Genomic DNA, 288358 nt, shown 5'->3' with positions numbered 1-288358 from the left:
AAATCACAATTATACAGATAAAATCCTCAACATGTGACATGCAAAAAATACGGAATGGTGTGAATGGCAGATTTGAAGTTGCAGAATAAATGAACAGTGAACCTAAAGACATGGTATAAGAAACTACCTGTAACACAGACACTCAAACACAGAAAAGAAAAAGAAAACAAAATGAACAGATCACTCAGGAGCTGTAGGACAACTTCACACACCTAATGTGCATACAATTCATATACTTATAGGAGAGAAAAGAGAGATGCTGCTAGACAGAAATATTTGAAGAAATAATGGCCCTCAAATTTCCAAATTTGGTAAAAGCTAAAATCCTAGACTTCCAAGAAGATCAATGAACCTCAAGCACAAAAAAACCATGAAGAAAACCACACAAAGGCACACCATCATCCGATTCTCAAAACCAGCCACAAAGAGAAAATCTTAAAAGCAGTCAGAGGAAAAAGAAAAAAAAAAAAAAAGATACATTACCTACAAAGGAACAAAGATAGAGATGACAGCAGATTTCTTGTCAGAAATAATGCAAAAGGACAGCAGATCGACATCTTTAAAGTATTGAAAGAAGTAAACTGTCAACCTAGAATTCTCTACTCAGCAAAAAATAGCATTCAGAAATGAAGGTAAGATAAAGACCTTTCCAGACATAAAACTGCTGAAAGACGTCATCACCAGAAGACTTCTATGACAAGAAATGTTAAGGAAGGAAGTTGAGCAGCCAAAAAGAAAATCATATAGATGAAAAATCTAGATCTACACAAAGGAACGAGGGATGCCAGAGTGAGAGCCACTTGGGTAAATAGATGAGATATTTTTGTTATTTAAATCTTTTCGAAAGACAACTCACTGCTTAAACAAAGGTAAAGATAACGTAGAATAATGTAATGGGGTTTCTAACACAGGTAGAAGTAAAGAGTACAGTAACAGAAGCACAAAGCCCAGAAGGGGAGAAATGGAAATTTACTGTTTAAGATACTCGTACTTTATGCAAAGTAGCATAATATCAAATGAAGGTAGACTGTGACAAATTTAAAATGTACACTATACATTAAACCACTAAGAGAGCAAAGCAAATCGTTACAGCTAATAAACCAACAAAGGAATTGAAGTGAAATTATAAAAAAATAATCAGGGGCGCCTGGGTGGCTCAGTCGGTTAAGCGTCCGACTTCAGCTCAGGTCATGATCTCACAGTTTGTGGGGTCGAGCCCCGCATCGGGCTCTGTGCTGACAGCTCGAAGCCTGGATCCTGCTTCAAATTCTGTGTCTCCCTCTCTCTCTGCGCCTCCCCCATTCATGCTCTGCCTCTCTCTCTTTCAAAAATAAAATAAACATTAAAAAATTAAAAAAAAAATCAATCTGGGACCTAAAGTCTATTATGCTAAGTGAAACAAGTCAGCTAAAGACCAATACCATGTGATTTCACGTATAGTGGAATCTAAAAGAGCAAAACAACTGAACAGACAAGTAAACAAAGGCAGAAACAGACCCATACGTACAGAGAGCAAGCTGGTATTTGCCAGAGGAGAGAGGGCGAGGGGATGGGCAAAATGGGTGAAGGTGAGTGGGAGGTGCAGGCTTCCAGTTAAGGAATAAATAAGTCACGGAGATGAAAGTTGCAGCAGAGGGAATATAGTCGACGATATCATAATAACGCTGTATGGTGACAGATGGTGGCTACACTTATGGTGAGCACAGCATGACATCTAAACTTGTTGTATCACTATGCTGTATACCTGCAACTAATACAATGTTGTGTGTCAACTACACTTAAATTTTTAAAAAAATGTTTTAATCAATCTAAACGAAAGCAGAAAAAGAGGAACAAAGAGCATATGAGACAAATAGCAAATAGTAAGACAGTAAATGTAAATCAGAGTACATTAATAATCACATTGAGTGTAAATAATCTAAACACCCCGTTAAAAGGCACAGGTTGTCAGATTGGATAAAAAGTAAGATCCCACTGCATTCTTTTTTAAATTTTAATTTAATTTAATTTAATTTAATTTAATTTAATTTAATTTTATGAGAGACAGAGAGAACTTGTGCACACACAGAGGGGAGCGGCAGAGGGAGTGGGGGACAGAGGATGCAAAGCTGTCTCCTCACTGTCAGCACAGGTCCCGATGTGGGGCTCAAACTCATAAACCGTGAGATCATGACCTGAGCCGAAGTCACATGCTTAACCAACTGAGCCCCTCAGGTGCCCACTGTATTCTACCTACAAAAAACTCACTTAAATATAAAGACACACAAAGGTTAAAAGTAAAATGGTGGGAAAATATATACCATACTAACACTACCCAAAAGAACACTGGAGTGGCTCTATTAATAATTACCCAAGAGCAGTGAAAGCATACATTCTTTCACACTAGGACTTGTAAGTACATGTTCATAGAAACTTTATTGGTAATAGCCCAAAACCAGAAACAACCCAAATGTCCACTTACCAGGTGAATGGTTAAACAAATTGGGGTATGTATATTCATACAATGCAATGCCATTCAGTAATAAAAAGAAACAAATTAATGATACATACAACATCATGGATGAATCTTAATATAATTATGCTATGTCAAAGAAGCCAGAACACAAAAAGAATCCATAGAATGTAATTCTAAGGTCACAGTGGTGCCTTCTACCTTGACCCATTCCAGCACTCTTCATTCTTGAAGATGAATTTATGAGGATGGAGGAGGCAGAAAACAGCCGTGAACTCACAGCTAGAAATAAACATTAGGCAGATAAAAAATTACACCCACACACACACACACACACACACACAAAATATACAATAATATCTGTAGTATGTCTTACATATAAAATTTATATAATATATATATACACATATACATAAAAGCAAGTGAGAAAATGAAGAAGTTGGGGATAATGTACATACGAAAAACAAATTGAACCCAGATGTGAGGTTAGGAGGAAAATGTGCAGTGTAAATACAAGACCTGTGCACTCATAAGATGGGAGTCATGAACTTGGCTCTAAGCTTTCTCGTGATCAACTCAAAAGGGAAATAAGTTATTCAATATGGCCAGAAAACAAAAAACAAAAATGACTTCAGAGGTAGTACAGCAGAGGCCAGAAAGAAATTCCTTTCATGCGATCCTATAAAGAAGAGATATTTAATACAATGAAAAATATCCAAACATCCTCAGCAACATACAACAGAGCCAGTTTCATTGAGCATTTTCTTGGAATGTCCCTCAACATAAGTCAATGACATAAAGCCAAATTGTGATTCAATAAAAACAGGATTTGGGAAGAGGGGGGTAGGCAAAAACTACACGGTCCAGGTGTATGGCTCTTTGAAGACCTAAGTTAATCCAAGGGTGAATTTTATACCTTTTAGAGAAGTGGGAGTTTGCATGTCTCTTAATTTTCCTTCATTCGTAGAACGAGCTTTTTGATAATATTAGTTAAAAATGAAATCAAGATTTGGGCTCAGTCAGTTAAGCATCCGACTCTTGATTTTGGCTCAGGTCACAATCTTGTGGTTTGTGAGTTTGAGCCCCGCATAGGGCTCTGCGCCGACAGCTCGGAGCCTGCTTGGGATTCTCTCTCTTCTTCTCTCTCTACCCTTATCCCACTCACTATCTCTCTCTCTCAAAATTAAAAAAAAATGAATTCAAGGTTATATTCCTTGAATATACCTGAAGTACAGCTATTCTGTGTTGTTGGTGGAATAAACATATAAAAGTTAAAAATATAAAATGTGGAACTTATGCAAAGCCAGGCGAGTACTCAGCTGCACATAGAGGTGGTCAAATATGCAGAGAAGGCCCTGAATTTTCTGAGAAATAATTTTAGGTCCTCCCTCCCATATGAATTAATAATAGGTGGTTGAGAATCAATATTCATACCATAGAACATGCACTCAGGAATTGTAGCTTAAAAAAAATCTTCCTCTGAGAGGGCTTCCTAACACGGTCCCTTAATTTGAGGCATCATGTCTATCAACAAATGTAACTACCAAATTAAGGGACCGTCTTAGGAAGTCCTCTCAGAGGAATTCACCATCAAATGTTAGCTGCATTTTTTAGCCAGAAGATTGCGACTTCGGGTGAGGGCATTGCTTCCATCTAGACGGTGGTGAAATCCTTGATGGAATCCTTGATGATCCTTTCCTCTCCTTGCACGAGTTCTGCTCATTCTTCCCTGCAAGGTTCGTTTTGCTTTGGCCCCAAATGGGTCCTTCGTCTGTAACACAAGGTTTCTTTGTATCAGAACTTCATCACTAATTACAGTGAATTATTAGAAACCATAGGCCATCAATTCCAGAAAAATATTCTGAACACTCTTGGTGCTTGCTGTTATTTACTCACTATCCTGCGAATGGTTTAGTTGTTTATTTTCATGGTTTTTCCTCCTTTGACCTCTTCCTAAGCTTCCCTCTTGCAGCTTCGGCAATCAGCCCCAGCAGAGTAATGGGGTGGGGACACTGGTATAATTACCTGTGCTTTTATCAGCAGCACTTGTTTCCAGATTGGCCCCAATCTAAGAATAGGTTTTTCAGTTGTATACAAAAGAAAGCTTTAGGCACTTCCTGTGTGACACTCTAGCCCCGGTAGCAGTTTGGCTCTAAGGGCCCTTCCTTAGCTACTTTTGATCTGTCTCTAGCCTCCAGCTCTTGCTACATCCGTAGTTGGAGATCCCCATTTGCCCTCTCCTATACATCGATGTTCCGTTCTTATGCGTCTTTGTCCATGGCTGCCCGATGCATTCACACTGCTTTCTATCATTTACAACTTTCAAATTTCCCTGGGAGCCTGACCTCCTCCGGGACTCTATACTATTCCCAACACTTCATCCCAACACACGTCTGCACAGATATGTGTAAAAATAGTACTAATACCAAGTAGGTTAGGTTGGAGCAGGAGGTCTGCACTGTATTGGCTGTGCAGCCTTAGATAAGTCGCTTAGTCTGCCTTAGCCTCTCTTTGCTCATCAATAAAATGGATATGATGCTACTTAAACTCATTGAGCTCACACCAAACTCAAGAAGTTTACAGGAAAGGGGACGCCTGGGTGGCTCAGTCGGTCAAGTGTCCGACTCTTGATTTCAGTTCAGGTCATGATCTCATGGTTCCTGGGTTCGAGCCCCACATCGGGCTCTGTGCTGACAGTGTGAAGCCTGCTTGAGATTCTGTCACCCTTTCTCTCTGCCCCTCCCCTGCTCGCTCTTTATCTCTCTCTTTCAAAATAAATAAATAAACATTGCAAAAAATTTAAAAAGAGGTGTTTACAGGAAAAAGGTTTGCAAAAGTTCTATCCCCTTTTTCCTGCATGACTCATACTGGTGTTGCCACATGTTGGTCCCCTATAAATGCAGGTTTCTTTTTATCGGATCTCCATCGCTAATTATAGCAAATTCTCAGACTCTGTAATCAGAGTGGTCACCAGACCAGCAGCCTCAACATTAAATGGGAAGTTGTTGGAAACGCAAATTGTCAGGCTCCACCCTAGGGCTATTAAATCAAAAATAGTGGGGTGGACCCAGTCATCGGTGTTTTAACAAGCCTTCCAAGGGATTACGATGCATGCTAACATTTGACGGGGTCTAATTATCTTCTGATAATTTTATTCATCTACACTTGTTTAGTTCACCGTAAATTTCTCTCACTCTCACTTGAGACTGGACACTTCCTGAGAGAAGGATATCTCCCCAGATATCTAACCCCGCCCCCCAACAGTCACCAAAATCTTGCTGATGGATCATTTCAATACAAATTATCTTAATAGGAGTCTGTATTACAGCCTGAAAAGATCAGTTAGCCTTTTTTTTTTCTATTAAAAGCAACTGGATTCGTAATACAGAAATGTAGTTAATTGACCCATTTATTTTTCACAAAATGTTGAAAAAAAGCCAGGCAAGACAGTGCCAAATGGAAAGCTCAGTCGGCAATTCCTACATGCCTTTGTCTATGTATAGTTTTCCCAGGACTTGAACGTCAGAAACTACAGTGACGGGGGAGCTGAGGGAAGGAAGGAGCAGGAAGCTTAATGAAAGAAACTCTAAATTTCTCCCAGGGCCTTAACATTACAGTAAGTACAGTGCCCTGGGGAACCACAGTGATGAGCCAGGCTCCACAAAGTGACTGTGAAAACATTAACAAAGCCAATTCCTGTACCTATATTCTGATTTTAATTTACATTTGTTTTTCAAAGCCAGACGGAGTAAAGTCAGCTAAAAAGCTGTTAGAGTCACTCTGTGGAAATTCTATAGAGAATAATCGACGCTTTTGGAGTCAAGATCATTTTAAATTCTAAATGGAGAGTCATATTTTCCACCTGATATCACTCTGTGCAAAGGTTTCTAATATTCAATGAAGTCGCTAAAAAGCAGACATTAATAGAATGAAAAATGGTGACAACCTGGTCTCTTTCAAATACGTTTTCATATAGCGCAATGCTCATCGATACTGGAGTTTTTGCTCCTACAGTGGTTACATAAGATAATATCAGATGCCATCACTTTTCCTCTTCTTTAAAATAAAAAGCCTAGTGAATATTTGAATATGGTTTTATCCATACACTTTGTACAGCTCACCCTGGAGTTCTACCAAATAATAAGAAAACTGTGTTCTCGGATGATCTTTCTGTCCTAGCACACTCAATGTTCTAGGGATTTCAGGTCATTTCATCTTCTGAAAGTCTAGCATTTAGAAAAATACAGTTCCCTGAAGGATTCGCAATGTTAATTTTTATTGGCATCTCTTTAATTTTTTTAAAAAAGTAGGAGAATGGGAAACTAAGAAGCAATATCTTTTTGACTTGTGTGATTACAAAAAGGTCTTACATTGGACTCGTAAGGCAAGTAAATGCAGTCTTTTCTATTATTCTGTCAATATTGACTTTTAGGAAATTGTTCATTTCAATTTAGATTTATGTCCTGTGAAAGAGTCTGGGTAACAAAACTCCAGGACCCTGTTGACTCCACACTGTCATTTTACTTTTGATTTAATATTAATTTCCTTTTCTTAATCCCATGTTGTTCTTTCTTTTTTTCCACATGCACTTGTCCTTTAGAGTCAATGTTCTTGTTTTTCAGGTTTTCCATTATTGGGAGTTGATTACTTAGTATTGAAAAACATCAGGGAGCTATGTTTTCTCTGACTATAAAAAGTTTTTTTCTTAATTTTTTTTACGCTGACCCTTTAGAAAGATTTTCCTGAATCTTTATCCTCCAAGTGTTCCTGACACATGACACATCTCAAAAATTGCATAATGGGGGCACCCAGGTGGCTCAGTCGGTTGAGGATCTGACCTTTGGTTTCAGCTCAGGTCATGATCTCATGGTTTGTGAGTTCGAGCCCCGCATCAGGTTCTGTTCTGACAGTGTGGAGCCTCCTTCGGATCCTCTGTCTCCTTCTGTCTCTGCCCCTTCCCTGCTCACGCTCTCTCTCTCTCTCTCTCAAAAATAAATAAATAAATATTAATAAAAACCCTGCATAATGGAATCAGATAAACTTTCCAGGTTGTTTTAAAAACTCAAAGAAATGAGGGAAAATGGTAAGAGAATACCAAAGTGGAATTGCCAATACACTTGCAAGTAACAAGAGATAAATAATTTTATAATAATACAGTCAGATTACCCTAATTTCCATACCTATGATACCTATGTCTATTGGGTCAAAATAGATTAAATGGGAGAGCTAAAATCTATACTCATGCGTACCTGTTTAAACCGTATGATGGTTTCAAACTCACCTAAAAATTCTTATGGCTCTCTGACCTGTGCCCTTTCAACGCTGCACTTCTAGAATTCAGTTCCTGTAGAGCTTTGCTACTCTAGTAATTAAGTCCAGGGTCTGGTCCTCCACCTTTTCTGCCCCACGGCTATAGGAGGACAAACTCTTTCTATGCTACCAATGAGACCACCTGACTTAGTCATGTAGCTTTTTAATTACTGATTCATCTATTTCAGGATTGCATTGACTTTATCCAATGCAATGGCCCCCAACAGCCATCCAATCCCAAATCCTTGAAATTACTACTTCCTCGAATATCCCAAGTGCCTGAGACATTGTACCCACTGGTGCATTCTACTCCATCACTATCCCACACGAGTTTACCACTGGTGTAAATTTTAACAATTATACAACCACAACATGCCGGGAGCTTTCCATATTCCACCTACCACCAGTGTTGGAAGCTGTATTGCCAGCCAGCCTGCAGATGATCCATCTTCAAAATATCATTTTAGATTGTGCTACCAACGATCACTTCCTGTATGGGCTGTCACAGATCAGATTTCCAGAGAAAAAGACTCTGAGACTCTGAGATTTGCATGCAAAAGTTTATTGGGGAATGTTCTTGGATCACATACCTGCAGGAGAGCAAGGGAAGCAAGACTGGGCAGAGGAAGAGGTTGAACTGTGATTCAGTTGCCCTAGCAACTTCAGCTAATCCAATGGGGATACTCTGAAGCCAGGATGGCCTTTCAGAGATGTCCCACCTTTAAGCAAAGGAACCATGCCTTTGGGATTTTTTGGGTTTTTTTTTATATTAAATATAATTTATTGTTAAGTTGGTTTCCATACAACACCCAGGGTCCATCGCAACAGGTGCCCTCCTCCATGCCCATCACCCACTTTCCCCTCTCCCCCACCCCCCATCAACCCTCAGTTTGTTCTCAGTATTTAAGGGTCTCTTATAGTTTGCTTCCCTCCCTCTCTGTAACTTTTTTCCCCCCTTCCCCTCTCCCATGGTCTTCTGTTAAGTTTCTCAGGATCCACATATGAGTGAAAACATATGGTACCTGCCTTCCTCTGCCTGACTTATTTCACTTAGCATAATACCCTCCAGTTCCATCCACATTGCTGCAGATGGCCAGATTTCATTCTTTCACATTGCCAAGTAGTATCCCATTATACATATAAACCACATCTTCTTTATCCATTCGTCAGTTGATAAGAAACCATGCCTTTGTATGCCAGCATCAACCAGTTATGAAATATAACCTTAGGTGATGCCACATCTTCTGACCAGCAATAATTCCCAGAGAGGGCACAGCTGTCACCTGCTAGTAGCCAACACTCCAGGCAGATGATGGAATAAGTGATTCATTCCTTAAAGGGCATCTGGGTGGCATGGCATGGTATCCACTCCATCCACAATATACAAAGAGACCTACCATTGAATTAGCACAAATAACGTTAAGTAAAAAAAAAAAAAAATCAATTTATAGAAAAGGAAATTCAAATGGGATATTAAATGATGCTCAGCCTTATGAGAAGTTAGGAGAATTCAGATTACACCAGCAAGATATTTTCTTTTTTTTTTTTAACGTTTATTTATTTATTTTGGGAGAGAGAGATAGAAAATGAGCAGGGAAGGGGCAGACAGAGAGAGGGAGACAGAATCCCAAGCAGGCTCCGTGCTGTCAGCACAGAACCTGACATGGACTCAAACGCACGAACCGTGAGATCACGACCTGAGCCAAAATCAAGAGTCAGACGCTTAACCGACTGAGCCACCAGGCGCCCCCCCCCCAGCAAGATATTTTCATATCAGATAATATATATTTTTAAAGACTGATGATATTCAGTGGCGATGAGAGCACAGTGAAGTAGACACTTCACATATTGCTACTGGGAATGTGTGTAAGAGCCTAACTGCACAAACTGGACAGTAGTTAACAGCACTGAAATTCAAAATAAAATGCCTATGAATGTCCCCAAATTAATACAGATTTTTAGATTCAATGCAATCCCAGTGAAAACCCAAGAAGATTATTTGTGCAAATTTAGCTGATGTTTAAAATGCATATAGAAATGAAAATGGTCAAAAGCCACCAATGCCATCTTGGAGAAGAAAAGCAATAGCAGAGCTTTCATTACTAATATCAATACTTATAATAGAGAGACAGGAATTAAGAAAGGGTAGCATTGGTATAGGGATACACTAACAGACAAACAGAACTGAATAAAACGAGAAATAGATCATCTAGATTACGCACATGGTCACCCAATATATAACAAAGGTACCAGTCGCTGAAATGGAGTAAGAATGGGTGGGATTTTCAATAAACAATGCTGGCTCAATGAATTAGCTTTCCAGATGAAAAAAAATAAATAAATCTTGACCCCCTGTTTCATCCTCTATTGAAAAATGAGCTCCAAATGGGAGATAAGGCAAAGCAATAAAGTTTCTGAAATAGCACTATCCAATAGAACTTTCCACATGTAATTGTTGAGTACTTGGAGCTGGACTAGTGTGACTGAGAAACTGGGTTCTTTGTTGTACTTAATTTCAATTGATTTCAATTAAAACAGCCGCATTTAAACTTGCGGTTCCATATTGGGTGTTGCGATTCTACAAGATAACATATGAGAATATCTGTGATCGTTATTTGATGTGTTAACTTGACTGGGCTGGATCACAGTTTCAAGGGAGATGCTCTGGCAAGAGGTGAGGAACGGAAGGGAGGCAATACCCCTTTTGTGGCGCACACAGACCTGATGTGGGTGCTGCTGTGAAGGGATTTTGCAAATGTGATTCAAGTTCATAATCGGTTGACTTTAAGTCAATCAAAAGGGACATTTTCTTTGTGGGTCTGATTAATCTGTTGGAAGACCTTTAATAAAGGGCTTAGGGCTTTCCCGAGCTCAGAGTTTCCATACAGTGCCTGGGTCTGCAATGGTTCTCCTGTCCTTCCTGGATCTTCCTTCCAACCTGCTGTCTATGGACAATAAGCTTTACTCATGCGGTGCTGTTCCCGCCTGCTGGTGATCTTCCCATCCTGCCTGGCTGCCTGCCTGCCTGCGGCTCATGAACTATACAGCCCATGCCTGTGGGGTGCCAGCCTGCTCATGACCTTGCCTTCCTGATTGCCTGCCTACAGATTTGGGGCTTGCTTAGCTAGCCCCCACAAAATGCACTAACAATAAAGGAAATGATTGGCTCATTGTACTCCATTAAAATTAGGAACTTCTCTTTATCGAAAGACTGTATTAAGATGGCGAAGCAAGATCTGGACTGGAAAAAGGTATTTAGGATATATACATATATATATACATATGTGTATATGTATATACATATATATTCTGAACATATTTATATAGTCTGAACATTATTTTAGAAGTGCCTTCTGGGGCGCCTGGGTGGCTCAGTCGGTTAAGTGTCCAACTTCGGCTCAGGTCATGATCTCGTGGTCCGTGGGTTCAAGCCCCGAGTCGGGCTCTGTGCTGACAGCTCAGAGCCTGGAGCCTGTTTCAGATTCTGTGTCTCCCTCTCTCTCTGACCCTCTCTTGTTCACGCTCTGTCTCTGTCTCAAAAATAAACAAACGTTAAAAGTGCCCTCAAAGATAGGGACTTTAAAGGACTGATAAAGTAAGTTCATATGAGGGCCCTCATCCAATCTGATGCTCCATATAAGAAGAGGAGGTTAGGACATAGACACACACAGAGGGAAGACCATGTGAGGACACAGGGAGAGCAAGGCCATTTGCAAGGCAAGGAGAGAGGCCTCAGAAGAGACCAACACTTCTGACAACGTCGATTTTGGACTTCTAGCCTTCAAAACCGTGAGGAAATAAACTTCTGTTGTTTAAATCACAAACCAAAACCTCCAAAATCAATAAGAAACTGAAACTCATTATTATCTTCTCTTATTTTTTATGAATAAAAGGCCTTAATGGAAATTTCACAAAAGGAAATTTCCAAAAAGCAGCCAATGAAAAGGTGCCCACCTTCAGTAGTTACCAAAAAGTCTACAATTGGAACCACCATGAGATTCACATCAATTAGAATGGCTAAAATGAAAACAGAACCCACAACAATAACAGCGAAGTTTAAAAGCCTTATAACACCATGTGTCGATCAAGGTGGGAGGCCACTGGTTCACTCAGATGCTACTGATGAAAGTACACATGAGTGTATTTATTTTGGAGATCCAAGCAGAAAGGGTCTGTGTGTGTGTGTGTGTGTGTGTGTGTGTGTGTGTTCAACTTATGAATTCTTTTTTCATCTATGATTAGTGGGTTTTTTTCTGTTCTATTTTGAAACTGCCCATTCCAAGGTCATATATTCATATACTCACAATATTCTCTTATGCATTTTCCTATGCTTTAATATTTAAATCTGTGATCCATGTCAAATTAATTTTTACCTATGTGAGGTAGAGATGGCCAAGGGTCATTGTTTTTCCATACAGATATTTAATTGCTCCAGACCCACTCATTTCTTGTTCACTGAAAAGACTCCTATTTCCTCCACTGAACTGCATTGGTGTCTCTAGTTCATTATACCTTAAACTAGAGTTAAAAAGAAAAGGAAGGGGGGCTCCTGGGTGGCCAAGTTAGTTAAGTGTCTGACTCTTGACTTCAGCTCAGGTCATGGTCTCACGGCTTGTGGGTTCGAGCCTCACATGGGGATCTGCGTGGACAGTGCAGAGCCTGCTGGGGATTCTCTCTCTCCCCCTCTCTTTCTGCCCCTCCCCTGCTTGCTCTCTCTCTCTCTCTCAAAATAAATAAAAATAAGCCTAAAAAAAAGAAAAGAAAAGGAAGTTGCATGAAAAGATACGTAGGATTATTCCGTTTTTTGAGTAAAAGAACAAAATAAGTTTGGATATTTTAATATGAGCATCTAGAAAGGTACAGAAGTTATACAAGGAACTTGTATATTTGACATTGGTTGCCTTGAACAGGGTTGGAGATGGAAGGGATGGAGGGGCAGATTATGAACTATGTCCTGTTATGTCCTCTGTATTATTTGACTTGTTATGTAATGTTTTTTAACTCCTGTAACTTACAAAGGCTTTGATAAAATGGTGAAGCAAGATAAAGCATCAGTAGAGCAAAACAAGGAGAGTAATCGTTCCCTTTTTTCAAATTTCTCTTCTGGCCCCGCCATCGTCTCCCTTTTATCAAAGATGTTTGTATCTTTGTCCTGATTGCTGCTCTTAAAAAGTGTGCCATCAAGTAGTGGGACCACATTATACTCATCTTCGCAATCCTGGTGAAGGCCTTTCCAGTACAACGGGAGGTTGTAAGCAGATGGGAGACAATGAGCAAAGCAGGGGTTTCGTCTCAGTTTGGCTCCTTAGGTGACATTGGTGAATTAATTCTTTTATGGTAAATAATTATTTCCTTTGCATGAATGCTAGATCATTATGTGGCTCCCTTTCATTTTAAAATCTCATTATTAATACGAATACAAGCCTTTTAAACTAGATACATAATAAGATGAGTTCAAAAGGCTAGCTTTGAAAACTAGCTCAGCCATTAACATGGACTGCACTTCTTATATTCTGAAAGCCATGCTGAGGATTCATCTGTTTCTCTCTTTTAACTTTTGCATCTAATTAATCTTTGTCTGAGGGGCATGTTCCTGGTATTCACAAGCATGCCTCAGTGGTGCTAATGTGCAGCAGAGTGACCTTGAGTGAGAAAACAATTTTCACCCAATCATCTTCCAGCCAATTATCTCCAAAGGTACAGAGAAGGAGTATTTATTATGCTCTCCTTTCTCACAAGGGAAAAACATCGAAAAATTAATTGTGTTTCCCTTGGAGAGATTATAAACCTTCACATAATATATTATGAAAGGGCAAAGTATTGTTGACGCGATTTTAATATACCTTGGAATTTTCAGGCAGCCCTGAGGGGATCTCCAAATACTGTTTAGTTGTCTATAATGTATGCTTGGTAAACAGGAAACTCCTAGAACAAGGACCTAAGTGCTGAAATGAGAGCCTTTTTTTTAAATACATATGGAATTTTTACATGTGAGCGGAGAAGTCATACTAATGCGCACTTAACCAAGTGGCATCTGGGCCCCAAAGAAGGAACACAAGGTTGGCAAGAGACTTCTCCAAAAAATTAAAAGGGTTTCAGATCAATAAACGCCAACACCTATAATGCTATGCTTTTGTCTTAGAAGTGATGCCAACACCAGGAACACAAGGAAGTAGGAAAAACTTGAAAACTCACAGCCTGGTGAAAATTGTTTGGGATTAAGAGAAAATTTTAAAACCTATTTACAGGACCACAGTCAAGTCTCCAAAAGCAGAATTAGATCATGAAAGGTCCTGAATGTCTTGCTTTGCTGCCAGTGTTGTGTCCATATGATCGTGTCATGTGTTTTTTTTTTCAATGTTTGTTTATTTATTTTTGAGAGAAAGAGAACACGAGCCGAGCTGGGGGTGGGGGGGCAGAGAGAGAGAGGTAGACAGAGAATCTGAAGCAGGCTCCTCTCTGTCAGCGCAGAGCCTGGACTTGAGGCTCGAACCCACGAATCATGAGATCATGAGCTTAAGTCAGACGCTCAACTGACTGAGCCACCCAGGCGTCCCAGTGAGATACGTGCTGTAAAAGATGGTTCAAAGGAAAAATATCACATAAATATCTCTACAAATGCCCCAAAAGAATGTGATAAAATTCCACATCTTCTACTGCTAAAACTCTCAGGGAAAAAAAATCATAGGAATACTTATATTGCATTTACACTTTTTATGGAGCATATTCTTTAATAAATCCAAAGCAGAGAGTACAGGGAGGAAGTAGTTGAGGTTGGAAATTAAAGCAGGGGTTATATCATGGAAGTTCTTGAATTTCTTGCTAAGGAATTACACATCATTTTTTGCAGGTAAGATGAGTCCAGACAGGGTTGCAACATGATCAGATGGATGTTTAAGAAAAATAAATCCATCCAGGGAGAAATGCTATGAATATCTCTATACTTAACTAGGGGGCGCCTGGGTGGCTCAGTCGGTTAAGCATCCGACGTCTGCTCAGGTCATGATCTCAGGATCCGTGAGTTCGAGCCCCGCGTGGGGCTCTGTGCTGACAGCTTGGAGCTTGGAGCCTGCTTCGGATTCTGTGTCTCCCTCTCTCTGACCCTCCCCCGTTCATGCTCTTTCTCTGTCTCAAAAATTAAAAGAAAATTAAAAAAAATTTTTTTAACTTAATTAGAATAGAGTGATAATACATAGCACTTATATAATATATGAAATATCATTGTTTTATTATGTTATGTATTGTTTATCATATTGTATTATATTATGCTACATTATATTGAAATTATATAATTAAGCATGTATATAGCAATTAGTATGAACCAAACACTATTCTAAGCATTTTTTCATACTTTTAACAGTTTTTAATGAATTTCATGCTGACAAAGCCCTATGAGGTAGTGTTATTATTGCCATAATATTCAGATGAAGAAATTAGTACTAAAAATTTAAGTGGCTTGCACAAAGTCACAGCATGTAAGTAGCAGAGCCAGAATTTGAACGAGGATAATTCCTTACATGATGCATATCTCAAACCAAAGGCTACCATCATGCTTAATAGTGAGAAACTCAATAAATTCCCAATAAAGCAAAGACAAGGCAAAGATGCCCATTATCATCAGAAATATTTGTTCCGTTCTGCAAGTACAAGTCAATACAAGTAGATAAGAAAAAGGAATCTGAGGAATCAATGTTGGAAAAGAGAAGGTAGAATTTTTTTTTGCCACGATTTTGTGAGAAGGAAAATTAGCAAGGAGACTATTCACAAAACCAGTGTAATTAGTACACACACACAAAATGTTAGCTGTCTTTGCACAAATACAAGTCGCTTAGAATTAAATAAAAATAAAACATAAAATACAATAAATCACTTAGAAAACACTGTTTAGAAAATGTCACTGACATTGGAAAATGTCCGTGCCCTTTAGGCAAAGACCATCATGAACATACCTAGAGGTGGACAAGTTAAGTTTGTTGCTCATTGTTGTGAAGGAGAATGCAGGATGCAGGCCACAAGGGATGATCTCAGCAAGACGGTGGTAGCAGGGACTTATTACACGATTCAGGCTTGCGTCTGGGGCTTCGGGATAGAGTCCAAATGAGACTTTGCTCAGGATTGCATGCTGTCCGGAAACGAGGGTAATTCTGTGATTGAGTATCTTAATCAATCTCTAGAAAGAGAGGAGATTCAAGTGAGGCCAAAGCTCTAATTGATAAGGAAACAGCAGTCACTCATGCTGCGTGGGAGAGGGGTCCCTTCTGTGCTTTGGAAGAGTTCGTGTTTCCGTCTGCGTTCAGACATGATTGCAGAGTGGTCTGGCCTTTGTCTTGATCGAGGTTGCAGAATGGTCTTGTGTGGCGTTGGTGTTCTACGAAATTGTTGTTGTTTACGCTCACCAGGAAAGGGCCAAGCCAGTTCCCGGATGTCAAGCACTGCTTTCCTCTTTCTCAAAAGGAATAAAAGATCTCAAACTGTACAAGTTAAGACGCTTGGGGGAAAATTTAACAAAGAGGGGGATGTATGGTTTTTGCACTTATTTCTGTGTGGGTTATGTTTCACAATATTTACTTTAATAATATATTTCTTTGATGTAATTTGAATGTATCAAAATTAAATTAATTTATTTAAAAATCTACTTCTTCAAAAGAACTATGATTCATAAATAGCAAATATATAAGGAGAACACAGTCTGTATTAGTCAGGGATCTCCAGGGAAACAAAAAATACAATATATATAGAGATATATACAAGAAGAAATTTATTATAGAAATTGGCTCATGTGGTTATAGAGGCTGAAAAGTCCCACAGTCTGCTGTCTATGAATCAGGAGACCCATGGAAAGCCAGTGGTATAATTCAGTCTGAGTCTGAAAGCCTGCGAATCAGGAACTCTGATGTCTTAGGGCAGGAAAAGATAGACATCCCAGCTCAAGAAGAGAGAAAAAGAATTTGCCCTTCCTTCACTTTTTTATTCTATGTGAGCCCTCAATGGATTGGATCATGCCCACCCACACTGCTTTGGGTGGATCTATTTACTCAATCTACTGAATCAAATGCTAATCTCTTCCAGAAACACCCTCATAAGCACAATCAAAAGTAATGTTTTTAACAGCTATCTGGGCATCCATTAGCCCAGTTGACGCAAAATTAACCATCACACAACCTTTCTTTATAAAGGCATTTATGATTACATTTAGCACCCATGGAATGATCCAGCATCCTTATAGAGAGAGGGAGAAAGAGATTGGACTGTAGAAGAGGCAAGGATGACAAATGAAGCAAGATGTTGCATGGCTGACTTTGAAGATGGAGAAAGGGACCACGAACCAAGGAATGCAGGCAGCGTTCAGAAGCTAAAAAAAAAAAAAGAGAGAGAGAGAGAGAGAGAAAAACATAGGGTGCCTGGGTGGTTCAGTCAGCTAAGTGTCCAACTCTAGATTTTGGCTCAAGTCATGATCTCACTGTTGGGGGTTTGAGCCCCTGCACCAGGCTCTGTGCTGATGGTGTGGAACCTGCTTGGGACTCTCTCTCTCTCTCTCTCTCTCTCTCTCTCTCTCTCTCTCTCTCCCCCCCCTCCCCCCCCGCCTCTCCCACATCTCTTTCTCTCTCAAAATAAATAAACCAGAGAGAAAGAGAGAATGCAAAGAAATGGATCCTCCCGTAGAGTCCATACCTTGATTTCAGCCCATTGAAACTGATTTTGGATTTCTAGCCTCCAGAAGTGGAAGAGAATGAATGTGTGTTGTTTTAAGCCACCAGATTGGTGGGCATTTGTTACTGCACCAAAAGGAAATAAATACAGAGCCTAAGGAGAGTTTCTTAAAGGAACCTATAGCCAATAGAGCCACCATGCTGCTGAGATGGCAAGTCTCAATTCTGTTGCATTTAAAAACATGGATATTACCATTGTCCTTGGTGAGAGCCTTTTCCATCGAATGATAGGAACAAAAGCAGATGGAAGTGCCTCGAGAAAGGAGTGGGAGATGAGGAAAGCTCTCCTATGTTCTGGAATCACCACTGGAAAGAAATGAACATCTGAGGTAGCAGGGAGAATTATTTTCCATTCTTGATATTCTGTAGTGTTAGACCGAATAATGTATGTCTTTGGGTTAAAAAATAATTAAAAATAGCTAGCTTTAAACAGTATAAATGAAAAAAAGAAATGTCATTAAAACAGCTAAATGAAGAATAGATAGGATAGGAAAAATTTGAAGGCAGGGAGGTCAACTAGGTGGCTATAACAATAGTTCAAGTGAACAGTTATGACCTTAGTTGAGGTAGTAGCTTTGACGGTAGAAAAGAAGGATAAATATGAGAGACATTAAGGAAAAGGAATTGCTGGGGCACCTGGAATTGCTCAGTCGGTTGAGTGTCTGGCCCTTGATTTCAGCTCAGGTCATGATCTTGTGGTTCATGGCATCAAGCCCCGTGTCAGACTCAGTGAGCGCTGGATTCTCCCTCTCCCTCTCCCTCTCTCTGCCCCTGCCCTGCTCTCTCGCTCTCTCTCAAAATAAATAAATAAACTTTAAAAAAAAAAAAGATGAGGTATTGCTGTGGGTGGGAATGCAAACTGGTGCAGCCACTCTGAAAAACAGTATGGAGGCTCCTGAAAGAGTTCCACATAGAACTATCCTGTGATCCAGATCAGTATTTTTGTATCCTTTGGGTAAATACATGCTTTTTACCCAAAGGATACAAAAATACTTATTTGAAGGGATACATGCATCCTGATATTTATAACAGCATTATGTACAATAGCCAAATTATGGGAAGAGCCCAAAGGTCCATTGACTGATGAATGCATAAAGAAGATGTGGTATATATATATATATATATATATATATATATATATATATATTATGGAATACTACTCAATGATCAAAAAGAATGAAATCTTGCCATTTGCAACAACCTGGGTGGAACTAGAGTTTATTATGCTTAACAAAATAAGTCAGTCAGAGAAAGATAAATACTATATGATTTCACTCATGTGGAATTTAAGAAACAAAATAGGTGAACATACGGGAAAGCGGGGGTGGGGTAAAGAGAAGAGAAGGAAACAAACCACAAGAGACTCTTAAGGAGAGAGAACAAACTGAGGGGTTGATGGAGGCAGGTAGGTAGGGGGATGGGTTAAATGAGTGATGGGCATTAAGGAGGGCACTTGTTATGATGAGCACTGGGTATTTTACGCTTGTGTTGAATCACTAAATTGTACACCTGAAACTAATATTACATTGTATGTTAACTAAGTGGAATTTAAATAAAAACTTGAAAAAGAGAAAAAAAAAGATAAAATAAAAAAAGATGAGGAGTTGGTGGTACTTGATCACCCATAATGTGAGTAGGGGCAAAAAGAAGCGAGGTAGCCTATTTTCTTGCTTGAGTGACTGAGTAGGAAAGGGTAACATTTATCTCCATAGAAAACACGAGGCCCAGACAGTCTGCATTATTCATTCTCATTTCCTGTGGGTTGATCTCCTTTTCTCCATTAAGTTATAAACTCATAATGTTTAGTGTTTAATTTACATATTCTCTGCTGTTGTTTGTCCCAAGTTCCTGAGCCAGGATCTGTAGACAAGCCCCCTGTTTGGGGGCCAAGCATGCTCCCAGCAGAAATTTCTGGGTGCTCCATCCTGTGCTGGATATTGTGCAGGGCGTAGGGTTAATAGAATGTTCATATCTGTGGAACCAAGGTCCAATGAGTGCTGCTATGAGACATCTTGGTACGTCAGAAGCATGAGTTAGTAGAAAAGGAGACAAACCAAAGACAAGTAAGTCTGGGAAGATTACCGAGGCTTGCCCTGGGAAGGATGGCTAGACAGAGAAATCCATTGTCCTAAGGGCATATATAGCATGTCAGGCATTCTGACCCTGGGCGCCCAGGGTAAGGTCTTTGGGAAAGTCCAGTGTGGATGTCAGGTGGCAGGGGTTAGTTGGACAAAAGTTGATGACGTCATGTTTCTGAACACTGTCCATTCAAAGGTAGGCCTCAGGTAGTGGTGGAGGATATTGGGAGTGAGATCTGGTAACTTAAGGGAGGAGCTTGACAAGAATTTAGCAGGATCTCAACCCAGTTAAGTGGTAGGTGGATTCATGGCGAGACTGGGGGGCTAACTTGGCTGGGCTACTGCCTAGGGATTAGAGGAGAATACGCATTCCTACCATACCTGACTCTTAGTGTGTTGCATTAAAATTTAATTCTAAGTTCCTCTTGATGTGAGCTGGAGCTTCAGCTATTTATGGCACCCAGCATTGACCCGGGGATTGAGACCAAGCTTTGTCTCAAGGGAAAACCTACCAACAACTATGAGGAAGCTGGACAGGCAAAGGAAACACCAGGAGAGAGGAGCTGGGGGCAAAAAATGACTCCCGGTCATTGTAAGGGTTCTCATTCAGACTGAGGAAAGAACTCTGACATCCCTGTGAAAAAAATACCCAGTGATACATAACTGCATCGGTAGTCACCAATTTCTAGCACAATGCATTCTTGCGTTTCGAAGAGGAGAGCAGAGATTCCTGGAACAGGACTTCTTTTCTCCTCGAGGAACAATGTAATAATTGAGATTGTTTTTCTAACTAAGAATATGATATAAAATAAATTGTACACATGGACCACAGTTTGTTATAGAAGCAAAGATACAACAACTGCAAGCCTCCATAACAATTGAAAAGAGTACAATTATGTGTCAAGTCCCATATAATGGGCAGAAATATATCGTGCACATTGATTACACAGAAGGGACTCCAATGTACCGTAAGGAGCATGTACAGCACATAAAAACACAGCTCTCATGAATCATAAATTTGACCTAAACTATTACGCTAAGTATAACAAACACTAATTAAACATTTACTTATCAATAAGTTCATGCGCCTTCTTAAAAAATTAAAGGGGTTTGTAAGGGATGGTTTTGCCGACTCATCTCTGTGAAGAGATACCCAGGAAAGCTGAAAAAGATGCCTTTGTCTTCCTTTTAATAAATTCTGCACTATTAAAGTAAGAGCATATTAAAGGTTATTTCACTGTCCTTATGGATGTCTCACTAAGAGTAAGGTGATATGATTTAATTCAACATACATTCATTGCTTATCTATTAAAGGTTGGCCCCCGTGTTAAGTACTAGAAACATAGTGATAAAATATACCTAGGCTCACAGTCCCTTAGAATCAGCCTCTTCTTTTGGTTACCTCTCTCCTCAGAGCATATATCTTGGAGTATTCTCATTTATATCTCTCTCTACTCCACTAGCCTGCGAGTTACTTGAGAACAAGGTCTTCCTTTATTTATCTACGTATCCTCAGGTCCCAGCAATATGCCCAGCACAGAGTAAAAGTCCATGATTTTTGAATTGAACCGTGGGTGATGTATTAGCTGTGATGATTTTCTTTCCTTTTGAAATTTAGGAGGGATCCAACATGATTAATTCTACCCACCCTGGACTCCTTTTAGTCTATTCAGCGCTAAAAAGCCGAATGTTGTCTTTAACCAGACATCAGACCAAAGTAGTCGTGATGGGAGAGAGGAAAAAAACAAAAAACAAACCAGGAACGGTTGTTAAAGGCCTCTTTCTTAGTGTTCACTGCTACAGGGAAGAGAAAGCTATTGACAGCTATTAGAAGGACTTCACACTTCATTGGAAAACCATAAAAAACAATTACCAGGTCTTTGGCACAGAGTTTTCAAGAGGAGCTTCAAAACATCTCTCACAGAATTGCTAAGACAAGCATAAAACTGGAAACCCATTGTCTGCTTTCTTTTCACCTTTATACTTGGATTTTGGCAGTAGGACTCCAAAAGGCTAGGTAAAGTGAGAGGCAGTTGAGGCTGGGTGTTGATTAAGGCGCCGATTTGCCTGGGACTTATCAAAGAACAGAAATTTCATTCAAATTAGTGCCCCCAAAATTGTGGGCAGTCAATAAATAGAGCTGCTGTGTTACATAAGGCTTGACAAAGGGGAAAATACAGAGCCTGAACATGGGGGAGAATTAGCAGAGGTAAAGGCCTCAGTATAGACATGGATTTATAGAAGATCCCCGTGATCCCTGGGCGGTGTTAAACCAACCTGCATGCAACAGGTTGCATGTTGTTCGCTAGTAGGTTAGATCCACAGGATGTGGCAAAATCAGTAGAAATTTTGATCAGGTTCCTGAGATGACTCAATATTTTCCTTGATTAACAATTATATTCCAAGTGTGGACTTCTAGTTAACATAAAAGCATACATGTTTTAGCAACCGATTTCTGAAATGAAAATTCCATTTCAAATATCTTCTATTTCTCCTGCATATATCAACTGGAATTTAGTTTTTAATCCTGGCTCATGAGGGCCCGTGTGAGTTATCCACATGCTGAAATATGTGTGCTAGGCTTCCCCATCTGTGGGTTAATGAGAAGGTTAATTTCCAGTTAATTAGATGGGGTGTGGGAGATGAGCAAGCATTTTCAGGAGCAGACTCAGCAAAATCCCAGGAATCTGGGAAAGGAAAAAAAAAAAAAAGGCAGTGAAATGTGAATAGGGAGTTTCCCTGATCTTCCTTCCAATTTGTGTAAGTTCAAGCATTGCATTTCTGGGGCCCCAGGCAGCTTTAAAATGAAGATGGGAGTTCTTTCGCAGGCCTCAGAAATAAAATGTGCCATCTATACCTGGGGACAAGGCAATTAATCTCATTCTAGAACAATCTGAAGTTTTCATCCGATGAAATTCCTAGCCACTCCCAGCCTTTCGTGGCCTCTGAAACTCAGGGTAGTTGGACAGTTGAAGATTCATTTGGAACAGAAAGAAGCTGGCCTTTCTTCACCAGGGCTAAAAACTGTTGTATACACAATACTCATCATGTTTTGGTCTCTGGAAAGATACAAGTTAGCTATAAGAAAAGCCGGTGGGAGAAAACAGGGCAATGAAGTTCCCCATGAAGTAAACTTACGATCAGACAACCCTATATTAGAAAGCAGTCTCTTTCGTCTCAAAGGCTCCAGATACTTGTTTTGTGACTCTGAATCTTTTCAACAAGGCTGCTTCTTTATTTATGCGCATTTCATTTTGAGAACAGGTCCAGTATTTAGAATGAGAATCTACCAATGACATGCAGGCCATTGACCTTGACACCAAGTAACTCACCGAAAAAGCAATTCAGTAGAGAGTACGATATATAAAATCATTCCTCCGTGGGAGCCAACAATGAGCATCCTGGGTATCAATAGCACTTGGTGATTTCTTCTATTCTATGAAATACAGCTCAGAAGATGGGCTGGCCTCCATTTTGCCTTTACTTGCTGGGTATCTACTAACGCCTGACTAATACAGATTGTGAATGTCCATTGGATGCTAAGTAAATTGGCGTTTGTGACTTTGCAATAGATTTTAACACACATACAAAATAAAATCAGAAGTCATCGTCATCTCTAGCCTCTGTCCAAAGGATAGGAAGAGGCAGAAAATTTTAAGAGCTTACTCTTTACTCTCCCATTTTCAGGTTTATTTTCTTTTGGCTCCTTCTTGTCTTAAACACACGAAAGTTACTTTGTTTCTCTCTTAACATCCGATAATTGCCTAGAATACTATCATGCTTTCCAACTCCTTTGCTCACCATTGTGTTTTATATTCTACACATTCTTTCTGGATTATTACTGAAGCCCTTCCTTTTATTCGTTCACCAAGCTTCAATGAATAGTAATCTCTCCTGGTTCTCATATAACTCTAATGCCTTTATCTGACATAGAATTATAGGGTAACAAATATTTTCCCTCAACACTTTGGAAATACTATTCTTTCTGTCATAACTGGCCAAAAACCCACACTCTATCTTTCTAAGTAAGCTCTTTCATCCTTGACTGCTTAAAAAAACCTCCAAAAAACAAACCAAAAACACTTGTCTTTGTTTTTCTACACATGTATTACAGTGTATCTAGTAACTCAGAATCCGAGTTTCACTTGTATTTTCCTCCTTGACTCAACTAACAACTTTTTTCTTAATTTCCAATAGATAGTATTTTCTGATTGTATGTTTAATTTCTGGTATTATTGAACCGGAACAAGAGAATTTTTATTGTCCTTTTTTCTCCCTTTGGAATGAACTGAAATTTTGTTTTGATTTGTTTTGTTTTTCCTCATAGACCAACCAATACATGGTCCCTTTTCTTCATGATTGTTTAATGGGGACTAAAAAAAGTTTACTCTGTATTTTCAAGGTAGAGTTTGATATGTAAATATTAGGTCCATCTTATGAAAGACTTTTAGTTTCATGTCATCAGAAAACAGTTGGGGCATACTTAAATTGGGTAACTTGAAGAGAGATGATTTTTATTTTATTTTATTTTATTTTATTTTATTTTATTTTATTTTAATTATTTTAATCCAAGCTAGGTAAGATATAGTGTAATAATGGTTTCGGGAGTAGAATTCAGTGATTCATCACTTACATATAACACCCAGTGCTCATCCCAACAAGTGCCCGCCCCCCAGCATGCCTGTCGCCCACCTAGCCCATCCCCTCGACCTAACACCCCTCCAGCGACCCTCAGTTTGTTCTCTATTTTAAGGGTCTCTTATGGTTTGCCTCCCTCTCTGTTTTTATCTTATTTTTCCTTCCTTCCCCCTATGTTCATCTGTTTTGTTTCTTAAATTCCACATATGAGTGAAATTACGTGGTCTTTGTCTTTCTCTGACTGACTTTTGCTAACCTGCAGCAACTCAGCCGGGAGGGAGACATTGTAATTAAGTCACTGCTCTCATTCTCCTTCCATCCTCTGTTCTATCACTAGTACTCCGCCACTGACCGAACCTAACCAGGAGCCGGAGACAAGGGGACCCAGTGATGCATTTGGCATAGTCCACAGAAGAGTTTGGTTTCCCAGGGCACCAGAGCAAGATAGAAGAGGAAAGAATGTGCGTCTGGAGAGGCAAATTGAAGATCCAGTGATATAGGTATTCTATAGCCTTCCTCATTTTCTTTTTTAACAACTTGATTTATCTTGGACAATGAGAATATATTTTGTTTCCTGCTATTAGTGAGTTTCTACTTAGTGTATTATATTTGAAATTAAGATCATGAGCTCTCTTCCTTTCGGTTTGGGTATGCCTAATGTACATTTACCAATTCTTTAACTTTTGGAATCATTTTTTTATGTGTTTAAACTCATTTTATGAACCAACCTAGAACTCTTTTCATAAAGGAATTTAGCCCATTTAAATTTATTGACATGAAAAATATATTCAGCTTCATTTTTGTCTTAATAGTTCATTTTATGTTTCTATATTTATAATTTTTCAAGTCTTTCACTATGTAGAATCTTCATATTTTTAAGGAGATTTATATTCTTATATCAGTAATTTCTTTATAACTGTAATCTGTTTCAATTTTGCATATATTACAAGGTTGTAAACACAGCAGAAATGAAACTCCGTATTGTGTTTCTTTCATTTAACATGTCAAAATATATGCCATGTTTAACCATAGTCTTAATAACTACATAAAGAATGCTTACATAATATTCCTTTGAGTTGATATGATGTAATAATGAACTTACTGGAATTTGGGGTTGAGCCTATTTTCTATTATGAATTGAGACCTGGGGGCAAATCTTTTGGGTTTATTTCACCGATGGGAAAAGTGAGTTCCAGAGAAGTCAACAGTCTCTGCCTCACGGGGGTATTAAGGATCTATGAACAGATGCATGGAAAGGCTCCAGCTTTGGGCTGATAATTTGCAGTGACCTGGCTGTTGCTTATTTTACTACATACCACGAGGAAAAGGATACGTTCCATGTTTGTCCTCTTCCTTGGTCTAGGGGTACAGATTGCTGGTCTCATTAGCATGGGACCTAGTGTATAGAAGGTTCTCCACAAAAACGCATTCATAGCATGGTGGTGGTGAGAACAGCTGGATGGCTGAATTTTTACCAGTTCTCTGTCTTTCTTCATGTGGATTCAAGTTACCGTCTACTATCCTTCCATGTAAGCCTGAGGGACTCCCATTAGTATTTTTGCTTTTTGACAGCTTTAATAAAATATGAGTCACATACCACACAATTCACTGAAATGTACAATTCAGTGGTTTTTAGCATATTCATTTAGTGCAGTCACCACCCCATTCAATTTGAGAACATTTTCATCACCTCAGAAAAGAAACCTTGTACCCATTAGCAAACATATTTCCTTATCTACTCCCCAGTCCTAAGTATTAACAAATCTACTTTCTGTCTCTATAAATTTCCCTATTTTGAACTGAATGGAGTCATATAATATATGGTTTTTTGTGACTGGCTTCTTTCATGTAATATAACGTCTCAAGGTTTATCCACGTTGTAGCATGTATAAGTACTTCATTGCTTTATCCACGTTGTAGCATGTATAAGTACTTCATTGCTTTTTATGGCCGAATAATATTCTACTGTATGAATAGGCCACTTTCTGTTTATCCATGTGTCAGTTTGATGAACATTTGGGTTGTTTTCAGCTCTTGACTATTATGAATAATGCTGCTATAAACATCCGTGTTTTCTGGGCTCCCTGGTTTCTGATGAGAAATCATTAACCTTATTGAGGATTCCTTTATGTGATGAGTCACTTCTCTCTTTCTGCTTCCTAGATTCTGTCTTTGGTTTTTGCCAGTTTGGTTATGTGTCTCAGTGTAGAGCTCTTTGAGTTTATCCTACTTGGTATTTGGTGAGCTTCTTGGATGTGTAGGTTCAGACCGTCTCATCAGATTTGGAAAGCTTTTGGCAATCATTTCTTCAAATATTCTTTCTGCCCCTTTCTATCCTCTCTTTCAAGGACTCCTACTATGTGCATGGAGGTATGCTGCCTGCTCAAATCTGCTACTGGGTCGCAGTAGTGGATTTCTTATTTCAGTAAGTGTACTTTTTAACTCCAAAATTTCTACTTGCTTCCTCCTTACAATTTCTGTCTCTTTATTGGTATTCTTATTCAGTGAAACATCATGTTCATACTTTTGGTTCCTTAGACATGGTTTACTTCAGCTCTTTGAACATATTTAAAATAGCTAACTTAGAGTCTTTGTGTTGTAAGTCCAAAGTCTGGGCTTCCTCAAGGACATTTTCTATGGCTTGATTTTTTTTTACCTATGCATGGGTCAGGTTTTCTTGTTACTTATATGTCTCATAATTTGTTGTTTTTTTTTTTTGGTTGAAAACTGGACATTTGAAATAATATCATGTGATAACTCTGAAAATCAGATTCTTCACCCTCCCTAGGTTTTTGTTTTTGTTTTTGTCGTATTTTTTATTTATTTTTAGTGACTTTTCTGAACTAGTTCCATAAGGTCTTTGTCATGTGTGGCCACTGAGTCTCTAGTTGGTTAGCTGAGTTGCCAGCTAATGATTGGACAGAGATTTTCTTAAATGCCTGAGACTGGCAAATCTCTCCTAGTCTTTGCTGAGGGGCTCTGTGTATGTGTTGGGGTAAGCCTTCAACATTTAGCCAAGCAGTTTAAAATTTTGTCTTAGCCTTCACTTCTTACTTGCACAGAATCTCCATGTCAGCTAGAGGTGAGAGCTCAGGGCCTCCTCAGGCCCTGTGTTCATGTGCACTGCCCTAAGCATGCAAAACAGCCTTAGGCATATGCCTGGACTTCTAGATTTCCAGGAATATATCAGAGCTTTTGACTGTCCCACTGGAATTTCATTCCCCAAGTTTTGCTTTCAAGTTTTTTTGTGGTTACTCTGTTATTTGCCTCAACTGTTATGCACTGCCTTAGGCAGCCATGAAGGTCAACAATGGTCTGTAATTGTTTTTTGATAAATGTCCCTGGGGGATAAGGCTTTTCACACTGGGTAAGCTTCCAGTTGGGTAAGATACAGATAGCTTGCCAATGTGGTCTTGTGGGGCCACAACTGACAGGCAGGTCACAAATTGACAGTTTGGGGGAATGACGTTTTGAACTAGCTTCGGCACTATTCTTTCTCCAGTAGTTGCCAGTCTTCACCATCAGTACGGGTTGATATGTTTCAAGGTCACCGTGCTTCTGGAAAGCAGAGAATGAGCCCAGGACAAGTTGAGATGCCCCCAAAGCTTGCTGTTTTTACCATGATCTACCAGCTGTCTTTCTTGAATAAACATTCCCTGGATTGCTGCAAGCTTTTAGTTAATTTCCATAGTTCTGAAAAAGCTGATTCTTTCTTTTTTTGCCAGTTTTCTCATTGCTTTTATGGAGGAGAGAATTTTTGGCATCCTTCCTTTGCCATTTTCACTTTCTAACTGTAAATTTACATAATACCCTTAATCTTCCATTTCTTAAGCAGTATCTATTATCTGAGCAATGATAAACTTAGGATATTTTTTCTTCCTCTTCATTTCCTCCCTTCACTTCTACCAGTCAGTTTTAGTTAATTATATTATATTTTTGTTTACCATTTATAGTTAACTGTGCTTATGCTTCTATGACTTCATATTTGCAACTTTAAATTATCTCCTTGGACTCCCAGCAATTACAGATGAGGCAATTAGATATGTGCAATACTTTATATTTTCTTTCTCCCTCCCCCAATCAATTGTGGCTGGTTACATTGTCTTAATTTGGGTTCCCTCAGAGGCACATCATGAGACAATGATTCAAGTGTAATTTCTTTATTTGTGAAGGGCCAAGAATACCAATAGGAAAGTAAGCAAGTACACGGGAAAGACAAAGCAACCAATAAAACCCAGCTACTTCTGTGGGTAATTAGAGCTTAATATTGTGAAGAATTTCTGGAAAAGGTTGTAATACACATGCGTCAGAGTCGTCTTTCCAAGGATCAGGGGATCCAGGGTATTTATTCACCAAATCCCATCAATCATTGGTTGAGGCCTTCTCTTGGGGGATTTTAATTCCATGGTACCTCTTTCATGCTGCCCTCAGGAAAAAGACAACTATATTGGTAGATAGAATGGGCTAGAACAGACTGAACTGGTAAAGCTGCAGTGATAGAGATGGGGCACTGACAGAATCCCCTAGCTGTACCATCATTTCCTATTAGCATTATATATCATTTTTACATTCTATTGTGTACTTTCTTTCACACATGTGTTTTAGGCTCGTGTCTAGTGTTAAATACATTCAAAATTCATTGTAAATTTGTTTGCGATTTCCTTGTTAATCTCTTTATTGTCTTATATTTGTCCTCCATTAGTTTTCTCAGAAAATGCTTGTGGCAACGAGATTCCCTGAGCTCTTGCATGTTCAAAACTATTTGTCTTTCTCCTTTTGTATTTTAAACATAATTTGATCAGATGGGATATTCTTGGCTCACATATTTGCCAAGGTGCTACAGTAAGTTGTGAGCATCAGCGATGGTTTCCTACAATCCTTGATTTAAGGAAGTTAAGGTCGAATACTATCTCCCCAGAATTCACATTTACCTGGAACCTCAGAATGTGACCTGATTTGGAAATAGGGTCTTTATAGATATAATCAAGTTAAAATGAGGTCATCTTGGATTAAGATGAGCCCTCACCCAAAGCCTGGTGTCTTTCTGAGGGAAATTTAGACCCAGACATGCACCAAGGGAAAACTATATGAAGAGGCACAAGGTAGAATGTCTTCTGAAAACAGAGGCGGAGATCGGTGTGATGGAGCTAAAACGCAGGGATTGCCTGTAATCACCAAAAGCTACGGGAGACAAATGGACCAGATTCTCCCTCACAGCCTCCAATAGAAACCAACTTGGCTAATACCTTGATTTCAGACTTCTAGCAGCCATAACTGTGAGGGAATACTTTTCTGTTTTCTTAAGCCACCACCCACTTTGTGACACTTTCTTATGGCAGCCCCAGGAAACTATGTGACTAATAAATGTAACTTCCTGGTTCCCCGAAAGACAGCAAGCAGCCTTCCCGTACTGGTTCCAAATGAGGTTTTAAAGTGAATTTCATTACTTACAGTTATTTCCTGTCATGTAGAGTATGCATACAGAATTGAAATCATGTATTGTATGAACTTGAGATTCTAATTTCCCTTGAGTAACTCTTCTACATGCAACCCCAGATGGATGGCTAGATTCTTTGCAACTTTTCAAGGCTGAGGGATAGAAAGCAAAGATGTGTGCACATGCGCGGGTGGACACGTGTCCACATGCACACACAAATCCAATACAGTAGCTTCTCCTATTTGTGGGGTGGGCTTTCACTAATGTTACTACCCCTGCAGTTACACTCTCACAAGCTCTTCAGAACACAGCTAAAAATTTTATTCTAGAAATTCATGATTGGCTTAACACCCACATATTAATCAATGTGATATACAACATTAGTAGAATTAAGGGCATAAAAAACACGATTATTTTAGTAGATGCAAAAAGCATTTAAAAAAATCAAACACACTTTCATGATGAAAACACTCAACAAACTGGGAACTTCCTCACCCTGTTAAAGAGTATCTGTGAAAAACCCACAGATAACATCATACATAATGGTGAAAGACTGAAAGCTTTCTCCTTAATAACATCGGAATCAATACAAGGATGTCTATTCTTGCTTCTTCTCTTCAACATTGTGCTGGAGGTTCTAACCAGAGTCATTAGGCAAAAGAGGAAAAAGAGACACAGAGAGAGAGACAGAAAGAGAGAAAGGGAGAGAGAGGCATCCAGGTTGGATGCTCAATACTGTTGAGGAAGTGTAAATGTGTATAATTTTCTTTTCATCATTGACTTTTGAGTATCTTTTACCTGGACAGACACCAGAATGTGTGGACTGCATTAGCTGGATTGCTGACCTATCTTCTTTCAAGCAGGAAGCCATGAACAATGGGCCTAAATATTCATCTGACAGATCTGAGCCACCTCTGTATTTAAAAGATTAGTCTTAGGTGGATTGATAGACAATGCAAATGAAGTGAAATTTATATCTGATATTTTCTTTCAGAAAAGGCCTTACCCCACTCGCAACATTCATGAACCTTCCATTCAGGGGCAGTCAGTTGCGGAACTATACCAAATGGTTGCCACGCATTTTTATAGGGGCTTATGGAATACCTTGACCTTTGGCACTTGTTTTGGGTATGGATACCAACAAGAAATGTAGCAGAAATAGCCTGATAACTGGACTTTGATCAAGCTTACCCCACTTGCTTTGTGGATAATCAGGATTTGTGTGGATAAACGAAAGAACCTTTTTGCTAATATATCCATTTGCGGTACTCAGATGCCTATCTTGGTGCTGTTTTCTACAAAATTAGAAGTTTATTAAAGTTTTTGCAAGATTACATTTTAAGATTATCTGATGCAAATATGTATATCCTTTTAGAGCATCTGTCCCAGAAAATCTCTTGCCACCCTTCCCCCAACACACACATACACACACACCACACACACACACACACACACACACACACACACACACCTTACTATGCTACCTCCTTGGCAGCATATTTTAGTAAAGGACTGGGAAGGACCAACCTTCTATCACTGGAAACTTTTGCCATCTTTGTTACTAAGTGTTCTGAAGGGGGAAACAAAGTTTTAATTAATACTTTGGTGATAATCCCCTCCCCTTTCCCACATGGGTATTTATTTTGTGAACCCAGGCTTTAAGGTATGAAAAACCCTGTGGCAACACTATTCTGTACAATCTCCTTCCCTTCTCTCAGCCCTAACCAACTTTAAGCCAGAAATACTCGACTACCTCCTGAGATAAAATCTACCTTGGCCCACCGTCTTAGTGCTGTGACCATGTAAGAGTCACTTAGATGCCATGAGAATCATTTAAATAAAGAAAGACTCAATCGATAGCCATGTTTCATACATTTCTTCTGGCATGATGCCTTTTTCTGAAAGGGGAGCTGAGTAATGAATGCTATTTCTCCTGTTGCTTAAGCCGCTGCTACCCCAGCCAATCATATAAAAGAAAGACTGGTTTGGCTTTAAAAAGTCCTGAGTGTTAGGGGTGCCTGGGTGGCTGAGTCGGTTAAGGTCATGATCTCGTGGCTCGTGAGTTCAAGCCCCGCATCAGGCCCTGTGCTGACAGCTCAGAACCTGGAGCCTGCTTCTGATTCTGTGTCTTCCTCTCTCTGCCCCTCCCCTGCTTGTGCTCTCTCTCTAAGAATAAATAAACATTAAAAAAAATTTTTTTTAAAGTCCTGAGTGTTAGAGTACTGCAACATAGTCCCCAGCGAATCCTACCACCTTGAATTCATGGACTTGAGCAGTCTACTTCAATTTTGTATGAAGGTTGGCCTTATAACTTGCTTGGGCCAATAGAGTGTGGTAGAAGTGATGCTATGTAAGTTCTAGACTAAGGCTCTACGAGGTCTTACAGCTTCTTTTGCTGTCTTGGAAACCTAAGACAATCCTGCTACAAAACGTCCAGTCCTCCCAGCTACTCTAACAGAACTCAGACCCCACCTGTCCTTTCTGCTTAATACAGCTGAATAAGTGATTCTGGGCAAAACCGGCATAGGAACCACCCAACTAACCCATGGAGTCATGGGAAATAATAAATTGTTATTTAAAGCCAATGAGTACTGGGGTGATTTGTTATGCAGCAATAGCTAACTGATACAGCTATTGTTTGTCAAGTGCCAAGAGTTGGTTTTCCCGGCAAGGGTGAACTACATGTGCCTTCCAGTCACAGGCTCCTGAACGGGCCTAGGGTTGCAAGGAGAGTTGAAGCCAACTTTTTCATCTGAGCTTGCAAGGCCAAGTTTCCCAGTGGTGTATGTTTCTCCATTCCAGTTTATATTACTATGTGCAGGGTCTGAAAGTACAGCAGAGGACATGACCTGCTTTTTGTAAGAGCAACTGGCAAAATGCCAGTGAGAAAAGAATACAAAAAGCTTATGCAACTCTAGGTGACTCTGTCCATGTTTGATCATTTCATTTTCCAATGGCAATGTCCCAGCTATGTTCCAGTGTCTCTGTAGCTTACATTTGTGTTCAAATAGAAAGTCTTTCTAATTTCTCCCCTTTGTCATTTTCTTATCCAAGTAAAGGACTTCTGTGCCTTGAGTGTTATTTATACTATTATCACACTAGAGATTACTGAGAAGAGCCTCACTTTAGAAACATAGCCACCAAGGGGCACCCAGGTGGTCCAGTCGGTTAAGTGTCCAACTTCAGCTCAGCTCATGATCTCACGGTTTGTGGATTTGAGCCCTGCATCAGGCTCTGTGCTGACAGCTCAGAGTCTGGAGCCTGCTTCTGATTCTGTGAATCCTTCTGTCTCTGCCCCTGCCCTGCTCATGCTCTGTCTGTCTCTTTCTCTCTAAAAAACAAATAAACATTTGACAAAAAGGAAACATATTCACCAAAATGGGACCCTCACCATGTAGAGAGGCAGAAGAAATATAGATTCTGGAGCCAGATTGGTTGGTGTTGAACTTTAGGTCTGCAAGTTAACTGTGTGACTTTGGATAGGTTATTTAACAGCTCTTTTTTCATCTTTCTTATCTGTCAAACAAATGGAGATGACAATAGTCATGCATACCTGGGAGATATTATAAGAACACATGCATTGGGGAAGGTTATCAAAAAGGTGTGACCACCGGTTGACCCATGAACTGGACCCAAGCAGTCAGAGGCTCCACAGCCCTTCCTTTGCCCTTGGACTGTGGGTTCCACTTGCCTTTCTGTCTCCCAGAGGCTGGTCCAAGGACAGAGCCTTGAGATAGTGATGTGGCGTTGAGACCACCTGCACAGTATTCTTGACTGAACCCCGTTAACGCCTCTTTATAAACTTTTAAGATTTTGGTAGGCAGGTTCAGGGATCCATTCATCTTGCTGCCGCCCAAAACAAGCCTTGTATGTAAGTTCCCTTTGCTTATTAACATGGCCACCTATCAACTTGGTGTGGCTTCCCTCTTTCTTTGGTCTCTCCCTGCCTTCTTCCTATGGGGATTGATTTCAGAGTATATCCATAAAGCTCCCAAGAGGGTTGGAAACTGACAACATGCAAACTTGGTACTTTGTAGCTATGTCTATATGTCTATGTCTATACATTTGTCTGTTTGCATGATTTTGATTATTATGGAAGAAGAACTACATATAATAGCAGACAAGGATTTTAGACCCAGATCTTTGATGACTAAACACTTGACCTTGGGTAAATTACTATGCCTCTGGGTCTCAGTTTTGTCGTCTGTGAAATGAGAACTGTAAGGACCTTTTCAACTAGAACATTCAAGAAACCTATGAAATGGGAAAAGAAAGGCCAACTTTGGCCTCTCAGACCATGACCATCAAAGGTAAGATATTTATTCTCTTTGTCTAGACAGGACCAGAGATATCTTCAAGCCTAGTATTGTTTCGTGCATAAATCAAGACCTCATTTTTTTTTTTAAATCTGGTTTCCGTTGTAAATAGGGCTATTTCTCTGGGATCTGATGAATAAGGACTGGTAGAAATTGAGGATTAAATAACCACCCAGATAGGGAGGACTCATATACTCACATACTTTCTACTCATTTAGGAGGATTTTCAGAAGGACATTCCAAGATCAAAGAGGCCAGTACACGCTAGTAGAGAGAAAGGAACACCAGAAAACCATGTTTGTCACTCGCTAGCAGGAAAAATGGAGAAGAGAAGGGGTTTTGATGACATCTGAATTGGCCAAGAAGAAGTGTTTGATCATAGGATCAGAAATAATACTGCTTTTCTTCCTGACTTTCCTTCCATCTATCCTCATGCTTCATAGGCAACATTGCAGAATAGACATTAATACTTAGCCCTTTGGAGTCTTGTCTACTTGTAATCTAAGGTCAGGATAACATTGTTGCTATATAACCAAGACCATTATTTGGCTTTCCTGCTTTAAACTAACCTCTAGCCCATCCTAGCCCCAAACTCAGAGATCAGATTCATCTCAAGTCTTATGTATCTGTCATCTATCGATATATCTACTATTTACATTTTTAGTATTTTTGCTGCACACTAACCCCCCATTTGTAGAGCCAAGGCTCTTGATGAACCTCCAATACTACACCAAGAGATAACCACACATTCATAGGTCCACACACACATGCTCACACCTATGTGAATGGTCTTAAAAGGTCTAGTTTTACCTCACTCCAGGACTCTTAAAAGTCATAAAGGATGCACACTAGTTTTGACAAAAAAAAAAAAAAAAAAAAGAAGAAGAAAGAAAAGAAAAGAAAAGAAAGAGAAAAGTATTACTACAGAGTAAGAATAATAAAAAAATTCTCTCCTTTTAATATTCTTCTTCTATAACCCAAAGCACTTCTAAAGCCCTTCTTTTACTCTAGATGGCAAATGACCACATATGTGGTTTTCTTCTCTCTCAAGGAACCCTATTAAAATAATAGCAAAGTTACTGAAAAACAGGTGAACCCATAAAAATGAAAAAATGAGAATGCAAGTCATTATCAGATGGGGGGTATCAACAACTTTCTAGAATACAGAAAGAGAATAGAAAGGTAATAACACCTAGAGCAAAGAGGAGAAAACCAAAGTCTATTTACAGAGGGATGGGTTGCAGTGGGGAAGGGAGGGGGGATAACTGACTTGGAAAAAGCCTAGAAAGGAATTCAGCATGGAAGCTAGCCAGCATGACAGGTGCAGTAGTAAGAAGGGGTGATAAAAGTAGTATTTGTACATGTAATTGTTGGCTTCCTCAGTCTCTTTCCAATACATGCACGCAAAACAGCATACATTATGTGCATTCCCCATCTCTCAATGTGTAAAGAAGAAAGGATATCCAACTAAAAGAAATAAAAATATATGGGATACATTTGGGCATCTATGATGGATTAGGGTGCCCCAGAAGACAGTCTCCCCATTTTGGAATTTGGGGAATCCCAGCATGATAGTTACCTCCCCACCTGCATCTCACCTGATTTCTTTTTTTTTGTTTGTTTGTTTGTTTTTTTTTTTGAGACAGAGAGAGACAGAGCATGAGCAGGGGAGGGGCAGAGAGAGAGGGAGACACAGAATCTAAAGCAGCCTCCAGGCTCAGAGCTGTCAGTACAGAGCCTGATGCGGGGCTCGAACTCACAGACTCTGAGATCATGACCTGAGCTGAAGTCGGACACTTAACCGACTGAGCCACCCAGGCACCCCTCACCTGATTTCTTTAATGTGAAGTCCACAGCTGGCAAACACCAGCCACTTGCAATAAGTTCTTGGTCAGTGTATTAGTCAGGGTTCTCCAGGGAAACAGAACCAATAGGATATATATAGGATATCCTATTGTTAAATATATTAATCAATTGTTAACAAGAACTGGTATCTTTTTTTTAAATTTTTTAATCTGTATTTATATTGAGAGAGAGACAGAATGTGAGCAGAGAGGAGCTGAGGGGAGGGAGACACAGAATCAGAAGCAGGCTCCAGGCCCTGAGCTGTCAGCACAGAGCCTGACAGGGGCCCGCACTCATGGACTGTGAGATGGTGACCTGAGCCGAAGTCGGACACTCAACTGACTGAGCCACCCAGGCGCCCCATATTTTTTTTTAAAGTAGTCTTTAAGCCAAGCAAGGAGCCCAACACAGGGCTTGAATTCATGACCCTGAGATCAACACCTGAGCTGAGATTAAGAGTCGGACACTTAACTGACTGAGCCAACCAAGTGCCCCAACAATAACCAGTATCTTATAATAACCAATAAATACACATATACACACCACGCATACACACACACATATATATCAACAGGTTGTTGTTAACAGTTGGTTGATATATATAACAATAAGATACACACACCCACGTGTGCACGCATCCACACACACACGTGCATATTCTCTTTCTCTATTTCTTTGGAAAACCCTGACTAATAAAATGACCAAGGCATTTTTACAAACCTATCAAATATATGTTATATGTAAATACAAAAAGATTTCTTGTAAGGAATTGGCTCATGTGATTATGGAGGCTGAGAAGTCTCAAGGACTGTGGTTGGTCACCTGGAGACCCAGGAGAGCTGATGTGTAGTTCCAGTTTGACTCTGAAGGCCTGAGAACCAGGATAGCTAATGGTATAAGTTCCAGTTCAAAAATTGGTGAGTTCAAGTCCCAAGAAAAGCCAATGTTTCAGTCTGAGTTTAAGGGCTGGGGAAAAAACCAATGTCCCACTCAAGTAGTCAGGCAAGAAGAGTTTCGGCTTGCTGAACCTTTTTGTTCTATTCAAATCTTTGATTGGCTGAGGCCCACCCATGTTAGGGAGGGCACTCTGCCTTACTTAGTCTATGGATTCAAATATTAACCTCATCTAGAAACATCCTCACAGACATACTTAGAATCATGACTGACCAAAAGTCTGGGTATCTCTTGGCCCAGGCAAGTTGACACATAAAATTAACCACTGCAGTTAGTGTTCCAATAAATGCCACTTCTTTTTAAAAATATTTTTATTTATTTATTTATTTTTTTAATTTTTAGAGAGAACATGAGTGGGGGAGAGAGATAGAGGGAGAGAGAGAGACTCTTAAGCAGGTTCCACGCTCAGTGGGGACCCGGACTCAAGGCTTGATCCAACCTGGGATCATGACCTGAGCCAAAATCAAGAGTTGGACACTCAACTGACTGAGTCACCCAGGTGTCCCCATAAATGCCAATTTTTGTATTTGCATTAAAAGCTAGGGATCGTTAGATATCTGAGGGAACACCTTACATGAATGAAAACAAAATTAAGAGAGAGAACGAGCTTTCTAGAGAAAGAAAGATCATTCTACAAGCAGTTAGAAGCTTAGAAGAAAAGCAGAGCACACAGAGATGTGTGCCATACAGAAAACAAGAAGAAGATGCAATGGTAAAGAAATGATCTCAAATCAATAAAGATCTCTTTGGAATTAAACATATGATTACTGGAATATTAAGTTCAGTTAAAGGTTGTAAGATTCAGTTCAGAAAATTTCCCACAATACTGACCCCCCCCAAAAGACAAAGTGAATAAAATTATGAGGGGAAATATTACAGATATAGAAAATAATCTCTACATCTCACAAATATGTACCAAAGGAAGTCCTGAGGAGAATATTAGTGAATAAATAAGAAACTTTCTAAAACCTGAGAAGAGTGGAGATTCTGTAATTGGAGGTCTAATTTAAAGGCTTACCATGTGAAATTTAAAGACACTGTGAGATTTGAAAATAATGAGAATAAAGAAACAACTTCTAAAACCTTCCAGAGAGATAAAAATAGGTCATTTCTATAGAAATGAGAATTACCTTAACCGTAACATGATCATCCACACTGGATGTCAGAAAAGAATGGAGCATCTTTTATAAAAAGTGCCATTAAGTAATGATTTGCAAGTAGAATTCTCTCCCCACCAAATTATCATTATATAATAATTAGTAAATTGCTATGAATTATTACATCAATTAATAATCAACGCGAACATGTTTTATAGGTTTAAAAAAATTTTTTTAATGTTTATTTATTTTTGAAGGAGAGAGAGAGACAGAGTGTGAGTGGGGGAGGGGCAGAGAGAGAGGGAGACACAGAATCCGAAGCAGGCTCCAGGCTCTGAGCTGTCAGCACAGTGCCCGATGCAGGGCTCGAACTCACAAACCGCGAGATCATGACCTGAGCTGAAGTCAGACGCTCAACCGACTGAGCCGCCCAGGTTCCCCGAACATGTTTTATAAGTTTTGAAAAAGCACATAACATAGATAAAGAGAATCCTTGTCTGCTGAAACCTATCTCAGAAGTGTCTCCCAGTAAAACAAAAAAGAAGCTATCAATGACTTCTGTCATTATGATGTGTATGTTTTCAGGTATTTTCCTATATAAATAAAGCAGAAATAAATAATTTTCTATTTTGTCTTATTCTAATATAAATAGCAGTTTGGCTTTTCAATTTCAGAACGTATCTATATTCTTTATAAGCATGCGTCTTGGGACCTACATCGTTGTTCTTAACTGCTGTGCCATATTCTAGCATATAAATGCATTATGACTCAATTTAATAACCCATCTATCAGTGGACAAACATTCCCCAGTTTTTTTTTTTTATTTTATAAACAATGCAACTGTGAACATCCTTGTACAAGCCTCCTAGTGCCCAAGGCTCTAACTTTTTTGCAAAAAATACTCTTTTCTTTATTTTTCATTTCTCTCTTTTTGCCCACAATGAATGTCACCAGAACCTCCTTGTTTCCCTGTTTTAGCTTTCTGTGAATGTGACAAGTTTTGTCATGTCACTCAAGGTTCATGATCTTTTCTTTCCTTCTGTGTTGTGTTGAGCAAGATTAAGGGGCCTCCTGACAGAAATCTCTAAACTATCCTTTTTATGATTAGTTTCTGCACGAAGACATTTACTCAGCATTATAGAATTATGATAGCCTATCTCAAGGGACAAAGGTAGGATTAGGTAAGATGCTTCTCTTGACAAATACTTAAAAGCAAAAATTAAGTGACTAAATCTTTACCCTTTAAGCTTCTAAATCTTTACCCTTTAATCTTTACCCTTTAATAGCTTCCAGTTATTTGGCAACTTGGGCTTTCAGGGAAAATTAGTTGTTCTAGCCATTACAACTAAGAATTGGTCAACCTTTAGGTCCCAAAAATCTGTTAAGAATTCTAAAATATCGGGGTGCCTGGATGGCTCAGTCAGTTAGGCTCCCAATTTCGGCTCAGGTCATGATCTCACGGTTAATGAGTTCGAGCCCCGCGTCGGGCTCTGTCATGACAGCTCGGAGCCTGGAGCCTGCTTCAGATTCTGTGTCTCTGTCTCTGTCTGCCCCTCCCCCACTTGCCCTCTGTCTCTGTATGTCTCTCTCAAAAATAAATAAACATTAAATTTTTTTAAAGAATTCTAAAATATGCATAATCCTCCTTGCCTTACATCCTTATTGGGTAGTCTCTTTTTAATAAAAAAATATAAATTTTCTGTGTTTAGTGAGTGCTCTTGAAAGAAAGTTACAAATATGAAATGCATTCAGATGCCTAAATATGCCATCAACAACCTAAGAGCAGGAGTCAGTAATGTTTGTTGGTGTCTTAGATATACTTATATGCATTGTATAACTTAATCCTTATCACAAATATGAAAGGCAAATATTGCCTTTATTATACGAAACTATAACTAAATCATGGAAAGAAAAAGTAACTTCTTTTTAGTCTCACAGCATGTGATAGGAAAGACCAACATATCACATGATCTCATTTGGTGCAATGAACACGATCTCAGTTCAAATCCTAACTAGACCTCACTTTCACAGTTTACTCTTGAGCAAATCATTTTCTGTTTCCTAGACTTCTATTCTCTCCTCTGTGAAAGAGAAGTTAGGACAAATTATCTTATAGCCCTAAACCTATATGAATACCTGTTAAAAATTAGAGCTGATATTAAGTAATGTTAACGCTAAGTGTGCACTTACTCTGTGAAGGTTAGCAAGTGAAAGTGTAAAGTGCCCGACTCTAATGCCAGCACAAAACTATAAAATAAAATCTCTAAAAGTAAGCCACACGGGGTTAATAATCCTTCAAAAAGATGCTCAATCATATTTACTCATTAGAAGATATTTTCTAAGTTTCTACTAGAAGTCAAGGGGTCTGCTAAGCACAACAGCGATCATAAATAGATGCAGGTCTTGAAGCCGAAAAGCTAATATAGGAGAGAGATGATGGTAGGTTGAATAATGGCCCCAAGATGTCTGTGTCATAATCGCTGAAACCTACGAATGTGACCAGACTTGGCAAAAGAGACTTTGCAAATGTGATGAAGTTAAGATCTTGAGATGGGTACATTGTCCTGCACTATATGGATGAGTCCCATGTAATGACATGTCCTATAAAAGGGAGGCAGAGGAAGACATTATGAATAGAAGAGAACAAATGTGAAGACTGAAGCAAGGTTCTAAACTGCTGGTTTTGATCATGGAGGCAGGAGCCCCGGACCAAAGAATGCAAAGAAGGCAGTTCTAGAAGAAAAGGTAGGAAACAGATATGCCCCTAGATATTATGGAGAGAGTGTGGCTCTGCAGCTACCTTGGTTTCAGCCCAGGGATATCTGAAATCAAGAAGTCTTGATTTCAGACTTCTGACCTCCAGAATTGTGAGAGAATAAATGTGTGTTGTTGTAAGCCATCGAGTTGGTCATCATTTATTACAGCAGCAGTAGGAAACTAATATGGAGACCTTATTCAAATAAGTCCACTGTAGACAACTGATAGGGATCTCCATTCCCCCTGTTCAACATGCTGACAGGTGCTTATGGCACACCACATATTAAAGAGGTATAGACTCTCTCTTGATTTCCTGTGCTCTTTATGTCTCCATCAGTTGTGTCATATGCTTATCAAGAGTCAGCTGAATTTGTTCCCAAATATGTTGACTCCAGAATATCCACAATAGGGAATTTTCCTAACTAAGAAGTTAGGTTAGTGGCAGGCCAAAGGAAAACAAAAAAGACAAATGTCCACCCAGCTTTGCAAGAAAATAATGGCATTTTGACACATGTACCACGGGGATCTAAGGTTGTCTGGAGAGTTGGAGAAAATCTCCATGAGAAGGTATTACTTGAGCTGAGTTCTGAAGGAGAAATAAGAGTTCTCCAGCCTTGGAGTGAGATTGGAGGTGGAGAAGATTGCTAAAGTCTTAAAGGAGAGAATATGGCTAGTGGATGAACCCAAAAGAAAGCCAGTATGATTACAGCAGGAAAATCTAGGAGGAGCATCATGGCACAAGATATGATAGGAATGTCAGGGGCCAGACCATACAGGCTATGTAGACCCTGTGAAGATTGAAATCTTCATCTGTTTGAGGTAATTGGGGGAAAGGAACCTTGGCTAACTTACATGATCAGATTTGCATTTTGAAAAGCTCACTTAGGATCCTTGGTGGAAAGCTAATCAGAGGGAAAGAAATGGATGCAAGGAAATCACTTAGGTGACTGTTCAAGCAAGAGATGATGGTAGCATGGATTGGAGAGGTCATGGTAGAAATACAGGTGAATGGACAGATGCATTATGCTTTGCAGGTAACAATATAAAGGAGTTGGCAATAGTTAGTATTCATAGATAAGATACAAGGGATGAAGAAGGGAAAGAGATCAAGGGTGACTCCAATTTTTGGTTGTTTGCTCTGTTGTGTTCTTTTGCATGGTTTTGTACTACCAGGAGAACTATGGTACCATTTGCTGAAATACAGCATAATGGAATAAGACCAAACAGTGATCATGAATTTGGCTTTGAAATAGTTGACCTTGAAAATATTCAAGGCACAGAAGTAGAGATGCCAAATAGGCTGAAAATCAAAGATCTAGGTTAGAGATATAAATTTAAGAATCACTACATATAGATGGGGATTAGAGGCTTGAGCATGGAAAAGATGTGCTAGGGGCAGAATAAAGAGGAAAAGAGAAAAGAACCTAGTATTGAGCTCTGAAGAAAGTTCTAGTAATTGGCAATTGGTCAAAGACAATGCACAGGCAGAAAAAATACTTTTAAACATTTATGGAGGGTTTTTATTTGTTTCGGTGACAAAATGTTTTCTGGGTCAAAAAATATTTGGTCTACTTAAAAGCTTTCAATTAATTTCTTTTAAAAATACTACCCAAATAAAACTAATCTATGGTCAAATTTGGACTCTTGGCCACCATATTGTGACTTCTGTTTTAATTAGAGCAGAGCTGGGGCATAGACAATGCTTAGAAGAATAACATGAGTGACAATAGAGCACCACCACTCCTACTCAGATTGGAAAAATATTCTTGGAATAGTGGGAAGTAGGAGAAACAGAAGAGAAGCAAGGAGCCCAGAAGTCTGTGATTCTAAGAGAGAGAAATAATTCTACCTTTCTTTCTTTTTTTTAAGGCCTATTTATTTATTTTGAGAGAGAGAGAGGGAGAGAGAAAATCCCAAGCAGGCTCCACACTGTCAGCACAGAGCCCAACATGGGGGCTCAAACCCACGAATCATGAGACCTTGACCTGAGCATAAATCAAGAGTCAGATCTTAACCGACTGAGCCACCTAGGCATCTCTGAGCCTTTGTTTTTGAGTTAGTGTTCTAAGGAGCTGGAAAGACCTCATTGGAAGCCAAAGGCCCAAAGAACAAAGGGATTTATACCTTAAATATCTGTTTGGATTCCCAAAGTGGCAACAAAGTCTAGGAGAACAAATGGTTGTGAAGAGGGCCACGCAGAGAGGAATAAGATGTCTCAACATAGCCTTGATGGATGGCCAACAATCCACAAATGCCTTGGCACTTGGCAGGGATGTGAGGAAAAGGGCTTTCTCTCCCATTCTTTGTTGGTCATAAGATTTGTGGGTATAAATTTAGTATTATCTATCAACATAAATCATGCAATAAGCTTTGACCAGGAAATTCTGTGTAAAAATTCAACTGACAATGATAGAACTAGTGTATCATTATTTTGCAATCCCAGGGTGTATTTAGTCCTTGCTACTTGCTGCCTTGGAGATTCTGTAGGGTACCTGCCATTCTTTATTAAATCCCCTTCTGTGGTAACTGGCTAGAATGGACTGTTGCTCGCAACTAGAATTTCTGAATGGTGTGCTAAGAATCACAGAATTTTGAAGCTGATAAGACACTTACAGCTCATTTTCTCCAATGCTTTTTCAGCACCAATTACCCATTCTTTTATTTTCCCATTTGAAAATTTTTAACTAAAGAATTAAATTATCCTTGATTTGTTCACTCTTTTAATAAATAAAAGACATAAAACTGCTAATTATTCTGAACTAATAGAATTTCAGACAAAGCCAAACAAAATTGATATTGTATTTGCTCTCTACAAATATAATATGGAGAAAGTGTCAGATTTTCATCAATCTTTTTGAAATATTCAAAATAAGGCATACCCATGATTAATTTTTTGGTTCTAGTTTGAAAGACCCTGCTACATCCTTCTCTTTATTTTAATGATGAATCAAGTAGAAATCAGCAATGTGGATACTTTGTCTAAGATGACACAGCTAAGTAAATGCAGAGCTCGAATGAGAACCTGTCTTTAGGTAATAGCACACTTTATCAGACACCTAAGAGAGACATAGCACCTTTCTGAGGCATCACCATAAGATTCATCCAAGTATTTATTGAGTGCGTACCCTGTGCCTGGTACTGATTCAGGCACTGGGGGTATACCAATGAATAAGATGCATTCATTACTTGGAAAACATGCTAGTGGGAAAACACAGATAGCAAATAAGAAAACAGAAATGAACGTAATTTTGGGTGGTGATGAGTGCTGTATTTAGTAGTAATAATAATAGACAAAAGGATGGAGAGTGTTTGGATGGTGAGGGTGTTATTTTGGGAGGTGTCAAGGGAGGCGTAACAAAGAAAGAGACCTTTGGGCTGAGACATTAAAGTCTTGAATACAAAAGATTAAGGACAGAGCACTCTAAACAGAGAGAAAGGCAAATGCAGAGTTCTCAAGGCTGAAGCAAACTGTATTTAGAGAAACAGGCAGGCAGTGATAGAGGGGAGACAGTGGAAGATGAAGACAGGGAGGAAGGAAGAGGCAAGGCCCCAATAATACACCAGGTGGATTATTGAGGAGGGAATTCAGATTCTTTTTCTGGATTCAGTGGAAAGACAATAAAGCCTTTTGAGCAAGGGAATAACATGACTGATTCACTGAAAAGTCTCACGTTGGTTCCTGCCTAGAGAATGGGTGTTAGAAGGGACAGAAGTCATCTGGTTTCTATTGAACCTAGTTGTATTTGTTTCTTTGTTTTTGTTGTTGTTGTTGTCCATTGTTTACTCCAGGTTAATGTTGTGGAAGATGAAATGAGATGGGATCAGTTATGTCAAGGGGTTTTCAAATGGAGCAGGGAGGCTATTAAAGAGGTGGGCCTTATGCACATCCTCACTGGGTAGAACCACGAACTTTTGAATTGAACCAAACCCCCAGTACTCCAAGGACTCTGCAGGAACATCTGCAGCTTGCTACGGTAATGGATGTTTGCTTAGTGACGGCCTTAGCAACCAATTATATTTAGCCAAGATTAATTTTCTGCCACTAACACCAATCAAAATTCTTTATAAACATGTACAGGCATCCCCTTTTGTCTTTAAAAATTCCTGACTTTTGCTCCCTAGTGGGACGCTATGTGAGTGGCTGCCCAAATCTATGTGCCCCGAATTGCAATTCTTTGATTCCAAATGAACACTTTTATTTAATTATTGCTTCCTGACAATTTTAAGTTGACAGTGTACAGACCTAACAGGAAAGACTAGACAGAATGAGCTGAAGGCCTAGTTCATGTCTCTCCTACAACACCTATAGTAATGAAGGACTAATAATGTATGTTTGGGGGACAATAACAAGACTCACAATTCATGTTTTTTGGGAGAGATGCAAGCTCATGACTACTAAATTATACACAAAAAAATGCCATGCCTTGTAACCACCCAGTCATACTATGACAGATTTGAAATATTTGCCTTTCTGTCACAAGCCTTAGCATAGTAACTCTTCCTCATATCAGTTTCTACTACATATATACGCATTAACTTAACAACAGTTGAATACTAAGATTGCTCAGCATAATAGATGGCAGTGGTTCTAAAGGAGCTGAAATAATGTTCTTTAACAACGTTAAAGTATATGTGTTTCAGAAGTACTTAACCAAGAAACCATAATGACTCAAAATGGGCTTGTTAAAGTGGAACAGGGAATCAATTCCTGACAGCTCGTCTTGAGCCAGTAAGAGGGCAAAAGATGTCTTCAGCGCCACTCTGGACTGATCTGGCCAAATAGGTTCAAGGCTAGTTTGCAAGAAAGTGCAATTTTAAGATAATATTCTCTCTCCTGCGTCTTCTCTTTTAAGTTTTCTGACACTCAAGGTCCAGGCAAAACAAAAGTTTAAAAGCAAGCTATAATGATGGCCAAATAAAAACAGGAAGCTGAGTCCTTGTGTTGGCTAGATGTTTCTCCAAATAGAGAGGTGGAAGGAATTTACAGTAAACCAAACTAATACATTCTCGTGCTTAGAATGTATGTTTTGTTCTTATTACCAACAATCCTAGTTAACTTTGTTGACCACTTATTGTGGACCAGGCACTGAGCCAGTGTTCCACACAATATCTCAGTTGATTTTTTTCCTACAATGCTGTCAAGAAGATATTAGCATTTATTTGGTTTGTACCTGGGGAAACCGAGGCTCACAGTGGCTAAGTAATTTGTTTAAGTTCACAAAGATTCTAAGCTACAGAAGCAAGGATAGAATCTGGCCTCCTCCATCCTCACTGTGTTCACTATATTAAATTGCAACACCATTTGTCAGAAGTTATCGCCCCTTCATTAACTTCCAGTAGCCTCAGAATGAGATCACCTGACCTGACCCACACTACCTAAGGCAATGTTTTGAAAATGGACCTTTTATTAAACTGCCAAAGTCCACAGTATTTCTCAACAGATCTCCTCTGGTTTATCTGGCAAAATGATTTGCATCTTAAAAGGTGTAGAATTGCATACAAACAAGTTCAAAGCTTGAATGAATCTTTATAACTAATTCCCCTGAAGCAAAGAGTCTTTGTTTTCCTCTTTGCATAACAACGTCAAAATTCTAGATGTCCTAGATCATCTGAAAACCACATGACTTGATAATTTTTTGTCCCCAGATGGAGCCAAAGGCCATGGAAGAGTGTACTTGAGTGTTATCAGCACAGTACAAAATATGGCTAAGCCTCTTTTGCTCCTGATTCACAAAATGAATACCCAGATTTCTTTACTTGGAGGTTGAGTATAAGAATTATTGAGTGGCTGTGAAGGTTTCCAACATTCTAAGGGATGGTACTGTGCTAAGCATGAGGGTCCATATTATATTGGCATTTCTTCCATCTTGCTTTCATACCCTAATTTTAGTGCCCAAGATTTATATGCATGGCCCCTAGGTCCTAGTGCTAAGGCTAGAAATATTTGTTTAATAAGTGATGTTTTTGCAGTTTACAAGGAACCGGGGTCAAAAGCCAGTTTACAAGGAACTGGGGTCAAAAGCCTATATCTAGATTTTTATCTATATCTAAGATATAGATATATCATGACTATCAGAGAAGAGAACATAAATAAACCACAAGAAAGAATTTTGTCAATTATATAGTGTTCTTTCGTTTTTTTTTTTTTTTTAATTAACTGATCTCCTTGGGGTAATCTTAGTACATTAAAAAGGCAAATAAAATGTATATCCATTTTACCACGTTGCTAGGGAAGAAAAACCATTTCATTATGTGATCAGCCATTAAACAAAATTTAGACACAAACCCAATTTACCCACCTAATGTGTTGATTCCTACTGGATGATGTCAAGGACCAACATTTAATAGATACAAGGCATATTTCAGCCCCTTCCCTTGGGATCTATCCTGATCTCCCCACCCATCTCCCAGTTGCCCTCACACTGTCTAGCTGATATTAACTCATTAAATACATATTTGTCAGGTACTTACTATGTGTCTGGCTCCCTTGTAGGAAATTGAGATACATCTGATCCAGACAAAGATCTAATTCATAGAACTTACATTTTAGTGTCCTGGGAATACACTCTGAATGATATTCATTCTCTGCTTAATAAAAGTAGTTTATGAACACAAAAGCAGAATTAAAGACCAAGAAAATTATTTTTAAGCTGATTAAAACGTTAAATAAGAAAATGCTTGGTTATATTTTTCTAATAGACCTGCAATAGCTTCCAAAATATTAAATAATAACAGCAAGTTGCAGAGCAATTGACAGACTTTATTAAAAAATATGTTTACATAAGTATAGAAAAGCTCCCATTGTGAAGTACACAGAATGAACAGTTAACACAGGGCTGATTATTTCTTCCTGTGCATAGATATTCACTGTTTAAATATGTTAATGGAGATGTGTTCTTTTTGTAAATTCAAAAAAAGTCTAATCCATATTTATTTAGGGGTTAATGTGACCTGCTTTTCAAATCATCGGGTGAGAGATTGAACTAGACTAGTGATTCTCAATCTCTTCTCCACTCATGGCAGATGACATTCACATGTGTAACACATTCCCAAAGCCATAACCAGGTTTATGTGTAATTCCCTGACAGGAGTCTACCTTTTTCTCTTCCACCGAGAAGAGTGTGTCAGAAGCTAGATGTTGTAGTGAAGCAAGATTTGCCACTCCAAAATGTCTCTTTGGCACGTGGATTATTTCAGGCTGATTATTTTTAAGAAATGGAAGGCTCAGGAAGAAACTTTGAACTTCCTTCTAACTGCCTAAAAGAATTTAGACAGAGGACTGTTTCAGAGAGGGAGCAATCACCATAGATAATAACTACAGTATAATATGAACTAGGTGTGGTAGACTGAGAAGAACCTAGTAAAGTCTGTTAAAATTCCTCTCCGTGTCTCATGGCTTCTGTATGGCCCAGCAAACATTTGTTTACCAAGCATTTGCTCTTTTTCATCTTCCTGTGAATTATCTTTCTCCCCTCTGAAGTCCCAGACTTCAGCCCCTTTAGCTCTGGACGGCATCTCAGCCTCAACTGCCTGACTGCTTGGGGCCTCATAGTCTTATGGAGTCCCCATATGTATGTAATTAAATTGTATTTCCTCCTGTTAATCTGTCTTATGTCAATGCCATTGGTAGACCAGCCAAAAGAATTTTAAAGGGTAGAGTAAAATATTTCCTCCCCAACAATGTCAAAGAGAGTAACGCTATGGGGATAATCTTAGATTACTTTAATTCATAGATGTAGATATAGAGACAGAAATAGAAATAGAGACAGAAACATGCAATAGATATACAGTTACAGTGGAAGAAACTTGGTGATTCACTAGCGCTGGTAACAAATTACCTGTGACATAATTACAGAGCACTATATGTCTAAAAACTATAGGTGAAAAACAAAAACAAAAACAAAACAAATAAAACTGGCCTTAGACCTTACTCAAAATGTGCTCCACAGACCAGCAGCACTGGCCTTACCTGGGAGCTTCTTAGATTTGTAGAATCTTGCCCCCCAGACCTGCTGAGTCAAAAGCTGCATTTTAACAAGATCTCCAGATGATCCATAAGCACGTTAAAGTTGAGAAGCACTGGCCTGGAGAAATGCTGAATTCCTTCCAACTCAGAGATCTGGGGAATCTAGGTAAAAATGACGGGCCTGGATGTGACGTCAGCAGCCGCAACAGCGCACCTAGCCCTGTATTCCTGCTCCCACGCCTCCAAAATTTCAGATGACCTTTTGACAACCTTTTATCCTTCAAGCACAGCCACGGCTACCAAAAGGGACAAGCTATTTTCTGGAGAACAATTGCTACTCAGCACTAAATTGCTGACAGATGGCTGCCAGACACCATCGCGATCCATAACTCAGGCATCTGCTCTAAGTTTCAAGATTCCAAGCATTGGCTGCGACAGTTTTGAGTTGGTGATTTCATCTTCATACCCATCCTCATCCCCATGACTGTTGGCACATATCTCAAGATCTATTGGGAAATGAAACCATAAAAACAAAATGGTACTATAATTTGAAAGCCAAGAGCACTTCGAAACTTTTCATTATGCTGTCAGGAAAGAAAAACGGTGTTTGTAAGTATTCAATACTTCATGGTGGTTTTCTAATACATTACTTCGTGTCTGCGCTGATACCCAGTCTCAATTCTGCAGCAATGCATTATGTATGCATGTCTGTCGTGCTACAGATTTTCATCTTGTAGTTCAGAACCGATCTGCAAATGACTGTCTCTGCTACAGGTTTCTTGATGAACAGACAATGGGAGGGACTTTGTTTTCTTTGTCAGAAAACTGGGTCACTAATTCAAGAAGCCTACAGAAGAGTAATAAACCTCGTGATCTGCCAAATCTCTCTTTCCTCGAGTCCCTTTGCTTGTCTCTGTTTTTCTCCAAAGGAAAATTTTCAATTTAAAAATGTTACCAGTCCAAGGCTAAATTCATAAACCTGATTCTTCTGTTTTTCTTTGGCTATTGTCTTCCCTTGGGTCCTTCTTTTTTTTTTTTTTTTTTTTTTTTTTTAGAGCCCATGCATCTCAGTTTCTTGTTGATACTCACGGGGAAAACGTCATTTTACTAATAGTCATAAGTGGCCCAAGAGCCATTTCTTATTAGGTGATGACAGGCCTTGTCATACTCAATACTTCCCCATAAAAAATAAAGTGGAAAAAAAAGGGACTTTATTTCTGAAATACTTGGAAGTATAACGGCACAGAGAAATGGAACAATTCAGGTCACAACTGACCCTAATAAGACAAACAAAACAGTGGAGGCAAAGATATACTGTTTGAGCCATGAAGCAATATTCTGTTTTATCTTTTGTTAAGTGCATGTTGCTAAAAAAACAAAAACAAAAACAAAGAAACCCTGATGATAAAATCTATAATTTTGAACACAATTATCTAAAGTGACCATTTTACATTGGGATGGGGGCTAATCCCTTTGGAGAGTTGTGTCCGCTGCTGGAGGATTTTCTATCAGGGCTAAGGCAGCCATCAGTTGGCCCAGCCCCAAACAAAGACTGTCTGACAGACGTGCTTGGATTGATTCCCTGCTATTTATTAACAAAAGCACTATCAAGCCCCTACCGTGTGCATGAGGAGCTACAGAAGACACAGAAGACATCAAAAACAGGATCTCTTGGGGCGCCCGGGGGGCTCAGTCGGTTGGGTGTCCAACTTGGGCTCAGGTCATGATCTCACCATCCGTGAGTTTGAGGCCCGCGTCGGGCTGTGTGCTGACAGCTCGGAGCTTGGAGCCTGCTTCGGATTCTGTGTCTCCCTCTCTCTCTGCCCTTCCCCTGCTCATGCTCTGTCTCTTTCTGTCTCAAAAATAAATAAAAACATTAAAAAATTAAAAAAAAAAACCGGGATCTCTGCATGTAAGGTACTTTCCATCTAGCTGTAATTGGCGTTCTTGTGAAAACTGGGCCATGAGAGCCACTGAAATTGGCTGTTGGAAGCATGCTTGGACAACTATGGCCGGCCTAACCTGCAGGGGCCTATCTCTGAGACGATATTTCAACGGTGCCGAGAGAGTTGCACTGTCCAAAAGAATATATACTGCAACCACTATCAGATGCCTAAAATGCCACCAACCCACTATCTTATATATAGGATTATATATCATATATATATATTACAGATCCTATATATAGGTCACCTAGGCCTATATATGTAGGCTTGTATAACCTGTTACAATGACAGTCCCCTGGGGAAAACTATCAGCTAAGAGAAACTGACTCTGCCTTTGAGGAATAATTATTCATGTGACTCTGGTCTGTACTGAAAAAGCGCAGACAACAGTAGAGAATCAGTTAGAGGGAATGCCAGGGAACCCACCCTGCCAACTCCTACTTTTCTTTCTACATGTGCTATCAATTCAGGTCATCAGTGTGAATGTTTGATTACACAAAGAGCAACGGGCTGTTCTTACATGTAGTTATAAAAGGAGTGGCCATTGTACCACTGCAGGATGTTACGGATCAATCCCAAAGACCGTTTGTACTCATCTGCCACAGACCGCCTTCTCCATCTTTTGCCTGAAGTGCCCTTCCCTCGCCCTTCCTCACTCCAGTGCCTAGTTTGAAAAACACCCACTACACAAGGCCTTCATGGTCTGCCTCTGGCCGAATGCATTCCCCTCCCTCTGGACCTGGATTTGTCTGATTCCCCTGCCAGATGGAGCAGAACCATGCTCTCCTCTACTGGTTTTCCAATATGGCCCTGGGACCCACACAGTCAACATCACTTGGGAACTCGTTAGAAATGCAAATTCTCAGATTCCTGCTGCCCCAGACCTACAGGATCCAAAGCCCTGGGGGAGGGGTCCAGTACTCCGCGTCTTAACAAGCCCTCCAGGGAGCTCTGTTGCACATTGAAGTTTGACAACCACTCTTCTACTCTCTTCGACTCCCTCCTTCCTGTCCGTGTCTTAGAGGCTGCCATGAACTGTTTCGCTGCCTCTGTTTAAACACAACCAACACACAGGCGTGACTAAGACGGAACCAAACTTCACTGCTAGGTTTCCTTCTGTTTATTAGAGCTGAAACGTGTTAACCTTACTTACTGGACTGGTTGTCAGAAAGGAAGAAGATTCTGTCGGGTTACATCAGCCAGAATAAATTGCCAGCTGACAATCTTTGCATGTGGTAGTCACAAATACTATAAATCATTGACTGGAATTTGGTGACAGCTTTCCTGCCCCACCTCCCTGCAGACAGCATCTTGTTAGTGAGTCATGGGGATGCTAACAATATATTTACTGCAGCTTCTAAGAAATCTGACGATCCTGTGAGTTATTTTTCTTTTTGCGTGTGAAACATCATAAAAAAGACTTGCAGCGTTTCATTTCTTTTTCTATTACACTCTCTTGCTGGTTTTATAATGCTCTTTCTAAAAAAATATAGATATATAATAACAAGAAAATTTGTTTCCAGGATAGAATGGATCACACATCGGGTTATATCTCCATGTGTGTGTTTTTCTCCCCCAGCCATATTTGTACACATGGGAAATAATCCTGTCTATAATGTCATCTTTAAAGGGCCGCCTCAAGGAATCTCAGTGTTGTTGGCAAAATTGAATTTTGCTGCCCTGGATCACATTATTGCTTTTCTAATTTGACTATGGTTCATCCAGAACTAGAAAACTTGGGTCAGCTGGCCTATTGATTGCTTGCCCAAAAAACTTTTCCACTTGTGCCTCCAGCTGGGCTCCTGCCTCATATTTTAACTTCCTACCCAGAGGACACAAGGTTCAGGATTTTAATCCTTCTGAAATGGTGGTTTTGCTGTTTCTTTTGTTCTTTCCAAGTGCCAGTGCTCCTGGAGAACGTGTAGGCCAAAGAGGCAGAGATGAGAAGGGGGTTTGACGTAAACTTGGGGAGGTATCTGATTTGAATAGGAGACATGTGCTGGGACTCTGGCTCCCACCACCTGCTTCTGGAAGGAGCGTGTAGCAAGTGGGAAGTGCACTGCCACAGCAGATTTTTAGTGCTGGCTGTGCCACGGGCTGCCCGTGTGACCCTGAACAAGCCACCATACCTTTTTAAGCAAAAAAAAATTTTTAACGTTTATTCATTTTTGAGAGACAGAGGCAGAGACTGAGTGGCGATGGGGCAGAGAGAGGGAGACACAGAATCTGAAGCAGGCTAGGCAGTGAGTCCTCTGGGACTGCTATGGCGGTACATGTGCCCCATTGCTAAATGTCCCTTCTAGAAGTGGTGGGAGTCAGGGGTTCTAGTATGTGTCTCCTATTCAAATCAGATACCTCCCCAAGTTTACATCAACCCCCCTTCTCATCTCTGCCTCCCGAGCTTGGCTGATAGAACTTTCAGGAGTTCCATCTAAGCCAGAGCAATACTGTCTGGAATCTAACTTTATAATGTTTATATATGAAAAGAACTTGATGAAACCATGTTCTATTTTATCAATATGCTCCTTCCCTGAACTTGCAGAGTCAAGAGTAAGAAGAGGAACCCCTTTTCATTTTCCTATGACACATCTTAGGGTCCTTTAGGGGGCAGGAAGAACACTTCTCTACTATAAACTCTTCAGCCAGTCCCTACAAAGCCTGTTTTCTGCTATCTTTGACTTTATTTATTTATTTATTTATTTATTTATTTATTTATTTATTTTGTATAACTCTTGGCAGACATTCCCACTGATGACTTTTCACTTAACATTCCCAAACTAGGTTATCCCCTTGGGGGTGGGGGGCTAAGTTGATGTTTACTATGTGACATCACAAATCTTCAGTGATGTCCTGTTTCCTTTGTGACCTACTGTCAGTGAGTGTGGTTGTCAATCACTACAGTAGAAAATCTCAAAACAAGTGACCACTGAGAAAACCAACACTTGGGCTAACCGAACACTCATGCTTTGAGCAATAACTCACTTTTGTGGTGGTTTTCAACTTGGTCTCCCTCCTCAGGTTCCGTGATGCCTTAGGAACCACCTCTGGGAGGCCAAGTGATAATGACTCCAGGGTCCCCACTTCACTCAGACAGACCAACTCCATTGCTTCCTAGCTCCAATTTCATCGGTGGCTCTTCTGGAGTTCTATGTAATATTTCCTTTGGAAAGAGAAAATAAAAGCTTTACAGCTTTAAAACTTATAACGGGAAAGATAGAAAGTCATTGCCTCCCTTAACCCCTCTAGATCTGCCCATATTGTCAGACTCTTCCTTTCAAAAGATTTTTGTACACTCTCCTCAGTTCATTCATCACTTTATGGAAATATGGGCAAGTGCCAGAGTATGGATAGGCGTGAATTATGTGTTAGGTGTGGGGGAACTGAAGATAACATGCACAATCCTTGTCTTAGTCTGGGTTCTGCCTGTGAAAGCGGAGGTGGAGAGCCTTTCATTTAGGACTGTGAGCCCAGGGAGCAGGACAGCAGGAGGACGCTGCACTCTGGATTCCTCCAACACATGGAGGGAACCCAACAAGAGGACGCATCAACACATGGGCCCTCCATGTGTTGGAGGAATCCAGAGTGCTAGAGAATTAATGCCCCTCCCCACTCCCTTACTAGTGTTTTCTGCAAATCTCTTCCCAAGTATAGACCACTGGCACTTGAATCCTTGTCTCAGGGTCAGCTTGTAAGGGAACACAATCTAAGATAGGGATATTTACTAGAATGTCAGAAATCTGGGTTTGGAATACAAGAGAGAGAGAGAGAGAGAAATTGGGCAAGAAACATACATTCAAAACCAAGTAGAACTTCTATTTTCATACCACACAGTAGCTAACATAATTCTCCAAGTAGTATGAACCATTCTTGGATAAACTGATGCATGACTTCAGATACTACGTGGCTGAACTAGTATTAATCTCCACTTCCGGAAGCACAATTGGTCCCCAAGTAACCAACTGCCTTCTCAAAATTTTACTAATCTCTCACGAATGGCACCCAGTGGAACATCTGGGATACCTTCTTTGTTGATGGGAAGTCTTGGTTTCTTAGGTGTTCCCACCTTTAGTTGAGAATTTCTTTGTTCCCGGCCTGGTTCTCCTTTTGAACCAACCCCCGTACTTACGGCACTTGGAGAAGTCTCCATAGAAAAGAGGTGATTTTCAGCCGAAGAAACAAAGCTGTGGAGTCATCTCCTGCCACAATTAACAAGCAGTGCTCTGTAGAATACTCTGATCCTGTGCAAATATCAGAGGGTTCAAATGAATTTCAAATATCAGTATTATAGTTTAATGTATTTGAAAACTGTGATGAAAGAACAGCATGGATATTTAGATGTAGTCATCAAATATTAACCCATTGAGGCGGTGCCTGGAAGGCTCAGTCAGGTAAGTGTCTGACTCTTGATCTCAGCTCTAGTCATGATCTCACACTTTGGGAGTTCGAACCCCTCTTTGGGCTCGTCGTGATCTCACAGTTTGGGAGTTCGAACCCTTCGTTGGGCCCTGCACTGACAGGGCAGAACCTGCGTGGGATTCTCTCTCTCCCTCTCTCAGCCCCTCCCCCCTCCGCACATGCACACACACACTCTCTCTCAAAATAAATTAATAAACTTTAAAAACCAAACCAAACTAAGAAACCACATTTACTTATTGAGAACCACTGAAATACCATTTCACCTTTTGTGTATTTGAAATGAAGGTTCTGCTATTGGAAATACAGCGGAGGGTCACTAAATATTTATTGAAAGGACTTTCTAGGCCTGTTATTAAATTTCATATAATGTATTACTAACTGGAAAAGTTTTAGTTAACCCTGGAGTGTGTGTGTGTGTGCGCGCGCGCGTGTGCACGTTGGAGTCTCAGACATACCTGCTCCGCTCTTGTCCCAGGGCAATAGCAAGCGAATGGCGTAAAGAAAGAGGAATATTGGAAAGACTGCTGATCTTTTCTAACTCTGAAGCTTGTGGTAGTGTTGCAGAGATTGAGAATTTTTAGTTTGATGACCAGAAGTCAAAACTTGGATTTCTCTTAAGGAGATTTTCATTAAGCAGCTAATTAGCAAACGGTAGGTGCAATCTGTCGTGCCCGGTGGTTTCGCTCTTTAAACAATCGTGTCTGTGGCCCATGTAATAGGTCACAATTGCTGTGCTCCTGCCCCAGCAAGAGCTGCCACTGTGCTACTGAAACATGAATTTCAGAAAACGCCAAGAACTACCGGATCGCTGACTCATTATATATTGAGCAGCTCGTATATTCAGATCACAGTATGTGGGGGTGGGTGCTGTGTACAGATAAAAGCAGGATCCCAGTGCAATGGAATCAGCGTCTCCCTTAACATCCTGTTTACGGTTAAACATGCACAGGCCAACTGTGCCTGCCATCCAGGAGGACAAATCACATTTGTGTAGCTCTGTGCTGCCTTTCAGTTAGGCTTTTTAAAAGGGTAGCCTGCAGTATTTCTGCATAATGAAGGTTGTTTTTTCTTCCTCTCACATACCAGAGGGTTTTCCTATAGCCTTGAATATCAGCTTTTGAATCCCTGAAAGCCCTCACCACGTAATACAGCTTTTTTGTTTTTTTTTCCCAAAGAGTATGGTATCAGGAAATGTCTTTTTCTGAGATGAATAACACAGTTTTAAAGTGATCGCAGAGTTCCTAAAGTTAGCAGGACTTTGGAGAATACAGGACAACTTGAACTCGGAGGTGCTCAAGGCCCCTGTAAAAGTTTTATGGTTCTTTCATGCTTTTGCTTTTGTGTTTCGAAAATGCGGAGAGACCTTGAGGGAGAGAAGAGGAAGCAAAATGTTATCAGAAGGAAAGAAAAAAATCTTGTGACCGCTACCTGGAGGGGGGAATGTGAAACTGGGTCTTAATTTCCTTTTCGTTTTCTGGAAGAATGTCACCGCATGTGAAACAGGAGGCCTGCAAGGGACAAAACATTCCAAAGTCACTCGCATAACAGCCCCCAAATTCCACATATGGGTTTTTTTTTTCCTTTTTTTCCACATGACTGGTTAGACAAATTGTTAATGACTTGGAGTCCTCTTTTCTGTATTCACACATCTCATTCTTTCAGTTTCCCATTACCCCTCATTTATCATACACTCAATAAATATTTTTGTGATACCTACTATGTGCCAGGTACAGCATCATGTTGGCAAGATACAAAGCTGGAGATAATGGTGAGCAAAACAGACATCTTCCTTACTCTCTTGGAGGTGACCATCTAGTGTGTCTACAGATAATATAATCACAACAAGTGCCAAGGGGCATGAGAAACCAGGAGAGCAGAGGAAGGTCAGTGTGCCCTCGGGCTCAGGAAACAGGGCTGTAGAAAGCAATAATGATTGAGCTGAAAACTGAAGGGTCATTCCAGGCTGCGGGAAGAACCTAGAAAAAGCCCGTGGGGCAAAAAGGAAGGTGAAAGGAATGGAAAGGCCAGAATTGAAAGCTGGAGGCAGGGTGGGGGAGAATTTAGGGGAAGAATGTTCCAGATGTATGTCCGAGTTCAGAGAGCTGCTTTTTTTTTTTTGGCCTCTTCTGGATTTTGGCCTTTGTGTTACAGAAAATGGGCAGCTGTTAAAGGGTTTGAAAGAGAGACGTGACAAGATTTGACAGGCGTTTTTGAAGGACTGCTCTCGGTAGAGGGTGGATAAGAGGCAGGACCGCGGCAGGAAGGGTTTTGGGAGGTGGAGCGCAGTTCAAAGGCTGTGCCTATAGGCCCGACGAGAGATGGCGGTGACTTGAAAGAGGGTGGTGGCTGGATTGGAGGGTGAAGCACCCAGGAGGATGCCACGTTTCCCTGTTAGTCTAACTGGCTGGATATTGGGGCCATTTCCCAAGAGGTGGAGAAGGAAACCAAGAGCAAGTGTCCTGTGCGCGTGTGTTTGCGTAAGTAAGTAGGTAGGGGAGAGGGAAGTGTGCATGGTAACCGAAGGAGCAGAATGTAATCATCTTCTAGCACCTACAGTTCCAATCTTTCCAACCAAGGTAGTGACTGCAATTTTTGACAGGGACCCAAGGTAAGACCTACATTTTACAGAGCCTCCCGTACACAGACAGGCTACATAGAAATTCACAAAATAGTGCTTCCCTGTTTCATGTGCAATGCGGGAATATTTCCTATATTACTCTTTATAAAATGAAACCCAGCGTGGGCCGTAAGGCTGTGACGGCGGCCATGATGGCGGCCATGATGGTGGTGGTCACTTCTGTGGCGTGGTCTGCAATGCCATTTGTGATGTTGGGTTGGGGTGAAGCTCATAGGGCGTTGGGACCTTCATCCAGAACAGAGTACTCTGCGGCTTCAGCCTGGGTGCACGGGTAGGTTCTTCGCTCCCCCACCAGCGTGACAGCCTTCAGTGCTTCCCGCCGGCCCATCAAGGGGATTTTGAAGAACAAACGTTCCACTGTTTCTTCGGTGGTGGTCTCCATGCAGCAGTCCAGAGGGGTCATTCCGGAGGTACAAAGAAAAAAGACCCAAAAGTGGGACCAACTGAACATCTTGGCGACATCCCTTCCCGCATACAGAAACTATGACTTCATGAAGATAAACGAACCCAGCAGTCACCATCTCGGCCGGGCAGATGATGAAGACCTCGTGAATGATCCTGAAAGCAAAGAAGCCATGACACCGGACATTTCAGCTAAGAAACCAGCCGCCACTGATACCTCCGAGTTCATCCGTCAGGTGGGGGAGCCTGAAAATGATGGAGCACACGGCAATAGGATCTTTCTCAATAGGCGCGTAAAGCAACAGAAGTTCACACTGAAAAGGAAGCTGCATTACAACAAAGGCCTGAACATCAAGGTCTCTAGAAAAATTATCTCGAAAGACTTCCTATACGACGACGATGAAGAAACTCCGCCTAGTAACCACCAGCACTGCCGCTGAAGACTCACATGAAGGATCGACAACTGATGAACCTCAAACCCACTCATACCACGCCTAGACAACACCTGCTCCACAACACACGCTCATTTGCCACATACAACCTCAGTTACCTTCTACCGTGCCGCCGCTGCCTTGGAACTCCTGCTGTAACACCGAAACACTCGTCACTTACATTGTACCTCGGTAATTAAATTGTAACTGTAGGGAATAATACCCTACCTGCAAAATGACTGCCTGATATTTTTGTGCACGGTTCTTTGTGGCATCAGTCCAAAACCATCTTTTATACAAATAGTGGTTACTGTATACACTATATAGCTTGATAGATGTTAAAGACGACTAATTTGTGTTCACTTGTACATGTGCTAGCTTTCTTCTTTTTTTTTCTTTTCCACATCCTACCTTTTCTAGAAAACGTTTTGTTACAAAATCAAAATGCAATTGCTATGGTACGTGACATAGTCTGATGAATATTCAGGCTGGAAAACACTTCTCTTTAGGGGGGAGGAGGATATATTTTAAGACTTATTGTTCCATTTCCTTAACTTAATACCCTTACACTTTCTCTTAGTTTTCTTTTGGTGTGTACAAGGAAATGGCAACTTTTTTTTCTCAAAAAAAAAATAATAATTCCTTTTCATTAGTTATTAGATTAAAATTGTGCCAATGCCTATCGGGACTGTGTCTTGTACACTAGGTGGGCAGATTTGATGTCAAGATTTTTAAAAATCCCATGTTACTTCAGTACTGTCCCCCAACTGCCTTTAACCTCAACCCTTTCCACAATCCTCGTGGCACCTACACACAACCCTTTATGGAGTATCATAGATTCTCTAGACATTGGCAACCCTTCCTTCTCTCAAATATTTTAACATTTGTTGAAACAGGGTTATTTCTATTTTGATCACTGTGACCTATTCAGTCTTCCAATGTGCAGACAAGTAGGAAATAAAATTCAGCTGCCAAGTGTCTACATCTTTTGGTTTACAGCTTGCTAAATAATTGGTATTATTAGTTGACCATGTGACCTAATTAGCTTTTAGGAAACTGAGATTTTACTTTTATGACAAAGTCCTTTGCAACCAGTAACATGATTATAGCTCCGGGACAGGAGTAAGCCCAGAGGTGTTTTCTGTATTTCCTTTTTTTTTTTTTTTTTAATTTAGAATTTTACTGAGATAGTTGTAGGTGCACAGTCAATTGTGAGATATGATACAGAGAGATCCTGAGTTCTCTTTACCCAGCTAACTCTTTTAGGGTTACTGGACCCAACTGCAGTGTGGGAGGAGGGGCTTCCCACACAATAAGCAATTGTGACACTACCTGAAGATAGCATCTGATTCCACAGGTTAAAGGTGCACTCCTACTGCCACTTGAGACATGAGTCACTACCCTAGGCCATCACCTTTGCTTCTGACTGACCAGCTACAGATTGGGGGGTTCCAACGACAAAGAACTTAGGTTTGATTAATTCGCTAGAGCAGCTCACAGAACTCAGATAAACAGTTACATTTAGCAGTTTATTAAAGGATGTGGATCAATAACCAGATGAAGAGATACATGGGGGGGGGGTGTCCTGAACAAAGGACTTTCTGTTTTCATGGAGCTTGGAGCCCAGCTCAGTGGCACGTGAGAGCATTCTGGTTCCCCAAGCATGAAAGCTCTCCAAAAACAAGGACCGAAAAACCCCTATCTTCTTGGGTTGTTATGGGGGCTTTATTGCATAACATCAGGACTGACTAACTCATTGACCATTGGCTAATCCAACCTTTGACCCCTCCCCTCCCTGTAAGTCAGGGGGTGGGACTGAAAGTTCCAACCCTCTATTCAGACTTGGTTCCCCTGGCAATCAGCCTTTGTCCTTGCATGGGGTCCAAAGGTCACCTTCCTTAACAAGATACCCATTTCACCTTTATGGCTTTGAAGTGTTTTCAGGAACTGTGGAGGAAGTCCAAATGTATCTGAGAAATAAACTTTGGGTTATTTGAATGAGCAAATATATATTTCTTATAAATCATTATATCCCAGTAACATATGGCAAAACTATAGTACAATGCTGCAACCCGGATATTGACATTCATACGCTCAAGCTACGGAACATTCCATCACCACAAGGATCCCTCATGTTGCCCTTTTATAGCCACATCTGTTCTCCATTTCTATAATTTTGTCATTTCAAGAATGTTCTATAAATGAAATCATACAGTATATAACCTTTTGGGGATGTACCACACTTTGTTTATCCATTCATCCATTGAAGGACTTCTGGAGTGGTTCCAGGTTTTGGATCACAAAAGAAACTGCTGTGAATGTTCATGCGCAGGTTTTTGTGTGAACATAAGTTTTCACTTTTCTGGGATAAATGCCCAGGAGTGCACTTGCTGGCTCGTATGGTAGTCGCAGTTTCTCAAGAAGCTACCAAACTGTTTTCCAGAGCGGCTGTGCCATTTTACATTCCCACCAGCATAAAGGAGCATTCCGGTTTCTCTGCATCCTTACCAACATTTGGTATTATCACTATTTTTAAGCCATTTTTATAAAAGTAGCCTGATGTCTCAATTTACATTTCACTAATGCCTAATGCGGTTGCACATCTTTTCATGTTCTTATTTGCAATCTGTATATCCTCTTCTGTGAAATGTCTTTCGCCCATTTTCTAGTTTGATTGTTTTCACTGTTGAGTTTTGAGAGTTCTTTGATTTGCAAATCTTTCCTATAATCTGTAGCTTATTTTGTCCTCTTATGGAGACTTTTGCTCTGCAAAAGTTTTTAGTTTTGATGTGGTTCAATTTATCAGTTTTTCCTTTGATGCATGGTGCCATTGGTACCCTAGTCAGATGTGAGCCAGAAAGGTGTTTGTTTTTTTTTTTTTTTTTTTTTTTGCAAATTGTCATTTCTTAATTAAGTGACATGGTCTTGAGCTGTATAGAAAATGGACTCTTATGGGGCGCTTGGGTGGCTCAGTCAGTTAAGTGTCCTACTTCTGCTCAAGTCATGCATGATCTCACAGTTCGTGAGTTAGAGCCCCACATGGGGCTCTTTGCTGACAGCTTGGAGCCTGGGGCCTGCTTTGGATTCTGTGTCTCCCTCTCCCTTACCCCTCCAGTGCTTGCTCTCTATGTGTGTGTCTCTTTCTCTCAAAAATAAATAAACATAAGAAAGAAAGAAAGAAAGAAAGAAAGAAAGAAAGAAAGAAAGAAAATGGGGGCACCTGGGTGGCTCACTGAATTAGGCATCCGGCTTCAGCCCAGGTCATGATCATGGGCTTCCTGGGTTCGAGCCCCTCATCGGGCTCTGTGCTGACAGCTCAGAGCCTGGAGCCTGCTTCGGATACTGTGTCTCCCTCTCTCTCTGCCCCTTGCTCACTCCGTCTCTCTGTCTCCCAAAAATAAATAAACATTAAAAACATTTTTTTTAATTAAAAAAATAAAAAGAAAATCGACTCTTATTATTTAAGTTAGATTTTTCCTTTGGAGAAAGGAATCTGAGAATGTTCAGTTCCAGGCTCAACTCTTTATCAATATCATTTCCTCTCCTTAACTCTTCTGATGTCAGCCTTTGTTTACTCATTTTTCAGTCTGAGATTCAGCAGGGCTGGTAATTTAAAACCTGGGACATGTAATGGAGCAAAATGGATAGTTAAATAAGAGTAACTTCTACTTGAAGGTTAAAGCAATTACATGTCCCCTAGACTTGGAAATTGTTTACGTTTTTTTCCCTCTACATTAGTACACTGAGTAACATGTAATAAGGCACAATAATATGAAAAGAATGATAGCCAAGAGCCACTCACTTGGTTCCTTTAAATTGCAACCTGTAATCTGACAAACACTGAACTCAAAGGATCTTGATATTTTCAGTTAAAGGATTCTGTTCTTCTTTGTGTGCAAATATCACTTGGGAATACCATCATAGGTGCTTATCAGCCATTCACACCTTAGAATAAATGAAGACCGTGGTATCAAGTATTCCTTGGGAAGGGAATGGGTCAGAATCAGGGGTCATTATACAGACAAAAGGAGAGAAAGAGGTAGCCATAGTGAGGGATTGGAAAGGGAGGGGAGGAAAAAAATGAGAAAAAAGGAATCAAGGATTAAGTTCACCAGCTCTAAAAGTTCTGACTGGTTCTCAATGAATCATTAACTCTCTGAACTGTTATAAAAAGGACACAAAATCTTACTGAAGGGGCAATGAGGAAAAGGATAGTTCTCTTTTCTGCTGAACCCAATAATTGTATCAATACTACTACCAGTACTCTGACTAATGATTGCCATTTATTCAGTATATGTGATGTGTTGTTCACTGCGGTAGGGCTTCAAAAACATTGTCTCCTTCAATTATGACAATAATCCTTTGAAATAGTATTGTTTTCCCCATTTTTTGAGGTAATTTAAAATAAAGGAAATTTGGGGGCACCTGGGTGGCTTAGTTGGTTAAGCAGTCTCACTGTTGATCTCAGCTCAGGTCTTGGTCTCAGGGTTGTGAGTTTGAATCCCGCATTGGGCTCCACCTTAGGCTATTTAAATAAAATAAATAAAATAAAATAAACATAAAAATAAATACAAAATAAAGGAAATTATGTAACTTGTCCAAATCCACAGCTGCTAAATGATGGAATCAAGATTTAAGCCCAGGCCTGGCTTACTCAGGCATAGTCTCCTTCCCACTATACAACACTGGCTTTATTCAGGTCCTTAATGGGGACTGAAGGCTTCTTCCTGCCTGCTCCCTAAGCACACGTGTCTACCTTGATAATGCAGCAGGGGCTGCTTTCATGTACAGCTGTAAAGTGGGAGTGGTCGAAGGAGAATGTTCTCCAATCTGGGAGCTGCCCCCTCTTCCCCGCCCCCACACTGCCTGAACCCCAGGTCCTTGTGCTACTCCCTCCCACTCTTTGCTCTGAGTCGGTGTTCAGCAAAGAACCCGAGACATTCACTCAAAGATGCCACTGGATGGATGTAGTGTATGTATCAATTGCACGTTCCACAAGTGAACAAACCTTTACCAAGCATGGCCATGTGTCAGGGGCAGTAGCCAGTGCTCAGGAGAAAAAGATGAATGAAACACAGCCTCTGCCCCCCAAGGAGGTCTGAGTCAAGTGGGGAAGACCTGTATGGTTCTGAAATGATCATTTATGATGTCTTCCAGGAAAGAGGGTGCTTGTATTAAAAGAGGGACAAGACATAATGACTTGAAAGCCAGTAAGTGGTTTCCAGATGCCCGAAGGGTGAGCACCAGCCTTCAGAAGAGGTGTTGTCTTCTGAGTTCCTTCTGTCTGGACGTGAGGACAGAGGGAGTCTAGCCCTCAGAAGGGATTAGTGGAAAGCCATAGAAGGATTCACAAGTGGGGAGGTAAACAGAGATGAGATCATTGGAGGGAATAACAAATGGTTCTGCGTTGAGAGCAGGGCATCGACTTGGAGAATCCTTTACCTCAAGATGATGCTCAGAGTTCTGTTGTCTTATTTGCATGAGGAAATGTAGATGCTTCGTCTCAGAAGTGAAACAGATTATGTAAAATCTGAACTATAAGCCATGCTTCCTTTTGTTGGATGGTGCTTTCTGGAGCTCTGTTGTCCTCTTCTGGAACATTGGGGCCCGTTGTTGAAACCCGGGGTCAGGGCGAGTGCTCGTTTGAGAAGTGCATATCCCTATACTTTTAATCCCCCGCACCTAGACTGATGGGGAGGAAGCACAGAGAAGCTCAGGGGAGTAGCAGGAAGACAGTCATGTGAGGCTGGAGCAAAGCAGAAAGGAAGGAGAGAGGGAAGAAAAAAGGAGATGGAGAGCCAAGTTTTGTTGGGAAATGTTTGGAAAGAAATGACAGCACTCAAGACCATAAACTTCTTGGATTTTTCTAAGGTGTTAAAATTGTGTGTCCCTTTCTTGGGTTCTTAAGGCAATTTCTGTTTATAAGTGGGATATGAGTCCTGCCACTCCTGTGCCACCCTGGCGACACATCGAGTCTTTGGAGCACCTTAGCTTGAGACTGGTGAGTGGCAGCAAAATGAGGTGCCTGGGAAGGACAGAGATTCAGGGGTGAGAGGAGTGGGAGATGATAATCGTGTGTAGGGCCACACCACCCAGGAGCCACTTCTGTCGTTTGTCATCAAACACCCTCCTCCGCCCCACACCCTATCCTCTGGCCACACTTCGATTGACAGGATTACTGGGGAGAAATGTGGGCAAGGAGAGGGATGAAGGGTGGAGCATCCCAAACCCAGATTGGTGGAGGAATACAACTGGAATTTTTTTCGATAAGAAACTTGATCCACTTAGCGGTACCATTTCCAAATGGGGAAATTCAGCCCATAAGCAACGGTCGCAGCACGCGGTACTCGTCCGGGTGGGGAGCAGCAGAGGCTGAGCTGTCTGCTAATGTCCACACTGGTTGGGCTTGAGTGGCTGAAGCTGCATATGCAGCGGCTTTCGGAGGACTTAAGGATGCAGGTTGCGGAAAGTCTGGGGACAGCTGAAAATTGCAGGTGTGTGTCTGTGCGTGTGTGTGTGTGCGTGTGTGTGTGTGTGTGCGCACGCGTGCACGTGTGTGGGCAGGGGGGAAAGCTGCCGTAGGCATTCTTCCTCACCAGGATAAACACAGTTCTCTAGTACAAGGTTATACATTATTAGCTCCTAAAAAATATAAAGAATTGTTTTTATCATCGTGTAGGCTGAGCATTTTTGCATCACTGAACCTGACTATGCGTGTTGGATACTAATATCTTATTCTTTCAAGAAGACTTTTTTTCCTCTTCCTTTTTTTTTCCTGTTTTAAAGTAGACTCTTTGAAAGGTGCATATGAACCCGGTTTCCATAGCAATTGCAAGCATCAGTGATAACCCAGAGCTTCTAAGTTATAATACACAGGCTACCCTATTAATGAGTTTCAAGCTGCATTTCCATGACACAACAGCTCAGCCGCTGATAGATAAGGTCAGACCCCATCTCCAAACTTTAAATTAAATCAGGAGAGATCAAAATGCAACAGAAGGAGTGTCCTTTTGGAAAGTGTGCTGTTAAAAAAAAAAAAATATGTTCTTTGTGGAGGCAAAACAGTTGCTTTTGTGGTTTGTAATGCCCAGATGGAAAAATCCTAAAACAGATACAGCTTCTTCTGGGATATTAATGGCATGTTGTCATTTCCTTATGCTATTTGTGAGTGAGTTTTTTCCTGTGGTAGCTCCGACTCGAAGAAAGCACATAATCCTTTGCTCCAGGAAGAACCGATGTGATGGTTAATTCTTGCCAGGTCTGGAATAACACTAGTTCAATTATAATATATTAAGTTGTTTATTCAGGCACTAAATGCTGAGACCCAGAGCTTGTCTTCAAGAAGCTGCCAGATCAGTGGAGAGCTCGGCCTTGTCACCAGACCCTTTCTCTACTGTGCCGGAGTGCTATACAGAGGCACTTAAGGGGCATTGTCCAAGGTCTTGAAACACCTTTCTGTGGAGTTTAGTTTGAGGATAAAAACTTGCAGAAGAAATGGAATTTCTTTTTTTTTTAATTCTTTTTTTAACATTTATTTATTTTTGAGACAGAGAGAGACAGAGCATGAACGGGGGAGGGTCAGAGAGAGGGAGACACAGAATGTGAAACAGGCTCCAGGCTCTGAGCTGTCAGCACAGAGCCCGATGCGGGGCTCGAACTCACAGACTGTGAGATCATGACCTGAGCCGAAGTCGGCCGCTCAACCGATTGAGCCACCCAGGCGCCCCAGAAATGGAATTTCTGAATGAAGAGGGGCAGGCCCTGGAAGATTGGCATTCCCGATGCAGAAAAGAAGCAATGCCAGGGCGCCTGGGTGGCTCAGTTGGTGAAGCGACTGACTCTTGATTTCGCTCAGGTCATGATCTCATGGTCATGAGATCAACCCCCATGTCAGGGAGCCTAAGTGCAGAGCCTGCTTAGGATTCTCTCTCTCCCTTTCTCTCTGCCACTCCCCTGTTCTCTCTCTCTCTCTCTCTCTCAAAAATAAATAAATAAACTTAAAAAAAAAAAGAGGTTATGTGGCTTTTTCAGGGCTCTGCAAGGTGTCCTTTTCCAGGGCAGGTGAGGGATTAAAGAGACAAGAAAGGTTCTGGAAGGATTCACGTACCACACAAAGGCAAAGGACCCTCTAACATGTTTAGCAGGAGAGCAACGTAGTCAGACTCTTATTTTTGAAAGACCCCATGGCCACACAGTAAGGTCTGGAATGGAACAGGGTGGGGAGGACAGAGATGGGGACAGGAGCACAGACGTGACATTGGTCTCAGAAAGGGAATGATTGTATTGTTCAAATGCTGAATCTCTCACCTTTCACTCATAGCCAGGTCAGAGCCCTCTCTACACTAGCGCCACGCAGTGTGGTCCCTAGACTGGCGCCATGAGCATCACCTGGAAGCTGCTTAAAAATGCAAATTCTCGAGGTGCCTGGGCAGCTCAGTCAGTTAAGCGTCTGCTTCTTTATCTCAGCTCAGGTCTCGATCTCAGGGTCATGAGTTCAAGCCCAGAGTTGGGCCTTAAGCTGCGTGTGAAGCCTACTTAAATAATAATAATGATAATAATAATAATAATAATAATAATAATGCAAAATTCTCAGGGCCAGCCCCAGACTTCCTGAGTCAGCATCTCTGGGACTGGTGCCAGCCACTGGTGCTTTAACAAGCTTCCCAGGGGATTGTTATGGACTGTCAAGTTTAAGAACCACTCCTCTACAATACAGCTTTTTAATTAGCTGAGCTCAACTCTGTGGGACAGCCCTTACTGTTACTGTGTGTGTGTATGTGTGTGTGTGTGTATGTCTGTGTGTGTGTGTGTGTCAGACCTCACAGTTACTGTGTGTGTGTGTGTGTGTGTGTGTGTGTGTGATGTATATACAATTTTGCAGAAATTCATCACACTGAATGGCAGGACTGTGCACAGGTTTGCCAAGAAACTTCCACAGGTATCCTGCCTGATTCAGACCACAGCCAAACTCAGACCACTGTCCCTACCTGTCCTCCTGCTATTCTTTGTCTAGTCCTTCCTCCTCATCCTCCCGTACACCACATCCTCACCCACCAACCCACACACACATTCAGTCACTGTTGCCGTGGGCATTCCTGCTGCCGCTACAGGGTCCCAAGACTTTCCCACATCTCCATCTCTGCCTGGGCTGTTCCTTTTGCCCAGAATACATGTCTCCCTGTGTTTTTTTTTTTTTAAGTGTATTTATTTATGTTGAGAGTGACAGAGAGCAAGTGGGGGAGGGGTGAGAGAAAGGGAGACCGAGGATCTAAAGTGGGCTCCGTGCTCGCCAACCGTGAGATCATGACCCGAGCTGAAGTTAGACACTTAACCAACTGAGCCACCCAGGCCTCCCTGTCTTCCTGTTTTCACGGCATGTTTCACTCAGTCTTCCACATTTAGTGCAAACCACACCTCAAACTCCTGAGTCAGAATAGTGGGTGCCTGCCTTGGGGGAGGTAGAAGAGTCTAGTAATTGACAATAGCAGATTTAGAGTCCGAAAGATCTGGATGTGTACCCGGGCTCCACCATGTATTAGCTGAGTCATCTGAGGCAAAGCTTGTCGCCTCTTTGAGTCGAGTTTCCTCACAATCCAATGAAGACAATAATAAATAATACCTTCCATTCCCAGTAGTTGGAATGATTAAATGAAAAAATACTAGTAAAACCCATGGCCTCTAGTAACTATTCAATACATGCTATTGAATGGTTCTTATTCGATATTTGAAACTACTCAAATCAATATTGAATATACATTCAAAAATACCATTTTTCTTACGTGCACACATCTTTCTCTACACCTGCTAAAGTGCTGATCATTTCTGTAACAGTGTCAGATATTTCTGAACGTATCTCTTGTCTCCAACTGGACCACGGGCCTCTTGGAGACAGGAACTGTGGCCACGCTCAGATACAGCTTGTTACCTGAGGCCCCTCAAGCTTTGGGGCCATGAGCTGTGAGGGGCACCAGTGAAGACAGAGTGAAATGCTCCCACAAGGCAAGCCCTGAGTGGCCGCTGCTTCAAGTAACCTTCTCTTTGAAGACGTCTTTGGTGTCTTCATCACCAGGAGTAGGAGATGAAATGAGAGGGCAGGAAGCAGGCTTTAGATGTAAAGCCAGGTATACATTTTAATTTTAAAATGCATTAAGACTTTGGGGCGCCTGGGTGGCTGAGTCGGTTAAGCATTCAACTCTCAATTTCCCCTCAGGTCATGATCTCTACGTTCGTAGAATCAAGCCCCGCATGGGGCTCACAGCGCAGAGCCCGCTTGGGACTCTCTCTCTCCCTCTCTCTCTCTGCCCCTCCCCTGCTCGTCCTTTCTCTCTCAAAATAAATAAGTAAACTTTAAAATAAATGAATGAATAAATAAATAAAATTCATTGAAACTTCGAGAACAGTTTCAAGTTTATGAAATAAAGGAATTAATTCTGTCTTATGAATCCAAGCCAAAGGTAAGAACCACATTCAGTTACTTACAGTAACACACAGCACTTTATATTCTCAGAATGTTTTTTTTTTCTTCAGAAGTCTCTTTATTAGCTACTATGGACTTTGATAGCAGCGTACAATGTTTAGAGCTGGAAGGGGCCTTAAAGACCCTTTGTTCCAACTCCCTCACCTTAGAGGTAAAATTCTCTGTCTCATAAGCAGCAGAGACCAAAAGATCACCCAGGGCTTATGAAGCCAAGGGGAGGCCATGTTTGTATATAGCCACACCATCTCCTCTTTTATATATGGGGAATATAAATTGAAGACAGATTGAAATGTGTTTTCAAATTGATTTGGGGGCTGTTCTTATATTTAGAACTCAGAAAAGACTTCAGGGAGCATCTGTCCTTTCCTAGAAAACCTCACCACAGACCAGCACCTGACACCCTCTCTGGCTGACGCTGTGCCTTTTCTAGCTGTGTGAGGAGGTACCTTCCTCCTCTGGGGGTGCCTGAGCAGAAAAACAATGCAGAAAAACAAGAAAGATCAGTGGTGCACTCGGGACAACCCACTACGTCTAAATTTCCTATCTTCTCTGAGTGACGGAAGAAGAGGTGCTCATGGTCCCCTTCTGCTTTGTCTCCTTGGCTTCCTCATATGTGAGATGCAAAACTACTGATGTCGTGGGGTTGTGAGGACTTATGAAATAACACACGAAGAGGGCTTAGAACAGTGCCAGACATCATTGCCTGTACTTAATATATATATTTATCTTTTAACGTTTACTTATTTGAGAGAGAGAGAGAGAGAGAGAGAGAGAGGATGCACAAGCAGGGGAAGGACAGAGAGTGAGAGTGAGAATCCCAAGCAGGCTCTGCGATGTCAGCACAGAACCTGATGCGGGGCTTGAACCCACGAACTGTGAGATCCTGATCTTAGCCCAAATCAAGAGAGACGCTTAACCAACTGAGCCACCCAGGCACCCCTATTTAATATTCTTTTTGATATTGTTAGCACTGTCTTGGAGCTCTCCATGGGGCTACGGGATCAATCACAACCTGGCATTGAACAAGGGAAAACTCTGCTGCTCACAGGTAGGCAGGACATATCACAGGAGCCAGCATACTCTTCACATCACAGACTAGGCTTGGTTCTTGAACGGAGACCTGGTTCACCATTATCGGACCTTGTGGCGAACACTGTGATATCCCATGCAGATCCCCTTTAGCATTAGAGCTGCTGAGAGTGCTCTCTACAGACAGCCCTCCACTGTCAGCCCACTCTTCTCCAGGACAGGCTCAGCTGAAAAGAAACACTTGGCTCAAGATCACAGCTCCTTCCTGAGGTGGCCCAAAACCAATGACTGATCAGTGTAGGGTTCTAATGGGCCTGTTCATTTGGACCCAACTCGGGACAACTCTGAAAGGCAATCCCAGCTTCAACACTCCCTGTGGAGCTGGCCAAGACTTAGCCCTGAGACTTCATCACAGATGGGCTTCTCCTTCAGCCCAGTCTCTCGTCCTTCCCCTCCCCAAACCTGGTGTTGTTCCCAAGAGCCCCTCTAATAACTCCCCAAGTCTGCTTCCTAGGAAAACCAACCTGTGACAGACCTCTAACACTAGAAGTGCTGAGCTGAGGGACGCCTAGGTGGCTCAGTTGGTTGAGAGTCTGAGTCTTGATTTCGTGATTTTGGCTCAGGTCATGATCTAGCAGTTGTGGGATTGAGCCTCGTGTCAGGCTCTGTGCTAAGTGTGGGGCCTGCTTGGGATTTTCTCCCTCTCCCTCTGTCCCTACTCATGTGTACAGTCTCTCTTTCTCTCTCTCTCTCAAAAAAAATGCAGAGCTGAGAATGATAAACATCTCTGTCCAGTCGTCAGAAATGAGTCATCTATACCATCTACAGCTGGCTGCAGTGTCAGAGATACGTGTGGTCACTGACTTTTTCTTGGCAAGGTGGCGTGCAAAGCTAGTAACGAAGGCACAAAGAGAGAAATAAACAAGGGTTGGAACACCTGCCTTAAGCATTGCCACACTTAGGGATTGGTTTGACAGGATCCCCTTGTCCCCAACTCTTGGCATAGAAGCTTTAATCAGCCTATTGTTCAGGTCCTGCAAGACCCCCAAATCTCATTTTATCTATCCACAGTGTATTGGGGATTTCTGGCCTGTTGGTTTATCAGACTCTGATCAGGAGTGAACCCCTGTGTGGACACCGATTCATGACAATCTCAAGTCCAACCAACAACAAATAAATACCAGCTACATTCTTAAAAATCCATCCAACATACCCAAAATGTGGATGGTCATGCCATCTGTTAGAAAATACATGCAAGTTATCATCATGGGGTGGAAGCTCCTCCATGTTACCTTTGGAATTCACTAAAGGTTTGTCATAGTTTGAGTGCTATCTGTAGTTATGGGGTATCAACTCCAAGATTCTAATCTGTGCCCTTCTGGTGCCCTGTGATAAAGAAGAAAGAAATTATATTTTAATTTTCTGTCTGCTTTTTCTATTCCTAAAAATTATCTCCTGTCTGACATTGGGTTGCTACTGCCAATATCAGAGAGATTACTATCTATGTTCTCTTCAAGGATTTTTTATGATTCCAGGTCTCACATTTAGGTCCTTACTCTATTTTGACTTTATGTTTGTATGTGGTCCAGCTTCATTCTTTTGCATGTGGCTATTCAATTTTCACATTTTCCCAACATTCTTTGTTGAAAAGACTGTCTTTTTTCCATTGGATATTCATTCCTCCTTGATGAAGATTAATTGACCATATCATTGTGGGTTCGTTTCTGGGTTTTCTATTCTGTTTCATTTATCTATGTGTCTATTTTTGTGCCAGCACCATACTGCTTTGGTTATGACAACTTTGTAATATAACTTGAAACCCAGAATTGTGATGTCTCCAGCTTTTGTTTTCTTTTTTCTTAATGTTGATGTAGTCCCAATAGTTTATTTTTGCTTTTATTTCCCTTGCCCCAGGAGACATATCTAGTAAACAGATGGGAATATAAACAGGTTGGGATACCTCCAGGATTATTAATGGTATTGCATGAAAATAAGTAAGTAATGCTAAATAGCATGTGCATTACTTTTATTCTTCTCCATCATATGCTACTGTTTTCTTCCTGCCACAGACAAAACATACAGATGGCCAACAGACACATGAAAGATACATGAAACAAAATAGTATATTATTGTGTAAAGACAGACAAAACAATATTGACATTTGACTTTCATTATATTTCATTATGTTGTCATTCGTTATATTTCATTATACTGCCTACTTATTCAATTCAGAAGGAATGTGTGCAAACAGTCTGAAGTGTGTAAGTGTCATGCAAGCAGGAGAAAAAAATTGTAAAAAGACAAATAGCAAAACCAAAGGAATTATAGAATCTATATCCTAACTGTCATTTCAGGATCAGAAATAAGAGTAACCACTAGCGGTACATAATATGCGCATTGGCAGGTTCTTGACCATCTGGGACTCGAACCATTTTGTTTGTTTAAACATTTACCCTCCATGTATTGATATGCTGGTAGTTCAGCTCATCTGAAAAAGTCCATACAATAAGTCTCATCACTGTAAGTTGCTTGTCTCGAGAGGACCCAAGAATGTGTAAGTGAGTACGTAGATTTTGGTATTATCACTAATGCCTCTTTGTTTAAGTAACTTTAATCAAATATCCTTGAACTTGAAATGTTACATAAATTTTGTTTATATTGCATTGGGAATGCGAAAATGAATGATCCGGTCCATGTTCTCAAGGAGCTCCTTTAACTGGGGCAAATGTTTGCTTAATAACTGCAACACGTTGTGACAAAGGTTTAATAGGCAAGTGTTGAGAAAGCACAAAGGATATTGAATGTCTATTTTAAATAGATTCCCCCTCTTCTATCCATAGAATCTGCATAGCGCCACATTTTTGGTTAGTGGCTAAGGAGAGGGAAGAGAATTTTATGATCATGCTTAGCTTTAATCTTTAATCTTCTAGCATGTTGAAACAATATGGTGTATAAGAAATAATTTGAATTTGGAGTCAGAGCACATGAATTTGTATCCAGGATCTGTATCTTATTAACTGAGTCTAAGAGTGACTTGACTAATGCCACATAGTTTTGCCATATGTAAAAGGGAGTAAGAGACAATTATGGAGAAAATAATACCACCACCAACAACAACAATAGCTAATATTTCTTGAGCACTTATTATGTGCCAGGCCCTGTTCTTGTTTACAGGTATTCTAATTTCATGACCCTTTGAGGGAATTACCACTATTAATCTAAATTTACAGAGAAGAAAATTGGGCACAAGAAAAGTTAAGTCGTTTGTAGAAGATGGAGGTAGTTTTCACAAGTTCACTGGTGACTCCAAGACTAGAAACAAACCAGTCTAATTGTCTTCACAACTATGTAGCAGCTAGTGTAACCTGGTATATACCTACCTTAAAGGCTTGTGATGAGAGGCTCAACTGAGATATATGTAAATACTTTGTAAACTATGAACTTTGTCAACACGTGCCTACAGATTTTAGTTGTGCAGTATGTGTAGTTTAATAACAATTAACATTTGCATACAATTATTAAATTTAGATCATGTATAATTTAGTAATAGAGCATGTATGCCAACCAGCATTTTAATATTTAGAATGCCAAGGGAACTTCTGGAAACAGAATTTGAAAGATAGAACTACTACATAAAAATTAGCATAAATAGCCTGACTTCTTTCTATGATTCTCTTTCCCTTGGAGCAGACTTCAGTCGAATGAAGTTTATCTAAAATTCATTCAGCCTCCTTCAGGATGGCAGACTACGCTTTTTCTTTCCCACCCTCACTGAAATGACAGTAAAGAAGTATAAAAGGGAATACATCTATAATAGAACTAAAAAGGGGATAAAGGGCCATGGATTGACCAGAGATTTTGATAAATTTCTGAAAGACTGAAAACATAAGGGGTTATTTTGACAGATGAAATAGTGGTGGATGCAAAGCTCACAACACAGAAGGGGGAGAGGTCGCTGAACAGCCTCTGAAGGTGGGGGGATTCTGAGCTAAAAGCTGTCAGGTACAAAGAGTTGGATTGCAAAGTGGGGTAGAATTCATAATGATTAACAGAAATACTAGTCAAAATAGTCAATATTGACTAGTCAATATAGTCAAAAATAGCTATAACAGGTACTCCACTCCCCTCACCCCCATGTAGGAGGACTACCTCTACTTTCGAATAGGAGAATGACTTTATAAAGAAATTGAAAGGTCTGGAGTCCTATTGTGGTTCTGGGGTGCCCTACAGGAAAAGTTTCTTAGTTTTAACTACAGAGAAGATCTTCAGCCTGCCTCCCTTATTTCTGTCCTTCACCCCCCGAAATAAAGCTCCCTCATGAATGATATGCCTTCCCTCTCAGGTGAAGACAGATCTACATAGCTCCAGAGGGAAATTAATATCAACTGTTTTCTAAAAATCAACCTGTTCCCATATTTCTAAGTTCAAATGTACAACTAAAGATTGCATGGCATTTGAAGAAACCAAAAACTCATGATAGAGGAACCCAATGTAATAATTTTTTTGCTTATTTATTTATTTTGAGGGAGACTGAGAGAGAGCATGCATGCGTGTGCACATACTGGGGAGGGGCAGAGAGAGAGGGAGAGAGAGAGAATCCCAAGCAGGCTCTGCACTATCAGCACAGAAATCACGAGTTGGATTCTCGTGATGAGAATGACTGAGCCACCCAGGTGACCCCTTAATGTAATAATTTTTATTTTTATTTATTTTATTTTTATTTTTTTATTATTATTATTTTTAATGTAATAATTTTTAAAAGATCCCAGAGGAAAAAGGAATTCAGGGAATATAAGATAAGGCTGAAAGAAAAAAAAAGCTTTAACTGAAAGTTAAGAAGAAAGCTATTTAAAACCCTCAGGGAGATTCGAGAAAATGTTGCATGCATAATATAAGAATAAGGTGTTATAAAAAGCAGCATGCAAAGGAAAGCATTCTTGAAAATTAAAAATATTTATTAAATACACTTGAGAAAAGAGAGAAAATAAAAAGAAAATTAAGAGATACAGAAGATCACATGTAGGGAGTTGAGTATCTATCTAATCAGAGTTCCAGGAAGATAGAGCAAGAAAATGCAGGGAAGGAAATAACCAAAGAAATAATAGAAGAAAACTTCCCAGAGTTTAATAAAATCATATGTTCAACTGTAAAGAGCTCAATAAATGTCTAACAGAATAAGTACAGAAAAGCTCACACTGAGACACATAATTAAAATTTTATAATAATAGTGATAAAGACACAATCCTAGAAGATTCTGGGGGTCAGTGGGAGATGGAAAAAGAAACCAAAATGATACATGACTTTACAAACACCACATTCTAGAAGACAATGGGTCAATGTCTCAAACTTCTGAAGAAACGGTTTTTTTCAACATGCTATTTTATACCCCAGAAAACTTTGAACAAAGTCAAGAAGCCAAATAAAGACATTTCAGACAGGTAAGGATTGAGGAAGTTTAATAACTACACATACTTCTGAAAAAAATAAAGTTACTTGAGAATGTAGTTCAGCAAAACCAAAAATAGAAGGAATCCAAGAATGAGAAAAACATGGAAGACTTGAGAGCCAAGAAACAGTGCAATGCAAAGAAATTCCAAGATGACAATTATACAGCAAAGCTTCTAAGGCAACAGGTCAGTATTAAACACAGGCATATGAAGTTCCTATAAAAATGTCTTTAAGCAAAGTGGGTCATCTTGGTGATTAGGTGAAAACATATGCTCTATTTAATAACAAGGGAAAAAAACCATAGGCAATTAAAAAGCCCAAAGGGGAAAAACTGACCAAAAGAACACGGTCAAAGTAAGAAAGCAAAATAAAATATGATGTAAACTTTGCCAAGTGAGGTAGAGAAGACAGAGGACAGAAAATTTGAGGGTGTTTTGGAGGGAGGGAGGGTCTATGACATAATAATGTTCGAACAAGGGTTGGTACATTCTCTTTTATCTAAAATGCTAGAAACTAAATGTCCACTAGATAGGAATACACTGCGAGTAACTGTACTCATAGACATTGATGGTGTTTCAAAGAAGTGATGTATAATAAAATAAATTTAACACTAAAGTCACTTGAATATAATTTAGTCTTTGATGATGCAGAATAAAGTCTAAGATCATTCATTGATCAAAGATCATGATTCTGAAAGTCTTGTTTTGATAAGGCACAAGAAGTATTGGGTAATTTATCTGCAGGTTAAAAAGCAAGAAAGAGGTCTTTATTTTATGGTACACACACACACACACACACACACACACGGATAGATAATGAGGAACAACATTCAAGACTATCAGTGTTTTCTAAACAGTGACTAGAGCTTTGAATACTCATGAATGTTTTCCATGGGCATCGTGGAGGCCAGACTTGCACTCTAAAATATTCAACTCATAAGCTTATCAGTGGCAGGATGAGTGGGAACTGTCTGCTTCAACTCCCTCCCCTCCACTGAGAAGGGAGGGAATATGAACTCCCTCCCCTCCACTACCCCTAATGCTCTACCCCAGTCTCCTTACTTGTCTGCTCTCAGGTAGCATCGAATCTTTGTTTCACAGGATATCCCATGGAACATAAGAAGTGGCACAGAAGGAACTCGGGCTCAGATTTTGGAGGAGGTGGGGAAACATTTAACCCATTCATCTTTACTGCCTCATTTTCAACGAGAACAGCTTCTCTCTTATCTGCTTTATTTATTATGCTTCCCTGTCAGTTTGCATTTGAGGAAAGAGTTTGCTTCTAGGGGAAAACAATCACCACAAAATAACTACTAAATCACGAGTTATTGATTTGAGTCTATCTCACACATCGAAATCTGTGACGTATTCATTGACTTTAGAGCAGTGTCTCTGCTGCCTCTGGAACATGGGACTTCCCAGTTCCGTAAATACCCAGCTATGGGCAGTAGTCTTCTGAACCCTGGTACTAGACAGGGTCACTTTTCCTTGCCCATTGGAATTTTTTTCCTTCTAGAACTCCCCCTCCCGCACATCCCACCCTTGGCCCTGTATGCTGGTCTCAGGACCTACCTTGGAGCCCTTGGCTATGACACCCCACTGAGCATCTCTCAGCCCGCATGGGCCAAATTTCTAGTGTGTCTTTCCCACAGCTTGGCACAGCTCCAGGTTGGGGGATCCCTTATCAACCACAGATCCAACTCTGCCTCACCCATCTTTTCACTAAGAAGACAGATCAAACAGAGAGATGAGCTCACTCTGAAGACTCAGTTTGGCATGGGAACAGAAGCAGAGCGAGCTTGCATGGATGTGTAAGTTCTGCATGGTAGGCCTCTGCCTGACACAGTCTGGGATTTGGGAAGTCGTGCCTGCTGAGCATCCCTGAGGGGCTATGGGTACGCCTACACTATTGCATTCCCTGAAAGGCAAACTCTGCCCTACTTATTCTGTGACTCACTCAGCGCCTGTTCCCTCTTGGAATTAACCCAAGGAAAAGAGTCCTCTCAGCAAAACAAAGTTTGCCTGCTTCCTTGTGTGTGGCCTGCTTATTTTATTTTTTGGAGCTTTACTTTAGACGTGTAGAGCAGCCTGAGGCCCCCCTCCCCGCTTTTTTTTTTCCATTTTGTTTTGTGTGTCTTCTTAAAATTGTATCTTAGCTAGAACTACTCTTTCTCCCGTGGTGGTTTTATAGCTCACAAGGTGAACCATGACCCTGAAAGATCAACAGGAATACCCTTAGGATAAGTTAAGAGAGTATCATATATAATAAACATGCTCCCCAGTACTAGAACAAGGGCCTCAGGAAGAAGGACAGCCGTTCCATCTTGGTTATGGGCAAACGGGACTGGGAGGCACAGAAGTGTTAGTACTTCATGGTCACCTCAGGGCAGGGTTTAAACCCAATAGGTACCTGGGGGTGAGGAAGAAGTAATATTTGAAAAATGCTTGGGGTTTGGGAATGAGAGGATATTTTATCAGTCTTAGCCTGAGTTCCCCAGGAAACAGTTTTAAGCAACAAGTTTTCACGCCCCACTTTACTTTAGAGAGCAAATCCAAGAAAGCAGGAGTGAAGGGAAAAGGTACTGAAGTAGGGAAGGCAGGAGAAAGATATTAGAGGCTTTTGTTTGTTTCAAGCTAGCCACAGCTTCATAACAAGTAGAGGCAATTGCCTGGTCTTATGAGGCTTCTACAGAAGGGCTGTATGAACCATTGCATCTCAGAACAGTCCACTACGGTGGAAGAAGGAAAAATGTATCCTCTGGGCAGAGCAGGCTCATCATGTGAGAGAAGGTTTCAAATACAGACATACAGATGTCAGCAGTTACAAGTCAAGCCAGGGTGCATTAAAATTACTTGAGCTTAGGGGAATATGAAGGAGATATCAACAGTATTTGCTGCAGCTGGACTGATTTGGCAAGTGTGTTAATTTTTAATTTATCTTATGTATGTATGTATGTATTTACAGAGCCTGTGCATGAGAGCGGAGGAGGGACAGAGAGGGAAGGAGAGACAGAATCCCAAGTAGACTCCATGCTATCAGTGCAGAGCCTGACTTGGTGCTCCATCCCACAAACCACAAGATCATGACCTGAGCCAAAGTCAAGAGTCAGATGCTTAACGGACTGAGCCACCCAGGCACCCCAGAAGTGTAGGCTTGCTTTTTTTTTTTTTTATGTAGGCTTCCTGCCCAGCACAGAGCCCAAGGCAGGGCTTGAACTCATGACCCTGAGATCAAGACCTGAGCTGAGATCAAGAGTTGGACACTTAACCAACTGAGCCACCCAGGCACTCCTTCATTTCTATTAGTAAAGCTTTAGAGATTGTTTTTGGTTGTGGAGTATTTGTGGTGAATAGACTCTAGGATGGCCCCAAATTTTCCCTGCCTCCTGATATTCACATTTTTTGTGTGATCTCCTCTACTCCAGTTGGGGAGGGACCTGTGACTTTCATCCAACCAATAGAGTAATTGATGGGATGTCACTTCCACACTTAGGCCACATATAATTGTGACTTCTGTCATTCTAGCAGATTCTCTCCCTTCCTAGTTTTGATGAAGTAAACCACCATGTTGGAGAGGTCCACATGGCAAGGAAACACAAGTGGCCTCTGGCTAACAGCCCCCAAGGAACAGAATCCTGTTGCAACAACATGCACTTAGAAGCAGATCCTTCTCGGGGCGCCTGGGTGGCTCAGTTGGTTAAGCGCCCAACTTCAGCTCAGGTCATGATCTCCCAGTTTGTGAGTTTGAGCCCTGCATCAGGCTTTCTGCTCTCGGCACAGAGCTTGCTTCGGATCCTCTGTACCCCTCTGTCTCTGCCCCCTCCTCTCAAAATAATGAAATAAAAACCTTAAAAACTAAAAAAAAAAAAAAAAAAAGAAGCAAATCCTTCCTCATTTGAGTCTCAGATAAGACTCCACCCCCAGCTAGTAGTCAGGCCTCGTGAGTGACCCTGATGTATAGGGCCCATCTAAGCTGCAATGGATTTCTGACCTATAGAAACTGAGAGAATAAGTAGAAATGCATTGTTTAAAGCTGCTAAGTTTGTGGTAGTATTGTTACACAGCAATAGATAACTACTATGGCATCCAAGAGGAGGCATGGCTAAGAGGATTGGTTAAGGGACAAGACAAGCCTCTGGTGAGAGTTAGGAAATACTAGCGTAAAATAAAAAGGCTCTGCGGAATGGAACAGGCTGGAGATCAGGTGCAGACATGGCGATCCTTTTGGGCAACAGGAAAGGTCTTGACATCCTACTGCCAAGTTCAAAGATATTTTTAGGAGGTTGCAATTGGAAATGCTCAATGACAAGAACGTTCAGTGCAAATGTGTGATTAGTGTGTCAGAACGAGAGCCCGTTAGACAATGAAGAAGAAACATGCTTGCGCAAAGCTTTGTGCATAGTAAGACTTCCTCAGATGGTTTTCAGGGGCCCGAGTCTTTTTGCTTTACGTAATTTTATGGTTTTGATAACGGGTAGCTGGGGTGGGGGTTAAGTGAGGCAGACAAAAGATTTCTCAAAGCCCACGTGCTCTATGAAACACTGAGGAAAGGGAAATGCAGTAGTAAAAATAAACTCTGTGTTTGCTAACTGTCCCAGGGGATGGAAGATTCCCACTGGACACATGCGATCCAACATCACAGCCCAGAAAGAAGACGGTATGATGTTTACAATGATCTTTACCTCCATTGGATGCAGTAGTAAGATAATGCATACATTAAAAGGTGAATCATCGGTCTCAGAAAAATGTGGTCTGGTGGTCGGGATCACGAGGGACTATTGCTTTATTCTGGCTTTCTTTAGACACAGAATCCAGTAGCAGGAGGTATTTTTTGTGTTCAGAAGGAGAAAGAGAGAAAGGGGAGTTTGCCCATCGGTAATCCCTACTTCCTACATATAGGCTGAAGCATCGTCTTTTCTCTTTTCTCTGCCATTTTGTGATCACTAGATTTCCTGCACGCAGTTCTGAAGCTTAAGCTGCAAATTAGTTGTTGTTTCGTGGCTAAAAGAGGGATTTAAGAATTACTGCATGTATGGGACGCCTGGGTGGCTCAGTCGGTTCAGCGTCCAACTTCGGCTCAGGTCATGATCTCACCATTCATGAGTTGGAGCCCCACGTCAGGCTCTGTGCTGACAGCTCGGAGCCTTGAGTCCGCTTCCGATTCTGTGTCTCCCTCTGTCTCTGCCCCTTCCCCACTCACATTCTGTGTGTGTGTCTCTCGTCTCTCTCTCTCTCTCAAAAAAAATACACATTAAAAAAATTAAAGAATTACTGCGTGTGGTATCCATGGTTGATGTGGGGCTAGGGAGTGGGCTGAGGTGGAACATTCTAATGTTTGTTTATTTTTGAGAGACAGAGAGAGACGGAACACGAGCAGGTGAGGGGCAGAGAGAGAGAGAGAAAGGGAGACACAGAATCCAAAGCAGGCTCTAGGCTCTGAGCTGTCAGCACAGAGCCCGACACGGGGCTCGAACTCAGGAGCTGCGAGATCATGACCTGAGCTGAAGTTGGACGTTTAACCGACTGAGCCATGAGATGGGGCATTCGAAACCCCAGAATATAGTGTATTATTCCTGCCTCTAAGACTGAAGCTGGAAGAGCCTGTTTATAAAATATTTTCAAAATTATGGAGCTCCTTCTATATTTGAAAATACTGTCCTGGGCCTTCTCGAACAATCAAAGAAATCGCTCAAAAAAAAAAAAAAAAAAAAAAGAGCTTAGCAAGCATCTGAAACACTGAGCTAACACCATCAAAACACTTTGGGATAGAACAATTGGTGGGGAAATCTTCCCCAGAACAATTGATTTTTCAGTGCATTCAACAACTGCCTAATAGTTACGCCCATCAGCTTAAGGGGGAAAATATATACTACCATATAAACCTCTGAATGTGCTTTACAATAGCTACAATTTCGGAGAAATGAGACCTTATTTTAAAGATGGATTCTTAAAGCTGTTGCAATTTTTGAGTAACACTAATGGGCAAGGCAGGAGCTGGCTTCAGTAACAGTGTTTTATTTTTCCTTGTAAAAACTACTACTTAACAACCCACATCCTATTTCTTGTTCCACGTGATTCTTGCTACCCAAGGCAAGGTGCAAGGGGAGAAGGGGAATATGAAAAATCCAACACAAGGATTGAGTCACAGAATGCCCCAGAAAATAGGATCCCTCCTGACACTCTCATTAGCCAGCTCTCTTCTTATCCAGTATTATCTTTTGTGATTTAAAATATTTTTAAACTTTTATTTAGTTTTGAGAGAGACAGAGACAGAATGTGAGTAGAGTAGGGGCAGAGAGAGAGGGAGACACAGAATCCAAAGCAGGATCCAGGCTCTGTGCTGTCAGCACAGTGCTCCATGTGGGGCTTGAACTCATGAACTGTGAGATCATGACCTGAGCCGAAGTTGGATGTTTAACCGACTGAGCCACCCAGGCGCCCCTCCAATATTATTTTTAAGTGTGAACAATATAAAAATGTCTAAAAAGGAAAGAAAAACCCCAAAGACTTCAAATGGCAGCTTTACTATTTCTTATTATGTTATTTAAATATGTAGGGACATAATGCTAGGTATAATAAGCCACTCGTGTGTATTGCTATTGTACAAATATAAATCAAAGATAGGCTTACAGATGAAATATGAACAAAACTACAAAGTGACAAAATATAAATTAACAACATTAATGTGATAAATAAGGTGGATGTGACAAAGCCAAGCTGGTATTCAGAGTGTAAATATTCATTCATTTATGCGTTTATTCATTCAGTACACATTAATCGAGTGCTTGTTATTTCCAGTGGCACTCTTCTAGGGGCTGTAGATACGTCAGAGAACAAAACTAAATTCCCTGCCTTCATGGAGCTCACATTCTACTGGGATACGATAGATAATAAACCAGATACATGAGTGAAATATATAGTGTATCAGATGATAATGAGTGCTAAGGAGAAGAATCTAGGGAAAGAGAGGGAAAGAATTTGAGGAAAAGGGAATTGCCACTTGTGATACAGGAAGGCCTCATGGAGAAGGTGACATTTGTTATAAAAACTTGAGTGATTATAGCAGCACTTTCAACAATAGCCAAAGTATGGAAAGAGCCTAATGTCCATCAACTGATGAATGGATAAAGAAGATGTGGTTTATATATACAATGGAATACTACTTGGCATTGAGGAAGAATGAAATCTGGCCATTTGTAGCAACATGGATGCAACTGGAGAGTGTTCTACTCAGTGAAATAAGTCAGGCAGAGAAAGACAGATACCATATGTTTTCACTCACATGTGGATCCTGAGAAACTTAACAGAAAACCATGGGGGAGGGGAAGCGGGGGGAAAGTTACAGAGAGGGAAGGAGGCAAACCATAAGAGACTCCTAAATACTGAGAACAAGCTGAGGGTTGATGGGGGGTGGGGGGAAAGGGGAAAGTGGGTGATGGGCATTGAGGAGGGCACCTGTTGGGATGAGCACTGGGTGTTGTATGGAAACCAATTTGACAATGAATTATACAAAAAAAAAAACTTGAGTGAGTATTTGGGTATTATTGGGGGTGGGGCATGGTGAGTGTTCCAGTCTGAGGGAATAGTGAGTGCAAAGGCTCTGGGGCAGGGGTGAGCCTGTTTGTAAGTGTTCTGCCATAGGGCAGGTTCTTTTGAGTTCAACAGACTTTTACTACCATGTGCCCTAAGACGACTCGATTTTTCCATCACTTTCCCCTTTTTCAAATTATTGTGAAACTTTTGCTCTTCCTGTCTTGGCTGTTAGGTCATTTGTCTTTTACTGGAGACTAAAGACATCTTTTATATATTATATCTACTTCATTTTGTTTAAGTTACATAATATGATGGTTAATTTCATGTGTCAACCTGACTGGCATAAACGATGCCCAGATAAAACATTATTTTTGGGTGCATCTGTGAGGGTGTCTCTGGAAAAAATTAGCATTTGATTCAAGAGACTGAGACATTCACTCTCTCCAGTGTGGGTGGGCATGATCCAATCCGCTGGGGCCTGAATGGAATAAAAACTAAAAGGAAGGGGAAATTTTCTCTTCTTGAGCTTAAAATACCCATCTTCTCCTGTCCTCAGACATCAAAGTTCCTGGTTCTCTGATCATTGGACTTGGGACTTATACTGGTGGCCCTTAGGGTCTCAGGTTTTTGGAATCTGACTGAATTATACCACTGGCTTTCCTGATTCTTGAGCTTGTGGATGGCAGATTGTGGGACTTCTCAAACCTCATAATCTCACAGGAACCAATTTCCATAATATCTATCTATCTATCTTCATCATCCTCATCATCTATTTACCTACCTATATCCTATTGTTTCTGGTTTTTTGGAGAACCCTAATACAGGTAATGACAATCAAGTGATATATTATTTAACACCAATGTGATAGCAAACCTAACCACACATGCAGACCCTGAAATACAGTGATGGAACTCAGGGTTAATTGGTCAACAGGATCATATGGATTATGTTTAATTTAATATTTTAAAATTATTATCAAAATCTAAAGACTGAACTAGTAAAGTTTCATAGAACACTCACAGGCTTCTGACAATATGTTCATGGATCTCGTGTGGTCTGAGGAATCCCACTTTAAGAAACCAGGAGGGAATGCTTTGAAGCTGGCCTTCGTCCTGGCTGGCTTATGGCCATATGTTCCACTAACAAGATTTCTCCACTTCAGCTCCGGTGATGTGGCTGAATGATTCAACACATGGTTGGGGAATCTGCAGGATGTCTGGCTAGAAAGTAAATCCAAAACAACAACCTTCAGTCTTTTGTTGTCATACCCACCTGTGAGAAGCTTCTGCGATTGAAACTATGTACCGCCTAGATCTTCTACCCACAATTATCTGGGCAGGAAACGACTTTGTCAGTTTTGCAGTAGAGAGAGGAGATTAGAATCTAGGCAAGCAGCATCTGCACCTTTTCTGTTGTGCCTGAAATCTACAGCCAAGGCAGAAGGAAGGCCTGAGAGCAAATTTTATGATGCTGGCCCATCAGTCATAAGGCAAGACTGGGTCTTAAGGTTGAGGGGAAAATAGCATGTAAGGCAATGAAGCTCAGGCAAAATGGCTTTTTGCCCAGGTCTTAGGAGCCTGCACTGTTCTAGGTGACAGTTCTGACAAAGTTCTTTTTCAAAAAGCATAACGCAAGAGAGGTAAATAGGGCCCTACCATTAGAAATGGATGTAGAAGGCAATATCTGTTACAATAACTGGTGCGTATCTGTGACATTTAAGATAAAATTGGAAGAACTCCAAGATATTTTGTAAAGGAATTGAGCATAGTAAGAAAAAAAATTCTTACTGTGGTCTGGAAAAATGGTTATATATTCTTGACCAAAATTTTTTAGTTAATCTCACATGGAAAAATAGATCACTTTGGTAGGATCTCCTAACTAATCTGAACTGGATGCAACTGCTTTAGGTTTCCATCCTTAAATTTTTTTTTATCAGGAGTAACTTTATTTATTTTATTTTATTTTTTCTGTTGTTACCATTCTTTTTTTTTTTATACGAAATTTATTGTCAAATTGGTTTCCATACAACACCCAGTGCTCATCCCAAAAGGTGCCCTCCTCAATACCCATCACCCACCCTCTCCTCCCTCCCACCCCCCCTCAACTCTCAGTTTGTTCTCAGTTCTCAACAGTCTCTTATGGTTTGGCTCTCTCCCACTCTAACCTCTTTTTTTTTTTCCTTTTTTTTTTTTCCTTCCCCTCCCCCATGGGTTCCTGTTAAGCTTCTCAGGATCCACATAAGAGTGAAACCATAGGGTATCTGTCTTCCTCTGTATGGCTTATTTCACTTAGCATCACACTCTCCAGTTCCATCCACGTTGCTACAAAGGGCCATATTTCATTCTTTCTCATTGCCACGTAGTACTCCATTGTGTATATAAACCACAATTTCTTTATCCATTCATCAGTTGATGGACATTTAGGCTCTTTCCATAATTTGGCTCTTGTTGAGAGTGCTGCTATGAACATTGGGGTACAAGTGCCCCTATGCATGAGTACTCCTATCAGGAGTAACTTTAGACCACCAGCCTAACTTCTAGTGTAGACCTCCATGAGATTCTAGGACACAATCTTGGCAGAATAATATGATTATTTCCTCTTAGAATAAGAACATAAATTTCATATGTACAAAGATCTTTTCTTTTTTATTCACACTCTCTGCTTTATCCCCTTATCACCTTCGGCAGCACTTTCCTTTCAACACACACGCATGTGCGTGCACACACACATACATACCATATACACATTTAAGAGGCAGAACTGGGATTGCATGGGACTAATAAATTGTTTAAATAGCTCCAAGACGTGGGAAATGGGTGTTTCACATCTAAGATCTCACATCATCTTTCATGTGGGGTATCAGAAGACACATGGCATCAGCATCTGATATCACAAGGGAGCATAGCATAGCACTGGGATAAGGAACAGCGACTCTAGAAGTTAGACTTTCTGGGTTGGAATCTACTACTGACTGGCTGTGTGATTTACTTAACCTTTGTGCCTCCATTTGCTCACTTGTAAAATGTGTGTAATAATTTTACCTAACCCGTCGTGTCATTTTGAGGATTAAATGAATTAATATTTGTGAAGCATGTGGAAGCATGGAAAAAATAGACAAAGAAATAAGTGAGGCTTGTTTTAGAAAAAAAAATAGCAGAGGGATTCTTATGAATTGTGAAGGCATGACAATGAGGTAGTCAGAAAGTGTTAGAATCCTGAAATAATAACAGATCTTCATTTTCCAATTTGTGTGGGATTTTGGTTATGCAGATGACATTGTTTTTGAATACAAAGCAACCAATGCCTCAAGAACTACCTGGCACTTTCTCCCCCTAAGGTGAAGCATGGGTTGTAAGAAAAAGTAATACATGTTCACGAAAATGCACTGATAGGTTAAGAAATGAATAACTGCTTGATATTCCTGAAATACCTTTTTCAGTATTATCACGAAGGGGCTCAGGAATGAGTGCCGTTTGTAGAATAAAAACTCAGTAGACGTTAATAACTAGAAAGACGCAAATGTCTTTAATTGTTGCAAGAGTGCTTGCTTTATACAGTATAAATACTGTAGTGGATGCTGTGATGTGCAGCTCAGATGCTATCTGCAGATTGAAGCTCTCATTTCTTCAGGTTATGAGAGTGTTGGCAGCTGCAAGCCTTTATCTGTTAGCCCTCTCTAGAAATTGTCCTCTGCTGAAGAGTGCTGCATCATCCAAGGTCATACCCCCTTCCCATGTTGAACCCATAGCCAATGACGGCTCAATCTGGGTACATAAAGAGCTGCCCCATTTGACCCAATGTGAGACCATTCTTCAGGGCCAGTCCATATGATTGGTTGAGGCTTTTCTAGTAATTGCTTCTCAATTCAACTTCTTCCTCTATCCATCTTGCTTCTTCCACTCTCCCATAGTTATTAATCCAAAAAACACTTCGCAATAAACCTCCTACATGCAAATCTCTGTGTCAGAGTCTAGTTCTTGGAAACTTGACCTGCAAAAGGTACACAGTGAGTGGAGCGTATACCAGTTACAGTGATATGAAACCACAGGCATTCTGATATCTCATTCCCTTTTTCACAGGGATATCTTTACGTATTGCAATCTTCTTTAAGGGCTTCCTTAATTTCTTCAACAAGGTCATCATCTATTGGTCCCTGGATTACATTTCATCAAAGCACCTGGCTACAGTCAGAATCCAAGAATGCACGCTCTCCATAGAATAATGGTCAAGTCCAGGGTGAATAGAATTTTCCAACCAAAAGTCCTATACTCCAACTGATCTTTGATGAATGAGAGTTTAAGTGATTCCAATTATAATTGTTAAATAACAGGTGAAATAATATTGGGTGAAGTCAAATCATGTAATATCTCCCTTCGGAAAGAAAACCAAGGAGTTTATGGAACAGAGTGTAAGTTCTGTTTAAATGCCTTGTTCTTCAAAGTGTTCACGTGATTATATAATCACCGTAAGCAAGAAAGCTTGGACAATCTGTTTTGTTCAAAAATGCCTTGTCTGATTAGATGTGAAAGATCTTCTTTATTTCTCATCTTAAGCTTAGAGGAACGGGTACGTTTTTATCCTTAATGTGAGGTGGGTCAAGATCTGGATCCAGCTTAACTGGATTTGTTTAACTTTGTGAGTTCCTAAACTCTCACACAGTGTCTTGAGAATGCTATTACAAAATTCCTGAAGATACGTAATTCTAATTGCACCACTGGCTTGAACACTGACACCCAGTATGATAAACCAGCCAGGTCCCAAGTTTTCTTGCTGTGCTCTTTGTAACAACACACAGTAGCAAACCGTACGGGGATATTGGATAAATACTTACTGAAACATAAAAGAATAGGGATGGTAGCAGTTACTTATGCAAATTCAGTGTAGATTATAGCAGCATGCTACATTCATAGAAAAGTTACCATTGTTATTTTGATGAATACTTGGTAATTCTAACAACACTGGTAAATGGCATTTAAAAAAAAAAAAAAAGATCGGAAATGTTGTTACCAGTCATGGATTCCATGCAACAGAGACACCTCCATTTTGAATTCAGAGCCATACTGCACATTATTGGAAATGCCATACAGTGCAGAAACATGTTGGTACTGAAGCCAGGTGGTGTGATCTGCTCTCATAGCTCCTGAATGGAGTTTAACAGCCTTTAGTTGCCATACTCTTTCAAAGGCAGTCCGACTTCATGCACAGTGTGCATTTAACATCCTTGAGTGAGCACACCTCCACGTACTGGGATGGTTGACGTGTGTCCAGGATGATCAATAGACTTTCCTGAGTTGTGCCAGTCCGGATGACAAAAGGTCTATGTCTGTGGCTTATGTACAATGCTCATTCCACAAAACAAACGGTGTCTCATCTATGACCCCTGCCTTCAATGGATTTTGCATTATATTGGGAGTTATTTCAAATCTAGGTGAAGAATGGGTCTCTCTTGACGGATACTTTTCTTGGGCATCAAAAATTATGAAATTTCATTCCATCAAGAAACACCGTTGGATTGCTTTGTTGTAGGCTTAATGCATAAGACATGCCTTCATATATTATGTAAGGACACTCTCTTAAATTACAGTGCTAAAATAAATGACACAGCGCTGTGAGGTAAACAGCAATTCCTTTACCAGATTGATTCTGTTTGTGACATTTAAGTCATGTGACCTTGCTACCACCCCAGCGAGAGGTGGAGTCTGTTTCTCTACCTTTTAAATCTGGGTAGGGCCCTGTTGAGTGCTTTGATCTTTAGAATACGGTAAAAGTGACGCAGTGCCTATTCCAAGCATAACCTTCAGTCGGCTTGGCAAATACTTCTTTCTGCATCTTAGAAGCCAGCTGCCGGGTTAGAAATGTAACCCCCCCCCCCCACCGGAACTACCATACTGTGAGAAGCCCAGGCCACACAGAGATGGGATCCCATATGAACAGAGACATAGAGGGAGGGAGGGAGAGAGAGAGATAGAGACAGAGGGAGAGAGAGAGAAAGAACAAAGCACCAAGCATGCATGTGAATTAAGTCATCTTGGAAGTAGCTCACCCCAACCGATGCCATGTGGATCCAAGAAGGGCCCAGCTGAGCCCATCCCGAATTCTGGATCATGAACGAAATAAAGTGATTTCTTCAATCCTCTAAGTTTTGTAGTAGTTTGTTATGTAGCAATAGATAACTGAAACAAAGGGATTTGCAAATAACCTGATTCATTAATCAAATATGCTGGCAAGTATGGGAGCTTAGATGCATTTTTGAGACTGTGGTGTCGTACTGCCTGCCTTTAGATTCTGGATCTGCCACTTAAAAGCTCTATGATGTTGAGCAACGCATGCCTCAGTTCTCTCATCTGTAAAATGGAGATAATAGCCACCTCCCAGGGTTGTTCTGGGGACTGAATACTGAAAACTTACAACAGTGCCTGGAAATTTAGGAAGCCCTTATATAGATTTTAGCTATTCTTATTTTTATTTATTTATTTTTATTTTTATTTTATTTTTTTAATTTACATCCAAGTTAGTTAGCATATAGCGCAACAATGATTCCAGAAGTAGATTCCTTAATGCTCCTTACCCATTGAGCCCATCCCCCCCTCCCACAACCACTCTAGTAACCTGTTTGTTCTCCGTATTTAAGAGTCTCTTATGTTTTGTCCCCCTCCTTGTTTTTACATTATTTTTGCTTCCCTTCCCTTGTGTTCATCTGTTCTGTGTCTTAAAAGTCCTCATATGAGTGAAGTCTTATTTGTCTTCCTCTGACTGACTAATTTCGCTTAGCATAATATCCTCTAGTTTCATCCACGTAGTTGCAAATGGCAAGATTTCATTCTTTTTGATTGCCGAATAATACTCCATTGTGTGTATGTGTATATACATATATATATACATATATATATATATATACATATATATATATATGTATATATATACCACATCTTCTCTATCCATTCATCCATCTATGGACATTTGGGCTCTTTCCATACTTTGGCTATTGTTGATAGTGCGTCTATAAACATGGGTGTGCACGTGCCCCTTCAAAACAGCATCCCCGTAACCCTTGGATAAATCCCTAGTAGTGCCATTGCTGGGTCGTAGGGTAGTTCTATTTTTAATTTTTTGAGGAACCTCCATACTGTTTTCCAGAGTGGCTGCACCAGTTTGCATTCCCACCAGCAGTGCAAAAGAGATCCTGTTTCTCCACATTCTCGCCCTGAGTTGTTAACGTTAGCCTAGATTTTAGCTGTTATTATTGCGACGTAGAGCTGGGCCTCAACATTGTTGACCAGTACAGCGCCCTTCTGTTCAACACAGTAGGAGTGAGCTTTTAGAATCAGACAGAGCTGAGACTAAATCCTGGATCAACCATCTATGTGTAATTCTGGAGCCCCCGCTGGGCCTCAAGTTTCCCCTCGGTGGTACGGGGATAGTAGTACTTCTCAAGGTTGTGAGTGTTCGATGAGCTGACCAAGTAAAGCTCTGGGCTCAGAGGCTGGCATGCAATTCGTGTACCGTAATTGTTGATCCCATTGGCACCACAATGTCCCTTTTGATTCCACATAGGGTGAAACTCTCAACACAAGAAGAGGCTGACTGGTTTTCAGTTCTTCAGCAACGTTAAACAGAGCAGGTACTCAAGTTTTGGGGTGAAGGCCTAGTTCAGTTGTTTTCAAGGAGTACCTGGAACTATACATATTTACAAGAATAACTTGCTTATATCCAGTTGTTTTCTTTTTCTTTTTTAAGAGGATGCTCTCCTTGTCATACAAAACCATATGGTTTGGGTAACGGTAACTGGCTGAGGATGCACGGCATCAATTATCTATTACAACTCAAAGCTATCAATCAAAACACATGTTATTTCCTATGCCCCAGGCAACCAAAGGCATCAAACTAACAAGAACTCAGAGGAGCAGATAAACATGAATGTTGAGCTACAACGTTCCCAGGAACACACAGAACAACAGCAGTCCCTATTCCTATCAGCTCACTCTGGCAGTACCAGACAGAGCTGGAAACATAGAGGTGGTGATGGAGGGGGGGTGGGGCCCCCCTAATCCCAAGATTGGGGCTGATATAAACTCCAAAGAGAATGTAAACACTGACTCTGCTGCAGGGAGTAAACAAAGCCTCGTCAAAATAAAGAAGAGGGGTGCCTGGGCGGCTCAGTCAGTTAAGCGCTCGCCTTCAGCTCAGGTCATGATTTCACCGGTTCCAGAGTTTGAGCCCTGCACCGGGATCTCTGCTGTCAGTGCAGAGGCCCCTTTGGGTCCTCTGTCTTCCTCTCTCCCTGCCCCTCCCCCACCTCTCTCTCTCTCAAAAATAAATAAACATTAAAAAAAATAATAAAGGCAAGAGGGTCAGTGATTTCTGGAGACTTGCCTCCTGGACAAAAAGCAGTAAGAAAACTTAGAGTGATGTCAGCTCATGAGAAAATAATGGCAAAGTCAGGAAAAATAGAGGAGTAGATCAGAATAAATCACCTTTTAAGTGAGCAGAGTCAGGGACCAGGAAGGACAAAATTCCCAATACCTGTTTTATATCAGCGTGGGAAACTAGCTCATTTTAACCTGTCATTGTATATAAATCACTCTTCAAGCTTGGTGAAGGCAGGAATTCTTCTTCTAATACATCATATTTACCTGCAAATGGGTTGCCATAAAACGATAATGGTGGATTTTGCTAAGGAATATGTCAACACTGTAAGGATTGACCCCGCCCCCACCCTGCAAAGAAGATGTGTGGGGAGAGTGTGAAATGTATTATTAAAGGACATTAAAGCACGGTCGAATTCTTGGTATAAAGGGGAAAATAAAAGGGCACCCGGGTGGCTCAGTTGGTTAAGCATCTGACTCTTGATTTCAGCTCAGGTCACGATCTCACGGTTTGTGAGTTTGAGCCCCGAGTCAAGCCCAGTGTCAGGCTCTGCACTGTCAGTGCAGAGCCTGCTTGGGATTCTGTGTCTCCCTCTCTCTCTCTGCTCCTCCATCCTGATCTCTCTCTCTCTCTCTCAAAATAAATTTAAAAAATAAAAAAAGGGGGGGGGGATAAAGGCAAATGTACTGGCATAGTGTAGAGTTCTAATTAACAGGTAGAATGAGCCCTGAATTCCAGATTCCTCAATTAGAAGTGATCTAGTAACCTCTACCCTACATCAAGATCCCAATAAATCATATAATAACATGGTATTTATTGAGTACCGACTGTGTGCTAGGCTCTGCTCCTTTTTTCAAATGCATGGCTTGACTTAATCCATATAATAATCCTATGATGCAGGAACTATTTTTAACCCTCATCATGTAGCTAAATAAATTGAGACAGAGAAATTAACTTACTTGGCCCAAGTCACACCACTACTAAGTGCTGGAGTCAATATTTGAATTTAAAACTCCTCGATTACAGGGTCAAAACTCTCAGGCTCTAAGCTATATTACCTCTATTAACTCTAGATAATATTTACATGCTCCTAAATACTTCCCCAACAGGATTACCCAGAACAGATTATCCCATGTCTTCAAGTAATTTTTACTTTCTATATTCTGTAACTATAGAGTCAATAAAACAAAGAAATAAACATAAGCCCCACGTGTTGGAACAGGAGGAGATAGAGCAAATATTTTATGAAAGATTCAAGCATACTTTGTACTGTTGGAGCACCTAACTGACTAGTTACCTCCTACATAGAGAAGATACACAACAAGTATTGTTCATTGTCTGACAAACCACTAAACTGACCTTGGGAGAAGCGTTTTTTGGTTTTCATTTTTTTGTTGTTGTTTTTTTGCTAGGCTTCTAAACTCAGTGAGTTCAATGCCTGTGGTGGACAGCCTCTAAAAGGGTCCCTGGTGGTTCCTGCCTCCTAGTATTCTTGCCCTTCCTATAATCCCCTCCCCTTGAGTGCAGGCTGGACCTAGTGGCTTGATTCTGATTAGTAGGCTATGGCAAAGATCACAGGTGCCCCCTCTGAGGTTAGGTTACAGAAAGCCCTTTCTCTCTTGATCTCAGAGAGTCCTCACTGTGGGGAAGGCAAACTGTCATGTTGTGAACTTCCCTATGGATATGTCCATGTAACAAGGAATCAAAGGAGACCTCTGGCCAGCAGCCAGTGAGAACCTGAGGCCCTTAGTCCAAGAGTACTCCCCCCACCCCCAGATCTGAATGCTGCCAGTAACTAGGTGAGTGAGCTTGGAGGCTGATCTTCCCTGAGATAAGACTTCAGCCCCAGCTGGCACCTTGACTGCAGCTTTGTGAGAGACCTGGAGTCTGAGGACACAGTCTAGCTGCTCCCGGATTCCTGACCCACAGAAAAGGGGCCATGATAAATGCTCATGGTTTAAGCCACTAAGTTATGAGGGTAATTTGTTACACAGCCATAGATAACTAATACAGTGCCCCTCCATTCTTGTGACACACAAAGGGTGGACTTTCCATTTGAGAAAGTCCAGTCAGGGGAAAAAAAAAAATTCACAGGAAATCCTGTTGCCATGGCAACAGATTACTGTTTTCTTATGCCTAGTGTAAACACTGGCTACCAATGCTGATGGTTCTGAGCCCACAAATTTCCTCAATTAAAAGAGGAATTAAATGTTGAGGGAGACATAGGTAGTGGGCCTGTCACATGGCCATTGGTCCCAGAATCACAACACAGTGGCCTTTTTTGGCATGCCAGCAGTGGTTTAGGACTGAGTGCAAGGGACAGTAGGGGGAGTAATTATTTAGTCTTTGGCAAGAAAGATGGTGGTAAAGGCAGGCCAGCTTAGATACCCCACTTCCAGCCAAATGGAAAGGACATTGCTTGGCTTTCAGATACGTTCAGAAGGAGAAATAGTAACAAACCAAACTGAATACTTAACCTTTGTTTAATGCTCTATTCTTTTCAAGCCACTGCCATGATGTTATCTCGACTGGCACCTCCCAATGACCAAATCAGATGGGCAGGGAAGGCATTGAATTACATTCGAAAGAGTAAAAGTGTATTTTTGTGATTCTTGCCTTGTATTAAAAAAACATACTATGTGAGGGACTGTCAGAGAAGCGACTCTTCTGATATCACAAAACCACTGGGCAGCAGAAGCAGGGTGGGAACCAAGTGGTCATTTCCCCAGTGAGGAGCCCTTTCTGTCCCCTGCCCCTCTCTGCTGGTCAGACATTCTCCCTCGCAAACCCCTCTTTTCTGTTCTGGGAATAGAGCAGCCCTACGTTGGAGGTTGTGCCCCTGAGCCACTGCTGGCACCATGAAGCTTATATGTCTTTCCCTGGAGTCGTGGGAGGCCATCTGTGCCCTCACATTTTAAAAAATTGAGGTCATTTTTGGGACTTGTTCATATAGCACCGTTTTTGCAAACTTGATATGCACAGACCTGTCTAGGAACTGAGTTAATGTTCAGATTCACAGGCCCTGCCTCCCAGAGATTCTGATTAATTAGAACTGGAAAGGGGCCCAAGACTGTATTTTTTCCAAGTACCTTCGTGTGATTCTGATGGAGGTGATACGTGCCCAACTTTTTTTAGAAAGATTTTCTTAATGTTTCTTCATTTTTGAGAGAGAGAGAGAGAGAGGTGCAGAGAGAGAGGGAGACACAGAATCTGAAGCAGGCACCAGGCTCCGAGCTGTCAGCACAGAGCCTGACATGGGGCTCGAACTCACGGACCCTGAGATCATGAGCCGAAGTCAGACACTCAACCGACTGAGCCACCCAGGCGCCCCTTGGCCAATTTTAATAAATGCTCCTCCTTATCAGCACTGTGTTGTAACAAAGAGCTAAAAGAGCATACACGTGAATACACCCACAGAAGAATATCTTGTGTTATGTAGTAAGTTGTTTTCTAAAAGGTTGTATGTGTCTCACATTTTATATATCACTTCACATGCGAAAGACTTTACACTCACATAGTATTTTTCTTCAGGGTAAGGGCTGCATCTTAAAGGTTGTTTACTCCTCAGCACCTAAGCACAATGCCCGGTTTTGGTTGAATTGAATCTTGGTTGAACGAATGACTATTGAGCTTGTTCAAAGAGGGGGTAGGTCTTGAACCTTGATGACTAGTCAAAGACTCATTCAACATACAGCAGTACATCTTAACATCATTCACTCTCATCTCCATCTAATGATTATAAAGCATGATGATTCTGAAGGGTGAAAGACAAATATAAGATGGAACCTGAAATAGCTCTCTGAATGAGAAGCCTCTAGAAAAGTGGTTACCTTAGTCTCAGGGTCTTTCTTTTCGTCTCTAACCTTAAAAGTTATAACCTCAGCTGTGCCAGGAGACTTTATGATCTATTACATTTGTAACTCCTAGAGAAGGAGAAGGGGTATGATTAATGGGGGCCAACACAAAGCATCCAATTCCCCTTTCCCAAATCACAGGGCAGACGAGCTTTGTTCGTGAATCGACAACTTACAATGTATTATTTAGCACAGTGAATTAGAATCTCTTAAATAGGTGTGAAACAGAGGTACGTATAGTCACTAGAACAGGAGCTGATGAGGGTGTGGCTGGCCCAACTTAAGAGACCAAAATACAGCAGGATGCTGGCTCCAGTATGCCTCGGGAGCGGGCATCTACCCTGAGCTGTTAAATGAAGGTTTTTCAGCTGATTTGTTTATGTGACAGCTTGCCTGTTAACAGAAAAATATTGATTCCTCTGGCTTAGCAACGAGGCTCCTAAAACATTTCACCCCTAAACTCATAAATTGGTAATAAAAAAAATTAAGCTTTCCCGAGGAGTTTGCTTGGCCTCAAATGTTTGATTGGACAAGGCACAGATATTTTTCCTGATACTGCGGTTAAGAGCCAGACTTTCTGCTTTCTCTGGTTTGACTTATTGGATAAGCCTTTTGAAAAATGGAACTTGTACTTAGTGTGTTTTATTTGAACCTCAATGATGATATACATCTCAGCAGTAAATTTTTAAATAGCTGCGTTATATATGCTGAATAAATGATGAACCCAATTGTGCTTTCGGCCATCCTCATAGAGTATCTGGAAGGTAATCAGGGTCAAGATTGAGAGACAGAAGGATAGCGAGGGAGAAAGATTTAATATATGTCATGTTTCTGACAAGTGAGGAACTGTTGATTGATGCCAAACTAGGCTTAAAAAACACAAAACCATCATATATGGTAAAATCACTGGGGACACGCTCCCCACACACCAAGAAGGGTCTTTTGAAATTGGTGTCTAAGTAAACATCATCAACACATAACAAAGTTGATAAATTATAGGCATAGATCAGAACAGTGGCTCGTGTTGTAGACTGTTTCCAAAGCTCTTGCTTTGCAGTGTCTCCGTTCACTATCATCAGAGTCCTTTCCTGTAGTTATGATCCTTTTGCTTTTTAGTTTTCAACAGCTTTGTTGAGGCATAATTGACATACAATAGGCTGCACATATTTTGAAGTATATACTTTTCTTTTTTAAAAATTTAAAAAAAACGTTTATTTATTTTTTGAGAGAGAGACAGAGTGCGAGCAGAGGAGGGGCAGAGAGGGAGGAGACACAGAATTGGAAGCAGGCTCCAAGCTCTTAGCTGTCAGCACAGAGCCCGATGTGGGGCTCGTACCCATGAACCGTGAGATCATGACCTGAGTCGAAGTCAGACGCTTAACCAACTGGGCCACCCAGGTGCCCCGAAGTGTATACTTTTCTAAGTTTTGCCATATGCATACACCCATGAAGCCATTACCACAATCAAAATGGTGAACTTATGCATCACCCTCCAAGGTTTCCTGGTTCCTCTTTATCATCTCTTGCCCACCACTCTCCCAAGGAACCTAGGGGCAGATTAGTATCTGCTTTCTGTCACCATAGATGAGTTTGCACATTCTCAAATTTTCTCTGAATAGAATCACACACTCTGCACTCATTTTTGTTGCTGTTGGGGTTCTTTCAGTCGGCATGATTATTTTGAGTTTCATCCATATGGCTGCATAAATCAAAGTTCATTCCTTTTAATTGTTGAGTAGCATCCTGTTGTATGGATGTATCACCAGGTTACATTCACCTGCTGAGGACCCTGGGGTTGCTTCCAGTTTGGGGTTATTAGAAATAAAGTTGCTGTGAACATTAATGCACAAGTCTTTATATGAATATGTGCTTTCTTTTCTTTTGGGTAAATGCTTCCACGTGAATTGCTTGGATCATATAGTAGGTATATGTTTAATTTCTTGAGAAACTATACAAAGCTGTTTTTCAACTTGTTCATATCATTTATATTCTCAGCAGCAGCATAAGAAAGTTTCTGTTCCCTCTATTCACACCAAATCTTGGTATGGTCAGTCTTTATCATTTCAATTTAATTTTAATTTAATGTAATGGATGCATAGCCGCATCTTACCGCGGTTTTAATTTGCATTTCCTTACTGACTAATTATGTTGAACATCTTTTCCTGTGCTTATTTGCCATCAGTATACATTTGGTGAAGTGTCTCTTAAAATCTTTTGCTCATTTTTTTTATTGGGTGCTTTGTTTTGTTATTACTGAGTTTTGGGAGGTTTTTTTTTTTTTTTAATATATTCTGAACGCAAGTCCTGCATGAGACATGTGCTTTGCAAATATTTTCTCCCAGTCCTTGGTTTGTCTTTTCATTCTCTTAACAGTGTCTTTTGAAGAACAGATGTTTTTGACTTTGTTGAAGTCCAATTTATCAATTTTTTAAATAGATCATGCTTTTGATATGGTATATAAGAAATCTTTGTATTATCCAAGATCACAAAGATTTTCTCCCGTGTTTTCTTATAGAAGTTTTTAGTTTTAGCTTTTAAATTTAAGTCTAGGATCCATACTGAGTTAAATTTTGTATACGGCGTGAGATATGGACTGAAGCACTTTTTTGAGAGCACACAGATTTTCAATTATTCCAGCACTGTTTGTTGAAAAGATTATCTTTCTCCACTGAATTTACCATTATACCTTTGTTTAAGATCAGTTTTCCATATATGTGTGAGTCCATTTTTGAACTCTCTGTTATGTTTTATTGACCTATTTGTCTATCTTGGTGTAATCATATATTGTCTTGATTACTATATATTTAATATTGTCTTGATTACTACAGCTTTAAAATAAGTCTTGAAACCAGGTAGTATCTGTCTTCCAAAATTATTGTTCTTCAAAGTTGTTTTGGCCATCCTAGGTCTTTTGCATTTCCATATGAATTTTAGAATTTGATTTTCATTTCCTACAAAAAAAAATCTTGTTGAGAACTTGATTGGGATTACATTAACTCAATACATCAATTAAGGAGGATTCATACCTTAATTATATCAAATCTTCTGACCCATGAACAAGGTGTACCTCTCCCTTTATTTAGGTCTTGTTCCCTCAGCAATGTTTTCTAATCTTTGGTGTACAAGTCTTTCTTGTCTTTTGTCAGGTTTATCCCTGAGTATTTCATATATTCGATGCCATTTTATTTTTTTAAGTTTATTTTTTAAAATTTATTTTGAGAGAGTGAGAGACGAACAAGGAGGGACACAGAGAGAGGGAAAGAGAGAGAATCCCAAGCAGGCTCCACACTGTCAGTGCAGACCCCAATGCGGGGCTTGAACTCAGGAACCACAAGATCATGACCTGAGCCAAAATCAAGAGTCCAATGCTTAACTGACTGAGCCACCTGGGTGCCCTTCTTTGATGTGATGCTATTTTAAATGTTACTGTTTCGTTCTGTTTCTGATTGTTGCTGGTATTTAGCCATACACTTGATTTTCATATATTGATTTTGTGTCCTGCAATTTCGCTAAACTTGTGTTTTAGTTCTAGCAGGGCTTTTTGTTTTGTTTTGTTTTGTTTTTTGGTAGATATAATCAGATTTTTTACATAGATGATCATGCTGTCTAAGAATAAAGAGAGTTTCACACCTTCCTTTCCGATCTGAATACCTTTTATTTGTTTTCCTCATTGGATTGTACCGACTAGAACTCCAATCCAGTGTTGAATAGAAGCAGTGAGAGCAAACATCCTTGTCTTGTTGCTAATCTCAGGGGGAAAGCATTTCATCTTTCACTATCAAGTATCATGTTAGTAGATTTTTTGTACATGCTTATATTCATTTTCTCTTGCTCAGAATGCATTATCCCAAAACTTAGCAACTGAGAGCAGCAGTTATTATCTCACAATTTCCGTGGGTCAGGAATCCAGACATGGCATAGCTGGATGCGTCTGCCTTCAGGTGTCTCACAAGACTGTGATCAAGGCATTAGCTGTGACTGTCGTGTCATCCAAAGTCTGAGTTCAGGGAAGATCCACTTCCAAGCTTACTCATGTGGTTGTTGGCAGGATTCATTTGACTGTGGGTGTCAGTTCCTCTTTAGCTCTTGACCTGGGGACTCCATCAACCCTTTGCCACATGGGGCTTTCCGTAGGCAGCTCAACTTCTCTCAGAACAAGTCAACGAGAGAGCGTGAGAGGGCCAGCAAGAGGAAAGTCACATTCATTTTGTCAACTAATCTCAGAAGGGACATCTTATCACTTTTGCAGATTTCTGTTTGTAAAAAAGTGAGTCATCATTAGGTCTGGCCCACACTTAGGGGAAGGGCTTATATAGGGGGCAGGCAGCATCAGAAGCCATCTTATAGTCAGCCTACTACAATGCCCTCTGTCAAGTTGAAGAAGTCACCTTCAGTTCTTAGTTTGCTGAGAGTTTTTATCAAAAACGGATGTTGGATTATGTCAAGTGAATTGTACTTCGTGTGGTTTCTTTCTTAGTTTGTCTCATCTGGTGACTTTTTAAGGCTTGTTTACACTGATTGGATTTTCAGATGTTAAACCAAAACTGAATTCCTGAGATAAACATCACTTGCTCATGATGTATTACCCTTTTTACATATTGTTTGATTCTACTTGACAAAACTTTGTTTATAGTTCTTATACCTATGTTAGTGCAGTATAAGAAATACTGGTCTGTAGGTTTTTGTTTGTTTGTTTTCTCATAATGTGTTTGCCTGGCTTTGGTGAGAGGGTGGTAGTGTTGGCCTCATAGAACCAGTTGGAAAGTAGTCCCTCCTCTTTGGTTTTTGGGAAGAGTTTGTGTAATACTGGCATTATTTCTTCTTTATGTATTTGGTAGAATTTATCAGTGAAGCTATTTGGGCCTAGCAATGACTTTGTGGGAAAGTTTTTAACTACAAATTCAATTTTCTAGTAGATATAAGTCTACTCATATTATCTATGTCTTTTTAAGTAAGCTTGGTAGTTTGTGTCTTTCAAGGAGTCTGTCCATTTCATATAAATTGTCAAATTTATTAGCATCAAGTTGTCCATAACATTTCCTTCTTACCCTTCTAATATATGTGGGATTTGTAATGTCACCTCTCTCATTCCCGATATTGGTAATTTGTGCATTGTCTCTCTTTTTCTGGTGAGACGTTTATCAATTTTGTTGTTTTATTTTGCAAATAAAGAATTATTGGTTTCATTGATTTACTTTTCTGGGGTTTTTGTTTGTTTGTTTGTTTTCTATTCGTTGATTTCAGCTTTGACTTCTGTTAACTCCTTTCTTCTGCTTACTGTGCTTTTATTTTGTAATTTCTTTGGGTAGAAGTTTAGGTCTTTGATTGAGACTATCTTTTCTAATATAAGCTATTAGTGCTATAAATTTCTTCCTGGGCACTGCTGTCTCAGCAGCCCATGCTTTTTGAATTTCATTTTCGTTTAGTACAAAATACTTTGTAATTTCTCTTTTGACTTCTTCTTCGATCGATGGGTTATTTAAAAGTGTCCTATGTTACTTAGTTTCAAAATACTTGGGGATTTTACAAATATCTCTGTTATTGATTTTTAATTTCATTTAGAGAAATCTAATGAATTTAGAGAATCTAATTTGTTAGAGAATCTAATTTGTATAACTTACATACTTTTAAAATTATCGACACTTGTGTTATGGTCCAGAATATGGTCTATCTTGATAAATGTTTCTTGTGTACTTGAAAGGCAAATGGTTTGATGTGCTTATTGAGTGGGTTGTTCTATTAATGTCAATCAGGTAAAGTTATTTGAGTCTTCTACATCTTTGCTTATTTTCCATCTACTTTTATCAACTATTGAGAGGGTAGCATTAAAATCAACTATAATTGTGTATTTGTCTATTTCTCCTTACAGCTCTATCAGATTTTGCTACATGTATTTTAAAACTGTTTTATTAGGTTAATAAATGATTATGATTGTTATGTCCTTCTGATGCAGTAATCCTGTCTTCATTATGAAATAGCCTTTTCTATCCCTGATAATATCCTTTCTTCCAAAATCTATTTTGTTATTAATATAGCTACCAAAGCTTTCTTTTGACTAATGTTAGTGCGATTATCTTTCATTATTCTTTTACTTCTAACCTATTGGTATTATAATATTTAAATTGTATTTCTTTTGGTAGCATATAAGTGGGTCTTGTTTTCTTTGTCAATCTGATAACCTGCATTTTAACTGGATTGTTAGATCATTTACGTTTAATGAGAGTATTGACATTCTTTGGTTTACATCTATCATCTTGCTATTTGTTTTCTATTTGCCCCACCTGTTCTTTCTTCCTATTTTCCCTCTTTTTCTGCCTTCTTTGTATTGAGTGTTTTTAAACTTTGTTTTATATCCTTTGTTGACTTATTAGCTATACCTTTGTTTTATTGTACTAGTAGTTGCTTTAGGGTTTATAATGCATCTTTCGCCCCTCATAGTCTACCTTCGGGTGATGCTATATCACTTCACACTTAGTATAAAAATCTTACAATAGCATAGTTCTATTTCTCCCCTCCCAGCTTGTATGTTATGGTTGTCATACATTTTATTTATGCATATGTTTAAAACTCTATTATACACTGGGGTTTTAAATTTTGTTGTTGTTGTTTTTTAAGCAATTACCTTTTCAAGACTTAAATCATAAATAACATTCTTTTTTTTAAAAAATGTTTATTTATTTTAGAGAGGGGGTGGAGAGCACACGTGTGTACATGAGCAGGAGCAGGGCAGAGAGAGAGAGAGGGATACAGAGAATCCCAAGCGGGCTCCTTGATGCTCTAACCCATGAACTGTGAGATCATGACCTAAGCCAAAATCAAGAGCTGAACACTTAACCAACTGTTAAGTTGGCGCTCCTCATAAATTAAATTCTTACAGATTTACCCAGGTAGTTACCATTTCCAGTGCTTTTCAGTCCTTTATATAGATCCACATTTCTTTCTGTTATCATTTTCCTTCTGCCTGAAGACTTCCTTTAGTATTTCTTGTACTGATGGTGTGGTGGTGATTAAATCTTTCAATGTTATATCTTAAAAAGTTGTTATTTTGCCTTCATTTTTGAAATAGTTCTGACTAAACATAGAATTGTAGGTTGGCAATTGTTGGGATGAGCACTGGGCATTGTATGTAAGTGATGAATCACTGAATTCTACTCCTGATACCAATGTTGTACTGTATATTAACAAAAATTTAAATAAGAAATGGTAGGTTGACAGGTTCTTTTTAGTGTTTTAAAGATGTTTTCTCGCTGTCTTTGAGTTTATATTTTTTATGACAAGAAATATGATGTCATCCTTACATTTATTCCTCTGTACATAATATGCTGTATTCTCTCTTTATCATTGACTTTGATCAATTTGATTATAATGCAGTTTGGAATAGTTTCCTTGTTGTTTTGTGTGTGGTTGGGCTTCACTGAGATTCTTGGATCTCTGGCTTTAAAGTTTTCACCGCATTTGGAAAACTTATACCTATTGTTTCTTCAAGATTTTTTTTCTGTCCTCCCCATCTCCTTCATGGATTCCAATTACATATCCCTTGTGTTGCTTGAAGTTGTCCCATGGCCCATTAATGCTCTTTTCTTTCCTCCCTTCCTTCCTTTCTTTTTTTTTCTTCTTCCTTTTTTCTGTCATTCTTTCTTTCCCTTTTTTTTTGAGTCTTTTTTCTCTATATTTTTCATTTTGATAATCTCTACTGCTATGTCCTAATATTCACTGGTCTTTACTCCTGCTATTTCTAACCTCTTGTTAATACCTTTTAGTATTTTTGTTTGTTTGTTTACTTTTTTTTCCCTCTCAGACATGATAGTTTTCATGGTACTTTGAGTGTTTTCTCAGACATGGAAGTTTGATCTTCTAAAAATTTTCATGTTTCTACATATAGAATATAGTAATGATAACTATTTTAGAGTTTTTTCCTGATTATTCTAACATCTATGCCAACTCTGGGTTGTATTTGGTTGATTGATTGAGTGATTGATTAGTCTTCTCACTATGGGTCTTATTTTCCAGTTTTTGTTTGTTTGTTTTCTTGCCTTGCAATCTTTGATTTGATGCCAGCCATTGTGAATTTTAACTTGTTGGGTTCTGGATATTTTTATATTCCTATAAATATTCTTGAGTTTTTTTTCAGGGATGTAGTTACATTATTTGAAAACAGTTCAGTCATTTCAGATAGTGTTTTATAATTTCTTACTTAAATCTAGGGCTAATTATTCCCTACTAGTAAGGCAAGAACTTCCTGTGTACTCTACCTAATGCTGCATGAATAGTGACTTTTCCCAGCCTGGCTGGTGATAACATATTATCCTGGCTCAGTGTGAGTGTTAGGCACAGTTTTCTCTGATTCTCTCTGATGGTTCATTCCCCATCCTCAGCTGGTTTATTCACACACATGGTTTGATCAATATCCTCCTAAGTAGTTGAGTGGAACTCTTTACAGATCTTTGCAGAACCCTCTCTTTGTTCACCTCTCTCCTCTCTGGTACTCTGACCAGCTATTACTAGTTGCCTTGGTCCCCCAGACTCTCAGATTTCTCTCCCCAACTCAGGGAGACCATGAAACTCTGCCTAGTATTCCCCTTTCTGCACCACAACCTGGAAACACAAACAGTAAGATGGGGTAATCATAAGTTTCATCTCATATCTTTCCTTATATCAGGGATCATTGTTCACTGATTTTCAGTGACTTGAACACTGTTCTTTCAAATATTTTGTCTGGCTTCTGTGGTTGTTTCAGGCAGGAATATAAATATGGTCCCTCTTGCTCTACCCTGGCTAGAAGTGGAAATATGATCATGCAATTAAAAAAAATTTGGGGGGCACCTGGGTGGCTCAGTTGGTTAAGCATCCGACTTCGGCTCAGGTCATGATCTCCCAGTTCGTGGGTTTGAGCCCTGTGTTGGGCTGTGTGTTGACAGCTCAGAACCTGGACCCTGCTTTGGATTCTGTGTCTCCTTCTCTCTCTGTTCCTTCCCTGTTCATGCTCTGTCACTCTCTCTCTCAAAAATAAATAAAGATGAAAAATATTAAAAACTTTTTTTAAGTTTATTTATTTATTTTGAGAGAGACAGAGAGAGAGAGAGAGAGCATGAGTGGGGTTAGGGGCCGAGAGAGAGGGAGAGAGAATTCCAATCAGGCTCCATGCTGACACAGAGCAGAGCCCAAGGCAGGCCTAGAACTCACAAAGTGTGGGATCATAACCTGAGCCAAAGTCAAGAGTTGGATGCCTAACCGACCGAGCCACCCAGGTGCTCCAATTATTCCATTTTAAAATGAGCTCAAGAGGGCTTAGTGCTGTGGTAAGTGGTAGAGCTAGAATTTATGCCCCATTCTTTTGACTCCTGCTTCAAAAGCATCATCTTAGAAATATCTGTATAGCTGGAGAAACTGCAGGGCTTTCCCCTTCCCCTCCCCAGCTTATGGCTTTTAATAATTGCTCATTTTATGTTTAATCCTTAGTTTTTGTTGGTTTGTTGTCATTTTTGTATGTTTCTTTGTTTGTCTTTAGGAGTACAGGTGAGCAGCTACTGGGGACTGTTGATCTACTCTCCATCTCTCTTTTCAGGGAGAATAATGTCCTCCCTGCTCTGTAGAGCTCTGTAGAGCTCCATTTTCTAAAGCCTGGTGTTTGCTGTGAATCAGCAGAGAACCTTTCTCTCTGTGTTTGAACCTTGTGTAGATGCTCATTCAGCTTCTGTTCTTATTTCTTAGGCTCACTGATACATCATATCCTTGCCTACTTCAGAACCTTTGTTTGTTTCTTCCTCTGGTAGAGCACTCTTCTGTCATTCTTTCCTTCAAATTCTATCCCTCATTTCAACCCCATCCCAAGTTTTGTTTCTACTAGGAAACCTTCCCCACCTATGCAATTTCGACCTCTATGAAATCATGCTATGTTTGTTTGGATGAGATGCTCCCAAAGCCCCTTCCAGCTCTGAAACGAATTTTGTGGGGGTTAATATTACTCTCCCCCCATTCTAAATTACACCATTTGGCAAAAGTTGACTCTGAATTATATTCTAAATTTGTTCCGTATATCCTCTGCACTCTGGCAAGGTGCCAATCAATAAATAAGTTCCAAATAAATGTGGTTGAAAGGAGGGATGAATGGCATTTCTTCCCTGGTCATGCAATGTATGTTTTTTTTTTCTTTTTTTAACCAGAAAATACATTTCCTGAGGGCAGAGCTAATGTATTTTGCTTATTTGACATTACCTATAAGACCTACCCTATGCTAGAGGCATTGCTGAGTGTTTGCAAGGATTCTGATTCCAAGAAATCACTGGCAACCTGATTGCCCAGAATCATGGTACCAGGCTCAGGTGATAATATAGTCCCCAAGTAAATATATGTTGAATGAACAATGAGATGGCTCTGGAATAGAGAGTTTAGCAAGACCTTCATGCTTACACAGAGAAACAAAGGTGCAGATAGTACAGACACACTCAAATTTTATTGTTTGTTTGATACATCTGCTGCTTTGAGGCTTATACTTAATGTGAGTCTGTTGAATGATTTACAGGTATCCTCATGCACCGAGATGAAGGGCTTTATTATAAATCTCCCTCCTTGTGCTGTAGGATACTGTGCATTTTTCAATGCTGTAAACATAAATAGAAAAGTGTTTCTCTGTGACAAGGACAAATGTCACTTGGCAAAGCTCTTAAAGATGCAGACTTTTGAATTTGAGTTCTCATTATTACTGTGTCCTGATTCAAGAAGTAAGTATAAAAGATGCTTTATACTTATAAATTTTATTCCACAAACCTTTGTAATAAGGAAAAAAACAATAAACGTTATCATATAAAAGCAATACATGGAGAAAATAGTGTTAAGCAAAAATAAGAAAATGAAATCCATTTCTATCTCCAACATAGATAACCACTGATAACATTTTAGAGCATATTCTCTCAGTCTTTTTATACACATATTTAATTCAAAAATGTAATTGTGCTGAACATATTATTTTTGCATGCTTTTTCATTTAGTGACATGGAGACTATTCAGTATATATTCATAAAAATTCTCCAGATTCTCATTTCTCACTGCTATTTAGCACTTCCATGTATGGATCTACTATAACTTATTTATCCAGACCCCTAATCTGGGTCATGTTTGTCATTTTCAGTATTTTTGCTGTCATGAAATCAGAAGAATAAGAGTCTTTGCAACTAAAGCTTTGTGTACATCCCGGATTCTTTCCTTAAAATAATTCCCTAAAAGTGGAATTCCTGGGTCAAGCAGTATGCGAAATTCAAAGGCTTTTGACACCAAAACTACCTTTGTTCTGGGGCGCCTGGGTGGCTTAGTCGGTTAAGCATCTGACTTCGGCTCAGGTCATGATCTCACGGTTTGTGAGTTCGAGTTGTGAGTTCGAGTTGTGTGTCTGTCAGCCCAGAGCCTGGAGCCTGCTTGGGATTCTGTGTCTCCCTCTCTTTCTGCCCCTCTCCCACTCACACTCTGCCTCTCTCTCTCTCTCAAAAATAAGTAAACATTAAAAATTTTTAATAATAAAAAAACTACCTTCAATCTAATTTAATCTCCTAACAATGCATGAAGCACTTTTTCAATGTGATATCATTTGTACTTATAACCTTTATGTAAGAAAAATTTAAGGCATCCATATTTAATAGTTGAGGAAATCAAGGTGCCGATTTCTAGAGAATCAAGGGCATAGAGGATTAACACCAAAGCTATGAGCCTGCTTTCTTTATTCCTTACACTACTGGAATAGTATCCATTGCATCTATACAAGTGGTGTTTGGAAAAGCTGAGTCTGGTAGCTTCCCTTATCAAAATCAAGATTTATTAGTCAAACAGTTGTTGAAAACAAAGTTAGACTACAAAGCCTATGATGGTAATAAGATGAGTCATACCTTTAGACCATCAGGAGTCATTTGCCATCAGGAGGCAGCAGAAAGTCACTTTCCATCTCCCCAAGAATGAAGTGTGGTTTTCCTGAGAAGATAGTCTCTCTCTCTCTCTCTCTCTCTCTCTCTCTTTCTCTCTCTCATTCTCCTTATTAGACAGGAAGTAGGATTTATTGGTGGGCATGAATAAGAAGGGGCAATGCTGAGGTTCTCATGAATACAGAGCCCACCATTTGTCCAGAGGGACCCGATCAGGGATGTATTTGACCCCACAGCCATCTGAGATGAGCCACTTTTCACCACCATGCCTTCAAATTCATCCACATTACAGTTAGTAAAGCCCCACTTCTTGGATATGTGGATCTTCTGGTGGCCAGGGAACTTGATCTTGGACCCGTAAGACCTCAATCACATGCTCCTTGTTCTACTGCTTAGTATAGATGGACATGATGATGTGGCCAATGTAGACCCTAGCCACTGTGCCTTGCAGTCTTCCAAAGGCACCCCACATAGCTATCCGGAGCCTGTCAGCTCTGTCCAGCACAGGACAACATCTTGGTGATAAGGATGACGTGGAAGGGGTGAAGCTGCACTCAGAAGTGAAAAACCCTCTTTGTTACAGATTTGCACTCCATACTTGTGCACGCAGATACAGGCATCTTCCAGGGCTTCAGAAGAGAGCTGCTCATTCATCTGACACCATGTGGCCGCATCGCGGGAACTCATCCACTTTTGCCTTCTTCCACTCCAGGTCACAGATGTAGATCTTGGCCTCAGAGACACCTCTGCAGAGGCAAGGCTTTGGATACGGGTTGTTTTTAGAATAGCGGTTACGCTGGGCAGCCCGTGGCCCATTGCAACACCAGGATGTTCAGTGGTGTGGAGGGAAAAGAGAAGATAGTCTCTTTTCTACTTTGCTACCTGTTGCATAATCACAAGCTACAGAACTTTGCTTTGTATCCAAACTGAAATTTATGATATTAGGACTTCCAGTTCAAATTAAGATTGAAAATAAGTTCTGTATATTTATTTTTTTAAGTTTATTTATTTTGAGAGAGAGAGCCAGCATGGGTAGAGGAGGGGCAGAGAGAGAGGGAGGGAGAGAATCCCAAGCAGGCTTCATGTTCGGCATGGAGCCAGATGTGGGGCTGGATCCCACAAACCATGAGATTACAACCTGAGCCAAAGTCAAGAGTCAGATGTTCAACCGACTGAGCCACCCAGGCACTTTAAGTTTTGTGTATTTCTTCATAAAACCTCAGCTCTTCTTACAACTTTTTTTTTTAACTTATAAGGGATTATCTCACTGTATGCTTTGAGCTACACTTAAAGTGGATTTCCTAAGAGATATATATTTTTAAGTAGGCTCCATGCCAAATGTGGGGCTGGAACTCACAACCTCGAGATCAAGAGTTGCATGCTCCACGGACTAAACCACCCAGGCACTCTTGGATTTTATTTTTAAAACAAGATTCTGGGAGGAAGGGGTGGGGAAAGAAAAAAAGAGAGAGAGAAGAAAAAAACATAGAAGACTCTTAAAGATAGAAAACAGAGTTGATGGAGGGAGGTGGGTGGGGGATGGGCTAGATGGGTGATGGGTACTAAGGAAGGCACTTGTTATGATGAGCACTGGGTGTTGTATGGAAGTGATGAATCACTGAATTCTACTCCTGAAACCAATATTGCACCATATGTTAACTAACTAGAATTTAAATAAAATTTTGAAAAGAAAACAAGACAAGATTCTAACTCCAATATAACTTGTCACTCTTGATCTAGTTAATTTTGTGATCTTTAATTTTCCAAGATGCTACTGTGAAAGAAAAACAAAGACATAGCCAGATGTAGTTCTTCACTGCCAAACAATACCATAATTCTTTCAAACCTAGGAGACATTTCCCTAGCCTGGGATGTGCTTTTCAACTTGTAGGCCTCCTATTTCAAAGTACATTGATTGTCAAAATGGCACAACTGGACATGCCCCTCTGGATCCATGGCCTTTGCAACCTGACTTTGAAACTTCTCCCATCAAAGGTGAAGTTTCTATCCCCATCCCATGAAACTGGCCTAGCCCTGTGACTTGGTTTGCCAATACAATGCAGTGCTGTTTCAGTTCCAAGCCTAGGTCTTATAAGGTCTTGTGTACTTCTCCTTGCTCTCTTGGACCCTGATGATCTGTGTGAACAATGCCAGGCCAGCCTTTGGGGACGTGAGCAATCACAAGGAGGAGAGCCATCTCAAGCAAGGCCCGTACAGACCAGCCAGTGCCTAGCTGATCTGCCAACTAACTACTGACACATAAGTGTTTCCAGATGCGATCATCTTCGCCTGGCCCAGACCAGAAGAACCACCCAGCTGATCCACAGATCCATGACCTCTGGTTTTATTTTCAGGGTGGGGGGAAGAGAGAAAAATTTGTTATGCAGCATTATTTATGACAATAGATAGCTGATACTTTGGGTCTAAAGCAACTGAGCCAATAATGATTATGTACCATTCCCCTGCCTAGGATTCAGAATGAAATAAGTCTGGGAGAGAAAAGATTTTGTTTCTGATTTGGCAGGTTTTGTAGATATAGATCAATGAAGAGGTCTGGCTGTATTTATACACACTGATGATTTACCTCCTGATAGTCTTTCTGATTCCCACTAGTAATGCTTAAGACTCAGTTCAAAAATATTTCACTGGCCTGGTGTCCAGCTACTCCCAATCATGTCAGGACCACATTAAACCATTCCTTGCTCGCCAAACACACGTCAAACACAGTAACACTGGCATGCCTTCACTTAAACCCGATAATCCTTCCTTCCTTCCCTCTTCATCAAAATATTTTGGGTAGTCTATGAAGCAGTTGATTTCCTTAAAGTTTCTCTCCTCTGTGAAACATTCTTAATCACAGGCCTTCATCCTCCAGTATAATAATTTTTTTTTCTTTCTTCTCTGTTTATTTTAATACTTACTTTATAATGCTTGCTTCAGTTTGACTTATGGCGAAAGATCTAAAATTCTGCCAGTATTAGCCAATCTAAAAGGCTAAGAAACAATAAAGTAAGTTTCAGACAGTGTTTTAGGTATCTTCTTATAGAATGTGGTTATGATTTTCTGCCTTAAGGAAAAAAAAAAAGAAGCAAAAGTCATTTTAGCCGTGTTTAGAGTTCAGAAAGCGATGGTATTTTGGCTTAAAATATACCGTGGAATCAGAATTAACTTTCTACAGGTCATTATACCATAGCCAAATCATTGTTCATATTTTTCCTATTGAATTATTATTATTTTTTTTTAAGAAGTAAAATGGAGCAGACCTCTACTCCAGAGAGAGGAACAGGAAAGAGAGAGAAAGAAGAAAGACCTGGCCCGGTTCAGGTCGAGAGGAGGAATCGGTAGAGAATCTCATCACTGTTCTGAATGCTACAGCCAGGATTCATCCATCTTGTTAAGGTAAGTAAACTCAAGCCACGGACTCCCCCTCATGTAAGACGAGCACAGCTAAGCTTTCGTCTCACATAACACTTGAATATCTCCTTTCCTATAAACCACTTCCATCCTGAGAGGAAAAGGCTACAGTTTATGAACATTTGTATTGGTCATATTTTACCATATGGCTAACAGGGAAAAGTTAGAGGATGGTTGTTTGATGGTGCTTTGTTTGAAACACACATCTAAATAAGTTTGCTTTTTCCTCATTAAAGAACTTAAAAAAAATTTTTTTTAAGTATTTATTTTTGAGAGAGACACAGAGTGTGAGTGGAGGAGGGGCAGAGAAAGAGGGAGACACAGAATCTATAGCAGGCTCCAGGCTCCGAGCTGTCAGCACAGGGTCTGACGTGGGGCTCGAACCCAGGAACCGTGAGATCATGACTTGAGCTGAAGTCGGATGCTTAACGGACTGAGCCACCCCGGTGCCCCAAGAACTTTTTATAATAATGCTCCATTTAATTGAAACATGTTAGTGAGCTGAGACGTGAAATAGGTTTATGAATCAAAACGTAAAGCTAGAAGCCATTTTGCAGCATGGAGTCCCGGCCATAAGACACTCCATTCCACTGGCTAGCATAATGTCTTGCCCATAGAATAAACTCAAAAAGGGTTCTGTCTGCAAAACAAAATGGATACAATTGAGTTACCAGAGTTTTAAGTGGTATTGAATAGAACATCAATAGAAGGAATAAAAAGAAAACTGATTTTATTACAAAGTCATTGTGGATCAATAATACATAATAACACAGACACGAGAAGCAGTCAGTGACAGAAGACATTCAATGATTTATGAGCACATTAAGTTCATGAAATAATAAGCCCATGCTGTTACATACTATCTTTTTCTGAATCAATAGCTATGGAATTGAATAAGAAAGTAGAATGTTTTCAAAAGGTTCAATAATAAGGGCGACAAAGCTGTGCGAAGTTGCTTATCTGGAGGATATCTCCAGTATCTAGCTACATAAGAATAAAAAATTAAAAGGTTTAGCATGGAATAAACCCAGATATGTTCCCCATAGCAAACTTTGTAGACACGTTGGTGGACCACGATTAATCATCGTGTCAATGAATGGTTCTCTGGTTAAGAATCTCTTTTCTAAGATGGAAAATCTTAGATGCTGGGTTCGTGTCCCCCTTTCCACGGGGTCATGAAGGAAGCAGTGTGTTAACAGTAATGCAAACACCCAAGCCCCATCCCACTCCAAGATTCTGGCTAGTGTGAGCTGAGGACAAATACATGATGTGGGTATCCAGAGAAATGGCAGCCCATGAAACCTATTTTCTGACCCTCCCGCGAACGATGCCATGTTGTCTCTTTCAGCAACCAAAATAAGTCTGCAAAGGAATCCATTCAAAATCTCAAAATATTCCCTTCCTAAAACAGTCCTTCCTCGGAACAAAGGTTCTCATCATACCTTTTATGCCAATTCCTTTCGAGAGTCATTTTCTCTCTGTCTCTGTCTCCCTCTCTCACCCACCCACACACACCTCCCCACCCACACACACATACACACACGCACACAGCACCAACATCAGTCTCACAAACTCATACGCCAGAAATGGAGATCTCCGAGGTCAAACATGAAGCATGATTTTAAAACGCTTTGCTAGCTTATTCCAAAACACAAAATGGAGATTCTAAGCCATGGAAACCTTTATCTGGGTCTTTATTTGAGTGTGTCTTTTTCTAGTTATGTTTCTCTGTTTATGTGGGTTTACTGGTGTCCTCCTGTACCTTCTGTTAGTGCATCCAAAGCCTCTCCCAACCCACCTCTCTCTCTTTCTCTCTCTCTAATCCTCTTTTTTACTTATTCCAGTAACTATGGACAAGAGAGAATGGAGGTGCATATATATTTTATTTGTTCTATTTATTGAATTTTTTATGTTCCCTCTTCCTTTTGTATAACTCAGAAAAGTCTGATGCTATACATTTCTCTTTTAAAAACAATAAAAATCCAATTAAATTGCCTTTTCTGTATTGATTACCAATGGTTTCTACCTCCCTTGAGCCGCTGATTCTGAAAAGAAGCAAGCTTCACCTTCGTTCTGAACTTATTTTTATGAAGTCAAAGCTTTCCTTTCCAGAAAAAAAAAAAAAAAGGAGGGAGGGCTTCCAATTTTTTCTTGCAGTCAGAATTTCAGTTGTCACTGCTTCTGGACTTCAATTCTCGACTCTCCTCTGCTAACAATGAGAATTCATGTTTCTACGTCTCTATAATTTTGTTTATACATCATTGTATATACCCAGCCTAAATTCCAGGCCACCCTTGGCACACTTTACCTCACTCTTTTAAATGAAGGATTCTGCTTAGAAGACATCCTTTTCTTTCTTTTTTCACATTCTCATGTAGCCAAACAATTATCTTGCTTTAGAACCTCATTCACTTCCTGATTTAGGCAGAAAACAGCACGTTCTAAAATTACAGCATCTTGGGGATAGAAGGGATTAGTCAATGTATCTAATTTAACTCAGTTGGCTCCCAGCTGTATTCTCATTGGTTTAAAGGATAAGACAAGAAATAGGGCTCATTAGTTGTTAAACTCTCCAAACATTTATAAAGCAAGCCACTGGCAGACACCAGGGATTCAGAAATGAATATGTGGTTCTTGTCTTCAGGAAGCCCATAATCTAGTGGGTGGAAAGAGAAGTAAACAGTTACTAATGATGGAAATCGTTTGCATGAGAGGGAGATACTGTGGGAGCCAAAAACCCAGGTTGGGGTGGGGGCGGGCATTTTTAGGAACGGGATGCCTGACCTGGACCTTGAAGGACAAAGCCTCAGAAATTCTCAAACTCTGGAAAAAGTCTCTGTGTGAGTGCATGACATTCAAAATGCAGTTGCTGTTGAAGAAGTTACTATAGGAATAACTGTAAAAATGTCACCTTTATACTCAAGATAGCACGGCATGGTGTCTGTGTGGTTTATCGGCAATGGCAGGCTTATTACTTTTAATGCTGTAATTTTCGCAGGGTCACCGTTCTACTTTTCCCTATTATATGTGTTACATAAAACTGTACTTCTTCATCTCTATTGGAAAAAGCAAAAATGCCTGTAGAGGAAGTTGCTTTTTGATAATGGCATATTTTCCATGAAGAAAATGAAACCCTTGCAAATTCACTTCATTATGCTTGGCTTCCTCCTTCATGGCTGTTGCTTTCATATCAACTCCCTCTTTCCTTCTCCTCTTCCCCATGCCCCTGCTGTTCCCTCCTGTTGCCCTGATATGGTGATCCTGGCCAGACTAGGGGGACCCCTCCCGGGCTCTTGTTAAAGCTAGGACTTGAAGTACAGTTTGATAATTTTCTAATTGTCTTTCGCTACTGGGTATTTCAGCCAAGATAAGTTTGTCTTCATTGAAGACCATTAGAAGGGCCTGAAAAGCTAGGATGCTTCTGGTGTCATTGTAGGTCAGAGAGCAGGGACTTACTGGGTTGATCAGCGCTGATCAAGACACCTCTGATCCAACCCATTCTATACCTGGAATGTTAAGGAACAGGAGGTCATTCCAGGGGCCAGGAGAAAGAGAAGTATGCCATGGGGCTGGAAGAGGAGTCACAGGAACAGCTGAGTGGAATAGACTAGAAAACTGAGCCTTACTGCTAGAGGGCCATGTTGGCTGCAGTCTGGTTAGGAACAAAGAGACTGATCGAGGTAAGAGAGCAGAAGCGGGCACTAGGGGCGGTTGACAACAGGATGTGCTAACTTGGGCTCTCTGGCACACCTCACATACCCATGCAGGCTGCAAAAGCCAACTCGCTCTAAAGAGTGCCAATTTTGCAGCCTCGCACCCCCCTCACTGCCAGGGCCCTGCCTTGGCCCCCATTCAAACATAATGAGAAGGTTTCTATAATTATCGCCCCAGCGTTGGCATTTGCACACAGCTGCGTTATCACACACAGATCTGCCCAGTCCCTGAGAAGGAGTTCCAGAACAAGAGGGCTGCTGTGCTTGACGCCACCGCTGCCTTCAGAGCCCTCAGACCTTGCCCTTTCTTCTTTTTTTTCTTTTCTTTCTTTCTTTCTTCTTCTTCTTCTTCTTCTTCTTCTTCTTCTTCTTCTTCTTTTTCTTTCTGAAGGGTTTAATTTGAAAAGAAAAAAAACCAGTGAAACTGTCTAATATCCTAGACTATAGAGCCAACTGTTAGCAGGGCTGAAGGTCGGATGCTGGCAGAGCTATTCTCTCGAACTTGCCATGGCCAGTGCCCCTCTTGTGTCAGCTGTGATGAGAAAAGAACACAAACACTAGAGCCCTGCGTATTCCCAGAGGCTCCGGTATGGACATGTATCCTGCTTTCTAGGCCCAAGGGGGGAGGCTGGGAAAGAAGAGAATGACTTTTCGTTGCCAGTTTTGGAAGAAAGCAAACAGGTTCTCAAACTTAGGTGCCTTCCATCCCACTGTGAAGCATGGGGTCCAGACCAGAAGAGTCTACAAATTTTCAGAATTAGAAAGGGCCATGGATGTTTTTGAGGCCCATTTCACACTCGGTGCAGCTTCCTCATTGGAAATATCCTGAAGCTGTCATCCAAAAAGAAGAATTCTCTCCTTGGCTGCTTCTGGGAACTGGCTGCTCCTTCCCTGGCAAGGGAGCTGGATTTATATCTGAACAGCTCTGATCCTTGGACATTCTTGCTCTCTTCACTCTATAATGGAAAGAGAAAATCATACTAGGTGTCTCCATAGCTTTAAACCCATCAAGGGGCTCCCGTGGCCCTTGGGATCAAGTCCATGTTCACAACAGCTCTGTGTGTTTGGCCCTCCCCACTCTCAGCTTCATCCTTGATAACATCTCCCACCCTCCACCCCCACTCTCACCCCCGGAAGAGACAGATGCTCAACGTACGGTTTCTTTCATTTTCTAGAATGAACCTCTTTCACTCTTAGCCCTCCAGCCCTCTCACCTATAAATTCCTCTTCTGGGAACATTCCTCTGTTTTTTAAAAAATATTTTTTTAATTAATTTATTTTGAGAGAGAGGACACGAACAGGTGAAGAGTAGAGAGAAGGAGAGACAGAATCCCAAGTTGGCTCCAGGCTCTCAGTGCCCAGCCTGATGCGGAGTTCAAGCCCACTTAACTGTGAGATCATGACCTGAGCCAAGATCAGGAGTCGGTCGCTCAACAGACTGAAGCACCCAGGGGCCCCCCAGGAACACTCCTGCCCAGGTTGGCCTTTCTTTCCCCTGCATCATTTTCTGGGAGGCCTCTCTGACTTCTAACCCTGATGAACTCCCTTTGCCCTGAGCTCTTGAAGCATTTGCTGTGGGGTTAGCACAATGCTTGGCATGTTGTAGAGGCTTACTGAGATTAGTTGAATGAATAAATGAGTACATGAACCCAATCTTCTTGTAACTTCTACTCTCTTGTCTTAATTCCACCCTCTTCCATATGACAGCCCTTGAAATATTCAAAGACCATCATCCTAATCATTCCAGCATCAGCACGAATCTGGTCCCAGCAGGAAACAAATCCCACACTCAGGCAGGGTAATTGACGACAGTGTGATAAAAGGGTGTTTACAAAGATGGGCACACCCCAGAGCTAGCAAGAGCAAGATCTTAAACCTGAAGAGTCAAGGGGAAGGAAAGCTTACCTGAGGCCAGAGAGAGTAGTTGAAGCTGGAGGAGAGGACCACCCACCAAGCCTGTAGGAAGGTGGCCAAGTGAGGGAATACATACCCACCTCACATTCTTCCCACCCTTTAATCCACCCCCCCCACCACCTGCCCCATGCTTCTCACTGGTAGATAAAGGGCAAGGAGCCTCCTAGGGTACAAGGCCCAATGGAAAAAGACAGAGAATAAAAGAATGGGGAGAGACAAATAAAAATTATCCACTACAATCATCCAATCCCAACAGCTACCCTAAATCTACTCCCGCCAGACTAAACAGCTTGAGTTGTTTCTGCTATTGCTCAAAGGTTGTGTCTGCTGGACTCCTTATTATCTAAGTCAACGCCATCTGGGCAGGTTCTGGACTGCCATCCACTGCCTGTCCTGAAGCATGTGGCCAGGAATACCACAATGCTCCTGACACCCTCTGAGTAGCACAGCAGCCTGGGTAATGGATACCAATCTCTGCCACTCTGAATGCTACCTTTGTATTAATGCAGGTTTAACACTGTGGTTCCTTGCTTATTGAATTCATTTCAATTGTTTTTTAATTGGGCTTATGATCAATTAAATCCCCCAGGCCTCCTCACACAAACTACTGTGAAATCAAGCTTCCTCCTAAATTGTACTCATGTCATCGATTTCTGTTGTAACCTCACTGCAAGATTTTACATTTATCCCTGTCAGATTTTATCTTATTTACTTCTGTCCATTGTTCCAGATTATTAAATCCTTATTTTGTTATCTAGTGTAGCACCTTTTCCTCTCCGCTTTGAGTCACTAGCTAATTGCATTAGGCAGTTCTCTTTGTTTTCATCTGTATTGATGATGATTTAAAAAAACTTCTTTGTAATGTTTCATTTATTTTTGAGAGAGAGGGAGAGAGAGAGAACAAGCAGGAGAAAGGGAGAGAGAGAGGGAAACACAGAACCTGAAGCAGGCTCCAGGCTCCAAGCTGTCAACATAGAGCCCGATGCCGGGCTCAAACTCGCAAACCGTGAGATCATGACCTGAGCCAAAGTCGGGCACTTAACCGACTAGCCACCCAGGCACCCCTGTTGATGACTGAACACAATCCCAGACAGCTGGGCACGGAAGACCTCCTCTGGTGGAGAGACTGAGTAGTATAGTGTGGGAAATAGAACACTGTTTCTGCAGTGAGTTGGTGGTATAATGGAAGGCAAAAGATCATGATGAAATAGTTTTGGGGAAAACCCTGGGTTGCACAAATTAAACGAGTTTCTTTCTTAAAGTATCCCTTAGAGCTATTAACATGCTAATGTCTATGGGCTATCTCTGGAATCAGATCTTCAAGACTACCGCATTGATTTGACTATGGAACACTCACACATGTTTGTGTGTATGTGCATATTTGTACATGTGTGTATTGTGTAGTATTGCACAAGGTAGGGTTTCACAAAGTTCAATTTGGGAAACGTTGACTATGGAATGGAACAGACCTGAGTTTCACTCCCAGTTCTACCACTTGCCAGTTTGGAGAAAGATACTTAATCTCTCTAATCCTCCGTTTTCTTATCTATGAAGTGGGTGTAAAAGAAGATCTTACCTCATACATTTGTGGTGAGAATGAACTAAGATAATGTATGAATGAATAAGTGCCTCTTACCACGCTAGGATAGTAAATACTCACTAGATGTTAGCCAACATGGCACAATATCTTTGTAATTATCATTATCATTAATGTTATTTTGACATCAATCCAGTAGTTAGCTTCCCTACGACAAGTACGTCAAAATGTAATAGTCTAAACAAGCTGAAAGATATGCAAGAAGGTAGAAATATGTTTCTAGTTTACATGACCTATATGACTGATAAATGATGAATATTCTAAATAAATGAGAAAAATTCTCACAACCCAATAAGAAAAAATAACGTCCTAACAGAAAATAAAGGACGCAGGCAGCTAGTTGACAATAGAAGAAATGTAAGTGGTCTTAAGATGGACATTTTTATTCTTAATGAAAAGGGATACTTGTGAAGGCTGCAACTCCCAACCCAGACTTGTAGCACCTGCCTTTTCATTTCACTGGTGCCAGTTGAAAAATGACGACAACAACAACCACAATAATAATAGCTAATGAGAATTTAGCATTTAGTGGACATTGACCACTGTCCTAAGCGTACTATAAATATTTACTCATTTACTTCTCACAATGAAAACTGTGAAATTGTTTCCACTTCACAGATGAGAAGACTAAATACAAAAGATTTAAGTATACCATTTCTGGAGCAGTTTGGGGGAAATTGTGAAATTTTTGATGGTATCCATAAGGAGCCTTAAAATATGCACGTGCTTTGGCTCAATATAGTTCGAGCTGTGGTGCATTGCCCAGGTCTTCTTCACAACTTATTCCTCCAGCTGCCGCCAGCTGATGGTCCTCAGCTCTCAGCCCTCTCTATTGTCCTCAGCTGGAGACGTCTGCCTTGTCACCATATGACTTTGGACTGGCCCAGGTGCAATGACCAGATGACACAAAAATATAAAGGCCTAGCTCCCTCACTGCATATAGGACAACTCTATAGGACTGTCGCTGCTGCAGAGCTTCCCATGGGATCAACTGAACCTTTGCGGTGGTTCTGTCACAACTCAACTTCTCCCTCTGCCCAATCCTGCTTCCCCCTCCCCCCAGAGGTTTTTGATTCTAAGAGTACTTCCTAAAAAACTTGGGCAAGGTGATTGCCATCTTAGAATCTGCATCCCGGAGAACACACACAGCAGCACCTGGGAATTTAACATCTAAGAACATATCTGAAGTAAAAGCCTACTGTGAATGTAAAGAATTATATATGAACCCTGGCGGATGGCAAAACCACAAGAGGAAGGAACCTAGGTCCCTGAATCAGGGTGTGAAAAATTTCATCCACCAGTTTCAGCTTGGATCTCCAAGCCGTAGACATCTGGAAAAAGCTTTGCTCTCATCCTTTCAACAACAATAACAAAGAAGGTGAACAAGCTTCACAGTAATGGCTTTTATTGAACACATGAAAGAACTGAGGTCATAGGGCAAACAACTAGCCTGAAATCTAGAGAGAGATAGGTGACTGCAGGGAAAAACAGGATGCTAGAATTTACCAACCTGTCACAGGGGCTACCAAAAGCCACAGAAGCCCAGCAGAGGATTTAGCTAGAATTTTTAAAATCAAATTGCTAAAGGCTGAGTGTAGGCTAGTATGAGAGAATAAAGCCCCTTAGCTTCAGGCATAGAAATGTTCACATCTTCTTGTAGGATTTTCCTTTTGGGACCCACAGGTGCTCATGGAAGGTGGGGGGTGGGGGGTGGGTGGCAGATGGGGAGCACTGTTTTTTTTTTAAGTTTATTTATTTATTTATTTATTTTAGAGAGAGAGAGATACAGAGTGCAAGTGGGAGAGGGGCAGAGACAGAGGGAGACACAGAATCCAAAGTGGGCTCTGAGCTGTCAGCACAGATTCCGACCTGGGGATCAAACCCACGAACCGCAAGATCATGACCTGAGCCGAAGTTGGACGCTTAACTGTCTGAGCCACCCAGGCGTGGATGGGGAGAATTCTAAGAAAGCTTCTCCCTTCTCTGTGATGCTGACTGGTGGAGGGCAAAAACTCCACCCAGACTCCACCCCTCTCTCCCACAAGAAACAAAAACAATCTGCAGGGCTAAGGGCAACAAAAACTGTAGCCTTATGGCACTGGTGGAAACCAGAGTTCATCTAAGGGAAAGAAACAGAGAAAAAAACAACAAGTTTCTGTCCCTGGAATAAGACAGGAGTGCACGCTTGGCCCAGCATTATGTCTGGAAGAGGGGCAGAGATACTTGGGAAGGCTACAACTCCCAACCCAGACTGATAGCACCTGTCTAAGACTGAAGATAATGCAGAGCATCAGAGAATTCCCCCCACCACACTGCCACCTCCATGCTAACAAGTGTCAAATGAAAATAATAGTGGAATAGAGCTGGGAGAGCTGCAGAATAAGAATTGTCTTCGAGGAGCATGACAGTAAGAAGACCCAAAGCCAAGTGGAAAGCAAACTTCAAAATCAACCCATCTCCCGATCATGTTACTACAAGCTTTCATACTAAGGGCATAGCAGAAGGAAGAGCCTGCTCATCTCCAAGCATTAAAAAAATGTATCTACTGTCCTACATAACACATCCTGCTTCCACCAAAAAAAAAAGAAAAAAAAAAAAGAAAGAGAAAAAAAGACATACAAAAAGTCCAGGAAAAACAGTCTAAAGAGACAAAGCAATGATCAGAAACAGCTTCAGTTATGACACAGATATTGGAACTAGTAAGGAATTTACTATGATTCATACATTAAAGTCTCTAATGGAAAAGGAAGATTAAGGGGCGCCTGGGTGGCTCAATTGGTTAGGCGACCAACTTAGGCTCAGGTCATGATCTCGCAGTTTGTGAGTTTGAGCCCTGCATTGAGCTCTGTGCTGACAGCTCAGAGCCTGGATCCTACTTCAGATTCTGTGTGTCCCCCTCTCTCTACCCCTCCCCTGCTCGCGCTCTGTGTCTTTCTGTCTGTCAATAATAAATAAACGTTAAAAAAACACAAAGAAAAGGAAGATTACATGCAAGGATAGTTGATTTCATCAGAGAGATGGCAACAGTAAGAAGAAACAAAATGGAAATGCTAGAAATGAAAAGCAAAGTAACAAAGATGAATGTTTTCAAAGGGCACACCAGTAAACTCAACACAGCCAAGGATATAATCAGTGATTTTGATCAGTAGAGATTATCTTAACTTAAATAAGAAGAGGGAAAAAAAAAGAGTGGGAAGAAAAACAGAAGATCAAAGAGACATGGGACAATACCAAAATATATAACAGGTTTGTCATGAAATTTCAGGAGAAGAAAGAGAGAACAAGGCAGAAGAAATATTTGAAGAAATAATGAAATAATGGCTGAGAATTTCCCAAACTTTGTGACAGACACCAAATTATAGATCCAAGAGGCTCAGAGAGTATTAAGCAAGGAAAAAACAAAACCTAGGTGCATTGGTTTCCAGTGGCTGCTGTAAGAAATTACCACAGACTTGGTGGCTTAAAACAACAGTGATTTGGTCAATCACAGTTCTAGAAGCCAGAAGTCTGAAATCAGTATCATGGGCCAGAGTCAAATCAGAATGTACTTTCTTTTGAGGCTATAGGGGCAAATCTAGTCCTTGCCTCTTTCAGTAATGGGTGGCTACTGACGTTCCTTGGCTTGGGGTTGAGTCACTTCAGCCTTGAAGACCAGCATCTTCAAATATCTCTGTTCTGTCTTCACATTGCCTTCTTCTCTGTGTGTGTGTCAAAAGCACAAGGAATGGGAGAAGGAAGTAGAAATACACTGACGTTACATATGAGGCAATATAACAGTCTTTGAAGGTAGACTCTGATTGTAAACCAATTAAACATGTTTTTAAAGAGGGATAAATAATAATTCAATAAAAGATGAAATGTATTCACAAGAGTGTTAAATTATACGTACAGAAAGCAGAAACAAAGAAATAAAAAAGAGCAAATAGAGCAAACAGAAAACAGCTAACAAGATAGTAGATTTTAATCCAATCACACATAATCCCATTCAGTGCGAATGGTCTAAACATACCAGCTAAAAGACAGAGATATTCATATTGGATTAAAAAAAATCAGGACTCAAACACATACTGTCTACAAGAAATCCACTTTAAATATAAAGACACAGGTAGCTTAAAAATAAATGAATAGAGCAATGCATGCCATGCAAACACTACATAAAAGAAAACTGAAGTGGTTATACCGATTACAACAAAAGTAAACTTTAGAACAAGGAAGGTTGTCAGGATAAAGAGAAACATCACATAATGACAAGTCAGTTATTTAAATAATCCTCTGTGTGTGTGCCTAACAATAAAGCTTCAAAATATATGAGGAATATGGGCACCTGGGTGGCTCATTCAGTCTGAGCCTGTGTCTGTCTGACTCTTGGTTTCATGATCTCATGGTTTGTGAGTTTGAGCCCCTCCTTGGGCTCCATACTGACAGTGCAGAGTCTGCTTGGGATTCTCTCTGGATTCTCTCTCACTCCCTCTCTCTCTGCCTCTCCCCTGCTCATACTCTCTCTTTCTAAATAAACAAATAAATAAACTTTTAAAAATATATGAGGAATAAAAAAGGACCGATCTGAAGGGACAAATAGACAAATCTACAATTCTAGTTGGAATATACTGGTTGATATTTTGCCTACAAAATATCAGGACAGATATAGATGATCTGGACGACACTATTAACCAACTTGACCTCATTGATATTTATAAAATATGCCAAACAACAACAGCAGAATACACATTCTTTCTAAGTGCACACGGCACATGTACCAAGATAGACCCCATTCTGGGCCATAACACAAGCCTTATGATATTTTAAATAGAAGCCATGCAAAGTATGTTCTTACACCATGCTAGAATTAAACTGGAAGTCAATAACGAAAAGCTATTTATAAAATCGTCAAATATTGGGAAATTAAACAACACATTTCTAAATGAGTTATAGGTCAAAAAAGAAGTCTCAATGGAAGTTAAAAGTATTCTGGCTTAAATGAGAAGGAAAATACGGCCTTTCAAAATTTGGCTGATTCTAAGGCTCAGGCAGAAAATCACCCTGAAGCATCTTGTAGTAACAGAAAGCAAGGAAGTTCTAAAACATAAATTAATTCATAAAGAAAATTAAATAGGAAATACATTTTAAGAGTTGGAGGCATGTCAAAAAGATACAGGAGCCAACCTGAAAGAGCTCCCCATGATCAAAGCTGGAACAATTTGAAGAACAAAATAAATAACATTAATTTTGGAGTATAAACCTAGAAAGCAAATAAATATCCATGATTTCACACTGATATAAATAATTGAATAAAAAAACAAGTGGGAAGAAAGGAATAACTTGTTATAATGCAATTCCAAATAATACATGTAGAAGGAACGAGAGAAATAGAAAATCAGAGCACTATAGTCATAATTTACATAGCAGACCCCTGATGGATGCAAAAATTAATGGAAAAAACTTTCAGGAGAAACAAAATATTTGCATGGCCTCAAAAGTATCTCCCTCTAAATATTTATTAATTATTATGGTTGTTGAGCATATGCCCATGAAGTCCTAGCTACTCTTCCTCCAGAAGACTGAGCATAATTCTCCTTCCCTTGAATATGGGCTGGTCTTTACAGTGGAGAAACTGGCAGCCATTGCCTTAACCAAGAGGATTGAGGTTAACATAATCAGGGATGTCATGTGGGTATCATGTACCCCCTAATATGATACAGTAAGAAAGTATTCTCTAAAATCCATAACTCCAATCTAATCACAGGAATGCATCAGACAGACCCCATTTGGTGGACATTCTACAAACCACCTGACTTCAAAAGTGTCAAGGTTATGAAAAACCAGTGAAGACTGAGAAACTGTCACCAATTAGAGGAAACTAGGGAGACATGACAGTCGAATGCATGGTGGTATTCTGGGTTAGATCCTGGGACAGAAAAAGGTTATTAGTGGGAAAACTGGTGGAAGCTGATTCAAGTCTGTGGTTTAGTTAATATGGTTGTACCCATGTTAATTCCATAGTTTTAATAAATGCACCATGATTATATAAGATTCTCACTTTAGGAAGAGCTGGGGAAAGGATATCTGAGAACTCCCTGTACTATCTTTGCAATTCTTCCGTAAACCTACAATTACTTCAAAATAAAAGATTTTTAAGTTATCCATATACTAAGTACACCCACACTGGACTTGTATATAAGAAATTAAATTCTCTTGTGTTAAGCCTTTGAAATTTGGAGGGTTTTTCTTAATTGAAATTAGTGTCATCCTAATGTACTGTTGATCATAATTATTAAGCAGAATCCTTTCAAATTAATTCTGTTCCATGAACACATATTTGACCACTCAATCAAGAAGAGATTGCATATTTGTTGTAAGTTGTTGTAAGAGATCCAGAAAAAGTTGACCAGCTGCTCTCTTTTTGTAATTGGTTCTCCAAAATTAAACTCTAAATTAGTCTCCACTTTTTTCTATGTTTGTTATTTTTATCTTCACAGCTATATTATAAGTACAATAAGATCCTTGAGATGAGAGCAACCAGAGGACCCTGAAAGGTAAACTTGAGCAGAACCTTGATGACAAGGAAGACCAGGCATCATAAATTCAGATGCCTTTGGGGGCCAGGCAGGTGATATGCATGTCTGAATGAGGCCTACTAGGAACTGGAAAATGCATGTTCACCTAGAGCTATGTCAGTATAGAATTGTTAACATCATGCTGATCAAGTGAAAGAAGTTTGCCATTTAGAATGGTCTAAGTGTAAGAGACTATGTCTAGTGATGGTGATCCTATTGGGAGGAGAAACCAGAATGCCTTTCTAGCAGAGGAATCTCAGGGTGAAAAGTCTACTTATACTTAAGCAAAGCATGTTCAGAGGGTCATGGCACTCTAGCCTGGTGTTTAAGGAGAGAAGGTAGCATGCCTAGGGCATTAGACCCAGAAGAGATTTTGGTGATCTTGTAGCTAAGTAGTATGCAGTGTGACTCTGCAGGGCCTAGGGGCTCATAGAACCCTCCCGAAGCCTGGGGAGAGGGGCTTCTGAAATTTACCTCCCAGATCTGTTGAATTTGATCTACACATGGTAGGTATTTCTCTGTGACAATTTATTGAAATCAATAGTTCCATGTCAAAAATACATTTGAAAAGCATTGATCTAAGAGCCCTAAGTCTTTTCATATTATAAAGAGGCCCAAGATGTTGAAGTGACTTGTTCCCAATTTATCTGGATTTCCTTAGATTTGACCTGCATATCTGGCCCCAAAGTCAGTACTCTTTCTATTACATGCCTGTGGAGGTCTGGACAGGACTGGAACAAATTTGCTCCTTGGGAGAACCCCACTTTTATTTTATTTTTCTATTCTATTCTATTCTATTCTATTCATCTTTTGCCCTCTGAGTTTCATGTTAGGTGCTGATCTGGAATCAAGAATTTAGGAAGGAAAGTAAGACTTTGAATTATTTTCATCCATTCCCTAGGTGAATAAAACATCTGAGAGCAGGTTTTAGTACAGAGTAAAGAGCAATGGACATTTGAGCGATGGGCAGTAACAACACAAACAACAATAACAATACCTTATGTTTATCGAATAGTTGCTATGCCCCAAGCACCTTACAAATATTTTCTCACTTAACCCTCACAACAACCCTATTTGGTAACTATTATTATCCCCATTTAATAGGAATGAAAGTAACACCTAATTAGAGAGGTTAAGTAATTATCCCAAAGTCTAATTATATAGTTATTAATCTATTATTGGAACTTCTTAGGTAGCAGCTAAGCATGAATAAATCTATGTATTCCTCTTTGCTGTTTTCTCCAGAGCTGTATTTGCTGCTGTGAGAACCCTAGCCTTCTGTTGACGGGATGGTTGCTTCCAGCAACCCCCACTCCACCCTCCTCCAGATAGGCTTTAAAAAATGGGCCCTTCCTGATTCCTATAAAAAGGGGTTAGCAGATGTAGGTAAAAATGTTCCTGTGGAGCTAGCATCTCAATGTCAAGGCAGGAGAGCCACAATAACACTAAGAATGAGGGAGCCCAGTTGTAGTCTGCCTCCATCGAATGACTCAGATAGTTTTCAGATGTGGTAGGTGGGATGAAACTCAAAGCTTGTTGGACTTCAAACATTTCCTCCTCTGTTTAATACATCCTGTGTGTTCTCCAGGGGAAATGCAATCCCTTATGCTTCTGTGATTCAACACAGTTGTTGCTTTTAAGTATGTTTGAAATCCCAGAGGTCCCTTGGGCAAATCCTTTTAAGCGAGAGAGCTACATTTTACTGAATCAGATAACTCAATTTTGAGTTCCAAGAAACTTGGGTTGTGATTTGAAACTTCCAACCATTAAAGTATGAGCTGGCGCAAAAGGTGGAAAAGTGCATCTCGTCTTTGCTTGTCTGACAACAGAAGGGTGAGAATGTTCCCTCAGCCACCATTTCAATGTATAGGAGGGTAGGGAGGGGGAAATATACAGCAGGAAAAGTGAGTTCCCACACAGCCAGGGTAGAAGACTTAGTTCCTGCTTCTTCTCTCTCATCCACTGGAGAAGGAAGTCCCAAGATTAAAACTTCTTGGTTGTAGCTTGATAGTGTTTGGACCACAACTTCCCATGATACGCTGGCAGTGATTACTGTTTGAGTTTGAATCTAGTCTCTGCCACTTTCAAACTGTGTGACTTCTGGATCCACTTAATCTCTCTGTGCTTTAGTTTTCTTACATGGAAAATGATAATAATAATAGTTCCAACCTGGGGCGCCTGGGTGGCTTCAGTGTCTGACTTCAGCTCAAGTCATGAACTCAGTTTGTGAGTTCAAGTCCTGCATTGGGCTCTGTTCTGACAGCTTGGAGCCTGGAGCCTGCTTCAGATTCTGTGTCTCCCTCTCTGCCTTCTCTGTCTCCCACTCACCTTCTGTCTCTCTCTCCTTCAAAAAATTAATAAATGTTAAAAAATTAAATAATAGTTCCAACCTCATTAGGTTGTTGAGAGTATTTGATGAGTTAATCGTGGGAAGTGCATAAACCATGCCTGTCACGTTGTAAGAACTCAGTAAAGGTTAATGGTAGTAAAGCTTTAGTAATCTGTTCCTAAGAGGTTCTGGGGACCCCAAAGAATCCAGAGCTCTAGAACTCTAGACATGATTTTGTCTCTCAGGCAGTCTCCAAATCATGGGGGGCTAGTTCACAAATACACTGGCCCTTTAGAGGACATTCAAGAATGGTCTGACCTATTATGACTATGGGTGTGGTCTCCACCCTATTCCTCCAGGATCATTGTAGAGTCTTCTGATACTACTGCAGACTCTAAATATGGATACTAAAAAAAGAAATGCTGTAACATGACATGTCACTGTAATTCAAACCACATGGTAATGTGGGTAGAATGTTAGCTGATTGTTAAGCAGGATGGTGATACAACCCAGGTAATGCTAATGGAAGTTGCACTTGAGGAAGATATAGATGTTGAATGTGTGGTCACGGTGCTAACTAAGATACTGGGGGCCGAAGAGGTCCTGCATTGTATTTCTGGTCATTAAAGAGAAGTCACACAGTATTTGATAAACACTTTCTAAACACCTATTATGTACTGAGTATGTTGTGAGACAGTTATTTCCACAAATATTTATTGAGCACCTACTATGCACCAGCATACTTCTAGGTCTTAGGTATACAACAGTGGGTAAAATAGGCCAAAACCCCTGCCCAAATGCAAGTTCTATTTTAGTGGAAGAGACAGACTACCGATAAGGTAAATAACTAAACTAGTATGATGGATGGTAATAAGTGCTGAGGTTAAAAAAAAATGAGGGAGGGAATGGAGATAGAGAGGGTCAGACATGGAGTAGTGATTGCTTTCTAGATAGAACTCAAAGAGGTGAGGGAGTATGCCATGTGGATACTTACAGAAGAAATATTCTAGGCAGAGAAAAGAGCGATACAAAGGCCCCAAGGAAGAATTGTGCCTCGGATGGTCAGAGAATGGCAAGAAAGCTTTGGGGTCTTGAGTGGTAGGGGATGAGGTTAGAGATGTGGTGCCTGACCAAATCACAAAGGGCCTTGCACATTATTGTAAGGACTTTGGCTTTTACAGTATGAGCTAGGAAGCCATTGTAGGGTTGTAAGTGAAGGAATGATATGTTCTGCTGACGTTTGATGGGATTGTTTGGGTGCTGTGTTTAGAATCAAAATGAAGAAGGCAAGGACAGAGGAAGACAGACCAGTTAGGAGGTTACTGCAACAATCCGAGCAAGACATAACCATTGCTTGGGTTGGAGTAGTAGCAGGAAAGCTGGTAAGAACTGGTCAGATTCCAGATCTATTTTGAAAGTAGATCCATCAGGATTTTCTGATGAATTTAATGTACAGTGTGAGGATGAGAGGAGTCAAGGATGCCTTCAAGGTTTCTGGCCTGAACGACTGGAAGATTAGAATTATCATTTACTCTTCTAGTGGTGCTAGGGAGACTTCAAGAGGAAGAGGTTTGGAGAAGAAGACCAGGAGTTTGTTCAATTTGCACATGAAATGCCTATTAACATCCAGATGGAGATGTCAGGCAGGCCCTTGGGTGTATGCATGTGAAGTGCAGCAGAAGGTCTGAGATGGAGATAAAATTTAGGGGGTCATGAACCTATAGGGAGTATAGAAATCTAGGAGATTGAATGAGATCATCAAGATAGTGAGTGTATCCAGAAAAAAGACATTCAAAAATGAAGTCCTGTGGCTTCATTTAAAGGTCAGTGGGATGAGAAGGAAGTAGCAAGGGATGGAAAAGAAGCAACCAATAGGTAGGAAGCAAGCAGGAGAGTATGGTGTCCTGGAAGCCAAGTGAAGGAAGTGTCTCAACAGGAAGAGTCGTCAATTCAATAAAATGCTGCTGATCTAGCAAGTAAAATGCAAATGTAGAACGCACTACTGGATTTAGCAATATGGAGGTCATCCAAACTGTGTAGTTTTAGGGAGGAGTGATGGACGATCTGGAAGAGATAATAAGGAGGAAGGAAGACACTACCTCACATCTAGACCCAGTGAAGATGAAGGGTCTGGGAGACAGAACGGCTACTGTTTGAGGAGGCATCTGAGGAAAGGTAAGTTTCACTTAGAGTAAAAAGGTGAAGGGAATAGTCAAGGAAGTGTAAGGGGATATGAGGCATTTGGCTGATGATTGATAGATGCTTGGCAGAAAGTTCCAGTTCTTTCAGGAGATGGGGTCCGTGGGAGGGGAGATGGTTACAGAAAAGGCAGTGTTTAGAACCATAAGGAGACTAGAGGCCAGGTGTTAGGGGATGGCTGGGAACCCTAGATGTCTTCCAGTGACTGACACAGAACATGTTGTTCTGAAGCAGACTGTGCTAGTAAGTGTCAGGCAGCTTGAGAGGAGTGATGGGGATATATAGAATTGGGGAGCCACTGCTTGACTTCTATGGGTGGAGGATGAAGCCTGCATAAAGGAAACCTTGCCCCTAGCATGTGGGCTTCCTCTTTCTGGTGGAGGACTAGAGACTCAAGGAGGGGTGACCTTACATTGAACTCACAGGAACTCTCTTGACCCCTGGTGATGGTCGTTTGCCCAGCCAATACAAGAGACATTCTTGCAGGGATGAGTGCAGCCATGGCAGCCTCTGACATATACCTCCCCAGTTTAGCTGGTGAGGGGTTGTCATTACCCATTGGCATACTGGGCAGCCACTTTTGCCCAATCCCCACTCCCAGGCTTCTGTGGCCGAAAGTCAACACAGAAGCATTCTCTCAATCGCCGGATCATCTCTATTTTATAGGAACATTTCCCGCGGTTGTTCTCTGCCAGCTTTGTTCCAAACGTGTCCAAATGTATTTTCATGTGGCTGGAAGTGTTTAAACATTCTGACATTTCAATCACGTAATACGGCTGAATGAACTTCCATGGTATTTGGCACAGCAGTGTTGCTTAATTCTTTTCTGACTGTGATCACCAAGCAGGAACCTAAGAAGTGGCAGGTACTCCCTAGGGAGATACAGAAGGCGTATGTCTGCTCGTGATTGCAGAGCACCGTTGATGCAAAGCTGTTCTCCTGAGTCCGGTGGCGAATGGTGGGCATTACATTGCCCGAAAATCACAAGAGACTAGGAACTTTGAGAAGTCTGAAGTCTTGAGGGCACTCATACAACTTTTTAAAAATTTTTTCTCAAGATGTTCCAAAGTGCTTTGCACCTGATTCACCTTCTTCGAGCTTCAACCCTAACATTGACATATTGCCAACTTACCAACACACGAAGTAACTTATCCAAATTATACAGAGAGCTTACATGTGTCTAGCACTTACCAATTTAGCAATTAAAGGCCTAGAAGTATATTTTCTGATTTGATAATAAGGGTAAGATATTATAGTCTTCATTTTCCAGATGAGCAAATTTCTACAACTCCTCAGGTGGGACTTATTTTCACCAAACGATACCATTTATTCATTAATTCACTCATTTACTCAATATACCCTTATTTGGCCCTAGTAAGAGCTCTTCAATATTTTCACAGCCAATACATCTGTTTAAGATTTGAACATTTGCACATTTTAAACAAATAACGACTCAATTCTTACTCTATGTGATACTCCTTCAAGAACTATTTTTTAAGGAGGACACAAAGATAGCTAGAATATGGACTCTGTTATAAAGGAGCTCAAAGTCACATTTACAATATTTATTCTGAACTTCTCAGCTGAAACCCAAGCGGACATGTGTATTAATCCAACAATGTTTCTTGGTGTCTGTACTGCTTAAGGTAACCTTAGATGCTGCAACATACAAATCCAAATGTATATAATGCTTCAGACACAACAGAAATTTCTTTCTTTCTCATGTGAAGTCCAAAGTGGGTGGTCCAACGGGTGGGCGGCAATCTTCCAAGTAGCAATTCGGGGAGCCAGGCTTCTTCCATCTTCAGTGTGTAGCTTCCGAGCTTGTTGGGCTCATTTGCATCAAGTCAGTAGCATCAGAAACAACATGGAGGGTGGCATGTGGGAGGTTTTTATGGGCCAGATATGAAAGTGAAACACAAGAGTTCCCGGTTCATTCTGGTGGCTAAGCCTTAGTCACGTGACCACAACTAACCTCAAGAGAGGCTGAAAAATGTGATCTAGCTGTGTACTCAGGGAGATAAGAAAAAAGCTTTGATGAGCAGCTGCCATTCTTTGCCACTGTGTGTGTGTGTGTGTGTGTGTGGCTTTCGGCATAGGAGGGTTTATCTGGAGCAAGATGGATACAAGTAAGGGAGCAGAAAGCTAGACCAGTGCCCTCCCCAGTAGACTTCTGAGCTGTGCTGAGAGAGATGAGTTGTGGTCATTTCCAAGGTATATCTCTTCTTCATGAGGGTGATTCATGTTTGAGCTAGGAGTGTGAAAGAATCCCCCAAGGTGGGGGAACTTAGCTTCAACTTCAAGTTCTTCTTGTCTCTAGTGCATTTATTCTTCTGAAGTTCTGTCTGCCCATATGATTAATCCGATGATCTCCTGCCCTCCAGCTTTGGTACTACTTCTGGCTCCTGAAGGCTTTTACAGAAAAGACTTTCCTTGACTCTTCTGATCTTGGATCACATGCAGTCTTATCCTTCAGATCAATCTAAGCCTATGGGACAGAAAGAAATTATTAAATTGAATTCTGTCATATGTTTGTTAACAGGCTTAGTCAGTTGGTTGATCACACAATAATAGAGTTCTTTCTGAAGTTCTAACAACTCATTACTGTCCCCAGGAAAACCACTTCATGTTTCTATATCTCTAGTTCTCCTTCTAGGGTGTGTGTGGGGGGGCGGGGAGAGAAATGACATTTTACACATCATAGCTATCTTGAGGACCCACAGTGGTTTCCCAGTAAATGCAGTCGACATACTAGCTTTCCATTAAAAGTAATTCTGAGGTCTTCTGCAAATCCAAAAGTACCAGCCAAGGGTTCCTTACTGCTGAGTTTGTGAGCACTTCCAAGTTTTGGCTGAGGGCAAAAAAAAATAGCCTCCTCACACTTTTTACTTTATAATTGGATGTTAAAATAGAAATTTCTGCTGAGACACTGATAGATACCAGATACCAAAATGACATGTGAGATAAACTTTCCTACAGGATTTGCAGAAAGAAATGGCAAAAACCCAAAATTATGAGTTTTGTGACTCACTCACAACATGGGGAGAAAGGGTCGAGGGTTAGAGTTGAGAGGGAGATTTTCTTAGACATGATTTATTTGAGAAAGTTCTGTTGAGAAGGCCAGGAAATACTTCCTTCTTTATCTCAGATCACGAGAGAGGGGCTTTCCAGAAACCATTTGGCAGGGTAATATGTGTTGCCCATCGTTCAAGGGGAGACACAGTAGATTAACATCTACTTCGTACCTGGAATGGATAGACTAACTGCTCTAGTCTAGTAGCTGCATTGGGTGGACCAAGGGCCAGCAGTTCTGGAATCTATTGGAGAAAAGGATGCATAAGTGTTTACCGTGAAACAGATTTGGACGTGTGTGTGTGTGTGTGTGTGTGTGTGTGTGTGTGTGTTTGAGAAAAGGGAGAGAGAGAGAGGGAGAGAGAGAGAGGGAGAGAGAGAGAAGCAAAGAGATGAGACGGGAGAGAGTCCATCACCTGGGGCAAGAGAACCTCCAAGCATTTGGTGGGGGGAGACATCGCAGTTGCAAAAGGCCTATGTACCCCCACCCCCAGCTATATACTTCCCCCTCTTCACACACCCGTGCAGGGGGCGTGAAGGACCGGGAGAACAGCCGGGGAAAGAAAATGAAGAAGCACTATTTCTTCTCCAGATAAAAAGCTGATCATGTCTCTCCCCCACCTTACCCCCTGCTCCAGGCTTCCTACCAGCATCCGGTCATGTTCAAAATTTTCATCACCACACGGACCTGGAAATTTTGGTTACTGCTCATTACTAAAAAGAGAATGTGTTTTGGACTTAACGTAACCATAAGAATTTGTATTACCTAAGCACTCCAGAAAAGAAGTGGGGCTCCCCAGTATTTTGTCTAGGGGCTGGGAAGGAATTATCCTTCTGAATAAATGTAAGGGAGCAGGAGGAGACAAAAAATAAAGTTACCGTCTATTTATGTGACTATGTGGTTACAGCCCCTTCAGAATACATTGGGAATGTTCGTGATCCCTCTCCATGATACATACCCTGGAAAGAGGCAGATTGTTTTCTTTTACGGACACGTGAATACCACCCAATGTGTATCGTATCCCTTTTCCTCACCCTGATCTCAGAGGAAATGGAGACGTCCTCATTTCCATTACCTGCACTTATAACTTTGCCCACAATGCTTAAAGGCATTATTTTGGAGTCAATTTCTAAATGTTGAGATGCTTAATTAAATAAATGCATGCAAATTTTAGGTTCTTTTTTTTTCCTGCTTAAACAAATGACCACAAATCTATTGCTTCCAAATTGTGCTTTGCTCCGGCATTTAGCCATAGTTGTGAGCACATTAGTACCGCACTCTGAAATGACACGATTGTTTCGGCATCAGGCTCCATTTCAAAAGATACTTCATATGCCGGTAGGTCTCCAAGGGATTTATTTCCTCTCTCTCCTTATTTACTTATTTTCTTTCTTTGTATTGCAGTAAAATTCAAGGCTGAGGAAGAGCTAGCTCTCTGAATCCCAGCCTGGGAGTAAATAATTCAGCACAGTGTGGCACAGAAAATGCTTCCCTCTGCCTCATTTTTTCAAAACTTGTGTCTGTGTGGATTCAAGATCATGCTGAGTGCTCTGATATAGAGCAGGGCAGATGTCCTGGCTGAATCGAGAGATACAAACTCAGTGAAGTGTAAGTCATGGGACAATTGGCTGTTCTCAAAACTTGATGGAAAATGACACCGCTTTGAAGCTTTTGTTTTTCGGTGAAGTAAGAGCTATTAGGTGTCTTTTGCAGCCAGGTCAGAGCAATAAACAGACATACTATGCAAAACAGGGTGAGGGCTTTCTGGCTACTTTCCTTGCAGATCGTGTTCCTTTTTTGCTTTTGGATTGACGGCTCAGAGTCCTGGGTACAAATCATTGGTTAACTTCCAACTGATATGTTAGTTGCGCTGATTCCCCCAGCAATTTGGCAATATATCTTTCCCACTCCCTTCCCCAGAACCTTAAAAAATTATCAAAATTTACCTCCTGCATTTAACTACACATTCCACTGCCCGGTATGGTATTTGTTCAACAGTGCTATAACCTTCAAAACCACCATGCTGGCTTGATTTTGTACGCGATCGAGTAGAATTGTTTGGAAATAACAGCTTAGGGCACTGTATTAAGTGGGTTGAGACCACAGAGCTGATGAGCACCATCCTGCAAATGACAATGTAGCAGGTGTTGTCGATGCCCCGCCCACACCCAGTTCACTGCACTCAAAATGACTTCCAACTGCCAACATCCACATCTCCGGGTCAGGAGGCCATGTCCCAAGTCACGGATGGTCACTCTGCCTGTGCACGTGGCTGGCTGGATGTGTCAGGAATTAACACTCCCCAAGAGCAACTCTCAATGAATGATACTCAGGAGTCGGTATACAAATGTTCCAGGTCCTTTGCCTCTCGAACGGGATGCTCCTGAGATGTGTGGTGGTTGTAGGTGATAATACCTACTAAGACTCAAATCCTTCTCTCCCTGAGTTTGCTTTACAGGAACCCAAACAAAAACCAAAAGGCCAGTCATACCCCACTTAAAGCCTGTGAAGGACTTCAAACTCCAAGTATATGAGGATAATTCTTTTATTTTCATTTCCTTAAGTTCATTTGAGAGAGACAGAGAGAGTGAGCTGGGGAGGGACAGAGAGAGAAGGGGACAGAGGATCTGAAGCGGGCTCCGACAGCACAGAGCCCGACAGGGGGCTTGAACTTGCAGACTGCGAGATCGTGACCTGATCCGAAGTCGGACCCTTAACCGACTGAGCCACCAGGCACCCTGAGGATAATTCTTTTAAACAAACGTGTCCTGGGGATGGAGGAGTGCCCCTCCTCCCTCCGTACAACTCTCTTGTGTCTTTCCTTCCCTGTTCTGTTCAGGGCCACTGCAGTGTGGCCAGAAATGGAAGCTGCTCTAAGTTCTAAACCATCCTTTTAACTCCTCTCTGTCCCTCCAGCGTCTCCTCCCTCCCATCTGCCCTGTATCCCACTGTCAGGCCAGTTCTCTTAATACCCCATTTTCAGGTATTGCTCCCTGTTCAGAAATCTGCAACAGCCTCCTAATGGGACAGCAACAACGCAAAATGTCTCTGCCTCATCCTAAGCCTCCCTCGTATGCTGGGAAGAGAAGTTGGTTGTTTATTGTCCCAGCCCCCTTCCTGCTGATCCATGGTTTGACCCGATCTGCATTGATCTGCATTCCTCCCCGAAGGCCACAGCTCCTGTTAGATACCCGCTGGTACTATAGCTCTCCCTTAAGGTTATTTAACCACTCTGTCCCCTTGACCCTCCAGGCTACGTTCTCATCCTGGGGTACCTCACCATCGCTTGTTAGTTCTCTCTGGTAAGCTGTCTCTAGTTATCCTTTTGACCGTACTCTGGTTTCTGCCAGGTCCCTGGGCAATCCCAGGGCTAATGGAGAAATCAGGAGTTCTGGATTCCAGACTTGCCTCTGTCACTTTCTGTATGGCGTGACCGACACAATCTAACTAACAATCTTAGTTACCTGAGGGGTTTTGAGCCTTCTATTCATTATCTGTTAATGGGAATAATAAGGCCTACACAGCATGTCTCAGAGGGTTGCGATGTTGATACAATTTAGTTTTGTGCTGCAAAAGATATTGTCTTATAAATGTGGAGACTGCATACATCTAACGTTTTGTTATTACCACATATAGAGAAGAATCTTGAGCGAAACTCAAAAAACACATTACCAGAAAAGGGAAGAAACCAGGAATGAGGTCACAGAAGGAAATGGATGACTCGAGAGAAACATCCATGCCACTTATAAGTCACTTATGCCAGTGATTCATCTGGTGCCGTCCTCACTCAGGGCCCCAAGCACAGGGCAACCCTGTGTGTGTTGCCATAGCAACTGCCAGCCAGAATCTGGAAATTCCAGCAGCTTACGATATCAATCATCATGAGAAAAGGGGTCAGAGCAAACTGCAAAAATGCAAAAAATGTATATCATGGAGGCCATAGAAAGAGGAACTGTAGTAGAGACAGTCTGTAGAAGTTCTCAAAATATTGGTCCTGGTCCAGCAGCCAGGGAACTTATTAGACATGCAGAGTCTTGAGCCCCACACAAGATGCACTGAATTAGAAACTCCAGGGGTGGGGCCCAATACTGTGTTTTTGTATGCTTTCTGAGTGATTTAGATGCGTGCTACAATTTGAGAACCACTGCTCTAAGGGTCAGGAAATGTAGCTTCAACTCCCAATGTCCAAACATGCAAGGGTGTGCATGATAAAGAGACTACAAGCAAAGTTCGAAAATAGAAGGCAAATATCATCTCATAATTTCCTTGTGGTTTACCTGAGTAGGAATGGTGACTAAAATACAGCAGTGGAAAGTCTGACCGTATTCGTTTTCCATTTCTGCATGACAAATGACCACAAATTTATTAACTTAAAACAACACACATTCATTATCTCACAGTTTCTGTGGGTCACAAGTCTGGGCATGATTTAACAGGGTCCTCTGCTTTAGTCTCTCACAAACTTGCAATTAAGGTATTGGCCAGGACTGGGTTCCCATCAGAGGCTTGACTGGAGAAGGATTTTCTACCAAGTTCCCTCGCATTGTTGCCAGACTTCATTTCCTTGTGGCTATAGGGTTCATGGAAGCTTGCTTCTTCAAAGTCAGTAGTGGAGAGAGAAACTTCTGGCTAAATGGAGTTTAATATAACATCACACAATCATGGGAGTGACAACCTATCACCTTGACACATTCTATTGGTTTAGAAATAAGTCAGAGGTTTCACCCACACACAAACAGAGGATAGAGAATTATACAAGGGTGTGAACAGAGGGAGGTGAGGATCTTAAGAGCCATGTTAAAGTCTTCTATGGTCTTCCCTCTGGCCCCCAGTGATTGATTATTCATGTCTCTCTCACATGGAAAATACATTTACCCATGTCCAAAGTTTCCCAAAAATCTCATGGCATTAAAGCATCAGCCCAAAGTCCAAAATCTCCTAATTTAAATCAGGTCCAAGTATAGAGGAGGCTCCTGGGTGTCATGACTTAAGCACAGCCCTGGAGTTACAATTGCTTTCCATCTGCAGATCTGTGAAACTAGAGAGACACATTACCTGCTCTCAGCATATCCAACGTACAATGGTGAGAAGGCACAGCACAACAGCTGTAGACATTGAAGTTCAAAAAGGGACAAAATGGGGGCACCTGGGTGGCTCAGTCAGTTGAGCATCCGACTCTTGATTTGGGCTCAGGTCATGATCCCAGAGTTGTGGGATCGAACCCTGTGTCAGGCTCCATGCTCAGTGTGGATTCTCTCTCTCCCTCCCTCTACCCCTCTCCCTACCCTCTAAAAAAAAAAAAAAAGACAAAATGGAAAGTAAAAAGGAGTCAGTCAATGGTCCACAGCCATATTGAAATCCAGCCAGGCAAATAATGCAAGTTACTTGATTAGATTTCAATCTGGGAATCATTCTTCATGGCTCTCAGCTCCACCCTCTGGGCTCTTGGTTCTGTGGTCATTGTCCTTCCTTTTTCATGAAAGCTAGCATGTGTTTTCAGCTTGTTAGTTTTATCAGCCTGCTTCCTGCCAGTGTGATTTTGGGGATCCAACAACCTCTCCATTTTGTACTCTCTTTTTCCTTTTCAGTTCAAGCTGGCAGTGTTTATTATGAAACAATTTTCTCAGGAACTTTGTGGGTGTTCCATGGATTTCAAAGGGGTTTACTCCAGTAGACAAAAGCCACACCCACAGATTTTTTCCAAACAATCCCTTCTCTATTTGGACCTCTTGTTGAGAGGGCATAGAAGCTTTTGAGAAAGACTCCAGTTTGATTGAGAGGATCTATGATCCTCCCTCCATCTCTTGAAACAATCCTTTGTATGACTGAACACTCTGACTTTTTTACCTTTCTGATGTTCTAGCAAGAGCTTGTAGGGTTCCACTCTTCAACATTTTCTCTAGATGAAGCTGTCTTAACATTAGCATCTTTTTTGCCATCTGAAAAGACTGGGTTTCCAAGATCATCAAGTCCTCTTTCTTTTTTGTTCTTCCCTCAATTTACTTCTCTCCTCTCACATTTTACTCCAAGCACCAAGAAGAAACTACGCAATACCTTTAACACTTCACTGGTGAATCTCCTTAGTTAGATAATCCAGTTCACCACTTATAAGTTGTGTTTTGCATATAACAATAGGAAATCATTCTTCTGAGCCTTCAGCCCCTACATAACAAAGATTCTCCTTTTCGTTTCCTAAAACATATTCCTTACTTCATCTGAGCCCTCACCAACAGCATCCAGCAGTCTGCTCAAGGCAATTTAGGCTTTCTCTATAATGTTCCTCCAGATTCTTCCAGAGTCTATCTACTGCTAAGTTGCAAAGCCTACTTTTTGTACCAAAATATGTATTGGTTTTCTATCACTGAGTAACAAATTACCATGAAATTAGCAACTTAAAACAAGATTCAGTTGTTATCTCAGTTTCTGTAGGTCAGAAGTTAGGATATTGCTTACTTTGGTCCTCTGTTTAGGGTATCACAAGGCTGAAATCAAAAGATCAGCCAGGAATCAGAGGTTTGAGTGGGGAATAATTTGATTCCTAGCTCCCTCAGGCTACCAGAAGAATTCATTTTCTTGGGGCTGTAGGATTAATAGAATCTTGCTTCTTCAAAGCCAGCAATGAAGAGAGAGAGACAGAAAAAGAAAGAGACCACTAGCAAGATGGAGTCTTATATAATGTAACATAAACACTGGGATGACATCCATCACATTTGTCATATTTTATTGATCAGAAGCAAGTCATAGGTTTTATACACATTCCAAAGGAGAGGATTATATAAGGACATGAACACAAGAAGATAGAGATTATTAGAGTCACCTTAAAATCTGTTTGCCACACTGAACTTTTTCAAAATAGAACAAACATAATTTTCAGGGGAAGAACCCCTTCACGTTAAGAACATGTGTAAATTAAAACCCAGGAGCTCAAGGGTGGGTGGAAAGAGAAAAGCAATTACGTATGGAAAGAAATTTTTTTTTACGTTTATTTATTTACTTTGAGAGACAGAGAGACAGAGAGAGCGAGCTGGGGAGGGGCAGAGAGAGGGAGAGAAGAGAGAATCCCAAGCAGGCACCGCACTGTCAGCATAGAGCCTGATGCTGGGCTCAAACCCACAAACTGTGAGATCATGACCTGAGCCAAAATCTAGAGTTGGACACTTAACTGCCTGAGCCATCCAGGTGCCCCTGGAAAGAAATTTTTTAAAAAGTTTCACTATAGATTACTAAGGGAGGTGTGGAGGATGCCTTGCTAATAAAGATGATGTAGAAAGAAGGAAAATATCCTGAAGGATAAACTGGCTAGGGAAAGATATGTAGGTGAGGCAGGACTTAAAATGTACTTTGGATGATGGATAGTATTTAGAGATGAAGGTAGCATTTCATCACGTAGTGAAGGCATGAAGACCACTTGGAGCTGGGAACCAACATGGAACATTGAAGGGACAGCTAGGAGACTGAAGTCATTCGATGGTTCTCTAACGTGGCTACACATTGGAATCATCTGGAAACATAAGAAAATACTGATTCCAGGCCCATCAGTTTGGTCTCTATAGCTGTCTTGGTTTTCCTCTTCCCCCCACCCATGTTCATTTGTTCCGTTTCATAAATTCCACATATGAGTGAAATCATATGGTATGTGTCTTTCCCTGATGTATTTCACTTAGCGTAATACTCTAAAAATATAGAAGGATTCACGAATTTGTGTGCCTTCCTTGCCCAGGGGACCATGCATATCTCTGTATTGTTCCAATTTTAGTATATGTGCTGCCGAAGTGAGCATTCTTTCTAGTTTCTTAAGGTTGAAACTGATGCCATTGATTTGAGACCTTTCTCCTTTTCTAATATAGGTGTTTAGTGCCATAAATTTTCTCTAAATATTATTTAGTGACATCCCACAAAAAGTTGTGCTTTCATTTTTATTTGGTTCAAGATACTTTTTAATTTCTCTTTTTATTTCTTTTTTGACCCATGAGTATTTTAGAAGTGGACTAGTTTCCTAATATTTAGGGATTTTCTGGAGATTTTCCTATTATTAATTTCTAATTTAATTTCATTGTAGTCAGAGAATGTACTTTGTAGGTATGAGCACTTTAAATTTATTGAGACAACTATTTTAGGGCCCAGCATATGCTCACCTTGGTAAATGTTCCATGTGTCCTTGACAAAAACTATTGTATTTGGGTGGCATGTTCTGTATAAACATCAATTTGGTCATTTTGGTTAGCATTACTGTTAGGCTTTTTTTTCTATCCTTAGTGATTTTCTGTATACTTGGTCTATCAATTATTGAGAGGGGATATTGAAATTGTTTACTGTATTAGTGGATTTATCTAGTTCTTCTTGACATTCTATCAGTTTTGTTTCATGTGTTTTGAGATTCTGTTATTAGGTGCATACATATTTTTGATTTTTTACATACTCTTGATAAAGTGATCCTTTATCATTGTGAAATGATCTTCTTTGTCCATGGCAGTATTCTTTGTTCTGAAGTCGACTTTGTCTGATATTAATATTGACACTGAAGTTTTCTTCTTATCAGTGTTAGGATGGTATATGTTTTTTCCATACTTTTACTTTGGAACTGTTTGTGTATTTATATTTGAAATGTTTTCTTGTAGGCAGCATATAATCAAATCTTACTTTTAAAATCACATCTGACATCTCCACTTTTTAATTGAGACACTGAGACTACTTACACTTAATATGATTATTGATACTGTTAGGTTTAAACTTATCTTCCTGCTATTCGATTTCTATTTGTTCCATTTGGTCTGTGTTCTCCTTTTCCTTTTTTTCTGCCTTCTTTTAGATTAATTGAATATTTTTTATGATTCCACTTTCTCTCCTGAGTTGGCTTCACTCTGCTTTTTTTTTAATTTTAGTGGTTGCTTTGGTGTTTATAGTATACAACTTGAACTCATCACAGTTTACCTTAAAATGGTATTATACCACTTCACATATAGCATAAGAACTTAACAAAAGTATATTTCTTGCCTCCTAACTTCTGTATTGTTGTTGGCATACATTTTACTTTTACATATGTTATAAACACTGAACTGCATTGTTATTATGTTAAATAGTCCGTTTTGACTTAAAAATCCTTAAAGACAAGACAAACATCTTATAAATTTACCCATGTAGTTACAATTTCCAGGTCTTGTCATTTCCTTATATAGATTTTTTTAAAAGAATTCTCTCCTCTCAGTTTTTTTAAGCTTTATTTATTTGAGTAATCTTGAACTTGAACTTGAACTCACAACTCCAAGATCAAGAGTCAAATGCTCCTCCAACTGAGCCACCCAGATGCCCCTCTTTGTATAGATTTCTATTGCCATCTGGTATCATTTACCTTCTGTCAGAATGACTTCCTTTAACACTGCTTATAGTGCATGTGTACTGGTGATAAATTCTCTCAGCTTTTGTATCTGAAAGATTTTATTTTGCCTTCCTTTTTGAGAGATGTTTTCACTGGCTGTAGAATTCTAAATTGACCTTTTTTACTTCCAATAAAATATTGCTTTGTCTTCTCACTTGGTTTTCCCCCCACAAGAAATTTGCTGTCATCTTGATTTTTGCTTCTCTGTATATATGCTTTTTTCTCACTGTTCTTAAGATTTTCTCTTTATCACTGATTTTGCAAATTTATTGTCATATGCTTTGCACTGTTTGCTTTCATCTTTCTTGTGTTTGGGGTATGGTAAGTTTCTTGAATCTCTGGGTCAATATTTTTCATAAAACTTGGATTTGGAGGCCATTATTTTTTCAAATTATCTTTATTCTCCTACTTTCTTTTCAGAAATTTCAATTACACATGGGTTAATACACTTGCTGTTGCTCACAACTAATGGGTGCTCTTTTTACTTTTTTAATGTGTATTATTATTTTATTATTATTATTATTATTGAGAGAAAGATAGAGAGAGGGAGGGATGAAGGGAGGGGCAGAGAGAGGATGAAACAGAAGATCTGAAGCAGGCTCTGCACTGACAGTAGACAGCCCAATGTGGGGCCCGAACTCATGAACTATGTATGAAATCATGACCTGAGCTGAAGTTGGACGCTTAACCGACCAAGCCACCCAGGCACCCCTTACTTTTTAAAATTATTTTTTTCTACGTGTGCTTTATTTTGCTATGTCTTTGAATTCTGCAAATAGTTTCTCTTCCAATGACTAATCTGCCATTAATCCTGTTTTGCATCTCTGACATTGCTGTTTTTATTTCCAGAATTTTGATTTGGATTTCTGTTATATCTTCCATATCTCTACTTAAGTTTTGAACATATGAAAGACAGTTATAATAACAGTTTTAACATCATTGTTTACATATTCTAATCAGTTTACCTGTTCTGGGTCAGTTTTGATTATGTGATTGTTTTTGTCATTATAGGTCATGTTTCCCTGTTTTGTTTTCGTTTTTGTTTTTGTTTTTGCAAGCCTGGAAATTTTTGATTAAATGCCAGATATTCTGAGTTATGCTTTTAAAATGTATCAGGGGTGGGACTGGAACTATGTTGCCTAACACTAATTATCCCTTCTTTTTGAGGTAAAGCCCTTCTGTGTACTCTGGCTGATGCTTCATGAATCATGAGGTTTTCCAGTATAGCTATGGGAATTACTCTCAACTCACTGTGAGCATTATGCACTGTTACTTATAATCTTTTTCGGTGGTTCTTTCCCCAGCCTTAGAATTTTTCACACTTGCATGCACTGATCAATATTCTGCTAACTACTCAAGAGTGATGCTCCCACAAATCACCAAAGTTCTCTCTGTGTGAAGCTATCTCTTCTCTGATACCCTGTCTTGCAAATTCTAGCCATATTCTTTCTAGACTCTCATGCACATCTCCTTAACTCAGGGAGCCCTTCTGGCTCTGCCTCAGTTCCCTTTCTCTGCACTTCAACCTGGAAATTCTTCCAAATCGGTAAACTGGGCTAGTCATTGGGCTTACTGCATTTGTTTTTCATTTCTCAGGAATCACTGTATTTTGCCACATGATAGTCAATGTCTTTAAAAACCATTGTTTCATAGGTTTTGTCCAATTTTTGGTTGTTTCTGTTGGGTGAATAAATCTGGTGCTTATTACTCCATTTGGGCTGGAATTGGAAGTCTAACTAGTTGTTGCTAACCACATGGATTGTTTGCATGTCAGAAAGTGATAGTTTGAGCATTTTACATAGCAACACAATTTATTGTAACTTACATGTTGGCATTTGACTGTGTTTTAGTTATGTTCTAGAAATTGGTGAGCTGCTTTTGGTTGACATTTAACCCATTTTTTTTTCTCATTTAAAATAATGGGAAATAGGTTCCCGGTTAGCATTTTTATGTAGTATGTCTTATTTCCTGTAATGGATTATTGATGCTAATCGGGAAATGCCTATATTTGGCTTAGACTTTTCTTCTTTCACATGAAAATTCTCCTAGAAGTAGCCTGTCTGGGAGACATGAAGTTTTCAAAGACAAGTGTCTTCTGTCTTTCTTCTCCTTTGTGTATGAATTTCATCTCCCTCAGAATTACCAGATGGAGCATTAGTCATCAAGTCCACATTCCAACAGCTCTTAGCTAAGTCATCCCACTTTTAATAGATTTCTCTAGGAGCCTATCCCATGCTTTTCTCTTACTGTGGTGGATAGGCCAACCATATCTTCAAGAAATGGCATACAAATGTAGTCTTTTCATCAGGCATCTTATTGCCCTGAATAAAACTAGAGTTCTGTTGTTAAGCCATAAGGAGAAAAGGGACATGGATAAGCCATTAGGAGTGCCTGCGAAATTTGACAATGGACATGAATGACAGGCTAGGTATTATGAATGCATTTTGAACATGGATATATCATAAGGTTTAAAGAAGATTTTTCTGGAAGTGTAGAGCCATGGGTTGTAGAATGGCAGAGGCTGGTGACAGTCTCCTATTTGGTCTCTCCATGACAATAATCCAGGAATGCAGCATTGAAGGCCAACAATGGAACAGATAAAGGAAATTCTTCAAAATACTTATCCAAAGAAGAAACTTTAGGAAGCACTAGGTGGCAGATGGGATATAAAGGGCAAGTAGGGCAAAAAAGAGTGTGTAGCAAAGAAAGACTAGATTATGAAAACTCATGGAGTGTCAGAAAACTCATGGAAGTCACTACTCCACATCTGGTAAGTTGGGTCCTGCCCAGGACTTGAGACAATGATGTCTGCAAAAATGCACTGAAGACTTTCTATTAGCAATAGGACTGTTGAAATAGACTGGCACTAACACATCTGGAGTCTGTGGTGACCCAAGATGGGCAGAGTACAGCTTGATATGTACAGTAATCCCCATCAAAGATGGTCAGCTCATTGAGACCATGAATGTCCAAGCCTTTGTTTCCATGTCCCCACAGGAGTTCCCTCTAGGATAAGGAGCTAATCCTAACCCCCAACCCTGACGTCCTTAGAGCCTGCCAGCTTCTGTATCCAAAGCCAGTTCTATCTTTTGCCATATCAAAGATATAATAGGAAAATAATAAACATGTTGTAGTAAAAGAGTAAATATCTGGGGTCAGACCAGTCAAGACAGAATTATTGGTCAATATTTTGTCAGTTGGATGACATTGGGTAGGTTACTCTTTTTCTCTGAACCACATTTACTGATCTGAAAAAGGAGAATAATTATAATAATACCTGCCCAAATACTTTTTTTTTGTGAGACTTAATCATGTTTGTCAAAGAACGTGGCAATTGAAGAGCTCAGACTTTGGCCTTGGCTCAGTCCATTTACTCAAGTTGCTTCACTCCTTTGGGTCTTAATTTCCTTATCTGTCCTTTTACAGAGCTTAAAAACCAGTTTTTGGCATATAATGTCTGCTGAATAAATATTTGTTAAATAAAATTCTGTTGGATCTATAAAACAAAACATTTCATTTAGATTAGCATTTTCCAAAGTATGTGTTGTGAGACGCTGATGAATTGATAACGCATATTACAAAAACCCGGGAAGATATTGTCATTGGTGACACCCACAAAGCCACCATACCTATTTTTTCCTGTCTTTAAATATCCAAACTATTAATATTTACTTAATAGTATTTTATAGAAGAAGCCACTGTTCATTCGCCTCTTTTGATTTTCAATCAATTCTTGCCACTGCAATCTATTTGGATATAGGGGGACATTGACTTAGCTAAATCATAATTAGATATTAGTTGGTGGCCCTAAATTGGACAGCAATTTTCCTGAAGGCAGGGACTCATCAACCTGTGGGCTTGTCCTTGCCCCTGATGTGGAGTATAATGGGAGCGGGAGACATGCTTGCTCCACAGATGGTTTAATTTGTACACCTGGTAGTCCAGTTGCTCAACCAATTGGCTTCCTTATTGAAATGACAGCTAATTTAAAGAATAAATGGCTATTTAATAGAATGGGAAACCATTAAACCCAGAACCTTCTAATAAAGACTGATTCTTATGTAAGTCTTATGAAGTGTTAATTACTGGCTCCTGAGAAAAGGGAAGAATGAAATATTGCCCGTGGAGTGCTTGTTGCCTCACTGTGAACTCAGACTCTACCTTGAATAATACTGACAATGCTAATAATAATAAAAATGCTGCTGCTGCTCCTTTATTTTTCAGTTGTACTTTGTGGTTTCAAAACCATGTAAATGTGGAGAAGTAATTGAATACAAAGGAAAGAGAACAGGCTGTGGATTCTGTTAGATCTGGGTTCAAATCCAACCTCTACTGTCTGTGTTCTCAATGCTACCATCTGAAAAATGAGAATAACAATACGTATTATAAATGTTAGGGACTTACTAGAGCCCCCCCCAAAAAGAATTGAAAATAAGGAAAATAAAAATTGTGTTTGAGAATTAACCTTAAACATCAACACCGTGACTCATTGTCCGATAGTCCTAAAAATACAAAATGACTGTGAGACCTGGTACCAAATGCAATCAGAATAGCAGCTGCAGTTAGCTATGGAAACATAGCAGAACATTACAAACACAATTGTCCAAATATCAGAAAAGGGAGACAGAGTATGAGCCAACAAATTTCGGATGTTTCCTGCCCAACAGGATAGACTATACCTAACATAGAAATAAAGATGCAGTAGATTAAAAGCTCCTCACGTCAGAAGGTAGAGTGTATTCCTCCACCCTTGAATACAGGTTTGTCCATGTGACTTGCTTTGGCCAATGGGACACTGGCAAATATGGCACAAGCAAAGGTTTGAACAGTGCTTACAGAGTGAGGCTTGCCTTCTCTTGCTGCTGATATCTTTTCTCATCATGTGAATAAGACTGGAGGATGAGAGCCTACCTGTGGGGAGGCCTCAACTGTTCAGCCATCTGAACCATCACATTTGAGGCCCTGTACGTACGAGTGAGGCTGTCTTAGACCATCTAGCTCCAAACAAGTCTCCCCAAACAAGTCTGTCCTAGACCATCTCCCCAAACAAGGAGAACCACAGAACCACAGCTAACCCACAGCATTATGAAGAATGGTTGTTTGTTGTTTTAAGTCATTGAGTTTTGGGGTAGTTTGTTCTACCACATCAGACACCAGAAGACTTTTTAGCTTTCGGTATTCCGGTCCCAGGGGTGAGGTCATCCACTCTGTATATATGTATATGAATGTATCAGGCAATTTTACGTTGACATCATCAAAGACTCCATTCTCCTCACTTCTTTTACCCTGAGGCCATGCTCGCCAACAAATGTCTAATCATGATCTGGCCTGTCACATAGTTTACCTAGGTGGACAATGGACTGACCACATGAACCCCAAGGATTCCTAGCCCCCGGTAAGGCAATTATTTATGACAAATTAATGACGTGTCTTCTGACCAAGGTTTGGCTTCAGGAGCGTATATCCTATGTCTCTAAACATTTGCTCTCCATTCTTCTCTATCCTGCTCTTTAGTCCAGAAAGTTCATCTGTATAGATTCCTTCAAGGAACAATCTTGCCTTGTGGCTTCTTATTGGGCTTCCCCAGTGGAAAGCTTTACCTGGAAACTGGAGAGAAGGAGAGTGATTTCAGAGGATTGATCCTTACAGTACCTCCCTCTAAGATTGATTTGGGTAAGCTGAGTTCCTGGACTGAAGATTGCTGCTCCTGTCAAGATAATCCCTTCTCTAAAACTTTCTCTTTGAAACCAATCCTTTCCCTCATCTTTTCAGGCTTAGAGGTAAAAATGGAGCAATTTTTACTCCAGTTCTGCACTATCCTATCTGGTTTCCCTACTCCTGCCCACACTTTTGTAAATAACTCTTTTATTAAGCCTTTTCCCAATTATCCTGATCTCAGCATGCCATCTGTCTCCTGTTGAGCCCTGACTGATACATATGCTAAGCACGTGGGTTTGAGTATCTGGTTTGTCTGATGGTGGTTTCTCTTTGGCTTATGATTTACCCTTGAGAGATGGTTCCACATTCACTGAGCCAATGTAGTCGAGTTTTTAGGCCCACGAGGCTGAGAGTCAGACTGAAATTCACAAAGGTAACAAATTCCTCTAGGAACCAGCCAGCTGGCCTTTTCCCTTCTGGAGTGGAGAACAAGAATTGTACTTGTCTGTATTTCTACAATACCCACTCTTCAAGGTGGCTGTTAGGATTAGATAAAATGCATGCAAATTGCTTTGTGCCTTTGTATCTGCCATCTTGTAAATTCTCAACATGTTAAGAACTGCTGTTATTGTGGTTTTTTTTAAATTTTTTTTAACGTTTATTTATTTTTGAGACAGAGAGAGACAGAGCATGAACGGGGGAGGGTCAGAGAGAGGGAGACACAGAATCTGAAACAGGCTCCAGGCTCTGAGTTGTCAGCACAGAGCCCGATGCGGGGCTCGAACTCACGGACTGCGAGATCATGACCTGAGCTGAAGTCGGCCGCTTAACTGACTGAGCCACCCAGGTGCCCTGCTGTTATTGTGTTTAATGTTCCTTTGCATAATATGGTCTTTACCAAATGATGTGTAATATTTTTCTTGGGCTCCTTTTTGGGATGCTTGTATTAGGGTGCATAACATTGAGATTGCGGGGCTTGGGATAAAAAAAGAGAATGTAGGTGAGGCATGATTTACATGGGTGCACACAGCTTCTAAAGCCTTGTGACAAGGCACCAAACGGAAAGGATTCTGATTTAGCAGTTGTCACATAAGCATATTCCATGAGTCAAACATGGAGGAAAAAATGGAGCACTTGAAGTAAAATAAATAGTTTTGCCAGTTCATTGTAATTAAGCAGTCATGGAGCACTTGATTTGCTTGTGCCCGGAAAGGTTGGTATAAGAGTCAGGGGGGTGACAGGTGGATCCCTTCTGGGACATGGCATGGTGGCAAGATGTGTAAGTTTCCTTGTTATGTACTAAGGAGTATGGACAGTCAAGTAAAAAGATTCCCTAGCATTCTCTCCTTTTCAGAGCAAGCCAGTATCCAAGGCGCCAAGTAAGGAGGCAAAGTAAAGAGGGCCCTGGTAATGTCACTCACATCTCTTCCCATTATGGATTCAGGTTAGCCTCTACATTGTTTTTTTTTTTTAAGTTCATTTTGATTTATTTTGAGAGAGAGATAAGAGTGGGGGGAGGGGCAGAGAGAGAGGGAGACAGAATCCCAAGCAGGCTCTGCATTGTCAGCACAGAGCCCAATGTGGGGCTTGAACTCACGAATCATGAGATCATGACCTGAACCAAAGTCAAGAGTTGGATGCTTAACCGACTGAGCCACCAGGAGCCCCAGGTTAGCCTCTACATTGTAAGGTCCTGCCTCTATTTCTCTTCATACAGCAAATATTCTCCTACTCACCTACACACAAGCACACACAACCCCCAACCATGTGTGGAGAGCCATTCAAAATCGATCTTAATAACCTTTATTCTCTACAAATGTATTCTCTGATGGAGGCTTTTGTTTTGAATTGCTTGTTTACTTTAAATGATTTGTTTGGGGGCCTCAATTTCATGTCCTTACCATTCAAAGCAGGATGTGGCCTCAGAGGAGCTCTAAGCAGCTCAGGACAAGGCAGACCAGGAGCCATCATGAATGGGTGCATAGTGAGCAGAAATTGTCATGAAAATGGGAGTATAGTTAGCATAGGGTCACAAGACAGACATTGATCAGAAGTGTTCCTGTGGAACGGCCCGTGGACAGAACATGGAAACAGACAGTCAATTGTAAGGTAGAGGATGATGTATAAGATGGAGTGTGAGCCTGGGGTAAGTAAAGGAATGTCATATCGAGGTCATAAGAACCTTAACACTCAGGGAGATGTAGAACAGAACATTGATTCATAAGTTTTGAGACAAAACATAATTACCTGAACTTGAAATCAGGTGGGGCACCAGGTCAAAAATAAAGAGGAATCTAAAAAAATAAAAAAAAATAAAGAGGAATCTAATTTAGATATGCAGTTAAAAATTGCCCATGCTAAGGGGGCAAGAGATTTTAGCAATAATGGTAATTAAAAAAAAAAATCACCAGATTAACTCCTAGTTGAAAATGTCTAAAAATCATGTGAAGCATTGACTAGAGACTATTTTTTTTTCATTTTTCTAATGTTTGTTTATTTTTGAGAAAGGGAGAGAAACACAGTGTAAGTGGGGGAAGGACAGAGAGAGGGAGACACAGAATCTGAAGTAGGCTCCGGGCTCTGTGCTGAGTAGGCTCCAGGCTCTGAGCTGTCAGCACAGAGCCCGACGTGGGGCTCGACGTGGGGCTTGAACTCATGAACCATGAGATCATGACCTGAGCCAAAGTCGGACACTTAACCAACTGAGCCACCCAGGTGCCCCTACTAGAGACTGTTTGAACTGGCGCTGAAGAAAATATGAAAAAAAAAAAAAAAAAAAAAAGGCTATCAGAATTCATATAGACTTATTCAGCTGGTATCACGTAATCAGCAACCAACCAGATGAATGTTCCTTTGGGGAACGAGAAAATAAGGGGAATCGGCCCTGGGTAGGTAAAATAACCTTAGCTGGGTATCTTGGGTGTCTCTCTAGCCTGAAAAGCATGATCTCACCTTAGAGTTTAGTGTCATAATGAAGTTAAGTGAATTTCTGAACCGTATTAACAACACAATTGTTCAGTCATTGACAGAGCAGGGTTACTTTTCAAATTTAAAATGTGGGCTGTGGGTCTCTCCCTGTGCTTATTCTTTCTTCTAACTCTAAGCAGTCTTCCCAAAGCTTTGGATGAACCAAATGCTGACTCGGGAAAAGGAAAGGAGAACACGTGGCCAGTTCTCTCCAGAGCGGAAAGCAGGAAAGCCTTTGTCATCTCTGTCCTGTGTAATTTGACTAAACCTACTTGAAGAAGAAAGAACGGATGGCCTCAGAGAAACTTTGTACTCTTAAGTGAACAATAATCATAGTGCAGAAAGGGAAAAGGGAAAAAAGGAAGAGGAAAGAAAATGAGGCTGTTTTTTTTCCCCCCTCAGCTGAGAATGTCTAAGGTTTCATTAATGCAACTTGGATCCTTTCTCTCTAAATGAGGTTCCAACTTGCTGGAAAAAGGCCCGTGCAGAAATATCATGTAATTAATAATGCCTTGAAGGGAAATATACTTTAGGTGTTTTGCTATTTTTTTAACCACTGGATGTGGTTTTTAAATTATTGTTTATTTATGCCCATGTTGATGCGGACTGATTTTGGGGTGACTTACATAAATACATTTATTTTTTTTAATGTTTATTTATATTGAAGGGGGGCAGGGACAGAGAGAGAGAGAGAATCCCAAGCAAGCTCCCTACTGTCAGCACAGAACCCAATGTGGGGCTTGAACCCACCAACCTGACCTGAGCTGAAATCAAGAGTGGGAGGCTTAACTGACTGAACCACCCAGGTGCCCCCATAAATATATTTAATATCGTAAGATTAAAATAACAATAAGAAGCAAATAGGAAAATCGGGGAAAGGGGAAAATTCAAGCAGTTAATATAATATTCGTACCCGAAATGTTTGTTGTTCTAAGTCGTCATAGTTCCACTAAGAACCAAAGATGTGAGACAAAACAAGATACATGATTTGCAGTGTCCCTAAGATAAAAATCAGACTTGATGCTCAGGAGAGCCAGAGCAAAATGCCTCCCTTGGGTCCTCATAAATAGGAACGTAATGGACAACTTCCTCAACAGCATCCTTACAGTAAACACAGACACCAGCTTCACAGATCAGTTTCTTATCCTCCTCTTGGTGCCACCATATAAACATTAGCCAGGAAGAGCAATTCAGTATGGGAATCTACACACATCTCCGACGGCCCGGCTTACACGAGGCCAGCGTATCAGTGCGCACAAAAAAAATGGACCGATGCACTGCACATCACTTATTCAATCGATCCCCCTCAAGTATTTGATTTTTTACCCAAGCTTGAGAGAAGCACTGAGTTCAGCCTGATGCCCTGGACAAAAAGCTGGAGAGTATCTGCTCTGTGTTGCCAGTTTCGCCAAGCCAGAAAAATAAGGATAACTTCATGGGAATGTTGAGGAGATTCAACTCCTGGGGCAGTTTCCCCTTATTTGCCGGTAAGAAGATAAGAAGCTGTCCTGTTCACTCACTTCAGAAGGACCCTGAACCTTAGAGCTGTCTGAGCTCTCAGTTTGGGGATTGTCTAGATTTTACTGCAACAGAAGCTTATACAATTCTGAGAGTCCCTTTAGGAGATGAACACAAAATCAACTACATAAGTTAATTGCTATTTAGAATGGGAAAACACAAAAAAATTGCAAATTTTAGAAAAACTTGTCAGATATCACAAAAATCTCTAAAACTTCTTTTTTTGTGTGAATTAACTGCCTGACAGTCCTCAACAACAGGGTTTTCCTAAGTTGGGGCCACCAATAGCTTGATCTCTTATAAAAATCATATTCTATACAGGGAATAGAAAGATAATTCAGTCTTCTAGCATAGATGATGGAAATTTTTTTTTTAATTTTTTTTAATGTTTATTTTTGAGAGAGACAGAGAGACAGAGCATGAGCAGGGGAGGGGCAGAGAGAGAGAATCCGAGGCAGGCTCCAGACTCTGAGCTGTCAGCACAGAGCCCAATGCAGGGCTTGAACTCACAAACTGTGAGATCATGACTTGAGCCGAAGTCGGTCACCTAACCAACTGAGCCACCCAGGTGCCCCAGAGATTTATTTTTTCTTATTGACAGTTGAGGAAAAATTTCTTTCCACTTTACAACCTGTTACGGATACTGGCATGTACATTTAAAATTTTTTAAAGAAATATTTATTTATTTATTTATTTATTTATTTATTTATTTTGACAGAGAGAGTACCTATGAGCAGGCGAGGGGCAGAGAGAGAGGAAGGAGAGAATCTCAACCTGTGCTGTCAGTGCAGAGCCTGGTGCAGGGCTCAAACTCATGAAGCATGAGACCATGACCCAAGCCAAAATCGAGAGTGGGACATTTAACCGACTGAGCCCCCAAGTCACCCTGTGGCATGTGCATTTTTAATTTTAGGAAAATCTGTGTCAAATTTCTGTTATAGATATGCTGTGATATTTAGAATAACTTTTCACAGATCAGTTTCAGGCCCCTTACATTTGTCTTTCCTCCACGACCTAGCTACATACTTCCTTTTTTTTTTTTTAAAGTTTTTATTTAAATCCCAGTTAGTTAACTCTATATACTTCTGGTTCCAGGCCCCTATGGGGCAGTTTCACATCACAATACGGCCCTGTGCCTTCATGTGACAATATGAGGTGAGTCACCACCTTGGGAAGGAGGGTAATTTTATCTGGATGGCTAGCAGCTACTTAACTGTGCAAAGAAATGATTGCAGGCTGCACGGATGTATCCTGCTAAACACAATTAAAATGATTCTAGTGAGCTGAATAACGGCAACCCCAAGATACCAGATCTTAATCTTTGGAACATGCCCTTGCTACCTTATAAACAAAAAGAGTGTTGGGGATATAATTAAGAATCTTGAAGATCTCAAGGATAAAGAGATTATTCTGGACTATCCAGGTGAAGCCTAAATACTGTCGACAGGTATCCTTATAAGAGACAGGCAAAGAGAGATTACACTCACAGAGGAGAAGGTGATGTGAAGACAGAGGTAGAGATTGGAATGATGTAGCCATAAAGCGAAAGAACACCAAGGAATCCTGGCAGCCACCAGAAGCTAGAAGATTCGGGGCCAAAAATCGGACTGCTTTCCAGAACCCCCCAAGGGAGCCCTGCTGAACCTTAAGTTTGAACATCTGGCCTCTAGAACCATGAGAGAAGAAATTTCTATTGTTTTACGCCACTGAGTTTGTGAAACGTTACACGAGCCCTAAGGAACTAATATAGACTCCTAGTTCCACTTCCTTACAGCCAGATCCCATCTAGGATCATAGCTTTTCCATACCCACTTTAACGTTAGGGGAAATGTAAAAGAGGGGAAGTTGGAGGAGAATGAGACAGTTATTGTAACCAATTGCTGTTGAAATACTTTTGTTCATTGTAGAAAATCCTATGACAATGTGAGCCTATCACTTAGGCCCCTCCCATGGCCTTGGGAGGGACCCAGGAAAGTGAGGGGCCCTGAAGCTTAAGACTCATTAGCTTCACGGTAAATCTTCCTCTGACATGAGGCAGCCATGATGGTTGTGTTGAGGAAGGTCTAAAAGGGAGATCTTGGGGGACCTGGGTGTTTCAATTGGTTAAGTGTCAGACTCCTGACTTTGGCTCAGGACAAGATCTCACCAGTGTGTGAGTTCAAGCTTGGTGTCAGGTTCTGAACTGACAGTGAGGAACCTGCTTGGGATTCTCTGTATCTCTCTCTTTCTCTCAAAAATAAATAAACATTAAAAAAATAAATAAATAAAAGGAAGGGTACGTGCCTGCATGTCTCAGTCAGTTAAGCATCTGACTCTTGGTTTCAGGTCGGGTCATGATCTCATGGTTCTTGAATTCAAGCCCCATGTCCAGCTCTGCACTGACAGTAAGGAACCTGCTTGGGATTCTCTTTCTCCCTCTCTCTCTGCTCCTATCCCACCCCTGTGGAGTAGAGCACTCATTCCCTCTCTCTCAAAATAAACTAAAAAAAAAAGATTTAGGGGTGCCTGGGTGGCTCAGCGGGTTAAGTGTCTGACTCTTGATTTCAGCTCAGGTCATGATCTCACAATTGGTGAGATTGAGCCCTGCATGGAGCTGACAGTGCAGAGCCTGCTTGGGATTCTCCCTCCCTCTCTCTCTCTCTCTCTCTCTCTCTTTCAATCTGTCCCTTTCCCACTCATGCATGTGCTTTCTGTCTCAAAATAAAAAACATTAAAGAAATCTTTTAAAAAAAGATTATAAATCAATCAATCAATCAATGGAAGATCTTATGCTTTTGTGGCAAGGAAGGACCAATTTGGAAAAAAGCAGGAATTTCTGAGCATGAGTACAATGGAAACCAGTTTATGGTGGGGGGTGGGGGTGGCAGAGGATGAAGAAGGAATGGAATAAGAGTAATAATAGCATTTTTAAGAAATGCTGCATGAGCTCTGTCCCTGCTTTTCCCTAGAAGAGGTGGGAAATTGTAAGCTTTTTTCTTGTCCCTGATTCCCATAGAGACACCAGTTTCCTCTTCTCCCCTAACAATTGCACTTCTGGTATTTAAATCTTTGCTGAATATTCTATAATTATTTCTTAACATATCTGTTCCCTCCCCCAAGGTTTTGAGCTCTCTGAGACAAAGAGCCACGGTGATTTACTTTTGTAAATCGGTTAAGTTAAAAAAAAAATGATAAGAGATCAAGAAAACCTGGGGAGGGAGCCTACAGTACAGGGTCAGACCACTCCAGTTTTTATCTGTATGTCCCCTTTTCTCTACTACCCTGACAACAGAATCCTTACCGAGTCTAAGGAAGGAGAACCGACCTTCTCAGCATGTGGCATCACCAATCTACTGTTTATGGCATAAATATTGATTTTTGGCACTCAAAACACAGGCTGTTGAGATTCAAAACCCATTCTTTCAACCCACTGTTTCTGCTAGGAGCTTGAACCATTTATTTTGAAATCTTCCACAGATCTCCACCCCAGCTGAGAATGTATTCTCTTACTGTGCTGTGTCCTTCCTTCACTGATTCAGTAAGTCCTGGGTGCCCAAGGAGATGAGGCGAGAGAGGAGCCATGGGGCAAAAGTACTTACAGAGAAAGGAAAACATACCAGTTAATAGTAAAATATTACCCCAGTACAATTATGTCTGTATCAGATCATCGGTCCCAAAGTTTCATGGGTCTGGCTGGTAGGAAATGCCATCTTAACCATATTTTGGAAGCCCTACAATAGATCATGCAGAAGTCCAGGTAGTTTGCGATAGTGATTAATACTATTCACAAATATTCCAGATCTTTCTCCTTCCAGTGCACTGGGCAGGACTTACTTTCTTCCCACTTGAAATTAGTTGTGCCCATTGGGCTTGCATTGGCCAGTGAAGTGTGAGTGGGTATAAGGCATACCTTCAAGAAAGGACTTCAAAGAGCCACACTGTGATTCACTATGCTTTCTTTTCTTTCAGCCTGGTTACCAGAGTGAAGGGACAGAGTAGAGCTCTCAGCCGACTTTCAATGGTCTCAAAGCACTAGCGAGAGACCAGATCTTTATTTATTTAAGCCGCTGTAATTTTGCATTTGTTTGTTAGTATAGCATAAACAACTAACCTCTCATAATTGTTACAAATATGAGAACATAGCTCTCCCATCAAAGAGTAGTAAAGTCCTTTCATTTAAATCAAAACAAAGATATCTACAGAAGAAGTGTGTGTGGTTACTGGAATATACACGTAAGTGGAATTAAATAGATAAAAAGCAAATTTTTTGAGGGAGCTGTACTGACAAAGAAGCCATGGGCCTGGATAAAGAAAGTCTGTGGCAGTTTGACATGACTGAGCCAAAGTAGATTGATGCAGTGGCTTATCCCCCAAGGAGAATATGCCCTCCCATGCCTTTCTAAATGAGGCCCAAGAGAGTGACTAAGAGCTAGGAAATAGAACTGGGGCTGAATAATTAAGTGTTCTCCATTTCCTTGACAGAGGACCCTTCCAATCCCTGCCCAGTAGAATCTCTACAGGCCAACGTCTCCCATTTTTCCAATTGTAAAATAGAAATGTTATTGCCATTAGCTTGCCTCTATTCTACTGTGAATGCTATATACGTGGGGATACTTTCCAGCGTTAGTTCATACGTCTCTGGATCAAGAGAAGTTCCATCTAGACCTGAAATAGTCATCATTGCATATCACTCCTAGATGTAGAGACTACCGTGCATGACCCAGAGATGTTGGACTTTGAACTTTGATGCCAAGACTAAATGGGACTTTGGATTGCTTCCTTTGATTTAAGTCTGAATGTTTTATGCATAAGAGGGGAGTAAACTGAGCATTCCATGACCAGAAAGGCAGACTGTTAAAAGCATTAGGATTGTTCACAATATTCTGTTCTCTTTCCTCCAGGGCACATGGTAGGATTGTATTTCTACCTGCACAAAGTTAGGTGTAGCCATAAGACTTACCTTGGCCAGGAGCACCTGGGTGGCTCAGTCGGTTGAGCGTCCAGCTTCGGCTCGGGTCATGATCTCGCAGTTGTTGAGTTCGAGCCCTGTGTTGGGCTCTGTGCTGACAGCTCAGAGCCTGGAGCCTGCTTCAGATTCTGTGTCCTCCTCTCTCTTCGCCCCATCCTTGCTTGTGCTCTCTCTCTCTCTCTGTCTTTCAAAAATGAATAAACATTAAAAAAAATTAAAAAAAAAAAAAGACTTACCTTGGCCAGCGAAAAGTGAGCTGAAATGATGTGTGCCACTCCAGGAAGAAGCTCTCTGAGATCCACTGCATCCTTTGCAATGTTTTCAGAGAGGGTTTATTCCCTGTGTGGGCCCCAGGGCGTGGATGCAATGTGGAGCAGAGTCCCTAGTCAACCATGAAGGCTGTGAGCAAGAAATAAACATCTTTCATGTGAGGTCACTGAGATTCAAGAGTTCCTTGTTTCCATAGTACTTTACCTAACCTGCCTCACAGAGGTTCTTATAGGATATTCTGGCAGGGCCCTGTAGTCTTAGCAGATGCTTATTGTCCAAGCCTAAAAGTGGCCCAAAGATCTGTATCTGAACTCTCAAGTTCATATCTCTTATCCTTCAGTCCTAGCCACCTCTTGGCAATTCATGATAAAAAGGTCATAGACATCCATGGTACTACATGAGACACCTTATGAGAAAGTCCTTCTCTAAAATAAACCCTCTCTGGCCTTGGGGAAAATTGTCCTTTCAGACACCTATGTCCTCGTGGGCCCATCTCTGCCTCTCAGGCCTGGAATTTCTAGAATCCCCTGGGTGGGGAGGCTTTTTCCATGCCTCAAAAACTCTATCTTTAGCTCTGCAGCACACAAGCCAATAACAATCTCATCGACAAAGAGTTCTGAACTCAGAAACCAAAACTCAGACTGCCCTTTTTAGCTTATGGTGGGGGTGAGACTATCGCACACACTTTTCAAAGCAATAGGAAGAGGCTATTCTTTTTTTTTTTAATGTTTATTTATTTATTTTTTTAATTTTTTTTTTTAATGTTTATTTATTTTTGAGACAGAGAGAGACAGAGAATGAACAGGGGAGGGGCAGAGAGAGAGGGAGACACAGAATCCGAAACAGCCTCCAGGCTCTGAGCTGTCAGCACAGAGCCCGACGCGGGGCTCGAACTCACAGACCGTGAGATCATGACCTGAGCCAAAGTCGGACGTTCAACCGACCAAGCCACCCAGGCGCCCCAATGTTTATTTATTTTTAAGAGAGAGAGATTTTGAGAGAGACAGCGCAAGTGTGAGTGGGGGAGGGGCAGAGAGAGGGACAGAGGATCTGAAGCGGGCTCTGCGCTGACAGCTGGGAGCCTGATGGGGGCTCAATCCCAAGAAATGTGAGGTCGTGACCTGAGCCGAAGTCAGATGCTTAGCTGACTGAATGACCCAGGCGCCCCAGGAAGAGATGATTCTGCTACATGTGTCATTGACAAAACAAAGGATTCAACTCAGGAATTCAGACTCAATGGGAAATGGGACTTGTTCCTCTCTAAGAACTTAATATAAATCCTTTTAATCAAAGGTCATTCTGAGAGTGGACAGAGGAAACAGGGAAAGAACTAGCATTTGGGGGACCCTACTATGTGCCAGGTACTTAACCACATTCAACCCTCTAAGCAGCTATATGAGAGAGGTGCTATTATTTTCTCACAGAAGACACTAAGGTTCAGCGAACTGAAGACACTTGCCTAAGGTCACAGAGAAAGTAAGTGGCAGAGCGGGAATTCCAACCAGATGTCTCTAGCTGCAAAGACTTCACAGTTGTACTCTTCCTTCGCTACCCGTTGCCATAGCCAAATGAAGTTAAAAGACAGAAAATATTTACCATAGTAGGGTAAGAGAAATATGATGCAGAATTAAAGAAATTGTTGTTTTCTTAATATGAGTAAAATTTACATTTCTGAACATTATAACATCTAATCTATTATAAAATCTCCCCATTGGGGCGCCCAGGTGGCTCAGGTGATTAAGCATCCGACTTTGGCTCAGGTCATGATCTCGCGGTTCGTGAGTTTGAGCCCCACATCAGGCTCTCTGCTGTCAGCACAAAGCCCACTTGGGATCCTCTGTCCCTGTCTTGCTCTGTCCCTCCCATACATGCACTCTCTCTCTCTCCCCAAAATAAATAAATTTTAAAAAATCTCCCCATTAAACTATCACTTAAATAGTGACTATAATTATATCCTTTATTCAGGAAATCCTGTTTCGGATGGAAATACAATCAATATCATTATCTTCAAGACATCAGATATAAAGAACACAGAGTTTCCTTACAGTTGTAGTCTGGGAAATGGATCATGTCCCTTGCTGGCCATTACATTTGTACCTTGCTCCTGTGTCCATGTAGCTTTCACCTAAAGGAAAACTGAGGAGAACAATTTCACAGGACTTAAAAATTTATAATAGAGCATTTCTTGGCTAAGACAGCGTTTGATGTGTACAGAGCTTAACACAATGCTTGACACTTAATAAAAGTTTAACTAAATTAAGGGAACAACATGGGTTTTTGAGTCATGACTAGGATTCAAAGCTGGGTGGATTCTCCTGTCCCTGATTAGACAGGGGTTAAGTCATTTACCCTTGTCGAGATGGAGCTTCATCATCTATAAAATGGAGGAAATAATACCTATCTTACAGGATTCTTATGAGCATCATTCAGAAGATTCTTGGGAAAAATTCTACTTCAGAAGCTTAAAGCCCCTGACCCCTGTCATGGATGCATTAGTCTTCTGTCTCTCAAGAAAAAGAAAAGGTGGAAATAAAAAATCGTGTCTATTAGCTCTTCTTAAATTAGTCCAACAAAATTCGAAGTGCTCCTTTCTCAGAAAGATAAATTTCATGCTGTTGGAACAAATGGAACATATAATGCTTGCTAAGTCTCTGGCAGGTGTCTTCTGTCTCTCAAGAAAAAGAAAAGGTGGAAATAAAAGATCGTGTCTATTAGCTCTTCTTAAATTAGTCCAACAAAATTCGAAGTGCTCCTTTCTCAGAAAGATAAATTTCATGCTGTTGGAACAAATGGAACATATAATGCTTGCTAAGTCTCTGGCAGGTGTCTGTCTAAAGCTTGATGTTCAACGTTGGTTCTAAAGAACAGGGAAGTACCTTCCCATTGATCCACCTCAATAAGGCCATGGAGTATGGGTTGAATTTCACAATAGTCATTTCTGCCCTAGAAGAAATTAGAAAAAGGGGCATGAGTCCTTTGAAACAAATGTCCACTATGAGGGTGAAACTTCCTATTTCCATCCACCCACTCCACTCCTACCCCATAATAAAAATGGGAGGGTAGCAATCTGCTTAGATATGTGAAAACTAGGGGAACTCTTACATGCAAAAGGCTAAAACCAGTCAGGGTCAGAGCTGCTGCTGTGTAATATTGCTCTGAATAGATTAAAAAAAAAAAAAGACGGTAAAAAACAGCCATTACCTATCACCTCAAGTTTTATCTTAAAATGGCCACCTCTTTGCTTATCTTAAAAATCAGTCCAGACTTCCAGTTCCAGACAAGATTGCATAGACCCCTTTCGCCCTGTTCCTCCCCATTAAGCACAACTATAAACCCTGGATATTAGGAAAGAAACAGCAAAATGAGAAGTTGGGAAGATGGTAAGAAGATGAACTCTTTTGAGACCCCAAGACTAAAAGAACAACCTAGCAGCACAGTGTCTTATGTGCTCCCACCTGATAGAAGAAGACAACTCAGACCCAGCCTTTCCCTACTCCTGACTAGCAACAGAAGGCAGCCCAGGTAGGTTCATTTCTTCCTCAGATTGAATGGGAGTCCACCTGACAACATCATGCAAGACATCACTCACAAGAGGGACCAATAGGGAGCCTCACCAACAATAAGCAACCATCTAGGTCGTGCCTTAGACGCCCCTACCCCACCGAGAGATAACTGAGGCAGATGGGTAGAAACAGCAAAAGGGAACTCCACTACAGCAAGAGGCCCCATCCAGAAACCTTCTTTGTCCCCCCTGGAATTGAAACTCTCTTCCCTCATCCAGAGGGACCTTGCGATTGCACTCTTACACATTTATTCTAGAGAAATGTTCACACAACAACCTATACACAAATGTCAATAGTTTTTTTGTTTATTTATTTATTTTGGAGGGGGAGTGTGAGTGGGGGAGGAGCAGAGAGAAGTGAGAGAAATCCTTCACTGCCAGTGTGGAGCTTGCGGGGCTCGAACCCATGAACTGTGAGATCATGACCTGAGCTGAAACCAAGAGTCAGATGCTTAACCAACTGAGCCACCCAGGTGCCCAAATAGTGGTTTTAATTTTTGATAGGCAAAGACTGGAATCAGCCTAGATATCCTTCAACAGGATGGCTAAGTGACTGTGATTCATATACACATGGACTACCACTCAGAAATAGGAAGCAATGAACTGTTGATACATACCACAATTTGAATGAATGTCCAGAACGACCCTGAGTGAAAAAGGCAATCCTGAAAGGTTATATACCACATGATTTCATTAAGATAATATTTTTGAAATGGGAAAATTTTTAAAATGGAGGTCAGATTCGTTGTTGCCAAGGATTTGGGATAGGGAAGGAGCTGAACATGCTATAAAGGAGAACCCAGCGTGTCCTCGTGTTGATGGAGCTGTTTGCTCAGAGTCTTGACTGCGGTGGAGGGTACAAACCTTGGTGTATGGTGAAATTGAATAGAATGAATTGCATGCACACGCTTTTTCACTACCACTTCAAATCATGGAAACTTATCAAATTGTCCTCCTCCCAGAATGCAATAAAAGCAGACCGCAGAGCCTTGCACCAACTACAGCCCCATGATTTACACCCTTGTATTGGATTGACTTCCACTGTCTCTCAGGACTCTTGCACAACGAACCAGAGGCAGTACAAGCCTTACAGCTGAACAGGTCATTGTGGACTCCAAGTAGCTCTGGAGGTCACCAAGGAGCTCACAGCCAATAGAAGAAAAAGACCCATATTAGAGTATTAATAGAATACTCTACCTTGTAGTAGAATTAGAGTAACCTGACATAAATCCTACAAAAGAGGTAAATAACCTTTGAGAAGATGTCTACAAGAAAGATTAAGGAAGTGAGCTGTGCTTTCACTCAGATGTGGAATTCAGGCCTAAATGCACCTAAAATTACAGGTTTCACCTTACGCAAAGTAAACCTCAGTTTCCACATATGTAAAATGGGGATGATAAGGGAACCCACCTACCTCATGGAGTTCCTGAGAGGATTAAATGAGATTTGGTAGGCAAAGTGGGGAATGCACTATTATGGACTGAATTGTGTCCCGTCAAATTTCATATATTGAAGCCCTGACCCTCAATGTGACTATATGTGGAGACAGGGCCTTTAAAGAGGTAACTAAGATTACACGAGGTTATAAGGGTAGGGCCCTAATCGAATAGGACTGGTATCTTTTTTACAAGGGGAAGAGACACCAGGAATGTGCACACACACACGGTGAAGACCAACTTGAGGACACACAGAGACAATGTGACCGTCTCAAGCCAAGGAGACCTCAGGAGAAACCAAACTGCTAATACCTTGATCTTGAACTTCCAGTCTCCAGAACGGTGAGAAATAAATTTTTGCTGTTTACGCACCCCAAGCTGTGGTGTTTTGTTATGGCGGCCTGCGCCAACACATGCACCATCAGATGCAGAGCTATATGCGCCATGAATATGAGCTGTAATAATGACGTTTATTGCTAGAATTAATGTGGCAAAAGATGTGGTTCCTGCATCCTTAGAGGCCCGAGAGGTCTCTGTTGGTAGGGAGGGGGCTGTGGTCAAAACGGAAGAGCATAAATTAGGAGCAGATGCCAAGAAAAGCCCAAAACAGGGAGAATGAGCAAAGAGAAGCTGGGTGTGGGATTTTCTGACATGCACCCATGCAAAGAGTAGATGACCACAGAGCCACAGCGGGAGCAGGGAGGAAAGACAGCCAGCTGGTGAGGCAGCCTCTCGTCAGTGGGGGATTCATCCAGGGAGGGCAGCATTGGGGTGGGGTTCTGGGTCCACAGCCAATCTAGGGCTTCCTATATGACAGCCACGAACAGGAGGACAAAAGTAGACACCTGAGTCAAAATTCCTAGAGAACGCTGAGAATCAATACTTGGAAGAGCAAGTCTAAATGTCAAGTCCAAATTGCTGGGGCAGGGGGAAAACATGAGAGACAGGGACAAGGGTCAACAGCAGGGAGAAATTGGAGAGTGCCGTAGAAAAGTGTGAACAGCCCTGAAATGTTTGCTGTTTGCTTTCATTTGTTCCTGCATGCCGCACCGTGGGTATGACTAGTCGAAAGTTACAAGGTCAGTGGGAGAGGTCCCAAGCCCATGTTTTATAGTAATAAGAGACAGCTAACACTCAAGGCATCACAATAGACCTTGAATTGAGCAAAAGGAATCACAGAAAAAGCCAGAATTCAATAGGCCTTTCAAACAAACCTGAACAAATTGACCCTAAATGATTGTTCATCACCTGGTATCTAGCAGGAACCGATATTAGAGTCAGCGAATAGGCCACCAGCCTCACCAGCACTACCTGGGCATCCCACCAGGTAACCCAGTGACATTTGTTCCCAGGATGTAGACCATTTGGGTAATGAATATGAGACGAGACTTGATTTTTATTAGTGTGGCACATTGTAAGCAATAATTGTGCTTGTAAAATAGCCACGTTTTAAATCCACTCTTGTTTCTGATGCTAATTGTTAAGGCTAACGGCCCCTTTGATGCGTTAAAGAGCGTTGTTTGATCCTTTTAGCTCTGGCTTTGGAATACATCCTGATTCATTTCTTATCACCTCCTTCAATGCTTCTCTAGTCTACGTTACCATCATTTCTTGCCTGGATCATTGCAATACTGCCCCAACTTTCTCTTTTCCTCTGACAGTCTCTTCTGCACAAAGCAGACAAGCAACCCCTTTTAAAATATAAGTCTGATGACATCACTCCTTTGCTCAGAAACCTACAGTCTTCCCATAACACATTAGTCACCTACACAAGTCTGTATCCAATTCTCTGTTGCAGGTTGGATTCCCCATCTGAGACGGAGGCTAGAGGGCAAGGTATTTATTAGGGAGTGTCCTTGGGATCAGCATCTGTGCAGAGGAGGGGAACAAAGCAAGAACAGGCAGAGGAAGAAATTGAAATTTGACATAGGCTCAACAAGAGTCTTGGCCAATGTCATGTAGAGTTCTAGAGGTGGAATGATGTTTTAGAGTTGTCCTAAGTTAGGTCAAGATGCTGGGCCTTTAGATTCCCTCATTGATCAGTCATTGGATGCTGGCAGCCCTAGGAAGGGGCATGACCTTGGTGGAGGTGGCTCTCAGCAGCTGAGGAAGGTCTGTCCACAGTACTCTCAGAGCTGGGACAACAAGTCCATTAAAGGGGGATCTGGTCAGCACATCACAGTGCCTGACACTCTCCAGCCTCATCTCCTATCAATCTTCCCCTGGTTCATTCAGCTCCAGGTAAACTAGCCTCTTTACCATTCCTCAAGCAGGTCAAGTACAACTGTACCTCGGGAACTTTGCTCCTGCTCTCCCTCTCCCTGAAGCACCTGTCCTACACTTCCTCACTTTAACGCTCTTCTGAAATGTAGCCACCTCAGAGAAAGAACTTCTCTAACAACTCTGTCCAAAATAGCTGATACCTAGACTATATTTCTGCTTCCTTGATGGCTTATCTCTCTCACTAGAATATAAGCTCCTTGAGTTGAGGATTTTATCTGTCTCATCCGTCGTTCTATCTCCAGAGCCTAGAGCAACATATGACACACAACAAGTCTTCAGTAAATGATTGTTGAATGACTACAAAAAAGAATGAACTGCTTGACATTGATTCATAACACTGACATCTGTAGGTTTCTCTTCTTATTATTTAAATGCAGATAGTGTCTTCTCTGCTCCGGCACAGGCAATTCTCTCCCCTCCCCCTCCAGCGGGCTCCCAGAGTCCCCTTCCGAAAACATACAGCTTAGTTCCTGGGTCCATTTTCATAACCCACACAATTTCAAAGCTTCCTGTCTCACCACATCCCCTCCCCCACAGCCTGCAAGGCTACCATTGCCACTCCCGAAATGGCAAATATTGCTACTTCCAATGAATTCTCCACGGTACCTGATCCTTACGATTACTAGCTTCTAATCAGTCTAACTAGGTCACTTGCCAATCCTCAAGCTACAAGGGAGGCTGAGAAAACAAATATCTCTTGTTTCAGCTTCTATCGTGGGCAAATTTTCAAATCTAGCCTGGGGAGTCAGGTGCTGGGCATTAAAAACAGAAACAAACAGATGTTCCCCCACCTAAGAAATAGTAAATCCTGTCACTGCCCCTTAAGAAACTTGAAATTCAGTTGATGACACAGGCCTTCACAGTTTTGTCAATCAGTCAACATTTTTAGCCTCTTCTATGCACACAAGGCATTGTGTTAAGGGCTGTGCATATTCTAAATAAGAAAAACACAGTTCTTGCCTTAAATAACTTTCTCCTAGAAGAGGAAAAATAGTGTCAAGAACAGCAGAATTCAGGGATAGAACTAACTCTTGCCCATTCTTAAATGCAATCAATATTGGATTTTTGTGTATTTTTTTTTGCTTTTGTTTGAGTAGTAGCTTGTGAGGCAGCCATATTTTGAACAGAATTTGATCTATTGTCGATGTCCAATAAATATTTTTAATAATGAGTGCTCTGGAGGAATAACATCCAAGAATATTCTAGCAGATGGTAAAACATTTTTGCACAGTTAATTTCTGCCAAAACAGCCCTCTATCCTACTTGAGAGCAGTGGAAAATCAAACAGAAAATTAAAGACAGCTAGACAAAGCATGAGAAATGTCTGGCCTGAGCTATGGAAGAGGCTTATTCCTTTGCCACGGTTGGATTACCTGTGTCTTTTCTTTGCTCTCATAAAGAAGGAGAAGGGAAAAAATGCCAGTACACACAGGGTATGCATTGCATTGTCTCTTATTTAAGTTCACAGGACCATTGAGGAAAAAAGTAACAACAATCCTGTGTTTAGAGTAAATCTGTTCCTTGTTGTCAAAGGAATTTCTAACATGGTTAAGCTCCCATCAAGGAGCACTTAGACTCTATTTTAATCATCCCCGATTTACTAAAAAGACAACTGAGGCACGGAGAGTTTGAATCATTTACTACAGGCCAGAAATTCAAACTGAGTTTTCTGTTAGCCCGGTTCATGCCTTAGATTTGTTCTAGAAAAATAGACCCTGTTCAAACACTTCTGAAGGATACTGTGGGGTATGAGAAGATGAGAAAGGTTCCTTGCTCTGTAACTCAAACATGAGGGCAGTTGAGAGTCCACAAAGTTGTGCAGTGTTGTTCTAGTTCTATTCAACATGGGGCTGGAAGCTTCTCAGCAAGTTAGTTAGTATGGTGCAGATGAAAATAGAAAGGGCCCAGTGTTCTTCCCAGGTTATGTGTCCACTAAATACAGTAGATTAAGATGATAACGTATATATGTGTATTCATGTATGAATATGCATATGTGTGTGCATATGTGCATATATATGTGCATGCATATGCATACACCATGGTGAAAACAATACAGACATGGTAAACCTAATACTGTCTTACGCACCAGGAAACCTGTGTTATTTCAACACTGGAAAAGAAAATGAGCCTTCTCCCATGTTAGTCCCATCATTCCTTTTCTGCTTTGAGTTGGAAGTTTCTGTGTAAAAATGGGATGTAGAGGGGTGCCTGGGTGGCTCAGTTGGTTAAGTGGCCAACTCTTGACTTCAGCTCAGGTCATGAACTCGAGGTTGGGATTCTCTCTCTCCTTCTCTCTGCCCCTCTCCCACTCTCTATCGCTCTCAAAATAAACATTAAAAAAAATAAATACGTAAAAAATAAAAATAAAATAAAAATGGGATGTAGAGTGAGGGACCGACTCTTCCCTGACAGCATCCCAGCAACCCCATGACCTCTGAGCTTAGGACTCCCTCTTCCTTTTCATATAAATCATCAACTGCTTTGTAACTGCCCCCTTCGACTCCCAACTGGGATAACTAGATGGAATAAGATTTATGTTTCTGGGGAGTTTGGGCTCAAAGTCAGCAAACCTATTATCTATGAGCACATTACCTCCTGACTTTTAAATCTAGCGTGTGGACCTCTCTCAGTTTATTCGTCCCAAAGAATGAGAATAATAGCTCATGCTCCATTCACCTGTTTGGACTATTTTATTAGAAAAAAAATATCTGAAATGTAATTTTCATTTTCAACTAAAAACGTATTACTGTTTAATCTAAGTTGCTATAGGGTGGTTGATGTGTTTCGAGACAGTAGATATTTCTGGTGACTAAAGTGCAGTGAAGACTAGGGAATCTTGCTGCCCTATTGGCACAAAGAAGTGAGAGGACACCCACACGGGTATTTCACTTGAGCCCATATCTCCAAATGAAGGAGGGACTGATTTCAGCATTAGTTCCTCGGAGGCTCTGTGGCTCAGAATGGTTAAAACTCTCCTATGTTACTGTTTCCCAAACTAAATGCTAAGCTCCTTCAAGGCAGAGGCTGTGTGTTATGCTTCTCTTCGCCCCCTGAGAATTTCTTAGCCAATATCAGCTGCCTCAAAAAGAATCAGCACACACACACACACACACACACACACACACACAGAATTAGCAAAAGCCATTGGAGAGGCAGATGAAAGAGCAGGAAGAACTGTATCTTATGATATATTAGTTCAGGCCTTTAACCCCTCCCCCCAATTCATGTACTTCTATTATGCAAGCCGGGACGATTTTTTGCATTAAGGCATAAATCTATGGTAAGTTAAACCTCTTAAAGTCACTTTCTTTAAAATCACACAGTTTAGGGGAATCTCGCAACATCTGATGTGGTCTTCCTCGGAAGAGAAAGGAAGTTCAACCTAGCAACGTCCGAAAAGAGCATGCTACGAACACTCAAAAGTGGCAAATGACCTAGGGGTGGAGCCATCGATGTGACAGATGTGACTGACTCTAGTCTGTTCGGCGGTGTGTCACAGGATGCTCAGTGTGCCGGGCCTCCCCCACCTTCATTTCTTTCTTTAATCATTTTCATCTCACATTTTGATGATTTTTCTCAGCCCTTTAAAAGTCTCATTGAATCCACTAATGAACGGAGCACTGAAAATGTGCTAATTTGCGAACCTGTGGTCTCATGGCCAAACTGATGCTGCCTTTTCCCAGATGACAGTCCCAGAATTGAAAGTGACCGCACCCCGTGGTCCTCAGAGGACGGAAATGCGTTCATGAGTGAGAAATGAAATTGCAAGTTTATGGAGCGTCGTTTCATATCTTGACGGCCACGTTGTGCCTGGGTCTTTGGTTCAGACAATTAGCTGCATTATTGCTCTGGCAATAAATAAATAAATAAATAAGCCTATTTTGTGAAATTTTTGGTCTTTCATGGCAGGCTTTCCTTTTTCCCTGATGATGAAAAATAGCCAATGCAGAATTCATAGAACTGTCATTAGGACTTTGAGATATAGGATTTGGGAATACTCATTCATTCAATAACTGTGTACTTGGAAAGAGTAATGAAGCCTAAAACCCATTGCTTTGACATTTATTTCAGTTATCTATTGCTGTGTAGCAAACCCACCGCAGAACTTAGTAGTTTAAAAGAACATTTATTTTACGGTCTCACAACTCTGTGGCCTGGGCTGTGCACAGCCGGGGGTTCTTCTGTTACTTCTCCCAGTGGTCACTAGGGTGGCTGAATACAGCAGGCAGATTGGCTTGGGGCCAGGCTCGCCGGAATTCTGAGATCGCTGGGCTTCTTTCTCTTTCCATGTGGTCTCTCCACATGATCTCTCCAGCAGGATAGTCAGACTTCTCTCATGATAGCCCAGGCGCCTGGCAGCACAAAACAGAAGATGCTGAGCCCTCTTAAGGCTTAAGCCCAGAACTGGCATAGCAGAAATCCACTGTATTCTTTTGACGAAAGCAGACACAGGTCCAGCCCAGATACAATGTGGGAGAGGACATGAGATATGAATACCAAAAGGTGTGGTTCATTTGGGGCTACCGATGACACAGAATAACACAACAGAAGCACCAGGATCACACACGTGCATGCACACACATGCACACACACGCACAATGTATAGGTGAATAAGTCACAGGGATAAAGAAGTCACAAAGATAAAAGGTACAGTATAGGAAATGTAGTCAATAGTATTGTAATAGCGTTGCATGGTGACAGAGGGTAGCTACACTTGGGATGAGCACAGCATAACATATAGATTTATTGAATTACTATATTGTACACCTGAAACTAATGTAACATCGTGTGTCAACTATAATTCAATTTATTTATTTAAAAAAATTGTTTTAATGTTTATTTATTTTTTGAAGGAGAGAGAGATACAGCGTGAGTGGGGGAGGGGCAGAGAGAGAGGGAGACACAGAATCTGAAGCAGGCTCCAGGCTCTGAGCTGTCAGCACAGAGCCCAATGCGGGGCTCGAACTCACCCACCATGAGATCATGACCCAAGCTGAAGTCAGACGTTTAACTGACTGAGCCACCCAGGTGTCCCAACTATAATTCAATTTAAGGAAAATTTTAAAAAGGGTGAATTTGTGGTAGGTAATTATATTTCAATAAAGCTGTCTCGAAAAATCCCCCTGGGGCGCCTGGGTGGCTCAGTTGGTTAAGCATCTAACTCTCGGTTTCGGCTCAGGTCATGATCTTGCAGCTTCATGGGTTTGAGCCCCGCATCAGGCTCTGTGCTGGCAGTGCAGAGCCTGCTTGGGATTCTCTCCCTCTCTCTCTGCCCCTTCCTTGCTGGTGTTGTCTCTGCCTCTCTCAAAATAAATAAATAAACTTTAAAAAAAAGAAAAATTGCCCGCAAGTGTAAGGTGAGTTGGTCTGTAGACTACTTCAGATGGTTTCCAATGGCCACTGTTTAATGAATATTCCCATCTGTGACCTGCAGAGAGAATTAAGGGTCTGACATTGCCATGTTACATAAGCTCTCTGAGTCTCAGTACATTCATATGAAAAACAGGAATAATGGTGCATATCCACCTACTTCAAAGGATTATTATATTAAGAAAACATCTGTGAAATCGTATTTCAAAGTGTAAGCCACCATATAAATGTAAGTTGCTATTAGAGCAGTCAAAGGATTTCATGACTGTCATTCTGTGTCTTGTTTTGAGTCTTCTGTGATTTTTGAATTATGCTTGTAATTTTGGATGAGAATTCTTACAGCTAACTTTTAGTGAGACCAAAATATTAATTGTTCCATAGCTGTTATTATGTTTAGTTTCTTTCTTCAGCAACCAATTTGGATGATAGCTTTAAAATCACAATAGAATATTTGGTTATTATATTACCCCTGGATTGATTTTAGTGCTAAACATTGTGTATCTTGTGATTAAATAATTTTTCATGCCATCTCCCTATTAGTGGAAGATTAAGATAATTTCCCTGCTGAAAGTATTAGGGACATGCTTATTAATTTTTGAGTTATTTATAGAGCATTCTAAAAGATTATTTTGCCACTATTCAAGCCTATCCTGTTTAACAATTGCCATGAAACGTAAAAATGACAGAGTTTTAGTAGGACCCAAAGTATCTAACCAGATCTTTCTCTGACAACATTTCAGCCCTCAGACTACTAAAAGCAGGAGACAAAGGGAGTGCAGAGGCGAATTTGGGTCCTTCTCCTCTGTAGTGTAGGCAGCATGAAAAATTTGACCTCCATCAGAAAGCTCTGTACCTGGGAGACCAAACAGGAGTAGCAGAAATGATGGCAGCCTCTCTCTGCGTTTCTCCTGGCAACCAGCGGTCTGTGGTTCTTGCTGGAAACATGCTAATGTGGGCCCGTTGAGATCCACGGCTGAGAAAGGCAGGCTGCCCCATTTGATGCCTCCTCCTGCTGTACGTTTCTCTAGTGGCTCCCAGGGAAACCTTAGATCCCGACAAGCTGTATGGGTTGCTGGTGTCAGTTTTACCAGAGGGGAAACTTTTCAACGTAATGTCCTTCTTGAATTCATATTGAATTATACATGTATTTTAAACAGCAACAGCTGAAGGAGTCAAATTTCCAAAAATTATGAAGACATGGAAACATACTTCTTTGTTTTCTTTCCATCCTTCCTTCCATCCTTCCTTCCCTTCCTCTCTGCCTGTCTCTTTCTCATGGCAGATGAAGGGTGGGTAATAAGGAGAGTGGAGGAAAAAAGAAAATGAAAAAATACACATTTATATATTACTGTTTAGAAGTCCTTTACTCCAGGGGCACCTGGGTGGCTCAGTCGGTTAAGTGACGGACTTGGGCTCAGGTCGTTATCCATGGTTGTGAGATCTAGTCCCATGTTTGGCTCTTCGCTGGCAGTGTGGAGCCTGCTTAGGATTCTCTCTCTCTCCCTCTCTCTATCCCCCACCCTTGCTCACACTCTCTCTCAAAATAAAAAATAAACTTAAAAAAAAAAGAAGTCCTTTACTCCATAAAATCAATATACTGACCTGAGAATTTAAAATATATAAATTAGGGACGCCTGGGTGGCTCGGTCAGTTAAGCGTCCGACTTCAGCTCAGGTCACGATCTCACGGTCCGTGAGTTCGAGCCCCGCGTCGGGCTCTGGGCTGATGGCTCAGAGCCTGGAGCCTGCTTCCGATTCTGTGCCTCCCTCTCTCTCTGCTCCTCCCCCGTTCATGCTCTGTCTCTCTCTGTCTCAAAAATACACCTTAAAAAAAATTTTTTTTAAATAATATAAAATATATAAATTAAACTTTATTTGCTTATAAAATTATCAACTTTGCTACACTGAATATGAACTATGGTTTATTAATAATAATAATAACAACTTATATGACGAATGCTTTTCAGGCTTTTTAATCCTTATAATGAGATGAGGAAAGTAAGAAACAGAGGCTAAGTAACTTTCCCCAGGTCTCAGCTTGTGAGTGGTAGAGACAGAATTCAAACTCCATTAATTCCAAAGCCCATGACAATGAATTTTTGAGGTGACCCCACAGGTCACAAGGAATCCAATCTCATTATTTTCTTTTTAAAAATTGGGCAAACTTTATATTCAGACAATAATCCACTGCATTTAAAATATTCTAAATTTTGTCAAGCACGGAATCTAAGACTGTTAACCATTAAGAAATCTCACGCTTTTGAGAGGTTGCTTTTTAATGCGCAAATTTTTGTGACATGTTTCCTGGAGTCCTGTGGTGCATCCTAAATTTGGCTAGACTGCACACTTTCTGAAAAGGAGAGAAAGAAAACCAGCCGTAATTCCCTAGATGTTGCCATTAGAAACTTAAGTTTATTCAGCCATTCTCAGGGCTCACCGACTTCCATTGCTTTGTCCAAAATCTGCAGATTTACTGAACTGAGGCAAGCTTTTCACCTCTTTGCCATGCTAAATTGTATCTTGATTAAATGGAAAACATGGCCAAGCATGGACAAATTTCTTCCGTGTGCGGCAAGAGGCGATCACATCAAAAATGAGTGCTGGAGGTTCCAGTCCAAGTTAGTGACAGAGGAATCTCCTGAGCTCCCTTCTTCCCAGTGACGCACCAAATGTACAGCTGCACATGGGACAATTCATTGTGAAAGAAATCCGGAAACCAGCTGACTGAATCCTACACATAGGCAAATGAGAAAAAGTTCGCATTGAAATGGGTAGGAAAAGCTGAGATACACTCTTACCATATACCCCACCCTTGGCATAGTGCCATACAATTGGGAGGGAACTCCCCAGCTCACAGTGTCTCCCTGAGAAGCAAAAGGTGTGAACTCCACATCTAGATCTCCAGCTTTTAGGAATATCACCTAAGGGATTTGTCCCCAAAACACCTATCTCCAAAAACCAATGGAGCTTGTGTCCACAAGACTCATAGCACTATAGAAAACAATGAAAAAGTTCTTAATGGACTCTCGAGGACTCAGTGTGGCTATCCCCTTGGGGCTCAGCACAGAGGAAGCAGGCAAAACAGACATCCATATCCAGGAAGCCCACGAAGTACCAAATAAGATGTATCAAAAGAGACTCACACCAAGGGAACACAGTTCAAGAGGTAGAGTAGGAAGCTCCCTGAACTTACCTGCTCCCACAGGCATATCATACTGACAGCTACACATGGAACAACTCCTTCTGAAAACTACCTGAAAACAAGCTGAACAGCTCTTCCACAAGAAAAGATAAAAGGACCACATCGAGATAGGGAGGAGAGGCAGACACAGGCTCACGAAAAACCCCAGCGTGACAACCCACAATTGGGGGGGATCTCATAAATATGGAGCTTCTCCCTAAAGAGCAAGTGTTTCGTGCCCCACATTCAGCACCTCAACCCTTGGGACTTTCACTGGAGAGACAAGCCCCCCATAAGCCTGGCTTATGTCCAGGAGACCCAAAACACTGTAAGGAATGGAGCTTCCTTAAGCTTAATAAGCTTCTTAAAGCTTATTTATTTATTTTGAGACAAAGGGAGGGAGAGAGAAAGAGAGAGAGAGCACAGGGGAGGGGCAGAGAGAGGGAGAGAGAGAGAGAATCCCAAGCAAGCTCTGCACTGTCAGTGTAGAGCCCGAGGCGGAGCTGGAACTCGAGACCATGAGGTCATGACCTGAAATGAAACCAAGAGTCGGACACTCAACCGACTGAGCCACCCAGGGGCCCTGGTACCATACTGTTTTGATGACTACTGCTTTATAATATTACTTGAAGTCTGGAATTGTGATACCTCCAGTTTGGTTCTTTCTCAAGATTGCTTTGGCTATTCAGGATCTTTTGTGGTCCCATGCACGTTTTAGGATTGTTTGTTCTATTTCTGTGAAAAAATCAAAACTGGAATTTTGATAGAGATTGCACTGGATCTGTAGATGGCTTTAGGTAATATGGACATTCTAACAATATTCATTTTTCCAATTCATGAGCATGGAATAGTTTTCCATTTATCTGTGTCTTCTTCAGTTTCTTTCGTCAATGTCATATAGTTTGCAGAGTGCAGGTCTTTCACCTCCTTGGTTAAATTTATTCCTACATATTTAATCCTTTTCTAAAAATGTTTATTTTTGAGGGAGAGAGAGAGAGAAAGAAAGAGAGAGAGAATGATCGGGGGAGGGACAGAGAGAGATACAGAGACAAAAAATCTGAAACAGACTCTACACTGTCAGCACAGAGCCCAACTTGGGGCTCGAACTTGGGAACCATGAGATCATGACCTGAGCTAAAGTCGGACTCATAACCAACTGAGCCACCCAGGCGCCCCAGTATTTTATCCTTATTGACACAATTGTAAATGAGATTGTTTTCCTAATTTCTCTTTCTGATGATCTAAGCAGACTAATTTATTCTGAATAGGTCCCAGTTGTTGATGACATGCCAAGACCTGTCAGTGTTCCAAAGGGAAGGATCTCAGTGAGCACCTCGTTTCAGGCTGATTGGAAGCCAGACACTCAGGCAGCAGCTTTTTAAAGGATGCAAATATATACAATGTTGTGAGACCACAGTCATAAACATTGCTGGCCCCCAGGCCAGGTGATGTGGAAGGGTCTCCTGGGCAACGGCAGCAAAACTCCGGGCTCTAGATGAGTGTATAAGCTCCTACCTGGAAGGTACTGGTGAGCCGTAGTGAGGGGCCAACGGAAAGTGCAGAGATGATGTCCCTTAGCCCATGTGGTCCCCCGCCCCATACCTCTCTTATTGTTTCAGTCCCATGGAGCCCAGAAACTCAAGAAGAGACAGGTACTCAAGGGTTTGCCTCCTGTGTGCACTGCACACACCCACCTACTTTAGCTGGTCTGCAGGGGAGCACAGGGGTGGGGCATACTCACCAGCTTTAGCAGGGTTGTGGGAGGACCCGGGACAGGGCAGGCCCACCAGTGCCAGCAAGGTAGAGTGAGAACACAAGAATGGCAGCTGCCAGTGCATCCTGCCCCCAGAGAGAGCCCCAACGGGTCTCTGCCTCTCCGGCAGACACTTGAAGATTAGCAAATGAACCTTCTTCACGTATCATTTAGGTGCTCTTCAAACTGCTGCTCTTGCTCTGGGTTCCAGGGCGGGTGAGTCTGTGCGTGAATCCAACATTGGAATCCCATTTCCTATAGTCTTCTGAGTCTCCTGGACATGAGCCCTGTCAGTTTTCAAAGCCAAACATTTTGGGGGGCTCATCTCCCTGGTATATGTCCCAAGGGTCTGGGTGCCTGATGTGGGGCACGAACCCTTGCTCTTCAGGGAGAAGCTCCATATTTGTTAGATCCTTTCCAACTGTGAGTCACCACACAAGCAGAGAGTTTTTTGTTTGTTTGTTTTTAATGAGACTGCATCTCTGCCTCTTCTTCTGTCTTGATGTGGTGGCCCTTTTATCCTTTGTTCTGGTGGAGCTGTTCAGCTACTTTTCAGAGGGAATTGTTCCATATGTAGCTGTAGATTTGGTGTGTCTGTGGGAGGAGGTGAGTTCAGGATCTTCCTACGCCACCATCTTGAACTGCCTCTCTTAGTTCTTCTGAGCAGTCGACAAGATCATATATAGAAAAACCTTACACTGAGGGCTTGGCATGATTTTCAATCCCTGAAACTTTAATGACTGAATGTTTATATAATTATTTTTTTCTAGTTTAACCACCTTCACGTTTTAATATTGGCTAGATAATATCAATCAAATCCATCTACAAGCACCTGAAAGCTTTAAATTCCTAAGATGTGCTGCATGTTTTTAAAGACAGTAAATCAAATATGTTGTTATTCCCAACTGTTTCCATATTGGTTTTCATTATCCTTCCTTGATTTTAGGTTAAAGAGCACTTGGTCTATTTTTGTCCCATCTTTTTTGGTCTCTCAATTTTATTTATATTTGAGAATCATATTTATCCCATCCACTGACCCAAATCCAAATTAAATATTATATTGCAATTTGTTTGTTTAAGCAGATTTTCCCCCCTAAATCTCTTTAAAAAAAAAGATTCTAGGTCTCCTGAAGTAATGTCATTCAATATTAAATTGATCTTTGTCAGCACTTCAGTCCTGATATCTTGGGCAAAAATGATGTGTCCTTAAATATGTATATCAGCTACATTTTGTGCATCTCAGCTCAAATAATTAGATCCATTTCCCATTAATTTTTTCAGAGTCCAAGATTATCTAGATGGAGTTTTTAGTAATGTAACCTTAATTCTTACACTTGGCAAAGTTCTCAAATGGTCCAATTTATCCTGTCATTCCCTTTCAATGTGACCTTATTAAAGCCATTGTTACATTTCCCCTTAATTTCATTTAGAGGACATTTGTCCACTCTCAGCCTCTGGTTTCAAACATGGACCTGTGGAGACACTTCTCTTGTTACATATATGGTAATTCCAAATCTTTGGCTAGCTAAGAAATATAAGTAGAAATCGGTTGTAAAGTGGAAAGCGTTTTAAGAACCCCAAGTAAAGGTGGATTCTTAGTTTTGCAGAGCAATGGTCAAGCATGTACACATATAAGCTTTACTTGACCTTGAGAACACACAGACCCAGAGGAGAACTTTGGCAATGCGCTGCTCCCCAGGACTCCCTCGACATCCCCAGCTAGATCCAGCTCTGAGAGCCTTGGCCAAACCAACAAGTCAAGATGTCCACAGATACCAGAATGAAAAACTACCCTCAGGATTTGCTCACTATCTTGTCTAGCCTTTTTCTTTTTCCACACCATGGGTGAGGCACAAATGACATATCACTGTAGCAAGGCACTTTGAACACATTCCATTTACATGAACTTTCTTTTTTAAAAAATTTTTTAAAGTATTTATTTATATTGAGAGAGAGAGAGAGAGAGAGAGAGTAAGGGGGGAGGGGCAGAGAGAGAGGGAGACACAGAATCTGAAGCAGGTTCGAGGCTCTGAGCTGTCACCACAGAGCCTGACGCGGGGCTTGAACTCACGGACCGTGAGATCATGACCTGAGCCAAAGTCAGACCCTTAACCAACTGAGCCACCAAGGCACCCCAATTTATCTAAACTTTCTTATGCTTTTGGTCCATTGCCTTTTGGAACCCATGTTTCAGACATTCCTGCCACATTCATGTCCTTCACTCCCTGCCACTTTATGTTGCACTCAACATGTATACACACACACACACACACACACACTTGAGTGTTTCTTTGATTTTTGTTAATAATCAATTTTTACTGTGTGTTTTAGCCCCGATTCCCTAGAAATCGGAACCAATTCTACCAATGGTAGAAGCTTACACTTTAACCCTTTATTGGGGAGTATAATCCCAGGGAAGCAAGAACAACAACAAAAAAGTGAGGCAGAGAAGGAAGGAAAGCAAATACAGAGTGGTGCATTATGGGGCTGGCCACAGCCTTACAGCAAAACACAGCTTGCTCACATAGAAAGTGTCCAGAGAGGCTGTATGGAACCACTGTGTCTCAGAACAGTCTGTTGGGAGTGAAAGGGAAAGTAATGGCTTCTTCTTATCTCCAATCCCTTATTGGTCTATGGAATATTAGCTTACCTGTACTGCTGGGCTGAGTTACCTGAGTCTTCTTGGAAAGCCCCTGGGATAACAGGTTCTCTGTGGGCCCAGTCCATAGGCCCTGCCTATGTTGCAGGCATAGTGGTCTCTCCTTGTCAGACAACACTGCATATGGGGGCTCCTCTGATTATGACAGGAAGGGCAGCCAGGGTGTTAAAGAGCACAAGAAAAGCATGGAACTTCCTTAGAACTACTCCTAAAGTCAAGCAAAGGCAGCTATCTACACGGCGTGGTTTGAGGAAAACCAAAGAATCTTCGACCTCTACAATAGCTCCCTGATCATATTGTTCAACTAAAAAGACCACAATTTGAACCTGTCTTTTGCTTCAGGCCCTTAGAGATTCTGTTAGGATGCAAGTTATATTAGATAAGAGACATCATATTGAGCCAATAACCCAGACCGCTTTATTTGTAGAGTAGAGCTCTGGGGGAATGAACTTCAGGAGGAGTTAGGTTTTATTAGGATAAAAGGAAATGAAAGCTGGGGAAGAAATCATCCAATCCAATTCAGTACTGCCCAAGAAGGATATATCTAGGTAAGAAACAACTAACTGAGAAGTCCAGAGCAATTGGAGGGTAGGCTGAGGCCAGAGAGCTTAGAAGTTAGATGGAAAGAAAGGATTGAATGGGAGACATTAAGGATCAACTTTCCCTACCTCACTTTTGGTCTTGGTTTGTTCAATGGTCCTTCTCCCACGAGTCGAATGACAGAGAGGTTGAACACTGGTGGGGCTCTGGCTTCAAGGCCTTACTCTGCATGTGCTCCTTTCAAACTTGATTAGCTACGGATTCCATTATGGGATCTTCTGTGCCTCATCATATCTGCGTTACACTGGCCTCTCCTACAAACTCTGTCAAAGGCTCCATGTCCCCCACACCCACCACTCTGGACATTAGTCCTGCAAAGAAGCTAAACATCCCTCAAACATGAAATTCCTGTCAGCAGGAAATTCTCTGAAGGACTCTGTCTCGTCAATCAAGCACTCCCTTTCCTGCCTCCCAACACACACACACACACACACCCTTCTTTCTGTGCAACATTTAAGAAGGATAATGATGTTATGTTGTTTGCTTAGTTCTAGGAATCTTGGTGACCACAATGTGGCCAATTTACTGTTTGGGGTTGTGAAATTCAAGGTTATGTTAAATGTGAACCTTTGGTGCTATTTCTGTTGCTGTCTCTAATGGTTTTCAGATTCTTCTATTCTGTTCATAAATTCAAGTCAGGTATTTTCTTCTAAGATCCTGCCCCTGATTCACTGCACCACTCACATTTTGCATTTAGAAGACGTTTCTCTATGACACTAAGATGTTTGATGTTATTAAAATCATGCTATTGGTATTCATATCAATTATGTCTCGAGTGTTATGCTTAGTACGTCTATTAATAAAATTCGGATTTTCCTCTTTTTTGGCTTCTGCAAAAATAATTTATAGAGACACAAATAGTAATATTAAAGCTATCAACCATAAAAGTCAATACATGTAATTTAAGAGTTGCACACATATGAATTCAGATCTTGTGCCTGCTAAATGTATATACATTAGCTGCACACTAGAAATTTGGAGTTTCAGAAGCAGCAAGCTGTCAAATAATAGAGCACTGATGTTTTGAAAATGAACTTTTCAGCAAAGCAGGAAAATTGGCAAAGCTGGGTTAGTACATGAAATGCATATGCCTCTTTACTCCACTAAATTGTCCTTAGGTATATCCATTAACACTGTTTCTTCGTTGAATATTTCTGTTTAAGAAAGGCTTTCATTTTACCTTTGAAGTGGGAATTTCCCAGAAAGGAGGAAAGTTTTGCTCATGATTTTGGAAGCTCCTTTGCAAATAATATTAAGCATAATCTTCAATTAAGAAGTTCACAACTATATTTATAAGATGTTTAATCATCTTGTCACTATATTTCTCAACTCCAAAATATTTTCACAGTAAAGTAAGATCAACAGAGAAAAATAATTTGCTATTTCAGGAAGCGGGTCTATTAAAAGTGATCTGAATTTTGGGGCCAACTTGAGAATTCAAGTCCGATGATACGTAATATAAGTATTCCCATAACTTGCCAGCCAATGGGTACCCATGTAGAGGGAGGAGAGATGTTACTTACATTGCAACAACACTTGTTTCTCTGATCCTTGACATCCATGAATGACCCCTCAAAGTACAACTCAGTTATTCCTGCTAATCCCCTAAGATGTTTCATTTCAACTCCGTTTTTGTTGTTGTTGTTGCTGTTGTTTTCTGAGTCTTCTGGTGAAGTCCACTGCCCTCAACAAAACCACTTAGAAGTGGGGAAATGTCTTGCTTCCCCCGAACCGCACCATGTTTCTTCACTTGGGCAAAAGCAAGATCCCCTCCTGTTTCAATTCCTGCTACATTCCTCTCCCCTGGAGCAGGCAGAAATCCCCTTCTCCTCCAAAAGAAAATCCTAACGACGATTGATAAATGCAAATGACTCTTAGGAGCACCACGTTAGTTTATTTGTTAAAATCGAGTTTATATCAGTAGTGGCTAGGTAAATCTCACCACATAGAAATAAAATAAGGAGTGTTTAAGGGAAATAAGAAGGTTCAATATGGGTACAAAGCGGCAGATAATCTGGCAATATTTACAAAAATTTCAAATGCACATCCCATGTGATGTAGCAACACCACTTTGAGGAATCTATAGAAGTGTTTGTATTAGAGTGTTTACTGCAGTATTGTTGGTGGAGGCAAAAAAGCTGCAAGCAAATTGAATATCCATCAATAAAGTGATAAAGTAATGGTTGAATAAATTATAGTGTGTCCAATGGACAATATTCTGCAACTACTAAAATAAACAAACTAGATCTATTTTGAACTACAGGTTTCAATGACATACTGTGAAGTAAATTGCCAAGTGGTAAAGGAAGGCACGTAGTATAATCATATGTTTTATAAGACAGAAACGTAGTGTGTGTGTGTGTGTGTGTGTGTGTGTGTGTGTGTGTACATGGGAATGGAAGGAAGGAAATGGAAAGAAATGGAAGAAACTGTGGAAAGCTAATGGCATGGTATGGTATGAACACAGGTTACCTCAAAAGGTAAACACAGAAGTAGTGGGGAGATACACTAAAAATAAAATCTGTGGATCATTTCCCTGGTCATTATGATCACTTATTCATGTGTCATTAAAATATTTCAATTAAGGCCAATGGGGAAACATTTTATGGAATAGAAGAAACAGAAAACTCACTAGAGTGATACCTTCAAGGGTAAGAAATAGATAGGACACAATTATGGCAATCAATTCATTTCCAAAAATATATACTGAGCACTTACAATATGCTTAACGTGTTTCTCAGTACTGTGAGAAATAAGAAAGACGAGTAGGTCATGATCTTCGTTCTCAAAAACCCTGTAGATCTGCTAAAAGACAAAATGCATGCCTTATTATTATCTCAAAGGCACTGCTTTGCTCAGGAGTGACGCATGTAATATGTGTCTATTGACTAATAGAATGGAGGTGAGTGGGGCTGGATGAGCTAGAAAAGACCTTGTGGGTGTAGCCGAGACTATTAATAACCCCCCTTCCCCTAGCCCTTACCACTTCAGTGCATTCCCACCCAACTTCCAGCTGCCAGGATCTGTATCCCTTGGTCCGAGAGCTTTCTCCGACCACCAGAGCCTGCTCTACCCAGAAGTGCCAACAAGTTAATACAGCTCTCAACCAAGGATGATGGCATTTGGTGTATAAATTCTCCAGCTCCTTTGCCCCTCAAGTAGAATAACTGAGCTCCATGTTCTACACGGGCTCACATAATTCCCCACTAAGATTAGGTTTTGATTTAACACAGTGATAACTCACTTGATAGCATACATTGGCCTTGACCATCTCTTTTTCCCTGTTTCACTTCCCCACTCCCTCACCGATGTTTTCCAGGAAACACTGCAACCAAATCCTTATCTCAGGGTCAGTTTCCGGAAGAACCCAAACTAAGACAGTGGAAGTCAACAGACTGCTTTAGACCTTATGGTTTTTATATTTTCATTTATTTCACAAATATGGATAGAATACCTACTTTTCCCAGTCAGGAAAACAGATACCTCTCTAGAGGTTTCAGGCAGAGAGAAATTCAACGCTTGGAGTTGGTTTAAGGGTATTGTATTAGTTTCCCATTGCTGCTGTAACAAGTTACCACAAATTTAGTGGCTTACAATAACACAAATTTATTCTCTTACAGTTCTGAAGCTCAGGAGTTTATCGTCAGTTTCATTGGGTTAAGGTCAAGGTGTCAGTAACACTTGCTCCTTCTGGAGGCTCTGAGGTTGAATTTTTTATTTCGTTTAGTAAATTTACTTAATTTTTCATTTCAGCTATTGTACTTTTGACCTCCTTTGGTTCACTTGACTAATTTATCTCTTTATTGATATTCTTTATTTGCTCAGACATTATTCTCATTTCCTTCAGTTCTTTGTCCATATTTTCCTTTAGTTCTTTTAGCATATTTAAGACAGTTGATGTAAATTCTTTGTCTATTAAGTCCGAAGTATAGGCTTTCTCAGAGACGGTTTCTGTCAATTTTATTTATTCCTGTGAGTGGGCCATGCTTTCTTGTTTCTTTGTGTATCTTATAATCTTCTGTTCCAAACTAGAAATTTTGAATTTTATAAAGTAGTAACTCCGGAAATCTAATTCTTGATCATTGAGGGCCTCGGTCATGTTTGCTTACTGACTTTTCCAAACTCTTTTTGCGAAGACCATGTTCCCTGTTGTGTGTGGTCATGGAAGTCTCTGTGCTGTTATTTCCTAGGTCATCCAATGATTTGCAGAGGTTTCTCTTGTTTTAATATTTAATTTTAATAATATGTGTTATGTTTACATAGCAATGCACAAAGAAAAAATCTTCAGGGAATGTTTACACACAATGTGACACATGCTTTAAATATGCAGAGGAGGAAAAAGGGTGATGCCAGAGATTTCTTTAAATACTTGGGGCCAAAAAGGTGGGGGGAAAGCTACTTCCCAGTCTTTGCAGATTGGCTCTGTGCTGGGGCACTCCTTTAACACTAAGCCAGGTCACCTACCGCTCTGTGTTAGCCTTCACATCCTACTTGTTCAGAATCCAAAGATCATCCTGAGATGCAAGGCTAAGATCACTTCGGGTCTTTTGTCAGCATCTGTCTGCCCCTGGGCATGCATTTTGTGCTCTGCATTCCCTGGTAAATGTAGTAGCCATTCAAAAAGCCTTTATTCCCCTCAAGAATCTTCCTCCTCAGTTTTTTTTTTTCCTTCCCACACTTTTGGGTCTGCTTCCCCTTGCCCCACCTTCTTCCCCTTACCCCAGGCAGTTATGTGCAGTATATCTTCAAGTGTTTTTCAAGAGATGTCACTTGGAAAACTGCTGCACACCCAGAGGATGGGGGCCAACAAAAGTCTGTCTCTGCATCAGTCCCTCAGGGAAACACTGAACTGGTGAAAACACAACCAAAATATTATCAGAACAAGAACTCTATTGCTCGCCCCCACTCCCAGCACCAGCAAATCATACCAAGAACACGGGCCACTGTCCCTATAACCACCACTGAGCTGGGGAATGGGGTATGGTAGACAGGTAAGAAAAAAAATGCCATAATATATGCTTACCGAAATTTACCAGCATCCATCTTCGTTAAGCACTTCCTTGGTTGCTGCAAGATTTTGATTAGATCCCAGAGTTCCATCCAAATTGATTCTGTCAGTTTTCTCCAACTTCATGGTTGTTTCTGTGGAGGGACCAATTCTTTCAGCTTTCTAATCCACCGCTCCTGTCACATCATCTCTACAACTCTTTCTCCCAGAAATTATTCTCTCCCCCAAAGGGGGAAATACAAGATCCCATTAGTCACTGCATCCCTTTCTGGTGATGTTAATTTCTCCCATTGATCAGTAAAAAGCCCACTGGGGGTGTTTGATAGCTTAAGACTAAATTGCAAAAGTATTTATTTTTAAACTATCATGTATTTATGAACTGCTACTTATTTGTTTACCTATCTATTGTTAACTATTTTTGTTAACTGTTACTAACATTTCTTATCTAAAATAGCAGAGGAAGGGGAGACAATAATAAAAAACACAAATGTATACAAGTCAAGCAAGAAACCAAGTACACTGCATGAAATATGTTTTGGCTCTTGGCTCCGTAACTGAACACTAAGCTATAGCAGAAATTGAAGTTCCTTTGTCTACTAGTTAGTCCGTGTTTTGTTTTGTTTTCTTACCCTCAGTCTTCACCTCAGCTGGTCAACTTTTTTTTTTTAGCTGGGTGTATAATTAAAACCTTCAATGTAAGGAATCTGAATCCTAAGGGGTCCTGCATTAATTGGGTAGTGTTTGATTAACTTTTATGACTGAAAATGGAGACCTATGGAATCCCCTGAGTTCTAGTCATCATCCTCTATGCCCCCATTATATACAGTAACCCAATTTTCCCTTAATAATCAGGATTAAGCACCCTGTCTACTATAGTAACCCCCTTCCTTGCCTGTGGTAAGTTTAGCCTGAGGAACAGGATCAAGTAGCTGGTCTCAGCTTCACATTCAGTAGAACTTTCATTGTATCCTCTGACAGACACACATTCCCCCCTTGGGAATAAATACCTCTTAGCTAGCACAGCCCAAACTTTCAAGGATTTTTAGCAAAATCTCATGAATGTATTATGAGGTGGAAAAGCAAGAGAGGCCACGCTCCATGTCACCCCTTGGTTTTGAGGCCCATTTTGGCAAAATGGTACCAGTTTTGGTCATGCGTTTAAATTGTATGTCACATCCTTGAGGACAGTTTTCCAACCTCGTAGGTACAGTCTCCCGCTGTAACAGGCACCAGAACTGCTGCGTCAGTAGGCTATTTCAGCATTCTGTGAGGCCAACTGCTTTTTGAGTAGTGGAGCACATGGTAAGAGCAGTGAATTTTGTGACCATGAGGCCAACCCACACTTGTTTTCCTGAAAAAATTAGATATTTGATGAGAAGCAATGTTATTTGAAATAATAGAATAATTAATTATATTGCAGGCAGGGATACCGGTCTGTATTTAGAATATATATATATATTCCCATAAGGACTAAGTGCTGCTCTTTCATCACGGTTGAATGCAACCAATCTCCCACGAAGTGGCTAGCTGGTCTTCCCTCAACTCCCTCAACACCTCGGAGCTGAGGATTATTTCTGGTGTTGGCAGACAGGCCAACTGATAGTGATGGTAAGGCAAAGTTGTTGCTGTTGAGCCCATGCCTAACCCCCATTCCTGCTGTCATGGTCCCTTGCACACTGAGCAATCTGCCACGATGTAGCTTGGGAAAGAAGCCAATTGACATCCACAGGATAGCTATTTGGAGTGACCAGCTTTGCCTGAGAAAGTGAGAAAATTGATCAGATTTGCGTGAGCAGATGGAAAGGAAGAGATGTTAGTTTAAGCAAAAGAGTAAAGGCAGGGATAATCATAGAGTCTGGCAGAGTATGGGGAGCCCAGCCTGGCTGGAGGCAAGTATGGAGAACTTTTTGAGAAAAACACAAAGGTTAGAAAGGAAGGGCATTATAAAGTTCTACCAACAACAGCAACAACAACAACAACACCGTTTTGTAAGTACGTGTGGTGATGGATGTTATCTAGACTTACTGTGGTGATGGTTTCACCATGTATACAAATAGCAAATCAGCATGTTGTACATATAAAACTAATATAATGTTATATGTCAATCATGCTTCAATTTTTAAAAATCATAAAAAATAACAGCAATGCATCATACTAGCTTACATTGTTCAAGTCCTTACTGTATATTGTGCTGAGTGCTTTCTATGTATTTTATTAATCTTCAAAAAAAAAAAAAAAACTCCTATGGCAGAGATTCTATTTTCGAGGGACTGAATGTTTCTGTCTCCCTCAAAATTCATATGTCGAGACCCTAATCCTTTGAGAGGTAATTAGATCATGAGGGTGAAGCCTTCATTAATGGAATTGCCACCCTTCTAAGAGTCCAGAAAGCTAGTTAGTACAAATATTTAGCAATCTAAGGGGAAGATGCAAGAGGGAAAAGGTCATTGACCGGAACCCAACCATGTTGGCACCCTGATCTTATACATCCAGTCTCCAGAACCATTGAGAAATGAATTTCTGCTGTAGGTCAGGTACCAAATTTATGGTATTTTCTTTTTTTAATGTTTACTTATTTTTGAGAGATAGAGAGAGACAGAGTGAGAGCAGGGGAAGGGCAGAGAGAGGGAGACACAGAATCCGAAGCAGGCTCCAGGCTCTGAGCTGTCAGCACAGAGCCCGGTGCAGGGCTTGAACTCATGGACTGGGAGATCATGCCCTGAACTGACATTGGACGCTTAATATGGTATTTTCTCATAGCAGCCTAGACTGACTAAGACAGTCTTACTATACCCATTCTAGAGAATAGTTTCATGATAAAGTAAGAAATTAGAGATTCCCCATGGCACTGACACACAGAAGCCCACAGATGTTGTTTACCACTGGGCAATACTGCCTTGCTATTTGGGCTGAGTAGTATGGATTCTAATGTTAGGTGAAGGGGAATGATTAAGGAGATCAGAGCAAAAAAGAAAGGTTTAAGAAAATCACTCTGCAATGTGCTGTAGAACAGAGTGGTTTTTCTCTTATAGAGAATGATAAAGGAAGGAAGGTGGAAAGAACCTGGGACCATGAAGACAGTCTCAGGCTTGAATCTCTGATCTATCCCATCATAACCTGTGACCCGCAAAATTCTTAACCTGAGGTGCCCCGGTTTCCTCATTGGTAAAATGGAGATTTAACAGTTCTTACTTAATAAGACTGTTTTAGAGAATAAACAAAGCAAGGTGTATTACACTTGGCCCTTGATGTAGAGTTGGTACTCCACAAATGTGGATTCTCTTCTTTCCATCCCCTTTCTTCCCAGTAGCAAACATTAGAATGGGTTTTTTTTGGAAACTTCTCAAAATATAAATCTCATTATTTTAGAATTTGGTGAATGGGACTCTCTCAGAAGATGGGATGGCATTTTGAATTCAAATCATTCAACAAGCATCTGTTTATTTTCTGTTTATGAGCCTTTCTCAATACTGGGCTCTTGAGCTAAAATGAATCGGCTATGGTCTCTAGTCAGTGAATAGGTAAGTCTAAGTCACTGAGATAAGGGCCACAGTAGAGTTTGTATCAGGAGGCACAGGAAAACCACTGGGGGAGTGTAGGAGTGTATGATCAGTTTTTACAGTGGAGTTCATTGATTCATTTAAGGTTCATGAAACAGCAGCACCCCTCAAAATCACTCTAATAGGGTCCTACATTATCTTATAAAAAATTAACAAATAATCTCTTTTCCCTCTCCTGTCCCCCAAGGCAAGAGGATTGGTGGAGATAATAAAGATCTTTGGCTAATAGGTCATCTCAAATTTCTCTCCTGGTAGCTAAGAAAGTAGCTGGTAAGGGGTGTCTGGTGACCCAGTTGGTTAAGTGTCTGACTCTTGATTTCGGCTCAGGTCATGATCCCAGGGTCATGGAACTGAGCCCTGCGTCGGGCTCTGCATTGACAGCGGGAGCCTGCTTGGGATTCTCCCTCTCTCTCTCTCTCTCTGCTCCTCACTTATGCTCACTCTCTCTCTCAAAATAAATCAATAAACTAAAAAAAAAATAATAAAGTAACTGGTATGAGACAAAAAGCTCATCAAGGGGCCTATTTATTATTTTATTATTATTCCCACCAGTTCCAATGGTAAGTGATTGGGGAGGAGGGAGCCAAGAGTAAATGAGAGGGTTTCAATGCTCCTTGGAGGATAATGGAAAATCATTTGAGAAAAAGAGACCTTAACAATTACAGAGCAAATAGGAAAATATTTCCCTTCTCCTCGAGAGAAGCATGGTTGGAGAAAAACAGGTCAGGAACAGAAACGGAATTGGTGACTTCCCTGTGAGAGGTTCACCTTATCGGTCTCAAAGCACCGTGGCAAAACACCATGGTATAGCACTAAATTTTTTCCCATCTTAAAGCCCACCTTTCACGCATAGCATTCAGCAAAATGCATCCCACCCTTCTTGCCTTTTGTTGAGATATAACAAACAGAAGCACCAGGTGGCAAAAGGAAGCAGGGCTTTTATGATGAAATAGCCCCGAGGGCTCAGGGGGCCAGAAGCGTAAACTAGCAATACATGGGCAGAACAACTGGAGAGGAAATGACCTAAAACTTCCTCTTACCCTAGAAGAAGCTGAACTTTGAAAGCACAAGGGGTGGGGTCTCAGCCGGTTAAGCACCTGACTCTTGAGTTCGGCTCAGGTCATGATCTCTTGGTTCCGTTGGTGGGTTGCAAGCCCCGCGTTGGGCTCTGTGCTGGCAATGCAGCGCCTGCTTCAGATTCTCTCTCTCCCCATTTCTGCCCCTCCCCTGCTCTTTCTCTCTTTCAAAATAAATAAACTTAAAAAAAAAAAGCACAAGAGGCAAATCCTCGGGTATTAAGTGCTGTCCCTCATCTTCGATATTAAAGTTGGAACCAGACTCATCCATCTTTTTGTTTTTCTCTCCAAACAGAATTTCCGCACGCTGTCACTGTTTCATTAACTTCCCTCAGAATGTCATTTCCCCTTGTGTGATGATCTGTGTAACGAAGCCTAATTCCCACACGAGTACTCCCTATACGTAGTCCTTGTTTTCGCATGACGCGGAATGCTGTATTCCAAGTTGTGCAAACTAGAAATGAAGATGTTTTAAATAAGCCTCACCTGCTCACAGCTGACAGGCTTGCGCCCCATGGGAAATTCAGGCTAAGAACTGCAGTGATGTGGTGTGGCTGTGACTCAGGTTTCCAAAGCTTCAGGGACTCACAAGCATGTATTATCAGAGATGACAGCTGTCGGTCCAGAATGAAGCATTTTCAAACAGGTGCAAATTTCAGTGCAGGCTCCCAACCTACTAATAACCTGCCTTGTCAAAAATTTCAGTATTTTCTAAGGTAAAATGAAGCTTCACATAGATTCCATTGGTGGGGTGGTGCATTTGCCTCTTATGAAGTAGATAATACGATTGGATATTTTTCCTCACTCCTACGTGCAAGTAAAAGGCAAGGGAAATTCACATGATCCATCATCACTCCTGTGATGTGTAGCTCTTTGTCATTAGTTTAGAGATGTTGGGTTTAAGGCCTGGGGACACTTGCCAAATATTGAGTTAGGAAACGATACAATATGTAAAATGTACAATTTATATAAATGTGTGTAATATATATCGTTTACATACAATTTTCATAATATATACAATTTATGTAAATTTATTATATATAAATATTCTGTGTGTACCATTAACATGTAATATGTATTTATTATTGAAGTAACCACTTATTACACACCCCTGCACACCTCTCCTTTCCCTTCTTTATCCACTTTCAGCCCCCATTCCCCACACACTACAATTTATGCCACTGGGCTCCCTGTTCTTCCTTGAACCCATCTGTCCCGTTTCCAAGGCTCGTATCAGCAATTCTTAACCTTTTCCCCCAAGTGACACAGCTAAGGAATGGCATCCCCATGGGCAGCAACGTAACTCACATAGCCATGTCCAGATCTTGTCAAAACCCCCAAATTCTGCAGGGAGGCAAAAAAGGTATAATAAGTCCAAGCAACCCAGATATTGGCTCGCGGAAGCAAGCCGCTGGTGAGGAGCACGATTCCCTCTGAGCAAACTCTTGGGCGCTCAGTTCTCTCCCACTCAAAGCAAGGGAGTGAGAATGAATATTTATAGGGACAACTCTGAATCTTCTCTAATTTTAAAAATGTGAATCATTTTCAAACTTCGGTGCTTTATTATATTTGCCACGGACCACACACATGCTGCCTTAGCCCTTCCCACTCTTACATGCTGAAATACTTACCCCCACATCACGACTTGCTGAAAAACCCTCGCATCATCTAAGGTTCCATTTAAATACCACCTCCTCCAGTGAAGCAGATGCCGTGTGTCCCCCAGCCAAATCCTGTCTCCATACACCGCTCAAGTTGATAAGTCTTTGCCTGAATGCTTTCACGGGCTGCAGGGCCGCTCAGGAGTACTGGAAAGTTAACACCCCTGGGCAGAGCCCTCAGACAAGGAAGAACAGGGTTTGGTAAATAAATATCTTCATCTTCCTCCCTCTCCAGTAGACCAACACTGAGATGTGTTCTTCATCAACTCCCAGAGATCCCCAGTGGGATGGAGCCCCAATTGCCCATGACAATGACTTGCTCAGCACCCTGTGTTTTGCTTCCTGAGATCGGCATCCAAATAAACCTGGTGCTCAAATACTACACCTGGCATCTGCTTCTAGGGGAATCCAGTCCAAGATTTCTTGAAAATCCTTTTCCAGTGACCCCACAGAAAATAACTCCTTCCCCTCCTGGACTCCCTTAACACTCTTGTTACAGTAAAGAGAATATCAGACAGGATATAAAAAAGACACCATGAATCGTAGATATATCTGTCTCTCCCACTAGACACCAGTAGATAAGAATCCTGATTTCCTTGTATCTATATCCTCAAATTGCTGAGCACCACACTTTGCATATTCTTAATACTTCATGAATATCTGTTAATTTGAATTAATATCAATACACTGATAGAGTGGATGTTTAGCATCAAAATGATAGCTAGCCAAGTGTTTGATTCAAACTTTTCTCAGCTTCCTTTTAGAAATGCGCAGTAACTTGACCAAAGGAAAGCATTGTGGTTGCATGATAACTAATTATGAGAATAAGGTAGCACAAGAGACCAAAGTGGAGAGTCCAGCATTGCGTGGAAGCAACGAGAAATTTTCATCAATGATATCACAGATATGTGTGTATCAAAAAACCCAATTAGGGAGCAACAGATGTTGGCAGGGATGCAGAGAAAGGGGGAACCCTCTTGCACTGCTGGTGGGAATGCAAACTGGTGCAGCTACTCTGGAAAACAGTATGAAAGCCCCTTAAAAAGTTAAAAACAGAACTACCCTATGACCCAGCAATTGCACTAGTAGGTATTTATCCAGAGGATACAAAAATGCTGATTCGAAGGGGCACATGAACCCCAATGTTTGTAGCAGCACTATTGACAACAGCCTAAGTATGAAAGAGCCCAAATGTCCATCTACACTGATGAATGGATAAAGACAATGGAGCATTACTTGGTGATCAAAAAGAATGAAATTTTGCCATTTGCAACAACGTGGATGGAACTAGAGTGTATTATGCTAACCGAAATAAGGCAGTCAGAGAAAGAAAAATATCATATGATTTTACTCATATGTGGAATTTGGGAAACACAGCAAATGAACATAGGGGAAGGAGAAGGAAAAATAAGATAAAAACACAGAGGCAGGCAAACCATAAGAGACTCTTAAATACAGAGAATGAACTGAGGGTTGCTGGAGGGGAGGTGGGTGGGGGGATGGGTTAAATGGATGATCGTCATTAAGGAGGGCACTTTTTGGGATGAGTACTGGGTGTCATACGTAAGAGATGAATCACTGGGTTCTACTCCTAAAGCCTAGACTACACTGTACGTTATTTAACTTGAATTTAAATTAAAACAAAAAAAGAAACCCAATCACAAACCAAGGCATGTTCAAACTTGAACAGAATAGCACAGTTTGGAAGTGAGTGGAAAGAGGTTAGGGCCACCACCACTCTCTGCCTCTGGCTCAAAGGACGAAAGCCATTGTCATCCCCTCTACTACACGGGGACCATCTTTGTAGGGAGATACCATCTTCCCAACTCCTACTTCAGCCTGCTCTTGTAGAGTTCCATGTGCAGCCTGATGAACGACTGAAGGCAGTGAGGAGGGTGAGAGATAAACCAGGGCATCGTGGAACGCCCTCTAGGGCAAGGCAGGCTATATGCAGAGGACAGGGGTAGACTGGCAGGAAGCAACATGATCAGGAAAGAGCTTCTACAGAATAAAGTGTTGCATGATGTTCAAGGGCATAGACTGTGGAATCAGACAGATTTGGAGTGGAGTCCTATCTCTTCATACTACTTGTCACAAGGTTTTGAGTTATTTAATTTAGCCAAACCTTTGTTTTCTTATAAGTAATACGGGATAAGAATAGTAGTTCTCTCTTAAAAGTTCTTAAGAGGATTAAACGAGACAAGTAATGTAAAGATCTTAGGGAAGTGCCTGGTAGAGTAGCCAAGACTATTTTCTCTCTCCTCCTCCCCTTCCTCCTCCCCCTCTTCCTCCTCCTCTTCCTCCAACACCATTATCACACATGCATTGTGCAGAGTCAAAGAAGAAGACACTTGAAGAAAACGGGTTTCTACTTTGGTTCAGCAGATCTGTAAGAAATTAATGCTTAAAGACCAATGAATGTGGGGCTCAGGGTTATGCAAATCAAACTAGCATCTGGCTTTACAGCTGTGAAGAGAATTCTCTCAGTTTCCAAGTGGATGGTCAGAGTGAATGAGGATGATCAAGCCACTACCTATTGCAAACATGGGACCAGTATAGATTTCTCCTCATTTGGTATGAATGGAAAGAAAGCAATTGATAATGCAGGGCCTGGGAACCATTCTGTTGTACTTATAAGAGAAGGCAATTCCAAGAAAACTCAGAAAAAAAAAAAGGGAAAAAAAGGTCAAATGAGGTGGTCACAGAAATTGAAATAAAAATTAAAAAAAAATTTTCTGCTCTTATCTCAATACAATTCTTATTAGTGTTCATCTAGAATGGCTTGTGACAAGAAAAAACAAGTAGGATCAAACAAAAAGAAAACAAATGTTGCATGTGAAAAGATGACAAGATTAAAAAAAAAGGCAGTAATAGAATTGAAATCTACATTGGAGACAATAACTAGCACAATTGACTCCATAGAAAATTAAATCGACAATGTAAATATATAACTTTAGAAATTCTGCCAGAATGCAAAGGGAAAAAGATTCAGAGATAAATAAATATGGATGGAAGAAATAAGTACAGACATCAAGGAATAAAACCCAAGGTCCAACACACACACACACACACACACACACACGCTCGCGCGTGTGCACGCACACACACGTACTCAGAATTGACAAGGCAATTCCCAGACTGGCAATGGAGATCTAACAATGGGATTTTGAGTATAGAGGCCACCGAGCATTGGGCATTGTCTACTCTCTACTGCATACAACCACTTTTGTCCTGTTTCCTGCCATACACGCCTCCCCGTATAAATGGTAAGATTCTATTTTCTCAAGACTAATTTTTTGAGGGTGAAGACTGTGTCTTACCCACTGCCTGATACTTCATAAATGCTGTGCCAGCCAACATACAGTTCTGTTTACATGCCTTTTGTCCTCATAAAGAACAAAATGGAGTTGGGGCGCCTGGGTGGCTCAGTTGGTTAAGTGTCCGAGTTATGCTCAGGTCATGTCACAGTTGGTGAGTTTGAGCCTCGCATCGGGCTCTGTGCTGACAGCTCAGAGCCTGGAGCCTGCTTCGGATTCCGTGTCTCCCTCTCCCTGCCCCTCCCCAACTTGCACTCTCTCTCTCTCTCTCTCTCTCTCTCAAAAAATAAATAAATAAACATTAAAAAGAAGAACAAATGAAGTTCTGAGTAAGTCCTCCATACAACTTTTCAGCACAAATTTCTAAAATGACTAAATGGCAGAGATGCCCCACCCCATCCTCATACCTTCAACATTCAAGGGAGGTAGTATTGTTATCAATTGAGCATGTTCCACTTTTCATAGTAATGAAATTGTGTTTTAAACTGTACTAAAATGTACTCGAATACTGTTACCAGAAGTAAGGAATTGAGAGGATACTCTCGAAGGTGAGAAAAACATGTTGGAGAAATATTTTCTGGTCTTTGTTTCACTAACTGATTTTGCAGAAAGGTAGTGAAGGGGTCGTGTGCCAGTATACATTTTACTTCAAAACAGCAAATAATAATTTGTAAAACTGCTACAGGGAATTTGTCAAGAAGAGAGGTATTAAGGGTTGAATGAAAATGGACTCCCGTGTCATATGTCTTACCCACTCCTATGTTAGCTAATGTATACTCCCCAGTATAAGAATAACTAATGCCAGGGGCGCCTGGGTGGCTCAGTCGGTTAAGCGTCCGACTTCAGCTCAGGTCACGATCTCACGGTCCGTGAGTTCCAGCCCCGCGTCGGGCTCTGGGCTGATGGCTCAGAGCCTGGAGCCTGCTTCCGATTCTGTGTCTCCCTCTCTCTCTGCCCCTCCCCCGTTCATGCTCTGTCTCTCTCTGTCTCAAAAATAAAATAAACGTTAAAAAAAAATTTTAAAAAGAATAACTAATGCCAAATGATCAAAACAGGTTCAATTAAGTTCAGCCATGCTATGTGAGATGAAATAAAAGAAATTAAATTATATGGGACATTTCAAAATGATTTCTATTTTTAAAGGTTTGATCAATATTTTAAATATTAACACAGCTATGAGAAATTTGACTCTCAAGAAAAACTCATTTCTGGAGAGCCCCAAATTGTTTGCGTGTGTGTGTGTGTGTGTGTGTGTGTGTGTGTGGTGGGGAGCTTGATCGTTGGATTGCAAAAAATCTGTGTTTTGAACCGTGGTTCTGACACTCACTAGATGTGCGACCTCAAAAAAAATTTACGTACGTAATAAGGCCCAGAGAGATTACCTGTAAGTGCGAGTAATAACACCTACTCTTGGAGAACTGATGGAGGACTAAATAGCTAATTTATTGAACATTTACTATTTGCCAGGCAGTGACTTAAGCACATTAGATACATTAATTCTCCTAATGACCCTATGAGGTAAAGACAGCCATTGTCCTTATTTTGTAGCTAATGGTGCTGGAGACCAGTAACTTGCCTAACTCCAGAAGAGGAGACAACTACAAAATAACAGAGCCAGAATTTGAAGTCAGGGGCTTGGCTATGAGACTCACGGTGTTTCAGCGGTTAACCACAATATGGGTATAGAAAATGCATAAAGTGCCTCACACGGGAACATAACGAATCGTAATGCTTACTCTTCAGGTCACATGTAAAGTCACAAAGCGACCCCAAATAACAATACACAATCCCCTAAGCTATAGACCCCGTCCCCACCCCACCCCCTCCCCCCCATCCCCCCCATTCCCCCCCCCCCCCATCCTGTGGGATGGCCCTGGCTGCCGCCTCTAGCCCTGAGCGGAAGCAGATTTCCCACGCTGCAGTTCCTGTGTGTAGACGGATGGATCCACGGACCCGCGCCAGCCCTGCTCAAACAGGGCAGACCATGCGGATGCGTCCGATCTTCGTTATGTCTGGCTCTCTTCTTGATTTTATTACTATCTGGAGCAGTGATTCTGAAACTGGAGCCTGCATTTACATCACCTTGAGGGCTTGCAAAAACATAGGTGCCTGGGCCGCCCCCTCAGAGTTTCTGGTTCAGAGGGTCTGGGGTGGGGCCTGAGAATTAGCTTTTCTAACACGTCCCCAAGGGGCATGCTAATGCTGCTCATCTCATCTAGTTAGCAGGCTTTGACAACCACTGGTTCTAGAGGAGAGTTGGCAAATGTTTAGGTTTTGATTTTTTTTTTCAGCAGTGCCAAATAGTAAACACTACAGGCTGACAGGCTTTACAGTTTCTGTCACTCTGCCACCATAGATTAAAAACAGCCATAGACAATGCAAAATAAATGTCTATGGTTCCAATAGAACTTTTTTTACAAAAACTGGTGGCCAGACCTACAGGCTATAATTTGCCACCCCCTGTTTACTTCCTGTTCTACAATACAAGGAGGGACTCCGGGGCCCTACTTCTTAGAACTCAAAATTTTTTTAATGTTTACTTTTTATTTTTGAGGAGAGGGAGGGGCAGAGGGAGAGGGGGACAGAGGATCCAAAGCAGGCTCTGTGCTGACAGCATAAAGCCCGATGCGGGGCTTGAATCCACGAACCGTGAAATCGTGACCTGAGCTGAAGTCTGACGCCTGACCGACTGAGTCACCCAGGCGCCCCAGAACTCAATTTGTGGTGGCCGAGCAGAGACGGATGATCTTGCAAAAGAAACAAAATATGGCCAGAGAGGTAGGAAGAAGAAAAGCAGGACTGTTGTATCATGGAAGGGAAAGAAAAAGAAATTGGTTAACATGTCAAATGCTGCTGTGATCAGTAAGCTGAAAACATCTACTGGATGCAGTGATTCAGGAAAGAGCTTTCTCATGGCTTGGAGGGCCGTTTCAGGGAAGGGAGGAAGCCAGAACTCAAGCTGGAGAGGATAGAGGAGTGAGGCGGAAGGTAAGAAAATCTCGGACCTCTGAAATATGAGCCATGTGGTAGATTAGGAAAGACCACCCTTTGCTTGCTCTTCCTCCCATGAAGAGATGGAGTCTAATTCTCCTTCCCCTAAATCTGAGGGGGCTTTAGTCACTTTTCTTGGCCAATAGGATATGGCTTAAGTGATGTTCTGGGCTGAACTGTAAGAAGCCTTGTAGCTTCTACCTGAGTTTCTTAGAACACCCACTTTAGGGAAAGCCATCCACTCTGTAACAAACCTGTCTCCTCTGAGGCTACCGGCACTGAGGCACCAGCCAAGTGAATGAAGACGGTATCTTGGAAGTGGATTCTCCAGGCCTGCCCCCCCCCCCAGCTGATGTCACATGGATCAGAGAAAAACAAATGCCAACTGAGCCCTTCCTGAACTCCAGAGCCACAATATCTGGAGCAAAATAAATGGGCGTCTTAAGGTCTTAAGTCTTGACATAATTTGTTATGCTGCAAGAGGTAACTGTGAGTGGCCATCGCCACTCCGAAAGGCCACAGGAGAGACCTTAGAGAGAAGTATTTTTCAGTTAGAGTCAGGAGGGAGTAAGAAATTCCACATCAAGGCTGAGAGTAGACCAGAGCTTTACAAAGAGACAGGAGCTCTGTGCTCAGAGGAGAAGGTTGGCTCTGAGGACGGCAGCAGCAAAGCAAAGGATCATGGGAGAGGAGCACGTTGGCCGACAGGTTACTGGAAGGGATTACTTTTTGAATGATGGCTTGGGTTGGCAAAGTGGAGGACTTGGACACTTTCATGGACCTCAAGAGCCCAGTCATTGGGGAAAACATTGACATGTGGCCCTGTCAAAGTTTCCAATCACTTGTCAGGAGGAGCTGTTGTAGTGGCAGGCTTTATTTTCTCAGTCTTTGCATTGATGTAGCATAAAAACCCCATTTGGCTCCAGTGGAGTGTGGCTCTGAGAGTAGTAAGGGAAACTGACAGGTCTAATCGCCAAGAATGTATTCAGGGTCTATGTGAGACACTTTCAGGATCTTAACTCTCAGGGGTGAGGTAGCAGATGGTCAGTGGAGAACAGAAAAGGAGAAAAACTGAGAGTCATAGAAAACCCCTCTTAAATCCTGCATCTCAAATTTCAAATCTTCCCTCTGTCACTGGCTGAAATATAGTGCTCTCTCCAGAGGTGTTTGGGATTTGTGTGAAAGCACAACACAGCTTTCTTTTTTTGTCTGGTTTTTTTTTTTTTTTTGAGTCAGCAAAAGGATCCAGAGAAAAGAGGACAGAGTGTGCTGCATTATTAATAGAAAACGCATTTTCCATTTTATTAGGAACACCTGCACTCTTAAAGTGCCACTGAGTGCTGAGTTTTGCCAGAAGAAAGACCGAATGAGCCACCCAGTTGTTCACTATTGCCATGAGCCGGATTTCCAGAGTAGTCTTGCTAAACATGAAGTGAATAGGAGTCTGGTTTCCACTGTAGGAGTCTGGAGCCACTGTAACCTTCCTCCGTATTGCACGAATGAAGTCTCAGGAACCGTGTGGTGATGAAAAACTCATCGAGCTGCAAGAGAGTCCCTGGTTCCATCCAAGGGACGAAATAATGGGAGCGTAGAATGGAAATCAACCACACTCCAAATTCCAGACGATGCTTGCTTCCCAGGGGAGGAAAACCTTGTGAATAGGAGACGTTCCAGTCTCTTCTGCTGGCAGTCGCTTCTGCTGATGCCTGGCTTTGAAAGCAGGCGACTTTAACAGTGGAATGCCAGTAGAGTCACTCAAGTTAATCAGGCTAATAAATGCATGGGCATTTCATTTAAAGGAATATTCCCTCATGAAGAGGTCTCTGCTCACTGAAATCTTAACTTTTTGTTATTCAACCATTCACAGAAACTTTGCCTTTCGCTCTTCTTCTGAGCGTTCTCTTCCCTGCTCGAATTCCGTCAGTGTAACAAGCCAATAGGCTTTGGGGGAGAACCGGAGACAACATGAGAACAAAAACTAGGGTTCAACTTACACCATATTTACAGGTAGCTCACATACTTACAGTGTCAAACAGAGGCACAGTCTGAGGCCTGGTTGCTAATTTGTTTCTAACAGTAAGTTTAAAAAAAATTCATCTTCTGAGTTGGAATATGCTGGGTTGCTATAGAAACAGACCCCTCTCCCACCTCATATTTTACTGTTCACAGCTTTCCATGTGAAGCCGCACTATGTCGCTTCTTTGACTGACTGAGGAAGCAGTTTCTACCATTTTTTCCCCCACCGCTCATATTACCGTTTGCAAAGCCTATAGAGGTTGATATTTCCTCTTCCTTCTGGGTGCAAAGTGAGATAATTCAACAGAGTAATTATAATAAACAATTTATCCTATTCAGGTTTACGGTCCCATCCTTGCTTTCTTTTCCTAGAGCATTAGAAATCCATCACCGGTTTGAGATCTCTTTAAAAATGCATGAAGGGAAGAGAATTGGCAGCACAGTTAAATGAATTTAATTCAGCCAGATTTTACATTATTAACTCACTTCCGAAGAGCTGAATGCGGGGCATGATGGAAGAAGAAAGTGGAACTAAAATTGGACCATTGATCCCGGCAGTCTCAGTGCCAAGCAGACGTGGGAAAACAGGCTAGGAAAACTGTAAATGTCTTTTGACACCATTTAGAGATACAGAGCATTTATTTATTTTAATCACTATGAGGCATGTATTCGGTGGATTCTCCCCCCACTCACTACCCATTGCACCCTGATCCTGGCTTAACTGATGCCAGGATTGGCAGCCTCACAGTCCAGGATTGTTCGAAATGGCATATTGGAGCCACAGGATTTTCCTCCCCTCTGTCGTTAATAGGAAACAGAATGCCTAGAAGCCAGGAGAAAAGGACACTCAGCATTCAAGTGATTACCCTCGTGCTCCAAGATCTGCCTTCGGAGGCAAGAGGAAGAAGTCAATATACATAATAAAGTATTCAAGCAATGAAAGACAGTGGTGAATGCATGGGCTTTACCTTTGTTCCATGGTTAGAACAGCGGAGATGTTTATCCCCTTGAATCCCCATTTGAATGCCGGATGCTGAGCTATAAACCTTCCAGTATCAAAGATATAACTTCTATCTTATTTGGTCTTTGCCTTCACAAATAGATTGCTTTTCTACAAGGATTACCACCTTTTCACTTCAGATGCACTGCTCGCTTGATAAATGACTCCGTGTATTTATTGTAAATGATGAAGAAGCCAGATGACCCCATTTTTAAAGCCACTGAAACAAGATTTCCAAAATGCGAATGTGTGCTAGTCATTAGGGCTGTTCACAGATAGCCTGCTCTCCTTCTCTTCACAGGGTAGGATTACACTTCCCTCCCCACTTTGAAATCAGGTAGCACCATGTGACTTGCTTTGGCTAATGAAAGAGTGGTAAAGTGATACTCTGGTGTGGAAGCTTTAAGAGCCAGTATATGATTCACCACATTTCTTCCCCTGCTGAAGAGATAGTACCGGCATGTGAAGACATGGAATCTCCATAAGCCTACAACAATGAGATTCCTCCAACAACCAGTATTGGACAGATAGTAGAAATGAAAAGCAGACTTGTCTAAAACTTATAAAATGTGGGTATTGTTATTGCAGCAGCACTTAGTTTATTCTGACCCATGTCTCCATTAGAATGCCCCTAAAAGGCCAAAATGAGATACAAAGCCATAAATAACAACAAGGAAAATGTGAGTGATGCTCAATTATTTGCTGAATCCTACAAGAAATTTCCACTAAATGCAGTGAATATGGGACTAAATTTAGTAAAAGTGTTGTGGACCTCTCCTCTGAAATAACAGCAGGGTTCGAAGGACAGAATGTTAGTTGGGCCCTTGACCCACTGTCACCATCTTCCTCCAGAGTTGCAAGCCCTGTGGGAAAAAATACACATAGCCATCGCAATACTGTAGTGAAACTTCCTTCTAAAGCAGATGGGAGACTTTCCAGCTCTCAGTCTCCACCGATGCTCTGTTGTGGGTCAATGCCAGATTGTGTGATTGTTGATACAGTAGCAGAAGTAAAAAATTACGTTAATCAAGACCAGGTGAACAATGCATATGTAGAGAATGATTCAAATAAATGAAGGGCTACATCATTTTGCATAAAAATCCTATAGCTTGAAGATTTTCATTATTCCCAGATGATTGTGTCGTTTCAATGTAATTCCCAATAAAATTCCAAATGAATTTGTTTTTGAAACTCAAGATAATTCTAAAATTCATTAGGAAGAAAGTGAAGAGAGGAGAATATTGGTTTTGAAAAAGAGTATTTCAGGAATTGCCATACCAGTTATCAAAATTTATTATGAAACCTATAATAATTAAAACATTATAAATCTGGTGCAAGAATAGACAAATCAATTAATGTCATAATAGAGACAAAAACAAATGTGTGCATGTGAATTAATTCATCATAAAAGAAACACTGAGCAGTAACAGAAAAATTAAAAATTATTCAATGACAGTGGCTGACAAAATCAATTTAGACACCCCTCTCATACTGTATAATAAAAGAAGTTCCTGATTTGGCCAAAGAATAACATTTTTTAAAATTATAAATAAACACACACATATACACACTAAAGAGAGAAGAACTTATAGGGGAGTAAAGACATTCTAAGTTTAAAAATAACATGGACAAACAGAAAGGAAAGAATGATAGTTTTGACCACCTATAAAACAATAACTTTATAATACTTTGGCACAAATTAAATTAAATGACAACAAGAAGCATGACAAAAATTTAATGATATTCACATATAAAGAAAATATACAATAGTCTTTTTACGAAATTCCTATAGAATGATGAACAAAGTTCATGAGCAAATGATTCACAAAAGAGAAAATAAAAATAGCTAAAAAACATAAGAACGAAAACTTTACTGGTAATCAAATAAATGCAAACCGAAATAATGAGATGCCATTAATACCTACAAACTAAGCAAAGATTTTAAAAGGTATGCTACTTAATTCTCGAAACAGTGAAATTTGCATATAGTATGATTGCAAAAATATTATGCATATGCATATATATGTATATCTATATGCATGTTTAATATTAATACTCACATAGACATATTTGGAAAAAAGACTGGAAGTAAATACATCCAAATATTAATTATAATTATTTCCGGGTGGTGAGATTATAGCAAAGATTATTTTTTTCTTGATTCTTTTCTAAATTATTTTGTTCTTGACCTTTTTCCTGTATTTTGTAAGTGTTCCACAATGAATATGGATTATTTTCATAATCAAGGAAAAAATTTAAGTCACTTGAATCAAGGTACAAAATCAAAGATTACCAAATGAGCTCTAGTGAAATTTCCTGATAGAAATGTATAGCACATGAGTAATGCACATCTGGTTGTCTGACTTAATGGTGTACGTCCAGATAGAAATGTAGAGAGAACAAAAGAGCCTAATCCAGGAAGAATTAAAAATAATCAGAATAATCAGAGAATTCACAAGCTTTTAGCTGAGTTTATTGGTTTGTATTTATGAACTTTGGATCTCACATGCAGAAGGTTACATTCATCATACTGTTCAGTTCATGACACATCATCATCATTGGCTGGTGTGAGGCTTCTGTCTTATTTTATTTACATGTTTGTTCCCTTTTCATCTTTTATTGCTTTCCGGTACCCCACCCTTCAGCAACTATTCTCTTGATGATTCACTTATGCTCTTGTAAAATGTGGATCATTATTTTGTATGGATGAAATTTTAATTTATGACACCAATACTTTGTTGTATATCTCACATTTTCTCCAACTTTTATAAAAACTTTGCACTGCATGTAGGATCCGTACATGTTGTCAATTCGTATTTCTACTCGCTGCTCAGTACTCTGAGATGAATATTCACTACATTTCTTTTCTCCAGTCTCCCAGTGAATGGACACTCAGGCAGCCATCAGCTCATTATAACTGCAGTACTATAATTAACAATATTGTTTCCCTTATGGAGTTGTGTGAGAACTTCTTTCTGATTAACCCCAGGTGAAGAATTGCCAGGTCACATTGTATGCATATCGGTACTTGGCCTAAGGAGCACCAGAATGCCCTCCAACAGAGTGGCTGCTCTGGTCCTCACTCTCATTAGCAACACATCCCCAAGTCACCAACAACACTTAACACTACCAAGTTTCCGCATTTTTTTTTCCCAGCCAGGTGTAAAGTGGATTCTCATTATTGTTTTAATATGCATTTCTCTGATTACTCTTGATTTTGAGCAACTTTACATATGCTTGTTGGCTTTTTAGAGTTTCTTATTCTGTAAATTTCTTATTCATATGTTTTGCCCAATTTTCCATGAAGATTATCATCTTTCCTTATTTATTTGCTGGAATTGCTTGTATATTCTAGATATTAATTCCATGTCAATGTTTTAAGCAAATACCTTCTCTCATTTTTTTAAGCTGCTATTAACTTTTTTTCCATAGCGCCTCCAATTTGGATGTCGTCTGCCATGTCATTGTGCTTTTTTAAGAACTCCATCCCTGTCCCTAAATCACAGAGACGTTACTGGCCATTTTTTTCATTACCCTTGTCTAGCCCATATAACTCAAGGAGCTAATAAAACTCCAAATCCCAGTAAATTCAATGAGGCCCAATTAAAATATGGTCCCATAGCTCATGGATCACCTTTTCTGCCTGTTTCCCAATCTCTGAACTGGATCCCATAGGAGTAGAGATCTCTCTGATGGATACCACCACCAGATCTTCCAGGATGATCTCTGCTTTCCATTCTGTCTCCATTTCATCTCTTCCAACTATCTATGCTTGTAACAAATTACCCCAAACTTAGGGGTGTAAACCATTTATTATGCTCATGGGTTCTTCAGGTCCCAGGATTTGAAGAGAACACAGTGAGGATGGATTGTATCTGTTCTATGACACCTGTGGCCTCAGCAGGGAAGATGAAGATGTGAAGTCTTGGGGTTGATTTAACAGCTGGAGGCTGGAATCATCTGAAGATGTGTTCACTTACAAGCCCAGCGCCTGGGCTAGGATCACTCAAATCCTGGGTTTAATTGGAACTGTTGGCCAGGGAGCCCACACGTAGCCCATTTTTGTGGCTTGGGTTTCCTCAGAAAACAGTAAGTAGCCTGAGGGTTGGATTTCTCAAGTGGTATCGCAAAGATCCAACAGAAAACATGGAGGGGGCTATATGGCCTTTTGTGACCTAGTCTTATCAATGTTGCTGTACTTTGTTGGATAATTCAAGGCGAGAAGACATAGACTCCACTTCTTGGTAGGAGGAATGTCAAAGATTTGGGGACAATGTTTTAAAACCACTAAACCATTCACTCTACACCTAGACCTAAAGTAATTCACTAGAGTTCAGCTCAGATAATATTATCTTGGTCACCCAAACTTTGAATGGTTTATTGCCTTATTGACTTATTGCTAACAATTGAGGCCCCTCACAATCGAACCCCAATTTGCCTTTCAGCCATGTTTCTCCCGACTTTCCAGCATGCAGTCTTTAAATCCCAGCTAACTAGACTTTTAGGGGAGCCTGTGTGGCTCAGTCGGTTAAGCGTACAACTTTGGCTCAGGTCATGATCTTGCTGTTCATGAGTTCGAGCCCTTTGTTGGGCTCTGTGCTGATAGCCCGGAGTCTGGAGGCTGCTTCAGATTCCGTGTCTCCCTCTCTCTGCCCCTCCCATGCTCACATTTTGTCTCTCTCTCAAAAATAAATAAACATTAAAAATTTTTTCATCAAAAAAGTAAACAAACTAGATTTCTAGATGTCGACTTCCTATTCAAGTCATACTTTCCAACCTCCCTACATATTTATTCCTGTGTTCCCTCTATCTGAAATATTACCTCTAAGTAATTCTCAAACTGTTCCCTCTTTTTTTATGTCTATTTCAAAATTCAGACTTAATGAGGATTTTCTTAGTATACCGCTCACCCATTACTTCCCTACCCCCCGTACACTCATATTCCTGATACGTTGTCTTTCTCCAGTATTTCCCCTGTCGTAGTTGGTGTGGGCTGCCATAACAAACTGTCATAGACTGGGTGGCTTATAAACAACAGATATTTATTTCTCACAGTTCTGGAGGCTGACAGTCCCAGATCAGCTGAGGGTCCACTTCTTGACTCATAGACGGCCATCTTCTCACTGTGACCTCACATGGCAGAAAGGGCAAGGGGGCTTCTCCAGGGTCTCTTTTATAAGGGCACTAATCTCATTCATGAAGGCTCTACCCTCATGACTTAATCAGCTCTCAAAGGCCCCATATCCTAATACCATCACACTGGGGCTGAGGCTGTAAGATAAGAATTTGGGGAGGACACATTCAGACCATAGCACCCAGCTTCATTTTTCTCCTTGACACTTGACATGCTCAAACTTTACATACATGTTTACTTATTATTTGCCTCCTTTCACTCACATAAGCTTCAGAAGATTAGAGATTTTACTTTACCCCCTACTTATTGTAGCCTTGGCACCTAAAACACTGCTTGGGACATGGTAGGCCTTTAATTAATATTTGTCAGATAGATTAATGAGCCAATGAATAAGATATATATTTGGGAGTTATCAGTATATAAACTGTTCCCAATGGTTCTTCCCAGGCTAGGAGTCTTTTTGATCCCAAAGGGAATGACAACAAATGAAAGTTAAATTTTATTGTCCCTCTTCCAGAAGCATGGCTCAGGGTCAATTATCATCATGGATTTCTTTACATTTTCATGCCCCACACCGCTGTCTGCTCTACACTACACTTCAGTCCCAAAGGAGAGTATGCAGGAAGGAGCAATGAAGCCCTTTAAAATCTTCTAGCTTTTTGAGCAAAATTTGTGCAGAAAGTGTCAATTCTCATTTACTTTAGCCTTTCTTCCTATTTGGGGGAATCTCTCCTCTCTCTCTCTCTCTGGCACAGCGAATGTTCAAAACAGCTTTAGACAAAGCATGCTCACACAAAATCATTGCCTTTGCCCAAGCACTTCAGGGTTTAATAAATCCCACTCTAGCTTTGAAGATAATCATTTTTGGTGAATTTGATGAAATCTTTAAAAATAACACAAATGGATAGCAGCAGTAAGACAGACATATGCCTTTATCTACCCAAACTGAAAGAAAGGGGGTCTCCGCTCTTTTGGCTTTAAATAAATAAATCAGCAGGGCTGGTCCCCCTTCTGAGTTTAATTTGGTTTTAATGTTTTATGAAGCTTACACCAAGGAATATTAATGCCATATGCCAGAACAAGTCACTTGAGCCTTTCATACACGGGAAAAAACTTTTCATCTGATCTCAGAGATAATTTTTCTAAACAATATCAGCATAGTCAATAGAGGTTATAATTAATTCACACATTGAGAATGTAATTAGCATTCAAATGAAAGAAATGACTGCTGTACAGCTTTGTATGAAACCCCAACCCCCATCTCCTTATCATATTTGATACAAATGCAAAATGCTGAAAAATTTTCCTTATTAGTAGTGGGCACAATGTGACCATCCCTTTTTCTAGACTCCCTTCAGCTTAAAGCCAATAGATCCAATGGACCAAGTGGTCTAGCTTTCACAGCAAGCTTGTCCTTTAATATTTAGTGTTGAGTGCAACCTATCCTCTCTGCCTTTGTGTTTTTCTAAGCAATCAAGTTCAAATTACATCTTTCACTGATTTATAGGTAGGAAACCTGAATAGCTAAAAGAGCCTAACAGGAGCACCTTTATTTATATCAACTAATATGTCATCAACTATGGGCAGGATTGTCCCCTAGTGATAAGAGTGTTTGTTTAGGAAAAAGAAGCAATATCCTGAAGCTTAGTGTCACCCCATTCCCTGTGAAATATTTCTGCAATAAGCATTGGGAGAGAAGACAGGGCTACCCGGGGACCATGGGTGGGGGAAAAAAAATCAGAAACTCAAGACCAAAAAGTTTATTGATTCACCAACCTCTTATCTGCTGCTTGATAATAACCAAAAGGCAATCACCGATGTGCTATAAAAGTGGAAGGAGAAAGAAGAAATATGAGGGAAATAAAATCACAAATATCATGTGAGCCACAGTATTCTTAAGTGACTACTTCTGACATTATCATTTGCTCTTCTCAGAATGTCTGAATACATGTCACAATTTCACACAAGTGTTTATTTCTTTTAATTTTCAAAAACACTTTCGTATGCATTATTCCACTGGCTGCTCCCAATAACTCTCAACTCCCAAGAAAATATGTTGAACTGGTAATAGTGATCTTGATTATCAGATGAAGAACCCGAGGCATAGAACATATGTGACTTGTTTAAGCACACTCAAATAATTTGTACTTAAACCAAGATTAAAACCAATTTTCCCTTCTTCCTAGAGCAGGAGTTTCAAAGCATGGCCCCCCCAAAGAAGCAGACTCAGCTTCACCCAGAACTTGTAAGAAATGAAAATTCTCTAGTCTACCCTAGACCTACAAATCAGAAACTCTGGGGATAGGGTCCAGTACTCTGTGTGTTACAAGTCCTCCAGGGTATTCTAATACATGCTTAATCTGAGAACCGCTGGTCTAGAGATATGGTCTCTATTTACACTAGAAAGACAAAGCATTCAGATGTTGTAAATTTCAGGTGATTATAAGACACAAAACTGTTATGACATTACTTTTCACACCCTACTTTGTGAACAAGGGTCATGTGTCACCCTAAGCTGAGAAGCAGAAAGTCATTCAACCTAAAAAGAGAGAGAGAGAGAGAAGCCAAAAAAAGCCAAAATATTTATTGCCAGATTACAAAACTGAGGGACTAATTTCATACTAACTCTAATTTCAAACTACATTAAGTGCCCGATAAAATTAATCATAAGTAGGCATTACTAAATCTTGGAAAGTGAAGGGCTGTGGAAATATTCACCAGATAAAAACATATTCATCAGCAAGTGCAACCTTGGAAACTCAAAAAGATACAGAAACGCACGCGCCTGCACGCACACCCCCTTCAGGCAGTCTAGCATTGTATCGGCAGAACTAATTCTAAGCTGGGTGTTAAAACGAAAAATGTGGTTTGAATAGAGACTTCAGGGCATTTTAGTAACCATTTCCAGTGGATGACCTAATATACCACAAGAACAGGCAGAAGAAGCTTGATAAGAGACAGTGAGGATAAGAGCTACTCTTTACTGTCATTTGGTTCTTGTGGATCGTAACAATGATGTGCCCATAGGCCATGGATTTTTCTGCAGTGGCTTAATTTCAAATATTCTATTCTAGCAAATCTATAAGCCATCTAAATGTGCCAGACATTCAAAATTTTGAACTCCAAGTTATATATCTATGATGGCTTTTCACATCCAGAAATATTCCAAATTCCTTTGGTAAATCATATGCTCTAGAAAATTCTAGAAAATGTAATCAGTAATGATGATTAGGTGCACTTGGCTCTATACATTAGATATAATGCTGAAAAGACTGTGAAAGTTGATTTATCCCTTCTAATATAATAAGGTAAAAACATTGAATTTTAAATGTCCCAGAAAATTTATTTACTAAAGCAACTCAATCATTTTGTAAAATGAATAACTTCCTCTAATTTATCCTCACCAAATCTTAATGTTCATGTATCTGTGTGTCTAAAACTGGGCTTCCTGGGTGGCTCAGTTGGTTAAGCGTCTCTCTCTTCATTTTGGTTCCAGTCATGATCTCACAGTTTGTGAGTTCAAGTCTGGCATCAGGCTCTGTACTGAATGCGCGGAGCCTGCTTGGGATTCTATCTCTCCCTCTCTCTGCCCCTCCCCTGCTCATGCTGTCTCTCTCTCTCTCAAAATAAAGAAATAAAATTTAAAAAAAAATTTTTTTAAAGACTGGGTAGAAAAATCACATGATCCTATCAATTGAGACAGAGAAAGGATTTGACAAAATTCAACAGCCATTCATGACAAAAACACTCAGCAAACTAGGAATGAAGGGAAACTTCCTAAACTTAAAGAGCTTCTACAAAAACCCTACAGCTAATGTCATACTTAATGATTAAAGAAACTGGACAGATGACATGATGATCTATATCATAAATCTCAAGGAATATACCAACACCCCGCTTCCTCCTCCCCCCAAAAACTCTTAACAACTATTAAGTGAGCTCAGCAAGATCACAGGGTACAAAATCAACATACAAAATTCAACTGTATTTCTACACACTAGCAATGAATACATGGAAACCAAAATTTAAAACATGGCATCATGAACTATAGAGAACAAACTAGTGGTTGCCAGAGGGGAGGTAGGTGGGGGGATGGGTGAAATAGGTGATGAGGATTAAGGAGGGCACTTGTGATGAGCACCAGGTGATGTACGCAAGAGTGGAATCACTATATTGTACCTGAAACTAATGTAACACTGTATGTCAACAACACTGGAATTAAAATCGAAAAAGAATCATAATTTATAATCACTTAAGAAATGAAACACATAGGTATAAATCTAACAAAAAATGTACAGGACTGGTGTGCCGAAAGCTACAAAATAATGATGGAAGATCTAAATAAATGGTGAGACATACTGTGTTCATGGATTGGAGCACTGGACGTAGCAAAATGTCAGTTCTAACCCAAATGAACTATAGGTTTAATACCATTTCTATCAAAATGCCAGCAAGGTACTTTGCACATATGTAGAAGGTTATTTTAAAGTACAAAAATTGAATGTAAAACTCTTGAACTAAAACCTGTCAGGTAATATAAGATATAAATGTTAGTTATTATTCCTATACTGTACTTACATGAAGGTTGCTAGGATAGTTCATGTATAAGTTACAGATTGCATTAATGAAATGAGACAAGAGAGGAAAAGATATAACAAAGATACCCTCTCAAAACGAATTTACAAAACAAAATTTCAAAGCAAATGGAAACTTTTGGCAGTAAAGAAAACCAACAAAACCAACAATTAGCAAATGAATATCACATTCTGGGACAGTTTGACAAACACTTTAACGTGAGCATGATAGGGCGCCTGCGTGGCTCAGTCGGTTAAGCGTCCAACTTCAGCTCAGGTCATGATCTCACTGTGTGTGTGAATTCAAATCCCACATCGGGCTCTCTCCTGTCAGCACAGAGCTCATTTCTGGTCTTCTATCCCCCTCTCTCTCTTTCCCTCCCCCCACTTGCACATGTTCTCTCTCTCTCTCTCAAAAATAAATAAATATTTTAAAAACTATCATAAAAACGTGATAAATAAGATATACATGGTTCTGTTTTTGACATGGCAGCCTTATCCCAGTGACAGACCATCTCTCCTGCCGATTACAACTAAACATTGGTAACACACACACACACACACACACACGCACAAAACAACAACAACAACTTGGAGACTCTAAAGAATAAATAGTAGCAGGCAGATTATGAAGTGAAGTAAAAATTTAGAGAAATGACCAGGAGGAGAATGAGTTTCTCAATATTTACTTATTTATTTATTTAAGTTTATTTATTTGTTTTGAGAGAGAGAGCGCACAGGCTCACGCACACATGAGTGGGGAAGGGCAGAGAGAGAGAGGGAGAGAGAGAATCCCAACCAGGCTCTGCACTGTCAGTTCAGAGCCCCACAGAGTGTTCAATCCCATGAACTGCAAGATCATGACCTGAGCCAAGATCAAGGGTCAGACACTTAATGAACCTAGCCACCCAGGTGCCTCCAGTTGCTAAATATTTAAAATCTCTTTTCTCATATGAATTTGCCTCCCTGCCCCAAAGTAGACCTATTTCTTTTAACTAAACAGTAACCAAGTCTTACTGGCCAGAGAAATCAGGAGAAGGAACGTTTGTGGACCATGGTGTGTAGGAAGAACCCTGGAGAGAAGAGAACAAAGAAAGAGATCCCCTAATTCTGTGTATGAACCCACACAGTCTCAGGCTCACTCCTGGGCTCTGCATGTGTAGAATAGGTCCAAACCAGCACAGCAAAGTCCTAGGAGACTGAACCAATATTGAACTCACAATCTATAGCAGGTAAGACACAGATTGTGTCTTGAAACAAGTGAGTTAATACCTTACTAAAACAAAAATAAAATCAAATAAACCTTTAGAGGATTATAATATGGCCTAGAACGTTTACAATGTCCACAATACAATCCAAAATTATTCAATATGGGAAAAAAACCCAGAAAAATTTGAAATAATTCTTAAGAGAAATGACAATATTCAGATATCAATCCCTAGATGACCTAAATGTTAGAAGTATCAACAAAAACATCAAAAAGGCTTTAGAGCAGATGTTTTAACTATGCTCCATGAGGTATAGGTGAACACACCTGAGGTGAATGGAAAGGACATGTTCTCAGCAGAGAAATATAAGCTGTAAAATATAACCAAATAGACCTCTTAGGACTGAAACTATAATATCTGAAATTTTAAAATCACCAGATGGATTCTATAGCACGATGGAGATGACAGAGGGAAGAGTCAATGAACTTGAAGCTAGCTCAATGGTAAACATACAATCTAAGGAACTGAGAGAAAAAATAATGAAATTTGCACAGAGTTTCAGGGATTTGTGGGGCAATACCAATGGGGTCACATAGGTGTCATCGGGAGTCCCAGAATGTAAGCAGGAAATGGTTGATATACAAATGTATTTGAAGAAATAATGAGAGAAATGTCCCAAAATTTAGCAAAAGGCATACATTTATAGATTTAAGAAGCTCATCAAACCCCAAGCAGGGAAATTCAAATAGGAATATGCTTAGACGCATCATAATCGAATGGCTGAAAACGAAAGATAAAGAAAAATTCTGGAAAGCAGTTAGAGAAGAATGACATTACAGCAGAAATTTAAATGACTTCAGATTTAAACAAAATTTTTAAAGCTCATTTATTTATTTTGAGAGAGAGAGAGAGAGCAAGCAGGGGAGGGACAGAGACAGAGGGGAGAGAGAAATCCCAAGCAGGCTCCACAACCAACGGCGCAGAGCCCAACGCGGGGCTCGAACTCAGGAACCGTGAGATCATGATGGGAGCCGAAATCAAGAGTTGGATGGCTTAACCGACTGAGCCACCCAGGCTCCCCAAATACCTTGCCTTTAATGACTGGTGTGGACCTGTTACTCATACTCTAGCTAGGCTCCCCCTCCTGCTGCTACTTCCTCAGTTACAGCCTCCTAGTTCTCCCTACAGTACACACTCAATTCTCCTGTCTTGGGCAAACCATGACTCTATTTCAAATCCTTCAATACCTCCTCTTAATCAATAGCATTAATTAACCCCAACTAGCATAGCAAGGCTAGCAAGTTCTTTCACAGCGTTACCCAAACTCCGTTTCCCTGACACCTCTGACTGCATGCACCCCAGTATGCAGATATGCTTTCTATCCTTATGAAAAAATCTCAACTAAGATTTTATTTCCTAACAAATGCTGAACATGCCCAGAGTTAATCACTGGTGCTGTTTTTCTTTCTCTTCCACAACGTTATTAAGAATAGCTACCATGTTTTGAGGGCTTACTTTGTGCGGGGTACAGTACTAAGGTCTCTATATATGGTACCTTATTTTATCCTGCAAACAATCCTATACGAGAGGTGGATATTATTATTGGCATTTTTTCAACGGGAATAATAAGAGTCAGAGAGGGTAACTGACTTATCAATAATAATACAGTCAGTAGTAGAACCGGGATTAGAAGCCTGGTTTATTCGTGTGCATCCCGCTGCCGCATTTAGTAATCACAATCCTTTGAGACGTCTCAAAAAGTATAAATATCAAATAAATATCAAATAAAAAGTTCCTTAGACTCCCTGAGCTTTAGTTTCTTCTTAATGAAGATTAAGTTTTATTAAGATTAATACAAGTGATTTGTATGTATTTGTATATATATTTATATACGTATAGTGTGGTAAAATATATAGTGCTCATGTATGTGTTTGACATAAATGGTACGATTCTATAAGCTGCTTTTTCGACTCCATATTATATTTTGAGATTTATCCACGTCAGCATCTATAACTCTATGCACTCATTTGAGTTCCTGTATGAATAGACAATTAGCCATTCTCTTGTTATTGGACATTTAGTTCATTTCCAATCTCTCACTGTTACAGATAACTGCTGTAGCAACCATCCTCAAACACGCTTCTTTGCGCGCATGTGCGAGTACGGCTCCAGGGTAGATGCTAAGAAGTGAAATTGCTGAGTCCTGGGGCATGCATACTTCTGGTTTTAATAGATACTACCAACCTGTCCTCCAGTGCAGCGGATCCGATTTGCACTGCCATCACGTACCGCATAGCTCTGTTTTGAGGATTAAATGTGATCATTCACACATAGCATTCAATTAATAGATGTTATTATTATTATTATTAGCATTATTATCACTACTACCCGTTTCCACTTTATGTTGTCAACTTTCCAATTTCTAAAAAGAATAAAAAGTACTATTTTTGTTATTTTAACTTGAGTTTCCCTGATTGAGCATTTTCTCACTTATACTTCCATTTATATTCCTGTTTCTATGAATCAGGTACTAGCCTAGGGACTTCATTTTTCTATAGTGGTTTTGTTTTCATATTCATTTACAGAATCTTTTTGTATATTCTTTTTTTTTTTAAGTTTATTTATTTATTTTGGGGGGTGGGGCAGAGAGAGAGGGAGAGCGAGAATCCCAAACATGCTCTGAGCTGTCAGCCTGGGGCCAGATGAGGGGCTCAAACTCATGAACCGTGAAGTCCTGACCTGAGCTGAAATCAAAAGTCGGACACTTAATGGACTGAGCCACCCAGGCGCCCCTCTTTTTGTATATTCTTGATACTAGGGCGTTTTCTCTTAAATCTGTAGCCAATATTTTTGCCCAGACTTTAGCTTGCCTTTAAACTTTGTTAGTGTATATTTTCTTATGCAAAAGGTTTTGATTTTGATGTATTCCAATATATCAAAGTTTTCCTTTCAGTTTTTTTTTTTCATTGAAGGATAGTTGACACATGATGTTACTTTAGTTTCAGATGTACAACTTAGTGATTTGACAAGTCTATTCATTTTGCTATGCTCACCACAAATCTCCTTTAAGTTTTGTACATTTTGTATTTTATTAAGAAACCTTTTTCATTCCCAGGGTCATAATGACATTTTACCAAGCAGTGAAGCTTCTGTGAATTTCCATCTGTTTTTCTTTTTCAAGAGTCCTCAGATTCTGATCCAGATTCTGATTAAGTAGGCTGGGCCTCATAATTGGAGATTATTAAAGGTTTCATCTATGCTTTTTTTTGCAAAATTAAATATCTTCTTACACACACACACAAGCACAAATAATACTGGAAAAATGTAAATTAGATCAGCAGATTGTATCAGTATTGATATCCCTGGTTATGATATTGCACTGTACTTTTGCAAGATGTTATACAATCAGGGGAAAGGATATACAAGATCTCTTTGTATTATTTTCTGCAACTGCATGTGGATCAACAATTATCCCAAAATAAAAATTTTCTTAAAAATCTTTAAACCACAGGATATTCTAAATTACTGTGTTTTGAAGATAATCCCCAAAGAGAAATTACTGAAAAGTCTTAGCAATGACAGTATCTCTGAAATAATAATATAGCTTTTAAAGGACACTACTTAGAAAAGGAACTCTAATATATTAAAGTGAATCCCCTGGCCTTATATTTTCAAGAAGACTCTTTCCGTACATGGGCAACTTCACAGATTTCTTATATTTCCCCCCAGTTTTATAGAGAAATAATTGACATATATCATTGTAGAAGTTTAAGGTATACAGCATGATGATTTGATTTACATATATTATGAAATGATTACCACAATACACCCAGCTAGCATCCATCTTCTCATATAGATACAATAGAAAGAAAAGAAAGAAAAAAAGAAACGACAAAAGTTTTCTCCTTGTGATGAGAACTCATAGGATTTTTACTCTCTTAACAACTGTCCTATATATCATCCAGCAGTGTTAGCTATAGACATCGTGTTGTACATTCAATCTCTAGTATTTATTTATCTAATAACCGGAAGTTTCTACCTTTTGACCACCTTTCTCCAACTCCCCCCACCTCCCACTTCTGGTAACCGCAAGCCTGATCTCTTTTCCTTGAGTTCAGTTTCTTTTTTGAGATTCCACATATAAGTCAGATCACAAAGCATTTGTCTTTCTTCTTGTCTGACTTATCTCACGTAAGATGATGCCCTTCAAGGTCCATCCATTTTGTCGCAAATGGCAGTATTTCCTTTAAAAAGATGTTTTTTAATGTGTATTTATTGTTTTTTGAGATAGAGGGGGGGAGGGGCAGAGAGAGAGGGAGACACAGAATCCAAAGCAGGCTCCAGGCTCTGAGCTGTCAGCACAGAGCCTGACTCAGAGCTAGAACTTATGAACTGTGAGATCATGACCTGAGCCAAAGTCAGACACTTAACTGACTGAGCCACCCAGGCACCCCGTATTTCCTTTTTAATGGCTGAATAATATTCCAACACAGATATCAGTTGTTATATAATATTATATAATATATATTATATTATATATATTATCTTTATTCACTCATCCATCAGTGGACACTTGTGAAGTTTCCATGTCTTGGCTATTGTGAATAACACTGCTATAAACATGGGGGTGCAGATATCTTTTTGAGTTAGTGTTTTTGCTACCTTTGGATATATTCCTAGAAGCGGAATTGCTGAACCACAGGGGAGTTGTATTTTTAGTTTTTGTTTTGTTTTGTTTCATTTTTGTTTTTGTTTTTTGTTTTTGTTTTTTGAGGAACCTCCATACTGTTTTCCATAGTGGCTGCACCAATTTACATTTCTGCCAACCATGCATGAGATATGAGAGTTCCCTTTATTTCTATACCCTTGCCAACACTTGTTATTTCTTACCTTTTTGATTTTAACCATCCTGACAGGTGTGAGGTGGTATCTCATTGTGGTTTTGATTTGTATTTCCCTGATGGTGAGTGATGTGGAGCATCTTTTCATGTACCTGTTGGCCTTTCATGTATCTTCTTTGGAGAGATGTCTATTCAGGTTTGTCCATTCTTTCTTTTTTTTTTTTTTAATAATTTACATCCAAATTAGTTAATATATAGTGCAATAATGATTTCAGGAGTAGATTCCTTAGTGCCCCTTACCCACTTAGCCCATCCCCCCCTCCCACAACCCCTCCAGTAACCCTCGGTTTGTTCTCCATATTTATGAGTCTCTGATGTTTTGTCCCCCTCCTTGTTTTTATATTATTTTTGTTTCCCTTTCCTTATGTTCATCTCTTCTGTCTCTTAAAGTCCTCATATGATGAAGTCCTATGATATTTGTCTTTCTCTGACTGACTAATTTCACTTAGCTTAATACCCTACAATTCGATCCACGTAGTTGCAAATGTCAAGATTTCATTCTTTTTGATTGCTGAGTAATACTCCATTGTGTATATATATACCACATCTTCTTTATCTATTCATCCGTCGATGGACATTTGGGCTCTTTTCATACTTTGGCTATTGTTGATAGTGCTGCTATACACATGGGGGTGCATGAAACAGCACACCTGTATCCCGTAGATAAATACTTAGTAGTACAATTGCTGGGTAGGGTAGTTCTATTTTTAGTTTTTTGAAGAACCTCCATACTGTTTTCCAGAGTGGCTGCACCAGCTTGCATTCTCACAGGTTTGCCCATTCTTTAATTGAGTTTTTTATTTGTTTGTTTCCTTGTTGGCTGTTGTGAGCTTTTTTTAATATGTTTTGGATATGAAGCCCTGCTCAGGTGTGTGGCTTGCAAATATTTTTCCCCATCTCATAGGTTGTCTTTTCATTTTGTTGGTGGTGTCCTTTGCTGTGTAGAAGATTTTTGGTTTGATAGAGCCTCCCTCATTTATTTTTTATTTTGTTGCTTGCACTTTAAGTTTCACATCTAAAGACGTCATTACCAAGACTCATGTCAAGCAGCTTTGTTCCTATGGGTTTTTTTTCTCGGAGTTTTATGGAGGGGGCTGTGAGGGTGGAGGGATGGGAGCTGCTCTGGCTATTCTCAATTTCCCAAACAGGCTCTCTGATTGGAAGGATCAGGACTTACCCTAGGCCTGGCTATGAATTAATCCTCCTGCCTGTGAATGGCATGAAAAGCCCCCATGCCTGGTACTGGCTTTGCTCCAGGGGCAATCAGTTCCATCTGCCTGCCTCCCAGGCTCAACTGCTACTGGGCCACACAGCTTCCGGGAGCTGTCACCAGTCCTTCTGGTCAGATAGAGCTAGAAAGCACTCTCCACAGTGAGACTATGACTTGGCTCCTTGCCTGGATGTGGGCAGACAAGGCTCTAGGGTTGGCAAACTTCTCGTTGGGGATCCAAATCAGGTAGATCTGTACACAGCCAAGTTCTGTGGTCAGAGTGCACCCCCGACTTGATCCTGCAGAGGGGCAATGATACTGGTTGGGATTACCACTTGGACACTACAGGTATGAACTTGGTCTGTCAAGATCCCTGTGCTGGTTGTTGCAAGCTTCATCAGTTAGACTCCCAGTAGTTGGACTCCATAGTTTCCTCGGCAATCCCATGGTATGAGATCAGAGTAGAGGTTCCTGCAAAGTAAGCCACAATTCTGGGGGAGCTAGTTGTGTCCCCCTGTCTCCCATTCTCTTTTCCCACAGAAACTGGAAGTGCAGGGGAGGGTTCTCTGAGTGGTGCTGTGGTGGCCTGGGGGAGGGCCAATGTGGTCTACATGTAGCCACTTCTCTTACCCTTCTAATGCAGTCTGTCTTGGTCTCTGTGGTGCAGGGAAGGCTTTAGACTCACCCTCGTGTTCTAGGATTCTCTCAGTGGCATCATGTTCTTGAATAGGTGTTAGTTGTTCTTGTGAAGAGAAGCAAAGTCAAGAACCACTTAGTCGCCATCTTGGTGACATCACTCTGTTGCATTTTTTAGATTGAGCATTTTGCCAAACTTTGCACACTTATTCTCACTCATACCTGACAAAAATCTCTAGGACATGCATTATTACTTTTTTCTTATGAGGAAACTAAGTCTCAGAGGGGTTAAATAACTAACTTTAAGCACACACAGCTGGTCACAAATGATTTGGTTCCTCATTCTTTATATCATGATTACACCTCTTTTGGTCATCTCACTTTCCATTTCCAAGGTGCAAGCAATTGTCCTGTTTCATTTTCTCACTTATAAAATCTTACCCTCTTTTCTCTTTTTCTAGAACCATTCCAGTGGGGAGTTGTGAGGTAAATACTTTTCTTACTCATCAATGCTGTATGGAGGCCCAAAAGCAATTATGAGAGATGCAATTTTGAAATTGAATAAGTAAGCAGGCCAAAAGTTCCCTGAACATGATGAAGAGAAGAATAAAATTGATTACTCATTTAAACATCCCCTCTGGAGACACTACAATTGATGAATTTCTATCACTCCTTTCTCTAAGTCTTCCTTCTTTCTTGGCACAAGGCTTTCATCAACTTCAAAGAATGCTCTGGGCATTAAAAAGAGCTGAAGGAGTGTGTAATGGAGATGAATAGAACATAATATACTTAGGTTACAAGACAATTCTTCAGGTCATGAGGTCTTCCAATGTTTATGTTAGTGTATCTTCATAAAGCTTTATTAAATTAAATACTTTTTCAGATGTTTTTAAGTTGACCTTTAACTTTTTTCATTATAATGTAAAATGTGTACAAAGAAACGGTGGAGGGGGATAGAGTGAGAGAGAGAGAATCTTAAGCAGGCTCCACACTCAGCATGGAGCCAGATGTGAGGCTCGATCCCACAACCCTGGGATCATGACCTAAGCCGAAATCAAGAGTTGGTCACTCAACCAAATGAGCCACTCAGGCGCTCCATTAAGTTCTGACATTTAAAAAATTTTTAATATTTTTAAATGTTTATTTATTTTTGAGAGAGAGAGAGAGAGAGCACGAGTGAGGGAAGGGCACAGAGAGAGAGGGAGACACAGAATCCGAAGCAGGCTCCAGGCTCTGAGCTGTCAGCACAGAGCCCAATGTGGGGCTCAAAGTCACGAGGCACGAGCTCATGACCTGAGCCGAAGTCAGTCACCCAGCTGACTGAGCCACCCAGGTGCCCCAAGTTCTGACATTTTAAAACAAGCTCTTACATCACTCCTGAAGGTACCCAATGGAATTTGTTACAACAGTGCCATTCCCCATCATCTATTTTAAAAAATTATGTGAACAAGCTCTTTTTTAACTGTCAAAAACTTTATAGTATTTCTTCTTCTTGACTTTATTTTTCCAGTTACGTTTCCCTCAGAATTTTTACCTACTATATTTCATCCTTGAAAGTCTTTTACTTACCAACCTACTTATCTTCTATGCAATAAATGCATGTATTTAAGTGGAAATCTAATTTCAATATTAAAAATTTCCTTTGATCAGGTAACATTACATATTAAAAGTGTTTTCAGGTTTGAATTGTCATTACAGTTACTATTAGAAAAATGATCAGAAACAGCAAATATATTATAGGTTTTGATACATAATTATTAAACATAAATTAAAATCTTAATGAAAGTGGCACTTCTTAATAAAGTAAATAATATTTTTACATAGTTTATATATCCGAGATGAAAGATACTTATCCTTAGGATAAAATAGGAGATGGCATAAATTCACTTGCTCTGTTCTATTTATATGCTAAGAAAATTTGTCTCTTCAATTCAATAAGAGAATGGGAATAGAAGGAGCTTTGTTATAAAATTGCCATGCAATGCTTATAATTCCTTCCAAGTTGTATGACAAACTTCACATTAGTGATCTGTCATCAAAAGTTATTTTTTAATAATCTATCAGCCAATAATCTGTTTAGGTCTCCTTTATTTTGATTGATAATGAAGGATTAGAAACCCCTAAATTATAAACTATACATTATAAATTTAAGACCCCAGTCTTAGAAATCATTTGCTTTCTCAACACTATTACAGATACTTTAAATTACCCTGTGGTTGGCACGTTGGACTGTTTTAGACTCCAGGGCAGTGAACCATAATAAGATTTCAGTATGAGGGCCTTTCTTCTGGAAAAAGGGAAAATGGCTATTGTGAAAGGGGAGGTGGGACAGGGAACCAGCCTCAACTACAAGTTTGTGCTAGGCAGACCATTTTTAGAAAAGAGAGCTCAGTGAGGCTGAGGATCTGGAAATTCATCCCTTAACTCTGTTGGAATTTTCAGTACCTCCCTTCTGCCACAGTCCATATAAGTAAATTTGAAGCCTACTGCTCAAAATCACTGTTGCCCAAAACTTTGGGGCAAGTCTGGAGTGCAGCATAATAGGGACTACCTAGGTTCAAATCCTGCTTCATCTAGTTTCTAGCTGTTCGATTTGGGGCAAATTACTTTCCCTATCTGTGCTTCAGCTTCTTCATTTGTGAAATGAAGATAAAAATAGCACATATGTCACAGGGCCTACTGTGAAGGTTAATTGAATTCATAAGTGCAAAGTGCTCAGAACGATGTTTATTACCACCATCACTATAACCATCCTGAAATGACTGGGGATCTGGGAAGAAGAAGGGGAACAAAAATATGATTGAAAGAAAAGGAAGGTGGGGAGCCTGGGTGGCTCAGTCCGTTAAGCATATGACTCTTGGTTTCGTCTCAGGTCATGATCTCACTGTGTCATGAGTTCGAGCCCTGTGTCGGGCTCTGTGCTGACAGCATGGAGCCTGCTTAGATTCTCTCTCTCTCCCTCTCTTTCTGCTCCCAACATGACTTGCCCTGTCTCTGTCTCTCTCAAAATAAATAAATAAACTTTAAAAAAATTTTAAAAAAGAAAAGAAGAGAAAATGAAAATGGCAGGTATGAGTGTGTGTTTGTGTATGTATATGTATATGTGTATGTGTATAGGTATATATCAGAAGAAGATCCTTCTTCTTCCCAGATCCCCAGTCATTTCAGGGTGGTGATAGTGATGGTGGTAATAAACATCATTCTGAAAAGTACCATTACTCAAAGGCAAGCTCCTTGAAGGTAGCTGATGTTTACTGTTTCAGCAGTCCAAGGTCACTTGGTTTTCTTTCATATTTCCTAGCACATTGCCGTATCCATAATAGACTCTCCATGAATATTCAATAAATGAATAAGAAAATAAGGAGAGAAAATCACACTCATGGTCCTGGAAGCCCAGTGTTTTCTCCTGAAACTGATTTTCGGGGTCCTGTTCCACTTCATTCATACCTGCTACTCCATTTGTACTTGCTAATTCCTCTGACCTAAAGCTGGCTGCATAATTTGTGGGCCCCCTGTTCAAAACACAAGAAAAAATGCCTGTGCTAAAAGATAAAGCTTTTTCCTTTCTTCTGCAGTTTCTCTCTGGACTTGCCATGACTTCTTTTTATCAGCCGTTTAATGTCATTTTAAACAAAGAAAAATAAAAAATTCAAACTGTTGCTATGAATTTTACTCTTCAGGTTTACATTGTGCAGTGCTGGTTTTAAATGAACAAGAGCATTTAACTCTTATGCAGAATCACCGAAATGACACAATTCATGTTTTGTAGTTCATACATAACATATATATTTCACTCCTTCCAGAATAGTGGGAACACTGTGCAAAGCCACTCCACTGTTTTCCCTTCACTTCTTGATAAACATACATTCTACCAACACTCTACCTTCTGCTTACTGATGAGTTAGGAAGGTCTAAGAGGAGAGGAAGGGAAAAATAACTATGGAGTGCCCCATCTGTCCCATTCCTTCTACATCATCATTTTCAGCATAAGTGTTTGGCTACCACAGGGAAATAATGTAAGGAAGAATATAGTAAAGTTCTTTGGCCATTTGTGTTTCCGAGAATGCTACTGCCTTTTTGCATTCAAAGAACGTTCTAACTCAAATAGAAAACATGGCCCCTTGAGGCTGTCAGTGCCCGGCTTCTCAGTCACAGATGTAGCCTACTTAACGTCGTATTCACTTTGAGTCTCACTGAACCCCCAAGCAGAGTGGGCCCACTGAAATTCCACGCTCTTGGGTCATCTCACACCATTCATGAATGGGGACACAAGAATCTGCGGACGCACATATGATGTGTGCACCTCTTCTGTTCCCAGGCACGCTCCACTGTCCCGTCAGACTTCACTAACAAAATAAAAGATCGAAGATAAAATTATTCCGAATTTCAAGACAACCACTGCAGAGCACGAAGCCAAGTGCAAGGCCCTGCTGAGCACGAGCCCTGCGTGACTGCAAGAGTAGCACACGCATAAGCTGGCCCTGCTCTGAACCTCTCAGGTTATCTAATTTTTTCCGTGGATATATGCTCGCACAGTTGGCTGAAAAGAGCTCTCTCGTTCATTTATTCATTGGCAGTTCCAATGCGAGGTACCAAGCAGCCAAGTTTCAAGCTGCTAGAGTTCCTTTGCTAAAACCCTTGTTTGAAGCTTTAAGTTCCGCGAAGGCTTCCCTTCCTAAACTGTTGTGAATTGGTGGGGAACATGGATGTATGCCTCCAAGATCTCCCTTCCAGGAAGATTTTGTGCCCTGGCTCCCCACTCCTTCGGGATCTATGTGAGAGAGGGCTGTCCGAGCAGGGTCTGCTGCAGAGAGCCACGCTTCCCAAGTTCATTTCTCTCCTGGGCTGGCCCACAGATAGAGACTGATCAAAAGTGGGGTATAAAGACCCAGACATTTTGGTCCAACTGGGGAAAGGTTGTCAGACAAAATACTGCATGGGATAAATATCTCATGGGATATACTTACGCTAAAATGTTATTTGTAGTTCATCTGAAATTCAAAGGTAATAATAGGTGTTCCATATTGTCATTTGCTATATCTGGCAGTCTTAAATGAGGGGCAATTCTGATAGGCCCTATGGTGTCCAGAGCCCCTGGTGGGTCCCCCTAGACTGTGTCAGGTGTGCTTTGCTCTTCAACTCTCCCTCTGCTGACTCGCCCTTCCTTCCCCTTCCTAACAAGTACCTCTCGTGCCAAATTCTATGTCAACGCCCGCTTACAGAGAATCCAAAATGCATCAACACTGATAGTTAAACCCAGGTAAAGGCATCTTGTCATCTCTTGGGAAGGTTGCTCAAACGTGGGCACAAACCCAGCATCATTCACCACCTACTAGTGTCTAGCAGCTCTTGAGACAAATATTGAAGCTGGAAAGACCCAGAAGAAAGGCTTCAGAACAAAGATAACAGATTTCATAATTAGATTTTATGACTTTTGCATCCATATGAATACATTTTCACACACATGCATGCACATCCATTTGTAGTAGAAATTAGTGAGAAAGGGGTGCCTGGGTGACTCACTTGGCTAAGCATTCAACTCTGGATTTTAGCTCAGGTCATGATCTCACAGTTTGTTAGTTCGAGCCCCATGTTGGGCTCTGCACTGACAGTGTGGAGCCTGCTTGGGATTCTCTCTCTCCCTCTCTTTCTGCCTCTCCCCTGCTTGCTCTGTCTCAAAATAAATAAACATTAAAAAAAGAAGTTAGCAAGAGATGTTTAAATAAAGAAAAAATTTAGCCTAAAAGCCACTGATAGTGGTACTTTTCTGATTTCTTGAGTTGTTCTCTTTTTTTTTAAATCAAGCGGAACGTGTAAATAAATGAAGATACATTACCTTGCAAAGCAGAAATATTGACTATCAAATTTCTATTTCGTTTTGGTTAAGAATCAGTACATAATAGTGATTACATATTTGGCTTCTGGAGTTAGATGGAGATTAGTACATAGCATGACTTTGTCACTTACTACTGCAAGACTTGTGCCAAAGTTATAACTTTTTTAGTCTCAGTGTACTAATTTGCAGAACGTTGATAATAATCATACTTACTCCAGAAGGTTGCCATGACATTTAAGAAAAATAAAGCATGTACAGCACTTAGCTCAGGGCTTTTCCATAATATTGGTATTAATAATATTTTTTATTGTTTAAAGAAAGTGAGAATCTTTCTTAGTGCCTGGTTCCTAACAGGCAATAACCATGAGGGGGCCAAGTATATTTTCTTGGCTAGATTAATATTGTGTTTATCCCCTTTACTTTACAGAAGTCTTATTCTATTAATGTAAATTCCTGCCTCTAGCCAAAATGCCCAGATACATATTGAGCTGAAAAAGTTATTAATACCAAAATGGTCATTAATATAATGACAACAGTTATTTTTATTTTCTTGTCAATATAACTGTAGAATACCTGTTAAAGACAGAATATTAGTTTAGCCAAGGAAATAAGCCCAAACAGTTAATGCCTAATGGCAACTTGGGAGTCGACTCAATTCTTCTCCTTTAAAGCAATGATATACATTTTTTCCACATTTTGATATATTTTTTTACTTGATATATATATATATATAGTGGAAAGAGTCTCCCACCATTTTTTTTTAATGTTTATTTATTTAAAAAAATTTTTTAATGTTTATTTTTGAGAGAGGGCGACAGAGTACAAATGGGAAAGGGGCAGAGAGAGAGAGAGAGAGGGATACACAGAATCAGAAGCAGGACAGCTCAGAGCCTGACGTGGGGCTCGAACTCACAAACTGTGAGATCATGACCTGAGCCAAAGTCGGATGCTTAACCGACTGAGCCACCCGGGTGCCCCTCCCATCAAGTTAATTAACACACTCATCACTTCGCTTATTTTATTTTGGTGAGAATATTTAAGTTCTACTATCTTGGTAAATTTCAATTATATAATACAGTGTCATCAACTATAGTCACCATTTTATACATTAGATCTTTAGAAGCTATTCATCTCATAACTGAAAGTTTGCACCCTTTTACCAATCTCTCCATAGTTTCCCCACCTCCTGGCAACCACCATTCTAACTATCTGTTTCTATGAGCTTGACTTTTTAAAAATTAAAACAAAAACAATGTTTTTTTAGATTCCACATGTAAGTGATGCCGCACAGTATTTGACTTTCTCTCTCTGGCTTATTTCACTTAGCATGATGCCCTCTGAGTTTACCCATGTTGTACAAATGACAGGATTTCCTTCCTTTTTAAGGGCAGAATGATACTCCACTGTTTGTATACACCACATTTTCTTGATCTGTTCATCCAGTGACAGACACTTAAGTTGTTTCCAGACCCTGCCTATTGTGAATAATGCTGCAGTGAACATGGGGGTACAATGATTTCTTCAAGATGATGGTTTTGTTCCTTTTGGATACATACCCAGGAGCGGGATTGCTATATCATATAGTAGTTCTATTTTTCATTTCTAGACTCAATATTTTTTAAGTGGAAAAATATATATTAGCCTGTTTTCAGGGAAACAGTAACACACACTTTGGGATCTACTGGTTAGTGTGGGCTGTCACAGTGATTTTGGAAAGGTTGCATAAGAAAGTTGCTACAAAGTACTTGTCAAACTGTGAATTAGTGCTTCATCAGTAGAAGCATTGCAATCTTAATAGATTTGTTAGTGTCTGTAGGATAGTTTTCAAAACTTTGCATGAAATATATAGGTTTGAAAATTCAACCTCTTGTGATTCTCACAGAAATTCCTTGATGTGGTCTGGAGAGATATTGGTATCTCTATATTAAATAGCAGAAAACAGAAGGTAAGGGAGATTGTTATCCCAAGTAAGCCCCATCAGTCTTCTGATAAAGTAGATGATTTTGTCTGCTATCCTAGCCTTTGCCCAACCTGCCTGGTCATAAGAAACACTTGGTTATATTGCCTTCAGAGACTCTCAGATGATGGTTAGGAATTTGCATTTTTAACATATATGTCACATGATTCTTAGCCCAGTTTGGGAAACTACTACCCTCCTTCATACTGCATTTTGTTTTAATAAATAGCTCCCCTTGGCCTTACAAATACTAGGCTCAAATTCAAGGTACCTCACAATCATAAAAGAAAGCTTTGTACGTGTCAGAGACAACCGCTTGTCAACCAATGAACTAAACCGAAAGAAGGAACAGAGAGAGGCAGTTGAATTTGTCAATAGAGTCCAGTGTGAAAGACATACACCTTTAAACATGTCTATAAATCCAAGACAACATTTGCACTGGGAAGGGAAGTAACGCCACCCTCACAAGAATTTATAGTTGGTAACTCTTTATGCTTTCGTGATTTTATTTGTTCATTTGTTCATTTACTCATTCATTCAACAAACATTTACTGGGCATTTACTCCACACCAAGCATTACACTGAGTATTGGGGAACAAACCCAGGACTCTCTTTTTTTCAATTTTTTTTAATCTTTATTGATTTTTGAGAGAGAGACAGAGTGTGAGCAGGGGAGGAGCAGAGAGAGAGAGAGAGAGAGAGAGAGAGAGACAGAATCCGAAGCAGGCTCTAGGCCCTGAGCTGTCAGCACAGAGCCCGACACGGAGCTCGAACTCACAAACCATGAGATCATGACCTGAGCCGAAGTCGGACACTCAACCGACTGGGCCACCCAGGCACCCACAAAACCAGGACTCTTAAGATACTTCTACTTGAAATCATTGCCAGTGGCCAGCCCCATAAGATGAACTGGGCCCATGTATTCCTAGAGATTTTCTTAGCTAACACACTCTTTAACGCTCAACTGCAGTGCCCAGAAAAGCAGAATTTATCATAAATACATGCACTGAAAAGAATCTCTAGATATTCAGCCCAATTTGTTCTTTTAAAAAATATATAATATGTTAAGCAATCTATTGGATAAAATAATATCTCTGTTGTACTATAAAGGGGTTGTTTTTTCAAGAAAATCAATCAAATGCTTTCATAACTTGTTACTAATAACACTAATACAGAATAATGGGTAAACTAGTTTGGGTAACTTCCCAAAATAATTGGGTTTTCCAGGAACATTACAGAAGATAAACAGCAAGATCAATAAGTCCTGAGGTTGCAAGAGTCATTATTGATTTATGACCTTGCTTACTTCCCAGCAAAATAATTGCTATAGAGAAGCTGGCTCACGTTTACAGATCATAATAATCTTATGAGAAAGTCTTTCTTAGCCCAACGTTTAAGCACTCAAAATAACAAGTGATAAAAAATAGCTTATTATTGTGCTAAAATTTATAATTGGTAATACCTACCATTCCCTTTTCACCTACCTTATGGCACACGCTTTAAGTGAATATAAAATTTTTTTTAATCATCAAAACAATTCTATTGCAAGAGCTATTGTTAACCTTACTTCATAGGTTAGGAAAATTGTACTTCAAAGATGTCCAGTAACTCGTCCAAGGTCACATACACCCAGTAATTTGCAGAGCCAGGATTCAGACTCAGTGTTCTTTTCCCATGCTTTAGTGCTTCTTAAGATCATATAGGTTTGGCCTAGAGAGAGCTTAACAGACTTTCCGAAACTTAGGATGCTTGGCAGAAACAATCATTTGCGTATTTATGACATCAGTACAATTTTTACCTGACGGTGGAATTCCCATCACCATTTCCAGAATACCAACATTCTTGGGAAGGTATATCTGAAGACAGACAATAGTCAAGCAGTCAAAGACCCATGAGAATAGATAATGCATGGCTTGATCAGTGGAAGTGTTGATGTTAATATTGATTCAATATTCAATATTAATTAAATCTCTTCCTGCCCTAGGATTTCCTTCTTTAATTCATTGCTTTTTGTTGTTGTTGCTGTTGTTACGTACACCTTCTTTAGGGCCCATGGAGTGGTGCTTAACTCATCCCAACCATAGACAAACCTTCTGGAAATTGTGCTAATGCACAGCTGTAAGTAAGAAATTTGTATAGTTGACCTTGTTTCAATGTTATGCACACGAGGTACTAAGAAATTAGATGGCTTTCTAAAAGTCTGAGGCACAGGTGAACAGTGAGTGAAGTCTTTGTCTTTCATGCCATTCAATAATGAGAGCCATTACATTTCCTACAAATGCTTTGCAGCCACTCCGATAGGAATGATATGAAAGCCTAAAAGAAGACATCTCACATGGTACCTATTCTCTTATTATCCACCACTGATGATTGGTTGAGTGTAGAAGACTATACCTCCTCTATGTTGTCCATAGTCCAAAGGAGCACAAGACTAGATATTCTAAAAGAAAGAACAAAGATTTGGAGAGAAGTTGATTTCTCCATTTCTACATTATCCACTTCTTGAAATTCTTGCCTTCTTTTTCTCTCATTTTTCAGGAATAAGAAGAGATCAGAGATACCAAGGCCATGGATGGAGCTTTAGAGAAGTACTTTTCAGGGATCACCAGTGCTCTGGTGCCAAGGTATGTACAGGATGGTAGATGAATTATTCCATGACTTTTCACATACCTGTTTTGCATAAAGATGCAATGGTAAGTAAGTTGTCTATATCCTCCATTAGACTTTAAGATCACTGACGACAAGAGACTGTGTCTGTTTTACTTACCATTTTATCCCCATCACATCAAATAGTAGCTAGCACATAATAGACAATTAGCAAATACTTGTTGAATAAATGAATACAAGAGAAAGTTATCATAGCCATTAGCTACAGGCGCTCCGCACACCCACTGGTCTAAGCTACCATGAGTGGTGAAAAGGAAGGACTGAGAACTTGAATTTCCAGATTCTACCTTCATTCTATGGAAAAAGCAGCAGAACTAACTTGGCTTTGGATCCTCTTCCTATTACCTCGGTGGGTGGAGGGTGAGGTACTGTCCAGTCTGTTTCAATTACCTAAATGTGGATTTATCATGAAGCTAATAAAGCTTGCACAGTTCCAAGTCCATAGAAGAGGCCTGAGCAAGATATTCACATGCCGTATTTTAGTAAAAATTGCAAAATAAGCTATTTTAACCATAGTCAGTTAAGCCATTGACTCCCTTCAGGACAACTTTCCTTCTGTCACATTTGCACTCATGCCAGGTAGCAATGGAGTGGCCACAGACATTTTGGGGAATTCTGTTAGAGGGAACTTGAGTTGGGCTTAATTTTAATATAGAGTTAGTGAAGTATATTTATGTGGGAATATATATGGGACAGTCAGTGCCATGTAGAGTTAAGGTATTGTTAGCCAGTCAAGAGTAAGAATGGCTTCCAGAAATACTTCTGGCACTGCTATGCCAGTGCAAGGCCAGAGATTGTAATGTAATAATGACACAATAGTCTTCAGGCCCCACGGATCTTAGATCTGGCTCTGGCCAATAACTCTCACTCCAAGGTAATGCGCCCATGTCCCCATGTTGGGAGTGGCTCGACAGGAATACAAATGTAACACTTCCCCTTTAAATACTTCCACTTTCCTTATCAGTTTCCTTCTTTCCCAGCTATCTCTCCTGTCTTCATCTGGTCATGTTCCAGGATTCCCTCTGCATCCAAAGATATTTCAAATGGTTTTATTGACATTCAATGATTCAATGATTATGGATATTAATTATGAAAATTAAATGCTAGAGTCAGCAGTCATCAGAGGAATTATACTCCACCTGTATTTTGTAAAGAATAACCCGTAGCAAAACTAAATAATATCTATTTCCATGATTAAAGGACAACTGTGTATGTACTATGAAACATGTGTTTGAGAAATATGCAGGTGTAGTGTTTCAGGTAGGTTGTGAATTGATGGGTAGAAAAAGTGCACAGACAAACATACAGTTAGGATAGATGTTCCTAATTATTCTACCGAGGCTATAGAAAAAGGTGACCACACAGAGCACGAGCAGAGATGCAGTTTATGTTTACATGGATTTCCTTTCATTCTGGCTTTACTATGGGATACAGAACTGCCTATGTCACTCTCCATGCAGGTAGAATCCTCCCAGAATTGAGAAATAAGCCAGATCTTGCTATGCTACTACCTTCTGAATTTTATGTCCTTATGTTACATTCCAGAAGAACTTACACCAATTACTCTATTTAAGAAATTTATTTTACAAACATGAGATTTTTATGATGTGCCGGGTATTTTCCATTGCTTGACCCACATCCATTCTGACCCCGCCCTGGTCTGCTCCCCAGGAAACTGGCTTGTACGAAATGTATCAATGGGCTTCATTACCCTCTGGCTTCACGTTGGGCTCAGCCAAATGGACACTGGCTGAAATGGGAAAATGGGAGAATGAGGATGGGATATTTTATTTATTGGTCTTCCTTTCTACAGGATCACCATGGGTCAACTGCTCCTCTCTCCTGAAGCCCGCAGCTTCTGTCAGGAAGCCCTCTTCCTATAGCTCTCCTCTCTGAGTTCCAACAACTGTGCCCTCCTCTTGACTTTTTAGGCCAAAGGGTGGTTATAGGTCTCACTATTGCCAGATGTAGTGAACTACACTACCCTTTCTTGATTTTCTTATCTCTTGTGCCCATGTACTTGTAAATATCCCTTTTATTAAACTCTCTCCAAATTGCCCAGTTTGAATTATGCCCTTTATTCTGCTGAAATTCTGACCAAAAACAGAAAACAAACAAAAAAACCCACTCTACAACAGCAAGGCCACATCCTCATCTTCATGAGAGAGAGCAGAGTCAGCATCTCAGGATCCCCAAACCCCATCTCCTCTCAGAGTACTCCAAGGTCACAATAAGCCCGTACTCCCACAGCACCCTTTCCGGGGAGGGTTTTAGAGAATGTCAGAACTCCACGTTAGAGAAAACAAGGGTTATGATGTACAGCTGGAGAGCACAGTGGTATAACTAGGGAGCAAATGTGAACAGGAAACACTAAGGTATTTTGGTTTTATTTTTTTTTTAATTTTTTTTCAACGTTTATTTATTTTTGGGACAGAGAGAGACAGAGCATGAACGGGGGAGGGGCAGAGAGAGAGGGAGACACAGAATCCGAAACAGGCTCCAGGCTCTGAGCCATCAGCCCAGAGCCTGACGCGGGGCTCGAACTCCCGGACCGCGAGATCGTGACCTGGCTGAAGTCGGACGCTCAACCGACTGCGCCACCCAGGCGCCCCTGTATTTTGGTTTTAAATTTTGAACATGAACCAACAAGCTTGCTATTTCTTATGTAGCTGATTATTTCGTTTTATTATTCAAGACTGATGATTCAGTTTTGCAATATAGGAAAAAGGTAACTGGCATCATTAACACATTATATTTATTTGCCATACCACTAAAAGTTGGATTATCTCAGCAAAATTAATGTTCCTGTCAAAACACTTTTAGTCCATCTTTAGCAAGCAAGACGTTTTTAAACTAGTCCAATCGTCTAACAATCATTAGTAAATGAGACATTAATAGAACTTGTAGAAAGAAGTAGAGATCTGACACTGATTTGCAAGTTCTTTACTCCAGATAAAATCCTTCTGTGGCCAGCCTGTCACAAGCCAGTGACCAGCAAGGACTGTGGCTGGAATTACGTTTATAAATCAATAAATAAATAGCTCTCTACTCTCGAGTCGAATACACTGAAATCTCCAAATCTGCTTTTTTATTCGTTTTTCTTTTGACTCCTTTTACCACACATCACTGGGTATTTGAGTAAAGCAAAGAGATCAGGATACATGCGCAACAACAAAAATAAACCTCAGAGAAAAGAGACAAGTTGAAAAGCAAAAGCACTTAGTATTTTTAAAAGATTAACAATGCTATTTTATTGGTGAAACAGGAAAAGAAGACAGCAAAAAAAGAAGAAAGAGCAAGCGCCAGCTTTACGAAATAAATGAAGACAATGACTGCTGAATTTTTTTCTCGCATGTGGACAATGGAATGTGAAGTCAAGAAAATCTTTCCGAGGGGCATCTGGGTGGCTTAGTTGGTTAAGCATCCGACTCTTGATCATGGTCATGATCTCATAGTCATGAGCTGCCAAGACTTTGGGCTCCACACTGAGTGTGAAGCCTGCTTAACATTCTCTCTTGCTGTCCTTCTGCCCCTGCCCCTCTCTAAAAAGAAAATCTTCCAGAAAACGTATCACAAAGAGGATGGGGTGGGATGGAAAAGGCAAGAAGGATCTAGCATGTATGGCTTACATCCATTTGGTCATATGGTCCAGTTCAAAATTCTCTACTAAGAGAGTTTCTTTTCTTTTGTTCTAGTGACTTTTACACAGACACAGAGCAAAGGGAAGTAACTGTCTTTTGATTGGCAGGAAGAGTGACCTGTATCTCAAATATCCCAAGCAGCTTCTTTTCCAGCTTCTAGTTCTAGATGGGAACTGCTAAATGCCAACATTCAGCCCTGAAGTTTCTCCAAAACCTACTATCCATTAATATGTATATTAATACCTACTGTAAGTTCTAATTTTCCATAGTAGTCTTCCAAACACTCAAAGTTGGGGTGACTGGGTGGCTCAGTCAGTTAAGCATGCAACTCTTGGTTTTGGCTCAGGTCATGATCTGATGGTTCATGACTTTGAGCCCCACATCGGGCTCTGCGCTGACAGTGTGGAGCCTGCTTGGGATTCCCTCTTTATCCTTCTCTCTGCCCCTCCCACTCTCTGTCCTTCTCTCAAAATACATAAATAAAAGTTAAAAAAGAACAAAAACTTGAAGACAGAAGATACTAGGCTATGATCATTTTCTTTTTGAAAGTCATAGTTTTCCATCTTTACCCACTTACCTTGGAAGAAATTGAAGAATTTCTCTAAAGACTTTGAAAGCAATACTGTGAAGGAGCAGGGGAAGTACAGGACTCTGGGGCTCAGGGGTGTTTCTATCCCTTTTTACTTTCTTGTTTGGGTACCAGCCAAGGGTTTTGAAAAGTCTTGACAAGTTCTGTAGGAAGGCAGTGTCATACAATATGCCATGTCAGATGGTATGTAAACATTTCTGTATTCCCCAGAAAAAAAGGTGCTGCTTCTTCACTCATTTTTGTTGTTGTTGAATCAATACTTATTGAATGTTTACTATGCATAAACTTTTATTCTAGGCATAGGCTAATCAGGAGGGGACAAAGAGGACATAATTCCGAACCTCAGGAAACTCACAGTCCTTTCAGATGGGCACTGGATTACTCACGTTTGCTGTTACCTGTATATCTCTTTCCAGACTTCAGAACCCTCTTCTGTTGGATATTCCAAACATATCACCTTTTTTTTTTGTCTCTTCCCCTTTCATGCTTCCATCCTCCAGTGTCCTGTCCCCTGGCCTGCATTTCCCTTCACCTGCTCACATGTACTTTTCTTCCTTAATATTTCTTCTCCGTCATTTAGGAACCCTTTGTCACTTCACAATCCCTGACATATAGTTAGTGCTGTATACAATCTCAGAGAATGAATGAGTATCTAAATGGACTAAGGTCGCATATAAATGAGTTTTAAGACTGTGCGGGCAGAGGTTTGCAGAGGTAAAGGAAAGAATATTTTGGTTGGAGTAAGTTTGGAAGGTCTCATCACACACACACACACACACACACACACACTTTTGAAAAACTCAAGTAACATTACATCTTCCTATGATCCTTGAGACATAAAATCCTTTGCCTCAGTAGGCATTCAACAAATATCTGACTGTTTGATGCCCTAGAGTTCACATGACTGTTACAAAAGCATTGACTGACTGAATTTACGTAGATTGAGTATTCATTTCAAAAATGTTTTTTTAAGTTTTTTTTAATGTTTATTTATTTCTGAGAAAGAGAGACACAGAGTGCAAGCAGGGGAGGAGCAGAGAGAGAGGGAGACACAGAATCCGAAGCAGGATCCAGGCTCTGAGCTGTGAGCATGGAGCCCAATGCAAGGCTCGAACTCATGAACCATGAGAACATGACCCGAGCTGAAGTTGGATTTTTAACTGAGTGAGCCATCCAGGCACCCCTTATTTCAAAAATGTGTTAAGATGGATTTTTAATACACTTTATATTAGCTTTGAAATCCAAGTGGCCACTGTAGCTTTGTGGCTTTTAAATCAAGCCTTATTTGTTACTCCTCATGAAGTGATTTTATAGGTTGTTGACTATTTTATGGGACATTCTTGCTGTTATTCTCTGAATTGCATGCTGATCCCTGCTGGAGAAGGGTAACAGTGCTGTAAGTATATTTTATCCTCTTGTTGTGTACTTTTATTGTAGACAGGCCTAAGAAAATCAGATGATGTTAATACATCTATACACTGAACAATTCCTGGGGCCAGTGGAAATGACCAGGTTTCTTGGGATGAAAACAGAGATCACAGCTTTCTCTGACAACTCTCTCTCTCTATCTATCTATCTCTGCCTTTAGAGAGTCCACCTCATTAACTGCACCGTCTCCCTTAGATATCTTCCTGATGTGCAGCTTGAAAATCTCCCACACCTCTATGATGCAGTCTTTATACTTGTCTCCTGAGCTCTGCAGGACATAAGCTGTTCTTTCCACCTCATAATATTCGTGACAAATTCAAACTTTCTAAATAACTCTTCCATGAATCTAAGGGGAATGGAGAACTTACAGAAGGATAACAAGCATCTCAATGTACAGACTCCTGATCCTGATACTACAAGTCTAGCCAGAGATCAACTTCTTTGACCATATTAACTCAGGACCTGATCTTCTTCCTTCCCACTCTCCAGGTTTGGAATGCTAGAAACCATACACTCAGCAATCTAGAAGGTTAAGATTAAAGGGTAGCTTCTGACAGGCACCTCTATGAAACCTGCTGGAATTCTCCATCCTCCCCAAAGCGACTGCAGCCAACAAGCCATTCCCTGTGACTTGGTACTCTCATTTATTCATTTGTTCAGTCCACAAATAATTTTTCTTTGTTTTGAACAACTGTCAAATACATCATGATCGTGGCCCTGGAGGATTTCACAGTCCAGTCGGGGGCTTCTCTGGATCCTATGACTTACAGAAAGAAAATTTCTCCCCTAACTTTCTCTAGGATTCCTTCTCTGAGTTTCAAGTCAGTTTTCACACATTCTTGAGTTGTCTCTGGCTCTGGACACTTGGGTTCTAGAAGTCCTGCCATCATCCTCAATTCCATTCCCTCTCTCGTTGTCTCTTGCCAACTATTAAGCCTAATGGTTTTTTGAAAAATCTTTTTGTTGTAAAACAATTATAGATTCACAGGAAGTTGCAAAGACAGTACAGAGAAGTTCCACATACACTCACTCCGTTTCCCACAGTGGTTACAGCTAATGTAATTCTAGTACAATAGCAAAACCAGGAAATTGATGTTGATACAATGTGTGTGCATGGTCTCTGTCATTTTAGCATGCGTGTGCATTCATGTAGCCACCGCTGCAATCAAGATACAGAACTCTTCCATTGCCACAAAGACCCTCCTTCACTCTACGCCTTTGTAGGTACACCTGCTCCCCTTCCTCCCCGATCCCTAGCTTCTGACAACTATGAATCTTTTCGCTATAATGCTGTCACGTAAAGAATATTATACAAATGAGATCATACAGCATCTGACCTTTTGAAGTTTCTTTTTTTTTCACTAGGCGTAATGCTCTTGATATCCATCTAAGTTGTTGCAAGTCTCAATAGTTCATTTCTTTTTATTGGTGAGTAGTATTCCATAGTATGGATTGTACCACTTATTGTGTGTGATTCACCCATTGTGGGACATTTGGCTTGTGTTTGATTTTTGGCTACTACAGATAAAGTTGCTCTGAACATACACAGGTTCCCAGTTCTTTTCTTTCAGCACCTGAAAAAGACTGTTCAATTTCCTTCTTGTTTCCATGGCTTAGACAAATTTGCAGGCATACAAATGGTTTCTCCCCTATAAGCAAAGTATACTTTTTCTGTCTACTCTCAAGATTGTTGTTTCTTTATTTTAGTTTTCAGAAGTTTAATTATGCCATGTCTTGGCATGGATTTCTTTCAGCCTCTCCTGTTTGGGGTTTGCTCAGTTTCTTGACTCTGTAGGTTTGTGTTTCTTGCCAAACATAGGACATTTCCAGCCACTGTTTCTTCTAGTTCTTTTCAGCCCCACCCTCTTCCTCCTCTCCTAGGATTCTCGTGAAATAAATGTTACAGTTTCTGTTATAGTCCCACATGTCCCCGGAACTTTATGACTTTTTTTAGTCTGTTTTTCTTTTGGTTCTCTTTAGGGAATTTCTATTGTTCTGTCTTCCAGTTTACTGATTGTTTCTCCTTCCTGTTAAAAATCAAGCTCTAGGGGTGCCTAGGTGGCTCAGTCGGTTAAACGTCCAACTTTGGCTCAGGTGACGATCTCGAAGTTTGTGGGTTCGAGCCCCGTGTCGGGCTCTGTGCTGACAGCTCAGAGCCTGGAGCCTGCTTCGGATCCTGTGTCTCTCCATCTCTCAGCCCCTCCCCTGCTCATGCTCTGTGTCTCTCTGTCTGTCAATAATAAAGAAACGTTAAAAAATTTTTTTTTAAAAATCAAGCTTTAATTTCAGCATCAGGGATACCAAACAAAATAAGATTTAATGCTTGCCTTCCAGAAGTTGACCATAGAAGGAGGGAGGGAGGAACTTACATTGTGTTACAATTGTCAATGGGCTTATGTGGTTACTGTCATGTGCACAGAATGCCACGGGAGTGAGCATAAAGGCATCTACTTTAACTTCAAGGGAAGGAAAGGTGCATCTCAGGGTGTGGAGATGATTCCCTGAAGAAACTTACTAACAGTGGGTAAGCACTAGCTACCAAAGGGGCTCGTGGGCTTTTTTCTATAGAAGAAAAAGGAAGAGGAGTTTCAGATAGAACAGCCCATCCAAAGGTAAAGAGATGTGAGGCACTATGGCAGAATAAATATTCTAAAACAATGAAAACTACGTCCTAAACAAGTGCTTCCTACATTTTAGCATGCAGGTGGTTCTCCTAGAATATTTGTTAAAATAAAGATAACTGGTCCTCTCTCTCCCCCCAAGATTGCCATCTAGAAGATGTGATTAAGGGCCCTAGAGACTGGAACAAGTTCCCGAGTGATACTAATGTTGATGGTCTGAATACCGTTCATTTGAGTCAGTCTTGGTAGCAAGGACTTAGATCACCATGAAATGCCATCCAATAACTGGGTGTCAACCACATCTCCAGGGGATACTCCCATAGATTAAATGCACACTTCAAGTTACCACATCATACATCTCCATGTTTTCAGCTTAGTAAAATGCAATTTGAGTAACATACAATACAGAAACTCTGACGAAAGCTGAAGGGTCACTGTATAAAGCAATGGGAAAGGAACTTATTGAACAAATGAATGTGTTAAAGAAGATTAGATGAGAAATTATTCATTTACTTATTAAGGGAATGGATTGCTTTTTGGTGGGGACTCATTAAAAAAGCATGTACATACACGAATTATAAATCATTTGGATTTGCTCATTAAAGGAGACCTTACACCAGATGATACTTGATTAGTCTATTTTTGCTTCTATGTGAACTTGAAAGGACCATTCACCCCAAGGTAGACAGGAAGCATGAAGCTTGACCACCACACAAACACCGCCAGTATCCTCTCACTTGGGGAGGGGGACTGAGTCAAAGTCCTTGAACTATCTACTGTTTCTTCTCCTGGTTAATTATTGCTAAGGATATTTTCAAAGAGATCCACAAAACCATTTTTGTAATTTGGTGTGTTGTTTAAGAATTCATGGCCTCCTGATGTTTCCCTGCAGTCTGAAGATTTTTCTCTCAGCTGACGTTGTCAGGTGAATGTTGTGAAAATATGTTTAGGGCACTGTAAATGATGTCCCAGTGGGAAAACACAGCCTGAACTGATGAGTACAAAGGGCTGTTAATGAGATAAACTGTTAACTGGGATCTTTATGGGACATACGCAAGCTGGGCATTTTGAAGCCCAAGTTGTGTGTATCTTTTGAAGCTGTTTTGATTTTCAAAGGCAGAATTTAGCACGTAGAAGTATTAAAGATGATATACTCCTTAAACCATTCTTCCTTCAGTACTACTGGATACTATGTGACTCTGGTGAGCCTTGGAAGACATAACTTCTATTTAAAAGCCAAGCTCATGAGGAAACGAAGGGATTCTTCACAGACTTTCCACATTATACTGACAAGGCCAATGTTATACACACACAGGACATGACCGAGTGGCATTTGATAGATGAACAAGTGTTAACTGATTGAATGAAACAAGCCCCAAAATACAATTTCATGCCATTGTAACTGTCTACATGTGCATGGCCTGATCATCCTACACATTACGATGTAATTTATAAAGTAAAACATACGCATCCAATTTATAATCATCAATCATTAAGAGAAAATACAGATTACAGGAGCAATATAAAAGTTTATGAATTATGTCCAAATTTAGCATTGCTTTTCTGTTTTCCATGAACCATGAAATCATGTTTAATCTGTTAATCAGTTTTACCTTTCCACTCTTGTGTGAAGCCACACGTTTTCTTCAGAAGGAACTATCTTTTAATGCTGTCTAATTTTGCTGATACATTTCAAAGCATTAACTAGATACACTCTTGTTTATAGTGTATACTGTTTAAAGCGAGCAAAAATAATGATTATGCTAACACTAGTACTTATTAACAGTTGGAGCTAGACTATAAGGAGCCTGATTGGTGGCAATGACCTAAAACTCCCAGATTAAAAATAATGCTTTCATTATGAAATATACTGAAAATTGCTATGACTCTAAGTGAAGATCCCAGCATGATCGAGCCTGTGCTTGGTTTTCTTCAACCACTCCCATGAGACCTGATAAGAACTCAAGAAGCTGCAAAGTGTGAAGTCTGCATATTCTTTACTGACCCTGAAAAGGATTTGCCTGAGAGATGAACAAAAAGCAAACAGAAGAGCCGAGACCTGCATCAAGGAGATCCTGGCCCAATCCAGAGAACGTCATGCTTGAGGTTTTGCTTTCCAAACTGTTTACTTGGGTATCACAAAAAGGTGATTGGTCTGCTGGTGATTTATTTCATGCATATGAAGCAATGTATCTATTTTCCTTGAATGGACTGGGTATTTAAACAGAAATTTCAGTTGGGATTTCGTTCTCATTCACAGACCTGGGGGACAAAGCAATCTGTTGTAGAAGTCTGTATCATCACTTCCATTGAAAAAGGGATCTGGGTTTCTCAGTTATAAAAGGGTCACATACAGTAAAACGTTGGTCTGTGAGCATAATTCATTCCAGAAACATGCTTGTAATCCAAAGCAAATTTCAAGAATCGTTCGCTCAGTTGTGATCATGTGATGTTTGGCATCATCTATTACTCGGATTGCAAGACATCGCTGGTTTATCAAGTTAAAATTTATTAGAAATGTTTGCTCATCTTGCGGAACACTTGCAGAACAAATTACTCGCAATCCAAGGTTTTACTATACTTGGGAGAATGCCTTTACCACCACCAACTGAAATAGGTTTAGAATGAGTTGAAATGTGACTTAAAAAAAAACTTGCTTCTAATAAAACTCAAATGAATAAAGAGGACCTATGTTCCTGAGTTACATCATTAAAAAACAATGCGGATGATGTAGAGCAATAGAATTCTCATATATTGCTGATGAAAAGGAACATTTGGTACAGTCCATCGGCAGTAGATTGGATAAGTAATTTGGGCTATGTTCATCCACTGGAGCATAACACAGCAACAAAAAAAAATAAATTACAGCTACACACAACAATATAAATATTGTGGAGTAAAAGTATCCACACACAAAAGAGTAAATAAGGTATGATTCCATTTATATAAAATTCCAAAAGAGGGAAGAGTAATCTACATCACAAGAAGTCAGGAAAGCAGTTGCCTTTGGGCAAGGTTTTTGACTGAGAGAGAACAGGAGGGAGTCTAATGAAACGTTGTAAATGTGTTATATCTTAGCGTGGGTAAAAAATTCATCAAGTTGTACACACTTAAGATCTGTGCACTTTACAATTTGTAAATTATACCTAGTTTTAACAAATTAATTTAAAAAACAGTGTGCTTGGACCTTGGCAAGACATGTCTTCAGCCAGTTAATATATAATACTATAGCCCTAATTTTTATAAGGGGCTAAAAAGAAGAAATATATCGTTTAATAAAGGACATTAAGTAACATACTAAACAGTGTATTTGATTATGTTTTTGCAAAAGACCAAAATGTTATTTACTTAATTACCAACATGCAGTATCATCCTTTCACTTACTTTTTAAGGCAAAAAGTTTTGCTTAGTATTCATTCATTCATTCATTCATGCAATAAATACTAACTTATTATTTTCCAATAATTTATTTCCTCAGAAAATGTATTTTTCTTTTTTACTTAGCTATAAGGAAACAAAATAAATCTAAGTAGTGTTTAAATCTTTTAAGTATTTTATACTAGGTGTCTGTTAATGAATTTCCATTCTTTTCTTATGTTCTATTGTCAGCCTTTATAGCTTTTAGCTTGAACAGAAAATACAGAAGATAAACATATTCAAATCTCTCTCTCTCTCATGCATAGAAGCAAACACATACATGGAAATAATAAAGAAATGTGAAAAAATTCCACCATAAAAACACTTTAGATATATTTATGTCGTATGAGTTTGTCTTCAGACTCTCAATGCAAATTTTTCTTAAAGACCTAAGTGACAGATTTTGCTTTTTTACGTAAGCACCATGGACCAAGTTCCCTGCTTAATAATTTTGTCGTTTATCTCACTGGGCAGATGCCTGTCCTTGATTTCCAGTGGTCTGTGTCAATTTCTATGAAATGTCAAAGCTGGATAATAGCAAAGATGTTGGGAGTCAAACTTGCCATCATTTGCTAGTTGGACTCCCAGCACATTTAATATTTACTGAATGCCCATAAGGAGGCATGAAATTGTATTAGAACTTATGTCTTATACCAAATTCTAATTTTGGCTCTTTTTGGTATATAATTCAGGTTGACATGTCAATGAAATATTGAAAGAGGTAATTATATTCATGACTTTTGGGGGAAGTTTCTAGCTGGGAATGAGGCTAGATCTCTGGTTTGAGAGAGACAGCATAAAATACAAATAATAAATAAAAAACAATTAAAATAAAATATATGGCTATAAATATAAATAACCACAGTCAAATAATAAATAATTTATGCTATTTACTTAAATTTTATACTATTATTAAAAAGTCCTTTATTGAACACCTGCTATGTTCCTGGGATTTAATGAGATGGGTCACAAGTCACCTGGTCTATGGAGCAAAAAATCAGACAGGAGAGAGAATTATTAAATTGAGTCAGAGAGTATGAGGGCAGGGGAGAGTTTGGTGTTAATCTTGTGAGTCACATTCCCAAACTTTCAACTTCTAATCTTTTTATTCTTTTCACACCCAGCAGTGCCAGATTAAAACAGATAATTATAATTAGATTCTACTATCATTCTAATGACTCCTCCATCTGCTTTGCCAACTTAATTTTCTCTGGCCTTGAAGTGAAGCTTTTAACAGGGACATGGGAAGAAGGAGCAAATTTGTGGAAAGAAACTATTCTATTTAAAATATATTGAGTTTGAGGTAAGCATCGAGGGAAAATCGGGTGAAGGTCACGTGAAATGGGAACACAGATGTAGCAATCAATCAATATTAGACGCACAGTCATGATGCCAGTAAGATAGGCAGAGTGTAAGGACCTCCACAAAGCCAATCCCCCTCCCCCAATAAAAGTAGTGGGATTTCTGGCAAAAATGTCAAGGGGCGCCTGCACGGCTCAGTCGGTTAAGCATCTGATTCTTGATTTCAGATCAGATCATGATCTGCACTGACAGCGTGGAGCTGCTTGGGATTTTCTCTCTCTGCCTCTCCCCTGCTTACACTCGCTTTCTCTCTCTCTCTCAATAAATAAGTAAAATTAAAAAGTCAAAATCAATGTTTTCAGAACTCTGGAAATTAACCAAAGGCTTGCAACTATCTAAAGAACATTTATTTTCACTGTTCACATTCCAGCAGCCACACAATCATAAGGAAAACCAACAGCCTCGCATACACTGGACAGGGTAGATTGTGTTAGGAACCCCTTCAAAACACCATTCTCAGAGAATTGTCATTAGTTGATCTGTCTGGCAGATACATAGAAATCCCCATTCTCAGAGCTTGTCTTTATTTGGCTTGACTCAGACTTCACTAAGTGCAAACAGCCTTTTCCCTGGAGGCCTTTGTGAAAATAATCAGCAGCAATTGTTGAACAATCAGGCTGCCGAGGTAGTGATGACAATTGGAGCAAACAAGAAGCTAGCCAAAAAAAAAAAAAAAAAAAAGAAAAGTTAGAGAACAAGATGGTCATAGGGAACTTCGAAAAGCTCCAGCACTTTCCCTGAGAATCTATAAGGCCATGCACATGCACGGGGCAGTGTATAATCCCAAGGGTGTGCTCACGTCCAGGAAAGATCTGCGAAGGCTACAAACGCTCACCTTTAGCAGGCATTGAAGTTCTGTACAAGCAGAAAGTGAAAGCTGTGATAACATCATAAGACACCTGGCTAAGTGTTGAAGGCACAGCTCAAAACACATACAGAGTTCGTCTGCAAAGACCAGGAGAATTATTGGCTCCAGGCATTTAAGGAAATTTCAGTCTAATCATTAGCTGAATATTAAGCCCACAGAACAGGAACTTCTATGGCCACACATGACAAAGAAGACAGACTTTACAGAATTGGTTTATAAAAAGTACTAAGCAAACAATAACAACTACAACAAGTAGTGACAACAATAACAAACCCTGGGGAGATGGAAGAATCTGATTTCCAGTTACCACAGTCTATTACTTCCAGTTTTCAACAAATAATTATGTGACATGAGAAGAAACAAGGAAATATGGCCCATACACGGAAAAGAGACAGTCAATGGAAACCGTCCTTGAGGAAGCTCAGACATTGGACCTACTCCCCTAATTTTCAATCAGCTACATTGAACATATTGAAAGGACCAAAGAAGACCATGAGAAATGAACTAAAGGAAAGTATGGGAATGATGTCCCACCAAAAAGAGAATATTAACGAAGAGATAGAGATGATTTTAAAAAAAGAACCAAATAGGGGCGCCTGGGTGGCTCAGCCAGTTAAGCATCTGACTTCGGCTCAGGTCATTATCTCATGGTCCATGGGTTCGAGCCCCGCGTGGGGCTCTGTGCTGACAGCTCAGAGCCTGGAGCCTGCTTCGGGTTCTGTGTCTCCCTCTCTCTCTGCCCCTCCCATGCTTCTGCTCTGTCTCTCTCTGTCTCTCAAAAATAAAAATAAATGTTAAAAAAAATTTAATAAAAAGAACCAAATAGAAAACTTAGAGTTGAAAAGTACAATACTTAAAATGAAAAATGTCATAGAGGAGCTCAACCTCAGGTCTGAGCTGGTATCAGAGAAAAACAGCACACTTGCATAAAGGCCATTTGAGTTTCTCAAGTCTGAGGAACAGAAAGAAAAATATAATTTAAGAACACTGAACAGGGGCACCTGGGTGGCTCAGTCAGTTGAGTGCCTGACTTCAGCTCATGTCATGATCTCACAGTTTGTGGGTTTGAGCCCCACATCACACTTGGCACTGACCTGCTTCAGACTCTCTGTCTTCCTCTCTCCCTGCCCCTTCCCCTCTTGTTCTCCTTCTCAAAAATAAACAAACATGAAAACAAACAAACAAACAAAAACACTGAACAGAGCCTTAGAGAGGTGTGGGACACCATCATACACATCAACATACACATACTGGAAGTCTCAAAATAAGAGGAGACAGAAAACAGAATGAAAGACTATTTGAAGAAATAATGGCTGAAAACTTCACGAATTTCATGCAAAAGGTTAAAATACACATCCAATGTGCTCAATGAAATCCAAGTAGCATAAATTCAAAGGTATCCACACCTCCACACACCATAAGCAAACTGTCAAAGGTCAAAGGCAAAGAGAGAATCTTGAAAGCAGCAAGAGAAAAGTCAATCATCACACACAAAGAGCCTCAATAAGATTAACAACTGCTTTCTATGATAAAAACAAGGAGGCCTGAAAACAGAGAGAGGACATATTAAGTTGCTGGGTTGGGGGGGAAGATGGGTCAACCCAAAATTCTGTATTTGGCAAAACTATCAGAGAGACAAAGGGTGTCAAAATGGAAAAGCTTAAGACTGTGAAGCCAGGGGGCACCTGAGTGGCTCAGTCTGTGAAGCCTCTGACTCTTGACTTCGGCTCAGGTCGTGATCTCATGGTTCGTGGGTTCAAGCCCCGCATCAGGCTCTGTGCTGATGGCTGGGAGCTGCTTGGGATTCTGTCTCTCCTTCTCTCTGCCCTCACCTGCTTGTGCTTTCTCTATCTCAAAATAAATAAATAAACTTAAAAAAAAAACCTGTGAAGCCAAGCTGTAGAATTATCATGAAAATGGATGGTAAAGTCACCAGGAATAATTACAAAGAAGGGGATGGAGAGGGAACGCTGAGCCAGGTGCTGGGAAGACCAAGTAAAGTAAGAAAATATCCCGGAGGTTCAGAGATGCTAAGTGCTCTTCCCAAGTTTTCCCTAGAAAGAAATTGACGAGGTAGCTGAACGAGGAAGTCACCTCCTTCCGACTTCAAAGCCCATGTTTTCGTCATTACACAGTGATGTGTACTTAAAGCATGTTAATGTTTTAATTCTGAAGGAGGTTACACAGTTTTTTGTTGTTGTTCCATTTTGAAGGTGTTTTGTGACTAAATAGCATAGCTAGGCAGTCAATGAGTGTGATGACATAGTGTTCTCTTCCTAGGATGAAATTGTACAATGCAGTCACTCTTTACAGATAAATGCAGGAGAATCGCACTAATAAACAAGACTGAAGGTTATTTTCCCTCTTCTTTGGTTTCTTCTTATGTATAAATGCTTTTTGAGTGTACTTATTTTGTGTGCCAGAAAAAATCGGCAGAGATAATGTAGACATGCAATGAATTCAGAGGAAACACGAATGGCCAATAAATATATGAAAAGATGCTCAGTCTGACCAGTAATCATGGAAACATGGATTAAAACGACAATGAGAGAGCATCTTTTACCCACCAGACTAACCATAATTAAAAATTATAACATTCAATCACCAGTATACAGGAGGAGGATGGGTAAACAGATAATCCTATACTGGGCTTGTGGGAATGTAACCTGGAACACAGCCACTTGGGACACCAGTATGACTGTAAAATGAGAAAGGTGTTAACCCTGTAACCCAGCATTTCCCATTCTGGGTACACACCCTACAGAAACATCTGTACATGCACACAGGAGGACACACAAATAGATGTGTATCACACCCTTGTTAGAAGCAGCAAAAAGTTTAGGAATGGCCCAAATGCCAATTAATAAAGAAATTTTCATGCAATGCATTGCTATCTATATAAAAGAAAGGGACCCCGGTATGTGAATCAATAAGAAGAGGTCTAAAACACTTAATATTAAATTTATTATCTATTTGAGAGACAGAGAGAGAGAGAGAGAGAGCAGGGGAGAGGGACAGAGGAAGAGAGAGAATCTTAAGCAGGTGCCACATGCAGCACGGAGCCTGATGCAGGGCTCGAGCCCACGACCCTGGTATCATGACGTGAACTGAAATCAAGAGTAGGTTGCTCAACTGACTGAGCCACCCAGGTGCCCCAATATGATATTTATTATATATTTATTATTATGTTTATAATATTATTATATTTATTAAATATAAATTCAAAAAAAACAGCTGCAGAATGAAATGTATAGAATGACTCTTTATATAATTTTTTCAAAATCCCTAGAAATATTACATCTTGTTTCTGGATTTCTATTGATGTATGTTAAGGTACTCAAATGGATGAATATCAACTTATCATAGTGGCTGTCTCTAGGAAATGGAGAAAACAACAGGTTTGGAGATAAGATCAAAGGGGAATTTTGCATCTTACTATTTTTCTAAAAATAAAAGATGCACATAAAATATGTTTAAAAAAATACACACACATACAAAGGCCAGAAAGAAATATAGAAATTATGAACAGTTTTATAATTGGGGACATGATAATATGGGTGTCTGTTATATATCATTCTTTTGAAAAGTATGACTTTCTTTTTTTTAATGTTTTCATTTTATTTCTTCTTCTTTTTTTTTTTTTTTTTTTGAGAGAGAGAGAGAGAGACAGAGCGTGAGAGGGGGAGGGCAGAGAGAGAGGGAGACACAGAATCCAAAGCAGGCTCCAGGCTGTTAGCACAGAGCCCGACACGGGGCTTGAACCCACAAACCATGAGATCCTGACCTGAGCCGAAGTTGGACGCTTAACCGACTGAGCCACCCAGGCGCCCCATCAAATACACTCTTAACACAAGTTTGAGTCAATTAGTTAGTCCTGCGCCACTCTGGTCAAAGGCAAAGTCATGTCAGCAAACATATACAGTATATAACCCTGTTGCCCTTGCCTCTCAGAGATGCCCGACTTTCAAACAGCATCGAAAACAACAACAAACCCCTACGTTGTTTTTAATCAAAAAGTTTAAAATGATGCCAACAGGATACCAGCTGCATAAACACCAATGTTTGTTTACACCCTCATCTCATTTTCATTGGGGTAGAAAATTGAGAAGGGATCAAAGCAACTTCGGTCATGGCCTCTGCCTACAGGGGAAAGGCAGAGAGAGAGGGAGACACAGAATCTGAAGCAGGCTCTAGGCTCTGAGCCGTCAGCATAGAGCCCGATGTGGACCCGTGAGATCATGACCTGAGCTGAAGTCAGACGCTTAACCGACTGAACCACCCAGGTGCCCCAAATGTATGACTTTCTAAAGAAAACTCACCTAGCATTATTCTGGAAACATAGTTATTCTATCTGTCTCAAGGGAAGAGAATACTAAGGCTTTGTTAGAAGTGGTCAAGTAGGAAGAATACACACTGAATGTTCATGTTCTGTGGTGGTTCAGACCTGTCCAGGCTGTTATGTATACTCTCAAGCTAGCTATGTGTACTTCCTTTTTCTGTGGAAATCCCAAAGGGATCTTTAGAGAGTGATTTCATCACAAACTTAGATATTTTTAAAAGTCACCATTAAGAAGTAGGATATGAAAGAGCTAGCTGCTCCGATAAAGACTACACAAAAGATGGGGCGCCTGGGTGGCACAGTCGTTAAGCGTCCGACTTCAGCCAGGTCACGATCTCACGGTCCGGGAGTTCGAGCCCCGCGTCAGGCTCTGGGCTGATGGCTCAGAGCCTGGAGCCTGTTTCCGATTCTGTGTCTCCCTCTCTCTCTGCCCTTCCCCCGTTCATGCTCTGTCTCTCTCTGTCCCAAAAATAAATAAACGTTGAAAAAAAAAATTAAAAAAAAAAAAAAGACCACACAAAAGAAATTCTCCCTTGAGAGAAGAAAAGCACAGAGGATAATAGAAAGAATATTTAGGTTACTTCTACTTCGCACAATCCTACTTCCAGCTGGGCAGTTTCTTCTAACACACGCTGTTCTTGTCACCGTTCTTGGAATAACTCTTGGGTCTCAGTCTGACGCTCTGTCTGTGACTATAAACAACTCTTCCTCTATAGTTAGCACAGCCACAGAATAATGACACCGCATTAGAGACATGAATCACAGCATAAATACTTTTTTATTATGATAAAATAAATCACTGGTTGTCTGTTTCTACAGGCATAGGCAGAAAATGCATTGGGTTTTCCATTTTCTTATTATGCACTGGAACTGAAACCATCATTTGTTGAATAATATGCGTTTAAAAATGTCTCAATGCCTGTAATGAAAGAGATGATATGTAATTTTGCAGATCCTTGGGCCAAGCATGGGTGATGCTTTCCTACAGAATAAAAGAAAGAGTCTTAACATCTCTAACATGATAGATGAAGAGGTATGGTAGAAGACAGAGAAAGAACAATGGAAGGGAAGGGGGAAATGAAGCGAAAGTCACCATAGTCTTTGCAAATATATCACCTTATGTTGAAATTAAAGCAGCAAAGGCGGGGGGCATCATCTATAGCATTTCTTTAGTTGGTTGCTGAGTTGGTGGGCTACACAATCCTGCACTCAATAGCAGAGTTTTGTGCCAATCAAGATAAACCAGGGTACACCACAGTAATAAACAACATCCCAGCCCCAGTAGCCTAAAGGTCGATTTCTCATTTTTGTGACAATTCTAGAAGGATGGCTTGGGGCTATGCTGTTACCATCAGCCTCACTTTGGGTCTCAGGCTGATGGAGCTGCCACTAATGTAGAATATTGCCAGTCACCAGGGCAGAAGGGAAAACAAAGAGCCTCTCAGGGGTTCCTAAAGCTTCTGCCAAAGGTGACTCACATCATTTCTCCTAGACACTGGTCAAGACAAGCCTGACAGCACAATGGGAAGGTGTTCAGCTCCCATATTCCCAGCCTGCTGTACCATGCTTCGGTGGATTTCATACTTACTAAGAAATCCGGTTTCCAGGGGAGCATCTTCCCATCAGGAGAGACAAAATGTGGGCTTACAATGAGAAGCAATCAAGTGGTTTTGTTAGCGATAATGCCTCTTCTCAGGGCTATGGAAGACTCATAGCTGATTCTATCCATGTATAGGAACAAGGGTATTGTTAGAAAAGGCATCGCTTTGGAAGAAAATACCTGAGAAACTCTGAGGCAGGTGGAAAAAACTAAAAGACTCCATCCATCCAAGACTTAGCCAGAGTCCCCCAAACCTACTCCTCACCCTTCCCACCACCAAGGGAAATATGGAATTATAGCCTGAAATTCTCTCTTAAAATATGAAGGACCTGAGTTACAGAACTGAAGTAAATAACATAATTAGGGAACGCAGCACATGAACAAAGGCGAGTCCACACTCTTGGAATTTCAATCCAGCCTGCATTTCCTCACCTATCACTTTCTACCATCTCAGAGGATGTTTGTGTTTAAAGTCATCAACTTCATTCTGTCTTGTTTAGGAAGAGCACATATCTTTCTTCTTTCTGGATGCTTTGACATCTCAGCGCCCACCTCTCCCAACTTGCAGGAGAGGTCCTTCATCAGTTCCTCTTTTCCCAAACATCTTCCATCTCTCTTTGTTGGACATTATTTGTCCTTTATTGAACAAACACTCAGATATTGAGAATGAATGGTCCAGATCTGGATCACATGTAAATTGATATATAGATAGATAGATAGATAGATAGATAGATATAGATATAGATATATAGATATAGATATCTGCAATTTACCCATATATATATATGTATGTATATATATATATACAGATATATATATATATATATCTCCAGAATCTACTCCCTCTCACCATCACTACCACTACACTGTGATCCAAATTGACACTGTAATAGGCAGAATAATTACCCCCTCTCCAATGATATCCACACCCTAAGCCCTGGAACCTATGAATATGTTACCTTGCATGGCAAAAGGGATTTTACAGATGTGATTAAGAGTGTGAACCTTGAGATGGGGAGATTACTTGGATTGTCTGAGTTAGTTCAATCTAATCACATGCATCTTTCCTAGGTGGGTCAGAGAAAGATGTGACAGTGGAAGAGGAGTTAGAGAGATGGCAGCATGAGAAACATCCAATACGCTGTGGCTGGTTCTGAGATGTAAGGGGCTATGTGAAAAGACTGGAGAGAGGCCTTTACAAGCTGGGATAGCCCTGAACTTACAGTCAGCAAGAAAACAGGGACCTCAATCCTACAACCACAGGAGCTGAATTCCATCAACAACCCAAAATGAGCAGGAAATAAATTCACCCACTAGAACTTCCAGAAAGACACAGAACCAGCCAACATCTTGATTTTTGTCCTGTGATACCTGTACCTGAATACTGACCTAGAACCTGTAAGATAATAAATCTGGATAGCTTTAAGACACTAAATCTGTGATAATTTGTTATAGTAACAAAAAGAAACTAATACAGCCATAATCTCTTGTTTAGATTATTGCAAAAGCCTTTTCAAGTTAACTGATCTATCTGTTTCCATCCTTATCCCCCTGTAGTGTATTCTCAACACAGAGGTAAGAGTGGTCTTTTTAAAACATGTCAGACTGGGTGCCTGAGAGGCTCAATCAGTTGAGTGTCCGACTTTGGCTCAGGTAATGATCTCGAGATTCATGAGTTTGAAGCCTCACATCTAACTGTCAGTACGGAGCCTGCTTGGGATTCATTCTCTCTCTCTCTCTCTCTCTCTCTCTCTCTCTCTCCCCCTCTCCCACTTGTGTGTGTGTTTTTTTTCTCTCTCAAAATAAATACATAAAATTAAAAAAAAAACATGTAAGACTACATCACCTGTCTGCTTATGTCCCAGTGGTTTTTCAGGTTATTCAGAATAAAAGCCAAAGTCATTACAATGGCCTTTAAGGTCACAGTCTGATCCCTTATTATTACTCTGGCCCATACTCTTACTACTCTTAACCTTGCTTACTCTTTTCCAGTGCTACTGTGTCTCCCTTAATGTTCCCTATATATACAGACACGCACTGCCATCTAAGACCATCGAGTCTGTCTGCCTGTAATAGTCTTCCCTCAGATATACACTTGGCTCTCACATTCTTTAGGTTTTGCTCAACTGTTACTTTCTCAGTTAGGCTTTCTGTGACTATCTTATTTAAAAGTACAATACCCTTTCAGTGCTTTCCGATTTTATTTTTTCTCAATAGCACCTGTTGTTTTCATATACACACACACACACACACACATATACATGTATATATACCCATATATATATATATATATACATATATATCCTTATATGTATGTGTGTGTGTGTGTGTGTGTGTGTGTATCCCTCTTATTTTACTTATTTTGTTTGTTCCTATCTTTCTGTACTAGAATTTGAGCTCCATAAATGAAGGCATATTTAACTGTTTTTGTTTACTGATGTATCCTCGTACCTGAAATAAGGTATGGCATCTAGCAGGCACTCAATAAATATTTGTTGAGGAAATGAATTTATAGATAAGTGAATAAAGGAGTTAATGGAGTTAACTAGGAGCCTCTGGATGGATCAGAGTGATCAGAATTCAGCGGCAAAAGGCTGGTGGACCCTGACAACTCATTCCCAGGGACGTCCACAGTCTGCTCATATTCATGGTTATACACACACTTTGCAGATTCTTTCTTAGTTATTTCCAATATTTGCATATCTATATCCAGGTGGCCAGAGAGTTTCTGATGAGTGATTTCTAAACCCCATTTGTTTTAAGCAACGTCTGTTATCATCCCGATTTTCTGATAAAGGGGAAAATCAGATCATGGCCATGTAAGATCAGTGTAAGGTACAGTGGTTAAGAATATAGTCATATGAGAGTTTGAATCCTGTTTCTGCCACTTATTAGTCATAAGACCTTAGGCAAGCTATTTAGTCACTTAGTTAACCTCCATTTCTTCGTATGTACTGTGTGATTAATCATACCGACTCACAGGGTTGTTGAGGGACTCCATCAGTTAACACATTTAAAGCATCTAGAGAAGTTCCCAGCACACAGTAAGTTATTCAGTACCTGATAATTATTGTGGTCAACACAAGGGTGGTTTTCATTCTTGACCACCTCAAGTTCTGCTCTACCTCTGGTGCCAATCATGAGCTCCACCTTTCAGCAGACCTACCATCTGACACAAACATCTGCTTCCTCTTTCCGCCATTATGCCCACTCTTCCCCCTGCCCCTAAACTAAAGCTGCAGGCTGTTTCCCTGGGAAGTGCAGCATCAGCCCTAGTCCTGAAACTCCACTGAGTCCCGCAGGAAGCTTGATAAGAGAAGCCCATAGAGGCACCAATGAGAGAGAATCGGAGGTAGGCTCTTAGGGCCCAAGTTGCATTTTTCTATCTCCTTCTCTTCCCCTTCTTTTATCTTTTCTACTCATTTGTGAAGGAGGCCAGGGGGCCGGGAGACTCCTTCATTATCCAAAGAGAGATCCTTATTAGGGTTATAGGAATGGATCACAGGATAGCGACTATCAGAGACAAAGACTCTCTCACCAATATCAACCAACAACCCCTTCTTGCCATGGGTGAATCAACTTCGCAGACATTTATGGAGGAATCAGGCATCAAATCTAGACCATCACAGTTATCCTGCTGGCAGAGCATAGGAGCATAACAGACAAGAAGAGACCTCACTCGTTTCTACATTTCTCAGAGCTATATGAACTGATCTTACCCTTTACTGGTTTTTTTCTATTACCTTGGAACAGTGAAAAAACAAGAGCCAAGGCATAGAAAAGAACAGAAATAACAGATATTTTTCAGAAGGGAACTTTAATAACTCACTTTTCAAGACCCAAACCACTGTGTCATCACCTCTGAATTAAGCCCCAGCTGTTGTGCCAGACAAACTCCAGCTTCAAAAATAAGAGGCTTGAGTTTAATCAATGTATTTTGTCTGACTCAGTAGACAATTTTCCTCCTTATTGAAAGAATCTCTTTGTCATCTACAGGTAAACCAGACTGATGGAGAGGGGAGAAGGTGGAGAATTCAGTACGATGTACCACAACTGCTTAGACCACAGTTCAGACACGTTTCCCTTATTGTTGGAGGCAGTGGTCGCATTAGTGGAGTGTGAAGAACAGGATTTACACACACATGCACGAGCGCGCGCGCGCGCACACACACACACACACACACACACAGGTGTTTAAACCAGCACAGCAAGTCCTGTACAGTATTTTTGTAGTCGAAAGCTCTACCACTGAGCCCTACCCTGATGAATATATAGGATTTTTGAATGAGCCAATATCTCTAAAGTTTTCAGCAGTTAAAGTTCCAGCAGACCCTGGAGAACCTAAAGGCAAGGTTCAACTGACAGTAGAGTTGACAATAGAATTTAAGAGGCTGATACCTGAGCCTCTGTTGATGCATGAAAATGGTTATAATCTCAATTCTAGTAAAATAACTGTTTCTAAATCACCATCATAGGATGCATAGGGCCTTCCATCAGTTGAAAAAGCTGTTATTTTCATAGCTTCCACTTCTCCAAGAGAGTAATGGTGTGGGGGTTTTTTGTTTGTTTGGTTGGTTGGTTTTTTTGTTTTTTTGTTTTTGTTTTTTGGATTTTTAAAAATTTTTGTTTGTTTGTTTTTGGAGAAAATCTTCTCAGCATCCAGGCAGAGAAGTCTTGTAACTGTTTTGCAACTCTGTATTTGGTGGGGTAAGGAATTCAGATATGCAAGACTGTTTTTATCAACTGACTTCAACTTAGAGAAAGAACTAACTGATCATGGGCTGTGACTGCCCTGGTTACAAACAATACACTGTAATTCATTCCAACCCAATCACTTTTCAGGGCATAAAGGCCTGGAAAACTATGCTAAAAGGGCATTGAATTTATCCCCTTAGCAGTGAAGAGCTATCAAAGTTTTTTGAAAAAGAAAGTCCAGAGATCACGTTGGAAGCTCTGTGGCCATGGGATTAGAATGTTAATGCAAAACTCTAGGCAAAGGAGGATGACTAGGTACTATCAATTTAAAAAAAAAAGAGAGAGAGAGAGAGAAAGGAGAGATTCAGAAGTCAATTTTGTGGTAGAATGGACAGGAATTAGCAACTGATCAAATTGGAGGTCGTTTAATTTATGGTGTTATCAACTGCACTGACAACATGTGAGGCCATTCAATGCAAGAAGCACACAAAAACATTTTTTTTTCTATTGAGTAAGAGAAATCCGACCAAGAGTCAACAGATCATTGGGCTGCAGGAAACCTTGAGAGCTTGCCTCTCACGTAGGGCTACCTTTGGAAAAGGAGAAAATCTGTGGCCCAAAGTTGTAAAAGAAAGGAATGTCACAAGTTTCCTTAAGATATCACTGTTGGGTGCCTGGGTGGCTCAGTCGGTTAAGCGGCCAACTTCAGTTCTGGTCATGATCTCACATCTTCGTGAGTTCAATCCCTGCATTGGGCTCTGTGCTGACAGCTCAGAGTCTGCAGCCTGCTTCAGATTCTGTGTCTCCCCTTCTCTCTGCTCCTCCTTCGCTCATATTCTGTCTCTCCCTGTCTCTCAAAAATAAATAAATGTTAAAAAAATTTTTAAGATATCACTGTTTGAAAATCTTTCATGGTAAGAAAGATCAGACAAACTAAGAAACTGAAAAGACATTTATCATATGGCCTGAGAGTCATATTCCAAGGGAGGGGACCAGCATTTCATGAGTGTCCTCAGAATCTCTGACCCTAGCAGTTCAGTGTCGTTAAACACACGAATGCACTGAGCCCCAGTCATATATTAGATGGTGGGGATACAAAAACAAGTGAAAGCAGACCTGACAGTCCAAAAGCATTGTGAGAATATGTCTAGGTGGACTTTGGGGCTATCTTCAGTCAGGACATCTCTCTGACATACTGCAGGGCAAGGTAGATGGTTTTCTCTGTGTTCTCAAAGTCCTTCTACATATTCCTTTCACTTCATTAACCACATTGATTTAGCACTATTTACTTATGTGTTCATCTCCTCCTAAGGACTGTGAGATTGCAGGGTCCAAGGGCCATGTCTTTCCCACCTTTGCATTCCCAGCACCTTGAACAGTGCCTGGCATATACTGAGAGCTCAGTAAATGAACTGGTCTTGACTTAATCTTTAGATAAATTTATTTCTTCTTATTCTGGAAATTTCTTCTTATTCTGAAAATTACGATCACCCTTCACAGACTTCCCTTATTGAAGCTTAAAGATACTGGAAGTTTTAGCAATTTATTCTGGCTTATTCTCTCAACAGCTTAAACATATTGATAGCTTTTCTCTTCAGGATGGTATAGAGCAAAAGAGCATGGGACTTGAAATCTGAAGACATGAATGAAATCCCAGCTCTATCATTTACTATCTGATAATGATGGGACACCTTCAGCTTTGCCATGTGGGAATAGCAGGAGAGAATAAGAATGCTGTCTTCATAGGATTATTCTGAGGATCGAATTAGGCAATGTATGTTGTAAATTGTCAAGTGATATGGAAATTCTTATTACATAGCATATTGATTACCTGGGATGCCCACAAAGAAAAATACATAGTTCTTTACCTTCACATAAAAAAATCTTCTTAATTTGGTACATATGGAGGGCTGGGGAAACAGTTGGGGCTTTCAACTCTGAAATACAGTAAAATAATATTTAATAATTCCAAATATTTTCAGCAAGAACACATCACCAAATGACAAAATTGTCATAAGTTTTCAGGATTTACTTTAGAGAAACTTTACAAGTTCTTAAATTTGGTTCTCTTCTGGGTAGAGAGAATTTTTATAGCTTAGTTGACAAAGAATGACTTTGAATGGGAATGAGAGCCTTAATCTTATTTTGAAAACATCAATTGTCTAATTATTATGGGCTTTGTATATTCTTTTTCAATAACTGTGGCAAAGAGAATTTCATAGTCAACGCCTTCTGCAAATATGCTTTTGTGGTAGTGAGAACAAGTACATTTTGCAAAGAAAAATAACCAGATTTAGAGAATTAGACTGACTTGTTGACTCACTGGCTGAATTAAATAATTCCCCCCTCAGACACTTGGCAGAGTGCAAAATCAAGCCCTTCGACTTCATGGCTGATTCTGTTTGCTTTTACTCAGTACATTTTTTCTTACGTCCTGAAATGTGAACTAAAAGTGTTTTGCTACCTGGTGACAGTTATAGATGAGAAAGTTCTTAAGTTTGAACTCCATAAACATAGAAGGAGTCAGGATTCTGTCTGTTTACAGCTTGTATTCTAAATGAATACTTTCATTACTGTCTTCCCGAAGGTGATAAACAACTCAATTAAACACACACACACACACACACACACACACACACACACAACACCTTCCATAGCAGATTGCGCTCTACAGGAGGAAAGAAGTGATGGCAAAGGTAGGGAACACCATAACTGTGCCTAAACTGTGATTTTATTTGCAATAACATTTAGAAGTTTTATAAAATATCATACATTTAGTTACAATTAATGATGAGTTTCTCAAGAAAGTAATTTGCCTCATTTAGTAAACTTCTATAGTGTTCCAGTTACAGGCCAGGCATGGTGCTAAGTGCTCACGAGCAAAAGAAGGGGTTCCCTGTGCTTGTGGAGGTTCCATTTCTTTTTTTGAAAGCTTATTTGTTTATTTTGAGAGAGAGAGAGAGAGAGAGCAGGGGAGGGACAGAGAGAGAGGGAGAGATGGAATCCCATGCAGGCTCCTCACTGTCAGCATGGAGCCTAATGCCGAGCTCAAACCCATGAACTGTGAGATCACGACCTGAGGTGAAACCAAGAGTGGGCGTTCAGCCAAGTGAGTTACCCGGGTGCCCCTGGAACTTACCATTTCAATGAGGAGATAAGCATGAATCAATTGATTATGCTGATGAATATATAACTCTAAATAGAGAAAAACGTTGTGAAAGAAAGGAGTTGGGCCTTTTTGGTAAATTACAAAGAAACCTGTTGCAACCTGGGGGTGCAGAAAGGTGGGCTTTTTTGAGGAGGCAGCATGTGACCTAAGAGCTGAAGGAAGGGTAAGAACTCTTAAGTTAAGGAGGACTACAAATCCATACTGAAGAGACTGTATGTGCCAAGATCCTATGACTGCAGAGAGCAGGGCTTCTTTGAGGAGCTTAAAGCCCTATTTGGTTGAAGCACAGAGTTACTGTGTGTGTTACAAAGAATAAGAAGCCTCGAGGAGGAACACTGATGAGAGATATTTCTGGAGCACTAGACAGGGACAAGTGATGTAGCATCACATAGACCATGTCAAAGGTATTGGTCTTTAACATCTTAAGGGGAAAGGAGATGTTTATTTATGTATTCAGCAAATATTGAGAGTGCTTACCATTGCCAGATACTCTTCTAGATTTGGAGGATAAAGCAATGAATGAAAAAAATATATGATCACATTTGTGTCCATCTTGGCTCCAGTGGATTGGCTAGCGGTCAGCACTGATGTCTAGAAATTAGTCTGTAAGTTTTGGTAGCAGTTCACATACAACATGGTAGTGGGTTAATTTACGGTGATGGTGAGGTTGGTGAAATGGAGAGCAGTGGACAGAGCTTTGAGATATTAAGAGGTAAAAATCAGCAGGACTTGGTGGTAGATCCAAAACTGGAGTGAGGAAAGGGAAGCATAATCTCTATCTCTGTGTTTCTTCCTTGAGACCCTGTATTGATAGAGGTAACATTCACTAAGACAGAAAAGTCTGGAAGACAGATAGATACATTTACTTCTCTTGATTGAAAGATCATGGAGAGTGACCATAAATTCAGGTTCATAAGTTCAGTCTTGGACAAGTTGACCTTCAGGTGGTATTCAGGTGGAAATATTGATTTTCATCATATTAGGGATGGAACTTGAAATCACCAGACTATAAACTCCATGACAGAGGACACTACATCTCTTTTTTCTCATAATTGGAATTTTATAACAGTGTATCTGGCACATACTAGGTGGTCAACTAAGTATTTGTTGAGTGATGAATACTCAGCAGATGAACCCAGAATTCTTTGAAATTTTCTAATGTAAGCTTATGAAATTGCTCTCCTTTGGGTTCTTCCAGAAATATTACAGGACATTTTGCCTCTCTGTGCAAAAATGGTGAGCAAAATATCAACATAATTAATTTAGGTTAATACAAAAAATAAACGTGATGGAGCATGAATGTGACTTAACCTTGGCAAAGATGGGTTTCTCCTTTGATAGAGTGTATTTCCAATCACATATATTTCACTATGTAATAATATTAGACAGTGATTGAAAGACATAGGAAGAAAAACAACAAAATAGGGGAAGAGTAAGGACAGGAGGAGGAAGTGATGGGGTCAGGGAGGAGATAATGAATGATACAAGGGTTGTACAGAACAGACACCTCTGAAAAACAAGCCAAGAAGTTTTGCTTCCACTTGGCTGTCTTTGGCATAAATTCCTTATGCCTGACTCTGAGATCAGATGAATGCACTCAACCGTGTATGCGTGTGTGTGTGTGTGTGTGTGTTTGTGTGTTTGTGTGTGTTTTGTGCGGTTCCTCTTGTTTGAAGGACTTAAACTAAAAGCTTGCCACCTTCCTTAGTTTTGTCAGCTTAAGCTACTAAAACAGCATATCATAGATAGACGGGGTGGCTTATAAACAGCAGACATCTGTTGCTCATAGCTCTGGAGGCTGGAAATCCCAGATCAGAATGTCAGTGCGGTCAGGTTCCGGTGAGAGTCATATTCTGGATCACAGACTGCTGCCTTCTTCTTATATCCTCCCTTAGTGGCAGGGGCAAGGGAGTTCTCAGAACTCCTAATCCCATCCATGAGGGTTCTGCCCTCATGACTCAGTCACCTCCCAAAGGCCCCACCTCCCAACTCACCACCTTTGGGGGTTCAGATTTCAATATATGAATTTGTTGGGGGGTTGGGGAATAAACATTCAGACCTCTGCAGTCCTCAACTCCAATCGTTCATCACAGCAAATTGCTCCTCAGTGGAAATACAAAGGTGAAAAATCTGGAAGACATCTAGGCACCGGCATTCAGCATTTATTGAGTCCTTTTGTGCATAGAATTGTGTGCTAGGCTACAGAGCCACATGGAAGGAGACACGTGCGGTGCCACGGAGATATTTAAAGTCTAATGTTAGCAATAGGCTGCTTAAAAACATTATTATTAAAAACATTAACTATGCTTTATTGATATTAAGATGCAATGTTTCATATTTTACAATCTCTGAAATTTGGATATAGCCCATAATAAATGGCATCTTACCATTGCTGTCAGGCCGCATTTGCAATGCAGTTGTCATTATCCGTACATGGGAAAACCTGATTGTTTTACTAGTGACGTGACTGGACAACTCTGGCAGGTCAAACAACAGGCTGTTTAAAGACCGTCTGAGTAAGGAATACGAGTCCTGGCTGCTGTCTAAAAATCTTCCATGGACATTGTATGGTCAAATCATCACCTACAGAATGTGTGTAATGCTTTGGAAGAAAATTCTGAAGACAATAGAGCAGTGCACCTGTACAAAACTTTTGCACCATCACTGTGCCAGCTGGCACAGAGGACATTACTATGTGAAGGAAAATTTATAATTTAAATCTACCTAGGCTACATCACCTATTGTGTTGAACCATGTTTTCCAAGCACATAATCTTTCCTCCTGGGCATGGATACTGAAAACAATTTATGGAAAATACTTTCAAGGCTAATTCCTGTGAATCAACACAGTACTTTAGGAGATGGAAATGCAATTTATTTTTTCCGGTCAACAGTAGCCTTAGAGTAACAAGTGTCCTTGGGTGACACTGGGCAAAATTCTCTCCAAGGCTCTATTATGACTGGAAAGGTAAATGCGGACACCAGTAACTTTGAGCCAAGAAGTTAATCAAAAGACTTTTTCGAAATGTGAAGATGTTTTAGGAATATATTAATCAGTTTATTTCACTCATGTTCCCCCTTTTATGCACGCGCAAGTGTGATATATGATAAAATCTATATTCACATAAGTCTAGAAGACTTCTTTCAGATGGTACCAATAGAAATTCCAGGTGATAAGACAGATTTATGCCCTCACTTAAAATGGCAGCATTTTACCATTACATAAAAGAATGGCATGTCTTACAACCAACGGCATTGTAGATTCAGTGAAATACACTATGATAACCTACACAAAACACCAAACCAGTGACCATGATAACAAATAGACATTAGGGCTTTTTAAAGTGCAACCAGAAAACCTGAAGATAAGCCCAATTTAACAAAAACAAGATGCAATTCAGAACAGGCATGTTTGCCATTAATCCGAGGTTGATTCTTTTAAAATGAAATAAAACTTTCCAAGAAAATTGGAGTCAATAAGGTTTAGCATGAGTGATATTCATAGAATATTGCACTACTGTTGTTGGTTTTTTTTTTCCATTGCTCTTACCTTCCCAGTCACAATAGAGACTTGGAGAGAATTTTGCCCAGTGTCACCCAAGGACACTTGTTACTCTAAGGCTACTTGTTGAGAAAAAATAAATTGCATTTCCATCTCCTAAAGTACTGTGTTGATTCACAGGAATTAGCCTTGAAAGTATTTTCCATAAATTGTTTTCAGTATCTATGCCCAGGAGGGAAGATTTTATGCTTGGAGAACATGGTTCAACACAATAGGTGATGCAGCCTAGGTAAATTTAAATTATAAATTATAATATGCTCCTTTTATAGCAGAACTGGGCAAAGATAACATTCCCGGGATACACTATTTACTTCTTTTCTATGTTGGATATTCTACATGTTAACCAAGATCACTGAGACCAGAAGGAGGATATTAAGAGCTGACATTTTTGAGCAATTACATTGCCAGTCAGTAGGCTAAGAGCTTTTCACATATTGCCTCCCTTAAGCATCATGGCTTCTTTAGGAAATACATGATTATACTTGTTTTGGTTGAAGAAACTGTCTTTTGGAGGTGAATTTTCATAAGTTCTCTTCGCGGGTAAAAGGCAGAGCTGGACTTCTCCAAAACAAGTTCAACTCCAGGTCTTCGGACCTTAGCCACTAGGCAGTACTGCACCTCGTAGAGCCTAGTGTCTAGCTTCTTGGTGAATAGCTCTCACTGAATTTTTATTTCTAAAGTTACGCTCTCAACTTTTAGCATGGGTGACTATAAAAAATATCTAACCTTTTGACTGTTGCTTCTGCACAAGCTGCTTATCAGTTAATACCCCTACACAATGTCTCCTGTGGGGAACTCCTCCCCCGCCCCACCTCCAGACTGGCACCAGAAAAAAAAGGAACCATTCCCTTCAAAGAATTTTAAAGATTATTATCTCAACATATAAATTAATCCATTTCCCTGTTCAGCAGATTATGCCTATTATTGCTTACATTTTTCCTTAAGTACACCCTTTTGCGTACCTTGGAATAAGGCAAGGAGTAAACAAATCCTAAGTGTAAGAGCTTTCTTCCTACCAGATATTGACAAGCCTGGTCAATATCCTAGGGAGTCCACAGTAAATCTGAAACCGACAAATTTGCAAAACATTACTTAGAATTAAAGTGGGGAAATCACATTTATCCTGGCTAGAATTCTTCCACTTCAGAAACTTTTCCCAGCTCCCCAAAAGTTCAAGGGTCATAAGAACAAGTATTTAACCCAGTTGTTCAATCTACCATCAGGTAGATCTCAGGGATTTCTTGTATAGTTCCTGACAGCCCAAAACATTTGCAAGGTCTCTGCATATTTTCTTCCCAATATTCTTTACTTCATTTACTTATATACTTGTTTAATTGATACAAATGTTCTTATTGAGCATCTTTTATGTGGCAGACTCTGGGCTATTGCCTGGCATTATAGAGGTGAATGAAACACACCCCTACCCAGAGAAGTTCACAGTCTGATTGAACAGGTAGACACATAAAAATCAAGTTACCTTTAGAGGGGTCTATACTTCATATCTGATTGCTTATCCTTCCATTTAAAATTATTGATTCCTTGGGGCATCTGGGTGGCTCTGGCTCTTGATTTAGGCTCAGGTCATGGTCTCACAGTTTCCTGAGTTCGAGCCTCACGTTGGGCTCTGCGCTGACCCTGCAGAGCCTGATTGGGATTCTCTCTCTCTCTCTCTCTCCCCTGCTCATGCTTTCTCTGTCTCTCTCAAAATAAATAAACTTAAAAATTATTAAAATTGCTGATTCTTCAAGTTTGAAACTGAATGGAGTCAAAACCTATCATCACAATGAACCCAAAGTAAACTTGACTACAGCCTGGGTTTGTTTCATTTGTCAGGGCACTTGGATCCTCATCCACTGATTGTGAGCACAGTTGGGGCAAATGGGAACTATCCTTTACAAATCACAACTTCTGTGCAAGGATTAATGGCCTTGGGAACTGGCTCCGAATATATGATATCATGAATCCTCTTAAACCTAAACTGACTTTGACTCCTTATCTCCTTTTGCAGCCATGACTCTGATTGCCCAATGTGCTGATGCTTCCCCACATGTATCTGAGGTTCCCTCTCTAGCAGCTTCTTTTTCCTTGCAAAAAGTGGTTGCAATGTTCTTGAAAGGAGCTACATTGGTTGCATTAAAGCTGAGTCATTAGAAACACAAGCCCTGTTGTGACTACTACAGGAAACAGGGCAGTACTGGATGAGCACACAGTGGGTCTCGTTCTGATTCCAGCCCTGGGGATCATATTGGTTCTCTGTGGTTGAGAGTTCTCACGGAAGTCTGAATGTCTGTCGCTGGCACATTTCTGCCAGCGGAGCCCCGTCTTAACAAGGTGTCATTCCTCAGAGAGCTGCCAGGCAATATCACATAAATGATAGTACCAAGGTGATAGCCTTGGAAAAGAAAAGGAGTAAAAAAATGCAGCACTTAAAATATTTGCAGGGGCGCCTGGGTGGCTCAGTTGGTTAAGCGTCCAACTTCGGCTCTCAGGTCATGATCTCATGATTTGTGAGTTTGAATCCCACATCTCATGATTTGTGAGTTTGAATCCCACATTGGGCTCTGTGCTGACAGCTCAGAGCCTGGAGCCTGCTTCAGATTCTGTGTCTCCCTTCTCTCTGCCCTTCCCCTGATCTCTCTCTCTCCCTCAAAAATAAATAATAAACATTAAAAAAAATTTTAAATATGTATTTGCAAAGCATCCACCAACACCCAAATGCTCTCACTTGCCTGTTTTGTCTTTCTGCAGCATAATTTATGGGCTCTTCTTAGAAAAGGAAGTGTGCCCACACAATGCAAGCCCATGAAATAACCCTCACCATCAGTTGCTAGTACTTCTGCCCTCTTGGCATTTCACAGGCCTCGTTGATCTTTTTTTCTTCTTCCCTTTCATAATATCTAATTTACCAATTACGCAGAGCACAACAATGTCCTTGAGAAAGGAAAAACAAACCCAAGAAACCTGCCTTGAAATTGTTTCTTAAAATATTCAGCTCTAATATCTGTTAGCTATTTCCATGAAAAGATAGTTAAAATGAATCCCTTGGGGGTGCTTCTAAATGTTATGTGCATTTATTTTAAAGAGGTACTCAAACTCAAATAAAAATTAAGTGTCACTTGGTGTCACTGTTTGGGTCTATTTTGCATGCACACCTCAGGAAGCCCTGGGGTCCTCAGGCAGGCCCTGGGGCTCCATGAATAGGGGGATGTCTGGGCCCCAAAGGAGGGAATGCGTGTGGAATTTTGGAGCTTATGGTTTACACCCCACCCCAAGCACACACTGATCCTAGGAGAGCCCTAAGCCTGAGTTTTCTTACCTCGTGCAATCTCTGAGGATATGAATAACCAAACCCCAAAGTGCAACTGTGTGAGAGAAGGAAAAAAACGATTTGGAAGGTACACATCTTACCAGCAGAGATGACCCAAGGGAGAAGTAACTGATTGGCTCAAGTCAGTAGGTGGATGCCTGGTGTCCAACGGGTTTGAGTGCTACAGGAACCAGATTATGGTTGAGCAAATGAAAGTAGCACTAGGAGCGCCCATGACCTCATAGAATGAGATTTAGGAGCCCAATGTTGCTGGTTTCCTTGCTTTGAAAAGTCTAGTTTATCTATCATTCCACAAATGCATATTTTATCTACGTGTCTTCTGGCTAGAATATCCTTCAGCCTGTAATCTAAATCCCACCAGCCTTCTTGAGCCCACCTTTCCCAGATCATTTTCTAGTCCACTGTGATCACTCAATCCTCTGAGAAATTATTTCTTTCTTGGCATGCAGAGTGATCATGTTATTAAAACACAGATTGCTAGGCCCCAACCCCAGAAGTTCTGATTGGATAGGCCTGAGTGAGGCCATGAATTTGCATTCTTTCACAAGTTTTCAGGTGATACTGACACTGTTGGTCTGGGGCGGACACTTTGAGAATCACTTAATAATGAGAGTTAAGGGGTGCCTGGGTGACTCAATCAGTTAAGCATCAGACTCTTGATCTTGGCTCAGGTCATTATCTCGCAGTTTTGTGAGATTGAGCCCCACATCGGGCTCCATGCTGATGGTGTGGAGCCTGCTAAGGATTCTCTTTCTCTCCCTGTCTCTCTGTCCCTCCCCCCTCAAAAAAATAAATAAACTTAAAAAAAATAATAAGACTTAAGAATTTGCCGGGAGTATCTCCAGGTGGTCTGTTTGATTTACTTTTTTTATTTTTATGTTTTTTTTAATGTTTATTTATTTTTGAGAGAGAGAGAGAGAGAGAGAGAGAGAGTATGAGTGGGAGGGGGGCAGAGAGAGAGGGAGACACAGAATCCAAAGCAGGCTCCAGGCTCTGAGCTGTCAGTACAGAGCCCGATGCAGGGCTCAAACCCATCAAGTGTGAGATCATGACCTGAACCAAAGTTGGACACTTAACTGACTGAGAGGCCCAGGAGCCCCGGTCTGTTTGATTTAGAGCAAGACAGAAGAAGTTGGATGTATAGGAGGCAAGGCAAAGTCCTTTGGTGAGAAAACATCAGTAGGATCCAGGCAAGATAGGCGGGTCCCAACCAAGCAAACTGGGACCAGGATACAACCACAGACCCAAAGGAACCTGACTGCATCAGAAAACCAAGGCAAGAGGAGCACCTGGGTGGCTCAGTCAGTGAGGCATCTGACTCTTGGTTTTGGCTCAGGTCATGATCTCATGTCTTGTGAGTTTGAGCCCTGCATCAGGCTCTGTGCTGACAGTACGGAGCCTGCTTAGGATTCTCTCTTTCTCCCTTTCTCCCTGCCCCTCCCCAACTCGCTCTCTCTCTCAAAACTTAATAAATAAACTTAATTTTTTTCAAAAACCAAGGCAAGAGCTCTGGACCTGGCCTTCTGAGGTCAAAGTCATAGAGTGGGGTAGAAAGGGGGCCATACCCGGCAGGGCTGTCAACAAAGGCAGTGGCATCTCCATCTGGCCAAAGGGGCAAGTGATCAGAAGCTCGATAACCAAATGGCAGAAGGAAACAATGACAGCAAGCAACAGTGGTAAACTGGAGCACCCAAACGGTGTGGATGCCAAATGGTAACACTTCAGCAATCAGGAATAATGTGCCACAGAGAAGATGTGAGGCTCAGATTAGAAGGTCAAAGATACCAGCTACAGTATGGGGCTAAGTCTCCACATACTATGCTTGGGTTTAGGAACTAGCTGATGTAGTAAGGGTCAAAGAGAAAGGAGACGGATCAGTGAGCATATTCTATGCCCCATAGGCTGAAGGAGAATTAAAAATGCAGCCTAGTTGTCCAGGTTTGCCAAGCATTGGGTTGGCAAAGGGCACGACTAAGACTGAACATCAAAGACTCTCAATGCCCACAAAGCAGAGTGGATGCAGGAAGAAAAGGAAGGAAAGGCATTAAGAAGGCGATTCATTTCTGCCTCCCATGGGGTTACAGGTTATGCCTCACCCAAGTTTTTCACTTGCTCTGTCTTATCGCTTTACCTAACGACAGCAGTGATTCATAAATATGTTCTCACACACAACTCAAACAATAAAAATGTATCTCAGAAAAATACTAAAATTTCCTTTTTACCTACTCATCACAATCAGGTATGTGTGTAAATACTTAGACGCACATGTCAGTGCTTAGGGTTTTTTTTCTTTTTTCTTTAGCAAAAAAATAGGATCATGCTCTATACGTTGATTTGCAACTTGGGTTTTCATTCGTTTGCTGGTTTTGCCTTTTTTTAAAAACATGACTACATCTTGGACATGTTTCCATATCAGCTCATATAGTTTCTGTCTTAGTTTTCCTAACAGCTACATAGTATTCCATAATATGAATATGCCTTTTTTAACCTTTATCCTCTTAATGGAAAATTAGGTCCTTTCCAGTTTTTTTTCATGAAGAAATGCTATGCTGATTTTTTTAAGTTTATTTATTTATTTTGAGACAGAGAGAACAGCAAGAGTGGGGAAGGGGTAGAGAGAGAGGCAGAGAGAGAATCCCAAGCAGGCTCCATGCTGTGAGCACTCAGAGCCTGGCATGGAGCTCGATCTCATCAACTGTGAGATCATGACCTGGGCTGAAATCAAGAGTCGGAGGCTTAAATGATTGAACCACCCAGCCACCCCTATGCTGGTTATTTTTGAAAGCCTGTTGGAATATTTCTTTAGAAAGTATTGTAGGTCTACCTGGGTGGCTCAGTCAGTTAAGCATCCAACTTTGGCTCAGGTCATGATCTCACAGTTCATGAGTTTGAGCCTCAGGTTGGGTTTCGTGCTGTCAGCACAGAGTCTGGAGCCTGCTTTGAGTTCTGGGTCTCCCTCTCTCTCTGCCCCTGCCCTGCTCATGCTCTGTCTCTCTCTCAAAAATGAATAAATGTTTAAAAAAGAAAGTATTGTAAAAATAAGAGTCAAAAGGTATGTGCATGTGCTAGATCTTTTGTTTGTTCCCAAAGACCCATTCTCCATCCTTCTGCACCCTGTTCTTTGCCCAAGGAGATGAACCCATATGGACTGTAACCATGGCATTCCTTGCCTCTGGCCTCTGGTTGAGTTTTGCTACTGGAAGGTGTTGACGAGACATTGCTAGAAGGGAGGAGAGTGAATTTGACGTATTTGTTTGTCTCAGAACTCTCCCTGCCAGCAAAACTATGGAAATATGGCTGCATTCTTCTACTCAAGGCCATAGCTCCTGGAGGCATAACCTTTCATGCGGCTCCAAGTTCTGTCAACCACTCCCTCCTCTTGCCCGTCAGTCCTAGGGTGGCAACAGTTTCCTGCTCTGGCCAGCCACAGGGACTGTATCATCCCTTGTTGATTTCCCTAAGCCTGTACCGTGTGCTCTCGACACCCAGATTGGAAGTGTCATTTGTTTTGTGCCAAGACCCTAACTGATGCCATGCATTTTAAGTTCTGATACATATTCCTAAATTGTCTATCAAGAGCCTATAGTCATTTTTCCTCCTACCAACAGTGCGTGAGAGTGCCCAGTTAAGCCAGTCTGTGCAAACTGCTAGAGGGAGTACTGTATAAACAAGAGCTTAACAAGTAGTTTGAAAGTCAATGATGCACACAGTGATGGTCAATTCATCGTGATGGATAAAAGGTCAGAGCTGCTCACGATTTCCCTCTCCCTGTACCATTAAAGAACAATTGTTGAGCTGACCAAGAACCTTCAGGAAAGCTCTCTTATGTGACTTTTGCTCTCAATCGAAGGTTCCTTCTTCAAATTCCAGTGCATCATTTCTACGACTATTGGCAGGCTTTGCCAACATGTGTTAAACAGAGCTATTACTGAGCCAAAAGGAACATCTCTCTTGGCATCAGTTGACAGTTTCATGTGTTGGCTTCATCACAAATTCCACAGGAATCTCAAGAAAGGCTCTGAATAACCAACATAACCAGCAGGGCCTGTTTTAAGGGAGTATTCCTCAGAGAATCCTGGAAATAGAGCAAACTGTTATGGACCCACATACTGTCGAGTCTCAAAACGCTTTGTGGTACTTGGCCTTCTCTCCAACCACGCTTCCTACTTCTACCTCTCATCTTTAAATTCTCCAAGTGCTTTGTCTCACAATAAATAATCAACAAGTCTTCACAGCTGGTAATTACTACATAGACTGCGGAGGTTAAAACAAAATTCAGAAGGAAACGTTCTCTAAAATCTCACTGGGGCTGCTGGAGGTGTTTTTCTCAGCCGTGGTAGAAAAATGAATGGAACTGGGAGCTCTCTTGGAGGCCCTGTGTGTGCAGCCAGTTCACCTGGCTCTTCCCTTAGACCCCTCATTAATGCAGAATTCTTTCTCATTCGTTACTTAACTGGAGTCTGAAGTCCAGAATCTCTTCATCTCACACTCCTTGTCTGCTCACAGAATTCTGATTTCTCTTCATTATATCTTCTCTGTCGGAACATGATAATCTTTTTCTCCAGTCTATTACAATTGCCTACTATCTATTCATATGTATGTGTTAATATTACATGGAGAATTTTTTGAATCAGGCATACTGGAAGAAAAGAATCTCCTTTTATAAAGGTTCTTAATTGGGATATTGCTTTCTACACTTTTTCCTGTATTTAAAAAGCTATGGGAGGAGGGGCAGTGTCTAGTCTTCAGTTTCCAACAGAAAAACAGTGTCACTTAGCTGTTGAAATAGCTGCTTCAGTGCTATGCCTTCTTTGTGGCAGGAACAGTGACGGATCAGGCAGCACACACGGTTTGTTTACCTAAGGTAAAATGGCAGATCTTATCACAATAATGCAATGGTCTGAATTTCATTTGTAAAGATGACACTATTGACCTACCACTATTGACCTGCTGCCATGAATTGTTTTTTCTCAAATTGGGCTGAAGCATCCACGGTCTCCTCTTCATAGTTCCTTGTGGTCACAAACCAGCAAGATGGATGATTGGGGTCACAGAGGCCATGAGAAAAAAATTCCATTTGGTCAGACCTCGTGGCTGACGAGTGCCACCCCATACTACTGTCATAATAAGGATGAACACTAATGAGCTTTAACAATGTGTCAGGCATTCTGCTATGGACTTTACAAACCCTGAGCCCTTCAATCTCAATGCAACTCTAAGAGGTCAGCGCTCATGTTATCCAAGGCACAAAATTTTACCGAGGCACAAAAGAGATTTGTGACTTGCCCAAGGTCATACAGTTAATAGATGGCAGAGTTGGTTGAATCCAAATGTCTTAGATAAGGTTCACCAGAAGCAGTTGCTGAGATGAGATTTATTTATTAAGCAAATAGTACCCAGAGAAATTACTAAGAGAGTGGGGGGGGGGGGGGAAGCAGGATGTATCAGTTTTCTATTGCCACATTTAAAAAGTACCTCAAAATATAGTGGCTTAAAAGAACAACTAACATTTATTGTCTCACACGTTTTCCAAGGGGCAGGAATTTAGGAGCAGCTTTTCTGGGTGGTTCTGGTTCAGGATCTTTCATAAAATGCAGTCAAGATGTCATCTGGGGCTGTAGTCATATGAAGCCTTGACTAGGGCTGGATGATCCACTTCCAAAATGACTCACCCACATGAATGGCAAGTTTGTGCTGGCTACTGATGAGAGGGCTCAGCTCCTTGTCACATGGACTTCTTTATAGAGTTATCTGACTGTCTGCCTCGAATGAAAAATGACTTCCCTTAAGAAGGACAACCCAAGAGAGAGCAAGGTAGAAGACATGATAACTTTTATGGTCTAGCCTTGGAAGTCACACACCTTCATTTTCACAATATCCTAATGGTTACACAGGTTGGTCCTATTCAGTGTGGGACAGGACTACACAAAGGCATGAATATCAGGAGATGAGGGTTGTTGGGCACCATTTTGGAGGCTGACTACAACACAGGGCAAGAAGTGGTAAAAGCCAAGCAAAGATAAGACTTCAGCCAAAGTCCCAGCCTCAGCCTGATTCTGCAGTGAACTCTGGATTGTTAATTACACCCCAAAGTCCGTCTCACCCCAAGAAAAGGGATCTAGGCTTTCATAGTCCCACAACGGGAAGGTACTGGCATGGTATGTAAACTCGTAGGCATTTCTGGCTCCCTATGTAAAGGAAACAGCTCCATTAACCCAAAACACAGTAATGGGAAGAGGGTCTCTGAGGTTAGCTGTTTAAAGCACTCAGAAGCTAGAGAACAGGCTCAGAGAATCGGTACATGGAACAGAGGGGATCTAGGTGTGGTCCTAACAATGTTCTTCTATTTTCGGTATGCCTAACTCTAGAATTCTCACTCCTGAATGTTTCCTATCTTGCAATCTTTGGCTTTTGGCTTGGTCCAGATCCTCTGTTTCGCAACTGTGACCAAAAAATGCACACCTTTCACATACCTCTCTAGAGAGAAATCTGACTTTTAAAAAGTCCCAGTTGATAGAATTCTGCTAGCCAACATTGTCTCTGTCTTCGCTTTTTAGTTTTAAAAATATATATACATTCTTTTATAGTCTGAGTTGAGCTTCAGTTAAATAGTTTAATGGTTTCAACTTGCTTTTGGCACACTCTGCTCTTCCTTTTTTCTCCTCTTTGGGCCCCTCATCCTGACCTCTCACCAATTATTTGTTCTGTACCCACTTCTAGCTCTGAGTCAACTTACAACTAAGCCCAACCTATCACTTCCCTGGCCAAGCTGGATAACGTCCTAACACATAAACCCTTTCCAAGGACATTTACTTTCAAAGTAAGAACTCTTGAATATATATAGGTAGATGCCACAATTACTCTAGAAGCTAGAATCTCACATCTGTTGGTATTAGAGAAATTCGGTGCCAGCAAGTCCCAGCCTGAGTGCACCAAAACTGATAAGCGATCTCTGACATTTCGGTGTACACACACACACACACACACACACACACACACGCTGAGGAAGCCAAGGAGTGCAATAAAGTGATGCTGAAGGTAGGCGATATAATTTAAGGACCCTCAACGCTGTTGGCCTCAAACTCCATAGTGCCAAACGTAGAGCTCTCCAAAATCAGGCTTCTGTTTCCTTTGTCTCTTTTTGTATTTTCTTCCTTAGTGCTTGTGGGAGGGACATTAAGATTGATTCCATAATGATTTTGCTTTGTCAAGGGCAATTTAGATTCATTAAAAGCAAGTCACTTATTCATCTATACAGTTTGAAAATTGACTTTTAAGACTTCAGTCTATGCTTTTCTTATGCTTACTTCATGACTGAGTTCTGGTTCTCTTTTATAACCCACAGCGCCTTGTTATATTTGTTAAGCTGTTTTATATGGTGTGGGGCATGTCTACACCACTCACAATAATACTGCCAAGTTGTCTCCAGATTTATTCTGAAATCAATTGAATTCAAATTGAAATAGTAATTAATGCTAAAGTTCTTACCTCTGTTTTCAGCAAGCTGGCGTCTGTTTCCACGGAAACAGGCTGTTGCTGCACCCCGCAATAAAAACATCAGCGATGGCTTATCAATTTTGGTGAGACTTGCTAGGACTGAATTTCTCTCACACCAACAGATAAGAGATCCCAGCTAATTTCTGGAATTAAGGATTTTTTTCTCACAGCAAAGGAAAAAATGAAAAACCAAGGACTCTGACGTCCCGAGTATTAACTAATGACTGATGATCCAAACATTTAGTGGTAGCATCTATCTATAGGTGATTTCCCAGTGCCTCCTTCCATAATTTTAAGTTGATTTGTGTTATAGAAGTTAACTATTTGAATTTCCACCAGGCAGGGGGATAGGATGTTGCCAGGATTCTTTAACCATTTTAAAAGTCTTAGCAAATGTGCAGGAATCTAACATTTCCAACATGCTTCATTTCCCGCATTTGTCATTTAGGTAAGTAGATTTAATTCCCCAAATGATTATTGAGTGATCTAAATTATAGGCCAGGAATTTTGCAAATTGTATAGGAATTCTCTGGTGGGGCGCCTGAGTGGCTCAGTCAGTTAAGCACCAGACTCTTGATTTTGGTTCAGATCATGATCTCATGGTCGGTGGGATTGAACCCCACATCGGGCTCTGCGCTGATGGTGTGGAGCTTGCTTGAGATTCTCTCTCTCCCTCTCACTCTCTGCACCTCTCTCAAGGGTACACTCGTACTCTCTCTCTCAAAATAAATAAATAAACATTTAATAAAGAGAGAATTCCCTGGTTATTTTATCTCAAATGCAGAATTCCAGGCCTTACCCTCTAGAGAGTCTAATTCAGTGTATCTGGTATGGGGCCCAGCACTCCGAATTTGAACAGCCTCTCTTCTCCTCTCTGTAGGTGATTTTGATCTCCATGGTCCTCATACCACAATTTGAAAAACACTCCCGAGACATTTTTGCTAGGAGCTGAGATTACAAAAAGAAAGCTAAATAAATAATTATCAATTAATCAACCAGTCAATCAAATCTGTGCCCTCAAAAATACATGAAATATACATTACAATACATATTCCTAAAATGCCTGGTAATCCAGAGATACCGAGCCCCATATTAAAAGGAGACTCCATGGCTCCTTGTATCTCTTTGCTCAAAACTGTATCACAACTTTGTTAGTACATGAGACTTCCATTGACTCTGAACAAGGGGAATAATTGAGACATATGTTCCTGGGAATTAGCGGTCCTCATTCACCTAAGCAAAGTGGGGAGAGAAAGGATATCTTAAAGGTAAGAGATGAAAGAACATTTTTCCTTTTTTTTTAAGTTTTATTTTATTTATTTTGAGAGTGAGAGAGAGAGAGAGGCAAAGAGAATTCCAAGCAAGCTCTGTGCTGTCAGCACGGAGCCTGATGCAGGGTTCGATCTGATGCTTAACTGACTGAGCCACCCAGGCACCCCAGAACATTTTTTACTTTTAAGATCTTCTTTTTCTTTACAATTTGCCTAGGTTGATGATGAGCCTTAATTCCTGGAAACGTATGTCTCAACTATTGCCTTTATTTGTATTAATTGGAAGTCTTGCATGCTAAATAGATCCACCATTCAAGGGAGGGACAGAAAAATAAAAATTATGTATTAGAGTCTAGGAGATTCAACTACAACATTAAGAGGAAAACTCATGGCCTTGAATATTTATAGCAGTAAAAAGGAAACAGAAAACAAGTTAATTTAACAATAAATGCAAAAGGAAGGAAAACAGAAATTAGACAACGAATAAGAGAATAAAGCCAAAGAAATCAGAAGGAAGGAAATTATAAATATAAAACCAGATAATTATAAGTTAGGACTGAGAAAATGAACAGCACGAATACACTACAATATAAAATAAAACCACAACTGGTTAACCTAATCAAGAGAAAAAGGGCTGAAAGTACATCAAATGTGATGACAATAATCATTGAAACCAATGGAATTATAAAATATCTTAAGAGATTACTTTGTATATTTCTATGAAAATTAATACATTTGAAAACCTACATAAAATAGGTGATTTTCTTAAAAAGCATAATTCCTTCAAACTGATGCCAGTAGAGACACAAAGTTTTAAAAGATCACTTTTCATATAGAGAAAGTTACTACAGAACTTTTCTCTCAAGACCAGCAGACCAAACAGTTTCCACAGGGAATTTCTACAAATCTTCAAAAGTCAGATAATCTCAATGCTACTAAAATAGTTTTAGAACTTAGAAAAGTTCCAGAACTTAGAAAAATGTTTAAGGTCTGATTTTGAGATGAATAGAACATTGACACTTGGTGCTGATACCAATCTCTCTGATGCAAAAATCCTAGATAGAACATTAGGACATAGGAAACTATGCAATATTAAACATATTTTCATATTATTAACATATTAATTGATTAATATAAAATACTAAATGCATATTACACATATTACATATAATAAATTAAATGTATATATTTTTGAACAAGTACTTTTTCCAGGAATGCAAGAAAGTTTCAGCATTTAAAAAAAAAATCCATTGATGTAATGCTCTGTGTTAATATATCTCTATAATTACATTATCTGCTTAGATGTTAACAATATTGACAACAGTCAAAACCCATTCTTATAAAAAGCATTTAATACAATAGGAACTGCCCCTCCCTTATGATAAAATAAAATTAAATAAAGCCAGCATCTTACTTAATAGGGAATCATTGAAGGCCTTCCCACTAAGGCCTAGTGGGCCTAAGGCTTCCCACTAAGCTTAGAAACAGTACAAGGATTCCTCTATTTCCACTACTCTTTTTTTTTAAAGTTTATTTACTTATTTTGACAGAGAGAGAGAGAGGCAGGGAGAGAATCACAAGCAGGCTCTGCACTGTCAGTGCAGAGCCCAATGTGGGGCTTGAATTTACAAACTGTGAGATGCTGACCTGAGCTGAAATCAACAAGAGTTCGATGCTCAACCAACTGAGCCATCCAGGCGCCACTATTTCCACTACTCTTAACATTGCATTGGAAGTATTAGCCAAAGCAATTAGATAAAAGGAAACTTTGGAAGGCAAAAGAATGTTGGCAAGAAAAATGCGACATTACCTCTGTAAACAGTATGAGAGTATAACCGGAATAAACAAGTGGATCAAAAACAACACACTCTACCAGTGAGGCTATGGCCAATAAAGTGAGAGAATAAAATGCACAACTACTATGAAAAGGAATATGGAACTGTCACCTAAAATTACCAAATTATAAATTACTTTTTTTACACAATTATTTAAAATTTTTTGATGTTTATTTTTTTTTTGAGAGAGACAGAGAGGGAGAGGTGGGGGGAGGGGCAGAGAGAGAGGGAGACAGAATCGGAAGCAGGCTCCAGGCTCTGAGCAGTTATGACAGCACAGAGCCTGACGTGGGGCTGGAACTCACAGACCGCGAGATCATGACCTGAGCTGAAGTCAGACGCTTAATGGACTGAGCCACCCAGGCGCCCCACAGAATTACTTTTTTTTTTTAATTTTTTTTTTCAACGTTTATTTATTTTTGGGACAGAGAGAGACAGAGCATGAACGGGGGAGGGGCAGAGAGAGAGGGAGACACAGAATGGGAAACAGGCTCCAGGCTCTGAGCCATCAGCCCAGAGCCTGACGTGGGGCTCGAACTCACGGACCGCGAGATCGTGACCTGGCTGAAGTTGGCCGCTTAACCGACTGCGCCACCCAGGCGCCCCCAGAATTACTTTTTGAACAAGCAATCCCACATCAGAGAATCTACTCTGAAGTCACACCTTCCACCTCCATAAACACACATGTACACGCTTATGTGCATGAGCGTGCACATGCATGCGTGCACACATACACATACGTACAGGTTGGAATCAACCCAAATGTTCTTCAGTAGTGGCTGTATAATAAAACCATGCTGCAGCCACAAAATGGAGTGTGCTACAACTTGGAGGATAATGACGAAGTTCTCCGAGTCGAAGTAGAATAACCTCCAGGATATAGTATTAAGAGAAAAATGCAAGGTATGTGACACTATATATAGTAGGCTGTCATATGGATATGAAAGAAGGGGAAATGAAAATACATATGCAAAAATGACTGCTGGAAAAGTGAACCAGGAAACTAAAAAAGGCAGATTTCTCTGAGTACTTCTTTGTGTGTATTTTGATGCATGAATTGTGTAAATGTCCTGCTGTATTCAAAAACAGAATTCAGGAAAACCCTAAAATGAAAACCAAGTAGAAGAAAATGATCCAAAACGTATGTCAAAATGGTTAAACAAGAAAAAAGAAAGAGAGAGAAAATTATTGCAAGTGGTTGTAGAACGTGGTGCTCTGCGTGTATACCCTTATTGGGATATAGTAAGAGCGAAGAGAAATGCAAAGAAATGATGAAAATCTTTCTTCAGTGAGCAGTAATATTGGTATAGTACTTTTGACATCTTAAGTTAATGTTATTAGAAACCATATTTTCCAAAGCAAAGGTAAGTTCAAAGATACTAAATAAAAAAAATCTGTATTGTTAAATCTGAATTGAAAGTTTCAATGTGGCAGTGCCTGGCTGGCTCTGTGGGTGGAGCATGTGACTCTTGGTCTCGGGGTGGTGAATCAAGCCCCACATCGAGTGTAGAGATTATTTAAAAGTAAAATCTTAAAAGAAAATAAAAAAATAAAACTGCAGTGTAACTTGTGAGGTAGGTCACTAAAAGGGCCAAGAAGCGATCATACATCCAGCAGCAATGGGCATGTTTAGCTCTCAGATCTTGGTTTCCCCCCTAAGACGAATCAGAGCTCCTTGGAGAAATGGTTAATGTCAGGACTGGGCCAGGAAAGTTTTAAGTTTATTTATTTATTTTGAGGGAGAGAAAGAGTGAGTGGGGGCGGGGCAGAGAGAGAGAATCCCAAGCAGGCCCCACGCTGACAGGGGGGCTCGAACCCACGAACTGTGAGATTATGACCTGAGCCGAAGTCAGATGCTTAACCGACTGAGCCACCCAGGTGGCCCTGGGCCAGGGAGATTGTAATGTTAGTCTGATTCATTGTGTGCCAGAAGGGATGTGCTCAAAACTAATGGAAGTGTGCCAAAAGGATACAGGGCAAGCAGGATTCAAAGAGTTCCCATTGGTCAATTTTGGGACTTTGAGCCTCAAAACAAATGACTGTAAGTGATGGTGACCTACTCATACATGCCCCCAGTCAGTAAACTTCAGCTGCCAGCGCCCATCTGTCTTTGCCTGAGGGCTTCTCTCGAAGCCCTTTGGGCTGATAATGCCAGGGAATCTATGCTCCCGATGAGCAGTCTTTCAAAGAATGACTGACAAAAGTTGTGGATAAATGCCTCTCAAATGAGATGACTCTATGGCACATGGTACTACACTGGTCTCTGGGTTCTGCAGCAGGATCAGACTCCAGCTCATTGCAGGGAGAAATGGGTAGGCAGCTCTCCCTGAGTATCTTCCCTCTCTTCCTGGTCTCATTTCCCTGCCCCTCCTCCCAGTGTTTCTGAAATCACCTCTCACATAACCACCTGTACTTGCATCCTGTCTCAGGGTCTGCTAATGGGAAAATCCATATTAAGAGAGCCTATAATAATGCTCAAAATAAGAAAAAGGAGAAAAAATTAACTCATTTGCCATCAATGGAGATGATTTACTCTGAAAATTGCTAATTAAAAAGGGAAGAATGAAGTAATCACCCTAGATGAGGAGCTGAAATGCATTCCCCGTTGATCAGTGAATGTTCTTTTTTGCAGCAGAATGGCGACTAATAAATGTAGAATAATTGGCAGAATTAGAAAATAACCATTCTATAACCACAAATGATATCATTGATGCGGGCATCAGTGTACAACCAAACCGTTAGGCAAAAGGGTAATGGGTTAGAAGAACACTTTCAGTTTTCAGGAGACACATGTTATAAAGGTAGATGTTAAATAAAAACATGAGGAAAATGATTCAGAAATCCAGATGGTGAGCTATGTCACCAGTAAGTGTCCTGATAACTTTAAAAACCTCAATATCCTAAGAACAAATTATAAGCATGGCGGTTCTAGAATTAAAGAGTTTTAGGAAGCCAAACCAAAATGTAAAGAGTGAAACTTGATTGGATACTGTGTAGGAGAAAAAATAGTGATAAAAAGACCTTTTGGGGAAAAGTGCCATTTTTGTATGGACAGAATATTACACCGAGGTAAGGGAACTATTTATTTTCTTAGATGCAATAATGATATGAAAGTTATGTAGGAGAACAACTTATTTTTAGGAGAGGTATGTGGGAGTATTTAGGGGTGAAGTGTCATGAATGATGCCTGCAACTTAATGAAGGTTTAAATGTTTCATGTATGTGTGTGAAGGGAAAGAGGTAGTAATAGAAGAAATGGGAGAGAGAGGGAATAATATGGCAAAATATTAACAATTGTTGGATCTCAGTAACAAATATATGGGTAGTTGAACTAGTGTTTCAACTTCCTGTATGTTTGAAAACGTTCATCTTAAAAATTAAAAAAATATATATACATCTGAGGTAAATATGGCAACATAGCACTATCTTTAAAACAGATGGTGGGGATATGCTTGTTTATTATGTTACTCTTTATATTTCTCTCTATGGTTGAAATGTTTCATAATATAAGTTAATAAACTCATAACCAAAACAAGACAAAGCACTAAAGAAATGAATTGAAGTTGTATTTCAGGCTGAGGAAACAGAACCTACAAGGGCCTATGGCATAAAACAACATGCTATCCTCATTCAATATGGCTGCCCCGATTATTGGGGCAGAGTCTGGAGAAATGGACCATGAGGCTAGATTAGCTGGCAGGGGAACCATACAGGGCCTTGAGGACAGGCAAAAGGGCACAGAATTTAAGATGAAGGGAACAAAGCACTGCAAAAAGCCTTTAAGCCAAGAGGAGAAACAAATCAGAGAGGTGTAGACAAGAATGAGAAGTCAGGAATCTGTGGCAGCAGTCAAGGTAAGCAGTAACTCAGACCTAATCCCTGCTTGGGCCAATGGGAATGAAGAAGGTTTTATTTTTTTTTATTTTTATTTTTTAAGTTTATTTATTTTCGAGAGAGAGAGAGAGAGAAAGAGAGAGAGAGAGAGCATGCACGCTTGCGCACATGTGCGCATGCACATAAGTGGGGGAGGGGCAGAGAGAGAGAGAGGGAGATACAGAATCCAAAGCAGGCTTCAGGCTCTGAGCTGTCAGCACAGAGCCAGACGCACGGCTCAACCCCACCAACTGTGAGATCATGACCTGAGCTGAAGTTGGACGTTTAACCGACTGAGCCACCCAGGCGCCCCATAAAGAAGGTTTTGAAGAAGGATAAAGTTATTTTCAAGAATTACCTATCCAACACAAGATAGCTCATAATACTTGCTAATTAGAGGAATCTAGAGAAACTGGATCAACACTAATGAGTAACCTCATCAGAAAGTTATTGTATTCTAAATTCACTAAGGTGAATACACAACTTTATAGAATCTGTGTGGGAGATATTTTTTCAGATGAAAACAAGAAAAAAGAATTTGAGCCCAGAGGGGATATTTTCAGTTGTCGTGGTTTAGTTATTGAGATTTCTCTTTTCCAAAAGCAGGCACATTCTAGTAAATGTTATCAAAATGGAAGGAACTCCTGTAAAACTATACCATGATTACATTCTCCCAGATTTTAGTCACTTTTTATCATCTGATAAAATACACTTCAGTCCCTTGGCTTATTATTTTAACACCACTTTGGCCAGAACAAAAAAGAGGGTTGGGATGGAAAAAAAAAATGCCTCCACTAACCTGTGAGGGACCTTTGTGTGGATTAGAAAAAAGGTTCTTCTTCCTCGATAATTTCTTAATAAATGAGTATATTGTAGCAGGCAGACATTAAAGTGGCTCCATGATCCCCAGCCTGCTGGAGTTCATACCTTTGTATGGTTCCCTCTTCTTGAGTGTGGGCAGGGCCTGTAACTTGCTTCTAACCAATAAAATATGCCAAAGGTAATGGGGAGTCACTCCTGTAATTGCATTACATTATGTAAGACTCTGTCTTGCTAGAAAACTTGCTATCTTTCCCCCTTGTTGGCTTTGGAGAAGTAAGCTGCCATGTGGTGAGAGAGAATTTGGAGAAAGACACACAGCAAGGAACTGTGGGGAGCTTCTAGGAGCTGACAGTGGCCTCTAGTCAATGTCCAGCATGAAGCTAGAGACCTCAGTCTTCGAGCCATTAGGAAATGAATCCTGCCAATGACCACAAGAGCTTGGTAGCAGCTCGATTGCCAGTAGAGCTTCCAGATAAGAACCCAACTCTAGCCAATACCTGGTTTGCAGCCTGGTAGAGGGCCCAGCTAAGCCATGCCCAGACTCCTGACCCACAGGAACTGAGATAATAAATGTGTGTTATTATAAGCCATAAGTTTCTGGTAGTTTGTTATCCAACAATAGAAAACAAACCCATGTATTAATGCACAGTCTCATCAATCATCCACAGCCAGCTGTTGATCCCTCCAGCCACATTAGGTGACCCTATCTGTCTCAAAACTCCCTCTGCTTCTCTTTTATAAGAATACTTGTGATTGCAGGGGGCCTGGGTGGTTCAATCGGTTAAGCATCCGACTCTTGAATTCGGCTCAGGTCATGATCTCATGGTTCCTGGGATAGAGCCCTGCACCGGGCTCTGTGCTGACAGCGTGGAGCCTACTTGGGATTCTCTCTCTCTCCTCTCTCTCTCTGTCACTTCCCCCAATTTGCGTGCTCTCTCTCTTTCTCAAAATAAATAAACATTAAAAAAGAAGAATACTTGTGCTTGCATTTAAGGCTCACTAGGATAAGCAAAGATAAACTCCACATCTCAAGATTCTTAATCACATCTTTTGCCATATAAGGTAACATTCACAGGTTCTTGAGATTAGGAAGTGTATATACCTTGGGGGATGTCATTGTTCCAGGCTACCTCAGTGATGCTAGATATGCCTCTGCATAAAGGAGATGGGGGCCAGGAGAAGGAGACAAGGAAGGAGTGGAACACGATCTCTAGGGCTGAAGCAGTAGCATCCAGTGACGTTATAAGTTAAACCGCTTTGTAAGTCATCAGCTAGACACACTAAAATTTGAACAAAGCCTGCTCAAATGTGCTCCATTTGTGGTCTTTCCAGAGCCGAGGGAAGCAGTTGCTTGTGCATAGGTACACACCCACCCTGCGTTACTGTGCACTTACACCCTGCCCAGCATATAAGCTGGAAGGGATGCACACATTCCATCCCACAATGAGGTGACTGTGACAAGACCAAGAATAAGGGGGACTGCTTGCTGAGGGAATCCAGACACTCAACGCACAGTCAAGAGAAGGCACAACCATGTGGACACAGGTGTGTCCAAGTAAACATGAGAGTGGAGGCTTTGTGGGGGTGTGTGGGCACAAGTGGAGAAGTAAAGAATAATGGGATAGAGGGCTCTCTGGCTGTCCCAGGGCTCAGCCAAGAGTCCTGGAATGTCTACACTCATCCGCAGTGCTCTCATACAAATTAATTCTGTATAGGTCCACAATGTGAATGATGCCCCCTGGTAACCTTGTGTGGTGCACAATCGAACTTCACACAGAGACTGGGGGCAAGGTGTAATGAGGAGTAGTGACTGTTCTGGAATCCTAAAATCATATCGCAAAATCAAATCTCGAGAAGCTTTGGCTTAGTTGCCTGCCCCAAAGGAGACAGACATCTAAAAAGCATTCCATAACTACTAGTAATGCTCACCACATGGCCATGCCCACATCTTCTCAGTGGTGTGTGGCTGACACTGTATGTGTTGGCAAAAGTAAGATGAATTAAAAGATCAGCACTTCGGGGCGCCTGGGTGGCTCAGTCGGTTAGTTAAGTGTCCGACTTCAGCTCAGGTCACAATCTCACATTCCATGAGTTCGAGCCCCGCGTCGGGCTCTGGGCTGATGGCTCAGAGCCTGGAGCCTGCTTCCGATTCTGTGTCTCCCTCTCTCTCTGCCCCTCCCCCCTTCATGCTCTGTCTCTCTCTGTCTCAAAAATAAAATAAACGTTAAAAAAAAATTAAAAAAAAAAAGATCGGTGCTTCAGTATGTGGAAGACACTTAGATATCTATTTCTAACTGGTGGTATGAGTCAATCACCCACTTTGGCTAAGCTTAAAAACTGCTTTGCTCTTTTGACATTGCATACATACAGCTTGACAGCAGCCAAATCAGTGGAAAGAATTGTCATGGTTAGTTGTGACCACTTACATCAGACTAAACAGGAGACAATGCTAATGCCATCTAGGGAAACATCCTAAATTCACTGAAGGATCTATAAACACATTCCCGAGGATAGTCATGCTGACTTTGACAAATCATTATTTGTTTTATAATTTTCATGTACACACTGGCCACCTCGATGACCCTTTACTGACTATTACCCTCCCAGTAGACATCTAAGAACAGCAGATGAATCTTCCTGTTTTTTGGCAGAGAATATCCTTTTAATATAATCAGAGTTGCACTGATGTCTGTGTAGATTACATCTATTGCTTCCTTTGTATCTGCATGGCCTGTCAGTCTAACGCGCAAAGACCTTCATTAACTCTAACGCTATCGTCCCTGCTACTTTAAGTTGTCTAGTAATCGTAAATTTTTTAAGTTTATTTTGAGAAAGAGAGAGAGAGCAAGAGAGCAGGGGAGGGGCAGAGAGAGAGAGAGAGGAGAGACTGAGGATCCCAAGCAGGCTCCACGCTGTTAGCGCAGAGCCCGATGTGGGGCTCAAACTCACAAACTGAGAGATCATGACCTGAGCCGAAGCTAAGAGTCAGATGCTTAACCGACTAAGCCACGCAAGCATCTCTAATTGCAACTATTAAAATAAATTCTTTTGTCATCATCCCAATTGTTGAAGCTAAGCTTACCAGGCTTAGGCACTTTCCTATGCATGTAAGAGCTGGATGCACGTTATTTTCTTTAAGAGTACGTGAGTCACAATACTCATCAGTCAGTCCTAGGTACCCAAACATATGCTGGTGTCCTGGTGGTTTCATCCTAACCAAAAAAATAGCCCCAGAGAAAATGTCTTCTAAAATAGTATTCTCTCAGTACTCCACCTTGTTCTCAACCATAGTGAAAGCAAAAGAAGATACTTTAGCAACTTTGGCCCGGATAAGGCACAAATAGGGGTTTTCTCTAGGCCTCAGAAAGCCCCGTTAGATTAAAGAGAGGCCCATTTGAAATGTCTCCTCCCCTTAGAAGTCAACTCAAATTGCCATTAACCGTATTTTTAGATATTCCACCAGATACTCTATTGTATTTGCATAGAACTAACTTCAGGAGACACAAAATGTAATAGAAAGATACACCAAAATGAGAACAAGATAGTCCTGGTCATGCCCTTTCCCCCAAAGAGTAGAGCCAAGCACACTTGTAAAGTTCAGTTATTTCTGTTCTCTATGTCAGTTCCAAGTCTTTGATGGAGCATTAAGGTACGATGACCAGTAGAAGTAGTGAGGGCAGGCAATCTTGTCTTGTTCTCATCACAAAGTAAAACCTTTCAGTAATTTATGATGAAGTAGAGTTTTTTTGTAAGTGCTATTTTTGTTGTAGATAACTTCATCAGTTTAAGAAAGTTTCCTTTTATTACTAGGTCACTCAGTGGAGCTTTTACCTCCACAGATGGATACAAAATGTTATCAAATTTGTTTCAGCGTCTATGGAGACAATCATATGATTTTTGTCCTTAATCTTGTTACTGTGGTGAAATGCACTGCTTCGTGATCTATTTCTAAGTCAACCTTGCCTCTCTAGAATAAACCCAACTTGATTCAGATATATTATATTTTTATATATTGGTAAATTTGAATGGCTATCAGATTGTTTGGATATGATATTACGTGTATGTTCTCCAATGATATTGACCTGAAGTATTATGTCTTGTCATGTCATTGTTAGATTTCAGTATCTGTAGTTCTCCTGCTCTCGCAAAACGAGTTAGATGATGTTCCATTTTTTTTCTATACTTTAGATGAATTTTTGACAGGTTGGCATTCTTTTTCCCTTAATTGAGTAGAATTTACTAATGAAGTCATTTGGGAATTTTCTTTGTAGAAAAATTTATAAATTCCATTTTTAAAAATGTTGTATTCATCGGGTTCTCTGTTTATTCTGTGTCAGGCTTATAATGTTATATCTTTCTATAAATTTTTCCAGTTGATCTAAAATTTTGAAATCAATTGGCATAAGGTTGTATATAATGGCTTCTTAAAATATGTTATATCTGTAGGAGGTACAGTGATTTTTATGATTTTGATCAATTTTATTTGATTCAAAGTACCAACTTTTATCCTTGTTGATACTTTCTATTGTATTTTTCCTATTTCATTCATTTCTGCTTTTTATCATTTTCTTTTTCTACTTTCTCTGAGATTAATTTGCCTTTATTTTCCTAATTTCTTGAGATGAATGCTTATCTCATTGATTTTCAGCCTTCCTCTTGATACATGGGTTTAAACCCTCTAGCCTCCAGCTGAAGGCTAGCAAAAAATTGACACCCTCAGTCTTCAAGCCTGAATGAAAATGCATGGCGAGCTTGGAAACAGATTCTTCCCCAGTAGTGCCTCAAACGAGAACCCAGTTCTGGCCAACACCTGACTGCAGCCTTGCAGAGGACCCCGCTAACCCACGTTCAATCTCCTGACCCAATAAACTATCAGATGATAAATATATGTTATTTTTAAGCTACTAAGTTTGTGGTGCTGTGGTTATGCATCAATAGATAGCTAAAACAATGTGTTTGTCACCTTTATCGCTGAAGGAAATGATCACTGAGTACAGAATTCCAAGATGGTGGTGGGTATCTTTCAACCTTTTAAAGATGCCATTCCAAGGCATTTGGGCTTGTCTCTTTATGCATCTGGTTAATTTTTGCTTGCCAGGTTTTGTATTTACAAGCATTTATAGAAAGAATATGAGGCATAGGATAATGTTAGCCTTCTCCGGAGTGGGTTTCCATTTGCTTCTGCCAGGGTCTGGGGATGTAGGCAACCCAAGATCCCTTTAATCCACTCCGGGATTGGAGCAAGTTGAGCAGCAGTATCTGAGGGTGTACCCTCTCTCCTTGTAGACAGCCCTCCTATGGTCAGTTCCAAGACCACGGAATCCTGAATGCCAAACCCTGTATCTGTATCCTTGTAAGGCTCTCAAAAGCATCATTTAAGGCTGCTAAAATGCAAGTATTTTAGGTTCTCAGTCACCTGGTAAGGAATTGGCAAATGCCCTAGGTGGAAAATGGCCCCAAACTCTGATTTTCTCCTTGGGTGTCTATCTTCTTTCATCTTGTTCATGGCCCGGTAATTCTGCACCCTGGTTTTAGGTATATGACCTGGTATTTTCTAGAATATATTTTTAATATACTGGGGTGTATGTGTTTTGTAGATATAGGTATAGATTAGATAGATACATAGACAGATTGATCAATCCTAGCTTCTTCTTTTAGGTGTCTTCAGCAGAAAGGTTGGTCTTAATTAACTGGTCCACCATTACCGGAAGAGGAACTTCTATACCCCGGATCACCCCAATCATGACCTCAATTCTTCCTGACCTCCTTACTCCAGGTTCTCTGCTGTCCCCACTTGCCCTGCATCACTACCCATATGGTGTCCCTTCTATTCCATTCTCATTCTGCCCCCAATATGCCAGAGCCCGTGTAAGATACAGGAGTGCTGAGAGCCTCATCCACATCACAGTTCATGCGTTTATTTACACTGAGGACTAGCTCAATTCTAAACTCCAATGAAGAAAACCTTAATTTTCTCTTGACTGACTCCACATACAGATTTTATCAATTATCCAATTTAGCTGGCACTCAGAGACAGAATTTAGGCAGAACTAATCTAAGTTCTATTTTTATTTTTTTTTTCCCTGTGAAATGGCAGGCATATATCCAGCTCTCTGTCAAGTGAGGAACTGGATGTAAAAATGTCTTTAAAACTGCAATGCTCTAAACAGAAATGAGGTTGTGTGTGTGATTCTAGGCCTTTCACATTGACTGCTTTTTCCCCCTCCATTTCTATGCAGACTCAAACAGTAGTGTGCAGCCTCTAGTCTTTCCTTCTCTCCATAGAAAATTCTTTTAAAGGACCTCACCCTAACCAGATAGTTTACAACATTTGTCTCTCTCCTCTTTACCTCCCTAAATTCTCTTACTCTTTTAACTTTTGAAAAGTGGTACTTCTAATACTCTTTTTGAAAGAGAGAGCACAAGCAGAAGAGGGGCAGAGAGGGAGAGAGGGAGAGAGAATCCTAAGCAGCCTCCGCGTTGTCAAGGTGCAGAGCCGGATTCAGGGCTCAATCTCAGAAACCGTGAGATCATGACTGAGCTGAAACCAAGAGTGAGACAGTTAACCAACTGAGCCACCCAGGCGCCCCCATCCTTCTAATATTATAACCCTCATCTTCTCAGGATTATTTTAGTTATGTCAAAGCATAGAAAAGTGAACCAAACTCCAGGTAAGAAATTCATCTCTCTACCAACTAAAGTCAAAGAACTATGATTTTTAACAGCAGGCTGTTGTTGTTATTGTTTCCTTCATGAATATCTTTCCAGGTCAATAGGTATTGATCGAATACATTTTTTAATAGCTGTGTAATCTGGGCATATTTTAATCTATTCAACACTTTCCCCAATGATGTATATTCAGATTGTTTACAGGTTTTTGGTCACTACAAATTCACCTCTGGTGAATTTCAAATACACTTTTTTTTTAAAGGTTATTTATTTATTTTGAGAGAGAGAAAGAGCACACACGAACAGGGGAGGGGCAGAGAGAAAAGGAGAGAGAGAATCCCAAGCAGACCCTGTGCTGTCATAGCAGAGCCCAACTTGGGGCTCGATATCACAAACCATGAGATCATGTCCTAAGCCAAAATCAAGAGTCGGATGCTTAACCAACTGAGCCACCCAGGCACCCCTCAAATACACTATTTAAAAAAAATTTTTTTCAATGTTTATTTATTTTTGAGAGAGAGAGAGAGACAGAGTGTGAGTGGGGGAGGGGCAGAGAGAGAAGGAGACACAGAATCTGAAGCAGGATCCTGGCTCTGAGCTGTCAGCACAGAGCCCAATGTGGGGGTTGAACTCACGAATCATGAGATCATGACCTGAGCTGAAGTCAGACGCTTAACTGAGCCACCCAGGCGCCCCATCAAATATACTCTTAACACAAGTTTGAGTCAATTAGTTAGTCCTGTGCCACTCTGGTCAAAGACAAAGTCATGTCAGCAAACTTATACAGTATATAACCCTGTTGCCCTTGCCTCTCAGAGATGCCCGACTTTCAAACAGCATCGAAAACAACAACAAACCCCCACGTTGTTTTTAATCAAAAAGTTTAAAATGATGCCAACAGGATACCAGCTGCATAAACACCAATGTTTGTTTACACCCTCATCTCATTTTCATTGGGGTAGAAAATTGAGAAGGGGTCAAAGCAACTTCGGTCATGGCCTCTGCCTACACTGCCAAGATTTAATTTATCCAGGCCTGCTGCTGATTTATTAGCACTGTTGATTCCCTGGGGAGGTGATGCTTCCGCTGGTTTCATATATCTGACACCTGTTGGCTCTTCTTGAGCAGTGAGTGGATTCACCCACAAACCAGCTCTTGCTTGGCCCTGAATCTCCAGTCTGGTGTCTTCCATCCTTTTTCTTCCCTTCCCTGCCCTCAATTCCAATGCCTCTCCCTTATCACGATAAAGTTCTAATTGGAAAGGTTGTAATTTTTTTCTCTTTCCAAAGAGCCGGTTCCATGACCTATGCCATCAGTGAATGCCATTTCGTTTGTTTTTCACCACCATTAAATAGTGAAGAAATACTGAGCTACTGAGATAATATGAGCACCATTACCGGCTCTTCCATACCACCTTTGATCTGGGCCCTCAAATTATGTGACACACCTATAGTTCAGCATTCACACCACTGAGAGTCCAAAGTGCACCACTGTAGCATAAAAATTATTTTGAGTGGAAGGCATTTGAGTTCCTGAGACTTCTTATCCACCTAAAAGCAGAGCTTCCCAAAAGAACTCAAAAGAATTCAATTGTCATATATCCCCTCCCTGGGAGCAACTGGGGAAGACTGACTCATCACTGGACATAAGAAGCCTCCACAACACACCTGAACAGACATTGTCAAAACACTATCATATCTTTCTCTCCTGAGGGCTCATTTATCTTTCTAAAAAATAATTCGCTTTCCCATAAGTGTTCATCTTCTCCCCTTCCTCTATTAAGATGACAGGTAAGACTCAATTCTAATTGCCCCTTGACTCACATTTCTTGGTGAACTCCCCTGTGTACGTGATTAAAATCTGCCTTTTCTTGTGTTAATCTGTCTTTTGTCAGCTTAATTCACGACCCCCAAACACTGAACCTAAGAGGATAGAGGAAATTTTTTTTCCTCTCCAATATCACAAATGAAGGGGTAGATAAAGGTGAAAAATGGAAAAAGCAATGGTTTCATAGCAGAGGAAATTAAAGCTTGAAGTAAATTTGCTATATCCCTCCAATCTACTTCTACTATTATCTTCCTGAGGTCCCCCTAAAACAAAAAATTTAAATAAATCTGAGTCATGCAATGAGACAGGAAGAGAAACCAGAATGAATTATTGAAGATTCATGGATAAAAGATGTCACTTAAAAATATACTTTTTTTCCAGCTAAATGCCTGTAAAGGAGACTTATGGCCTACCTTCCTCGAAGGAACCAAGCAGGACAGATTGACACTTGCATTGTTCTTTTCCAAATAGAAACCATTAAGTTGATTTTTCAACAAATCTATTTTTCAGCGAATATCGTTATTTGTTGGATGAAATGCCTCAATTATTCTCCAGAACTACTCTTGGCAGTACTTCTTTCCTTAGAAAATTCTATTCCACTCCACATTTTACAGAGGGTCTATTGTGAGGGCTTGACCCAGACCAGGAACTAACTAAGATGAACAAAGATAACTGTGACTGAGATGGAACTGAACATGGCCCCTAGTGGTGGCCATGGAGGTACACCATTCCTTTGCATCCTCCCATCCTCTAGGAGGACCTGAATGGACTCAGCCCATAATTACTGCAAATCCTGAAGTACAGTGGTTCATTCTTGCACAACATCAGGTACAGCATTGGCCAAACGTATCCTTCTAGGGACTATGACAGTTCTGTGAGGTGATAACATCTATCATTCATTCATCAATTTCCATGTGCCCAACACTGCATTCAATTCTCTTTGAAAGTAATTTTACTTAAACCTCACAGCAACCATAGAAGCCAGATTACCCCAATTTTATAATGATATGCCCAAGGACACATTACAAAAGAAAAAACAAAAACAAACAACAACAACAACAAAAACCCGGGCACCTGGGTGGCTCAATTGGTTAAGCATCCGACTTTGGCTCAGGTCATGATCTCACGGTTCATGAGTTTGAGCCCCGCATCGGGCTCTGTGCTGACAGCTGAGAACCTGGAGCCTGCTTCGATTCTGTGTCTCCCTCTCTCTCTGCGCCCCCCCCCCCCACTCGTGCTCTGTCTCTCTCTCTGTCAACGATAAATAAACATTAAAAAATTAAAAGAAAAAGCCTACCAACAACAATGACAACCCGAGATTAAAATCCAATCCTATCAAATTTCAAAATGCATGTTCTTTCCTCCACTATACTGCCTTGCAGCAGGAATGATAAGAATTACTGTAAATGTTAGCTGGTATTATGTACCAGGCACCAGGCTAAGAACTTGACATGTCTTCCCCCATGCAATCCTCACAATGGTGTCACAAAGTAGGGATTATTATTATTTCCTGTTGTACGGATCAGAAAGCAGAAGATAACAAATAAATAGCATATCGCAGAGTAGTGTTTCCTGGGACAAATAAAAAGGGTAGTTCCACTATAATAAATGATATGATAGGTATAAATCGATAGGATTTTACTGAACTGTGATTTGGTTAATGGCAATGTCATTTAGATGCTTTTCCCCCAGATTCTGGCTTCATTACTTATATTTTAAGCATTCCAATGCCCTCTCTTAGCTCTCTTGGGCTTTCTGTGTTGAGCCTTCAACACTGTAGTCAAGAGGACCTCCCATCCATTGCTTTGCTAGTGTAACTTTCTAGCTCCAGGGCATTTCATAAACAATACATAAACTCTGAAAACCATCCCCAGCAAAGGAATCTGATTTCCTAGAGAATACAGCTCCGAGTTTGTTAACACAGGATAGGGTCTACACAGAGTTGATTTTGCTTTTTGCATAGTTTGGAAGCTATTCTATTATGTTCTTGCCTGAGCTGCATATTAACTATAAAGAATGCACCACCATATAACGGTTAATACATATTTTTTTTTCCCTCAGAAACACGCTTGGATTTCTTTCTCTTCTCTCTGATGTGATCACCACCCACACCCACCCACCAGTAAGATTAAATATTCTTTAACAAGAAAATAATAAAAGCTGAATAAATGCCCTCCAGCATCAAAAATTGCAGCAGAAGCTATAGAGAAAAAAAATTCTCTGAGTTTGGCTTTTGTGATTACGTTTAAGGCGTGGAGTGGGGGCTGCTCTTGTTCCTCCAAGAGGCTTCTGGATGCTTTCTGTAAACCTAGCTCTCTGCCCTGCCCAAAGAGTGGCAGTGGGTGGATAAGTAGCGGAAGGGATGGGAAATAGGAACACAAGTATATTTACAGGCTGAGTGGGGCTGGGGGTCTAGTCAAGGGTTCTTGAGTCTCTGTTCATGCATGAGCTACCATATTCCTGGTAACTACAGAGCATCTCACTTTTTGCATGGCTCAACACATCTCAAAATTGTCTATACCAGTTTCAGGCTAGAGTTTCAAAACCATCGCACCTGGGTGGCTCAGTCAGTTAAGCGTCCCACTCTTGATTTCGGCCCAGGTGATGATCTCATGGTTCATGAGATCGAGCCCTGAGTTATGCTTTGCGCTGACAGCACAGAGTCTGCTCACAATTCTGTCTCTCCCTCTCTCTCTGCTCCTCTCTCTCTCTCTCTCTCTCAAAATAAATAAATAAACTTAAAAAAAAATCATAGCAGGTGATCTGATGTAGCCAACCCACAGACTCATGAGCTATACAAACGGGTATTAAGCTTCATGATATTTTATTTTGGGTAAGGAGTGCTTGTTACTTAGCAATAGTTAACTGACAGACAGATGAGATGAGATGGGGGGACAGGGGCAACCTTTCCAAGTTGAGAAAAGTTGAAAACTGTAGAATTGCAAAATAGTCCTGTGTCTAATGAGACTGCTAAGAAGTGATATCCCTCATGTCCGCCCACTTCTCAGTGGTTTTTTTTTTTTGGCAAATTATATTACATGGGCTCAAACCGATTAACCTGGAGTTGCTCAATTATTTTTTTATTATTCTGTTTAGAAAGATGATACCATTTTAAGGAAGTTTGGTTTGGGCATGATTTCTTTCTTTTATGATGTTTAAATCTCAAAATAATGTGTATCTGAAGACATTCACACATGTCATCTTCAATATGTATTAATTACGTTTTGTATTTATCATTTTTTAGAGGCTACAGTGCACATGAAGCAAGGGCAGGCACCTAACCGGATGGGTAGGCAATAAAGACAATACATGATTGTTAAAATATGCGTGCCCATGGCTTTTCACCCTCACTCAAAAAAGCACCGCCAATCCCAAAATTACATCAATCCCAAATTCGTCATGCTGCAATTTAATCTGATTTCCTCTTATGCTGTCCTCACTGGAAATCAGAAGGTTTAAGCTCCTTTGCTGTGTGTTTTTTTTTTAAAGACATTTTAAAATTTCCCCTTGATCTTTCCTTTGGTTGACGAAAAAGCTCAGACTCCCCAGCATGTTATTGTGTTTTATGTATAACCTTTAAATCACCCTCTGGCTCTCTGTGAACTTTCTCCAAGTTCTTCTTGCTTCTCATTATGGTTGTCTATAGCTATCTAACAAACCACCCCAACACACAGTGGCATGAAAACAGCAGCAATCATTTCTTAATATTCCTCATGGGCCTGGGGGTTGACTGGGCTCAGCTAGCTGGTTTACCCCTTGAGGTTGTCCTATGTGGTTGCAGTCAGACAGTGGCTGGGGCAGGCACGAGTCAT

General features: G+C 40.5%; 1 protein-coding gene, 1 long non-coding RNA gene, 1 other non-coding gene and 1 pseudogene across 3 annotated transcripts; 2 read left to right on the top strand and 2 right to left on the bottom strand.

The window, feature by feature from the left end:
* The first annotated feature begins 57649 nt into the window (after positions 1 to 57649).
* Positions 57650 to 58402, top strand: PPP1R2C (PPP1R2C family member C). The gene is made up of 2 exons (XM_015069736.3): positions 57650 to 57745; positions 57836 to 58402. The coding sequence occupies exons 1-2, from the start codon at positions 57650 to 57652 to the stop codon at positions 58400 to 58402; spliced, it is 663 nt and encodes a 220-aa protein (XP_014925222.3).
* A 45266-nt stretch (positions 58403 to 103668) lies between these two features.
* LOC113597557 (60S ribosomal protein L10-like) lies at positions 103669 to 132914 on the bottom strand (annotated as a pseudogene).
* A 5129-nt stretch (positions 132915 to 138043) lies between these two features.
* LOC106972914 (uncharacterized) lies at positions 138044 to 233336 on the top strand. The gene is made up of 5 exons (XR_008290092.1): positions 138044 to 148280; positions 161733 to 161879; positions 225515 to 225585; positions 226006 to 226091; positions 229400 to 233336. It is a non-coding gene; the product is annotated as an uncharacterized LOC106972914 (long non-coding RNA).
* LOC113597591 (U6 spliceosomal RNA) lies at positions 139478 to 139582 on the bottom strand. Its single transcript, XR_003418375.1, has one exon. It is a non-coding gene; the product is annotated as a U6 spliceosomal RNA (small nuclear RNA).
* Positions 233337 to 288358: the final 55022 nt, after the last annotated feature.

Source organism: Acinonyx jubatus, chromosome X (assembly GCF_027475565.1).
Source record: "Acinonyx jubatus isolate Ajub_Pintada_27869175 chromosome X, VMU_Ajub_asm_v1.0, whole genome shotgun sequence".
Classification (NCBI taxonomy): Eukaryota; Metazoa; Chordata; class Mammalia; order Carnivora; family Felidae; genus Acinonyx; species Acinonyx jubatus.
Note: the sequence above shows the minus strand (reverse complement) of the source record. Positions and strands in the feature narration are given on the sequence as shown.

Coding starts and splice junctions, on each gene's coding strand:
- PPP1R2C (XM_015069736.3), top strand. CDS start 57,650: ATGAAACCCAGCGTGGGCCGTAAGGCTGTGACGGCGGCCATGATGGCG. Junction 57,746..57,835: donor CGTGGTCTGCAATGCCATTT/GTGATGTTGGGT, acceptor GTGCACGGGTAG/GTTCTTCGCTCCCCCACCAG.